Here is a 242,343-nt window from a genome sequence, read left to right on the forward strand (position 1 = left end):
CACTTAGAGAATAGCCACTGCCATTAGCAATGGTAACATGGAATAGACTTAGTTTTTGGGTACTTGCCAGGTTCTTATGGCCTGGATTGGCCACTGTTGGAAACAGGATGCTGGGCTTGATGGACCGTTGGTCTGACCCAGTATGGCATTTTCTTATGTTCTTAACAATTCAATCACATCAAAGAATGTCTTTTCTTTATTCTTAAAGAATTTTAAAAATATATGCTTTTAATAATTTCATTTCCCTGAAGACATGTATCTTAATTTAGCATCCTCAGATTCTGTCTAGCTATTGCATGTTTTATCTTGGGCAGATTTGTCCTCCTCTTTTTCAGAAATCTCTTCCACTGGTGGACTGCATTGGGTTTCTGTTTGCAGTGCTAAAGTTGAATATGTCAGTCCTCCAGCCATGCTAAAGAAAGAAAAATAAAAGACACCGTCAATGATATCTCCTTTATCACACAATATAATATTAATAACAGAAATTGTTAAAGAATTTGTGTAGCCTCTGTGAAAAGTTCACCCAAGGTTTGAAGATCTAAAATGAATGTTTCAATTAAAAAAAAAAGGTCTGTCAGCAATAAAATCACAGATTTAAGATGCATCATCAAAACTCAATAGAGTAAATACAAATGTTTTCAAAATTTCAAAACCATATTTTATTCAAAATTTAAAAATACATATTTAGGACAAAGAACTGAAATAAAATAACATTAGCAGGAAGGCTCCGCAGAATTTCAACTTGCTTATTCCTTGACATTATTGAGTTTCCTAAATTCTTTACTACAAACTATCCACAACAAATTGCAGGTTCAGAACTGTAAGGAGTAGATTTTATAAGAACTGCGCAGGCGTACTTTTTTTCACACAAACCTGCGCAAACAAGAGTACGCCGGATTTTAATAGATATGCACGTAGCCGAGTGTATCTTTTAAAATCCGGGGTCGGCACACGCAAGGGGGTGAACATTTGTGCACCTTGCACGCGCCGAGCCCTGCGCGCGCTGCCCGTTCCCTCCGAGGCCACTCCGAAATCGAAGCAGCCTCGGAGGAAATTTTTTTTTTGTTCCCCCCACTTTTTCCCTACCTAACCCACCCCCCAGCCCTAATTAAATCGCCCCCTACCTTTATTTTAAAAGTTACACGCGCGCGCGGGCCGGCTGCCAGCGCGCCATTCCTCGGCGCGGGAGCAGTTTCGGAGGCCTTGGCCATGTCCCCGGGCCAGAACCACGCCCATGGCCCCACCCCTGAAATGCCCCTGATGACGCGCCACCCCGACACGCCCCCCCCAGGAAAGCCCCGGAACTTACGCGTGTCCCGGGGCTTAGGCTCGGCACTCGCAGGGGGTGGAAGGGGCAGCTTCTCAGTGGTTACACGCATATCGGGGCGGATTTTCAGAGCCCTGCTCGCCTAAATCCGCCCAAAACCGGGCGGATTTAGGCGAGCAGGGCCCTGCGCGCCGGTGAGCCTATTTTACATAGGCCTACCGGCGTGCGCAGAGCCCCGGGACTCGCGTAAGTCCCGGGGTTCTCCGAGGGGGGCGTGTCGGGGGCGGGCCCGGTCGTCGCGGCGTTTAGGGGGCGTGTCGGCAGCGTTTTGGGGGTGGGTACGGGGGCGTGGCTATGGCCTGGGGCGGTACGGGGGCATGGCCGCGCCCTCCGTACCCGCCCCCAGGTCGTGTCCCGGCGCGCAACAGGCCCGCTGGCGCGCGGGGATTTACTTCTCCCTCCAGGAGGCGTAAATCCCCGGAGAAAGGTAAGGGGGGGGTGTAGACAGGGCCGGGCGGGTGGGTTAGGTAGAGGAAGGGAGGGGACGGTGAGGGGAGGGCGTTAGAGGATTCCCTCCAAGGCCGCTCCGATTTCGGAGCGGCCTTGGAGGGAACGGGGGTAGGCTGCGCGGCTCGGCGCGCGCCGGCTATACAGAATTCATAGCCTTGCGCGCGCCGATCCAGGATTTTAGTGGATACGCGCGGCTCCGCGCGTATCTACTAAAATCCAGCGTACTTTTGCTTGCGCCTGATGCGCCAGCAAAAGTACGCCTATTCGCGTTTTTTTAAAATCTACCCCATCTTATGCACGTACCCCTTTGAAAATCTGCCCCTAGGAGCTTTTCCATACACCTATTTTTAATCGATAATATATATTGTTACACCATCAAAGATATATATAAAGAAACACTTGACTCATGCAATAAAAACAGCAGCACAGAAAAACATAAGAAAATAACAAAATACAAATCTAATAGCCCACAATTAAAGGAGGACAGGAGGAAACAGAAAATTAAAAAACAAAAGATTCTCAACACTGGGTTGTAACTCATCAAAAATAAAAAGGTAAAACCTCTTGCAGGAAAAACATACCATCATTGTAGAGCACTATAAATCCCCATACTAGATTTACATATACATGTATTCAGAAATTGTGAATCGCCTAACTCTAAAAGCCCTAGGTGATGTGTAAGACATTCATAAAACAAAATAAAAATTGACATCAGCCAATCAGCTTTCACTTTTGGTCTAAGCCCTGCTCTTGCCCCACCCACTCCTGCCCATAACTCTAACCATGCCCCTCCCACTCCCATAGAAGTAGGGGGTGAGGCTCTGCCCATGACCTGCCCCAAACTATATCCCCATCCTGCCCCAAACCATTCCCATAACTCCACCCATGCCCCTCTCACTCCATGGAAGTAAATGGAGTAGCCCCTCCCATGCTTCACCCAAAGTTATGCCCCCTCCCACCCCACAACATGCCCCAGCCCCAAAACCACACCCCTATGATGTCACCATAAATGACCACTGACCACCTTTTGATGACATCACCGGAAGTCCAACCCAACCCCACCCCCAAATTTACACTCCCTACAACATAATCAGAAATGGCCCAGTTGCATTTGATGACAACAGAATTAATGAACCTTCTCCGCTTTTTTACCTCACTGGAAGTCCAAACATCAGCTATCAGGGTGGTGAAAAAGCCAGAAACAAAACTTCATGATCCTAGATTTAAAAGTTACTTGCTGTGACATAGCAGGAAACTCTCTCTCATTCTGTCCACAGTGAAAGGGAGAATTCCCCCTTCCCTCCTCACCACAGATGGCTATAGTGTAAATGCAAATGCACAATGACCTTGCCTATCTGGCATTCAGTGAAAAGGAAAATTGGTTCTTACCTGCTAATTTTCATTCCTGCATACCAAAGATCAGTCCAGACAAGTGTGTTTTATGCATCCCTACCAGTAGATGGAGGCAGAGAGCAAACCTTAAGGCACTGCTACATAACAGAGTGCTACCTGCAGTCCCTCATTATTAAACTGTACCCAAGCTAAAAGGTAGACCCCATTCCCCCCTCTTTTAAGGCAAACAGGAAACAATCTAAACACAGGGTTGGAATCCCCTGAACTAGAAAGCCAAACATTGCAATGGCCTGCTAACCGCTTACTCAGAAAATGAAATGCAACTTTATAATTGTGTGAAAACGAAAAGCAGCTGATGTACAATGGCAATCTTTCACCAGGAAATTCCGTCTTTCGGCAGCAAAAGCAGGTCAGGTCTCTGGACTGAGATGTGGTATTACAGGAATGAAAATTATCAGGTAAGAACCAATTTTCCTTTCCTGAACATACCCAGATCAGTCCAGATAAATGGGATCTACCCAAGAACCCCTATACCGGGCACGCACCTGAAAGACCCACTGTTAACACACGCTCACCAAAAGATGCCTCTTCCTGCATTCAAACATCCAAACGGTACTGCTTGGTGAAAGTATGCAACGAAGACCACACCGTGGCCCTACATATCTTCTGAGGAGACACCAACTGACACTCCACCCAGGAGGCTGCTTGTGCCTGAGTCGAGTGCACCTTGAGGCCCGTTGGGATTTCGCGACCCTTACAGATATAGGCTGAACAAATGATCTTCTTTAGCCATCTAGAAATCATATCCTTAGAGGCTTTCTTCACTTTTTTTGCTCCACCAAACAACACAAACAGGTGATCTGAACTCTGAAAGCTATTATTGACTTTCAAATAATGCAACAGTGTGCAATGCACATCCAGGAGATGCAGATCCCTATACTGAGGAGACCCGTGAGACCATTCCAGAAAGGCCGGCAGCTCAACAGTCTGATTCACATGAAAAGAAGACACCACTTGCGGCAAAAAGGGAAGAACCGTACGTAAGGTCACTCTGTCCTCTGCAATATGCAGAAATGGATCTCAAGAATAAAATACCTGAAGCTCGTAAATCCACCTGGCTGAACAAATAGCCACCTGGAAACCACCTTCAACTTCAAGTCCTTCATGGAGGTCCGTCTAAAGGCTCAAAGGGTGCATTACAGAAAACCCGCAAAACTAAGTTGAGGTTCCAATTCAGGCATACCTTCCAAACCGGAGGTCGCAAGTGCTTAACCCCCCTTCAAAAAATACACGACATTGGGATGAGTGGCCAAAGACCTTCCCCGGAATTTGGCTCAAAGACAACCTAAAGCCAACATCTGAACGCAAAGTGTACTACAGGCTAAACCTTTGGACAAACCCTGTTGAAGAAAAGACAAAATGTGAGACCCACCCCCACCAACTACGGTTCCAGATTTTGCTGCAGATACCAGGACTCAAAAACCTTCCAAACCCTACCATACGCCAAGGATGAAGAAGATCTCCTAGCCTGCAGCATAGTGGAGGTCACTGCTTCAGAATAGCTCTTCAGGCACAAGCTCCACCTTTCAAAAGCCAAGCCGTGAGACATAAGTGATCCTCCCAATCCAAAGATACACCAGATCTATGAACCATGGATGTCGAGGCCACTCTGGCACCACTAGCACCATGCTCCCTGGATGCGACTCTATGTGCCACAACACTTGGCTGATGAGTGGCCATGGAGGAAACACATACAGAAGAATCCCGGTTGGCCACAGGCACACCAGAGCATCTAGTCCTACCAACCCAGGCTCCCTTGGGTGATTGAAGAATAATACAGTCTTTACATTGGCTTGCATTGCCATGAGGTTCAACTGAGGAAAACTCCACCTGGCACAAATGTGATTCCAGCCTTTTGGGGATAGTTCCACTCCCTGGGATCTAGCTGTCATCTGCTGAGGAAATACAGCTGCACATTGTCAGCTTCCGCAATGTGTGATGCCGCAAACCCCTCAAGATGACGTTCCACCCACACAAGCAAAAGCTGAGTCTCCCGAGCAACAGCGCAACTCTTTGTCCCTCCTTGGCGCCACTATAGTCACATTGTCCAAAAACATTTGCACCATTCATTCCTGGACCACCGGCAAGAATGCCTCCAGGGCTCTGCGTACAGCCTTCATCTCCAGATAACTGAGCTACCAGGATGCTTCTATTGTTGACCAAAGACCCTGGCCAGACCAACCCAAGTACATCCAGCCCCAGCCCTTGAGGTTGGCATCTGTGGTCACAAACACCCTGACCGGGGCCTCCAGGTCCACTCCTTTCTCCAGGTTGCTCCTCGATAGCCACTACAAAATACTGGATCTGAATTCTCCTTGCAGCGGCAACGGCAGATGATACTCTTCCAACAATGGATTCCATCTGGACAACAGCGCTCTTTGTAAGGGACACATGTGAGCAAAGGCCCATGGAACCAAATTCAATGTTGAGGTACTGGAGCCCAGTACTTGTAAGTAGTCCCACCATGGAGCCCAATATCTGTAAGCAGTCCCAGACCTTTGGCACTGACAGACTCAAGAGCCATGTCACCTGCGCTTGCAACTTTGTCAACCTGTCTGCCGTCAGGAAGACTCTGCCCTGTTGGGTATTGAAGCGGGCACCTAGATACTCCAATGACTGGGACGGAACCAGGTGACTCTTCGCCACATTGATCACCCACCCCAGAGAACTGAGGCTGTTCATCACTCACTGCACTGAACGACCGCACTCCTCCTCCAACTTTGCCCAAATAAGCTAATCATTGAGATATGGATGTACCAGAATCTCTTCCTGTCTCAGGGCTGCCACCTCGACCAACATCACTTTTGTGAAGGTTCAGGCAGCCATAGCCAACCCGAAGGGAAGAGCCCGAAACTGGAAGTGTTGTCCCAGCACCATGAATCGAAGAAACTTCTGATGGTCTTTCCGAATGGGAATATGAAGATAGGCTTTGGTCAGATCCAGGGACATGAGGAATTCTCCTTTGTGGACCACTGCTATTACATAAGCAGTGCCTCCATCTGGAAACGTGGTACCCGCAAGGCTACATTTACCTTTTGCAAATCCAAAATGGGATGGAAAGTGCCCTCCTTCTTTGGCACCACGAAATAAATGGAGTACCTCCCCCGTCCCTGTTCGCTCAGTGGAACTGGAGTGATAGCCTCTAAACTGAGCAACCTTTGAAGAGTCTGCTCTACTGCACCTCTTTTGCTGTGAGACAAGCAGTGGGACTCCAGAAAGGCCTCCCTGATCAGGTGCGAAAATTCTAAGTCGTAACCTTCTTTTACAACCTCCAGTACCCAGCAGTCCACAGTGATCTTGGACAACTCCTCGTAAAAACAGGACAACCTGCTCCCTACCGCTTCCAGCGAGGAGTGGACGGGCCTAGCTTCATTGCGGGGCCTTACCTCCTCTGGTCCCCTGACCGGAACTGCCTCTGGAAGACCTGATGGTGCCCTGAAAGGGCTGCTGCCATCCTGATGACTGCATCAATCTCGAGGTTGTAGTCCCTTTCCGGGACGAAACCTCCTTGAATCCCAAAACCAGGACCGGGGTGGAAAAACCTTCTTAGAACTCTTCTTATCCTTGGCCAGCCTGTTTCCTTTAGATTCCCTGAGGGTTTTCAGCAGGGAATCCAAAGGAAACAGTTCCTCCCTGATCCAGTTCCTCCCTGAACAGTAGTTTCCCCTTAAAAGGGAGATTGCACAGCTAGGGCTTGGATGACATGTCCGCCAACCAATTGCATAACCAAAGACGCCAGCATGCAATCACTGCCGAGACCATACTCCTGGTGGAGATACGCACCAAATCCTACAGCACATCAGCCACATATGCCACACCAGCCTCCAGTCAAGCTGACTGAACGGATCTGATTGTCCTGCTAGACGCCTGCTCCTGCGCCTTCTGAATCCAGTATAAGCAGGCCTGCTGCATCATGCTGGCACACACCGATGCTCGAAGGCTTAAAACAGACACCTCAAACATGTGCTTCAGCAATATCCCGCAACTGGGATTGTGGTCTTTTTTTGTCACTGCCAAGACCGCCGCATCTAATTTAGGCATCTTTAGGTGATTCAAATGTTCCTCCATCCAAAGATAAAGATTCACCATAGCTCTACTGACCTTTAAGCCTGCCTCCAGGAAATCCCACTCCCAGCTGATCAGCTTCTGTATCTTCTTAGGCAATGGAAAGGCCATAGGCGGAACCCGCAGTCCATCCAGAACCGGATTCACACCTTCATTATCTGACTCCTCCTGAGTACGCTTACACCCCAATTCCTCCAACACCTGAGAAATGACCACCCAAGGGTCATCCACCTCAGGTATGGTCTCATCAAGATCTGGATCATCATTATTTATATCAGGATCAGGAATCTGACCCTCCTCTGACTCCCCATCCGTGTCCTCCCCCTGCGGTGACACAGGATCCGGCATCTCCTCCGCGTCATCCAGGTCCCTGGAACCTTCATCTGCTCTGGCATGGCGCAGCCCCGGGTGCTTCATCAAATCCCAAGAACCACCAGTCGATGCCACCTTTGACCTCCTGGGCGAGATGAAATGATGCACTTCTTTTGACTCCTGTCCCCTTCATAGCCAGGAAGGCTCTGTTGAGTAGCAGGACGAATTCCGGGGAGAACACCTCTGGATCATCTGTCCCCTGTGGGAGGAGGCTGTCCCCTGAATACTCCCTCCTCAAGGCCCTCCTCAGCCTCCTCCACTGCAGAAGAAAGAGGAGAAGGAGAATCACTGGCGCTCCAGCCCAGAACAGCCCCCTGACCAAATCCTCCGCATGCCCGGCTGAAGAGGAGGGTCCCCCCTGCACTACCGGCGCAGGTCCCTAACCGCAGGCAACCTTCCTAGACTTTGACACCCCCCCATGGAGGATCCTTCCGCTCCTGAAGCACAGCCTGCATGTAGCCATATGTGGTTTCACCGCCATGGCGCCACATGGTCGCTCCGTCGCGTGGCTGAAAACGTGCAAGTGGTGCCAAAAATCAAGACGCACGGCCCAAGTTTCCCCATCGGGGAAAAAAAACAACTCACAGCACTTACATTCTCCTCCTCCTGCAGTCCTCAACAGCTCTTGCCGTCCAACCACCCCATTTACTGCGCTGCCGACCAAATCTCCTGGCTGATGTGCACCCTTGATACTCTCTTTACTTTTTTCTTTTTTTTTTTTAAACAAATTTAAACAAATGTAAGCAGAAGAACAAAACGGGTACTTCCCTTTACTGAGTGGCTGGCAGGAGAAGACTAAGAGAGAGCCAGTCCCCTGGCTATCAAAGTCTCTGGCACCTCGGGCTAACACAGTCAGGGGTATCCAACCCCACGTTCGCCCGGCTCCACTCAAGGGATGACCCACAAAGGAACCTAACACTTTGAGAAGCTGCTCCAACTTCTAAATTCCAAACTCCAACTTTCAATCAAGGCTGCAGGTTTTTGCACCTCTACCATCTGCTAGAGGCAGAAAAATACTGAGGGACTGCAGGTGGCACTCTCCATTATGTAGCAGTGTCTCAAAGTTTTGTTCTCTGCTTCCATCTGCTGGTAGGGATGCATAAAACCCACTTGTCTGGACTGATCTGGGTATGTTCAGGAATGTGAGCAGATCCTTTTTTGTAGTATACAAAAAGGATGATTAATGGCAGGATGTGTGGGGGATGGGGGCTAGAAATTCAAGACACCTAAAAGTGAATAAAACAAGGCTCAAGTTTTTTTTTGTTTTTTGTTTTTGTTTTTTTAAATATAGACCACTGTGTTTACAACCATACACAACAAACCATGTACGAACAGCTATTAAATAAAATATATTATGACCTAAGCATATTAGGAAGTTTTGGTGGGGTTAATCCTCTTTTTCAGGCTGCTAAAACATGCAATGAAACAGGGAAAAGAAAATAAGTAACTGAATGGCTTACAGAGCAAGAAGCTTATTCTTTACACAAACCTGCTAGCACATATTTTAAAAGAAATAAAGCCATCTTGTCAAATAGGGATGCACAACAGCAGGCTGATCTGGTCGACATGTCTGCTTTGTCTGGTTATAACAGCAGCTACAAATACATCTTGACAATGATAGATGTCTTGTCAAAATATGCATGAGTTGTGAGCCTAAAAGCAAAGACAAGCTGTGAAGTGGCCAAGGCATTTGAAAATATATTTAATGGCGCAAGTATTCCCAACAAAATACAAACAGACAAGGGTAAAGAGTGTTTATGTAGTTCTGTGAAGAATTAGTTAAAATACAGAGATAATCATCATTTTGTGACCAACAATGATGTTAAGGCAGTAGTTGTGGAGAGGTTTAACAGGATCTTAAAATCCAAAACATGGCAATACTTTACATCGCACAATACTTTTTCATATGAAAATGTACTGCAGGCTTTTGTGCATAGATATAACCACAGCTTTAACAGAACAATACAGCCAGGCCCATCGATGTAACAGCCTCAGACTCTCTGCAGGTCTAGAAGGTAATCTATGGCGATAACAACAAATATGAACCTGATAAGCTCTTTTTTTAAAAGGGGGATCATGTTAGACTGTGAAACACAAAAGGGAAATTTGAAAAATGTTATGAACAAACATGGACCAATGAGTTATTTATAATAACAGATGTTTTAAACAGGTGACAGAAAACAGTGTACAAGATACAAGATTTTGATGAGAAAGTCATTCAGAGTTCTTTTTATCCTGAAGAATTACTGAAAGTCAACCCTCGACAGTTCTAAAAATAAAAGGGAGAGGTAGGAACAAATATTATTTTGTGAAATGGTGGGGGTGGCCTGAAACATTTAGCAGTTAGATAAAAACATCAGAGATTCAAGACATTTGATTTCAAAAAGGCCTTGTATCATAAAAAAGAAAAAAATGAATGAAGGAGGATTTTACATTTTACTACCTAGTAATGCTTCTGTGAGGATATTTCCACAAAATACCAGCTCTAATTTCACGATACAATGAGCTAGGCCGTTGGACTTATAGGGACCGAGGGAAGTAGGGCTGGTGGAAATACAGTACCCACACACATGGGCTAATAGTAAAGAAGATCATAAGAACATTTTCACCTCTGGGGGAGAAAGCGTGAAGCGCCATTTTGTTGTACAAAGAGGACATTATGCAACCATTCAAAGTTTAGTGAACCAAATAAACCATGACATTGATAGTCCCTTTAAGCTCATACCACTGTGAATCAAGTATAACCTCAATACCCAAAGAATAAAATTAAAATCAGAGGACAACACAGAATTTCCACAGAAGGTGATTTAGCAACCATTTTGGGGCTACAAGCTACAATGAATACTCAACGCTCACTATTTCCAATAGATATCACATGTGGATTTAATACCCTGTACTGTACACAGATATTGTACAGTACTAACTGGTGGGAGACCATTTTGTGCAGCTACTTTGCTGTGTTCCAGCTAAGGGGGTTAAGGACGAGTTTATCATCTTCAGTTATGATAAGCCTCATTATGTCCCTATGAACAAGCAGCACATTGACACCATCACATTTGAAATCAAGACAGACCAGAGCCAAGATATCTCATTTTGTTATGGGAAGGTGATCCTTAAGCTACACCTGAGACCCCAGAAAGCTGTTTTTTTAAAATAGCTGTGGTTATAGACTATGGTGACCCCAGTGCATACAGAACTTATTATGCAGCATGGGCCAGGCACAGACTTTTGGAGTATCATGGGGCTCAGAACATGTATAGTGTGGGGATCGGAGGTGAGCTTTGTAGTCTGTTAGAAAAGCAATATTGCTTTTGAGAAGGGATTTTGAGATTGTTAAACCACATGTGAAAAATGAGGCAAAAAAACAACATTGTCAAAGGATGTTATGGGCTGTGTCACAACAGTCGTTCTAAATAAAATGAATGGCAACACAGCGCAGAAAGGGTCAGGACTAGTGGTGATTGGAAGAGCTGTTAAAAGAAAGGGAACCAGTCAACAGGGGCCTCCTGAACCTTTTAAAAGAAAGAAGCCCAAATGTGGCAAGTCTCAGAAGCCTAACCGAACGTCTAAGAAGAGAGGCCTCTCCACCAGGAAGCAAGATATATTCTAAAGCAATATGGCATTTGTATACCAGGGTTCTGAAGAATGCTTGAAATTGGATATGGATCCGTTTCAACTAGCCCCCACTCAAACCAGCATCAAAAATGTATTTAGGTGGAAATTCCACCATTACCTGCCCTGTCAGAAACGTGCATGCGTGGACCCTTAGGCCGAGGTGAGGTTGGCACAACTTGCAGGGAGGAGCCCTGCAGGTCTCCTACCATCAGCAGTTGGAGCTGGCTGAAGCAGAGGCCCAACAGGAGCTTCACCAATATCAGCTCTCGTTCCCCGGAGCCAGCTGGATTTAGGCATGGGCCTCTGTGGAGAGGAAGATCAGTCAGTCGGATAGAAGATGTTGCAGGCCAACACAATGGAAGAAAGCAGAGTTGGAGTCTAGCAGAGGTCAGGGCAGGCAGCAGGCGAACAAGGACAGGCTCTGGCAGAGGACAGAGGCAGGTGGAGTTCGCTCAAGCAGAAATCAGTGGCAGACGGAGGTCAAGCAGCACAAGGTTTGATCAAAAGTCATGAAGAATGAAGAGACTCTAACTTATCCAGGTATATTCAGCAGCGATGATACCACCACCACTTCACCCATTCCTTCTCTAAGCCATTGAGACCATCCTAGGTCTTCACCCTGAATTCTCACCAAATCACCCGGATCTCCCATTTACCAATACTAGATAATAGACAAGTCAGATATCAATTACACATGATAATAAGCAGGTGTACAATTATGCAAATAAGTTGCCAAATATAAGCGCATAAGTCTCATAAAGTATAAATTTGCAAATGTACTTGACCCCCCCCCCCCAGAATGCCACTAGATTGCCCCTTCTTTGCGCACGTAAATATGTGTGCAAGTCTAAAAATATATATGCAGTTTTCATTTTTATAAAATAGTATTCTAACAAATTATCTAATTCCACATGAGTTTTTTAATAAATCTAATGTGACATGTATCAGTAAATACTTAATATTATCGTTATGTGGAACGTCCATGCACTGCTTATCCATCAATGACCAACCGGCGATGATCCCCTGGGGAAGAAGGCTTGACCTTCAAAACCCTTTTTGAGTTGGGCATTGATAAACGGGCAGTGCATGGCACATCAGTCAGAGTGGAAAGACTAAAGAACTTCCCATAGTTAAAATCATGAGTTTGAGGTTTGTAAGATAAGTAAAATAAATTGATTTTGGACATTTTTAATTGCTTTTAAAAAGATTGACAAAAAAGGTTGGGACCTATGATTATATTACATAAGGGCTTAGCAACTAATAGGTTGTAATTTGAGTGTTGCGATGTTTCAGCTCTGAATATGATGGTCTGCATAACATGATAATATTACATGTATATTGATACATGTCACATTGGATTTAATAAAAAACTCATGTGGAATTAGGCTATTCGTTAGCATTTAGATGGTTTTCCACATAGGACATTGGTGAATTAGATTACTCTGTAAACATGTCCGAGCATAAGGATCAAATGGAATCATTAAAGCAAGCCTTCAGTTTTAGTGAGGCATACATTGAGGAGGTGCTCAAGCAAGCTTCATTATTTAAGTATGACCAGAATGACACACTACAGAGTTCTAATTTATGGCAACAATTATTGAATCACAAGAAAAATCTGATGCGGTTAGATTTGCATTCGGAGACCATGATAGATTATCTGAAATAAACAATGATACCTAGAGAATTATGCATGCAATGCAAGCCAAATATGTTTTGGGACAATGAGCATTTTGTTTCTAGGTGGATAAGCATTTTGAATAAGTGTTCACAAGATCTAATGTTGTTGTTGGTGGATCAATATAAAACTGAAACAAAACATTCAGCAGACTATTGCCTGCATTGAGGTCAACATAAATGCTCATAAAGAAAAAAGTCTGAGAATTATAGTACATTCCTGTGGCATATGGGAAAGACATTGGAACAATTAAAAAATAAGATTAAGCAATCTAAAATCAATAAATGCCACAGGGATGAAACGGACTACAAACTTAATGCAGTCTATCTACGGATGCGGCCGAGTCACAAAAAACGTTTAAAAAAATGACATTTATTTTTCAGATGATTCCAGTAGCAGCAGTGGAGATGAACTGGAACAAGGTCCATGTCCACATTTTTTAGACTGAGGCAGCAAATCTAATTGTACAAGATACAGGACACGCAGCAAGGGACATTCCAGAGGCATAGATCACATGGCATGGTTGGACGCCAATCCCCAAATGTGGGAAGGTCCGATAACACGGTCTAGAATCAGACCATTTCTTTAGTGATTAATTTGTCAGGAGTAAGTTTAATGGCAGTCAGGTCAGATGTCAGTGCTAAATAAGGGATTGGGTTTTGTTCCAACAGAAAAATATGATGGTTTTCAAGCCCGTATTGATTTTTTCAAGTGTTTTAGACTTTTACAGTTGTCTTTTTTTCATCACAAACTGCTACCCTGATCCTTCTTTAGTGAAGCCGAAATCCCGATGGATACCAGGTGGCCCTATTGTTCCCTTACTATTTACCTTTAAGGAACTGGTTTTGAGAGATATGAAGATGCTGGATATGCAATGTGAGCACTGTTGGCATAATTTATCAAGAGATGAGAAAGATGCATTATATCAACTGACTGTCAACCATGAGATTATTGTGAAGCCCACAGACAAGGGAGGGGTAGTTGTGGTGTTAAGTAGAGCATCTTATGTGACAGAAACATTGAGTCAGTTGCATGACCACAAATATACTAGACTAGATAAGGATCCCACACAAGAATTATTGGGGCAAATATATGATTTAGTAAGCACTGCGAGACAGCAAAATTATTTATCCATCAAAGAATACAGTTTTTTGTTGATAGCAATCCTGTGATTCCAGTACTGTATATGATCCCCAAAATTCACAAATCCATGCAAGCCCCACCAGGCAGACCGATTGTATCCATAAAAGGATCATTATGTTGCGATATTTGAAGAATCACATTTGTATCCTTCACAGTGGATGGATTACATTAAAGGGTGGTGGTATTATATTTCCGATGTCTTCTCGGGAGGCACAATGTCTCAATTAGAACAATTTCATGTTTGGATCAATCCATTGGATTGTCATCTTCAATTCACCATGGAGTATCATACCCAGAGGATCAGTTTTTTTAGATATTTCTATACAGATCACAGAACAACATTTCACAAGAACATGGAGCACAATCATTTTTTGTGATTCGAAAGTTTTCATCCCAGGTCACTCAGAATGAATCTGCCAGTGAGCCATTCTTACACCTAAGGAGGTTATGCTCAGATGATGCTGATTTTCTTGTGGGGTTATCTGGAGGTATCAGTGAAGAGGGCATATAAGAGGGCCCAGTTTGCAAATAGGACATTGCTTCTCAATTATTGTGCTCCTTATGAAGACACACATTTAAAATATGTTTTACAATATTCAGATAGATCACATCAGACTGCAGCTATAGTTAAGAAAACTTGGTACATTGTACAAAGTCATCCATCCTTAAAAGAATTGCCATGTTTTGCATATACAGGGGCCAGGAATATTAGGGAAATCGTGACTGGTGCAGCGATTCCTCCAGTGTACAACTCAAGAGTACATTACCTGAACAATGGTGTTGTGAGGCATGTATTCATTGGTCCCAAGTATTAGAGGGGGCTAGCTGGTTCCTTCCACAAAAGGATTAAGAGATTCGATTAAGATTCAACACCAATTGTACATCGAGGTGGGTGATTTATGTGCTAATTTGTCCATGTGAACTCATATACATTGGGCGTACAAGAAGAATGATTAAGGTCAGACTGAATGAACACAAGAGTTGCATCACCACAGAAAAAGTTTCGGCCCCTATTGCACAACACTGCATTGATTTTTCACATAGTTATTCGGATCTTAGATGGATAGTAATTGATCACATTCCTGAACATTTTCGCAGGGGCAACAAAGAAGTTAAGTTGAACAGCTGTGAGCAATCCTGGATATATAAAATAAACACTGTTCAACCTCATGGTTTGAACATGGAAATTGAATAGTTCTCTTAGATTTAAGAACTCAGTTTTTTGGCTTTTTTTAACCCATTTTTTTACCTATGTTTAACCGGTGTCATGTGTACTGACAGAGCGTGTACTGATAACATTGTTTGGTTTGAGCTGTGATATGTACCAATCTGATTGGTTTCAGATCAGTCAGAATCCCCAGGAGAGGATCACTAGTAGCCATGATGGACTGAGTTATTTACGTGACATCAGACACTGCTAGATTCATGAAGGAAGAAGGCTTGACATTCGAAACCTGGTCCGAGTTGGGAATTGATAAATGGCCAGCTCATGGAAAGCACATCAGTCATAGAGTAGAAGGACTAAAGAACTTCCCGTAGTTACGATCATGAGTTTGGAATTAGATGTGGAATTAGATTATTTGTTAGCATTTAGGCGGTTTTCCACATAAGACATTGGTGAATTATAAAATAGTATGTACATGAGTATGTTGCACATCCTGGCCGCATGGGTGCTGTGACTGGGCCTGCTCACCTCACGCTGCCATCCACTAGCTCTGGTCTTGCCACTACTGCCAGCTCCCAGCGTCCCCGACGCTCACCGAGGCTCTCTCCGTCTTCCTCCACATCGCAGGCCTCACAGCGGAGCTCCCGTCGGGGTTCTGCGTCTTCGGCCGCTTCGGCCCTGCCCCTAGGCGTGTGCGCGGCCGATGTCACTCCTTTTAAAGGACCCAGCGCAGGAAGCTCGGCTCGGCTGCCACCCGGTGACATCGCATGTCGACACCTTGTTCCAGCATTTCCTTGTTCCAGCGTCTCCGTGTGTTCCAACATCTCTGTGTGTTCCAGTGTTGTTGTGCTCTGTGTTCCTGCCTGTGTCCTTACTCAGGTAGTACCTTCTCAGACTGTTCTCAGTTACTGACCTCGGCCTGTCTGACTACTCTCTTCATTTGCTGCCTGGAACTGACCACTGCCTGCCTGACTATTCTCTTCATCTGCTGCCTGGAACTGACCCTTGCTTGCCTAGACTATGCTCGGACTGACCTTGGTATTGACCCCTGCTTTGGCTGACCACTTCTGGATGGATACTCTGGCTTTGACCCTTGTGCTTCATTCGGACACCCTCTTCTGGCTTTCCGTGACTACCAGACCATCCTGCTTGGAATCCATCCACGGCCTTCAGCCGACCAGACCCACAGGCGCTGCCTGTCTCGCCCGGAGAGCTTTCCTGAACTGTTACCTCCCTGAGGTCTCCAGAGCTTCCAGTTTGGGTCTGGTCCATCCTCTCTGCATCAGCCGTGCACCCTTGCTCGTGGTGGGCACACCCCTTTGCTACCTCTCCGGGAGACCACCTGAGGCCCACCTAAGTCCAGGAGATCTGAGTACCCAACGGTTCAACCTGCGGAAACCCCGGACTGTTATTGGCGAAGCTCCAGCTAGCCTCTGTCTCCCCATGTGCTCCGCCTCCTGGTGGCAGGTGCTCTCTGGGTCTGACCAGAGGGCCGTACTAATCCTTCACCAGGCCAAGGGTCCACCTCCAGTGCAACAGGTTGCCAAGGCCATGGACTCGGCGGAGTCTCCTGCCTTGCAGGCCATCCCTGGTCTGGTCACTTGTGTCCGAGAACAACGGATCATGGAAGCGTTGGCCTCCTCCATGGAAAAGATGTGTTCTCAATTGGAGGAATCTGCCATGGCCAACCCAAGGGCTTTTGCCCATACCTTGCCCTCACGGGCACCGCTGGCCCTTCCAGCTTCACACCCCATTTTAATGGGGATCCTCGCCTCTGCTGAGGCTTCATAAATCAATATTATATGCAGTTCTCACTGCAACCCTCACTTTTTCCCCGATGAGGCGACAAAGATCACTTTCATCCTTTCACACCTTATTATTTATTTATTTATTTATTTATTTGACATTTTTATATACCAAAGTTCATGTAGCAAAGTTACATATCACTTCGGTTTACATTATAACAATAAACAAGCATGTAAGAATGCGGTTACATTAAACAGGGGAAAAGACTTGGATTAAACAGGGTAATAAGACCAAACGTATAAATAATAATAAAATAATACGATTCTTTTGCTAGCTTGAGGAGAAGGCCCTGGCATGGGCTTCCCCACTCTGGGAGTGTTCCAATGCAATTCTTCACCAGCTCCCTCAGTTCATCTTTGTCTTCCGACACACCTTCGAGGACCCAGGTCGACAGGCAGTCGCTGGCCACCACCTACTCCACCTCCATCAAAGTTCACACTTGCTCGCTGAATATACAGTGGAGTTCAGAACTCTAGCAACTGAGTTGGGTTGGCAAGATGACTGCCTGCGGGCACTCTACCTCGAGGGACTGTCTCCTGCCCTTAAAGATGAGCTAGCCTCCCGCGAGATCCCCGTATCTCTGGAAGACCTGATCTCCCTGGTCAGTAGAATCGACTACCAACTTCGGCAACGGCATCAGGAGGGAAGAGCTCTTCGGCCTTCTGCTCTACAGCCACCCCGTTCAACAAGTCCCCGGTTGAAGGCCTTACCAGCGACTCCTCAACCTCCCAAGGAACCAATGCAGTCAACCATGGCCATCTGACTCCTTTGAAGGAGGGAGGTTGATAATAAAATCCATGGAAATGTGAAACCATGGTTTGGCTGGGACTGTTAATGGATGTAGGGAGTCCCCAAGGGCAAGAGTGGAAGGGCTTATTGCAGGGGCAATTTGGACAGGATTCAACATAGCGTTGTATGTTCTTGGAGAGTTGTGGCCACCAGTATTGTTAAGACAGTAGCTCCACAGTCTTCTAGGTGCCTAAGTGACCTGCTGATCTGGAATCATGGGCCCACTGGAACACCTTTTCCCTGAGGTGCTTAAGAACCACTGTTTTGCCTGCTGGTACCATGATCATAGTACTGGCGAGGATTTTGGCAGGGTCAATGATGTGCTGAAGAGCTTCTTGGGAGTCCAAAGCCTCAAAAGAGTAAGACAGGGCATATGCCTGTTGATTCTTCTCTGCTGGGCGGTACTCTCTCTTCTAATCCTTATTTTAATGAATTTTAATTTTAATCATGGTTTTATGTAGTTGTCTATTTTATACAACCCTGCTTTATTTACTTTTAATTTACATTTTTAAACCTGTCCTGATATCTTTTATATATAATCTGAATTATTATGTATGTGCTACTGTAAACCACCTGGATGGATTATTTTAATCTTATTTGCGGTATATAAAACATTTAAATAAATAAAATTGTTGAAGAAAAGGACCACCTCACCTGCCTGGTTCAACTTCTGGGCTTGTTGCAGGTACAGCAAGCTTTTGTGGTCAGTAACTATAGTAATGGGGTGGATGGACCCTTCCAGAAAAAGCCTCAAATCCTGTAATGTGAGTTTGACTGCAAGGCGTTCTCGGTACCCGATGATGTAATTTCTTTCATCGGGGATACATTTTTTGGAGAAAAAGAAGGCATGGAATCATTTTCCTCTTGGTACTGGGTTGAGAAGGCCCTTTGCTGACTCCAACAGAAGAAGCATCTACCTCCAGAAAGAAGGCTTATGGGATTTCGGATGTTTTAGCCAGGAGGCAATTAGAAAAGCAGACTTGAGTTGCTGAAAAGCTATAATCGCCACTTCGAGCCAGTTATGTGTATCCGATCCTGTTTTTTGTTAGGGTGGTATGAGGTGCTGCCAGGGTAGAGTAGTTGGGGATGAACTACTGGTAATAGTTCGTGAAGACAAGGAAACAAAGGGTTCTTAAGCCCACCAGTTGGGGTCAATCCTGAATAGCATACAGTTTGTCTGAGTCTATCTTTAACCCCTGGTCCAAGATCATATATCCTAGAAAGGGTATTTCAGTTTGCTTGAAAGAGCATTTTTCCAGCTTGGCATAAAGCTGATTTTCCCTTAAGCATTGCAGAATGGTTTTAACTTGCTCTCAGTGCTTGGCCAGAAAATGGGAATAGATAAGAATGTCATCCAGGTAAACAAGAACACAGGATTGCAGGAGATCTCTGAAAATTTCATTAACCATATTCTGGAATACTGCAGGGGCATTGCATGGACCAAATGCTATGTCCAGATATTTGTAGTGACCATCCCTGGTATTGAACACAATTTTTCACTCATCTCCTTCTCAGACTCTTATAAGATTATAACTCTTCTGAGATCCAACTTTGTGAAGATGGTGGGCCCCCCCTATAGCCTGTCAAAACAGTTTAGAGATGAGAGGTAATGGATACCTGTTCCTCTTGGTGATTGCATTTAGGCCACGATAGTCGATGCAGAGCCACAGGGACTCATTCTTTTTGTCCAAAAAGAAAAATCCAGCCCCTGCCAGAGATGTAGAAGGTCTGATGAACCATCATTCAAGGTTCTCCCATATATATTTAGACATAGCTTCCATCTTAGGTAAGGAGAGGGGATAGACTTTTCCTTCAGGAAGTATCTTACCCAGACGGAGGTCAATAGGGCAATCGTAGGCCCTGTGAGGAGGAGGAGGTTCCACTTTCTTTTCATTGAATACGTCAGTGTAAGCTGCATAAGCTCGAGGGAGCCCTGGAAATGCTGAAAGCTTGGAAAGAACAATGATCAATGGGGGTAGAATCATTCACAAATACCACTGAAAGAATGTGGGTCACCACCAAGTGATCTCAGCCTGGGACCAGTCAATGTTTGGGTTGTGACTTTGGAGTCAGGGTAACCCAAGAATGATGGAGTTTACTGACTTGGGCAAGACATAGAATGAGATCTGCTCTTGATGCAAGGCTGCAGTCCAGAGGGTTAGAGTTTCGGTAGCTTTCTGTAGCTTCCCAGGCAATGGATTCCTGTATACTGAGGAAATTATGACTGGTGGAATCAGTTGTAAGACTGGAAAATTATATCTCTGCACCAAATCTTCATCAAAGAAGTTCCCGGCTGCCCCAGAATCCAAGAATACCTCGAAGTACAACTCCAACATGCCACTCTTCAGTAGTACTGGTACTAGCATCTGTGTGGAGGAAGATCATGAATGACCTAGGGCTGCCTCCCCAACAAGCCCTAGGCTTGGGAGTTTCCCGACTTCTCTGGGCACTGGGTGGTAGAGGTGTGCATCCGTTTTCCACGTATTTGTAATCCGCAACTTATTTTTTGCTATCTGTTAAATACGTGGGGAGGCGAAACGCATCGCGAATCCCCATGTATTAAACAGATTTCTGTTTAATTCGGCCTAAATAAAAATTTAAACACACCCCCCCACCCTCCTGACCCCCCCCCCCCCAAGACTCACCAAAACTCCCTGGTGATCCAGCGGTGGGGTCCGGGAACTCAATCACACCCTCGGTGCTAGTTTCATCATGGCGCCGATAGCCTTTGTCACAGGGGCTACCGGTGCCATTGGTCAGCTCCTGTCACATGGCCATCGGCGCCATCTTGTGCTCCTACCATGTGACAGGGGCTGACCAATGGCACCGGTAGCCCCTGTGACATAGTATGGGCAAAGGCTATCGGCGCCATTTTGAGTCTTGGCCTGGCGTTGGACGGTAGGTCGCTCCGGGACCCCCGTTGGACCCACAGGGACTTTTGGCCAGCTTGGGGGGGCCTCCTGACCCCCACAAAACTTGCCAAAAGTCCAGCGGGGGTCCGGGAGCGACCTCCTTTCACGCCGGCCACCCGATCCCAATACTCAAAATGGCGCCGATCACCGCCATTTTGAGACTCAAAATCGCCGTCCCGCCAATACTCAAAATGGCGCCGATCGCCTTTGCCCTCACTATGACGGCGATCGGCGCCATTTTGAGTATTGGCGGGACGGCGATTTTGAGTCTCAAAATGGCGGCGATCGCCTTTGCCCTCACTATGACGGCGATCGGCGCCATTTTGAGTATTGGCGGGACGGCGATTTTGAGTCTCAAAATGGCGGTGATCGGCGCCATTTTGAGTATTGAGATCGGGTGGCCGGCATGAAAGGAGGTCGCTCCCGGACCCCCGCTGGACTTTTGGCAAGTTTTGTGGGGGTCAGGAGGCCCCCCCAAGCTGGCCAAAAGTCCCTGTGGGTCCAACGGGGGGTCCCGGAGCGACCTGCCGTCCGACGCCAGGCCAGGACTCAAAATGGCGCCGATAGCCTTTGCCCATACTATGTCACAGGGGCTACCGGTGCCATTGGTCAGCCCCTGTCACATGGTAAGAGCACAAGATGGCGCCGATGGCCATGTGACAGGAGCTGACCAATGGCACCGGTAGCCCCTGTGACAAAGGCTATCGGCGCCATGATGAAACTAGCACCGAGGGTGTGAGTGAGTTTCCGGACCCCACCGCTGGATCACCAGGGAGTTTTGGTAAGTCTTGGGGGGGTCAGGAGGGTGGGGGTGTTGTAGTTAATTTAGTAGTAACGTATTTACAGATCGACAACTTATTGAATTCTCCATACGTCCGCATGAAACAGAATTGACCCCCCACAAATACGGATCGCGTACGCAACGAAAACTTTTTGCCTGCACATCCCTACTGGGTGGCATAGTGGCCTGGTACGGCACAGTAGAGAGACAAGTTCAACCGAATGCATCTGTACCTCTCCTCTTCAGAGATCTTGGCTCTTATAAGATGCATAGACTTCTCACTTGCTAAGTAGGGAATGGGATTCCTTGATGATTATAGTAGCGGTTTCTGGAATCGAGGTGCCAATCGTAGGTTCCAGTGGGACGAGTTCCTCTCCCAGGCTCATTCCTTAAACTTTATGTCTACCTTTAAACAAAGCATAATAAGGTGGCCTAGCCCTGTAGATAGGTCTCTCCCCACCACTCATCTTTAATACAGTCTGCAAGCCCCTGCCAGAAGACAGCCACCAGGCTCTTTTGGTTCCAGTGTAATTCAGACGCCAGTGTCCAGAAGAAGATGGTGTGCTCACCCACTGTCTTGCTTCCTTGCCGGAGACTAAGTAGCTCAGCATCAGCAGGAAGCACTGTGGATCCTTTCCCACTTCGGGCCCTTTAAGAATGGGTCATGTGCATACACCTAAGGTAGTTCGGGCTGCAGCAGTGTCAGTGTCTACATCTACAGTGCCAGTGTGGACGGCCTTAGAGGTAATGGTGCGCCAGCCCTGTAGTAGGCACCACGGTCAGTGAAGCATTACACATACCAAATACTGGAGAAGAAAAAGTGATGATATAAAACACCCTTTGAAACCTTACTAACAAGTTTTAGGACATTGTAGCAAAGATGAAAGTCCTACCATTCTTATTCCCCCTTCACAACTTCTCATTTCATTCAGATAGCTGGGCTGGCTCACTGGAAGCCCACACATCTTAAATGTTAACCAAGTAGAGGCACAAATGGAACTTACCAAATATTTAGCCCCAAAAAATTTAACCAAGAGAATGTGTAGTCCTCAGAAATAAATATTCCGATATAAGCAACAGAGAGATTCTGTAAAATGAAAAGAAAAGGGCAGTTAGTTTAAAAAAATGAATCAGTTTTTAAAATAGAAAGCAAGTAATACGGTTACTGAAAAAAAATTTGAATCCTCATAAATTGAATATGAATGTGCAAACACAAATTTAGATCAGTTTCCTAAGATTCAGGCAGAATTTTAAAAATCATTAAAACATACTTATTTTGCCCAGCAATGCTCTACATGCTGAATAACTGCCCTCCCATCCTTTGGTTCCAGCTACAGATGTTGCAGCACTTTTTGTGTTTCATACATGTGTTTAGTACTTTGCATTCTTTCCTTTGGTGTTAGATGTCTTATTTTATGATGTACTTTGATTTTATGTATGTATACTTGTATCCTGCCCTAAACCTTGGAGGGCACAGGCTACATATTCTTTTAAAATAAGTAAGTGTGTAAATAATGTAAGGTTTCAAACTATTCTCCTGGATTGGGGGATAAGGCTGCCTGGTACTCCCATCTGTGTGAGATTGGCAATGGTCTCTTTTTAGTAGCACACAGAGTCAGCAGGGGCTTGGTAAGCATGACTATTACAATTAATAGAACCAAAATCAGAGCTTTGACTTCAGTCAGGTCTTTTTTTATTGAAAGAAAAAGAATCTCTTCCTCCTGCTTATGTTTTACAGGAATCAACATTCTTAAGGGTCAATATTCAAATGGTTTGTCTGACTTACAAGGTCATTTATGAAACGCAATGGGCCGTTATTGCATGTGTTAGGGCGTTATTGCATGCATTAACACCCTAATTCACGCGATAATTACCGCATTGTGATGTTAACATTTAAATGAAGGAAATGGGGTTAGGGCAGGATAAAAAAAAATGTTTATGCAGGTACCACTGTGGGTAACAATGTTTTACACATTATCACTGGCAGCAGCACCGGAAATAACACCACCTTTTGCAGTGGTACTATGGGGGTGATAGTGGGTGGCGCAGCCACAACCGAGGCGGGCAAAAATGCACCACTGCAATGTAGCCAGCTGCACACTATAGCCCCCTGTCCCTTTTTTTTGTGACTCATCATTCTGCTATAATCAGGGCCGTTGCGTCCCAATAGGCGAACTAGGTGGTCACTTAGGGCGCCAGCCATTAGGGGGTGGCAAAGAGCAGCCATGTGGGGCCGAGAGCAGAGCCCATCCCACTCACAGCCAAGAGGAGTAGAGACTTGGTGGGCCGCAAGCAGCATTCATCCTGCTCGCGGCCAAGAGAAGCAGAGTCTCGGCAGGCCACCAGTGGCACCTCTGTGTGTGTACATGAGTGAGAGGGATCGTATGTGTACGAGAGAGCAATGGTGTTAGTGAGAAAGAGGGAGGGATTCTGTTTAACGGTGCTTGTGTGAATGAGACAAGGAACCTAAGTGTGTGTAAGAGGTCTGGGCCGGAGCTGGGGCCTGGACCAATTGGGGGGGGCAGAAGTAGGCGGGTGCAAGGCTGAGGGTTCGCCTAGGGCACCTAATACTATTGTACCGGCCCTGCTATAATTACAGCGGAATGATGAATCCCAGGGTAATTCTGGGACTTAGCCCAACAAACCACAGGCTTTTAAAATTCCTATGCTCTGACTGTCTCCTAATTAGCTGGCTAAGTAGTTGGTTGGATAAAACTTATCCACATAACTGAGAGGTAATCTAGGTACATGCTGAGCAAGATTTAAGTTAGCTGGATAAGTAATCTGGCTATGTCTGGTCGTGCTGGAGAGCAGTCCTAAAAGTTAGCCAGATAAGTTTATCCCACCAACTAGGACTTTATTTTATGCTCACTGCCCGCGGCAGCCCCGCGGTGCAGTCCTCTCACCTCTCTACACAAGCTTCAGGCTCCAGCTCCTTGTTGCTGCCGGCGGTGGGCCGCCAGTCCCGATCTCGGACTTCCGCCAGCACCTCCAGCCCTGCACCGCTTCCCGGGACCTCCAGCCAGGATGCCTCCATCCGTTGGGCCTCTCTGCAGGGTTCACGGAGAGACGCTGCCGGTGGCACCGTGCCCCTCCCTAGGAGTGTGCGCGCACACCAGTGAAACCTTTAAAGTGCCTGCAGCGGGAACCTGGTTGCGCTTAAATGCTCAGGCCTCGCACTGAAGGCTGCGTTTGCAACAGGTCTCCTTGGTCTCCTGTTCCAGGTTTCCTTGTACTCGTTGCTTCTCCATGAGCCTTGCTTCATGTTCCTGTTTCTCCAAGTTCCTGGTTCCTGTTCTGTATTCGTCTTGTCTGTGTGCTGATTGACTTCCTGGTTCTGACCATTGCTATGCTTGACCTTGCCTGCCTTCTCCATGCCTGACCACTGCTACGCCTGACCTTGCCTGCCTTCTCCAAGCCTGACCACTGCTATGCCTGACCTTGCCTGCCTCCTCCGTGCCTTGACCATTGCTACACCTGACCTCTCCTGCCTTCTCCATGCCTTGACTATTGCTACGTCCGACCATGCCTGCCTTCTCCGTGCCTTCACCATTGCTACGTCTGACCACGCCTGCCTTTTCCGTGCCTTGATCATTGCTACTAACTACTTCACCTCAGACTTTCCTGAGTCCAGAGTTCCTCGTTGCTTACTACACCTTCCAAGTGCTTCCAGCTTCCATTCAAGCTTGACAGTGATGCCTCTGTTCCTATCCTCTAGACACGGACTATTAAGGCTTCGGCCTCCCCTTTGCTCAGGCACCTTCAGTTCCTTCTTGTTCCTTGGTGCTTGAGTTCCTGATCCATATCCTGTCTAGGATAGGACCACGCCATCTGCTGGCTACTGTCTCTGGGCTGAACCATCTACTACCTGTACTTAACCTTGAGGCCCCCCGACACCCGAAGGCTCAACCCGAGGGGAACGCGGGCTGGTATAGGTGAAACTCCGGTGGCCTCCAGCTTCAGCCCACTCCACCTGTGATGGTGGGGACCCGTAGGCCCTTGCCTACGGGTTGCGTCAACTCCACCTCAGCCCAAGGATCCATCTCCTACGCAACACTCTATCTGATCTTTACCTAGCAGAGCATCTAACTGGCAATGCTCCACTGAATACCTCAGAGGAGCATTGCCAGTTACTTCTTATTGCTTTCCCTTAAATAAAATTGCTTATGGTCCCTTTGTCTGTCTGGCTCTCTGGATACGCTTTATCTCCTGACCATTCAACCTAAAACAACCAAATTTTCAGGATATGTATAACAATATAAAAGCTAACAATTTCCCAAAAAAATATATGACTCTAGCAAAACACTGAAAAATATGACTATTTCAGAGCAAGGAAAGATGCCAAACTGGGAGGAGGAAAGGCTGTATCCTCCTTCCAGTTTGGCTTCAGGAGATTAGTGGGAGCTTCTGGTGGGTGGGTGGTGGAGATTGGGAGAGGGTCTCTATTCCAGCTTCATATTTGACAAGCGCCATGAGGGAGAGGGATACTGAAGAGGAACATTTGACCATCCTGCTCAACTTTTCAATGTCACCAGAGGGAGGGACAACCTGGGCAGCCAGATTTAGGATGTGCTTGTAGCGCCTAGATTTGGCCGCCCAAGTTTTTTTATTAATTAATTTCTTTATTTAAACTTTCTTACATTCTGCAACCTCCTACGCATAGTTTGAGAAGAGAGTGCCCATCTGGTGCTTCATAAGGAGATCTAAAATAATTAAGACTTTAGGAAAGGTAGGAGAACTGGGACTTATTTTCTGATAAACTTTTGGGACTTTATTCTAACCACTCCTTATGGGGAGAAAACAATGATAAAAATTGGGATTTTAAAGAAGGATTGAGCTATCTTCTATCTGAGAGATCTGAGAAATCGGGAAAAGAAAGAGATCAAGTGTTAAGAAGCGTGCTTCCAGAGAAATTTGGAGACTTTACTAGAAGAGTGAGGTGACAAGTTTATTAGTCTTCTGCTGTCCTATTATTTATTGACTTTATTTAAATGATGAATTGAAGCTGTAAATATTCTTCTGTCATCTAATCAACTATCAGTAAAAGAAGTTGGAAACCACCTTGCTTCTCAGTGTGCTTTTTGCATATAAAAGGCTGTGATTATTAGGGATGTGAATAGTTTTTTGAAGATTTAAAACAATCGTCAGATATATTTTAAATCGTCAAAAATCATTAGAGCCGCGATACAATAGCAATTCCCCCGATTTATCATCAAAAAATCATAAATCGGGGGAGTGGGGAGGGCGGGAAAACCGGCACACCAAAACAAACCTAAAACCCACCCCAACCCTTTAAAACAAATCCCCCACCCTCCCGAACCCCCCCAAAATGTTTTAAATTACCTGGGGTCCAGTGGGGGGGTCCCGGCGCGAACTCCCACTCTCGGGCCACGGCTGCGTTAATAGAAATCGCGCCGGTGGCCCTTTGCCCTTACCATATGACAGGGCAAAGGTAGCGCTGGCGCCATTTTGGTTCCTGTCACCCGACATCACGAGTGCAGGAGATCGCTCCTGGACCCCCGCTGGACCCCCAGGGACTTTTGGCCATACGACCCGTATAACATAGTGAGGGCAAAGGTTGCGCCGGCGCCATTTTGAATATTGGCAATACAGCCCGCGTGCAGGAGGTCGCTCCCGGACCCCCGCTGGACTTTTGGCAAGTCTTGTGGGGGTCAGCTGGCCAAGCTGACCAAAAGTCCCTGGGGGTCCAGCAGGGGTCCGGGAGCGATCTCCTGCACTCGTGACGTCGGGTGACAGGAACCAAAATGGCGCCGGCGCTACCTTTGCCCTGTCATATGGTAAGGGCAAAGGGCCACCGGCGTCATTTCTATTAACGCAGCCGTGGCCCGAGAGCAGGAGATCGCGCCGGGACCCCCCCCCCCACACTGGACCCCAGGTAATTTAAAACATTTTGGGGGGGGTTGGGAGGGTGGGGGATTTGTTTTAAAGGGTCGGGGTGGGTTTTAGGGTTGTTTTGGTGTGCCGGTTTTCCCGCCCTCCCCTGATTTACGATTTTTTACAATTTTTTAACAAAAAAAACCATGACGATCAGATTTCCCTCCCCCCAGCCAAAATCGATTGTTAAGATGATCGATCACACGATTCACATCCCTAGTGATTATTATTATTAGTGCTGTTTACAGTGAAGAAGAGGGGTTTGTACTGGGGATGAATGCAAAAGGGCATTGGAACTATTTTCCCCACTAATACCCCTACCATCACCATCACCATCACCACCAAGGAGCCCTGGAACTCAGAGTAAAATTTCTATTTATAGAAAAACTGAGAAAACCGCGCAGAAAGGACTCTCTCTCTCTCTCTCTCTCTTTCTTATGGGCCCCTAGGTGCAGGTTAAAGGATGCGTCCCACCCAGGGGCTACACATGCTTCCCTGATTGTGCCATTTCACCAGTCTGCCTGCCAGTAAAAGCACAGAGCCCATTGCTGGCTGCCATATGCTGCCCTCATTTTTCTTCCCTTTTAGGTGCCCTGTGAAAATGTTGTTCCATACCTTACACCGACAGACCATTGGGTAATTATCAAGATGTACATTTTCAGTAACTTTCTAGATTACATGTTTATGATGAGAGCATGAACTCCTAATAGTGTAAAAGGGAAGAAAGGCTTTTGTGTGTTTTGAACTAATGTACAGTTATATAAAATAAGGTAATATTAAAATGTTTCCCTCCTCCTCCTCCTCTGTTTCAAACTTACTGCTTGTGACTGGACAGAGGGGTTGAGCTAATGTCAAAAAACATACCTTGTTTCTCTCTCTCTCTCTCGAGCTGATTCAGTAAAGTCCGCGGGAGAGCGGGCGAATGCCCGCTCGCCTGTGCGCGATTCAGTATTTAAATTAGGTCCGGCTGTAGAAACGGGCAAAAGGAGGTGCTAGGGACACTAGCACGTCCCTAGCACCTCCTTTTTGACAGGAGCGGCGGCTGTCAGCGGGTTTGACAGCCGACGCTCAATTTTGCCGGCGTCGGTTCTCGAGCCCACTGACAGCCACGGGCTCGGAAACCGGATGTCGGCAAAATTAAGCGTCAGGTCTTCGACCCAACAGCCGTCGGCCGACTTAAAAATTTATTTTTTTTTTACTTTTTTACCCTTCGGGACCTCCGACTTAATATCGCCATGATATTAAGTCGGAGGGTGCACAGAAAAGCAGTTTTTACTGCTTTTCTGTGCACTTTCCCGGTGCCTGAAGAAATTAGCGCCTACCTTTGGGTAGGCGCTAATTTCTGAAAGTAAAATGTGCAGCTTGGCTGCACATTTTACTTTCTGTATCGTGCGCGAATACCTAATAGGGCCATCAACATGCATTTGCATGTTGAGTGCGCTATTAGGTTCGGCGGGTTGGACGTGCATTTTCCGCCCCTTACTGAATAAGGGGTAAGGGAAAAAGCGGGTCTAATGGCAGGTTAACCGTGCGCTCCGTCGGAGCACACTGTACTGTATCGGCCCGTCTGTCTGCTACTTTCAGGTTTATCTTCTGGTCTCCCCTGCAACTAAGCTGCAACTTCTAGAGACTAAGCTTTCTTGTTTTGCACTGATGCTTTTCTTTCTCCAGTAAATACTGAAGATTTATGTTTGGAACTTGCTATCAAATGGCATGTGCATTCTTTCTTCTTGACTACTTACTTTGAGCACTAAGGTTAAACCATAGTCTCCAACAGTTTAGAAGGCATATTAGGAAACAGAGTTATTGAACACATGGCTATTTCTTTTGAACTGTACTCTCTTACCTTGATTGCACCAACCACTGTTGTTGTAAGTGCTGAATTATAGTGACAACATAGAACCACAGAATAAACCAAGATGAACCTAAAGCCAATAAACCAGAAGTATATACACCAGATGTAAGTATATTCATTTCTTAATATAATAATAATAATACTAAATAACTGTTCATATAATACAACCAGTACAAAATGATTATATTGAAGCAAGCACTGGGCATGGTATATTTGGATTTCAGTAAAGCTTTTGATACTATGCCATATAGAAAAATTATAAATATGCTGAGCAGGCTGGGTCCTAAGGTGGTAAATTGAGTTTACCACTGGTTGATTCAGTAGGCACTAGAAAGTAGTGGTAAATGGAGTTCGCTCCAAGGAGAGAAATGTTTGGTGAAGGGCATCAGGGATCAGTCCTGAGGTATGTTCTATTCATTAATTATACAAGTGATATTGTAGATGGTTTGGTAGATGGCTTTTGGCAGATGATAAAATGATCTACAATAGAATGGACATGCCAGATGGAGTAAAAAATATAAGTATAATTTAACAAAGGCTGAGTAGTTAAGTTTGTCAAATAAAACTGAATAAAAAAATAACAATGTATTTGGAGTGCAGAAATCCAAGAGAGCAATGCTTGATGGAGAGTAAATTACTGATGTGTACCAATATGAACTGATACCTCTAAAAGCAACAATGTGTACCAGTATGTACCAATCATGAAAGAGATCTTGGGGTGATCATATCGCTTGATAAGCTCAAGGCTGCAAAACAGTGTGACAAGGCTTAGATGACAGCCAGAGGAATGGCAAGATGCATTGGGAAAGATTCCCAATGGAAGAAAGGGTGACGCTAATACCTTTGTACAGGTTATTTGTAAGACATCATCTAGAGTAGGAATGTGCATGTAAATATTTTTTATTCATTTTTCTTTCTTTTTTTTTATGTTTAGTTTTTGTTCATTTTGTTAATTTGAACTCCAACACCAAAAAAAAAAAGGAAAATAAAATAAAAGGAAAAGGTTGGGTTTGACCTCCCCATCATCAAAACAAAATAATTAACATCCACCTCGCCCTTTGCCCCGGCCTTCCCCTGTCCTGCACCCCTTCAGGGCTGGCCATTTGAGCTCCTGGGTGGAGAAAGCTGTGTTGAGGGGGGAATGGGGGCAGGTTCAGATGGGCTGTTTTATTTCAGTGTTGGATGTGGTAGTGTCGGTTGTGGGAGACCAAGCCAGGGTCTCAGGGCTGCATTATGAAATGAAACAAAAAACCTAATGAATTTTATTGGATTTTTCTTTTCATTAAGTTTTTAAATGATAACAAATGAAACAGTGCTTCATTGTGGTGGTGGTGGTGGTTTGTTTTTTTTAAATTTTGTTTGAAAATGAATGCATACCCCTAGTCTGGAAAATTGTGTCCAGGATGCCAAAAGGTTATAAACAGATTAAGCCGTCCAAAGAAGGACTAAAAAAATGGTGCAGAGTCTACACCATAAGCCCTATGAAATGAGACCCTCAAAAAGATAGACATTCAAATGTCTCAAAAGGTATTTATAATGCACAAGAAACATGCATTTTTCAGTGGGAAGGAAGTTTTAGAGCAAGAGGTCATAATGGAAATGTTTCTTCAGAGAAAGTGTGGTAAATAGATGTGAGACAGGACTCACAACTAGGAACCCTGTTCAGTCACTGAAGAACCCCTGGGGAGGATTCTGTGTGCATGAGGCTACTTGGCCCCAGCTTTAAGTCATATTTGTTGTGGAAATTTATGGGGAGTGTGGAAATACTATGCAGAAGCCGTGTATTACTGCCAATGCTCTTATGGAAAATGTGTATCAAAAACAACCACAAGATGGCATCCATTTTGGTTAAATTTCACAATACATTTCTATGGAATAAAATGAGGGTAATTAAATGGAGCCTAAAGAAGCAGATTCTCCTTTAAGAGGGAAGGAATAAAGATCCCATAGAGGTAGTGTTCAACCAGTATAAAAAGGCTGCATGTTATAAAATCGGGCATACATGTGTGCGTGCCGGGTAGCGCGCGCACATGTATGCCCGTGCGTATTTTTTAAAATCTACATTACTTTGCACTTGTCCACATTAAAATTCATTTTCCATTTGCATGCCCAGTCTCCCAGTTTTCTAAGGTTCTTTTGCAATTTCTCACAATCCTCTTGTGATTTAACAACTTTGAATACTTTGGCAGATTTGATCATCTCACTTGTTCCTCTTGGCAGGTCATTTATAAATATATTAAAAAACAGTGGTCCCAGAACAGATCCCTGAGACACTCCACTATTCACCTTTCTCCAATGGGAAAATTTACCTTTTAGCCCTACTCTTTGTTTTTTTTTATCTTTTAACTTGTTGGCAATCCTCAATAAGACACTGCCCCCATCCCACGACTTTTTAATTTCCTAAAAAGTCTCTCTTGTGGGACTTTATCAAATGCTTTCCAGAAATCCAAATACGCTATATCAACTGGCTCATCTTTATCGACATGTTTATTTATGCCCTCAAAAAAATGGATGACATGTTTAAAAGCCACCATCAGTGACACAACATGAACAAAAATGGATCCACACTCTAAATACAGTCTCGCCCCATGGACAAAATTTCAACAATGCTGGCCTGTGTTTTTTTTTGGCATCCTTTTAAGATTTAGTTATTTCCCCCCTTCCCTCCCTTCCCCTCCCTTTATCTTGCCCCTTCCCTTCCCCCTTTATTCCTTTCCCCTTCCCTTCTTCTCTCTTTGGAACTGTGAGGTCCGGTTTTACTCTAGCTTTCTGGTACACTTCTGCTACTGGTCACTTTTGACATTAATGACATCATCCATTGAGACGGGTCTAGTCTTTGACAGACAGCTGGTATTATGTGACTTGCTTTTGGCACCATTTCTTTCTTGGAATAATGTATTTAAATGTCACTTTGCATTCCTTGTTCTTGATGTATCATCTTATGCCATTAACAGCTGTACCCTTTGGTAAGTGATACTTTCCTGTATACTCCAGGTGTGACTGCTTTTAACTTAACTCGATCACATTTATAACCAGTTTATTCTTTTACTTTTAGAATTTAAAGAAATTTGACCCCTTTTATAAAATTCTTGGTAAGTTTGCTGACTTATATCCCTGTGTGGGCTTTCTGTTTATGTTGTCCCTTCAAATATATATTATATTCTTTGTTTTAATTTAGATGTTCAGTCCCTCCCGTCGCAGTTTCCCATGAAACACGGTCCGTGTTGGGGGACCATGTAATCTCTATTGAAATCTGGATATTCGATGATAAATCTGATAGTCTGAACTCATACTGAAAAATAAAAATATGGACAACTAAAATTGCTCCCTTGGCCTTGTGATTTATTTTTTAATCTAAAACCCCCAACATTTTTGTTAATATAGGTGTGCTTTAGGCTTAAAGCGGTTGGGAAACACTGTTATAGAGTATATGTGTTTAGATCCTCATCTCATATCCCTTTTGGTATTGACTCTGCACATTTTTGGGTAGCCTTTCTGTGGGCCATCTCCAGGGTAACCATACTATTTGTTGTGGTCCTGCCCGCAAGCCACGGGCAGTCCCCTACCTACCTTCCAGCTGTACGAGGCCAGCCAGGCTGCCGACATTGCTTCCAAGCGCGGCCCGGAGGCCGTTGCATTGTCGGGGCCTTCGCAGTCCTAGTGCCTCCGTCCAGCCTGATGCCTCCTTTCATCTTCGCGGCTGAAGCCGCCACCGCTGCTGCCTGCTCTTTCTTCGCGGCAGGGCTGCCGCCACCGCTCTCAGTCGGGCCTCCCATGCGGCAGGAATGCTGCCAATGCAACCTCTACTTCCTGCTTCTTCCTAAGGTGCGGGCGCGCGCCTCTCCTGCACATTTAAAGGGCCCGTGAGCAGTTCCCCACCTATCTTCCAGCTGTATGCAGCCAGCCAGGCTGCCAATGCCACTTCCAAGCACAGTCCAGAGGCCGTTGCGTTGTCAGGCTTTCGCAGTCCTAGTGCTGCCGTCCAGCCCGATTCCTCCTTTCATCTTCGCGGCTGAAGCCACTGCTGCTGCTGCCTGCTCTTTCTTTGCAGCAGGGCTGCCGCTGCCACCGCCACTCTTAGTCGGGCCTCCCACGCAGCAGGAATGCAGCTGATGCAACCTCTACTTCCTGCTTCTTCCTAAGGCATGGGTGCACGCCTCTCCTGCACATTTAAAGGGCCAGCTGTGGGAAAAGCCTGTGCCTTGATGGATCTTCGTTCCATGTTCTTCATGTTCCTGAACTTCGTCTCCTTATTGTCCCTGGTCTCGTCCCTCATTGGAGCTCCCTCATCACCTATCTTCTGCTCCTGATGTTCCAAATGTTCCGTGTCCAGATGTCCTGATGTCCCGTGTCCTAAGGTGCCATGTTCCATGTTCCTAATGTCTGATGTTCCTGCCTTGACTTCATCCATCTCATCTTCAGCTCTTCATCCAGTTCCCAGGTTCCTCGTCTGTACACCTTTCTTGGCTTACCATGTCGTAGCCCGTGACCAGCCCATGAGATGGCTGTGTAGGGCGCCTTGTGGTACAAGGCCTTCTTCTCGTCTGCAGCGCAAGCCTCCAGGAGACTTCTGTTTTTAATGCCTTGCTTCTGAGTATCCTGAGTCTTGAATATAGTCCCGGTCTATAGAGTTCCCTTGTGTCTGCTTCCATCCATGCCTAAGACTCTGCCAGAACCTGCTCCACTCCAGCGTGGCCCGCGACCAGCCACAGGCAGCTGTGTATGGCATGCCCCGGTGCAGGCTTCTACTGAATCTTCGCCATATTCCAGTCTCAAGTTCCACGTCTTCGCCTGGAGTCTGCTTTGTGTTCAGCGTGGTCCGCAACCAGCCATGGGCTGCTGTGTAGGGTGCGCTGTGATGCAGTTCTCACCCAGTACTTTCGCCTGACTCTTGAATCCTTGTCTGAGTCCTCTGAGTCTTCTGAGGTTCCTGAATCCTTGTCTGAGTATCCAAGTCTTAATCTGAGACTCTTGAGTATCCAAGCCTGAGTCTGAGTCTCCTGAGTAACCAAGTCTTTGTCTGAATCCTCCAAGTATCCTGAGCCTTTGTCTGTGTCTTCATGTTCCTGCCCTCAGCCTCCGTCTGGCCTCAAGCACTGGTCGTTCCCAAGCGGCGGGTCCGAAATGGCTTTCAAGTGACTGGAGGGCTACTCTTGAGATCAGCATGGTGTTGCTGGATCTCATTGGTGCGTGTAGGTCCAGTGGAGGGCCGAGCCTGCCTTGTTCCTGTTTCGGATAATCCTCGCCTTGTCTTCACGCCAGCCTCGCTCCTGCTCCACCCGTGCTAGTGCCAGCTCACCTCCCGCGGTGTGTCTTGGGGCTCCTCCCTGAGCCATGCCGCGGTCCAAGGGCTCACATCCTACCTTAGATGGGACCATGCCTCCAAGCTCCTATCAGGGCCTGAGGGTGTGCTCCGCAACACTATTTTAGAGATTCAGTCTCCATGGTCCACAGAAAGGCTACCAAAATGGAGCAGGGTAACACCAAAGGTCATATGAGATGATACAGAGTTATGCATTTTGTTGGTAATCTCCTTTTGGATTGCCTCTACTATGTCTATATTCTTTCAGAGTTACGGCCTCCAGAATTTGTTATTTTATGTTTATTATCATCTGGAGCAACTTTTTCTATGAACAATGTTGAAAGAAAAGTCATCAATAATTTGCAAATAATGCCATTTTATTGAACTAATTAAATTAAACCTAGAGACCAGGGTCAAATGATATTCCCCTTAACAATTTTAAGAATTAGTCCAATCAAAAGGCATCTCCAGCAATTTTGTTTGCTAGCATTTTATTTTTGTTTTTATTTACTTTCTGAAGCAAATGGCCTCCACTAACTGCTGTTCTTCCAGGCCTCTCCCATCCTTTTCCACTTATGTAGATAGGAAGAGAAACGTGAGAGGGAACGTGAAGCAGTGGTGCCACAGAGCTTCTAAAACTCAAGCATTCAGTCACTGCTCTTGATGCCAAAAGACAAACTGATGTCCCCTATTGAGTCCTACTAGAGGCATAGGATGAGCCAAGGCCTCACAGCATATTCTCCACAGGCTCTTACAGCGATGCTGAAGATTTGTCAGTAACTCTGCTCGAAAGGTGTCATTTTAGTTAATGCCTCAGATTAGATGGATTCTCACATGCTGAAGATCCTAGTAGCTTATATTCAAATAAACATCATATTATAAGCTGATACCATGTAGTCTTATTTATGTGAATGGGAGAAACCTCATTTCTCCCATTCACATAAATAAGACTACATGGTATCAGCTTATAATATGATGTTTATTTGAATATAAGATATAAGTATTACATCATAATTTACACAGTTCTTTCTTTACTATTGAAGATCCTAGTAGAACATTAAAAGCTTGAAGGACACAGCTAAGAGTGTACTAGAACCTATGACCTCAGGCATAACTGTGAAGTGCCACCCAATGTTCTCTCCTTGCCCCCTAAGGGACTGCAAGGACTGCCAGTCCTCCTCTTCTGAGAAGGGAGGCAGGTTTATGCCAATTCAAATTTAGATAGTTACAATGAGAACTTTTTTTATTAATAACATTATGTGAAAGAAGTAAATTACTTATTTGATTAAACTCCAGGAGGTATTCTGCTAATCAAATTGCCCAACCAACTAATGCATTTACTCGCTTGTTTTCTGATACATTTGTCACTACATGCAGTAGAAACTAAGGCAGCTGAATTGTTCCATTGTGACCTGGGGGTGGATGGGAACTTCTCATGGCAATTAAAAAAAAAAAAATCATTTGCAAAATACTTGCAGATGTGAAATTATGCTCTATAGTATAATATGTTGTGTACAAATTACCTCTTACTGTATAAGAGTATTACCACTATATATCTGACAATCTTGAAAATATGCACATGATAACACTTAGATACATATGAAGGGGGCAATATTCTGTCACTGTCTGGATTGCAAATTTAGGGGTGGATTTATCAAAATGCGGTAAGTACCACATGCGATAGCAAAAAGGGCATGTTTTATGCTAATGTAGCATTTATCACCTGTGTGATAAGTGCCAGACCTGTTGTATTTCCTGCATTCAACCACTGGGGGACCATTTTTGAGAGAGAGAGAGAGAGAGAGAGAGAGAGAGAGAGAGAGAGAGAGAGAGAGAGACTGGCCATAATATCATGGCCCATAGGCAGGTATTTGTATCCCTATGGTAGGCCCACCTAGAAACTCGAGGTGGGGATTAGGTACGAGTGTAGGGGGTTAGGGGCCACTTTAACATTCTACGTGACACCTACGAACAGAACAGTGGTCTCTTGTGAAGATTTGCTGGCCCTCGGAGTGAGGAAACTCACTCCAAGATGAGATTTGGGCAATGTTCTCTCAACCTAGCTTGATGTTACCCAGGTAGAGAGTCCATCAAGCTAGGTTGAGAGAACCTTGCCCAAATCTCATCTTGGAGTGAGTTTCCTCACTCCGAAGGCCAGCAAATCTTCACAAGAGACCACTGTTCTGTTCGTAGATGTCACGTAGAATGTTAAAGTGGCCCCTAACCCCCTACACTCGTACCTAATCCCCACCTCGAGTTACTAGGTGGGCCTACCATAGGGATACAAATACCTGCCTATGGGCCATGATATTATGGCCAGTCTCTCTCTCTCTCTCTCTCTCTCTCTCTCTCTCTCTCTCTCTCTCTCTCTCTCTCTCTCTCTCTCTCTCTAGCTGAAATCAGACTTACAGGAGACATCACAAATGGCAATGAAAGCTGATCACACATTTGAAAGAGGTGTAGTTATGGCTGTGCAATAGCTCTTTGCAGACAGGCTAACCCAGCCCACTCCTCCCCTTTTTGGAATTTGCATCGCACCATACGATATGGTGCGATTGCATGCGGTAAACACGTTTTCGCATGCGTTAACAGGGCTTTTCACATGCAATAAGCCCTTAACGCATGCGAAAACGCCTTATCGCATTTTGAAAAATGACCCCCTTAGCCAGATAAACTTAATTGGCTAACTTTGAAGGGATCTTCAGTGGTGCAGTTGCACTATTGAATAAATCCAGCTATCATAAAGATAGCAGATGCATTTATTTAGCTATCTTTAGGACCCTCTATGGCACAGCTAGAGTTAACCAGATAAGTTATCCGGCTAACTTAACTCTGCCCTGGACCTCTCTGTAATGCCCCTATATAATCTGGATACAGTGTAGCCAGATAAGTAGGGAGAATATTGAAAAGTCGGCATTTAGGTGGATAACTTTGAATTATCTGGCTAAATATCACTTAATATTGACCACCTAAGAGATACTCAACACATGGCACATTATCTTATAACAGTGAAAAGCAGTGACCACGGTCACAGCCACAACAGAGCTTTCAACATAGCAGTTTTCAGGACTGAATGGACAATGCCAGTTTTGTGCTTTTCTATAACAATTTGAGCTTCTTAAAAATATAAAGATTGTAATTTCTTACCCCATCAGACAAGACAGAAGAAACTGAGCAGAAAATGCAATATTTGTCCACTGCTCAAAAGCAATAGCCTACAAAAAAATAAATAAAATTATTACCGTTATCTACACATTCAACATTATGGTATCACATGAGTGCCAACATAGCTGTATGTATAACGTTCACCCCCCCAGTTTTCAGGGTCACATTCTGGGACAGGCATTAAAATCTTCAACAGCAATTCTGTAACATGTTTGCATACATTTGCATAGTTTTGTTGCACAGGAGGTGGACCCCTGGGTAGAGGTGAAGTTGACACTACCCGCAGGGCAAGCCCTACAGGTCCCCACCGTCGGCAGGCAGAGCTGGCTGACTGACGGAGGCCGGCTGGAGCTTCGCCAATACCAGCCCCCGCCCCCCCTCCCCCCGTTCCCCGCAGGTTGAGTCCTCGGGTGCCGGGGCCAGCTGGTCTTAGGTAGGCTTCCGTCCGAGGACTCCCAGGGTACGATGTCGGGATCAGCCAGAGGTCAGCAGTGGTAGCTAGAAGAGGAAGATGAGTCCAGCCTTTTAACTTTACTTCACAAATTCCCCACACCTTATTGAGAGTTTGATCATTCCCTTGTAGGCTACAACCAGACATATAGTGAATACACTAATACATCTAAAGGACCCTAATTAGACACATTCCTATTCCCACAGCAAACTAAAACTTAACTAGGAACTGAACAAATTAGAGATGAAGGCAGCGGCCCAGCAGCAAGAGGGGGGCCTTCCAGTCTTTTCAATCAAGTGTCACGTGTATGATTTTTTACCCACCGGTGAGAAGTTGTACATGTGCATGCGATGCAAAGAGCTCCTGGCTCTCAGAGAACGAGTCCGATCTCTTGAGGCTAGAGGGGCAGACCTGGAGGAGCTGAGGCAGACAGAGAGGTATATAGATGAGACCTTCAGGGACATAGTAGCCAAGTCCAATCTTCAGACTGACAGCCCTGGTGCTGCCTTGGAGGAAGAAGGTCTCATGAAAGGAGAGCATCAACCTGTTGCAGCAGGAAAAGATCTTGTAGCAAGGACCTGCTCTCCAGGTGATGCATTGTCCTCTCGCACCAAGGATGCATCTCCCAGGGCTACTGCCCAGGAGGGAAGGGTTAGGTCGGCCATCATAGTTGGTGATTTTATTATTAGAAATGTTGACAGCTGGGTGGCTGGTGGGCGTGAGGATTGCCTGGTAACATGCCTACCTGGTGCGAAGGTGGCGGACCTCACGCGTCACCTAGATAGAATTTTAGACAGTGCTGGGGAGGAGCCGGCTGTCATGGTATATGTGGGCACCAACGAAATAGGAAAATGTGGGAGGGAGGTTCTGGAAGCCAAATTTAGGCTCTATAGGTAGAAAGCTTAAATTCAGAACTTCAGGGTAGCATTCTCTGAAATGTTCCCTGTTCCATGTGCAGGTCCCCAGAGGCAGGCAAAGCTCCAGAATCTCAATGCATGGATGAGATGATGGTGCAAAGAAGAGGGATTCACTTTTGTAAGGAACTGGGGAACCTTTTGGGGAAGGGGGAGTCTTTTCTGAAGGGATGGGCTCCACCTTAACCAGGGTTGAAACAGGCTGCTGGCACTACCTTTAAAAAGGAGATAGAGCAGCTTTTAAACTAGAACAAAAGGAAAGCCAACACTTGCTCACCAGTGCATGGTTCACAGGGAAGTATTTTCAAAGGATACTAATGTCACATTAGAATTAGGGCATCCCGACAGTGAGGTTCCAATAATAAGAAAAGTAGTCCAAGTGCCTGTAATTAATAACTCACCAGAGCTAAAAGATTCCAATTTATCCCTATCAATTAAAAAGCAGAATAAAAATACAAACAAAAAACACACTGAAATGTTTGTATGCTAATGTCAGAAGTCTAAGGAGAATTAAAATGTACAGCAGCAAATGATGACATAGACTTAATTGCCATCTCAGAGACATGGTGGAAGGAGGATAACCAATGGGATAGTGCTATACCAGGGTACAAATTATATCGCAATGACAGAGAGGAGAATCTAGGAAGCGGGGTGATGCTTTATGTCCGGAATGGCATAGAGTCCAACAGAATAAAGATCCTGCATGAGACTAAATGCATAATCTAATCTTTATGGGCAGAAATCCCTTGTATGTTGGGGAAGAGTATAGTGATACGAGTATTCTATTGTCCAATGACCTGGCCAAGAATGAGACGGACATGTGAAATGCTAAGAGAAATTTAAAAAGCTAACCAAATTGGCAGTGCAGTAAAAATGGGAAATTTCAATTACCCCAATATTGACTTGGTAAATGTAACATCAAGACATGCTAGAGAGATAAAGCTCCTGGATAGAATAAATGGCAGTTTTATGGAGCAATTGGTTTTGGAACCGAGAAAAGAGGGAGCAATCTTAGATCTAATTCTCAGTGGAGCACAGGATTTGGTGAAAGAGGTAATTGTGGTAGGGCCACTGGGCAATAGTGATCATAATATGATCAAATTTTAATTAATGACTGGAATGGGGACAGTAAGCAAATCCATGGCTCTAGTGCTAAACTTTCAAAAGGGAAACTTTGATAAAATGAGAAAAATAGAAAAAAACTGAAAGGAGCAGCTACAAAGGTAAAAAGTGTGCAAGAGGCATGGACATTGTTAAAAAATACCATCTTAGAAGCACAGTCCAGATGTATTCCACGCATTAAGAAAGGTGGAAGGAAGGCAAAACGATTACCGGCATGTTTAAAAGGTGAGGTGAAAGAGGCTAGTTTAGCCAAAAGAACTTCATTCAAAAATTGGAAGAAGGATCCAACAGAAGAAAATAGGATAAAGCTTAAGCGTTGGCAAGCTAAATGTAAGATATTGATAAGACAGGCTAAGAGAATTTGAAAAGACGTTGGCCGTAGAGACAAAAACTTTTAAAAATATATCGAAAGCAGAAAGCCTGCGAGGGAGTCAGTTGGACCGTTACATGATCAAGGTGTTAAAGGGGCACTTAGAGAAGATAAGGCCATCGCGGAAAGATTAAATGATTTCTTTGCTTCAGTGTTTCCTGAAGAGGATGTTGGGGAGATACCCATTCCGGAGAAGGTTTTCATGGGTAATGATTCAGATGGACTGAACCAAATCACGGTGAACCTAGAAGATGCTGTAGGTCTGAATGATAAACTGAAGAGAAGTAAATTACCTGGACCAGTTGGTATACACCCCAGGATTCTAAAGGAACTCAAAAATGAAATTTCAGATCTATTCGTAAAAATTTGTAACCTTTCATTAAAATCATCCATTGTACCTGAAGAGTGGAGGGTGGCTAATGTAACCCCAATATTTAAAAAGGGCTCCAGAGGCGATCCAGGAATGTTGTGTCCGTCGGTTCCCGACACCCTCCTTACCTCTTTGGCGCCTCCCTCTTCGACCGCGGGAAGATTGGCTGCCGCGGCGTCCTTCTGCCGAAGTCCTCCGGCGTCCCCGGACCAGCTAGATGCTGCAACCCACCATGTTTCCTGGAGGCCTAGGGACGTGCGCGTGGCGCGGCCCCGATTGAAGTACCGGCGATGGCGCGAACCTCAGGGGCGTCTCCCTGAGATGACGTCACCTGCGACGGATATATAAGGTCTTAGAATTTGCTAACAGATTGAGTTAGCAATGGTTTGGGTTACTTTACCTAAGCTACTCTGCCTCCTCAGACTTACCAGGAGTACCCGCTCCTCGTGGGCCTCACTCTCTCCTTTGTTTTTCAGGTGACAGTCTGGAACCAGTACTCGCTCCTCGAGGGCCCTAGTTCCCAGACTTGCTCCATATTCTCTTCAGCCTAGAAGTAATCACTGCCAACTACATCAGTGAGTTACCATCGCTCTCTCAGAGCTTTCCCTGGAACCAGGTACTCGCTCCTCAAGGGCCTATGCATTCCAGCTCCTGGGCTCCTATGAGACATTGTGTGAGTGTTACCATCAGGTTCGGTACATGAACTCTGCATACCCTGCCTACTCACTATAATTCAGTTTCTCTACAGCTCAGCCTCCAGGGATCGCTGTTCCAGTATCTGAGGGACTACAGCCCAGCCGGGCATTCCAGCTCACTACTGCCACCTCTGGTGGTTCAGTATACTGTCTAATAAAAGAACTAGTGTGTGTCTGTCTCCTAACTCTGAGCCTGACTGGTGGTCCCTCTCAGGATCTTCCCCCGGGGGCGTGGTCATCTGCCACTGGTCCAAGGATCCACCCACACTCTCCTAAATAACAACAGATTGTTAACTCCTATCTGATTGCTACTCCCAACAGATAGCAGCTCCCAACAAATTGCTAACTCCATGGATCCGGCACAACTTAATGCCTTGCAGGCCATACCGGGCCTGGCCCAGCGCATTGTGGAGCAGCAAGACACCTTGGAGAAACTTACTGCAGCATTTCATCAGCTACACACACAGAAGGCTCAAGGCACAGCCTCCAACCAAGAAGGTCAGTCACCGGAGGTAACTTTGAAGACTGCTGTACCACTGGCGGCTCCAATCCGCTTTTCCGGAGAAATCTAGAAGACCCTGGGCTTTTTGAACCAGTGGTGCATGCACTTTGCCTTACAGCCGTCTCTATTTCCTACAGCTCTCTCCAAGACTACCTACATCCTTTCATACCTGGATGGTAGGGCCTTGTCTTGGGCATCTAACTGTTACGTTCTCCTCCTCCTGAGGGAAGGAGTTAGCAGTCTGATACACCTTCCTCCTCCAAAGGGGAGGAGTTAGCAATCTGCTGTCGCTCACCCCGCCAGGAGGGCGGAGTTAGCAAGCTGTTCTGCTGTTCTCCTGAAAGGGGAAGGCGTAGTGATATGACATGACCTGCTCCTCCAGAGGGGAGGAGTTAGCTATCTGTAGATCTGTTAGCGAACTGCTGTTAGATGCTCCTATAAGGAAAGGAGGTAGCACTCTGATACCAATCTGTTAAGGAGTAGCAATCTGTTATGGATCAACTCTCCAAGGAAGAGGAGTTGGCAATCTAGTATAAGAACACTCTTCTGAGGAGAGGCGCTAACAATAGGTATATAGTACTTCGCTACTGAGATAGCAATCTATCATGCCTCCGTAACGGAGTAGCAATCTGTGTATATATAAGCTGCTGGCAAGTCTCAAGTAAGAGTAGTAGCTGTCTATATAATACTTCCATGAGCGGAGTTAGTGGTCTGTAGTGGTTGGCTCCCACAGGGTGACAATAGTGAAAGGAATGACCACTTTGAGGAAATGGTGACTCCCTGGGCTGATGGTAAATGACAGCGCCCCCAGGAGATCCTGAGAGGAACCACCGGCTAGGCTAGAATATGAGATAAACACAATAGTTCTTTATTAGACTGGAAGCTGGACCACCAGAGGTGGCAGTAGTGAGTCGCTGTGTTTGGCAAGGCTGAAGTCCTTCTAATATTGGAATATAATCTCTGGGACGCTAAGCTGTAGAGAGAGACTAGAAGTAGTGAGTAGACAAGGTATACTGGATATAAGATGGTACCCTCACAATAGTAGATGTCTGCAATGGTCTCTATGCCACAGAGAGTCTTCAGTACATTCAGGAACAGGAGCCGTAGGCGAGCACTGGTTCCCACAAACAGTCTGTAATATGAACTCACAATTGTTGTATATGAAATGGCTTCTAAAGTAGAAGAGAATCTGTAATAGATTCTAGGAACATGGGCCCTCGTGGAGCGAGTACCGATTCCTATGTAATAGAACTCACTGTGTTCACGTCCGCGATCGCTTCCAGGCAATGAGGAGTCTTCCAAGTGTTCTGGCAATCTGAAATCAAGAAGAGAGAGCGGAGCCCCCATGGAGCGGGTACTCCTGGTAAGTTTGAAAAGGCCGAGCAGTGGAGAAGGCTTCCCCTCGCTGACTCGAATCGTTGTTGCAAGTATCGTGGACTGCCGAAGCAAGTCCTGTTGGAGTTCCTTGCTAACTCGTTAGAAGAAAGAGCAGGGATGTAAGGACTTGGAATCTCCAGTCTGGCTCAGAACAGCCCCCACACCGATGTCAGAGGCGTCGACCTCTACGATGAATGGCTTGTTGGGGTCCGGATAACATAGGCATGGTTCCATGGAAAAGGCAGTCTTTAAATCTTCGAACACGGAAATGGCCTCCGCAGACCATTTAGAAGCATTGGCCCCTTTTCGGGTCATTCCAGTCAAGGGCACAGTTAAAGAAGAATAGTTCTTTATAAAGCTTCTATAGTAATTGGTGATCCCCAAAAATCGTCTCAGGGCCTTCAGGCTGGTAGGTTGGGACCGATTCTTGATACTTTCCAATTTTTGGGGATCCATCTGGAAGCCATCTTTAGACACAATGTAGCCAAGAAAAGGCACAGAGTCCTTATAGAATTCGCACTTGGATAGCTTGGCGTAGAGTCGGTGTTCTCGGAGTCTTAGTAGAACTTGCTTGACGTCTTCTAGATGAGTAGACAGATTCTGAGAAAATATCAGAATGTCATCTAGGTACACTATGACACTCTTGTAAATCCCGCAGAATGTCATTCATCATGTTATGGAACACAGCGGGTGCGTTGCACAGGCTGAAGGGCATTACTAAGTACTCAAAATGACTGTCTTGGGTGTTGAAAGCCGTTTTCCACTCGTCACCACTGCGAATCCGGACTAAGTTGTAGGCTCCCTTCAGGTCAAGTTTCGAAAATATCTTGGTCCCCTGAAGCCGGTCAAACAGCTCTGAGATTAAAGGCAGGGGGTAGCGGTCTTTAATCGTAATCTCATTCAGACCTTGATAGTCGATACAAAGACGTAAGCTTCCATCCTTCTTCCCCACAAAGAAGAATCCTGCGCCGGCTGGCGACTTTGAAGGTCTAATGAAACCTTTCTGTAAATTCTCCTCAATGTACTCGGACATAGCCTTATTCGCTATTGCAGAGAGTGGATAGACACGTCCTTTAGGAGGTTCCGTGTTTGGTTTCAGCTGAATGGCACAGTCATAAGATCTGTGTGGAGGGAGGATTTCAGCAGCTTCTTTGGAAAACACATCACTGAATGATGCGTATTAAGGCGGCAGTCCTGCCATCACTGGAGTTGTAGGCATGCAGAGAACAGGAGAAACTTCCTTGAGGAAACTGCCATGACAACCTGGGCCCCAGCGGGAGAGTTCCAAGGAGGACCAGTCGAATTGAGGCTGATGCAACTGCAACCAGGGTAACCCCAGAACGATAGGGTGCATGGCCTTCTCTAACACAAAGAAGGGAATTGTCTCCGTATGGAGGGCTCCGGTGCGAAGAGTCACTGGTTCAATGCGACAGGTCACATCACCGGGCAAAGACTCTCCATGGATAGATGACAAGAGTAGTGGAGCTTCTAAAGTAACGAGGGGAATCCTCAAATTTTCCACTAGGCGTTGAAGTATAAAGTTGCCTCCTGCCCCCGAATCCACAAGGGCAAGAGTTTGGATTGTAGACGGTCCGCAAGTCAGAGAGAGCGGAGGAGAAGGCGTGGTAAGGCCTAAGAACAGTCCTCCTGCAGGACTTAGGCCCGTCCATTTTCCGGACGAATAGGGCATGTTGGGACATCATGACCAGCTTGTCCACAGTACATACATAAGCCATGCCTCTTCCAAAGTCTTTTCTCTTTTGAAGTCAAATGACTGCGACCAAGTTGCATCGGTTCTTCTCCACTTGCAACAGGTACTGCTGGAACCATCCGAAGTACAAGTTTAGCACAAGTCTCCTTCTGAACCAGTCCTGTAGTAGGCTTGAGTTCTTTCACCTTATCACGAAGCCGGTGGTCAATTCTAGTAGCCAAAGCTATTAGTTCATCCAGCGAGTCAGGTGTCTCACGAGTGGCAAGCTCATCCTTCAAGCGGGTATTCAGACCTCTGAAGAAGAGAGCTTTAAGGCATCTAGGTTCCCAGCATAATTCTGTAGCAAGAGTCTTGAACTCTATTGCAAAATCAGCCAGTGGTCGGTTGCCTTGCTTCAGGTCCACCAGGTCAGAACCAGCAACAGTCACTCGAGCAGGATCATCAAAAATGGATTTAAATAATTCCAGAAATCCATCAATATCCTGCAGGATTGGATCCTTACGTTCCCACAGCGTTGAAGCCCAAGACAAGGCCCTTCCATCAAGATAAGATAGAATATGCGTAGGCTGTGGGGAAGTGTGCAGGCTGCAAAGCGAAATGCATGCAGCATTGGTTTAGGAAACCTCTAGTTCTTTGAATCTCTCCAGAGAAACGAACTGGAGCAGCCAGAGGTACCATAGTCTTTATAGTTACTTCAGGTAACTGACCTTCATTACTGGAAGTAGCGCCTTGCATCTTCTGTGCTTGTAGCTGATGAAATGCTGAAGTGAGTTTCTCCAATGCATCTTGTAGTTCAGCAGTGCGTAGGGCCAGGCCTGGAATGGCCTGCAAGGCATTGAGCTGTGCCAGATCCATGGAGTTAGCAATCTGTTATAATTAGTGAGGTTTGGGTGGACCCTTGGACACTGTGGCAGCTGACCACGCCCACGGGGGGCAGTCCCGTGAGGGGACACAGGTCAGGCTCAGTTTAGGACACACAAACACAGAGATTGATCTTTTATTAGACAATGTGGTGAAGCCACCAGAGGTGGCAATGGTGAGCAGCAGAAGTAGCCTGGCTGGGCTAGTATCCCTCAGGTGCTGGAACAGCGACTCCTCCGGTAGCAGTGCTGTAGTGGAAAGAACTGAGAATAATGAGTACAGTGGAATATACAAAAAGCCCCAGTATGGAGAACCCCAGGATAGGGAGAGCAGGCCCTCGAGGAGCGAGTACCTGATCCCTGAGATCTGAGAGGCTTGAAGGTAATGTACTCACACAGCAGTTCCACGTAGGAGATGGCACTAGGGCTGGAACGAAGGCAGGCCCTCGAGGAGCGAGTACCTGGATCCAGGGAACAGCTCTGAGGTGAAGATGGTAGTACTCACTGGTATTGAAGATAGCAAATTCTTCCAGGCAGAAGAGAAGGTAGGAGCAGGCAGCAAGTCAGGGAACATGGGCCCTCGAGGAGCGAGTACCGGTTTCCTGATAGCGACCTGAAAATCAAGTGAGGCCCCCAAGGAGCGGGTACCCCGTTAGCATTAAGAGTCCAATAGAAGTTTGGAGAGGCAGAGTAGCTGGGTACGGAGAGCGAATCCCATCTGTAATATTCCCCTTGCTAACTCAAAGGCTAGCAAACAATGTAGGCTTTAAATATCCGGGCAGTGACGTCATCACAGGGGGACGCCCCTGAGGTTCGCACCAAGTAGGGAATAAGAGTGAGGGCCACGCGGCGCGCGCGCCCTAAGGTACCAGCGGAGCATGGCGGGAGGCAGCGCCCAAGCCGTTCCGGGGACGCCGGAGAGGACAGCAGGCAGATGCCGCGGCAGCCAGGCGTCCATCCATAGCGAGAGGAGGTGCAAAGAAAGAAAGGCAGGCGGAGTGAAGCCATCGGGAAGGGACGGTTGCAACATGCCGCAAATGCAGTTGAAGCAGGCCTGTCCACCAGAAGCATTTCCCAGCAGGGGCCTTGGCCTTGCACAAATGCAGAAATGCAGTGCTAAAGAGCAAGGGAGCTTCAGTGTGCAAGCTACTGAAAGAGAGAAGAGAAGCCTGAAACTACCACCAGTAAGGATGAATGCTGCTAGAGAATGGGAGGGAAGGCAGATTCTTGGCAGGGTGGGTTAGGGGGAGAGAAGAACATGCTAGACAGGAGACGGGTGGAGGAAGAGATGGGGATGCTGCTGAGTGGATGGGTAGGAGAATCTGCTTAATATTTTATTGTCCTGGTTTCTGTCCACCAAAATAAACTCCAGTATTCACCTGGAAAAATAATGGGTCATTTTTTTTTTCAACTGATTTTCTCCTGTTTTTGTTCTTGTCTTAATAAACTCTAATAAATTCCCAGGAAAACTAAAGAACTATAAAAACTGAAAATGAAGGTCTCTCTAGGTATATTTTATTTTTGTGAGAAAGGGAGGAAAGTGCTGTAACTTGTTCTCTCTCTTGTCCTACCACCCTGCCTTCTTTCTGAGGTAAACAATCCAAAATTGAGCTGTCCGATTCTTTCTGTAAAAAAGTGACACATTGGAAAATTGCAAGCAGAATAATTACTGCAGGTGGTAAGATTGCCATCTAGTGGATGTTTTCTTCTCTCTCTAGGTTTAGAACAACAAGTGATGACTGCAAACTTTGGGGCTGAGGCAATAAAATTTGCGGAAAGTGGGTGCTGACTTTTCAGCGCCCGCAAGGGGGGCGCCATGCAATAAACAAATTAGGGGGCCATGCTAGCAAGGAGGCGCTAGGGTTGCAAGCGTGACCTTAGCGCCTCTTTGCTAACGCGACCCCGCAGTTACCGGTGGTCTGCTGGTTATGAACACCGATGCCAATAAACTCGGCGTCGGTTTTCATTACTGCAGCCGGTCAGTTATGAAAACTAATGCCGAGCATTTCGGCGTCAGCCTTCAAAGCGGCCGGCAGAATTTTTTTTTCTTTTTTTTTTTAACTTCAGTGCACTCAGCTATTAACGCCTGCTCCAGGCAGGCATTAATATCTGAGCGATAAATGTGCGTCTGAGACGCATATTTTTTTTTTTTCATTTGGAGTGAATGAGTAATAGCCTCATTCACATGCATTTGCATGTGAATGAGACGCGTTAATAGGCATTAATCCCCCTATTGCATTAGGGGGTGGATTAGCGCCTATTTAACCCGCTTTTGACAGCAGGTTTAACAGTGCGCTCAGCTGAGCGCACTGTATTGCATCGGCCCCTTTGAGCCAAGAATAGATAAAGCTAGAACTGCCACAAAGACGGTCACCACCTCTCTCTCCACAGAAAATCATTATTTCCATGCTTTATTCCCTTTAAAAAAAATGTTAAAAGGACAATTTCAGAGCCATTTACGTGGGCAAATTAGTAAAAATTGGTTGTTTTAAAAAATTGCCCTCCTCAATATGTCTAAAAAAAGTCACAGTGTGGGGACAAACTGCATACGTTTAGCTGCATCCAGAGAGTGTTCTTCAGGCTATCTTTTTGTTCAAGGAGGAGGAGAAACATCACAAGCCATTGTTAGGCTCCCTATGTTTTCATCAGTTACTTGGGGTGAAATCAGCAGCACTGCACCAGAGAAGGAACCTGGTGAGAAATATGTGTTCCCTCAGCTTTTGAAAGAGGAGCTGATAAAACCAACTACTATTTCACTCAACTCTATTTGGGACGCTTTTCAGGCATTACATTCTAACATTTATAATCAGATGGCACCAGTATACACATGTATGGGAAAAATGGACACACGAATTGAGAATATGGAAAAGGAAATTGTTGTTGATAAAGAGTGCATTTCTAAAATTAAATCAGATTTGGGGAATTCTTTAGCCTTTCAAAATGCTTAAATGAAGGATAATCATATATTAAACACTAAATTAGAAAATATGGAAAATACTTTAAGAGGGAGAAATCTCCGGTTTATTAACTTTTCTAAGAGTCAGTTCATATCACCGAAGGAGATGTGGAAGAAATATATGGTAGAAATCCTAAAGATCCCAGATCAGGCTTTACCAGTAACTTCAAGAATTTACTATATTCCATCTAGTAAGAATAAAAAACCTATAAATGGTAAAGAGAGCAATAGCACTCCTATAATTGACCCCCTACAGTTAAATTTAACTGAAATATTGGAAACTTCCCAGAAAGATCAGATTACTGCCGCTACTTTAGTGGTTTCATTCTTGCTAGAGGCAGACAAAGAATGGACATTAAAAATGTTTTTCCGACATAGATTAGAGAGCTTCCTTGGTCTTAAGGTAAATATCTTTCCAGACCTTTTAAAAGCTACTCAAAAAAGAAGAAAACAGTTTTTGTTACTAAGACCCAGAGTTATGGAAATTGGAGCCATGTTTTTGATTAAATATCTCTGTAAGTGCCTTATAAAATACCAAGGAATGTCATATGTCTTTTTCCAACCTAATCAGCTCACAGCTTTTCTAGTGGGTAAAAATATCCTACCAGGAAGTTCCTCTCCAATTGAGTGCTAAGTATGATATTTAGTCTGCTAATGAGAAATAACGTACCTAAATATTAACATGTAAGCTTCTTTTTCATTAAAATGTAAATTGTAAGTTACAATTTTCTTTTCCTCAGGTTCAAGTCTTGTGATCTCTTATTGTGGACTTTGATTTGAGTTACGAATAGTTTTGGATATTTGAATTTATGATGAATCAATACCTTTATGTTAGTACAATTACTATGATATATTTCTATTTTCAAACAAGAAATATGTTTCTTGATTATATGTTAAACTTTATAAAAAATAAAAATAAAGGGGTGGGGTGCTAGACAGGTGTAGTACAAAGAAAGGAAAGGAAATTAAAGGTAAGACATAATTTCTCTTTCCTCTTCCTTCTACGTCACCGGTCTGGAATCTATGGGAAGTATCAATGCCCATATAAGGGTGGGTGGATGACAATCCCACTTTTAAGACTGAAGAACCAAAAAGAAGGTCTAACCTGTAAGGCTTCACAAATAGCCCTAAAGTAGACCTAATGGCGGCCTTGCAAATCTCCACTGGGCTTACTATACTACTTTCTGCTCATGATGAAGCCTGAACCCTCGTAGAATAGGCCCTGATCATTTCTGGCACGTGCTTCCCCTGTAACAAATAAACAGAGGAAATTTCATTCTTTAACCACCTAGCAATGGAGGCCTTTGAGTTTGTCTCTCCCTTCTGCAGACCACTGAAGAGGACAAGCACATTCTCAGACTTACAAAAATCTTTAGCCCTTTCCCGATAAACCTTTAAACACCTTTTGACATATAAGAATTTCAGCTGCTCTAATTCTGCCCTACATTCATCTTTACTAAACACAGAGAGAACAATCTTTTGATTCATATGAAAAATAGTGACTTCCTTTGGTAGAAACACATCTCTTGTGAACCTTAAAAAAGGTGACTGCCAGACAGAACAAAGACTGCAATTCTGAAATTAATTTGGCTGAAGTAATAGCCACTAGAAAAACAATCTTTAAGGTTAACTCCTTTATAATTGACAGATTCAAAGGCTCAAAGGGAAATACGGACCTAACTGGTGAATGTACGTGTTTTACTCCACTGAGAAAACATGAAACATCCCTTTGGGAAGATATCAAGCTCTCCCTCAAAAATTTGAAATGCACCTTTAAATAATTCAGGGCTAATCCTTTATCTATTCCATCTTGTAAAAATGCAAGAATATCTCCTATCTGCGCACTCCAAGGTGATAAATTATTTTGCTTGCAAAAATCTTCAAAAATGCACATTGTCCAATCACCAAAAAGGAGTATCCTTTTTTTTTTTTTTTTTTTTTTTTTTATACTAACCTTGCTCTTTCAATAACCAAGCCGTAAGTGAGATATGCACTGGATTCTCCATTTCCACAGGAACCTTAAGCAAATGTCCCCTGACTTGAGGAAGACATATAGGCTGATCTCTTAACAGCCTCCGTAGATCTGATTACCACAGTCTTTGTGGCCAGTCTAGAGCCACTATAACAACTAATGTTTTTTCCTTTTCTGTTTTTCTTAGCACCCATGCTACTAATGGCCAAGGTGGGAAAACATATAGCAGCCTGTTTCCTTTCCAACTCTGCTGCAAGGCGTCTATTTCTTACCCCCAGTTTCACTCCATCCTGGCCCGACGCTGTGAACCAGCACACATGGCAGGGACGCCATAAGCAGATATATCAGGATACCGGCATTACACATGGCAGGGATGCCGCTGACAGACCCCAGCATGGCGTGTCCTCCTTAGGCATGTGTGCCCATCACCTCTCTATATTTAAAGGGACTGCAGCAGGAAAAAACCCCGCAACGGGATGTGAATCGTTTTAGGACGATTAAAATTATCGTCCGATAATTTTAATATCGTCTTAAACCATTATGGAACACAATACAATACAGATTCTAACGATTTATCGTTATAAATCGTTAGAATCGTGAGCCGGCACACTAAAACCCCCTAAAACCCACCCCCGACCCTTTAAATTAAATCCCCCACCCTCCCGAACCCCCCCCCAAATAACTTAAATAACCTGCGGGTCCAGCGGCGGTCCGGAACGGCAGCGGTCCGGAACGGGCTCCTGCTCTGAATCTTGTCGTCTTCAGCCGGCGCCATTTTCCAAAATGGCGCCGAAAATGGCGGCGGCCATAGACGAAAAAGATTGGACGGCAGGAGGTCCTTCCGGACCCCCGCTGGACTTTTGGCAAGTCTCGTGGGGGTCAGGAGGCCCCCCACAAGCTGGCCAAAAGTTCCTGGAGGTCCAGCGGGGGTCAGGGAGCGATTTCCCGCCGCGAATCGTTTTCGTACGGAAAATGGCGCCGGCCATACGCGTACGGAAAATGGCGCCGGCAGGAGATCGACTGCAGGAGGTCGTTCAGCGAGGGTTCCGGCGCCTCGCTGAACGACCTCCTGCAGTCGATCTCCTGCCGGCGCCATTTTCCGTACGAAAACGATTCGCGGCGGGAAATCGCTCCCTGACCCCCGCTGGACCTCCAGGAACTTTTGGCCAGCTTGTGGGGGGCCTCCTGACCCCCACGAGACTTGCCAAAAGTCCAGCGGGGGTCCGGAAGGACCTCCTGCCGTCCAATCTTTTTCGTCTATGGCCGCCGCCATTTTCGGTGCCATTTTGGAAAATGGCGCCGGCTGAAGACGACAAGATTCAGAGCAGGAGCCCGTTCCGGACCGCTGCCGTTCCGGACCGCCGCTGGACCCGCAGGTTATTTAAGTTATTTGGTGGGGGATTTAATTTAAAGGGTCGGGGGTGGGTTTTAGGGGGTTTTAATGTGCCGGTTTTTCGATTTTTCGATTTTTAACGATTTTTAACGATTTTTCACGATATTTTACCCCCCCAAACGGCAACAATACGATTCCCTCCCCCTCCCAGCCGAAATCGATCGTTAAGACGATCGAGGACACGATTCACATCCCTACGCAACATGCTTCAGCAACAGGTTCCACTACATAGAGTAGACCATGTGGCTTCAGCATCTGTCTTCAGTCCTGCTTGTCTTATTTATTTATTTATTTATAATCTTTTCTATACCGTCGTTAAGCGGATGCCGTCACAACGGTTCACAATAAGGCACATAATTTCATGTTTCTTCAATGTGTTAAATTCTAATAACTAAACAGGTGCCATCAAATACTGTAACATAGTTTCATATTAATTATTACTTAGCGGGTGTGATAAGTCATGTCTACTTCTATCTATATCTCTACCCCAGCTTGGTAATGTGATTCTGAGACATTACATCCTGCAATCCTCTACCAATTACTAGACCCAGGTAGGCAAGTCTGGTCCTAAAGCACCGCAAGTCCATTGCATGCAAATGCAACTCAATCATATTCATTGTAGATATCCTGACAACCCAAGTGGCTTGCAGCATTCGAGGACCGGGAATTACCAATTACTGTACTAGGAGATAATCTGACTTCCCAACTCTGGGGGCCACCAAAGAACATAACTGCAGATCCCTCCTCTAAGGCTAGACCAAACCCAGACCCACACATTAAAATCACCCAAAAATCAAATAATATCCCAAATCATTTCTCTCCAAATGGAGTTAGTTATGTCTTTATATTGTATATGTGCAGATGGTGAATGTTTTATACACTATCTTTAAATTCCCAAAACTTAATCTTTCAAGTTTGGGCTATCTTCTAATAAGATTTAAAATTTGGCTTTACAATTCAGAGTGATTTCAGAATGAGCTACACAAGAACAAGAAGAAGCCTGAAAAAGTTTTGAAGATGATCAGATTAATATTTTTTGTTCTTGTCAAATTTGAAAACTATTGAAGCATAAGTTCAAAAATTTTGCACAATGACTTGGAATGGGAATGGCATGTCCACTGATTAATTGTCAGGGAAATAAAACCTTCAGACTTCTCAGAAAACTCACAAACAGGTAAAAATCATAATTAAATACAGAAGTGCCATTAGACCCATGACTATGCTGGTGCTACCACACCACCATAATCATCACAATGAATCAAGTACAGAACAGGATTTAATTTAGGAGGCACTGGATAGAAGCAAGAGAATTTAAATAGTAGTGCCCCTTGATAACATTAACACAGTGCTTACCTGCTGTAGCTCTCCAATAAAGAAACTGAAAATAGTGGTTGGAATAATCATAAAACTTGCATTGTAGAAAAGGACACCATATTTGCCCAGCTCCTGTTAACAGTTAAAAGCATCTGTTATATAATTGAAATATGTGTGTATTTATTTTAATTGTATGCTTAACATTCAGAAAATATCAAAGTGTGTAACAAATTTAAAATACTATACCTGTAAAGTATACCTGTAAGGACCCTTTGCAAGATATATACTTTTATTTCTATATATTTCATTTTGCCTTTCTAAGTTTATAAAACTGAATCCATTTCATAGAGGCAGGCAACTTCAGCCTACAGATGTGTTCTGTGATATAAGGACATATCCAGAGCCACCTCCTCTTAGCTCAAAAGTTATAAACAAAATCAGAAAACTGAAGGGGAGGAATAGAATGGGTCAGTAAGATGAATCTGAGTTTAGCTGCATCAGATATTACACACAAATTATATTATACTAGAATATGATTTGTCAGCATGAAGCAGAGAGACCTGAGACCTGTACAAGATTCCAGTACAGCATGAGAAGATGTCCAAACAAGTACTTGTAGGTATAAAGCACAGGAAAGTGCTGTGGACATTTTGTTAAACAGACCATGATTACAATTAAGGTCTGACATGGACAGTCTTGCCATCCAATCAGATTTGAAATGAACTCTGGCCAATTGATAACAATTTATTGACATTCCCTCTGATTGTCAAAAACACTCATAAGATATCTGGAAGGCCAATAATTGGAAATCTGTGAACTGGTTAACCAATGAAAGAGGCCTAGCACCAGATATCAGCCACTTATCAGCCAGATATTGATGATGACAAGATAAATTCCACTCACAATGACTGGATGCAAAATCTTCAACATAAGAAGTCTAAACCAAGAAGACTGCAATGGATAATAGGAAGTGCTGGGAGCACAAGACATCACAGAGTCCTGGCAGTACAATGGTATGCTCTGCTAAAGATTTCAATTTGGCCAGATTTCTGAGGTAGCTAAACTTCAGGTGATATATTGTAAATCTTAGATGAGGATAGCAAGTTTAAGTAATAAGCTTTGTTAATAAATTTTGGATGAATTTCTATATTAAAGTGATAGCCCAGAGCTGATAGAGAATTTAGAAAGGGTGGGGTCATCTAGCCTATAATTGATTTGTTCATGGAACAGAACCTGGGAGGTGGGGATCCACTAAGTGTTAAGCTGTATGTCAGTTGGGAACCTGGGAGGTGGGGGTTCACTGATGGTTAACCCATTTGTATATTACAATTATAGATAATTTAGCCTAGAGATTAATTTGCGGCAATAGGAATCCAAGATTTTGAGATTAGGCTTATGATTTGCATTCCCTGCATATAGTCAATTTTAAGTTTAGAATGGCAGGTTTTCAGATTTTGTCTAGAAAAGAAGGGAAATTAATGGGCAACAACTGGAGAAACTAATAATATGGAACCCCTCTAACAAATAATTGAGGAAGGAGATAATTTTTACACCTATAAAATCAGAGAAAGAATATACACATTATTAAACTCACAAAATAATGATTATACTATGTATCTTTTGTTCAGTGAGAGAGAGGATGTGCAGCTTCTGCTATGTCAGTGACATTACTAGCTCTCTTTACTTGTATTGTAATAATTACACAGCAAAATGGTTAAAAATGGCACTTTATGTTCTGTTATTGTCAGGAAACCTCTGTAATAAAACTTGGGTGGTTTCTTATCTGCTTGTGCCTGATAGTGTGTTCTTCTTTAGTAGTTTACAATTACATACCCACCCAGCCCAATATACAACTCTTCTTACAATACATCAAATACATATAACACTCAATAAATGCATCACATTCTTCAAACAACCCAAATCCTGAATAATACAATAAATAATTTAAACAAATAAAACGAATCCACATATTTGGGAGAATAACCAGAATTTTAATGACTTTCTAAATTATATGTAATTTGCTTCAAATCTTACATTCAGTGGCAGTGAATTCCACATATTTGGGTCAAAGTAACTAAAGGTTGTATGCCATACCACATATAAACTCACCTCCTTAAGACCCGGCAAATCCAAAAGACCTTTCTGGGAGGACAGTAAAGTTCTGAATGTCTCAAAAAGCTTTATCACCTTAGCCATCTAAACTGGCAACCGTCTGATTGATAAAATTATGAATTGTATATGCTCCTCAATGGGCAGCCAGTACAAATCAGTCAAAACAGGTAAAATATGATCTAACTTCTTGACTCCTGCTGCTAGCTCATACAGCAGTATTTTGAATTAATTTTAACCAATGTAAACTAACTCCTGGCAGCCCCTGATATACACTATGCAATAATCAAGTTTACTAGTAATAAGATCAAATGATAAAAGATAAGACCATAGCTACCTAATCTGCCTCAAAGCAAAAACCACAGACCGGACCACATTAGAAACTTGAGATTTCAATGTTAACGTACTGACAAGCCACACACCTAAACTTCAAATGTTAAATTTTACAGAAAGAAACACATCTTGAACCTTCGGTAGGAATAACAGCAGTCTTTCTCAATGGTTAATCAAAACAACTTGGATATAGACGGATCTAACTTCGATTTATTCATCTCAAACCAATTTACTAAATCTGCCAAACAAGCATTGATCTGGGCAATATCCTTAGCCTGGTCAGTTCCTACAGGGCTTACATGTATATAGGGAATCCTCAAAATCCTATTTCCCAAGTATATTATACAATATTAATGCATATTACTGTTATACTTCGTTTTAGCACATTACATCACAGTGTTTCATAGCTTATCATTTTTATTAATTTATACAATATCAAAAACACATGTGCAAATTACAAAAGTACATATAATAAATTTTCAATTTCTAACATCTTTATATCATGGACATACCAAAAATATGGACATACCAAAAATATTCAGAAGCAATATCCTAAAACACCCCACATTACTCATTCACATTCATACCTCATACCAATCCCCCACCCCTTATAAAAACCTAAAGTGCCAGTTTTTAACAATCCCAGGAGAGCCACTCTATCCATTATCCTTTTACCCCTATATCTCCAATTTTATTATATCATCTGTTTTCACTGATCCCACACTGGGTCCTACCCATGTGCCCTGTTATCAGTGATCCCACATAAGGTCCTTCCAATGTGCCCTACAAGGATCCTTGTTTCGCGTGAGCTTCTTCAGGGGACAACTTGCACCCAGATCACTTATGAGTCAACATCTCTATCTTCCCCAAGAACCTCAACACACAAAAACAAAATTAAAAAACATATAAGAACACCACAAGAAATCTCACAGAGATCTCACATTTCCCACATCCCTAACTCACAACTCTCTTCCTCATATATTAACACTGACTGTTTATGTCCACTTCCTTTACTTAACAAAGAAACCTCACTAAGAATCTTATTCTCAATTACAGAACCCCCCATTACAGCCATCATATACATCTATTCAAAATTTCAGCACAATCTGACCTTCAAATTTCTCCACAATTCTTAAAATAACTTCAAGTGGTAACTCCAAAAACATCCATTTAAATTCCGGACTCTCATGTATCTATTCAAACAAAAGGTACACTATTATATCAATGTACACCATACAAACTTCCAAATACCTCAAGTTGACAAGATTCTTTAAAGATTATATCTCCAATCTTACCTTCAAAAGTGTACCTCAATTCTACACTTATTTCCAAACTGACTAATTCCAGCAAGGAGCTTTTCCTATGTTAAGAAACCCGATGCTTACAATTGGTGGCGTCAGTATCTCCATGGCGTCTTCCTTCCCTTTTTAAGATGGAGTTCACCTGACACACCCGATAACCCCACCCCTCATGTGCAAGACGCATCCAACCAACCAATCAACATCATACACAACAACACTCACAACCTATATCTCATCACGTATACAACGCATCCAACCCCTTCGACTCAACACGGACATCCAACCCATGACCTCACACAAAAACACATCCAATCAACTCACCCGCCCAAACATACACATCACCAATACACCATGTATCCCAACTTCCCAGGGACCATTAACTGAATGTTATCCACATAGAGATGGCAATCAATACCAAATAAATTTATAAGCTTTACAACTGGGGCCAGATACAAATTAAATAGTAGAGGCCCAAAACAGAACCCTGTGGAGTTCCCTATTTTAAAGAAGGAAGTGGTTTTTTCCATCCCAACATACAATTTGTGTCTTTAATGTAGGAGTGAAACCACAAAAGTAACTGGCCCGCAAGACTAACCTGACTCATCCACCACAATAACATTTAACAAGCTCTTTCTGACAGTCATTTCATTTGCAACATCTGCTGAGTTATTTAGCCCATTCAGTACCTCTTTTTGGCCTCTGTATTTGTGTGAGAAGAAACAGAAGTCCAGTATCACTGCTGCTGCCACCACAACCACCACCAGCCAGAATGCTGACTCTTAATACTGAGACAAACTGATGTCAGTGGTGCATAGCTGCAGGTTCTATGTAAATAATCTGTAAGCACTACAGACTGAATCATATTCTAAGAAAGAAGCAGCAGTCTGTCGAGCATCCAGAGAGACAAAGAATGAGAAAGCAGCAGATGGCATACACCTCTAGGGTGGAAGCAGAAATCAAACACAGCTGAGCTTTGCCATCCATTCTTTCTTCAGAAGTTATTGTGTTCAAATGTGCATGATAGTCGACAAGTCACTGTTGCTTTGGGCTGAACCAAGTACTGATTCTTGGGGGAAAAAAACCATGACAACTTCTTCAACACATGAAACAGAACCAGTTATCAAGTTCTTAGTCACCATTGCTTTGGGCTGAACTGTCACAGCTAATAGCTTCCTACAAAGGTTTTCTTAAACTGAAACTCCATCCTCTTCTCTTTTTTTTATTTATATAATGTTCAGTGACATCTTCATAGAATTTTGTATTTGACTTGAAACTAAGGAGCTGCTCTTTCTCAATAAGTAGTTTTGCTACAGATTAAATTCTCTCCCGTCCTGTTGTATTCCTGCAGTAGTTCTTCATTCCTTTCAGAGCAGAGAAAGATCTTTCCACTATAGCTATGGCGCTTGAAATTGTGAAACTCAGTGTGGCAGGTTTGTAAGTTTTATTGAAGCCTAGTGAACAGCAGACCAGTACTTATTAGCATTTTATGGATTTCATGTGGATATTTGACATGAAACTCTGAAGATGTATACATCATTATCAGCTCATTCTTAAGTTTTACAAAGTCAAAATGTTGACTGTATCTTTAAAAGAGTAGAGTATAACCTCTGGGACAGCTTTGGCATGCGCTGTCAATTTTGAAGGATCTAGAAGAGCTACAAATTTCAACTTAGCCATGTCTGAAAACCTCTCTCTGAGTTAAAATAACAAGCAATCAATGATTTCACAAAACAGGTGTTTGTATTGGGGTCCATACTGTAAAGCTAGCCAGGTAACTAAGACCTAGATTCATCAAAAAGCTATAAATATAGCGAAAATAGCGCCCGCGATAAAAAAAAAAGGGCATGGTTAGTCTAATTTGCAGGTTCCCGCATCACATAGGTAAATAATGCATGGTGCATTGCATCAGACCACGACACGTTGCATCAGCTCATCACACATTGCGTTACCGCATGCTGCGTCATTTTACACAACTAGCGTAAATTATTGCATGGTGCGTTATTTATCAGTTTATATATCCCGGCTTCCTGCAGCTGCCTCTTTGAGGGTGTATCAGGTGTGGGAGAGAAAGGACAAGGAGGGAAGAGTTGGTGATCGGTTTCGTGGGTTTAGGAGCTTTTTCTGATTGATTACCTGAGTGCATTGTCTGGTCTTCTGTTGGCATCTGGTTCCCTTTACCTTGATCTTTTGTCTTCTTTGTTGGAATGAAAGGGGTTTTTTTGTTTGTCCAGTTTGTCTGTCTTTTGGTGTGGAGGAGTGGGTGGTGGTGGAGGACTCAGGGGCGGTTCTATAATGAGACAGGGTGAGGCGGCTGCTTCAGGCAGCAAAGGTTTGGAGCGGCAAAAAGTGTCCTCCGAAATGCACAGTGGTCACCTCTCTGCCTCCTGATACATATTTAGCTAAACATCAGCGGAGTTCCAACCCTCCTGCCAGCAAATGAAATAGAAGAAAACCCTGCACGTATCCAGAACCATCCCTCCAGTCCAGCGCAGCAATACATCTGCTATCTCGCCTGAAGGAGCTGTGGTTTCACTCCACAGCCTACAGTGGCAGTAGACTATGAGAAATTGCATAAGTGCTTCCCCTTTCTCTCCTGCAACAACAGCCAGAGCCTTTAGTCCCCTTCTTCAGACTTCCTCCCACGGCGTGCAAATAAAGGCCACCAGCACCTCCCTTCCATCCTGAGGCACACAATTAAAGGCCGCTAGCACCTCTCCTCCCTGCAGTGGCACACAAAAAAAAGGCCCATTCGGGCCATCAGGATCTCCCCTCCCACCCACCATGAAACAAAGGAAGGCCCTGCAAGGCCATCAATGCCTCTTCTCCTGCCATGGTGAATAAAGAAAGGCCCAGCAGAGCTGTTGATACCTCCTGCTGCTGTCCACAATGCATAAAGAAAGGCCCAGTGGGGCATCATCTGAAGCAGAAGCTCCAGCCTGAGAGTGCCAGTGAGAGAGAGGAAGAGAGCACCAGTGAGTGAGAGACAGCTTGTGTGTGTGTGTATGAGAGGGAAAATCTGAGACAGCTTGTTTATGTGAGAGGGAGAGAGTGCCAGAAAGGGAGAGAGTACCAGTGAGTGAGAGTTTGTGTGTGTTAGAGAGCTTTGTGTGTGTTTGTGCCTGAGAGAGAGAGAGAGAGAATTAGAGATATATGAGTGCTTGTGTGTGTTAGAGACAGAGAGAGCTCCAGTAAGTGAGAAATAACTTGTATGTGTTTGTGTGTGTGTGAGAGAGAGAGAGAGTGTCAGTGAATGAGAGCTTGTGTGTGATAGAGAGCTTTGTGTGTGTGTGTGTGTGTGTGTGTGTGTTTGTGTGTGTGTGAGAGGAAGAGGGAGATTGTGAGACACCTTGTGTGTGTGAGAGAGGGAGAGAATGCAGTGAGTAAGAGAGAGCTTGTGTGAGACAGCTTTTGCGCATGTGACAGTGAGGAAGAGCACCAGTGAGTGAGAGAGATCTTGTGTGTGAGAGAGTTTGGAGAGAGAGCACCAGTGAGTGAAAGTGGCCACCAGTGGGTAAGAGAGAATTTGTGTGTGAGAGAAACAGAGTGAGAGAGCCTAGGTGTGTGAAAGGGAGGGAGGGAGAGAGAACCAGTGAATGTAAGAGAGCTTATGTGTGAGAGAGGGATAGAGAGCCTGTGTGTGAGAGATCCTTTGCTTGTGTGTGTGAGAGGGTATGTGCATGAGAGTGAACATTTGTGAGAGAGAACATGTTAGTGAGTGTGTGTATAGAGAGAAAGAGGATAAAGTATGCACCCTCTCTCTCCCCAACTAGTCCACGACAATCTCAGGGTGAATGGAAATCAAAAGTTCCCAGGTATGGAGAGCATAGGATAATTTTTAGCCTTGTTTTAAATATTGGATTTTATTTGATGTATCTGCTGTTTTGACATATTTTATTGGTGTTTGGTAAATTCAAATAAATGTTTATATGAGTTAATTATTACAATTTTATTCTATTCAATTTCTATTCAGTTTTGAAATATTTATTCTTATTAATATGGTTTTCCTATTATGATGTTTTATATTTCATGGATTTATTGTTTGTTTCGTGAGGAATGGTGATATTTCTGTTTTTCCATTCTTGAACGATATACACTGACTTCTTGCAATTTCCAACTGCATGTTTCTATTTATACTTTATAATCACTTTTTTCTGTCTGTGTTCTGCATGTGTGACCGCGGTGAGGTATTTTACTAGCATATAGTTTCTGTGTAGGGATCAATGGCAGCCTGTCTTGTTCTGCTTTTCTAATAGGTGGTGTATTGGTGTTTAGGATCTGGAGTAATATTTGCAGTGTTGCCTTTTCTTAGGTACGATTTTTACTGTTTGAGTGCTGGCAGTTAGTGCTGTTTTGATTCAGGAGTGTTTACTATATTATAATTCAGTTAACTCATAGCTTTCTGAGGCAAAGCCCACACCCAACATTCATTACAATAACCTAATACCATATGCATTCCAAGTGTGTTTTTTTGCTTTTTTACAGGGTTTTCTGGTTGGCACATAGCAATGCATGTAAATATAATATATATGTTGTTTTGATATCTTTACCTCAGAAGACTGTATTTTAAATGTCTTTTTTCATGTAAAATGAGTTATAAATGCAGAATTTGTAATTCTGGGTGGTCTGCCTTATGCCCTTGCAATGTCTGCCTTATGCCCTTGCAATGGCTCGGAGAGAGTACGCTACACACAGACCACCAACATTTACCTATATCTCACTTCTCCAGGGGGAAAAAGCTGGGGAAAGGTGGGAGGTAGGTCTTAGGGTTCCTGGGAGTATGGTGGGTTTGTCAGCTTCCTAGAAACATTATCACTCTGCCACTCATTTGAGAACTCTGATCCCTTATTTCCCCTTCTGCAACATTTCAAATCACTAAAAGGGCCAGACTGCATAGAGACTCCCCTCTTGATGATTTGACCTGTGCCGTTCCCTGGTGGGGTGAGGTCAGGTGGGGCTGGGGGATTGTCATCAAATCTCTTGCCTCGGGCAGCAGATTCTCTTGAGCCGCCCCTGGATGGAGTGAGGAGGAGTGGTATGAGTGGAGGAGTGAGGAGGAGTGAGGAGGAATGGTGTTTGTGGTGAGAAGGAGTGAGGAGGATGAAACATGAGAGGCATGGGGAGAAAGGAGAGGAGGAGGAGGGAGGAGAGGAGGCGGGAGGACAAAGGCAGGAGTGCTAGGAAGAGGAGTAGGAGGAGGGACAGGGACAGGAATAGAGATAGGCAGGAGGGAAGGGGTAGGAGAAGGCAGGAGGGGGAAGGGGATAGGCAGACAAGGACAGAGGGAGGAGGACGGCAAGGTAGGGATAGAGAGAGAGGGCAGAGGGGAAGGGCCGAGCAGGGGCAGGAGGGGGGGAAAGGGAGGGAAGATGATAGTGGAAGGGAGAGTGAGGAAAGGAAGGACACCTCTCTGGAAGCAGAAGTGGCACCCCTTTCTGGCAGGCAAGCAGCAGGATGACCGCATCTCAGGGGTATCAAGTTCAGTGTGCAGGATAATGAGATGGTCATTGCAGGGATCCTGGAGCATTATGCCATGTTGTTTGGCAACCGGGCGGCCAAGACCTCAAAAACATCCAAAGGTCAGATCTGGCGCAACATAGCCCAGGGCATCTCCAGGCATAGCAGAGTCCAACGAAGCAGGAAGCAGGTGGCCCACAGGTACCAGGATATCAAGGTGCAGTTCAAAGCCATGATGGCAGCCAGAAATAAATATATACAGCAGATCGGAAGAGGAGTCCCTTGTCCCATCATCCTCATCCCCATAGAGGACCACCTTGTGCAAAGGCTGGGACCAAATGTCTTTGAGGGCACAGCTGAGCGACTGGACACCACGTGAGCTGCAGCCAGTAAGTTAACCTCACCAGTAAATGAGTAGGCTGCAACAAGTGAACACATCAGTTGGCATAAGATGCCCACAATGCTTAAGAAGCAAAGTGTACCTCTGATGCCAACAGATGAAAACAGATACTTGCTGCCATTGGTACTTATGTCTTATGTTTTGTTTCCACAGCTCTCATCCATGAAGCTGCCGGTCCCAGCCAGGAAGCCCCAGGGAACAGCAGCACAGCAGCTCTTTTGCACAGGGCTTTCCTGCTGGATGCCCAGACCCAAGAAAGCAAGGAGGAGGAGGAACAGCAGCAACCACAGGCTCAGGAGGCTTTCCAGATGCTGCAACCCCTGGGTTCACCCAGCCCATTCAATGTGTCCCTCAACTCTCTGGCTTCATGGCAGAACCTAGCCTTCCGTGGGAGCCAATAGATTCATCCCAACCTTGAGCCAGCACACCACAGAGCCAGCCTGAAGCACTACGCCCTTGGCAGGAACAGCCCAGAAGCCCCATTTATTTATTTATTTAAAAGCTTTTATATACCGATGAACGTTGGGAACATTTCATCGGTTCACATCAAACAAAAATGTAGCTAAACGAGCTTTACAGAGAAACAAGGAACAATGCACATAATATTGATAAACAGCGAGCAATGTCACAAAACATATAAGGGGGGAGCCAATTACAGCATAAGGGAGAATAGGCAATTTACAAGGTACGTGGACTCAAAAGATAACTATTTACAGGTAGAAGCGGAGGCAAACTGGGCTCGTCCCGGGGCGCCGTAATTAACATGGGATCGAGCGTCGTTGCAAAAGGGGATGGGCGGGGGGAGGGGCGGGGGGATTTAGGTAGCCAATGGGTGCAGCGATTTCAAATAGCTGTGCTGCCATTGGTTAGCAGACATAAGTTGATGAATTCGGAGGAGAGCGGGCAGTTGGGTTTTCGGCAACGGAGCAAGCTTCAGGTTTTGGCTTGCGGCGCTCTGAATTCCTAACTGCCGTTTTTTCGCGAATTTTTTTCGTCGGTGGCACTTTTTCTAGAGTATTGCTGGCAGTATGAGGAGAGCAAAGGCTAAACAGTCGGTACAGCGGCAGGGCCAATCCTCCTCTCGTCCCTCAGCTGGGGCAGCGCGAGCCGGTCGAGTGCTGGGTTCGTTGGACTCCGCCTCCAAGAGTTCGGTGAGTGCAAGGGGGCCCGGCGCTCGGCCGTCAGCGCCCCCCGCCGCCCCCCCACCCCCCATATTTCCCACCTTACTGACTCGGGGGAAAGCGGGCCGGAGCCGGACGCCCCACCCCGCCCCCTCAGCCCTGCCATCCTCCCCCCACCTCTGCTGCCGGCATTGCCTCTATCGGTGTCCTCACCGGACCCCAGACAGCCGGTGCTTACAGCGTTGGACCTGAATCCCGCGCCCGGGTGTGGTAGCGTTGGGGGGACAGGGACGTTAGGCAGGAAGGATTCACTGGGTACAACGGCGCGACCAAGGCCTGTTATTGGAAGCGGTGGTATCCCCCCCCCCTCTTGAGGGGCGGTCCCCAGTGCGCGGCGCAAGGGGAAGGGGCCGTTTTCGCTCTCGCGGTGACCCTTTTTTGCCAGGCAGGCGTATTTTTTCTTCTCCTTCAGCCTCCCCTAGGCTGCGTACAGCGGTGCTGGACAGGGGCAGGGAGGGGCATAGTGGGAACAGGTTGGGAGCGGGTAAGAAATCAAGAGAGAGCGCACAGCACCTGCACAGTAAGGGTAAAGCGCCAGCTGCGATTCCCACAATGCCCAAAGAACCCCTTCCCCCCCCCTTACTGATCCGGGATCGGTCAGTACAGCGGCTTTAATTGCTGAGATTTTAGGCCACATGGCCAGATCGGGATATGGTTTTTTACCAGCTGTTAATGAGGCAGGCGTTAGGGTGAGCCAGGGCTTAGGCGGTTGGCAAGCAGGTTTTGGGGATCCCTTGGGAGAGCAAGTTTTTCCTCGCAGCGCAGGTTCACCAAGCGCATTTTCGTCTGGTCTGCAACAGGCCGGCATGCAGGCAGACAGTGACCAGGGTTGGAGTTCGCAGTCAGGGGGACCGAGGATGGGGGTGGGGCGAAGCAGGGCTATGGGTCTTTCCACAGAGGAGGTGGATGATGAGATCCCTGGGCCGTCAAGCCGGGAGGCGTGGAGGGAGCGCGAGGTATCCGTGCAGAGCCTGTCGGACAGGAGCCAGAAGAAGGAGGTTCGGAGAGACCAGACTGAAGGTGTGAGCGGCGAAGCTTCAAGACCGCGGGACAGCGGCACATTAAGCGAGGAGCAAGGTACGTGTATGGTTGACAGGGCTCGAGAGGGGAAAGGTACTGGGGGGAAGAAGAAGAGGTCTCGCACTTGCTCCAGTTCGAGTTCATCGACCTCTTCTTCGACTTCTAGTGATGGCAGATCAAGTCGGTTGTTGGTCTTAGATGAGGGTCCCAAGTGCGATGTGGGACACCCGGCCCTGGCATCACTCACAGAATTGTGGGAGGAAGTGCCAACCCGTTTAGTTAGACGCATAAGGCGCAGGAAATTTGTAAATATTTTTAAATTACTGGAAGGCAGAAGGGGTGGGAGGAAGGCTTCTAAAAAGGCCAAGAAAAAGAATAAAAAGGATGGTTCGGGGCCTAGAATTGCGAAGAATATAGTTAATTGGGTGCGTGGTTTTTTACGCTTGGCAAGCGTTGTCAGTCACTTTGATCCTTCTCAGTATGGAGCGCTACTATCATATGCAGAAAGTATTTTAGGAGCTTTCAAAGACTATGACGGTTGGGCATGGCTGAATTACGATGAGAAGTTTAGAGACAAAATGGCTGGGAACAAATTCATGTCATGGGGTACGCAGGATATACATCTGTGTCTAACGCAGATGACTAATAAAGGTACCGGTGCAAGCAGGGGTGGGATAACGGGAGGGGGGACGAGCATTAATACGGGCAGTGTTCCACTTGGTGGAAACAAGGGTTCTTCCTTTCGATCTGGCTCCTTTCGTAAAGGTGAGTCGGGCACCAAGAACGTGGGAGGAGGAGCAGACATTTGCTGGAGATTTAACAAGCTTACATGCTTGTTTCCAGAATGCAAATTTAAACACGCGTGTGCCACATGCGGGGGAGCTCATTCGGTGCTTAAGTGCCAACAAGGACAGGGAGGGGTGGGTAGCAAAAGTACCAAGTAAACTATACTTACAGTCGAAAGCAGAATCGCCTATTGTGTTGGAAGCTTTGGAGGAGGGTTTGCAGTTTTACCCGGATAGGAAGGTAGCGTTGATGTTGCAATTTGGTTTTAGTAATGGTTTTATTATTCCTTACGAAGGTCCGGGCACGGGAGGCAGGGCGAGGAATTCTCGGTCGGTTCAGAGGATGGCGAATGTTGCTCGAGCTAAATTGCTTGAGGAAGTTCAGCTGGGGAGGGTAGCAGGGCCATTTCTTAGCCGACCGTTTGAGCGTATGCATTTATCGCCCTTGGCGGTCATCCCCAAAAAGATTCCAGGAAAATTCAGGTTAATTCTTAATTTGTCTCATCCGGAGGGTGCATCAGTTAATGATTTCATCCCGAGGCACGCATGCGCCGTTAAGTATACATCCTTCGATGAGGCTATTGCACTGGTGCGCAAAGCGGGCCCAGGCGCGTTGTTAGCCAAAGCTGACATTGAGTCGGCTTTTAGGTTATTACCTATTCATCCGTCGTGTTTTCCCTTGCTAGGTTTTTATTTTGAAGGTTTCTATTTCATAGATCGTTGTTTGCCGATGGGTTGCGCTGTGTCGTGCGCCTTTTTTGAGGCTTTCAGTACTTTCATTCACTGGGCTACAAAGCGTTATAATGCCTGCGATGATTCTTTGCATTATTTGGATGATTTTTTGTTTGTCGGGCCTGGTGATTCCAGTGCGTGCCGGAGACAGTTAGCCGGTTTCCTGAGGACGGCCAATTTTTTCGGTGTACCCATTGCACAAGACAAAACTGAAAGGCCTTCATCTAGATTGACCTTTTTAGGCATCGAATTAGACACGGTTGCAATGGTTTGTCGGTTGCCTTGTGAAAAACTAGAACAGTTAAAGGAATCGATTAGGATTGTCAAAGGATCAGTTAAGGTTACTTTGAGGCAGCTACAATTCTTAATAGGTTCGCTCAATTTTGCTTGTAGGGTAATACCTATGGGACGGGCTTTCATTCGTCATTTGTCTGCCAGAACGGCAGGCATACGGGCGAGCCATCATTTTATTAGGGTAACGGCACCGGTAAGGGAGGAATTGGTAGTTTGGGAGAATTTTTTGCAATCTTTCAACGGGATTTGTATGATGCAAGAGGAGGAGGTTTCGAATATGGACTTGGATTTGTATTCAGATGCTGCGGGTGCAACGGGCATGGGATTGTATTTTCGTGGGAGGTGGTGCGCGGAGCAATGGCCTCTGTGATGGATAGCTGAGGGTGTAGTTAAAAACATAACTTTTTTGGAGCTTTTTCCAATCATTGTTGCTTTGAATATTTGGGGTGCCGATTTAGCCAATAAACAAGTTGTGTGGTGGTGTGACAATTTGGGTGTCGTGCAAGTTGTAAATAATCAAGCAGCAAAATGTCCGAGGGTCTCTGCGTTATTACGCGAAATGGTGATGTTATGTCTAAAATGGAATGTGACTGTTAGGGCAAGACATGTACCAGGGACATTGAACCTCATTGCAGACGCTCTCTCTCGTTTTAAGTGGGATGCCTTCCGAGCAGAGGCGCCTCAGGCGAATGCGCAGGGAGAAATTGTCCCAGAGCACCTTTGGAACCTTGGCATGAAGAAAAATGGGAATTGATCAAGCAATCGTTGGCTCCAGCTACATGGAAATCATACATAACAGGAAGAGGAGCAGTAGCTCGTTTTTTGTTATCATTGGGATGGGTTGGGGGTGAAGTAAGAGAGGGTGAGGTGGTTCAGTTCATTATTTGGGTACTCATTGGCATCAATCAAGAGTCAGTTAGCGGGTTTTGTTTTCTTTCAGAAGCTAGAGGGCTTGGGCAACCCAACTAGTAGCTTCGTGGTAAAGAAACTTTTGGAGGGTTGGGGTAGAGGGGCTGGCAACAGTAAAGATCAACGACAGCCCATTAGGTATATGGAATTGATAAGTTTAGCGGCAAGTTTGCGGTGGGTGTGTAGTTCGGAATTTGAGCTCTTGTTGTTCCGGCTCGCATTCTCTTGGGCCTTCTTTGGTGCTTTCCGGATAGGTGAATTGGTTGCGAAAGCCAAAACTGATAGAGGTGTATCGGGTTTGTTGGTGGAGGATGTAAGAGTTTATGAACATAGAGTGACAATACGTATTAGGAAATCAAAAACGGATCAAAAAGGTAAAGGCGCTTGGATTTCCTTGATAAGAGCGAGTAATGAGATAGCATGCCCAGTAAGGACAGCTGTGAAATACATACAGGTGAGGCTGGCGGTAGTGGGGAATTTTTTAGTACATGAAGATGGTGGTTTGTTAACAATATATCAATTCGCAGCGGTGTTACGCAGAGTTGTGGAATATATGGGGTGGGATGTGTGACGGTATACGTCACACTCCTTTAGAATTGGAGCAGCTACTATGGCTGCTGAGCTGGGATGGTCGGCCCAAAGGATCCAAGCTTTGGGTCGGTGGAAGTCGGAAGTGTTCCGGGGGTATGTGCGGAAATAGTAATATAGCGAGGAGGGGAGGTCCATTCTTTGCAGGAAGGTAACGTATATTTTTGTTTTTCAGAACTGGTCGGGGTGGCGTTGAATAAGGAATGTGCTTGGGTCGTGGGCCATTCTTTTGTTCATTGAGCACAAAGGAGAGCTCGGAGGAGGCCGTATGGCGAAAATTTGAATCTTAGTCCTAATGTCCTGAGGGTGCGTTGGTTCGGGAAAGGAGGAATGAAATGGGGAGAGTTGTGCGACTTCATACAAGGCAATAGAGTTCAATGGGGTGATCCAAAATTGGTGATTATTCATTTGGGGGGAAACGACATAGGGAAATTGACGTGTAGAGAGCTAATTAAAATTATACGTAAGGATTTGGCTTGGCTTATGAATTGTATGCCGAACACAAAAGTGGGTTGGTCTGATATTATAATTCGGATTAAAAACCATGATGAGCCTATTTGGCGGAATGGTGTCAAGAAATTGAATAGGCAAATTGGCAAATGGTTGGTCAGAGAGGGTGGGTTTTGGATTAGGCATCAATGGTCGTGGGAAGTCTTAGTTGGATATTTTGTGAGTGATGGGGTTCACCTTTCCGAAGTCGGAATGGATTTATTCAATATTGCCTTGGAAGAAGGTCTCAAGCAACAAATTTAACAATTTAGGGCCGCAGTGGGGGAACAAAGACAAAAGGGTTGCCTTTGTTTGTGGCGGAAAACCCGAGCCATATGTTGTAATGTATTGTTTGAATTTGTGAAGGGCTTTGTGGAGGGGGGGGAAATGCTCGTGTAGTTTGGGGCTGCTGCATGGGAAGGCCTAAAGAGCAAGGGGGGGGGGCCGATGCTCAGGCCGCAAGCTTACCCTCGCTGGTGCCGTGGCGGGGGTAAGTGATGGGGGGGGGGCAACGCTAGCTTACCATTGGGCCGCGGTGGTAAGTGAAGAATGGCATGCGGCAGAGGAGGCGGTGGAGGGGGAGTTATTTTGAATTGATGTTAAGTTTGCGGCTCGGGTTATGTTTAATAAACTGCGGCCTTGATTGTTATGCCATACAGTTGTCATGTGTATTTTATGTAAGGAGGGGGGGGAAAAGGAGAGTGACTGCGAGAACGACTGGTCTCGAGTACCTATGTTATGTCTAATTACAAAGCTAACTAAATAATTAAATACAAGTAGAATAAGTAAGAGGATAAGAGGAGTAAGGTGGGAGGGAGAGCTGTTATGAGAATGCTTGTGTAAAGAGGCAGGTTTTCAGATTCTGCTTAAATTTTTTTGGGCAAGGTTCCTGCCGAAGGGAGGGAATTTGTTCCATAGGACGGGTCCAGCTAAAGATATTGCCCGAGCTTTAGTGGATCCAAGTTTAGATTGTCTAGGTGAGGGAATGCGAAGAGAAGCTCTGTATTGTTGCCTTATTGGTCTGTTTGAATTGTGAGAAGTGAGGTGCTCCATGAACCAATGCATGTTTTGGTTGTGGAGAGCTTTGTGTATGAGGGTGAGAGTTTTATATGTTATTCTTTCAGCGACAGGTAACCAATGAAGGTTTTTTAGAACAGGGGTGATGTGGTCGCTTTTGTGTGTGTTAGTGAGGATGCGTGCAGCAGCATTTTGGAGTAATTGTAGAGGCAGTAGCGTTCTTTTGGGTAAACCTAGTAGCAAGGCGTTGCAGTAGTCAATTTTGGATAGAATAAATGCTTGTAAGATGGTGCGAAAGTCACTGAGGTGCAGTAGGGGTTTAATTTTTTTGAGGGAGTGAAGTTTTAAATAACAGGCTCTGAGTGTGTTGTTGATGTATTTTTTGAAAGAAAGATGGTTATCAATAGTGATGCCAAGACTGCGAACCTGTTGGTTGTAGGCAGTGGTGGAGTGGGGGTTGCAGCCTGGTTGCAGGGGAGGGGAAATGCTTTGGGGAGTGATGTACTATAGCTCTGTTTTGGCCGTGTTGAGTGCCAAAACGTTGCTTGTCAGGAGTGTGTTAATAACCGATAATGTGGAATTCCAGGTCTCAGTAGCTTTTTGAAGCATGTCATTTACAGGTATAAGAATTTGCACATCATCAGCGTAAATGAAGTGCGGGAGGCCTAGGTTGGATAGAAGGTTGCAGAGAGAGAGGAGGTAGATGTTGAACAGAGTGGAGGAAAGGAAGGAGCCTTGGGGAACACCTTGTGGCAGGGGGATAGTTTTGGAGGTGCAGTTGCCTATTTGTACACTGTATTGTCTGTCTTGCAGGTAGGATTGGAACCATTGTAGAGCGGTACCAGTAATGCCAATGTCTGAGAGGCGTTGTGCCAGTATTTTATGATTGACAGTGTCAAAGGCTGCTGAGATATCCAGGAGGATCAGGATGTGTGAAACGCCTTTGTCTAGGCTTTTGAGAATGTAGTCAGACAGTGCAATTAGTAAGGTCTCCTGCTGTGGTGTCGTCGAAAGCCGTATTGCGAATGTGAGAGAATGTTGTGTTCACCGAGGTAATCAGTTAGTTGCCGGTTGACTGCCTTTTCAATCATGCTACATTGGGAGGCCCAAATTCCTGCACTACACACCACCATCACTGGCACCAGATCCGGCACCAGCACCAACAACATCCTGGCCACCAACAGAGAAGCTCAAGCACAAGCAGCTGGACCAGCTGGAAAGGAGGCATGGGGTACACCTCCAACACATATGGGCAGAGCTAGTGTACCTCAGGAGGGCTATCAACAAGTAGAACCAGATCCTGTGAGATCAGACTCCTGCAAACATGCAGAATGTTATGATGCTGGCAGCAGCAGTCAATAGTATCATGAACGTGCTGATGCAGATCCTGCTAAGGATGCCTGAGCAGCCATCCAAATCTTCCCCAGCATCACTGGAGTCCACACCCTGCAGCAGTCCCCAGGCTGACAGATGCCCAGTTGTAGGCCCCCAAGAGACATGCCGCCCCCCAAGTGACAAACCACGACATGGCAAGGAGCCATAAAGGACCAAAGGATGTGGCATTGAATGCCAAATAAGAAGAGTTGTACCAACAATCCTGGGTGGACACCTCTACAGAGTTCCTGTGCTGGCTAGATGGAAGAAGCCTGCTGGGCCTGTCCTCACTACAGAGCACCTGTGCTGGCTCGATGGAAGAAGCCTGCTGGATCCATCCTCACTACAGAGTTCCTGTGCCGGCACGCAGAAGGGATGGTCTACTGTCAGCCATTGTGATCCAGCAGCTAACTCTAAAGCCCTCCTCGATGCTCTGCCCCATTCCATCCTCCTTGATGCGGCATCTAGTCATGGTCCAGCAGTTGCCTCTTCTCATCATGTCTCATCTCATCTCAGCTCATGTTGCTGCTGCTTCAATGCTGCGGTGTCTTCTCCTAGGTCTCCTGCCTCCATGCTGTGCTCCTTGGTCCTGGTCCTGCTGCCTTCTTGCTGAACTCTGCTGCCTTGGCCCTTAGGCTGTTCCCTTGAGTGTACTCTTTCAACATGGACTGTCTCGGGCCTTTTCCAAGCCATAACATAGCAAGGCTGCTATCAGCTCCAACATTAGAGCTGTACTGTAGCTATTGGAGGTGCCACTTCTGCTTTCTGTGTTCTTTGTTGTAATCATTATTGTGCCAAAAGTACAAGATGCTAAGCCTGTATATGTAATGATGCGATTTCAAACAATGTATGAACAGGTCTACACAAAATGTGTTGTTCATGTGATTTACAAAGTTTTGTGCTATTTGCCGTCTTATCCTTGCAGAATGTGATTACCTAAGACTTTGACTTTATTTCAAACAGTGGACTATATGTCTTTGATAATAAAGTGGTCACTGGTTTGAAAAATACACTTCCTGTTTGGTTACTTTCATGTGTGGTTTTTGTCTTAACAGTTCACTAGGGTCAAAGTTTGCCCTCCACATGAACTTGCATGGCAGAATGCCCTTGCACATTCTAACTAGCCACTTATCTAGCAGGCAAGACTATATGGGCTAGGCCATATAACTGAATGCTTATTGTATGCTCCTAAGGAAGACAGCAAGAGCTAAAGAAGAAATGTATTACTGGGGATTTTCAGCGTTGCTCTTGTTGCTTCTTCACACTGCATACTCTTAGCTAACTCCTGCTTACATGAGTCTGTATGTGAGATGGACAGTAGCTAGCTGCCCAACACAGTATATTGTGTACATGTAGAGCTTGTATGGTGTTAAGGGGAAGTTAAAGTCATCATTACACAAGCCTTGATCTTCAGCCCTCTCACTTATGTCCTGACTCAAAGGCTATCTGTATCCACCCATTTGTACCTTTCACACTAAACCAAATATGACGTCTACTTGCTGACAGTTGGAACTGAGTGTCAGCTGCTGTGTGACAACTAGGGAGGAGGAATAAGGGAGTATTGTTGTGTTGAGAATGTCCACAGGCCACCAAAATGCACAGGACACTGCTTCTGGTTCAGCTGTGTCAGAGTCAAAACAAACTGTGGCTGACAATATGGATGACGCATCACTATCCGGCCACACATGATCATGCAGTACCAGCAGTGTGGTCACGTCAAGCTTGTGATTAACCAGTGAGATTTTAATAGCTCCCAAACATTGAAAGTGCATATTGCCTTCTCACACCCCAAACTTTAGGGCAGGTGCATCATTTGCCCTTACAAGAGGAGCAGGCCTCTGCAGCATTGGGAGAAAAAGCCAGGCCCTGGGGCATTGGCCTACAGACATAACTGTACAAGCCACTTGTCATTCAGCGATGCTGTTACTTTGCCCCCCAGCCACCACCCATGTCTGTGCCGTTTGCCACAAATACAAAGCCAGAGATGGAATATAGAAAGAAGTGTCTCTCTTACCTTTGAGCCAACTGTCACCATAAAGGCCATCCTCAAAATTTTCACACAGGCCTGATTGCCCAAGTATAAAGGAATCATGCATGGCTCCCAGGTACCTGACCACCATATCGAGGATGCACATTAGAGCGACACAGATTACTTATACGTTGATGGAGTAGAAGATCTTTCTGTTGCGGTACATCTTCTCCCTGTCACGGGGTGGAATGATGGCCACGTGAGTGCAGTTGATAGCTCCTAGAACACTGGGAAAGTTTGCAAAGGCATAAAAGCCTCTCTTCAAGTCCATCAAGTCCTGCCTGTCCCGAGGAAATGCTATGTAGCGATTAATGCAGTCAGAGATTGCTGTTATGACCTGGTCCAGACAGCGGGAAAAAGTAATTTGGGACATTACCCCCAGGACCCCTACTGTAGTTTGTAAGGAGCTGGTTGCCATGAAATGTAGGTTGGCCAACAGTTTGGTGAGGCCAAGCACAGCGTGGGACCTTTTGGTGACCAGATCCAGATCCCCTCAGATTTCTTCATATAATTCAAGGATTGCCCAAGAGCTGAGGTGCAAACCACATAGTCCTCTGGCATGCCCAGCAAAGATGTTTGTGGAGGAAAGATTCGCTCCCTGTATCTCCTCCAGCGTGGCTGCCTGCATGCCAGGTGCTGCCGTGGGCCCTGACCCTGTGGGACCCGTGGCTCTGCCTTCAGTGCAGGGACTTCCCTAGGAGAGCTTGGAACTGCCCTTGCTTGTTCTTCAGGTTATTGTTGTTCTACTTGTTGTTGTCTGCAGCGAGCCTCCCGAAGCATCCAGTATCCCCCAACAAGTAAACTTGGCACAAACATTATGGCTTTAGGAAGCTAGGCCAGGTAAGAACAGGTGATTTTATTGAGGCAGGAAGGCCTGGTAGGTGTGTCTAGTATAATTCTTCTTTTTATCACACTCGATAATCGCTGAGATAATACCTGCAATCTGCGATATCGGCCATGGGAGCATGATAAATAGTTTTTTCACCATACCGCAAAAAAAAGGTGTTATTTCCGGCATTAAATCATGTGATAGTGTGCATTACTCTATCGCACTCCACGCCAGCAGACCCTCATTTCCATGTAGTCTGTCCAAACTCCTCCCACTTGAATACTCAATTTTTAATTTGCATACGCATTTTGCGTCGCGTTTTTTTTTATCATGCACATTATGGCTTGACCTCTTTATTTGGAAACATTTCTGAATATGAGCTTCAGTTTTATTTAGCTCTTTGCATCATCAGACTTTTTATAGGTTTTCCTGCTGCTGAGTAGATGGATTGCGCTATTTGAAAGATGGAGGAAACATTTCTCCTAACTGAATTCATTTAAGATTTCTGAACAGATGAAAAAATTAAGGAGCGGACTGAGAGGGAACTTCCCTACCCCCCTACCTAAATTCCCTCCCTCTTCCTCCTCCTCCCCACCCACCCCCCCAAACCCTACCTATCTATCATATTTTTTTTTGTTTGTTTGTTTTACAACTTACTTCAGGCCCGGAGCTGAAGTAAGTTGTGTGTGCGGGGCCGGCTCCTGGCGCGCGAGCCTTCAAGACAGCATACAATGGCACTGCCCCGACCTGCCCCCTGCCCCACCACTCCCCGCCCAGACCCCACCCCAGCCCACACTTTTGAAGAGGCCCGGTACTTGTGCACGTATCGGGGTTTACAAGCGTGGCCGGGCCCTCTTGAAAATTCGAGCGGTGCGCAAGGCCCGGCCACGCGTGTAAACCCCAGGTTTTACGTGCGCAGGCCTTCTAAAATCCAGCCTTAAGGGTGTAGCAATGTCAACGGATGCATCTTATCTGAAGCTGGAAAGAGAGAATAATCTCTAACCAAGTAATGATCAGTATAGGCAAGCAGTGGGGACACTTTTGTATGTGACAACTACTACTCGACCAGATATTGAAGTGGCAATGTCTCATCTTTGTAGACGTGCCAGTAAACTTCACCAAGGAGATTAGAATGCCATTTTAAAAGAGTCATGCAATACCCTACACACACTCAAGACTTAACTCTAAAAATGTCTGCAAAAGGTGCTCTTGAATTCAAAGCATATGTTGACTCTGGTCCAGTGATTCCAGTGATCATAAATCAACAAGTAGCTACTTGATTAAACTTGGTGACAGTCTAATTTCTTGGTCCACTAAAAAAGTAAATGTCAGTTGCACTATCAACAACAGAAGCTGAATACATTTCAGCAGCCTGCCCTAGTCAAGAGGTTGTTTGGCTGCATTAGCTACTACAAGATATTGGAGAGTCAATTGCTCAGTCAACAGTCTTATCTGAGGATAATCAAGGATGTATAAAGCTTGCAAATAGTGAGAAAATAAATGCCAGAACCGAGCATGTCGATGTCAAACATCATTATCTTCGAGATTTAGTGGAACAAGATGTGATTGTGTTTGAATATTGCAAGTCTGACAATATGCTAGCAGATGTTATGACTAAGCCAATTCCAAGGCCAAAGTTTGAGAGGATTAGTTGGGACTTATCTGAGAAGCTGCTTTTGAGTGGGGGTGTTAGACATGTATTTTGAATCCAGTCTGTTATTACAACAACTGTTTTTAGCTGTGTACTACTGTTGCATAGAAATTGTGTGTTTGTCAGTATTATGCTGTTTAAAGTTTAAAAAAGGGGGCTACTTCCTCTGCACTCTGTACAAAAAGCAGGAAGTTATTCTGTCTCCATCTTTCCGTGCTTTACAGATTCTGCTCATCTTACATTTCTGCTAACTCTCTGCTATCAGGTACAAATAAATCATGAACTTTGCACCTACTTTTAGTGTGGGTAAAAATTTAAGGGAAAATACACGTAGATTTGAAAATATAATTTATGGGGCAGATTTTGAAATCTGCATGCACGAGGTACATTTGTGCGTGCTACCCGGCGTGCACAAATGTACACCCGATTTTATAACATGCGCGTGCTGCCGTGAGCATGTTATAAAATCCGGGCTTGGCGTGCGCAAGGGGGTGCACACTTGTGCACCTGGCGCGCGCCAAGCCCTAGGGGAGGCACGATGGTTTTCCCCATTCCCTCCAAGGCCACTTCGAAATCAGAGCAGCCTCGGAGGGAACTTTTCTTCTGCTCCCCCCACCTTCCCCTCCCTTCCTCTATCTAACCCACCCCCCAGCCCTACCTAAATCCCCCCCTACCTTGTTTCAATTATTTATGCCTGCCTCTGGCAGGCCTATCTTGCGTGCGCCGGCCAGCTGCCGGCGCACCATCCCCCGGCACAGCCACTGTGCCAGAGGCCTCGGCCCCGCCCCCAGACCGTCACCACGCCCATGACCCCGCCCCCTTCCTGCCCCTATTTCAAAGCCCCATGACATACACGCATCCCGGGGCTTGCGCGTGCCACCGAGCCTATGCAAAATAGGCTCGGCGTGCGCAGGAGCAGGTTTTCGGGGTTACACGTGTAAGTTACGCGCGTAACCCTTTGAAAATCTGCCCCATGTGCATTATTTTTCAGTCCCACCTGAAACACATCCCAGAAAGCACCTGCCCTAAATGCAGCTAAAAGTAAGTGCAGTGTAAATCAACATGCAGACTTTTAGCAGCTGAGAGGGTGGGTAAATTGCAGACCGCCTATTTACCTGCACGAATGGTTTCGAAATTTCCCCTCTGAAATTTTCCATCTGGCAGATAGTGATCTATGAGAATATAAAGCTCTGAAAATTACCTTTGGATTAATTTTTACTGCAGTATAAACTCCGTTTGCAGCTGTGAAGAGGTCATTCAGAAAAACAAAAATGTATCCTTCCAAATTGAAAGAAAGATCAAAACTAGAAAGAAAATTAAAATATATATATATCTTAGTACAGCTCTTGTGTCACCAGTAAGTTCAATTTTTATTTCAAATGATTCCTCTTCTATATATCTCAATATGCAAGTAACAGAGAAATGACACAGGAACATACAGGGGAACAAATTGCCATCTGTCCTTTAAGAATGTTTCCACACTTCTGATCCATTCGCTTGCTTCTTATAGTGCCTCACTAAAGTCTAATGAAATTATAGTGCCCATTATCAGAAAGGGCACTACCAAACTGTCTAAAAAGAAGACTGCAACTGAAAATTTCTAATGACGTATCAGAGCATTAATCTATTTTAAAGTAAAAATGTTATGGCAGAGATTTAACCTAATTACCAACAAAATAAATTCTAAAACTTGTTGGGTTCTTTTCAATGACCGTTACTTCTTTAAAATAGAATCTCCACAGACTTCAGTGATTTTACAGTCACTCCCACCAGGATTATTCTAAAGTTGCTAGAAAAGCTACACTGGGAGCTTACACTTCCAGCATATTTTCTTTGGCAACTGCAGAAGCGCCAGGCCCAGGTTGCATTAAGTCTGCTGCTGTGATCCAGGCTGAAGAACTTTCAGCCAGAAGATAACAGGAGGTGGGAGGGGAGGGGAGGGAGCCCTGGCAGCAAATCGTTTTAAAAAAATTGTTTGACCTGGGAGCAAGTGGGGCAGAGGTCGGGAGGCTGGAGGCACAGGAAACCGGCAACCGTGGGTTTTTTTTATTTATGGAAGATGGCAGGGTTTGGGGGTGGAGGTTGCATGGTCTTCCCTGTAGGATTGATCAATGGAGGAGGCCTAAAAAAAGGGCACTAGGCCGGTGGATTATCATTTAATTAGCTATATTCTTTTGAACATGGACATGAACAAATGGAATGAGGTTATCCGAGAACGTGCTTTAGACCAGCTCTCAGGCATGTCTGGAGTTAGCCAAATAACTTATCCTGGTAACTCCAAATATTGGAGGTGGCCAGAGAACTTATTCAGTTAACTCAGCTCCACCCCAGATGGCCTCCAACATGCCCCTCTCTTATTTGGCTAAAGCATAGCCAGATAATGATTTATCTAGCTAACTTTTAGCCAGATAAGAAAGGGAGGCATATATATTTATTTTAGTCTGCTTTTCACACTTTTTTCAGCACTTCAAAGTGGATTACATTCAGGTACTATAGGTATTTCCCTATCCCCAGTTTGTACCGGAGGCAATGGAGTGTAAAGTGACTTGCCCAAGGTCACAAGGAGCAACAGCAGGACTTGAACGCTGGTCTCCTGGTTCATAGCCCAGTGCTCTAACCACTAGGCTACTCCTCCTTCAATTTGTGAGATCCATCTAAATGGCTTTGAATATTGACTTCTAAAATTTTGTGTAAGATTTTATTAAAATATTTGCCTTTAACAGCCCTACCATATACACCAATGTTATCTCCCATTTTGGCTGTGCTTCCAATATGTTTGTCTCCAGCTCTCCCTATGTCATAGTTTTGGCTCGCTAAACTATGACTCGCACTATCTCCATGTATGTGTGTGTGACAATTTCTCTGCCTTTGCCTCCCGCTCCCAATAAATAATGCATGAATTAATTAGTCACCAGGATAATTTACAATAGCTCATTTGTAAAATCTTCTATAATTTTTACCTTAAAACTGATACAATTATTTCTTTGACACAATTATATACCTCATAATCAAGACAAAAACAGTAAAAGCTGTTTATAGTTATGTCATGGGCCAGCAGAAATATTTATGCTGCTATTGTAGTTTGGGCCAGTGGAAGCACTAGGCTGAGAAGGCAGCCTCCTAGAGCTCCACGATTCGGGGGGGGGGGGGGGGGTGAGGGGGAACAACAGTGATGTCATGTCCTTCTTCTCATCTGTACAGGCCTGGAAAAGGAAGTGGTATCTCTGGGCCGTGCAGGCAGAAAGAAGGACATGCCATCACTGCCACTGCAGTCAGGGGCAGGAGGAGGAACAGCACACCCTGCATTGCAAGAAGTAGCATTAACAGTGTAGCCATCAGGAAGACCAGCAGCAGGACTGGAAGGAGAAAGAGAAACAGCGGGGCCAATGCCATGGGAAAGAGCAGGAGTCCATAGTGGGGTTGGCCCCTGCCCCTACAGCCCAAAGGAGTCATCCTCCACTTGTGTTTGTGCTTCCAGAGGGCTAAAAAGTGAGTGAGTGAGAGAGGGGGTGTGTGTACGTGAAAGAGCATAAGTGAGTGCGCGTGTGTGAGTGTTTGAGTGAGCATGTGTAAATTAAAGCGAACACGTGTGTGTTAGAGAGAATGTGGCTGAAAGCATATATGTGTGAGTGATTATGAGTGAAACAGAGCAGGTGAGTAAGTGATTATGAGTGAGACAGAGCAGGTGTGTGAGAGTAAGTATATGTTTGAAAGAGAGCAGGTATGTGTGAGTTTGTGTATGAACATGTAAGTGTGAGAGTGAACAGGTGTGTGAGCAAGTATGTGTGTGTGTGTGTGTGTGTGTGTATGTGTGTGAGTGTGAGAGAGAGAGAGAGAGAGAGAGGGAGAACAGTTGTGTCAATTGGCCCTTTATCATTGGAGACTTTGAGGTGATTTGGGGTGAGGGAGCCCCAAGGTTTCAATTTCAATTTCTTCAACTTCTCTATAAAACAGATCAATCTCAACTTCTCCATTCAACTTTTATTTTTATCAAAATGAAGTAAGTTTTACTCAATGCAATCACACATCTTAAAAAACAAGCTGTGTAGTCCATTGCAGTTCTTTAAATCAATGCTGAAATTGAGCAATTCATATATAAGTTCAAATAATGGTAATACTTAGCTACCCCTTAGAAATGGAATAGTCTGAAAGGGTTTGGGGGTTTTTTCCAGTGATGGCAGCGAAATATATGCACGTGAAGCACCAAGAGAACGAAAAATAACCTGGTGTTAGTGCTGTCTGAGGTTTTCCCTTTCTAAAGAAACAGCAGTCCATGCAGTCGAAGTATTTCTGGTAGAAGTTAATTTATTTATGAGATTTATTTATGGAATTGAAATGGAGAATTTAGAAGGGCAACTAATTATAAAAAAAATTCATAAATATTAAAAAGATTAACAACAATTATTGAAAATACAGCTAGATGATAATTGTTTATCCAGTGAACACTTAGGTGCCGAAGCAATACCATGGGCTGCGCCTAGGTCACGGCTTAACACATGATTAGTTGTGCATCCATAACCTCCGATGCAATACGGGGATTAATGCATCCAAAACGCGTGTCCAAACCACTGCGTAGCTAATAGCACTCATCACATGTAAATTCCAAGGGGCCGATGCAATATTTGTGCATAGAAAACGGGTGCTCAATGTTGAGCGCGTAGAAGAGGTGGCTGCCAGTGCGTGTTGGGATAAAAGACACTCAAAATGAGCATACATTTTCTCTCGCTACCAGCACAATGTAGAAGCACAAGATATACGACCTGGACGGCATATCTGGTGCATTTATATTGAGCGCCCAGAATTATTTATTTTTTTACCTGTGACTTTTTTTTTTTTTTACTGGAATCTGCCTTCTGTGGTTCCTCCTACATAGCATCAGAATAATACTAATAGGAGGAATCACAGAAAGGAGGAATTTTTTTTGTTTTTATCAGTGAGCCCTTGAGTGCGGCATACCTTTCCGCCAGCCCTGGGCTGGCGTAAAATTTGCCGAATTGCAATGGACGCATTGGCTGTGCTGGCAATTTTTGGATCACGGGGATTAGCTAATAGCCTCATCTACATGGAATTTACATGTGATGAGTGCTATTAGTTACCCGGTGGTTTGGACGCAAGTTTTGGACATGCTGATCTCCATATTGCATCAGGGGTTATGGACGTACGTCCAAAACGTGCGTTTAATCACGTGAAGCTGCGTGCCAGCCGCAGCATACAGTATTACATCGGCCCCCATATACATGAAGTTATTAGCTAATACTCACGATACAAAACGTTCCCCCCCCCCCCGCGGCCATTGTGCCCATTGCAATGCAGAAAATTTTACACCAGCCCGGGCCTGGTATAAAGGTATGCTGTGCGCAAGGGCTCATTGATAAAAACAAAAAAATCCTGCTTTCTCTGATTCCTCCTATTAATATCATCACAATACTAAGTAGGAGGAACCACAGAAAGCAGATTCCAGTGAAAAAAAAAAGTCGGGTAAAAAAATAATAATTCTGGCAGCCTGATATAAATGCACAAGATACACAGTCCAGGCTATGTATCTTGTGCATGTATATTGTGTGCAGGTAGTGGGAGAAAACAGACACTCGTATTGAGCGTCCATTTTCCCAGCATGCACTGACAGTCACCTCTCTTGTGCACCCAATGCCAAGGAAGCACTAGGGATATACAATTTCCCTTAGCGCCTCCTTTTTAGTGCAACCCCTCATTTAAATATTGCTTCGCGCACCCAGGAGAGGTGGCTAGACAGCCCGAGTGTAGGAGATCGTGCCAGGACCCCCCTCTGGACCACCAGGGACTTTTTGGTAAGTCTTGGGGGGTGAGGAGGGTGGGGGGTTGTAGTTAATTAAATTTAAAGGGTTGGGATGAGGTTTTTTTTATGGGAAATGAATATATACGTAACTAATGAACGGATCGGGGTCCCCCGAGAACGGATACAACGGATTTGGCTCCCCACGAATATGAATTCCAAATGGGACGAATCCGTCCCTGCTGCACATACCAGGCCCGGGCTGGAAAAAAAAAGCCAAACCCCTTTCAGACTATTCCATTTCTAAGGTGTAGCTAAGAATTACCATTATTTGAACTTATATATGAATTGCTCAATTTCAGCATTGATTTAAAGAACTGCAATGGATTACACAGCTTGTTTAAGATATGTGATTGCATTGAGTAAAACATTGGGGCTGATGTGATTGCATTGAGTAAAACAATGGGGCTGATGCAATATTTGTGCGTAGAAAACGGGCATTCCATGTTGAACGCCCATTTTCCTAATGCGCGACCAGCTACTTCTCCTGGGTACACAATGCAATATTTTAGGGATGTGCAGCAGGGACAGATTCGTCCCATTTGGTATTCGTATTCGTGGGGAACCAAATCCGTTGCATCCATTCTCGGGGGACCCCGATCCGTTCATTAGTTACGTATATATTCATTTCCCATAAAAAACCCCATCCCAACCGTTTAAATTTAATTAACTACAACCCCCCACCCTCCTGACCCCCCCAAGACTTACCAAAAGTCCCTGGTGGTCCAGTGGGGGTCCTGGCACGATCTCCTGCACTCGGGCCATCGGATGCCGGTATTCAAAATGGCGCCGATAGCCTTTGCCCTCACTATGTCACAGGGGCTACCAGTGCCATTGGTCAGCCCCTGTCACATGGTAGGAGCAATGGACGGCCGGCGCTCCAGGACCCTGCTGGACCACCAGGGACTTTTGGCAAGTCTTGGGGAGGACTCCTGACCCCCTGGTGGTCCAGCGGCGGTCCTGGAGCGATCTCCTGCACTCGGGCCATCGGCTGCCAGTATTCAAAATGGCACCGATAGCCTTTGCCCTTACTATGTCACAGGGGCTACCGGTGCCATTGGTCGGCCCCTGTGACATAGTAAGGGCAAAGGCTATCGGCGCCATTTTGAATACTGGCAGCCGGCGCCGGCCGTCCATTGCTCCTACCATGTGACATGTTTTGGATGTGTTAATCCTCATATTGCATCAGGGGTTATGTACGCATGTCCAAAATGCACGTCCAATTGCGTGTTAACCCGTGCGCTATCCATAGTGCATGGTATTGCATCAACCTCATTGAGCACCCCTTTTCTACATACAAATATTGCATCAGTCCTTTAATGAGTTTTGGAGATAGTGTTTCACACTGGAAAATTAAGGGTATTCTATATGCAGTTCAAGTGAACCACCACTAGATGGCAGAGGAAATGTATGTTATTTAATGGGAAACTTCTAGATGAAGTTACTTTTGGGATTATAATTATTTGGTTCCTTTAAGAGAGTTGGGAAGAAGCTTCTCTAGGGGGAGTGTTTATAAGACTATATAATGTTGGTTCAAAGTTTAGTGGGATTAGGAGACTTGCGGAAGCTGCCAGCAAGGCTGATGTGCCTGGGGATCCCTCCTTTAGGAGAGGGCCCTGCAGGGGTTTTCCCCTTCAAAGGGAAAGACCCAAGACTGAAGAAGTGCTTCCTCTCACAGGGAATCAACCAGGGGACCCAATCTGGGTCTCAAAGGAGGAAAGGAAGTAGCATTTGGCCCTATAGTTAGTGGAGGACCAAAGGAAGAAGAGGTACTTGGAAATAAGAAGTATATCAAGGATGCCAGGGAATCTTTGAATTCTACAGGAATATAGAATTACTGGACCTAAGGAGAATTGACATCCTGTTGACATACCTAAAAACTATCGAGTCACCCTGAGATTATCATCACTTAGCTTGGGCGAGGGGACAGTTCTGGGCAGTAGACACACAAACTTTCTCCTTTTTCATACACACAAGTCTAAAACACAAACACTCACACATATTCACTCATACGCTCACTCACACATGCTCACACACACACCGGTGTTCACTTATTCTTTCTCTGCTGCCCTTAACTCCGCTCCTTTGGCCCCTGCAGTAGATAGTCCTTCTTCAGTCACATGGCTGATGCTGCCTCTTCATCTTCTTCTGGCTGCACAGGCCAAAGGGATTCTTATTCCTTCTTTCCACCTGCCTGCATGGCTAATGCTGCTGCTTCACCTTCTTCCAGCCACACAGGCCAATAGGAAATCTTCCTTCTTCCTGCCTGTACATATAACCAACACTCCTCCTCTTTTATACCAGCATGGGCCCAGATGATTTCCTCTTCTAGGGCCCACACAAAGCACTTCTTTGCTGTACCTGGAGTTCTACAGGTTGGCCCAGAGTCCCAGCAATTCCTTCAGAGTCTCCAGGTCAAATCTGAAGAGTTCCCAAGTATATCTATTGCCCAGAGGGAGTATCTGATATAGTTGAAGCTAATGTCGGAGATCGTGATAATGTAAAATTACCCTAACATATATAGAGTGTGGATTGGTGAAATAGTAAAGAAATGTAAGCAACTTACTTCCATTGTAAGAGGAATGAAGAGTATTCTAGTTTTTCTTGAGAGACTGGAATAATCCTCATGGGATCTTTGTGCAAGTGGTTGATAACTGATTATTTGATAACTTTAAAGCTGTATCTAGGCTGCGAAAGCCTGTGAACTCTAAAGATCTCAGTAATTTTGTCTAGCCTTCACTTGCTTTTATATATTTTTATGTAAGTTACCATAAATAAAAATTTAATTATTTTGGAATATAACTTGATGTGGACCTTGTTTCGTGGAAAATTGACTACCTGTAAATACTATAGAGATAGAGAGGGACAGGGTTCACAGAGGGGAGACCAATCCTTGGTTTCCCTGTTCCAGCCCAAGAAAAAAATTATTTAACCCCCTGCCTCTGGCTGACCACCCTCGGATGGATATCCTGGCTTTGACCCTTGCGCTCCAGTCAGATTCTCTGTTCGTTCCTCCTGTGACCACCAGACCAGCCTGCTTGGACGCTGCCCGCGGCCAACCTCTGACTAGACCACTAGGCACTGCCTATCTTGCCCAGAGGACGTTCACTTCCTGTTGCCTTCCTGAAGTCTCTGGTGATCCTTGTTCGGGTTTAGTCCCTCCTTTCTTCACTAACCGTGCACCTTTGCTCGTGGTGGGCACACCTCTCTGCTACCTCTCCGGGAGACCCTCTGAGGCCCACCTAAGTCCAGGCGGTCCGGGTACCCAAGGTCTCAACTCGCAGAAACCCCGGATTGCTATTGGCGAAGCTCCAGCTAGCATCTGTCTCCTTGTGTGCTCTGCCTCCTGGTGGCAGGCGCTCTCTGGGTCTCACCAGAGGGCCGTACCAATCCTGCACCAGGCCACGGGTCCACCTCCAGCACAACAATTTCCTGATGGTCATCTTCTCCAACTCCTCTTGAAATGAATAGGTCACTGACCCTCCTGAGGGAAGACTAATTCTGGAACAGATATTACAGTCCAGATCTGGGCAAGGAAGGGGGCAGCAAAAATACTTCCTTCATAAAACATGAAAATTCAATCTGTAAAAAATATTTATCTAATTCACAGATCTCTGAAACCTCAAAAATCTTAATTCTCAGATATAAAAATAGAAAACAACACATGCTCTAAATTCTCTTCCCTCCAGTCTATCACCAAAACTAGCAGGGCAGTGCCTCTCCTTTCTTTGCTAAGCTTTGAGCCTAACTTCGGAGAGCACACTCTGCACACGTTATACTGTTTCCTAGTCACATGTTCTAAACCCCCCACCCCCCCCTTATGCCTAACACACTTTCAGATAATAGAAGGACTAGAGGGCATTCCATGAAGTTAGCAAATAGCACATTTAAGACTAATCCAAGAAAATTCTTTTTCACTCAACGCACAATTAAGCTCTGGAATTTGTTAGTGCAGTTAGTGTAGCTGGGTTCAAAAAAGGTTTGGATAAGTTCTTGGAGGAGAAGTCCATTAACAGCTATTAATTAAGTTTACTTAGGGAATAGACACTGCTATTAATTGCATCAGTAGCATGGGATCTTCTTGGTGTTTTGGTAATTGCCAGGTTCTTGTGGCCTGGTTTGGCTTCTGTTGGAAACAGGATGCTGGGCTTGATGGACCCTTGGTCTGACTCAGCATGGCAATTTCTTATGTTCTTATGAATAGAAGTTGTCATAGAAAAGGTATATATGCTAAACAAATATTGTGGTTCATTATTCACTGAAGAAGAGATTGGAGATGGACTACCAATTGTTGGCAGGAATACATATGGTAATGAGATGCCATAATGTATGGAAGAAAATATATATGCAGAACTAGCAAACTTGCAAGTGGACAAAGCTATAGGACTGCATGGTATACATCCTAAGATCTTAAGGGAGCTCAGAAACATTCTGTGGTCTGGTGAGTCCATTGAACAATTTGTTCAATAGATCTTTGAAGAGAGGAGTAGTCTCTCGTTACTGGAAAAGGGTGGATGTTGTTCATCTTCATGAAAGTTGTACCAAAGAGGAGGTTGAAAACTACAAGCTGGTTAGTCTAATTTCAGTGGTGGGAAAATTAATGGAAGCTCTACTGAAGAAAAAGATAGTAAAGTATCTAGAATCCAGGTTGCAGAATTGGATGCATCATGGTTTTACTAAAGAATGATCATGTCAAACAAATCTGCTTTATTTTTTTTGATGGGATAAGTAGAAAATTGATCAAGGGCATATGCTAAATGTAGTCTACTTGGATTTCAGAAAAGCTTTTGATATTGTCCTATACAGTAAGCTCATAAATCTTCAGACATCCTCATGATAAGAAGATGCCCACCACAGGAGGTGGGTTACTACTGAAGTGGCAAACCAAAGGGGTTGCTCCTTCGAGAGTGACCAGGAGAGATAGGGAACATTCATGGGAGTTTGAAATGGGATGGAAGTAAGGGGATGGTAGTTTTGGTCTCTACCCTTTGTGAGAGAAGGGATGGAGGCAGCACTTTATTTTGTTAATGTTGTTCAGTTATGATTTATTTTATACTTTGTGAATTTTATTGTATTTAATATTTGTGTTTTTGATATTATAAGCCACCTTGGGTCCTTTTTTGGAGTATGGCAACATATAAATGTGAAATGCAAATGCAAATAAACTGAGCTGGCTGGGGATGGGCCCCATGGAATTAGACTGGATTAGGAATTAGTTCTTTGTGAATAATGGAGAATTTTTCAGTAAGAGGATAGGTCTTGGGATGTTTATAAAAGTGTCTCTCACAAGGCCAGAGGAGGAATTAAGAGAAGGATTTCTGAGACTGAGGAGCCTTCAGTCTTGGACTTTTTGAGCCTTTGAAGAACTCAGGACTAGAAAGCAGGAGAAGGTGATTGGAGGAGCAGTAGGGAGCCCCTTCCATTACTGTTGATACTCAATAAGGAGAATAAGGATCCCAAGATCTAAGAGGACACTGATTCTACCTGTTGTGTTCCACGGCCGTGGCAGGCCACGAACTCGGTCCCCTACCTTGCCCGCGGTGGCGAACCGCCGCGGGAGCCCCAGGTGAGGGCCCTGACTTCAGGCCCGTCGCTCCGGCACGGGCCTCGGTGCCGCTCACTGCAGGGGGAGCCGTCCCTGCGTTTCTCCGCCGCGAGGGGTAATCAAAGATGGCCGTCACCATCTTTAGGCACGAGGCCACGCCTCCTTCACAGATTTAAAGGGACCTGATCCCTTTAACAAGCCTCACCTATTCCTGATCAGCCTGAGCAGGGGAAGTATAAAGGGAAGCTTCCTCTGCTCATTCCCTGACTTGGCAACATTCTCCAGCACTGTCTAGTCTGCTTGCTTCGGTGAGTACCTTGTGCTTTGGATCCTTGTTCCTGTTACATCTTGGTGTTCCCGGTTCCTGACTTCAGATTGGTTTACGGTGATTCTCTGGTGTGTGACTTCGGATTGGCAAGCGGTGATTCTCTGGTGTGTGACTTCGGACTGGCAAGCGGTGATCCCTCGGTGCGTGACTTTGGACTGGTAAGCAACGACCCTCTGGCACTTGACCTTGGACTTCTTCTGGACTTCCGTCTCCAAGGGCCCGCCTAAGTCCCAGTGGTCCGGATCCCTACAGGCTCCTCCCGGGGGGACCGCGGGCTTCCAGGGTGAAGCTCAAGTCAGCCCTTGCACCAATACCTTGACCTCTCAAAGGTCCACCAAAGTCCCAGCGGTCTGGGTCCCTACGGGCTCCTCCTGGGGGGATCGCAGACTTCCAGTGGCGAAGACACAGGTCCTCTTCTCGTCTCTTCATCTGCCTCCGCAGTCGCCACAATCTCCAGTGCCGAGGGTCAGCTGGTCTCGTCTTCTGCCCTGCCTCGCCACCCGACGAGAGAACCTACAGATCTTCCGCAAGGTATACCATCTTCCCGTCGGCCCAAGGTTTCACAAGCCTGAGCTTAACACTACCTGGAGAAGCCCCAGTTGGAGAAATTCTACAAGAAGTGCTTTCCAACCTTTGTTCTTCAGTAGTGTCTTAAAGGAGAGAAAGAGCTCATGGAGAGTTTGGCAGGGAACAATATACAGAGGATTCCTGCTTCAATGATTGAGAATTAACCATGAGTAACAACTGTGAAGGTATTGGTGATTGAGAAGCTATTTCTGATCTCAAATTCTGGACTGTTTTTATAACATTTTCCATTTAGCTTTTGATACTTTCTGGACTTTGAATTTGATCTCTGAAATAAATTTGTTTTTTCTATTTTTGGAACAATTCTGGTATGGGCTCCTGTTTTGGGAGTGACTCCTCATAGGCCCCATACAACTTGCTAATCCCCAGTGAAAAAATCCCTGTTCTGGGGCTGCAGAAAGGCTTTTCCCACCACATAAAGTTGATCCATGATAAAGGGAGGTTACACACACATGCCTGTTATTGCAGTCCATTGTTCATCTCTACCTTTAGATACCCTGTTCCTGATAATTATTAATTTTAAAGTCATCCCTTCTGAAATCTAGGATTCTTTTCTTAGTATAGTTTGTTCTAACCCATTGTTTCTATCAAAACATATGACATGGTAATCACTAGACCCCCACATTTTCCCCCTACTATAATCATGGTAATACTGTCTCCATTTGTAAGTACTAGTATGTCAGTTTTTTTCTAATTTATTCTAGGCATACAGGTTACTTGCACAGATATTACATCATTACAAGGAAGCAAAACAACAGAAGGATTACTCAGTGAAATAAGCTGAAATCTTACCTAGCTGCTATAAATGCCCCAAGAATGATTGCAAAGACACTGATGAAAACCGACAAGGGAAATCGTTTCCTATAAACAGAAAAGCACACCTTTTAACTTAAGACTGGAAATTAAATAAGGAGACATTAAGACTTACCTGATAATTTCCTTTCCTTTACTTCTGCTATACCAGTCAAGAACATGTGGGTTTATTCCCCTCATCCAGTAACTGGAGGCAGAGTTGTTGTTTTTTTCTTTCTTGATGACATCACCTGTATGTATGTCATGCACGGAACCAGATACAGCCAGTGTGCTACTGTCAACGCTAAATTTAAATTATAGCAACTAGCAAACACAAAAATGTAATAACTGAAATCTCAAATTTTGACCTAATCTCAACAAAAAATACAAAAATGTAATATCTATACTTTGAGACACATCATCAACTTACACTATGAGAAGCAATTTAACAAAGAAATCTAGTTTTAAAAATCCTTGGAGGAATGAAAATTCTCCTCAAACCATTTCCCCTTTTATTAATCTTTTTCTTTTCTTTTTACAATTTATAACATTTAGTCAATTAGATCTCACTCTCATAGAGGTAGCACAATTTGCACATCGCAAGATGGGCTTCTTGACTGGTGCAGAAGACGTAAAGGAAATAAAATTATCAGGTAAGTCTTAATTTCTCCTTCTTGTTCTTCTGCTCCACCAGTCAAGAACATGTGGGATGTATCAAAGCTCCATTGCATCGGGTGGGTGGATTACAAACTCACTCTTAAAACAGCTGTCCCAAAATTAGCATCTTATCGTACAAGAACATCCAACCTATAATGCTTGGCAAATGGACCTAGAATTGTCCAAGTTGCCACTTTTCCCATATCAACTGGGTTTACTGCGAGTATTTCCGCTCACAATGAAGACTATGCTGTTGTCGAATGGGTCTTGATGCCTTCCAGCAATTGCAGCCCCTGTAGAAAATTTGCAGACATTATGGCTTTCTTAATCCATTTTGAGATGGCTGCCTTTTAGGCGGTCTCCTTCTTATGTGTGCTACTTGTTATGTTCAGGCTTGTGGACCCTTGGTCTGACAAGGGGATGTACACAGCTTGCGGAGGATCCGTAGGTTCTCTCGTCGGGTGGCGAGGCAGTACAGAGGAGGAGAGAAGCTGACCCTTGGCACTGAAGACAGAAGCTACTGTGGAGACAGACAAGGAGATGAGCGGATGAGCAGTCTTCACCACTGGTGGTCTGCGGTCCCCCCGGGAGGAGCCCGTAGGGACCCGACCGCTGGGACTTAGGTGGACCTAGAGAGGTCAGGGTCTCAGTGCAAAGGCCAACTGGAGCTTCACCCTGGAAGCCCGCGGTCCCCCCAGGAGGAGCCCGTAGGGACCCAGGCCGCTGGGACTTAGGTGGGCCCTTGGAGACGTTGGTCTTGAAGGAGTCTTAGGTCAAGTGCCAGAGGGTCGACGCTCATCAGTCCGAAGTCGTGCACCAGAGAATCACCGCTTGCCAATCCGAAGTCAGGAACCAGAGAATCACCGTAAGCCAATCCGAAGTCAGGAACCAGGAACACCAAGACGAAACAGGAACCAGAGTCCGAGCACAAGGAACTCACCGAAGCAAGCAGACTAGATAGCGTTGGAGGACGTTGCCAAGTCGAGGAATGAGCAGAGGAAGCCTCCTTAAATACTTCCTCTGCTCTGGATCATTGGAAGCAGGTGAGTATCATTAAAGGGATCAGGTCCCTTTAAATCCAGCAGGGGGGCGCGGCCTCGTGCCTAAAGATGGTGGCGGCCATCTTGGATTTCCTCCGAGGAGGGAAGCCAGCAGAACTCAGTGAGGGAGGAGCAGGGATGGCTCCCCAGCGGGCGGCCAGACCGCGGACCATCCTCGGGGTGATGGGTACTGGCCCCGGGGAGCGTTCCAGGAGTTGCCACGGTGGGTCACAGCCGTGGTGGAGGTAGGGGGCTGCGCCCATGGGCGGCCACAGGCGTGGAACACAACACTACTTAATAACACGATCTATCAATTAAGAAATTCACTTGTCATCTTTAAATATTCTCTTACACATTTCCTGACATCTAAGGACTTTAAAGACTGTAGGCCCCTGCAATCCTTCTCACCAAAGATGCATTGTTTTAATGTTTTTATTATTGTTTTCTGTCTGTAATACTATACTCAGCATCTATCTTTTTATGGAGACTGCAGAATATAAAACATGCTCTCTCTCTCTTTATATATATATAATTCTGTGCTGATTTAAATGGAACATTGAAGCTACTTTATGTAATAAGTCTCAGCGTTACAGAAGTAAATGGAACATTGAAGCTACCGTATGTAATAAGTCTCAGTGTTACAGAATCCTTACTAAACCTTAAAATGGAAGCCTTGCAAGACAAAGACTGCAACTCCAAAATGCATCTTACTAAGGTAATTGACAATAAAAATGCAGTTTTCAATGTCAATTCCTTCCTAGTTGCTTATTCTAATGGCTTGCTAATGCACTTACTACCAAATTCAAACTCCATAACAGTATCATAGACCACAATGTAGGATTAAGGTGTTTAATTCCTTGTTGAAAAGCATGACACCTCCTTGTGAGACAATATAGATGTCCCATTAAGCTTTCCGCTTAATGCAAAAAATTGATGCAACCTGTACATTTAAAGAATTCAAAGCCAAGACCTTGTTTAGACTCTTCTGTAAGAATGTCAGAATATGTCCTGTTTGGCGAACAGTTAATCTGTCTACAATATATTAGGGATGTGAATCGTATTTCTGATGATTGAAAATATCGTACGTTATTTTCAAAGTCGTCAGAAATCGGGGGCTCCCCGAAACCGATAGGAAAACCCCATGAAATTGTTTGTGGGATTCTCTTATCGTTTTGGGGGAGGGCGGGAAAAACGGCACACAAAAACAATCCCTAAACCCACCCCGACCCTTTAAAACATCCCCCACCCTCCTGACCCCCCCCCCCCAAATCTTTTAAATTACCTGGTGGTCCAGTGGTGGTCCCCGGAGCGATCTCCCGCTCTCGGGCCCGTCGGCTGCCACTAATAAAAATGGCGCCGATGGCCCTTTGCCCTTACCATGTGACAGGGTATCCGTGCCATTGGCCGGCCCCTGTCACATGGTAGGAGCACTGGATGGCCCGCGTACCGACTTCCGACCATTCTTCGAGCTTCGATTCCTGAACTGACTTTTCGACTTGCTGGAGGCGCCAGCTATCTGGACTATACGACCTGCAGGAGGCGCCTGCATCCAGATTCCTTCTCAGTCTTCAAGGGTCTACCTGAGTCCAGCCTCGCCTTCCGACGGTAGGCATCCAGGAGGGGTTACTCTCTCTTGGGTAGTGCCAGCTCTACCTCGGACCAAGGGTCCACCTTCAGAATCATAACACTCTTCAATTAAAAAACTGGGTCGAGGCTTGTCCACAACTGTCCAGCCAATAGTTGGAGACAGAGAACACTGGCTGTATCTGGTTCCATGTATTACATACATACAGGTGATGTCATCATAAAAGAAAAAAAATACTCTGCTTCCAATTGCTGGTGAGGGGACTAAACCCACATGTTCTTGACTAGTGGAGCAGAAGGACAAGGAATTTCACTTAGGGAATCCTACATCAAATTCTACTCCTTACTTCCACATTTTTATTATATGATCTTTCTTGGCACCTAGTTAATTCTTTCAATGGAAATTCTGTGTGTCAATTTCTTTTTTCTTTTTTTTTTTACTTATCCAAGGGTATTTTTGAAAAACAGATCCATTTAAATATTGTTGTAAATTAAATTATTTATGCTTATGAAAGGTGCCAGACTGACAGAATTAGAGACTGAAGTCCTCCATGTATTCACAGAACAGGCACAGAAAACTTCCTAGTTTGGCCTGCCAATGTAGTTCAACCATGGTCTGGGGAAACCACCTCTAAGAGCAGGAGAGTAATTTAGTCTATACTTGTTCAATGTGATCTCTCTACTGAGGTCAACAACAGTGCTAACTAGTGCCAAATTGTAATAGTGTTGTTAGTGAATTGGACTGAGACTCAAATTCATATTACACAGATTTCCAAATGACTTTTAGATAGTGCTGTCTCTGCTAACCTGGGCCAGATTTGGACTTGTAACCTAGAAGTAAAAGTCTCTGAAAGCCTGTGCCAGTTTTCTGAGCCAATAAAAATGGTTTTACTTTTTTATCTTCTACTCAGCCTTCTCCTTCAGGGAAACTGAAATGTAGTGGCAGCACTTCTGCTGTAGATGGCACAAGAAGTCAATATGCAATGTCATTTAGCGGGATAACTCACAAGTTATCTGGCTAATGGCAATATTGTCAGGCCAATGTGCAGTAATCTGTTTAGTCTATAAGTTATCTGACTAATGTCTGAAAATAACCAGTTAGGTTGTTAAGTTATCCAGCTTGAATTATCAAAACAGCACTCAAAGCGCCAGGAAAAGGTTTTTTTGTGGTCCAGGTGGGCTGGGAGGTGGGTGGGACAAGATATTTTGAATGTGGGTGTGGAGAGAGTGGGGAGGGGGATGGCAGGGAGGCTTGTATGTAAAAATTGGAAAATGGGAAAGGAGGGGGTGGGGATGATCTGTGCAAACCCCCCTCAAAAATGAGTCTTTTGTGGTGGTATGGGAGAGATTGGCATTGCTCGGCCAGCAGGGCCAATGAATACATATTGGGGAGGTGGTTTAGAATTGGGCCATTGGCCGTCAAGTCTTTTTATTTATTTTTTTTTTAAAGGTTTTACTGAGCTAATTAACCAGATATCTTTGAAGATATCCAGTTAAGTAACAGTGATCAGGCCATATAAGGCTGGATAACTTAACAGCCTAACTGGTTATTACAAATATACAGGGTCATTTATCATTTTGTGTTAGGGCTTTAACCCTAGCATTAAGGCCCTAACGTATGTGTTAAATAGCACAATGCCCGCTAATATGCAAATGTCAAATGTCTTATTTTTCCTCCTCCAAGTTACACATCCTTGTTATAATGTAACTTTACTCTCCTTCAAATTGTCTTTACTGTTTGGTTGGTTATAGTTCCTAATTGTTTGATGTAAACCGAGCTGATTTGATTTGTATCAAGAAATTTGGTATAGAAAAGCCTTTAATAATAATAATAAATAAAATATTAGTTATACAAGTGGGAGGAATTTGGGCAGATATAATGGTAATGAGCAGCTCCTAATGTCAAATATGACAGAGAGAGAGAGAGAGAGCAAAGTTGACATCACTGAAGATTTTCTGTCATTTGGAGCGATGAAAGGTAAAAGATGAGTTGATTTGTACAATGTATTCAGTCTCTACCTAGCTTGATTGCAGCTAGAGAATGCAACAAGCTAGGTAGGGATTTTTTTGTTTCTTTCTCCTTTTCAGGGTTTTTCTTTTTTTGCATTTTTTATTACTCAAGAAATAGTGTGCATGGTAATGAGAGCAGTAGGGATGTACATTTGTTTGAGACAAAAGTCTAAAATGGGATGAATGAGCCCATTTTTTGTTTCATTTCAAACTGAAAAATGTTTCAAAAACAAAAAATGTCATGTACTTTTTCTTTTTGTCAAATAATGCACACTATTTGTAAACAGCATGCATAATTTGCTGAAAAAGAAAAATACACAAACATTTTTCTTTTTTTTTTTAATTTATATTTTATTGAGGTTTTAAACAAATTTAAATTTGCAAAAAATCAGGAAGTAGTTTTTGTTATAGGAATAACAAATAATAACATACATTCATTCTACCACTTATATTAATACTAACATTTTTATTTTTTTTTTATTTTTTGTTTGAAACAAAATTAAAATGGGCTCATTCATCCCATTTAACATTTTTGTTTCAAACAAATGGATTCCCCTACTCTTCTTTTTGTACTGAAGAAAGGAAATCACACAATTCCCTTTAGCTTAAAATAAAGTTGTAAGCTCTCTGAGCGCTCATGGTTAAATATCTCAGTTCAGGCTAATAAGGAGTGGAGGCGATGAGCGGTATACAGTTAGGTAAACACCATAGAAGAGAGTATAGCGCTATGAAAGTTCATGGATCCTTGTCTTAAGTGGTTCAATAAATCAAACTTGAGAAAATTAATTAAATCAACATAGTCTTCATTTATTAATTTGCTTGAAGGCAAATCTTTCATTTATTAATTAGCTTGTAGGCAAATCTTTAATAAATGAAGACTATGTTGATTTAATTAATTTTCTCAAGTTTGATTTATTGAATCCCTTAAGAAAGGATCCAGGAACTTTCATAGCGCTATACTCTCTTCTATGGTAAATATCTCAGTTGCCAAGTCTGTAAACTACTAGAGTGACATAATTATTTTGGCAAGTGATTAGCTATCTTAAAAAATTTGCAAAGAAAAAACTATTAACCCTTTTGTACAAAAATCCTATGTGTTACATAGTCTGTATTATACAAGATAGGAAGACTCTGCATTGCACAACTGTCTCCTGAATGTTCCAACCTGTCTCCAATATCCCAGGACAAAGACAAATACTGTGGCAACTTTTTTATTGAATCCCGTGGTAATGGGGGGCGAAACAAGGGTTGGGCCTGAGAAAGCCGGCAGTGATTGCACCACCACGGTGTTATCGCTGCCGGCTTTCGCACCCAATAGTGCCACCGACTCCTCCTCTTCCAGTTCCCCACCCCGACTCCACCCCTATCATGCTATCATATGTGAAAAGTCCTTTTTTGCGTGCAATACCGATAGAAAATGACCCCCTTATTGAGATGGCTGCTTTTTTTTTTTAATGGCTAGTGGCACTCAGAACACGCCACCTCTATGCTGATATCCCACAAGGTCATACACTCTGTCAAGCCTTGGGGTAGATTTTCAAAGGGTTATGTGCGTAAGATATATATCTTTAAACTTATGCATGGGCGTAGATTTGTTCGCGCAACCCGGCGCGAACAAATCTATGCCTGATTTTATAACATGCGCGCGCAGCCGCACGCATGTTGTAAAATCCGGGGTCGTCGCGCGCAAGGGGGTGCACGCTTGTGCACCTTGTGTGCGCCGAGCCCCAGGGGAGCCCCGATGGCTTTCCCCTTTCCCTCCAAGGAGGAGCCTATCTTGCATAGGCTCGGCGGCGCGCGCAAGCCCTGGGACGCGCGTATGTCCCGGGGCTTCGAAAAAGGGGCAGGAAGGGGGCGGGTCCAGGGGCGTAGCAGCAGTCCAGGGGCGAGTACGGGGCGGGTACAGGATGGCGAGCCGGCACGTGCAAGTTAGGCCTGCCTTGGGCAGGCCTAACTTCAGGAAGAAAAGATAGGGGGGGGATTTAGTTAGGGCTGGGGGTTGGGCTAGATAGGGGAAGGGAGGGGAAGGTGGGGGGATCGCAAAAAAAGGGGGAAAGTCCTCCTTGGAGGGAAAGGGGAAAGCCATCGGGGCTCCCCTTGGGCTCGGCGCACACAAGGTGCACAAGCGTGCACCCCCTTGCGCGCGACGACCCCGGATTTTACAACATGCGTGCGGCTGCGCGCGCATGTTGTAAAATCAGGCGTAGATTTGTTCGCGCCGGGTTGCGAGAACAAATCTACGCCCATGCATAAGTTTAAAGATCTGGCCCATCATGCTGAAATAGCACACACCAAGGGGTGTTTAATGTTTTCTTAGGTTTTTGTATCTGGATGCAGTATACAAAAACAAGATGACATTGTATTATTAATTTCTGTAAATAATGAACCTCTATCAGTCATAAGAAGAAATGTTGTGTTCTTTTTATGATGAATGGAGATTAGTGCTGTGGTTTACTATTATTTTTACATTTAAAATATAATTTTACAGTCATCTGAGGAGTTGAAAGTGCAAATAGGCAAATACAAAATTGTATTCAAACTAATAGTTAATGAGCTCCTGTGATGCCAAATCATGCAAAGAAGCTCATTAACTATTACAGTATAGAAAAACAACATGTGAAATTATCTTCCTGGGTCAGATGTCGAAAAGAAAAATGATGCTTCATTGAGTTTTTTGGATTTTTTGGGGTTTTTTTCTGAAGTGAAATTTCAGAGGCAAATTTTCTATCAGCATACCAGTTCTGGTACAAAATGTAAACACACTGGGGCAGATTTTAAAAAACTACGCCCGCCCGTGCTTTTGTTCGCGCAACCGGCGCAAACAAAAGTACGCTGGATTTTAATAGATATGCGCGTAGCCACGCTTATCTTTTAAAATCCGGGGTCGGCGCGCGCAAGGCTGCGCAAAATCGGCAGCCTGCGCGCGCTGAGCCACGCAGCCTGCCTCCGTTACCTCCAAGGACACTCCGAAATCGGAGCGGCCTCAGAGGGAACTTTCCTTCCACCTCCCCCCACCTTCCCCTCCCTTCCCCTATCTAACCCACCCCCCCGGCCCTAACTAATTCCCCACCCTACCTTTATTCCGAGGCAGGCATAACTTGCACGCACCGGGCCGGCTGCCAGTGCGCCATGTTCCGGTCTGGGGGCTGGTCCGGAGGTCGCGGCCATGCCCCCGGGCCGGAACCACGCCCGCGGCCCCGCCCCCAGAACGCCCCCAATGACGCACCAGCTGTGACACACCCCCGACACGCGAGTACCCCTTTGAAAATCTGCCCCAGTATGGGGTAGAATTTAAAAGATGCACACACGGTTCCTGGCACGGTCGCATGGATGTGCTGATTTTATAACATGTGTGTGCTGACGCGCATGTTATAAAATCCATTGGCCGCGCTCCTCCCCTGCCCACCCAGATCACGCCCCTCCCTCCGCAGCCTGCCTCTTTTTCAGGGCCTGGCACTTGTGCATGTATTGGCACTTACGTGCATGGCCAAGCCCTTTTGAAAATGCGCACAGTGGGGTAGATTTTTAAAAAGTACGCCCGCGCAAACAAGAGTTCCCCTCCCTTCCCCTACCTAAGCCACCCCCCCAGCCCTATCTAAACCCCCCCTACCTTTATTGCAAAAGTTATGCCTGCCCAAGGCAGGCATAGCTTGCGCGCGCCTCCAGACCAGCCCCCGGACCGGAACCGTGCTCGCGGCCCCGCCCCTGGAACGCTCCCGGATGACGCGCCGCCGCAACACGCCCTCTGACACGCCCCCCCCCCCCCCCCCAGGAAAGCCCTGGGATTTACGCGCATCCCGGGGCTTGCGCGCGCTGCCGAGCCTATTCAACATAGGCTCAGCGCGCACAGGTGGAGAGCTTGGAGCAAGTTTTCCGGGGGTACACACATGCCCCTTTGAAAATCTGCCCCAATGTGCACAGGGCCCAGCCACACATGTAAATACCAATTTTTACTCACACCGGGCATTTAAAATCTGGCCCTAAGGGCCAGATTTTAAAAACTACGTGCGGGCGTAGATTTGTGTGCGCAACCTGGCGCTCACAAATCTACGCCCGTTTTTATAACAGGCACACACAGCCGTGCACATGTTATAAAATCTAGGGTCAGCACGTGGAAGGGGGTGCACAATTGTGCAACTTGCACGTGCCAAGCCGCTCCCGCTCAGAAATCGGAGCTACCTCGGAGGGAACTTTCCTTCTGCCCCCCCCCCCCCCCCCCCACACACACACACACACCTTCCCCTCTCTTCCCCTTCCTAACCCGGGCACATTGGCCAATGACCACTGTGCCTGGAGGCTCCTGACCGCCCCCACCCCGGCCCGGCCCAGTCCCCGGCCCGCCCACTTTTTCAAGCCCCAGGACATGCGCATGTCGCCGAGCCTGTGCAAAATAGGCTTGGTGTGCGCAGGAGGCTTTTAAAAGGGTTACGCGCGTAACCCTTTTAAAATCCGCCCCTATGTGTCTGAATTTCAAAAGCATTTACATGCTTAAAATTGGGGTTTACACATGTGAATGGACTTTACCTGTACTGAAAAGTTTTACAATAGATGCCACTGAATTGTCTATATGGTAATCATGTATAAGTGTATTTTACCTGCATAAATGGCTTTTTAAAATTGCTACAATAGTATGTTACATTTGTATATGTAACTCCTTTGAAAATTACCTTTTTACGCAATAGTGCATCAGTTTCTTAGATATTTGAAGTATTACATCTATAATGCTTCTATAATGCTACTTTGGCAGAGCCACTTCTAAAGGCTTCAAGTTAATGTTTTTTCTTAGGCCAGGGAGCATCATGTCTTATGGCTAGAAATTTCCCAAAACAGAAAGCATCAGTGACTTCATAAAGTATTTAACAAAGAGATTTATTGTGATAGTCACTCACCAGTGTGTCTGGTGAGATAAGTGAAGGATTATGAATAACATAAGGAAAGGTTACAAAAGACCTTGTACGTCGATCAGCAGCTTCATGACACAAGAAAACTCTTCACTTCATCTGCTTATACTTGAGAAAAACAATAATATACTATATTAAGAACAAAACAATATAAGGTTCAGAAAACAGAAATGAGAAAATTACCTGAGGATGATCATTTCCAGAATTAATGTTAAGGGAATGGCAAATTTGCGGAGTACTGTAAACATTGGTAAACTGACAAAAGGAAAAAGAAAACACAAGTCTTATAAGTGGTATGTTATTTCACACTACACTTTTGTCAGCAAAAGGAAGAAAAATCACAAACCAACAAAAACAAATGCTTTCAAAATGCTTTTCAAATGATTTGTTGAACAGGAGTTTACAGTGAGAATGAGCATGGAGTCGGATCAGACACCTGCATTTCCAAGATATTGTGTACTATAAAAAAGCCAGAATGCTAGCCGTAGCCTAGATTTCTAACTTTGTAAACTGTTCTTGTTAAGAGTGGATTTTAGTTTAACTGTACTGCATATATTACGTGTAAGCCCCTCTTGGTTTTGGGCCACCAAACCGAAGGGTCACTGCAGAGTCCCAGGGCTGTCTTCACTCTCCCAGTTCTCCAAACTCTCTTTCACCAAACCTCAGCCCTTGGAGGCCGGAGTTCTCTGGTGGAGAGGAGGCCTCAGTGGCCCTATGTGTTGTGGAGAGGTAACCAGGCTGCACTGCCACTCACACATAAGTCAGAACTTACATTGGGGGGGGTCTGATAGTCCAAAGGCACACTCAAATAAAAAGGCTTAGAGTCCAAAGGTAGTGTTCAAATAATAAGAGGATTTACTAAAGCTGCTGCCTGGCAGAGTCTGTGTTTACCGTGGTTTATTACATTTTAAACCTGTTCCTGTGTGACCCAGTGTAGTGCCAGCGCTAATAGCTGTGCCACAGTACTCAAGATAAAGAGGCTGTTTTAACTCTCTTTGTCTGGGTCTGTACCATGTAGTGTATAAGAGTCAGTACATCCACAAAGAGGGCAGTATGTGCCAGTCACCACCACAGGTACAGCCAGCCACTTTGTGGATTAATTAATTTTGTCACTGCATTTATTACTAGTGTATGACTGTGCAGCTACTCACACACATATTAAAGTATTATACCATTCTTTGCTTTTTCTGTGTGTGTGTGTGTATGTGTGCATGTGCAAGTAGTGCACTAGTCAGCAGAGCAAAATACTAAAATAGATCTACTGTAGTGCATTCTCTCGGTATGGTGTTCAACATTATACACAGAAGGATCACTGTAGTTACACTAGTGTCAGTGTGTCATACACACATCCACTTCATTTAAAGAAATAAAGATTAAAACATCATTTGTCCCACGCTACAGCAGATAAAATCCCATCATGTCAGGCAAAGGTATTAGAGGACGTGGGAAGCCTGCAGTTGTTGATAATGAATTTGTTAGCAAATCAACAGTGAGTACCCTAACCAAAATTAAGAGGTATTTTTTCAAATCCAAAATGTCAGCAGGAGAGGCAAGCATGTCAAGCTGCAAAAAATTGAAATTTGGGGAGGATATAGCAGTTCCATCAGTGTCTCAGCCAGATCCTATTATGTCAGAGAAGAGGGAAAGGGCAGGCATTAGTAGCACCCGCAGAGTACAACCACCAGTGCGTTTAGAAGTAAAAGTTTAAGTGGTGGTGAAACCTAAAGCACCAGTAGTGCGAAACTTTAGTGTAGCAGAGGCCATAAAAACAGTTTTGTCATCTGAATCAGAGCTTGAAGAATATCCCTTTAAAATATTTCTTGAAGCAGAGATGGGAGAGTCGTTAGCTGAAGAAACAGTATTAAGAGGCTTAGCCAGTACTATGCTAGCTTTCACTTCACTGACAGAGAAAGAGCAGGCCACACTGACAGTGCAGGAAGGGAGGATGAGTAAATCTTCAGCCACAGTGTCTCAGGCACCAACTGTGTCCACAGCCTCTTTAGTACCAGCAGAATCATCTACCCCCAAGGATGCAGACAGAGGTAAGGAATCACAAAAGAAATCTGTGATCTGGAGCCATTTTCAAATCAGGGAGGAACCACGCTTTGTGTGATGTAACTATTATGTGAAGGACATCAGTCAAGGGAAGCAACTAGGCCACTAAATTCTAGGATGGGCCATCACCTGAAGAAGCAGCATCCCCTTCTATATGCACCTGGTGATTGCAGTAGCAGTAGTCAGGGGCCCCTTCTGCAAGCCAAAGGACACTAGTATTTGAAAAGGGAAAAAGTGATACTCAAGCTGCTTCCAAGTCTTCAGCTCCTTCTACCAGTCAGATGGCAGGCCAGCAGTAGCAGTCCCCAGCTATATCTAAGAAGCGACAGCCCACAATGGAGGGTGGTGTTCAGTAGCACTGTTATGGGAAAAGAGACAGGCCGCATCCAAAGTGGTGACTATGACTATTAATGAGATGATCAGCCCCTTTTGGTCATAGAGAACGTGAGTCTCAGGTGTTTGTTTTAGCTCTTAGCACCAAACTATAAAGTGCCCTCCAGGACCACTTTCAGCAGAAAGGTCATCCCCAGTTTGTACAAGCATTGCCATAGCCATCTGCAGGCACTGCTGGTAAAGGCACAGGAGAACAGTGTGCATTTCACAAGTGACATCTGGACATCCATAAATGCCTCCTACTCCTTCCTCTCTCTGACGGCACACTATATTATGTGATCCACATGTGAAAGGGAGACTGACATTGCAGGCCAACAATCTGGCACATATGAAGAGCATGCTGACAGAGGAGGTCTGCCAACTAGAGGCTAAGGCAGAGGAGGGATATAGCAAAGGAGGAAAAACCATCATTGCGCAGGTCTGACAGTAGTGCAAGTCAGAGCAGCACCTTGTCATCACCACCTTGCACTCCCTCTAGCACAGTAAAATGGAAACAATCCTCACTACTTTCCCAGGTGATAATGAAAGCAGCTGGGAAGAAAGACACACATTCAATACCAGCAAAGGAGATGGTGACTTAAATCTCAGTCACACGATATCTCGCAGAGACCATCAAGGCTAGCACATTAGTCCTACAAGAACAGCATCTTGCTATACCTAGCAAGAGTGGCTCAGTGCTATCTCTCATGCCCACCAACAAATGACCCCAGCAAAAGAGAGTTTTCCATAACAGGAGACATCATGAGCCCTCATTGTTCCAAGCTGTCATCACACTTGATGGAGAAGCTAGTGTTCCTTAAAATTAATCTGCCTTTGCTTGGCTTTCCAGATTTGCCATTCTAGTGGCAAGACGAATGAAAGGAACTTTAAGGTCCTTTAGCTGGCTGCTCTGGCAGATTGCCTGATGTGCTTCAATATCAACAAAGAGGCCTAAATCCAGTATTGAGCAACTTCCAGTGACTGACTGACTGCATCAGCACAGTCTTACTGTGTCCCCAATGCCACTAGTTGGGCCACACTTCAGCAAACACACTGCTGCTGCCTCCTTGGCCCAAAAAGCCAGAACAAGGGCTACAACTCACCAATGCTGAGTCCTACTGTGTCACCAACACCACCAGTTGGGCCATATGTCAACAAACACACTGCTGTTGCACCCCCCCCCCCCAGCCTGAAAAGCCAGTCTGGGGGCTACAATGCACCAATTCTGAGTCCTGCTGTGTCCCTGACTCTGCCAGTTGGGCCATACTTCAACAACCACACTGCTGGGAGATCACTTGATGTGCAAGAGCTGAGCGGACATGCTTCTCTGCAGCTTCCAACCCTAAGATAACTTACTGGGCACTTTTTCCTGTTCCCAGCGAATTTCTCTGAGTACTGCATGGCTGATAGAGGACAAGAAATAACTGCCCATGATGTGGGGGGAGCTAAAAGAGCATGGCACAAAACAGCTTTAGAAAGCTTGCAGCGAGCAGCTGGCTTCAGATGAGGCTTCAGATGAGGCTTCAGATGGCTTGCAGCGAGCAGCTGGCTTCAGATGAGGACAATATGGTGGATGCAGCTCTTCCTGCCGACATTGCTGAGGCTGATAAATCAGTGATGAGCCAGCTAAGTGTTAAAATCCACACAAGTATAGATGCAAAGCTGGCATCAGTAGTAGATCAGGTTACCCAGTTGGTGTCTATCATGGGTGAAATGACTGCTCGCCTTGACAATGTGATTGAGAAGGCTGAGGAGCTCGAACTGTTGCTGACGGCCATGTGGCATTACCTGGACATGCTGGAATGCACATGTAAATGCACACAGGAGAAACAAGATAATCTTGAAAATAGAAACAGGTAAAATAACCTAAGAATTGTTGGTCTCCAGGAGAAAACAGAGGGAGAGAACGCAGTAACATGCCACATCCCAACAGTAGTGAGCCCCCACTTGCATTATACCTAATCCAGTATTTCCCCCAAATTTTATCATAGAGCTCCATACAGTCCTTCAGCAAATAGGTCAATTTTTCGATTAACACAATAGCATGCACCTGCCTCCACCAATGTGTGCTGAGAGTGCCAAATAAATGACTGGAGTCACTGTGTTGGTGTCCAAATAAATATTTACTGAGGAAATGAGGAAAATGGCACAAATCACAATTTACAGCAGCACAAGGATGTTTGCTTGTCACAATTTCCTCCTCAATCTGTGCAGGAAGGTCAAATGCCAGTCAGGGGAATTCCTATTTTCCAGGCTTGGAAAAAATAGGAGCCGCGGGTGGGCAGGGTGTCCTTTAGCTGGGCAAACTCATCCCTTCTAACTGGCAATACTACAGTTAGGCAGCCTCTGCACAGAGATATAAACTCTCTCTCTCTCCACAGGGATTTGGAAGTACCAGATGGGTAACTTCACGGATGTTAGCCTTTCCTTTTACTCACAGTTTGTTGATTCAGCCTTTGATATTGGTGCAGTCCTTGTTATTTCCTTTGGATTCCTAATGGGAGGAGTTCCTTGGAGCAGGATTCTAGATGCTCCCGACTGGAAGGAAAAGCAGTCAGAACTTTCTCCTGGATCTTGGAATTAGGCTTACAAAACTCAGAATAACACTGGGGTGGCTCGCAGCAGGTCACTGACATCCCTCTTCCTCTCTGAGGCTGATGGAAGGCAGGTCTTCCCCAACCTGTTCAGGCTCAGACCCAGGGTTCCCCGTGCCCTGAGCCCAGGTACTGAACAGGCCTTCAGCAAGACCCCTATACTTAAAAGGTAAAAGTTCAAAAAATATTCCCAAAGGGATCCCTCACCAGATAGGTTGCGTACTGGGTGGGCAGGAACCTTCCTGACCTGGCCAGGAACACCAAACAGGGTCTTGCTTGGCTAAAACTGGTTGGGCCTATAAAACAACAAAAGGCTTAACTCTCTCCACCTCTATTCTAAACTTAAAAGACTGCTTCCTTAGCTGTAGTATATATTACTAGTGGGCAGGCCATGGTAAACTCCACAGAAGGAGGGGCTGCATCTGCATGGACTTCCCAAAATCCATCCTCCTCTGACTAGCTGACACTGTCACTAAAACCCAGGGCTAACTGGTAGCCTGAGAAGTGCTTGGGTTACACTTGGATTGACTTTTCGGGCCAAGGAGGCAACATCAGTGTGTTTGTTCAAGTGTGGGCCAACTGGCGGTGTTGGGGACAGAGCAGGACTCAGCATTGGTGTGTTGTGGCCCTTGGAATGGCTTTTCGGGCCAGGGATGCAGCAGTAGTGTGGGGGTTTTTTTTAAACTTTTTATTTAACATGCCAGGAATTACATACAGAGCAAGCATATGCCTGGCCCGAAAAGCCCATCTAAGGGCCAAAACACACCAATGCTGATTCCTGCTGTGTCCCCATCACTGCCACTTGGGCCACACGTCTACAACCAAATTGCTGCTATCTCCCTGACCTGAAAAGCCAATCCAAGGGCCACAAAATAGCCTAGTGGTTAGAGCAGTGGACTGTGAACCAGGAGACCAGGGTTCAAGTCCTGCTGTCACTCCTTGTGACCTTGGGCAAATCACTTTACCCTCCATTGCCTCAGCTACAAAAACTTAGATTGTAAGCCCTCTGGGGATAGAGAAATACCTACAGTACCTGAATGTAAACCAGTGTGATATTTATTTTAAATCTTTTTTATACCGTCGTTTGGTGGGGACCGTCACAACGGTTTACATTAAGGCACATACAAGTGATAAGCTGTAAATTGTCTGTTTACAAAAGTGCCATAAGGTTCGGTAACATAGTTGGTGATCAATATTAATTGTTAAATGTGATGAATCATGTCCAGGTCTCTCTATCTCAGTTTTTGAGTACAGAATTAATTTTAAAATTGTGACTGTCCTTAAAAGGAAACTACACACTTAGGGGTAGATTTTAAGAGGCGCGCGAACAGCCTACTTTTGCTTGCGCATCAGACTCAAGCAAAAGTACGCTGGATTTTAGTAGATACGCGCGGAGCCGCGCGTATCCACTAAAATCCTGGGGGCGGATTTTCAGAGCCCTGCTCGCGTAAATCCACCCAAAACCGGGCGGATTTACGCGAGCAGGGCCCTGCGCGCCGGGAAACCTATTTTACATAGGCCTCCCGGCGCGCGCAGAGCCCCGGGACTCGCGTACGTCCCGGGGTTCTCGGAGGGGGGCGTGTCGGGGGCGGGGCCGGAGCGCGCGGCGTTGCGGGGGCGTGTCGGCAGCGTTTTGGGGGCGGGTACGGGGCGTGGCTACGGCCCGGGGGCGTGGCCGCGCCCTCCGTACCCGCCCCCAGGTCGCGGCCCGGCGCGCAGCAGGCCCGCTGGCGCGCGGGGATTTACGTCTCCCTCCGGGAGGCGTAAATCCCCCGACAAAGGTAAGGGGGGGGTGTAGACAGGGCCGGGGGGGGGGGTTAGGTAGGGGAAGGGAGGGTAAGGTGAGGGGAGGGCAAAGGAAAGTTCCCTCCGAGGCCGCTCCGATTTCGGAGCGGCCTTGGAGGGAACGGGGGGAGGCAGCGCGGCTCGGCGCGCGCAGGCTATACAAAATCGATAGCCTTGCGCGCGCCGATCCAGGATTTTAGTGGATACGCGCGGCTCCGCGCGTATCTACTAAAATCCAGCGTACTTTTGCTTGAGTCTGATGTGCAAGCAAAAGTAGGCTGATCGCGCTTCTTTTAAAATCTACCCCCTGGATCGGCGCGTGCAAGGCTATCGATTTTGTATAGCCTGCGCGTGCCGAGCCGCGCTGCCTCCCCCCGTTCCCTCCAAGGCCGCTCCGAAATCGGAGCGGCCTTGGAGGGAACTTTCCTTTGCCCTCCCCTCACCTTACCCTCCCTTCCCCTACCTAACCCACCCACCCGGCCCTGTCTACACCCCCCCTTACCGTTGTCGGGGGATTTACGCCTCCCGGAGGGAGACGTAAATCCCCGCGCGCCAGCGGGCCTGCTGCGCGCCGGGCCGCGACCTGGGGGCGGGTACGGAGGGCGCGGCCACGCCCCCGGGCCATAGCCACGCCCCGTACCCGCCCCCAAAACGCGGCCTACACGCCCCCGAAACGCCGCGTCGACCGGGCCCGCTCCCCGACACGCCCCCGACACGCCCCCCTCCGAGAACCCCGGGACGTACGCGAGTCCCGGGGTCTGCGCGCGCCGGTAGGCCTATGTAAAATAGGCTTACCGGCGCGCAGGGCCCTGCTCGCCTAAATCCGCCCGGTTTTGGGCGGATTTAGGCGAGCAGGGCGCTGAAAATCCGCCCCTTAGTGAATACAGTAGTGTGTATGGGTGTTTACTTGTTCGTGCTTTGCCTGTCCCTGGTTTCTATTCACCCTTCTCTTTCTGAAAAGCTTGTTTAAAGAGCCAGGTTTTTAAACCTTTTCTAAAGGTTTTGCTGTCTCTTTGTAATCTTAAATCTAGGGGCATGGAGTTCCATAGTATGGGTCCTGCCAGTGATGGTGCTCTCTCTCATACCTGTGTTAGTCTTGCAGTTTTGACTGATGGAATAGTTAGGAGTGCTTTGTTTGCTGACCTTAGGTTTCTGTTAGGGACGTGTACACGGAGGGCTGTATTTAACCAGTCTGCAAGTTCATTATGTATTAACTTATGTATGGTGCACAGTGTTTTGTATTGTATTCTTTTTTCAATGGGAAGCCAGTGTAGTTCAGCCAGTGTTTCAGTGATGTGATCTCTTTTACTTTTGCCAGTTAAAACTCTTGCAGCCGAGTTTTGTAGAACCTGCAATGGTCTTAGTGAGGTGTATGGAAGACCTAGTAGAAGTGCATTACAATAATCAGTGCTTGCAAATATTAGTGCTTGTAGTACTGACTGAAAGTTAGCGGTTGTCAGGAGTGGTTTAAGTCTCCTGAGGACCATGAGTTTGGCGTATCCTTCCCTTATTTTTAGAGATATGTGTTGTTTCAAGCTTAGTTCGGTGTCGATTATTACTCCTAGATTCCTTACTTTTTCTGCAAGTATTATTTGTTGGTTGTTTTTTAGTGTGATTGGGTTTTGTTTGATTTCCATATTTTTTCTTTCTAAATGTAAGAATTCTGTTTTTTCTATATTGATTACTAATTCCATTTGGTTTAGTAGCTGTTTAATGATATCTAGATACATGTTGGCTAAGTTTAGTGTTTTCTCGATTGTATCGTCAATGGGTAAAATTAATTGGATATCATCAGCGTATATATAGTGTGTGATTCCCAAACTAGCTAGCAGGTGGCATAGTGGTAGCAAGTATATGTTGAAAAGTGTGGCGGAGAGGGCAGATCCTTGTGGTACTCCTGTTTGAAGATTTACTTTTTCTGATATAGCATCTTTAATTTGTACCTGAAAATATCTGTCACTGAGATATGATCTAAACCACTTGATAGTTTTGTTGTTTAAGCCTATTTCTTCTAGTCTATTTAAGAGTATGTCATGATTTACAGTGTCAAATGCTGCTGACAGGTCAAGCATCACTAGAATGTAATGTTTACCGTTATCAAAACCCCTCATAATGTTATCTGTAAGTGCAATCAGAAGTGTCTCTGTGCTATAGTGTTTTCGAAAGCCATGTTGTGAAGGATATAGGATGTTATTGTTATCTAGGTGTTCTGCTAGTTGCTTTTGTATAGTTTTTTCTATTAATTTTGCAATTAAGGGTAGGTTTGATACTGGTCTGTAGTTACTCAGGTTCAGTGGGTCACTGTTTTTCTTTTTTAAAATAGGTTTTACGATAGCTCCTTTTAGTGTGTCTGGCATGGATCCTTCCTCTAAGGATAGATTAACGATCTTTGCCAGTGTTGGAGAGCTACTTTTTTTTATGTCTGCAATTGTTATTGTGTCTATCGCATGGGGTGCAGAATTAAGTTTTTTTATCATAGTTTCGATTTCCATTTCTGATACCTCATTTAAGGTTGACCATTGCATAACATCTCTTTCTTTCATTTTAATTACTTGTTTTGTTGTAATTGGGATTTTTGTTTTTAGGTTTTTAATTTTATCATTAAAAAACATTGCAACCTCATTGCATCTATTTTCTGGAAGTTCTTGTGTAGATTGGGATCTGTCATTGGTGAGGTTTCTTACTATGGAGAATAATGTTCTTGGGTTGTTTGCATGTTTTTCTATTTTAAAGCTATAGTACTGCTTCTTTGTGTTGAGAATTATTTGTTTATAGTACGCTAGGTGCTTTCTGTATTTTGTTAGATTTTCGGTAGTTTGATTCGATTGAGATCGAATGTTGGTATATAAAAATAATAAATAAATAAATGCTGACTCCTGCTGGTTCCCCAACACCGCTAGTTGGGCCACACACCTCCTGTTTACTTCTACCTTATCTCCAACAACATCACAGGGGCCAACATACACTGATACAATCCACCTGCTTTGCCCTTACCAACATCACAGGGGCTAATATGCACTGACACAATCCACCAGCCTTGCCCTTATGAGCTTCACAGGGGCCAGCATGCACTGATATAATCCATCTGCCTTGCCCTGTTAGTGTCTACCATCACTGGGGTCTGACCAATCCTGCTACCTCCTGATTTGTCCCTATCCACAAAACTAGGGCTTGTCACAACATGCTACTTCCTGACTTGTCCTCATCCAGAAAACTATGGCCTGTTATACTCTGCTGCCTCCTGACTTGTCACCACCCAGAAAACTAGGGCATGTCACAACATACTATCTCCTAATTTATCCCCATCCATAAAACTGGAGCCTGTCACAACATGCTCCCTCCTGATACAACCCCCAATAGCACTGGGGCTTCAATCCTCCTGCTTCCTCCTGACACATCCCCCACAACAACACTGGAACTTCAATCCTCTTGCTTCTTCTTGACATGTCTCCAAACAGCACCACTGGGACCTGACCTGACAATATAGGATTCTGATAGCACATCCAGTAGCAGCCTTTCACTACCATGCCCAACACCAACAGCACAAGGGTCTGGTAGCACATCCCTTAGCAACCTTTCACTACCATGCCCCAACACCAATAGCACAGGGGTCTGGCAGCAGCCTTAAACTGCCAAATACCTCACACAACCTCAGAAGTTTGATACAAATTTTGTCTGCCTGCCATGTTCCAGGCACCACTACAGGGTCATGACTCCATTGTGTTTCTCTGGCAACTTTTCCCCAAATTCAACCTCCAAAACATGTCTCTACTCAGTTTCTAAGCCTCTTTTTCCCCAAATTCAACCTCCGAGGCATAACTCCACTCAGTTCCTCTGCCAACTTTTCCCCAAATTCAAACTCTGAGGCACAACTCCACTGTGTTATGCATACTGCCCGTGGCAGACCCGCGGCGCAGCCCTCTCACCTTCTCACATGGACTCCAGCTCCTGGTTCTTCTTCACTGGTGGTGGACTGCCAGCTCCGACCTCGGGTCACCTCCGGTGCCTCCAGCTCTGCCATGGCCCCCAGTGTTGCCAGCCAAGATGTCCTTGCTCGTCGGGCCTTTCCGCATGGCCCACAGAGAGACGCCACCATCGGTGCCGCACCCCTCCCTAGGCGCGTGCATCGCTAGTTCTTTTAAAGGGCCCGCGGCAGGAACCTGGCCACAGCCCCGGATGCTGATGTCAGACTCTTCAGCGTATATAAGCTCAGGCCTCGCTCCATAGAGTTGCCTTTGCAACAGGTCTCCTCATACTCGTTGCTGATAGAGAATCCTCTCTACTTTGTGTTCCTAATTCCTGTGGTTCCCGGTTCCTGTCTTCCTCGTTCCTGCCTCATCTATGTGTTGGACTGACTCTTTGGATTTTGACTCTGCTTTGCTTGACTACTCTTCAGCCTACGTCCAGCCCCGGACCTCTGCTATGCTTGATTACAACCACCTTCTCTGTGCCCTGACCATTGCCTTGCTTGACTATGCCTGCCTTCTCCATGCCTTGTCTACTTCCTTGCTTGACTATTCCTGCCTTCTCTGTGCCCTGACCACTGCCTTGAATGACTACGCTACAGACCTCTCCGTGTCCAGAGTTCTACATTACTTGCCACGACTTCTGCTTGCCGTCGGCTCTGATCCTAGCCTGTCAGTGACGGCTCCTCTCGCCTATCCCCTGGACATGGACTTACAAGGCGTTTCTTTGCTTGAGCGCCTCTAGTTACCTTCCGTTCTTTTGGCACCTGAGTTCCTGTACCAAACCCAGCCCAGGGTAGGACTACGCCACCTATTAGCTGCTGTCTCTGGGCTGAACCACTTCTCTTTACTAACTAACCTCAAAGCCCACCTAAGTCCTGCCGACCCCGGCACCCAAAGGCTAAACCCGAGGGGAACGAGGGCTGGTATAGGTGAAGCTCTAGTGGCCTCTAACTTCAGCCTACTCCACCTGCCAACGGTGGGGACCCGTAGGTCCCAACCTACGGGTTGCGTCAAGCCCACCTCGGCCCAAGGGTCCATCTCTGACACAACACACTGAGTTCCTCTGCTTCCTTTTCCCCAAATGCAACCTCTGAGGCACAACTCTACTGAATTCCTCTGCCTTTTTCCCCCAAATGCAATCTGAGGCATGACTCTGCTGAGTTCCTCTGCCTCCTTTTCCCCAAATGCAACTTCAGAGGCATGACTCCCCTAATTTTCTCTAACTCCTTGTCCCAAAATGCAATCTCTGATGCATGACTCCACTCAGTTCTTCTGCCTTCTTTTCCCCAAATGAACCCTCCAAAGCATGACTCTGCTGAGTTTTTCTGCCTCATTTTCCCCAAATACAACCTTTGAGCTATGACTCCACACAGTTCCTCTGCCTCCTTTTTCCAAATGCAATCTGTGAGGCATGACTCTACTAAGATTCTCTACTTCCTTTCCCACAAATGCCAACACCAAGGCATGATTCCACTGACATCCCCTGCCTGCCTCACCCCAACAGTTGTTGAGGAGAAGAAGGCAGGGGAAGACAGTGGAGTCATGCTTCAGGAGTGGATTATGCAAAACACCACTGGGGCATGACTCCATTGAGATCCTCTGCCCCTTCTACAAACACCACCACTGAAGAATAACGTATCTTTTATCAGCCTGTTTTACTCAAACCCTGACCACTGTGGCCTGACATTGCAGCCTCGGCATTCCATGTTCCAAACATTACCACTGAGACCTGACACTTACAGCTATGGAATGCCATTTTCAAACCATAACCACTCTGGCCTAGCATTTACAGCTGTGGCATGCCGTATTCCAAAAATTACCACTGAGACCTGTCACTTACAGTACAGCATGACATTTTCCATCTATTAAAACTGTGGCCTGGCATTTACAGCTGCAGCATGCCACGTTCCAACTATTACCACTGAGGCCTATCACTTACAGTTATGGCATGCCATTTTCAAATCCTAACAACTGTGATGTGACACAGCTGCGACATGCCATATTCCAACCCTAACCACTGTGGCCTGAGACATACAGCTACTCCATACCGAATTCCAACCATTACCACCGAGGCCTGTCACTTACAGCTATGGCATGTGATTTTAAAACCATAAACACCGTGGACTAGCACAACTGCGGCATGCCATATTCCAACCATTACAAAAAAGAAGAATGTATGGCTCACAAAATTAATAAAGCACGGTTCAATACATGAGTCCACCAATTTTATTTAGTTACAAGCAACTGAAGGGGTTTTTCAAAATACAGTTCACTTCTTGAACAAGGAACCCCGATATGTCCGTGTTTCGCACCCAAGCTGCGTCAGGGAGACCAATGGATTCCCATCGTCTAAAAGATAGGAATTTTTATAAGTATTGAACAGTAGGCTAGCACGGAAGACATATTAATCAATTTAAATAAATATATGTAACATGAGGGATATACCAAGTACAGGAAGACAAACACAGAAAAAATGAGAAGGTGAGAAAGGGGAGAAAGGGGGGAGGAAGGGGAAAAGGGGGAGGGGGAGGAAGGAAGGGGGAGAGGGAGGAGAGGGGGTGGGGGCTGGTGGGTGGGGATGAGGGGTGGGCAGGTTGTGCTAGCAATAAAGAAAACCATTGTGTCCTGAAAAACAAATATATATATATATTTTTTTTTTATATATATACAGAGAATTTTGGAAACTAGCACAGGACAGGAGGGTGAGGGAAGAAGGGAGCAGAAGGGAGACAGATGGAAAGAGAGGTGGAAGGGAAGAAAAATTAAATGATATAGGATTGTTCACAATACTATTAGATTAAATTGAAAAGGAGGGTTAAAATGAGGTTCCATTTTTTAAAAAATGTGAGAAAACTTTGAAACAACCAAGCAGGGAGGATCCTAGGAGCAGATAAAACCCTCCCTCCTTAATCAAACTTAGAAAAGGGGGGGAGGGGGAAGGGGGAGGAGAGACCCCCCAGACCAAATTCAGGATACTGAAACAGAGCACAAAGTAAAAAAAAAATTAATCAAAAGCGAAGAAAGAATAAGTAAAATGTAAACTCATGTTCAGTCAGTATATCAAGGGCGCCATACATAGTCCAAGGCAGAGGACCGGGAAATCCTGCGATGGACATACTATACTACCGGAAAAGAATCGCATGCAATTATCAGCAATGAGGAAGAAGTAGTGTCAGAATGCGTCATGTCTAAATATATGAAAGAAAAAGAGGGAACGGTCTATTTGACTAAGTCGCTGAAAAGAAAAGCCTCTGGATCAAGAAAAATGCTAAGGAGGGCATCCCAACAGGACAAGTTTATAGAAAGCTGGAACATCATCAAAATATTCTCCTTATTTAGCATAAGACCGAACAGAGATTTTAAATAGCTGACAGCAATTAGGTAAGAAAGTATTAATGAGCCAGTTGCATAAAGAACAGAATGCCAGCAGAGCATGTGAAATTAAGTGAAGGGAAAAAATGAAGAGAGAAGTGAAGGCATGATGATTAATATTGAAAGATATTTAAAGATAAAATGTAACTCACGCATAGTGGGGTAGATTTTATAATTTTGCGCGAGCGCGTACTTTTGTTCGCAAACAAAAGTATGCTGGATTTTATATGATACGCGCATAGCCGCGCGTATCTTATAAAATACGGGATCGGCGTGTGCAAGAGGGGTGCACATTTGTACAACCTGCGCGCGCCGAGCCCAGCGCGCGCTGCCTGTTCCCTCCGAGGCCGCTCCGATTTCAGAGCGGCCTCAGAGGGAACTTTCCTTCACCCTCCCCCCACCTTCCCCTCCCTTCCCCTACCTAACCCACCCCCGGCCCTATCTAAACCCCCCCCCCTTTACCTTTGTTGGCAGATTTACGCCTGCTGAAAGCAGACGTAAATCTGCGCGCCAGCGGGCTGCTGGCGTGCCATCACCCGACCCGGGGACTGGTCCGGAGGCCTCGACCACGCCCCCGGGCCAGCGCCACGCCCCCGGGCCCACCCCCGAAACACCATGTCACGCCCCCGAAATGCCGCGTCATTCACGGAATGCCCCTGACACGCCCCCGACACACCCCTTTTATGAAGCCCCGGGACTTACGCGCGTCCCGAGGCTCTGCACGCGTTGGCGACCTATGCAAAATAGGCGCACCGGCGTGCAAGTGCCCTGCGCGCGTAAATCCAGCCGGATTTACGCGCGCAGGGCATTTAAAATCGGGCCAAATGTGAACAATCAGTTACAGGAATTGAATGCACTATACATGAGAACGTGCAGAAAATTACAGTCCTGCAGGAAAACTATGATATCAAAAAATATGTTAGACAGAAAAAGAGACAGAAATGAACACGCTAATATTTATAAAATGCAGCTAAAAAAGCGAGACCTTTTAAGTTTAGGATATGCTTATGCTGTGCACCTACAAATAAAGCCACCAAGGGTGTGCTGAGGGAAGAGAAAATAAACAACACATATTTATTTATTTATTTATTTATTTATTTATTTATTTAATTCTTTTCTTTGCCGGTATTAGTGGTTATATTATACCGGTTTACATCCAAATTGAAGGTAGAAAGTACATCAAACAGGGAAAGGGGATAGGACTGTAAGGAACAGGAGAGAAAGATGGCCGGAAAATGGCAAACAAGAGGTCAGAATAAATAGATAATAAGTTAAACAATGTAAGATAACTTAATGCTCTTCAGTGCGTCAACATAACTTCACGTAAAATCGATAAATAATGAATTAAAAATATATAAATCAATAAAATGTATAAAATATATAGTAACACATTAGATAAGACACGCTGGTGATCTTAAAAGCGGCAGATTTTGGTATACAAAGATCAGCGGACCATTTAAACAAGTGTGGAGATAAGCTGATACAAATATAGAGTGTAGAAAAAAAACGAAGAAGTTATTATATATATATATAATAAGGTGAGAATGAAGAAACCAACTGGTAAGCAAGCAGAAGACTGAAAATTACCTACTCTTTGCAAAGCTTTCAGCCTGAACAAGAGTAGTAGGAATCGTTGTCAAAAAACGACAACAATAAACAAGGTTAAAATTAGAAGGTTTAAGCGGGCGTAAGCAAAAGACAAACAATCTATGAGAACTTACTTTATACCAATGAAAAGCAAAACATTTTAAAGATGTCCAGTCTAACTGTGGGTTGTGTTGTTGTAACCATGGAATGCCAAGAACTATAGGATGGATGGCTCTCTGGATGATATAGAAGGAGATACTTTCAGTGTGGTTCGGTGAAATGTGACACTCCATCGGAACTGTATGAGGAGTTATCCTCCCCGGCAGGGGATCTCCATGAATGGAGGATATAATTAACGGCTTTGGACACGAGCAAGTAGGAATGTGTAGTTGCTCTACCACATCTTGTAGAATAAAATTTCCACCAGCTCCAGAATCTACTAAAGCCAGAGTGGAAAACCGATGTTCTTCGAAACCCAGGGTGACATGCAGAGTTAGTGGGGGAGCTGGAGAGGTGATGCCTAGGGTTACTCACCCGATGGAGCCTAGGCTTTGGAGTTTCCCAGACGTGTTGGACAACGGGCAATGAGATGACCCACTCCTCCGCAATAGAGACAGAGGCCTGCCTGCGGTGTCTTTGCCGTTCTTCAGGAGAAAGGGGGCCCCGTCCCAATTGCATAGGTTATTCCGTAGTTCCTTCGGGGTTAGATGCCGTTTGGGAGGCAGGAACAGAGCAAGAAGGAGTGGCACCTGCCATGTGCCTTCTCGTGCTTGATCCCTCCCGAGCTTTTTCCTGTAGTCGTTGATCGATTCGGGTTACCAAGTCCACGATGGAGTCCAAGGATTGAGATAACTCTCGGGCTGCCATTTCATCTTTTATTCTGGGTGACAGACCCTCTAAGAATATGGACCAGAGACAGTTCTCCTCCCAATGGAGTTCGGATGCCAGAGTCCTGAATTCAATGGTATAATCCACCAATGGTCGCCCTCCTTGCCGGAGTTGTAAAAGCTTGGAACCAGCAACCACTTGTTTCCCTGGATCGTCAAACACCGCTTGAAACAATTCCAAGAACTTAGGAAGATTTTGTAGGACTGGATCCGACCGTCGCCAGAAGGGGGAAGCCCAGGCCAGGGCCTTACCCTCCAACAGCGACAGGATATATGTCGTTTTGGTAAGATCATCTGGAAAGAGGGAGGCTTGAAGATGAAAGTGCATACTGCACTGGTCGAGAAATCCTTGACACAAGCGAGAGTCTCCGCCGTAGCGTGGAGGAGTCGGTAATGGAATCACGGAACGGGTATTACTCTGCACCACCGATGGCAATGGTGGTGGGACGGCCTGAGCTGTAGCTATAGAATCTAGACGGGCATTAAGTCATTCCAAGGAAGCCGCCATGGATTCTAGTATGCTTTGCTGCTCCATGACCTTCTGGGCTAGTCCAGGAATGGCCTGGCGAGCTGAGGCCTCTGCCGGGTCCATGGCCTTGGTATTCTGTTATGAATCGGAAAGTGGACCCCTGTTCCGAGGTAGAGTCAGCGCTACCGAAAAGGAAGTCAACCCTCTTCGGTCTCTACCTTCGGATGGCAAGGCCTGTTGAAGATGTTGAGATGAAGGCTTCACCCTGGAAGCTCATGATCCCCCTAGGAGGAGCCTGTAGGGACACGGCCACTGGGACTTAGGATACTCCCTGAAGAGTGAAGATGGTCTGGATGCAGGCGCCTCCTGCAGGTCGTGGGTTCCAGATGGCTGGCGCCTCCAGCAGATCGTGATCAGTCCGGGAGTACACGTCAAAAGATAGTCCCAATCTAGTCCAAGGGTTGAAGTCCAGAGAGAGGTCGAGAGCTGGTCCAGGAGCAGAAGAGAGAATGGTCCGAAGCCAATCCAGGAGTAAAGAAGGAGAAGGGTCCAGAGCCAGTCCCAGTCAATAACTGAAGATCACCACCACCGGTCCCGAAGGTCAGGAGCCAAAGAGTCAGTCCAACGAGGAGAAGAGCAGAAGTGGGACGAAGAGCAGATCCGGAACACAGACACAGGAACCAAGCACAGAGCCTCAATACCAAGGCAAGGTCTGAGTATCAGACCTTGTCTTAAATACAGGAACTGGAGGGAGAAGTCCTCAGGGGAGCCATGAGAATTTCCTGTCATGGCTCCTTTAAATCTTCTCTTCAGCCATGCGTGCGGCTCCTAGGAGGCTGAGGGGGAGGAGCCGGACCGCCGAGAACCATGCGGCTGGGTTGGGCAGCGGCAGTGGCCGCGAAGAATTGAAAAGAAGGCTGCCTGCCACTGCAGGAGCCTCCGATGCTCCCAATGAGTTTTACTGACGCCGTAGCTGCTGGCCCGACCCTGGTTACGGCCTGTCGCAGCTGGCGGCCATGACACCCGGCCGCGGGGCACCACGGCTGGCATTTCTAACAGTCGCTGTAAGCGACAGGCCTCAGTGGTAATGGTTGGAATATGGCATACTGCAGCTGTAAGTGACAGGCTTCAGTGATAAAAATGGTTGGAATATGGCATGTCACATCTATAAGTGTAAATGTCAGGCTACAGTGATTAGGGTTGGAATATGACATGCCGTAGCTGTGTCAAACTACAGTGTTTATGGTTTGAAAATGTCATGCCGTAGCTGGCATTGACAGACCTCAGTGGTAATGATTGGAATATGGAAGCCTCATCTGAAAGAGTCAAGCCTCAGTAGTGGCATTCCGTATTCCAACCCTAATCACTGTTGCATGAGTCTTTCAGCTATTGCATGCCATATTCCAACCATTTTAACCATTGAGGCCTGTCACAGTTGCAGCATGTGATTTTCAAAACATAATCACTATGACCTGACACTTACAGATGAGGGATCTGTACTTGGACCGGTGCTTTTTAATATGTTTATAAATGATCTGGAAAGAGGTATGACGAGTGAGTTGATCAAATTTGCAGATGACACAAAATTATTCAGAGTAGTTAAATCACAAGCAGATTGTGATAAATTGCTGGAGGACCTTGCAAGACTGGAAGATTGAGTGTCCATATGGCAGATGAAATATAATGTGGACAAGTGCAATGTGATGCATATAGGGACTCATGCTGTAGCTATATGATGTTAGGTTCCATTTTAGGAGTTACCACCCAGTAAAAAGATATGGGCATCATAGTTGATATTACATTGAAATCATCGGCTCAGTGTGCTGTGGCTGTCAAAAAAGCAAACAGAATGTGAGGAATTATTAGGAATGAAATGGCAAATAAATAGAGGATGTCATAATGCCTCTGTATTGCTCGATGGTTAGGCCACACCTTGAATACTGTGTACAATTCTGGTCACCGCATCTCAAAAAAGATATAGTTGCACTGGAGAAAGTATAGAGAAGAGTGTCCAAAATGATAAAGAGCATGGAAGAGCTCATCTATGAGAAAAGGCTAAAGAGGTTAGGGCTGTTTGCTTAGCGAAAAGAAGGCTGAGGGGGAATATGATAGACGTCTACAAAATCATGAAAAGACTTGAACTGGTAAATAGAAAATGGTTCTTTATTCTTTTGAATAATACAAGGACTAGGGGGCACTCCATGAAGATAGCAAGTAACACATTTAAAACAAATCGGAGAAAATTCAAAAAGGTTTGGATAAGTTCCTGGAGAAGTACATAAACTGTTATTAATCAATAGGGAATAGCCACTGCTTATTGCCAGCAGTAGTCGCATGGGATCTGTTTAATTTTTGTGTACTTGCCGGGTACTTGTGACTTGGATTGGCCAATGTTGGAAACAGGATACAGGACACTGGGCTTGATGGACCTTTGGTCTGACCCAGTGTGGCATATCTTATGTTTTTATCTTCTTATTTACAAATCCAATAAACTCTTCCTATCTACTTTAAATTACATTTTAAATTCGATCATATAGACTCTTCAAATAAACAATGAAACTATGAGAAAAAAAAGACCTTAGCATGGTTTGCTAAAACAGCTCTCTTTGGCTGATAAAGGTGTAAACATTGCTCTAAAATCCTCCAAAATCATTTTTTCTTTTCTCTTTTCAAAAATAAAAATTTCCCTTTAGTGATAATTTATGTGAAAATATATTACAGGTGCCTTATTTATTTTGAATTCATCTCATTGCTCATTTAGGCAGAATTTTAATATAGTTTCCTCCATCTTATATACCAAATGTTGTCTGCAAGTATCAATGCAACAGTAAAGAAGTCCTTCTCAGATTCTCACAATCAGCATTTACTGCAGAAACAGGCACACATCTTGAGGAGGCACACTGCAAACATTAACAGTCACCATATTTAGTATTCAGGCAATGGGTTTTGAAGCCCATGTGTGATCTGATTGAGAAGATTCTGGCTTTAATGTTCCAAACCCAGCATACATAAATTTTGATTAGGTTGGATCAAAATACAGACATTTGAATGAGAGTCAAGCTACCATAGTATTACATAGAATCTGCTATTCTGTCAATCCTTATTTAGAAGTGTTTTACTTCCAACTGTGTAAAATCCTCCAAAACTCTCAGGGTAGAAGCATTTGATTTCCAAAAATTGTTCTTGGTTTCTTTAAAATGTGGAGTCTTATTATTTTTTTGATTTCCACAAACATATGAACACCTCCTTGCTTAAATTCATGGAATTTTGTAACTTCTGTAACCTAAATTCAACTGAATCTCTTCATAGAACTTATTCTGTGCAAAAAGCCATAAAAATAAACATTAGATAAAATGTCTGATTCTTTTTTGCCATGTAACAAATATAACTGAACAGAACATTGACCTCCCTCACCATTATGCTGCAGGTTTTGCATTTCTTTTTTCTGTTGTAATAAGCATACAAGGAGGCCAATATATTGTTGTGCAAATGGTATAACATGAGCAAAATTGCTAAACAGCATGCATTATCATGGTTCCAGATTTCAGCACGTTCCATCTGGTGTTTTGGTGTTTGCTTTCTTTAATATTGCAAACTCATTCATAAAACTTAAGCAAAATCACTAATGAGCTCATTCGTGATTCATCTTAAGTTAAATTAAAAGGAGAAAATGGGTGATTTCCTGCAAAACGTAGCTATACCTCAGGGAGGTGTAATTACAGTTTGTTTTTTTAAAAGGTAGTGATTTCTCGCTAACTTTTTCATACAGAAGTCACCACAGGAGCTATTTGTCTCATATGCATATGACCCAGTGCAGTGAGAAAAACATCTTGCTGTATCTGGCCATTCCTGCAGTAACTTGTACAAGATGAATGAGTTGTTGTCAACCTTACTATGCACATCCCAAAAAAGATATATACATAATATACTATGTGTCTTCAGATGTTGCCTTGATCCTTATTCACTAGGTTTCATTCTTCCTCAGTAGATCATGAAAAAATAGCTTTATACAGAAAGGAAACAAAGAAAACTAACTTTCCTTTGAGGGAGAGCCTGTTTACATATATTTACCAAACTAGTGTATCGGGAAACTTGGTGCTTCTTCAATCCTTCAACTTTAAATTTATTTTTTTTTAAATAAAAACAAAATATACTCTCCAGCTGAATCTTGTATTTACCTTAATTTATGTGTGCTTAATAATCCAGTTAGATGATTTCCAATGTAAAGCAGAGGCAAAGGGAACAGCTGTAGGACAAAGACAATGACAACACAATGACTGACAGCTGACTATGAGCAATTCCCCGGCAATTGTATAGTGACACCATAGCTTAGGGCAGGGGTAGGATACTCTGGTCCTCAAGTGCTGCAAGTCATGTTTTCAAGATATCCACAATGAATATGCATGGGATGCATTTGCTTGTAGTGGAGGCAAATGCTTCTCATACATATTGAGTGTGGATATCCTGGAAACTTGAGCAGCATGCTGCACTGGAGGAATGGAGTTGCCTAACTCTGACTTTGGGTAAACCAAAAGCTAAAGTTCCTTCCTTCTAATCAACTTTTTTCCAAGCTGCTTCTTTGGCTGCTCCCTAAAAATGAGCCAAGAGAAGACCAAAGAAAACCATCAATTCTATATCCCAGTGGAAGAAAAGCTTCCATACCCCAAATGTGGCATCTTCCTGGAGTAGCATCTCAAATCTATGCAGATCATCAAACCCAGTGTTTTTTTTCATCTTCCAGGAACGTAGTTTTCCCTAATGCGTATTTTGAAATGTAAACTCTTGCTCACCCTCTAACTGTACACACAGAAGTGAGAACACTGATGGTTTCCCTTACACCAGTTGCTAGGCTAAGCAAAGCCAGTAAAAGGTGTATTAGCACCTTAGGTAAACCTTCAGCCTTGCCTGCCCCCCTTAGACTATTCAACTCAACAACCCTGATGACTCCCACCATCAAACATCCTAGAACAATCCTGTAGAAACATATAACTGGACATCAAGAGATACATATTCAAAACATAGCCGTTTATTTAAGTTAGATTTATTCGGCTAACTTAGGCCTGGATTTATCAAAATTCACTAAATATCGAATGTGATAGGAAAAGAGGTGCATTTTATGGTAATAGGCAGTTTATGTAAGAGAGAGAGAGAGAGAGAGAGCACCTAGCCATAATGCCCTCATGCTAGATAGGTATTTAGATCTCTATGGGAGGCCCACCTAGTCGAGGTGAGGTTTAGGTATTAGTGTAGGGATTAGGGGCCACTTTCACATTCAAAGTGAGATGTACGAACAGAACAGTGCTCTCTTGTAGGGATGTGAATCGTGTGCCCGATCGTTTTAACGATCGGGTTAGGCTGGGGGGGGGGGGGGGGAATCTGATTGTTAGAGATGTGAATTGGGATCGGTTCCGATTCCAATTCACATCACTAATTTTTTTTAGTGAAACCTGCGCCGATAAAAAAAAACCCACCCGACTCTTTAAAATTATCCCCTTAGCCTCCCCCACTCTCCCGACCCCCCCCACCAAACTTTTTACACATACCTGGTGGTCCAGGGGGGCCGCGGGGAGCGATCTCCCGTTCCCAGGCCATCAGCTGCGCTAAAAAAAATGGCGCCAATGGCCCTTTGCCCTTACCATGTGACAGGGTATCCGTGCCATTGGCCGGTCCCTGTCACATGGTAGGAGCACTGGATGGCCGGCGCCATCTTTAAAGAGTCATCACATCTTTAAAGATGACCTTTAAAGATGGCCATCCAGTGCTCCTACCATGTGACAGGGGCCGGCCAATGGCACGGATACCCTGTCACATGGTAAGGGCAAAGGGCCATCGGCGCCATCTTTATGAGTGGCAGCCGATGGTCCGAGAGCGGGAGATCGCGCCCCGCGCCCCCCCTGGACCACCAGGTAATTTTAAAAGGTTTTGGGGGGGTTGGGAGGGTGGGGGAGGCTAAGGGGGTCAGTTTAAAGGGTCGGGTGGGTTGTTTTTTTTTATCGGGCCATCGGCGCCATTTATATTAGTGGCAGCCAAAATGGCGCCGATGGCCTGAGAGCGGGAGATCGCGCCGGGACCCCGCCCCCCCCCCCCCCCACTGGACCACCAGGTAATTTAACATTTTGGGGGGGTTCGGGAGGGTGTGGGAGGGTAAGGGATTGGTTTTAAAGGGTCGGGTGGGTTTTTTTTTTATCGGGCCATCGGCGCCATTTATATTAGTGGCAACCAAAATGGCGCCGATGGCCCGAGAGCGGGAGATTGCGCCGGGACCCCCCCCTCCCCCCACTGGACCACCAGATAATTTAACATTTTGGGGGGTTCGGGAGGGTAAGGGATTGGTTTTAAATGGTCGGGGTGGGTTTAGGGGTTGTTTTGGTGTGCTGGTTTTCCCGCCCTCCCCCCAAATAATTCCCGTGCCCGATTTAACGATTTTTGACGATAAATCGGGGGAATTTGTATTGTATCGCGCACTCTAACGATTTTTGACGATTTAAAAATTATCTGACGATTTTTTTAAATTGTCAAAAAATGATTCACATCCCTACTCTCTTGTGAAGATGTGATGACCTTCGGAGTGAGGAAACTCAATCAAAGATGAGATTTGTGCAATGTTCTCTCAACCTAGCTTGATGTTACCCAGGTAGAGAGTCCATCTAGCATGAGGGCTTCATGGCTGGGCTCTCTCTCGCTCTCTCTCTCATGATCCCCATCAATTCTGTCAATTTGTGCTAAGATAGCGCTTTGCATAGACATTAGTGCAAATTGCGATAAACAGCCTATTACCATAAAACACACCCCTTTTCCTATCGCATGCGATATTTAGTGCATTTTGATAAATCCAGGCCTATGTTAGTTCGGTCTTGGGCTTATTTCTTTGCAAAGGCTTGCTCACTCGCTTTAAGCTTTTCCAATATTTTTCCACTTAACTTTTTTTTTTAATATTAATCCAGGGTGGCCTCTGACTCTCACTGCTCACTTACCTCCCTTTATTTATAAGGAGGTTACTCCGCTACCCATGCCCTTCAAATAATTTGCAATGTGGTTTGTGAGAGTTCTCGGTGTCATAATTTTCAAAGCAAGTATTTCTTTCAGCCTTTCTTACTGTCTCACCAGAATAACTCTAAAACTGACATTAATCTTCATGCTTCAGCTTTGTATCATTTAATTTTAACTATCTCACTCCTTACCTTTTGTTGAAACTATATAAAACAAGTTATTTTATACAGCCATTCACACACCACATTCAACTGCTAGTGTGTTTTATTTCATTTATTTATTTAACTATTCTTATCATCCGGTATCCATTTTGTGATCGACGCAGAGTACAAAGAAACATTCATAAATAGCAAGAATGATACAATAACATTGAATACAGTAAATATTACATTCTAACAGTTATCACTCATTAATTAAAAACATTGTTAAAATAAAATGCCTTCAAACTGCTTTCGAAATATCTTGAATAAAACACAGCACCCTGGGCAACATGTTTCATGACAGAGGAGCAGCATATGAAAAGGCACTTGCCCTAGAGGATTGTAATCTATAATTTTTTAAAAACAGTACCTCCGGGGGTTCCGGAATGACGTCACCGGAGGCAGCAGGGTAAAGAAAAGCTCCGGACCCTCTCACCCACCATGGGCTCCCATCCCCCGGGGTGAAATTCGTTTTAAAAAATGTTTTACCTGGAGAGGGGCAGCATGATGTGGGCTACTGAATTACTGCAGTTTGCGGCGAAAACGAGCAGTTAATGACTGGATATGAGCCTGAGAAGCTGGCAGCCTTCCTCCCTGCTAACTGTAAGCTACTTCCGGTTCCCATCGCCTGTATCGGCCGCCATCCCCGCGTTTAACTCTTGATTTTTCATTTCCTCTTGTGCAGAGGATAAAGAGGACACCTGGGGCTATCAAATTGCTGCAATCTGAGGCGGAAACGAGGGTCTAGGGTCCCGGGATGAGGCAAAGGTCGGCGCGTACTGCACACACTCAGCAGGCAAACGTGGCCAAAATGGCGGCCAGGGGAGATCTTAAAGCTACAGTAGCAGAAGTTTCAGAGGAGGCCCTCATTAAGATATCAGCCAGGGTTGCTGAGGCATTAGAAGCTAGACTTTCAAATATACAATCCTCTCTACAGATCTCTATGGAAGAGGTTAAGAATGCTGTGGAAGGGCAGGCTAAAAGGCTCGATGAAGCTGAGCTAAGATTGTCTGCCCCAAGAAGACCGGCTACACACTGTGGAACAGCAAGTACAAGCTCTATCTGCAGCAAATACATCCTTGTTAGACCGCTTAGATGATCAAGAGAATAGAAACCGGCGGAATAATATTAAGATCATCGGACTTCCCGAATCTGTCTCTGAACAAGCACTGTATGATCTTATTGAAAATTGGCTACCGGATCAATTGGGTCTGACTTTAACTTCTGACCGCTTGCGCTGCGAACGGGTGCATCGGATGGGGCCACCCAGGGATGCTGCAAGCAAGCCACGACCTGTGATGGCCAGAATTTTAAACTGGCCACACAAAATCCAGCTCATGCGAGCCTTTCGACAGCGTTCTGGGGTGGAATATCAGGGACACCGGCTCCTGCTGTTCCACGATTTCTCTGCAGCAGTGGCAGCACAATGGAAGGCCTTGTCCCCCTGCATGTACGGAGTTGCATAAGAGAGGGATATCGTTTGCGCTCCTGTTCCCTGCCAAGTTAAGAGTACAGCACAACGGTATTGTTCATTTTTTTTTTCTAAGAGGGAAGAAGCAAATTCTTTTCTATCATCGCTGGAGCCTGGAGCTGTTTCTTGAATGCCACGGACTAGGTGTCTTTGGATCAAGATGCAATGCTATTAAGTCTTCATTTTCTCACTGACAGACTGGCTTCGGAATCTCATACCGGGGATACTCACTGTATCTTCATGGCACGGTTGTTTTCTCTGTTGGTTTTGTTGCTGCAGATGGCATGGAGTTTGCTGCTCAGCTGCAAGTTCATTTTACTGCTGTTTTTATTTTTTTTCTGTAGCAGGAATCGCTCTTGCATCTTTTCGTTGGAGCACGGCTCTGTTCTCTGCATTGCTAAGGCATGTTAAACTTCAATTCCATAGTGAGCCCGTGATCCTCTACTCCCCACCATATGTGTTTTCTGGCTCTCCTATGGGGATTAACTTTGCTTCTAACTGGACCGCGTACTCTTGCAATGTCCGTTTGTTCTGTTTAGGAGATGATTAAATCTTTTGCCTTATAAGTTTGCTCAGCTCATGCACTTATATTAGCAGCAATCTGTTCTGCGGGCAGAATTAGAGAGGGGGGGAGCTGGGCGGGGGAGAGGGAAGAGGGAAGCCCATGACCTGATAGGGAGAATGGGTACTTGGTGCCTCTTATGGAGCAAGATGTTCTGGGTATGGAAGTGTTCAGTATGTTTGTGGTATATGTGGATTTGGATGATGTTTGAATGCGTCAGTATGGATCTGCATGATGGGGGGGGGGGGAGGGGAGGGTAAAAAGGGAAGCCCAGGAACCTTTATACTTTTCCATTTTGTTTGTGCTGTGTATGGACTTTGTCAAGCAGTGGGAGATGGGGCGCCCAGGCTGGGGGATGTTCGGTCTGCCTACTGTAATTGCTTTTCTCTTGTCACAATTTGTATTTTTTGAGCCCTTGGCCAGCTGACATGGTATCGGTTAAGGTAACTTCCATGAATGTGGATGGTATTCATTCTCTGATTAAACGCAAAAAAATATTATCTTTATTCCAGCGCTTAAAAGCTCAGGTGGTCTTTTTACAGGAGACCCATTTGACAGAGGCGGAACATCAGAAATTAAAGAGGGAATGGGTGGGCAACTGCTACTCTTCATCTTATTCTTCTCGAAAGAGAGGAGTGGAGATACTTATACATAAGCAGGTACCATTTCAGCTGGATAGAGTTCTGAGGGACGTGGAGGGTCGATATGTGGTGGTGGTGGGGACACTTTACAAACAACGCATAGCTTTTTGTAATGCATATGCCCCAAACATATACTCCCATGATTATTTTGTCAATCTGGTAGGTATTTTAACTAAATTGCCTGACTGTGACCTTATTTTGGGAGGAGATTTTAATACCGTTATGGACAAGCAAGTTGACTGTAAACCCCTGAAGCCAATGAGTGGTAATGACCTCCATTTGGGTGTCAACTTTCTTTGTTATGAGTTAAATTTAATAGATATTTGGAGATTCTTGCACCCGGGGGATCAAGATTTCACTTTTTTTTCCCACCCGCATGGCACTCACTCCCGGCTGGATTATATTTTGATACCTGAAAAATGTTTTCCTTGGGTTACCGATGCCACCATAGGGACTATTTCCATTTCAGATCATGCTCCGGTTTCTGTCACTTTTTGTCTGGGTAAGTCCCATCCCCCGGCCTTTTCTTGGTGAATGCTTCCAGACTTGGAATCTGATGTACATTTTCAAGACTATCTTAAGCAAGGTTGGGAAGAATATATTCATTTTAATAATAAGCCCGATATTGCCCCACAAACACTTTGGCTGGCTGGTAAAGCGGTAATGAGAGGTAAAATTATAGCCTATGTTGCCACGCAAAACAAGCAGCGGAATGCCGAAATATTGCGCCTTACCGCAGAGTTAAAACAAGCGCAGGGCAATTTTGCAAGAGATTCCACTGAAGTGAACAAACAAGAGGCGGATCGGGTGCGCAAAGCTTTAAATAATGCTCTGCATCAAAAAGCCTCCAAATCACTCCGTTATTTTAAATACAAGCTGTTCAAACAAGGGAATGTACCCGGTAAACTCCTCGCCAATTTAGTTAAACCTCGAAAGACAAAATCCTTTATTACGAGGGTTAGGGGGCGTGATGGAAGCTATTACACTCATCAAAAAGACATTGAAGCCCATTTCATAGATTATTATCAGACATTGTATGCCTCCAAACTGCACAATTCGTCTGTGTCGACAGAGTTTTTTCAAAATTTGGTTTGGCCTTCCCCACTTGGGGATCAGCTCCAGGCGTTGAATGCACGCATCGTAGACTCTGAACTCTTTGCCATTATACAGAAACTCAAAAAGGGGAAGGCGGCTGGTCCGGATGGACTTAGCAATGAGTTTTACAAAGCTTTGAAGTTTCCCTTGTTGCCGAGTCTCGATTCCTACTACAATTCTTTGCTTCAAGGCTCACACCTCCCACTGGAAAAAAATTGTTCAACAATTATTCTTTTATCAAAGAAGGGGAGAAATCCCAAGGATTTGGGGTCTTACCAACCTATTTCTCTCATTAATGTTGACATTAAAATCCTTGCGGCGATACTAGCGGCTTGGCTTAGCAATGTCTTATCTACTCTGATACATTCCGATCAGTCTGGTTTTATACAACGGAGGCAAGGGGTTCAAAATGTGAGACATCTTATTGCAGCCCTCAGTTATCACTCACAGGAAGAGGCCCTAATCCTTAGTCTAGATGCTGAAAAAGCTTTTGATTCCCTATCCTGGGATTATATGGTTTGGGTTCTTACACAAGATGGGATCACAGGGGACTTTGTTTCATGGCTACGGGTTTTATACAGCAACTCCAGTGCTCGCCTTTTCATTAACGGAGGCTTGACGACCTCCTTCCCCCTAAAATGTGGGGTGTGTCAAGGATGCCCGCTCTCTCCTTTGCTATTCGTCTTGGCAATTGAGCCTTTAGCGGAAAAGCTTCGCCGTGCTACCGGATTCCGGGGGTTTAGTTTTGGGGGGCACCCCGTTAAGCTAGCTTTGTTTGCTGACGACATTTTATTATTTGTAGGCCGGCCCCGACAAAGTGTGCCAGTTATACTTTCCATTTTCACACAGTTTAAGGAAATCGTGGGCCTTCGTATTAATTTTTCCAAGTCAGAAACTTTAGCCTTAAATTCCCACCTCCCCGCCTCTTGGTCTGGTTCCTTTCCCTTTACATGGGCCCCCGGGAAGCTGAAATATCTGGGGGTTTGGATCCCTAGAGAATTGGATCAATTATATGAGCTCAATATCCGGGAAGTTTTGGTTAACCTTAGGCAACAACTGCAGGCTTGGCAGTCTCTCCCTCTCACTTTTTCCAGGCATTGTGCGTTACTAAAGATGATGATTGTTCCTAAATTGCTATATAAGCTTCATATGCTTCCAATCTGGCTTACTGCCAGTGATCTTAAGAAATTGCAAGTGGGGATGGTTAAATTTTTGTGGGTTAGTAAGCGAGCTCAGATTAAATATCAAACTTTGACGTATCCTAAGACACAGGGAGGGATGGGACTGCCAGATTTTCGCATATACAATGTTGCCTGTCAGATGCGCTTTATCGGAGAATGGATTATTGATAACTATACTTATTGTGAGTAGGGGCTGCTGACTCGCATGACTCACCCTTCGTCTCCCCTCTATTTAGTACAAGCACCGGCGGCCAAGTTACAACATCTGGCTATTCCCAAATGCTTGTTGCAACCATGTAGATGGGCTTGGAGATGGATTCGCAATCTTTATCATCTATATAGCCCTTTCTCATTGTTCACCCCTTTAGTGGGTAACTGTGATTTTCAGCCGGGCGTTGGTGCCAATGGGGTTTTTCAAATGTGGGCTCGCCAGGGTCTTATGTATACTTTTCATCACTTTTCAAGTGCTAAGCTATGAGACTACGATTAAAAATTTTCAGTTACAACCTAAGTTTTTTTTTGCTTATCTTCAAGCGCGACATTATTTACAGACCTTCCACTGGTAGCCAGCGGAGTTCTTGAAGGAAAGTGCTTTCGCTAATACCTTGTTTCAAGTCGCATATTCTCATAATTCTATAAAAGGCTGGAGTGGACTGATAAAAAGCCTACTGCCCACCACGCAACTCGATCTTTTAGCCACCTTTTGGGAACCATTGGTGTAATGGATATAGTGGTTACCTCACTCAACTCCTGTTTTACTTCTCTTCACGAGCGCCTGAGGATGGTGGTCTGCATGACTTGCACTTCAGGATTATCCACCATACCATTTGTGATGATGTGCGGCATTTTCAAATGGGCCGCCTTTCCTCTCCACTATGCATTAAATGTCTCCAGGAGGAGGGTACTATGCTCCATCGGTTGATATTTTGCTCCACTCTACAAGTTTTTTGGGATCAGGTTATGGACTGTATTGCTAAATGTCTTCAGCTTCCTCTTAAATTATCAGCAGCGCTCCTCCTGGCTGGACCACAGGCGCTGCCTACAAAATGCACTGGGGCCCAAGATCGCTTCAGTAGGATTGCGCTTTTGTTAGCTTGTCGAGTGATATTGGCTGACTGGACTGATCCTTTACGGAGGCCATCTATTACGGCCTGGCATATACATATGATGGACATGATGCTCCTGGAGAGGATGGACTTTACTACTTCACCTAAGAATACTGATAAGCAATACGCTGACTGTTGGGCGCAATACTATTCTCTTCTATCACCCGTTTTTCAAGGTCACTTGCTCACAGCAGGCTATCGTACATGTTGGTTAATGTTTCTTCTGGCTCTACAATTTAAGTTGATTATATTGTTTGTCTTCATCCATGCCCGCTTTTTGGTTATGAGCTTTGGGGTTGCTGGGCGGGATTGGGGGGAGGGGAGTGGTTATGATTGGGGGTGTTGCGAATGGTGGTTGAATGGGTATGCGCCTGGAGCGTTTGGGAATTTGTTAGTCTGACTGGATTGGGATTCTTAGTACTATCCAGGGGTGGGGGAAGCTGCATAAACAAATAAAGAAAAGAAGGCTTCCATAACCTTTTTGTTAAACTGGTTACCATATTGATAGTGTTGTTCAATGCTATGTTTTTTTCTGTAACTGGGATATTGTATGTCTTCACAATAAAAAATGATTTTGCAAAAAAAAAAAAAAAAAAAATGGTACCTCCAAAAGGTTTGCATCTGTTGAATATAACGTACATTGCGGCTCATATTTTTTTTTTTATACTTTAGCCAACGACGAGGATTCTCAGTTTTTAATAATGTAAAAACCAATCTCCACTATCTTAAAATGAATCCTTTGGGAAACAGGAAGCCAATGTAATTCCTTAAGTGCTGGGGTAATATGTTCAAAACGGCTCATACCAAATATTATGCAGGCTGCAGTATGTTGTAGTAACTGCATAACATGCAAATTATTATTAGGTAACTCCCACATGTAAGCTGTTACAATAGTCCAACTGTCCCTATAAAATACTTTATAAACTGTTCAAAACATCATACCAAATATTAGTTGCGTCAGTGGCATCAATACCTTTAACTTAAAAAAAGCTTTCCTAACCACCTGCTTGAGGTGAGAAACAAAAGTTAAAGAATCGACTACTACTCCTAGCTTGTTCCTTCAATTTTTTTCCACTGAAGAAGCTCCTAAAGCTGTTTTTGCCACAGTGTGGCTAGAGCAACAGCTGTGCGGGTCTGCCTCAGTCAGTTTTCAGCATTGTTCTCCCCCTTCTAAACTGTAACTCTCCTGTACAATGTTGCCATATTCATGCCTCGCTGAGGTGTCGGAGGTAACTACTTTTAGAGCTGTCACTGAGCCTTACTGTGCCATGTACTTACTAGAGCTCCAAGTTGTCCTGTATTCATGAGGACATCATGCAGATTTGTAACCCCCTGGGGAGAACAGGTCCTTTACTTGGCACTCAGGAGTACATAGAATTTAAAAATAGAGACGGACTCTTTCTGCATGACTCCTTTTAGTCTCTATATGACTCCTCTCTACCTGATAGCTTTCATCAGAGTCCAAGAGTTCCAATATGTGGGGATGAACAATAAATAGCTCTTATACCCTGCTTCTTTGCAATTAAACCCTGTTTCCATGCTTAGTTAACAGTAGCAATAATTATACGGTCTCAGCATCCAATAAACACACAGCAGAGGCATGGTGGTTTCCAACTTCTTTACTGATTGTTTGATCAGATGACTGAATAATATTTACACTTCTCTCATTTGAGTGAGTAGCAGCAATAAATAATAAGACGGCAGAGCCTCACCTTCTAGTGGAAACTCAATATTTACACAGAATAACTCCTTGCATCCAGTTCCTTAATTTCCTCAGATGTACAGATTAAAGTTACCTCTTTAAACCTCCCAGTTTATTTCCTTTTGGCTCTCACCACTGGAGGTGGTCAGAAGAAATCATACTGTCCCAATATTTAATCAGAACTTACTCCCGGATTTAATAATCTTTTCCAGAAATCCTCTTTGTTTATGTTTAACTCCTTATGCAGTACCAGAAGGGCACTTCGCTCTCCCTTGTATTTTCCTGTATTCTTTCCACTCCTTAGGCAGCACCTGATGGGCACTTCTCACATCCTTTAGTAATCTTTCCCCAATAGCAACAAACTTCTTGTTATCTTTATGTTGTATCTTCTTTATTTCTCCTATCACTGCACTTTACCGGGATCCCTTGCTTTAGATGTTTGTAACTGCTCTGTATCTTTCTGCATGAATGACTTCCCTCTTCATAGGTTTGGTATGCTGACTCCCAGCTACCATGGGTTATCAGCTCCAAGTGGAAAAAATATTAGTTGAACCCCAAGGGGAAACTTAAGCAAGAAGCAGGAAGGCTGGAAAAAATAAATCCATACCTCCAACTGAAGAGATAGCTCAAAACAATTAATGCAAAAATATTCTTCCTCTGCAGCAGGTCACTGGCAGGTCTATACTTGCTAGGAGACATAGTACAAGCAGGTCTCCTTTACCCCACCATCCAACCTCTAATACAGGAACAGCCCAATCCACCGCAACCAGGGGGATGGGCTCTCACAGGGAAATCTCAAAAATTGGTTTAAGAGAGTCCAAACAATCTGTAAAGGCAGGTAGATGAGTCAACGGGAGGCCAATTCCTAAATGGGAACTTCCTTATTCCTGTCCTATAAATTAGAAGAAAAAATTAGAAGACAGGAGGCAGAAGCCTCCTAATTCAACAAAATCCAAACTAAAATCCATGAGGATAGCAGGTGCTTTGGGATGATCAAGAAAATTAGCACATACCATCTGCATGTTCCCACACGGGGGAGCAAAACGAAAATCTCTCTCACTTACTGCTACACAGAATTTCGCCATCTTAATGGTGCACTCCTGTAATAAGGGGAAAACAAGGGTCCTTTACCAATATTTTAGGTATAACTTTGCTCTTTTAGATTTATTGTGTGACTGTGATACCAAGTCACGTCACTTCCCTGACGGTGTTCTTCCTCCGCCAGCTCATTTGCTTGTTCACCCAAGCCATGCTTGAGTTGTCATGTCAACAGCTGTTTGGAATTCTGAGCAGCACTAGTAGTGTTTATTCGCAAAAAAAAAAACCAAAAAACAAAAACCTCTTTCCTTTCCATTCTTTTGTCTGAAACATCAGGAGCCATACAGAGATCTCCCATCTCTGTAATGATTTTCTCCGAATCCACTTCGTTTTCTGTTTCTTTATTTGTATTTGTATTTTTTTTTTTATTGCTGTGCTGTTCATGCTGGCAGTGTCGTTGCAGATGATTTTTTTAAAATTTTAACTTTGTGGCTTTCTGAGGCTTCGGGCAGTGTCTTTGGGCTCTCCCACCCCTGCTCCATTTTATTTATTTATGTATTTATTGCTGGGGTACCTTGCCACAATAATGGCATGCCCTGCTGCTCCCACCAGCCGGGGGGTGGGGAGAGAATTTGGAGGACAAGCTGGGCCATGTCAGAGGAAGGAATAAGGGGAAATGGAGAGTGAGAGAGAGACTGAGGATGGAGTATGAAGAGGAAGTAGCAGGAGAAAGGAGGGAAGAGAGAGCAGAACAAGGACTGAGAAGAGAGGAAGAGGAAAAAGGACCCTGAACAAGGGGCAGGGTCCTGGGAAGGGAAAGGGGACCCAAGGATAAAGAGAGAGACCTAGGAACTAGGAGGATGGAGAACTGACTCAGGCATAGGGAGAGAAATCTAAGGATAGGAGGAGCAGGGAGAAGGAGAAAGAGAACAGGTTAAGGAAGAGGAAGAGGGGATCCAGCCTGGAGGGAGACGGAAAGGAAGAGGGGACCAAGTATTGGATTGACAAAGGGGGATAAAGGATTTATAATTGGGTGGAGAGAAAGAAAGAGGACAGGAAAAGGAGCGAGATGGGGTTGGGGGGAAGGGTGAGAGAGAGATGGTCTTGGATTTGTGGGAGAGAAGGAGAAAAGGAATGAGGAATGGAGGAAAGAGGGGAGGAGAAAGAGCAGGAGGAGGAATGAAGAAAGGAGATCAAGGAAAGAGCAGAAAGACTGAAGGAAGAGGAAGTCTTAAAATACTCACACTAAAGGAAAGAGACAAAGAAGAAGGAAAGTGAACACCAGAAAGAGATGGAAAGGCAAGAAAAGGCATATAGGGAACCGGTGAGAGAGAAAAAAGGTACTGGGCCAAAAAAGCAAGCCAGAGACACCACAGGTTGGACATTTATTGCCTGATAGAGAATACTAATAACACATCAAGATAAAATATCTTGAAACATAGCTCAAAGTCCCTGACCTGGTCATAGTTTGCACTTAGAATGTATATATTGAGAATAGTTGGATTTTATGCAGGGCATAACCACCAGTATCATCAGCACTGGCCTAAAAATATTTTGTGGGAACAAAACTTTTTTAAAAAACGTGCTTTTAGGCATATTATGAGACTAGATTAGTACATTTTCCTTGGGGACAGTCCACCAGACTTCCCCCCAACCACCAAAATGAACTGCTCACTCACTACTCGCACAACAGGGAAGCAGTGTCCCAGCTTCACCCTCCCTCTCCCCACCCCCACCCCCACCGGCAGGAGAAGGATGGTGATTCTTAGACGTGTCTGCTTCCTCTGCCACCTTCAATCTGTTCTCTGAATGTGTGGGGCTCTGTAATTTTGCTGGACTGACTGGTTCCACACATTCATATGTCATATCGAAGCTGGCATACACAGGTAAAAAGTGCTACTTTCTTCCTGCAGGTGCAAAATTCGGTTTGGTGTGCCACAAGGATTGAACAAACTTGAATGTGTGCCAGGAAGTAAAAAAAAAAAAAAAAGGCTGAGAAGCATGGCTATATTCCACTTTAAAATAACCTATCAGTAAAGTTATTGTGGAACCTTGCCCTTAAGTGCAGTGTGATTATTATTCTATGCTATAGAGACTGTGAACAATCAATGCCCAGGGCTTAGGAGAGTGTTCTCTCTGAGCCCCCTCCCCGGCCAACAGGGAATTCTGGAGAATCAGGAGGCTAGTGGACTGTATGGAAAGTGAAGATAGCTAGAGTCCCTGGATTTATTGGATAGATAAGGGCAAGCAGACAGACTGGAGTGGACCAAGAGGCCCTTATCTAGCAAAATCCATGTTCTGTTACTTTGCACTGAATTCTAGCAGAGTTAGTTTTTAATAATTGTTGATCAGCTGAGTCATGGACATATGCACATAACTTTAGGCGGAAATTGTTTTCCTTTTCTCGCTTCTGTCTCCACATTTTTTTGTTTCTGGAAGTGCAATGCTTCAGGCGCATCACTCAGGCGATTTTGCTGAGGATGGGAGAGAAAACAAATAACAAAAAATGTACTCCTACTATTATCAAGCGTTTGTGCGGCCTAACCATCCTCCTCTTTATTGAGTGAGCACAGTCATTTTATCTTTGCTGTTTTTTTCAACCCACCTCATAGCAACCTCAGTGTGATGATGGTTCAAACCGTAGGCACAATCTTTGCTGACATAATTTAAGTGTTGTGCTCAATAAGAATAAAATATACGGGGATTTTAATTCATAAAATCACAGTTGATAACATGCACCATGTTTTAGTAGCTCTGACAATGCAGTTATATTTAAAGTAACAATTTATATAAAAAAAAAACAAAAGAAAGAAAGAAAAACAGAAAAAGAAGCAAATACCTTACCTTCCTGGGAATGTTTTTGCTAAAATCAGGGAAAGTGATGATCTGTAGCAGTTTTCCCACATATAGAATGATTATGGTGACTCCCATCTAATCCAAACAAGACATACATGTATAAAATAATAATTAAATTTACATTTAAAAGTGAAAGCACGTTAATTGCTAATAAGAGCTACTCAGTAGTTTCAACCTTGGGGAGTTGGATTTCTAAGAAGAGTTAAAGAGACAGAAAGTGGTTAGTATTGATGTAAAACAAGACACGAGGAGAGAGCTTGGTTAAACAATGTAAGTGCACATAAGATTTTGTGGAGCCAAGTACAAAATCTTGTGCATTTAAATGTCTATAAAGATTCTTATCATGCCAAACAATTATATACAGACATTTAATTCATATTCATAAGAAGGGTCCACAGATACAACAGATTGCTGAGGCCATGGATTTGGCGGTTTTGACCTCGCTCCAAGCCATCCCTGGTATAGCTCCAGGCTGCAGGATCAACGGGGTGCCTTGGAGCTCCTTGCTGCAGCTATGGATCACCTAACTACCCACCGGGACACCCTGACTTCACCTGCTGCAGCACTTCTGGCCACACTGATGCCATCATCTCCTTTAGTGCCCAGTCAGCATGCCCCTCAGCTGCCAGCACCATCTCGGTATGCAGGAGATCCCAAACCGTGTTGGGGATTTCTCAATCAGTTCAGAATGCACTTTCAGCTGCAGGCTCCTCTGTTCACCGATGACCAAGCCAAGATGACTTATATTCTCCCTCTGCTAAATGGAACAGCACTGATCTGAGCCTCCTGGGAATGAGAGGATTCTGTTCTATTTAACCTACAGCAGTTCATGGAACAATTCTGCTCCACCTTTGAGGAGACAGGTCGGGCAACCTCAATGGCGTCTGATCTGCTTCATCTTTGCCAGGGCTCCTGAATAATAGGCAAATACGCCATGGAGTTCAGAATCTTAGCCTCCAAACTAAATTGGCGGGAGGACAGCTTGATCGCCTTCTTTCTGGAAGGCCTCTTGGAGAAGATTAAGGATGAGGTCACCACCCAGGAGCAACCCATCTCACTGGAGGCTCTCATTGCCCTAACTGGAAAGATTGACCAATATCTGCAGGAAAGAGAAAGAGATACCCATCCAGCACACAAAAGTGACACCTTGGCACCACACTTCCAACAACCACTCAAGTCTGCTACTGCCATGCCTGTGGCCTCTCCAGTGCCAGAAGAACCAATACAATTGGACCGCTCTCACCTGGCCCTCTAAGAGAAGCCGTGAGGAATTTAAAACAAAGAAGCCGAAGTCCTCAGAAGTATTTTATTAAAGACAATATTCCAGTAAATGCCCAACTCAAGGCCTGAGTTTCGCCCGACCACGGGCTGCTTCAGGGGCTAAAATAAAACAAATCATTTAATCAAAATGTAATACAAAAACAACACACAGAAAGATTTCTTTACATATAAAAGACTGAACAGTGAAAAGACAGAAAGCCGTATATAGAAAAAAGACCATGGCACTTATTACCTGTTCATGACAGATTTTGTCAATTGCCAGGAAACAGTACAATTATCTCATACCTATCAGAAAAAATATTTAAAATAAGTTCCACTGTAAAATAAAAAATAAGATACATGTTGACTCTATTAACAATATAGTAAGATTTTACCTCATCTAGTAATGCGAAATCTTTAAAAAAGGAAGTTTTCCAATTTGTTTATGAAGACACTAAAAAGTATTAACATCGATTAGAAAATAATAAAAACATGAAAAATTAAAAGGTTTAAAAATTAAAAAATAAAAATAAAATGTATGTAAATATTGTTGACCAGAGACCTAGTGACTCAGAAAGCCTACTCTCCAATGCCCAGATTATGTTAAATAGCAACACTATTAGATCAGCTTTTACACACGCTCTCCGCTGCTCCATAATAGATATGCAGAGTAGGCTTTCTAAGTCACTAGTTTTTAATCTATGTCATAATTATCTTTTAACATTTTTATAAATTTCCTGTAGGTTTTAAAACAACACTGTGATCTGGAGCAATTATTTTCAATGTTGAATGTACCTGGAGCAATTTCTTTCAATTTTGAATGTACCTACAACTTTTAAAAGTAATATTTACATACATTTTAGTTTTATTTTATTTTTATTTTTATTTTTTAATTTTTAAACCTTTTAATTTTTAATTTTTTATTATTTTCTAATTGATGTTATTTTAATACTTTTTAGTGCCTTCATAAACAAATGGGAAACTTCCTTTTTTAATGATTTTGCATTACTAGATGAGGTAAAATCTTACTATATTGTACCTTATTTTTTATTTTACAGTGGAACTTATTTTAAATATTTTTTCTGATAGGTATGAGATAATTGTACTGTTTCCTGGCAATTGACAAAATCTGTCATGAACAGGTAATAAGTGTCATGGTCTTTTTTCTGTATACAGCTTTCTGTCTTTTCACCATTCAGTCTTTTATATGTAAAGAAATCTTTCTGTGTGTTGTTTTTGTATTACATTTTGATTAAATGATATAATGTTTTATTTTAGCCCCTGAAGCAGCCCATGGTCGGGCGAAACTCAGGTCTTGAGTTGGGCATTTACTTGAATATTGCCTCTAATAAAATACTTATAGAAACATAGAAACATAGAAATGACGGCAGAAGAAGACCAATCGGTCCATCCAGTCTGCCCAGCAAGCTTCACACTTCTTTTTTCTCATACTTATCTGTTTCTCTTGGCTCTTAGTAACCATAGGGGTAGATCTTTAAAAACTACCCGATCGCGTACTTTTGTTCGCGCACCAGGCGCGAACAAAAGTACGCTGGATTTTATAAGATACGCGCGAAGCCGCGCGTATCTTATAAAATCCGGGGTCGGCGCGCGCAAGGGGGTGCACATTTGTGCAACCTGAGCGCACCGAGCCCAGCGCGGCCTGCCTGTTCCCTCAGAGGCCGCTCCGATTTTGGAGCGGCCTCTGAGGGAACCTGAGGGGACCTAACCCCCCCCCCCCCCCGGCCCTATCTAACCCCGGGGTAAAGCCCCGGGACTTATGCGCGTCCCGGGGCTTTACGCGCGCCGGCGGCCTATGCAAAATAGGCGCGCCGGCGCGCACGGGCCTTTTAAAATCCGCCCCTTAGGTTCTATTTCCCTTTCACCCCCACTATTGATGTAGAGAGCAGTGATGGAGCTGCTTCCAAGTGAAATGATAAGTTCGATTAGTTGGGTAAACGGCAGCATAGCTCTCTGCCGTTGAAACAGAGATATGCGTGAAGTATTAGTTTTTCTTCTCCCCTGCCGTTGAAGCAGGGAGCTATGCTGGATATGCATTGAAAGTGAAGTATGCCTTGAAAGTCACATTAACTATCATCAAATATTGAAAAGCCTAATAATTGGTAATTGAATAAGCCTAATAATTGGTAATACCTATAGCCCATGAACCCATCCTGTTTTTTTTTTGTTTGTTTGTTTTTTTCTTTTTTTAATTGGGAGATGGCAGCCCTCCATCTTTCCGCTCCGTGAAGGTGGAACACCAACCACTGGCCACTGGCATCCCGCTCCGTGATTTCCTCTGTGGCTACTGCCGCTCCGTGCAGTGTTTTGCTGCCTGCTCTTTATACGTGTCCTCTAGACCTGATGGATCCACAGTGTTTATCCCACGCCCCTTTGAAGTGCTTCACAGTTTTGGACTTCACCACTTCCTCCGAAAGGGCATTCCAGGCATCCACCACTCTCTCCGTGAAGAAATACTTCCTGACATTGGTTCTTAGTCTTCCTCCTTGGAGCCTCAGCTCGTGACCTCTGGTTCTGCTGATTTTTTTCTGATGGAAAAGGTTTGTCGTTAAAGTTTTTCAAGTATCTGAAAGTCTGAATCATATCACCCCTGCTCCACCTTTCCTCCAGGGTGTACATATTTAGATTCTTCAATCTCTCCTCGTATGATATCCGATGAAGACCCTCCACCTTTCTGGTTGCCCTTCTCTGTACCGCTTCAATCTTGTCTCTGTCTCTTTGTAGATACGGTCTCCAGAACTGAACACAGTACTCCAGGTGAGGCCTCACCAAGGACCTGTACAAGGGGATAATCACTTCCCTTTTCTTACTCGATATTCCTCTCTCTATGCAGCCCAGCATTCTTCTGGCTTTTGCTATCGCCTTGTCGCATTGTTTCGCAGACTTCATATCATTAGACACTATAACCCCAAGGTCTCTCTCCTGCTCCATGCACATCAGCCTTCCCCCCCCCAATCGAATACAGTTCATTCGGATTTCCACTCCCCATATGCATGACTTTGCACTTCTTGGCATTGAATCTCAGCTGCCATATCTTCGACCACTCTTCCAGTTTCCTTAAACCCCCATCTCATTCTCTCCACTCCTTCCGGCGTGTCCACTCTGTTGCAGATCTTAGTGTCACCCGCAAAAAGACAAATCTTACCTTCTATCCCGTCCACAATGTCGCTCACAAAGATATTGAACAGGACCGGTCCCAACACCGATCCTTGCGGTACACCACTTAAAACCGCTCTCTCTTCAGAGAGAGTTCCATTTACCATCACACATTGTCTTCTGTCCATCAACCAGTTTGCAATCCAGGTCACCAACTCAGCACTCACTGAGGACTTCGGCTTCTTTGTTTTATATTCCTAACGGCTTTGCTAGACCGACTTCCTTCCTGTTTTTTGGGCCCCTCTAAGAGAAGCTCCATTGCAAGCTCAGGGCCTTTGCCTCTACTGAGCAGCTCAGGGCCATCTCCTGGTTCATTGCCCAGAGAAGTCATTAATCTTAAACACCTAGCATCATTTGGGGAGATGATCCTAGGCCTCACTGTCCCTGCTTCCCAACTTCTTCTGCCTATTACTTTGGAACTGGGACCGACTTGCTTCTCCACCCAAGCATTTAAGGATTCTGGGTGTGGGGGGAACTTCATCCTGCAGGACCTGGTTAACCAGCTACATCTAGCTCCTGTTCAGATATTGCCTCCACTTATGATATCCTTGGTCTATGGGGATCTATTCCCGGGACAGGTCACATGGACCACTGTGCCTCTGACCTTACGCATGGACTCTTGCACATGAGAAAATCAGCTTCCACATCATTTCCAGAGTATTCAAATCCTGTGATAATAGACCTGCCGTGGCTCCAAAGACATCAACCTCAGTTTGATTGGTCTACTTTGGAGCTCACCCACCGAGGGCATGGATGTATAGACTTCTGCTTAGTATCCATGAGACCATATTGCCCGGTAACTGAGGCTACCACCTCCATTTGCAGAGTACAGATATGTCTTCTCCTAGAAGAGCATTAAGATCCTGCCACCTCATCGTTGTTATGACTGGTCGCAAATGGTTGCGACCGCTATTACTTACTTCGTGCCTCACTTCCCTCTCTCCGTCTGGATGACTTGCAGCAGTAGCTAGCTGCCTCCGACCCTCGGGGCCTCATTCCAGGACTCTCCAGGGTGGCAAGGCCGCCGCCGACTGTCAAGTCTTTCCTGGGTCCCCCTGGGCGCGTGCGTGCACTACCAGCCCCTGCCTTAAGGACACCAGGGCGGGAACCTCAGGGGCATCTCCTCTTGATGACATCACTAACCCTGGCTCTTAAACACCATCGGGGCCTGGTGCAAATCGACTTGGCAAAGAGTTCCCTCCTTGCTGAATCCTGCTCTTCTCGCTACGGATGTGATCCCTGTTTCCTGCTGCAGCTGGAGTGAGACACTTGCAGGTACCCGCTCCTCAGGGCCTTTCCCTGATTCTGGCTATCTGCTCCTCGGAGGGCCCTATGCCTCCTCACTGCCTGCTTCCTACCCCCGCTCTTTGGGGATAGTCCAGGGACTTCTCTCCAGTGACTCACTTCTTCGGTGTACCCTGCACTGTGGACCATTGCTGTCTTCACGTCAGTGAGTGTCTACCTCGGTGTACCCCATGCTGCAGGCCATTACCGATTACTGTTCAAGAAGTCTCTACTGCAGTATACCCTGCTCTGTGGATCATCTCCATCCTACACTACAGGAACCTTCCATCTCGGTATACCCCGCGCTGCAGACCATTGCTGAATATTCTTCTGTGGAGACCTACATGCGTGGACCTCATCCTGAGCCCACTGACTCTACATCTTGCTTCCTGCAACTCTCACTGGCGTACCCCACTCCGCGGACTATTGCCTTCACTCTGTGAATCAAGACTGTGCCGCTGCTCCCACTCCTCGGAACAGTGCCCTTCATCCTGCTACACATTCGCTGTCCGCTCCTTAGGGTAGCGCTTGTCTCCCTTTGTGACTGTGCAACACCACCCTGCTCCTTGGGGCAGTGTGCTCCTCCTTTACCAGACCCTAAGGCTTCCCGTTTCTCGGGTAGCCCAGTACTCCACTGTATGACTCTCCCGGTGGCTCCTCCCTCTGGGGGTCGCTCTTGCTTGCACTCTCTTGCTCTGCACGCAACTCCCCTACTCAGGGCCTCTCCAGTCCTCCACCACTAGGGGGACCTACTCTGACTGTCTTGCTCTCACTCATAGCTCAGCCTCCACTCCTCCTGTGTCTCCAGACTGAATCTCCCCTTGCCAAGACCTCGCCTCCCGACAGTGAGGCTCAGTGGGGCTCCTCCCCATGGGCAGTACCACCTCTCACCTCGGGCCAAGGGCCCACTAGCCTACAAACTCTAACAATCATCCATACAACTGTGGCATTAAGCTCATGCCTGGAACTACTCCCCATGGTGCTGGGTCTACTCTCCATCTCCACCTGAGACACTGGCCATGTCGGCCTACATTCAAGAAAATTTGGCCCATGGATTCATCTGGCCATCCTCCTCCCCAACAGGAGGCAGTTTCTTTTTTGTCTCAAAGAAATATGGATCTCTCAGTCCGTGCAGAGATTACCACAGTTTAAGTGCTATTACTAATAAAGACAGATACCCCCTGCCTTTAATAATTGAGTTCTTTGATCACCTGCAGGGTGCCAAGATATTTATAAAACTTGACCTCCAGGTACATACAATCTTGTGCGCATCAAGGCTAGGGATGAACGGAAGACCGCCTTTAACACCCGCGATGGGCACTATGAGTATTTGGTAATGCCTTTTGGGCTTTGCAATGTACCTGCAGTCTTTCATAAAATGGTCAATGCGATCTTTCACAACCTGCTGTATACCTGCGTGGTTGTATATCTGGATGACATGCTGATCTTTTCCCAGTCCTTGAGCTCCTATCATAAAGATGTTCTGACCATTCTCCAATACCTCCGTGAAAATAACTTCTATGCCAAACTGAAGAAGCAAGAGGAACTCCCCTTTCCTTGGGTATATATATGATGTTGAGCCCCTTCAAGAAGATCTGTATCACAGAGATCTGAAATCTCTGTGATACAGTCACTGATTACTTTTGTAATTTTTGTAATTTAGTTTTCCTCTTTTGTAAATTGGTTTGTTGTTTCTCTTTTAATTATAGTTACTGTTCCATGTAAAGGCCTTGCCTATAAGTTCCAAGTTATTTGTAAACCGATACGATGTGCAAATGGATGTCGGTACATAAAAATGCCAAATAAATAAAAAATAAAAATAAATAAATGACGCCACTCTTCTAGGGCTAACTTGACTTCCAAGAGCTCCTGATCTCCAATACTATGGTTGCACTTGGCCGGGGAGAACTTCCTAGAGAAGGAACACAGATGAGGAGTAGGGGTGTGCATTCGTTTTCAACATATATGTAAAACGCAACGTAATTTTTTTTTTTAACTTAAAAAAGTGATGAGGCGAAAACGATCGGATTTCCAACTTATTCAACATAGCTATGTTGAATACGTTGGAAATCGCGATTGTTGATCCTAAATAAAAATTTAAACCCCTCACCCTCCTTAATCCCCCCCCCCAAGACTTACCAAAACTCCCCAAGCTGGCCAAAAGTTCCGTGAGGGTCCGGGAGCAGACGTGCGGGGAATCACGTGACGTCGAGTCACTCCGACGTGACGCCGACGTCACATGGTCCACCGCGGTTCCGCTCCTGGACCCCTCGTTGGACCCAAACGGCACTTTTGGCCAGCTTGGGGGGGCCTCCTGACCCCCCCAAGCTGGCCAAAAGTGCCGTTTGGGTCCAACGAGGGGTCCAGGAGCGGACGCGCGGGGAATCACGTGACGTCGCGTCACGCCGACGTCACATGGTCCACCGCTTGGGGGGGTCAGGAGGCCCCCCCAAGCTGGCCAAAAGTGCCGTTTGGGTCCAACGAGGGGTCCGGGAGCGGAACCGCAGTGGACCACGTGACGTCGGCATCACGTCGGAGTGACGCGACGTCACGTGATTCCCCACGCGTCCGCTCCCGGACCCTCACGGAACTTTTGGCCAGCTTGGGGAGTTTTGGTAAGTCTTGGGGGGGGGATTAAAGAGGGTGAGGGGTTTAAATTTTTATTTAGGGAATCGGTGCACGTATGGACATAGACTCAACTTATGGAATTGTACATATGTCCATATTGACCGAAATTGACCCCCCCTTTCGACTTATGGACTTATGAACTTAAACTTTTGGTCTGCACATCCCTAATGAGGAGCACCTTCAGAGCTGTGTTGGCTGAGGAAGGCCCCTAACCCAAGGGTAGAGGAATCTACCTCCAGAATGAAAAGCCGTGTGGGGTCTGGATGGCACAGACAGAGTCAGTGGGAAAAGGAGTCCTTTAACCTTTGAAAAACCTCAATTTCCTCTGACAGCCAACCTTGGTGTTGGTACTATTGCGGGTAAGGGTGGTAAGAGGGGCCGCCAAGGTAAAAGCTGTCCTGGAGTGATCTCACCCAGTAGGAATCTGAGCCTTGAAAAGATTCCTAGGGTTTGCTAATTATTACTGCCAGTTTATACCTAATTACTCCTCCTTGGCGGCCCTTCTTACCACCCTTACCCGCAAGGGCACCAACTCCAAGCATTGGCCGCCAGAGGATATTTGCTCCCCTTTACTTGAATTGTTGGGCAGACAGAGAAGTATATAGATAAGACCTACAGGGACATAGTAGCCAAGTCCCAACTTCAGACTGCCAGCCCTGGTGCTGCCTTGGAGGAGAAAGGTCTCATGATCAGAGAGCATCAACCTGGTGCAGCTGGAAATGATCCTGTAACAAGGACCTGCTTCCAAGTGGTGCATTGTCCTCTCGAACCGAGGATGCGTTTCCCAGGGCTACTGCCCAGGAGAGAACGGTTAAGTTGGCCATCACAGTTGGTGATTCAATGTAGACAAATGCGCAACCATGTGCCCCCGCGTGCCTGTCTAAAAGTTACCGTCAATTTGCACACATAAGTGGGCCTACAGAGATTTATGCTGGTATTTTATAAACCATGTATTTCTGCCCCCAAAGTGTGCATTTCAGTATGCATATGTATTTGTAATGCAGGAACTACATAACGTCTCTACCCATTTTAAAAAATACATGCGTATATTTTACTCATGAAATAATTGTAACAATTCACAAGTAATAACACTGTATAAAGTATACATATACACTGTTCTGAAAATACTGTGCATGTACCAGTTCACCATTTCCTCCCAGTTCACCCAGAACCTGCAACATTTCATCCTGAATCCCCACCTAAACCTCCCACCCAAAAACTGCAGGCTTAAGGCAAGTCCAATTTCAATTGTGCGAGTCAATCTGTAGGTGTAAAAGTATTTGGACAAGTTCATTAATACATCAAGTATACCTCCTACAAAATAGCAACTTGTGTACATACTTTAGAACCCCAGCCTGGAATGCAACTCTTTTTTTTCCCCATTAAAATTTACACACATTACACATGTATTCACAAGGTTTATGAAATATATATGTGTGTACATGCTACTTATGCTTGTATATGCTATTTTTATGTGCACAACCCCTGCATAAAGCTTTGAAAATTACATCCTAACTGAAAGCTGCTAGCACATGACAAAGGTTGGTGAACTAGGTCTCTCTGTTGTATTTTGGTTTTGGAAGGGATTGTTTTTCCATCCAATCCTTCCTAGCATACAAGAAAGAGGTTGCCCAAACCTGGACAAAAGCCTCTGGTCCTCTATGATTCTAGTCCCCTGCAGGACAAGTCCTGGAAATATTTTCGTTTTGAATGGCTAGAGGTTGCCTTGTGTTCTTGAGAACCCCTCATTTCACTTCTGTGTCATGCAGTTTGAGGGACTCAGTGCCAACACAACAGAAATCTTTGGGAGGCATGAATGCCAATTTGGTGCCACACGGGAGAAGAAGAAAACCATTGAGCTACTCATTCAGTACTCACCCAAAGAAGACAGAAAGGAGATGCCACAAGGTACATAAAAGAGGAGAGGAGTAGAATTGAGTTTCAGGATCAAGCAGTGGATTTTAGGTACCATCCAAGGGAAACCTCAGGAAAAGGGAAGAACCTTGCCAGTTACCAAAGACCAGAAACATAAAGAAGGAACCTCAGTGAGAAATCAAGGAAACGCATAATTGTATTCAGTGCTTCAGTTACATATTATGGATGCAACTATAAAGAAATGTACATGTGCCAAATTATTTCTGTTGAAGAAGTAATTCGTTTAAGCTTTATACTGGAACACAATTAAGGAGTCTTGAGTATTTATTGGCACATCATAGATAAACATACACAATCCCAAAAGACCACAAATGCACTGCCTCCTATTTAAACAGTGAAATACTTAAAGACAGACTATCAATTAATGCTCACTGAATTCATAAATATTTCAACACTTAAAGTCAAGACATAATCTTTATTATTTACTCAACATCTTCATTTATAAATTTTTAAATATTCAAATGTTCACAAAGTTAAATCACATCACATGATGTTAAAAATCACCCCTCATACACTAGTACTCCTTTACACTCAAACCACATGCATACAACACTGACACCTCACTCCCCATTCCCAAGCCCTAAAAACATTCAATATTTCTATTTCTCCCTACTTAATTTTATTTCCACATGTGTCTCCTTTGAGAGAAAATCCCTCTCAGGATCCTTGTTTGTAATTGCTATGTATACAACCTAGATCACGGGTAAATCCTTTTCATAAACCTAACCAACTTTCATATTAAAAGTCCTTCACTGAAGATAGGTCGCCTCCTTTGCAGTAGTTATTACATCAAATCCCAACTTTTTCTCCTAATGAAGGCAATCAAAACAATGTCTTTCAATGATGTCTCTTGACTTGTTACTGTATGAATCCTTCTCTGAACAGTGTTGTATCACATAAGAACATAAGAAAATGCTATACTGGGTCAGACCAAGGGTCCATCAAGCCCAGCATCCTGTTTCCAACAGTGGCCAATCCAGGCCATAAGAACCTGGCAAGTACCCAAAAACTAAGTCTATTCCATGTTACCATTGCTAATGGCAGTGGCTCTTCTCTAAGTAAACTTAATAGCAGGTAATGGACTTCTCCTCCAAGAACTTATCCAATCCTTTTTTAAACACAGCTATACTAACTGCACTAACCACATCCTCTGGCAACAAATTCCAGAGTTTAATTGTGCGTTGAGTAAAAAAGAACTTTCTCCGATTAGTTTTAAATGTGCCCCATGCTAACTTCATGGAGTGCCCCCTAGTCTTTCTACTATCCGAAAAAGTAAATAACCGATTCACATCTACCCGTTCTAGACCTCTCATGATTTTAAACACCTCTATCATATCCCCCCTCAGTCGTCTCTTCTCCAAGCTGAAAAGTCCTAACCTCTTTAGTCTTTAATCACGGGTGCGGCTTTAATCATGGGTGCGGCTTTAATCACGGGTGCGGCTACACCCGGTGAGAGTTCCCTTTCCTTTGTGCAGGAAAGGGCTCCCTAGAATGGATTCGCCCCTAGAGTGGGGTGTTTCCATTGGCGTCTAGTGAGCTCTCGCTGGTATTTTAAAATCTGGTGGAGTTATCAGATATACAAACAAGAATTTTCAAGGCTGAGGCGGAGGGGGTTTCCATGTAAACAGCGGTTCAACTTGGGTCAGAGGGTAGATACAGGCTGGCTATACCCGGGGAAAGTTCCCTTTCCTTTGAGCAGGAAAGGGCTTCCTTGGAATGGGTTGGCACCTAGAGTGGAGCACGAGCCTTCAAAGCGTGGCAACGTGGAGCAGGGTACCATGTGAACAGCGGTTCAACATGGGTCAACAGGTGCTAAGAGATAGGCTGCTACATCCGGGAAGAGTTCCCTTTCCTTTGAGCAGGAAAGGACTCCCTGGAATGGGTTGGCCCCTAGAATGTATAATGGTACAAATTGTTAGGATTTAAGCATTTGCAAACAGATCATGACTTCATAAGCAAGACGGAGGAAGTTCCCTTCTCTGCCCTGAAACTAAAGAAAACTGTTTGTTTTATTTAAGAATCCATGCTGTGAAGGATTACTAGTTTGAATTGCCAGAGACTGAGATTTCCCTTTGTAATGAGGGTTCAGCCATTAGGACTGGACATAAGGCCTGGATGAACAGGCACAGAAGTCGAGGCAGAGGTCAAGCCCACGTAGGGACATTAGGCCTGGATGGACAGGCACAGCATTAGAGGACAGAGGTCAAACGGAAACCCACGTAGAGACATAAGGCCTGGACTGACAGGCACAGCATTTGAGGACAGAGGTCAAGCCCATGTAGGGACATAAGGCCTGGACAGACAGGCACAGCATTTGAGGACAGAGGGTCAAGCTCACATAGGGACATAAGGCCTGGATGGACAGGAACAATATTCGATGACAGAGGTCAAGCCCACGTAGGGACATAATGCCTGGATGGACAGGCACAGCAATCAAGGACAGAGGTCAAACCCTTGTAGGGACATTAAGCCTGGACGGACAGGCAAAATATTTGAGGACAGAGGTCAAGTCCACGTAGGGACATTAGGCCTGGATGGACAGGCACAGCATTCGAGGACAGAGGTCAAACGGAAACCCACGTAGGGACATAAGGCCTGGACAGACAGGTTCAGCATTCAAGGAAAGACGTCAAGCCTACGTAGGGACATAAAGCCTGGAAGGACAGGCACAGCATTCAAGGACAGAAGTCAAACCCACATAGGGACATAAGGCCTGGACGGACAGGCACAGCATTCAAGGACAGAGGTCAAGCCCACAAAGGGACATAATGCCTGGACGGACAGGCACAGCATTCGAGGACTGAGGTCAAGCCCATGTAGGGACATAAGGCCTGGACGGACAGGCACAGCATTCAAGGACAGAGGTCAAGCCCACGTAGGGACATAAGGCCTGGATGTACAGGCACAGCATTCGAGGACAGAGGTCAAGCCCACGTAGGGACATAAGGCCTGGACATACAGGCACAGCATTTGAGGACAGAAGTCAAGCCCACGTAGGGACATAAGGCCTGGACGGAGAGGCACAGAAATCGAGGACAGAGGTCAAACCCTTGTAGGGACATTAGGCCTGGACAGACAGGCACAGCATTTGAGGACAGAAATCAAGCCCACGTAGGGACATTAGGCCTGGACAGACAGGCACAGCATTCGAGGACAGAGGTAAAATGGAAACCCACATAGGGACATAAGGCCTGGACGGATAGGCACAGCAATCGAGGACAGAGGTCATACCCTTGTAGGGACATTAGGCCTGGATAGACAGGCACAGCATTTGAGGACAGAGGTCAAGCCCACGTAGGGACATAAGGCCTGGATGGACAGGCACAGCATTTGAGGACAGAGGTCAAGCCCATGTAGGGACATAAGACCTGGACAGACAGGCACAGTATTTGAGGACAGATGTCAAGCCTACGTAGGAACATAAGGCCTGGATGGACAGGCACAGCATTCGTGGACATGAAGAGCTCTCAGGAATAAGAAAACCACTACTCAAGTTCAAATCTACAATATCAATCTATGTTGACATTGTGGTTTACACAGTGCCTCTGTAAACAATGGGAACACAGAGGATGAACTAGAGTGCAACTACCACCAGTTTTCGATAGTACTAGGAACATTACTGTTGGCAAGGTCATGAAAAATATTGAGCATATGAAATATGCAAGCTCCAAACATCTTAAGTCAGCTTTTTATGTTCTTACATTCCAAATGTGGACAGACAGGCACAGCGTTACAGGTCAGGCCCTTGTTGGGACGTTCGGCCTGGACAGTGGACGGACACTGCAGCCAAATGAAGCACAAATATCTTTTTCTATCTAAGTAACTAGCCTAGCTAGCAATTGAATACAGATTTGAGAACTCAGACTAGCTCTGAGTGCATCCACGTTCCGCAGAGACAGACCACCTCCCAGCCTCCCCAGATCACCCCTGCAAAGAAAGTGCATAGCAGGCTGCGTGCTTAAGTATATATAGTGCTGGGTCATCAGGAAAAGCATCACCGACCACTGAGTGAGAGCGCGATTGGCTGCATTGCAAAACTTCTTATTGCTGATACATTGCATTCTGGTCTCTTTGCCAACCTGTCCGACCCACTATGACAGGGCTGTGAGGTCACTGATAACTCATAGGAATGGGCTGGTTTTTGGCTATGGATACACCCAAATGGCGTTCTTTGATTTGAAATGGTGGCTAAGAAAAGCGCGCGGTGCCAAACGTATGGAATGGATGATATGTTATATTCGTGGGGAATCGAGATATGTTTCGCGACCCCATGAATACAACGAATATGAACATATATGTTGTGGATTGCCAATACGTTGCAAACGAATGCACACCCCTAGTCTTTACTGAAGAAGATGTTGGGGAAATATTCACACTGAAACCATTCTTTGAAGGCGATGATTCAGAGGAACTGAAGCAAATCACTGTGAAACTGGAAGATAATAGAGCAAATGTGCAAGATAAATATCAAATCACTAGGACCTAATAATGTTCACACCAGAGTTTTGAAAATGTGAAATTGCAGACCTGCTACTGGTAGTCTATAACTCATCATCATTAAAATCTGCAACTGTAAATGAGGACTAGATGGTAGCCAATGTAATGCCAATTTTTAGAAAGGGCTCAATTAGTGATCCAAGAAACTATAGGCCAGTGAGTTTATCATTGGTGCTGAGCAAAAGGATGGAAGTTTTTGCTACAACAGAATTATTAGGAATAATAGGGGAAGAGCTAGCATGTATTTAGCAAAGGGAACAAAGTGGATTAGAAGCCGAAATGTCCGATCAGAAACCTTTATTCAATGGAAACATATTTCTTTTTAGCAAGCCCGATTCTGGCCGAGTTTCACCCCCTTTACATTGGGGCTGCCTCAGGAGCTGTGTACAGTTAAACGTTATGTATCTGAGAGATCAGTTTTGTTCAACCAGTGATAGGAGCAGAGGCTAATCTGTGCCATAGCAATACTGAGCTAATACCATCTGACATTATCTGGCTGAACAAAACTGAACTCTCAGACACATAACATTTAACTGTACACTGCCCCTGAGGCAGCCACAATATAAAGGAGGCGAAACTCGGCCAGAGTAGGCTTGCTAAAAAGAAATATGTCTCCATTGAATAAAGGTTTCTGATCGGACATTTCGGCTTCTAATCCACTTTGTTGCCCTCATGGCTTTTTTAGACAGCCTTCCTTGTTGTTTTGTTGGTTTAGCAAAGGGAAGTCACATCTTATCAATCTATTAAAATTATTTGAAGGTGTAAATACAAATAAAGTATAGAGTGGAGCCAGTTGATAAAGTTTATCTGTATTTTCAAAAAACATTTGATAAAATCCCTCAGGAGAGACTCCTCAGGGCAACAATTTCTAGGGAATGCTTTTGCTGCTGCTTTGGCTGCCTCCTCCCCTTCTAGTACTCATTTGGAATTGTTATGGTTTAGTAGTGTGTGGGCCCTGGGCCGAGGTGAGAGGTGGTACCGCCCACAGGGAGGAGCCCCGTGAGCCTCACCTTCGGGAGGCAAGGTCTCAGCTGATGTCAGAACACAGACTCAAACTAGAGTCTTTATTAAAGATATATGGTGACATTATCCATGGAGCGGGGGTGCCAGAGAGGAGGTCTCACAGACCCAGAGACACAGGGTCGGTGGAATGGTAGAGTTGGTAATGGTCCGCAGCGAGGGGTTCACCGATGAGGTCATCAGTAGAGATGGTAGTGGCCCACGGAGTGGGGTACACTGAAGAGGGTCCTCAGCAGAGTCAGTAGTGGTCTGCAGAGCAGGGTACACTGGTGAGGGTTCTCAGCAGAGTCGGTAGTGGCCCACAGGGTGGGGTATGCCGATGAGGTCCTTAGTAGAGATGGTAATGGTCCTTGGAGCAGGGTACATCTGAGGGACACCTCAGTAGAGATGGTGATGGTCTGCGGAGCAGGGTACACCGGTGAGGGTCCTCAGCAGTTGATAGAACAGGAAGTAGTCCGCAGATCTGGGTACTCATGAAGAGAGAGTAGCGCTAGTTCCAAGAAAGCCCCGGCAGGCAGAAGTCCCATGAGTTAGCCAAGATGAGGAAAGGGCCCTCAAGGAGCGGGTACCCGAGATGTCTTACGCCAGGAGCTGGAACTGGAATGCAGGGTCCTCTGAGAGCGAGGCGGCTTTAGCAAGGAGGAATCTCTTTGCCAAGACGTTGGTAGATAGGGCCAGGCGAGATGACGTCATCCGGAGGGGATGCCCCCGATGTTCCCACCATGATGTGCATAAGACTGGCCCATGCGCGCACGTGCCTAAGGAATTCTGACGGCAAGATGGTGGTCGGCAGCGTCCGTGCCGCACTGGGAGGCATGGGAGCGGTAGGCAGGCCATCGACAACTGGCGGAGGCTGCCAGTCTACCCTACGGAGTCAGGGAAGTGAAGAAAAAGGTGAGCAACAATGGTCGCAGCCGTCTGCGACCGACGGGCATAACAGGAATGTTGGAGAAGGCACTAGAACTGCAAATTTGGCTGTGGGACGGATGGTTTGATTAGATCCCACACATCTATTATCAAGAACAATGTAAAACTCAGTCCCGAATATTCTGGAACTGACAAGCAGTTGTAGCAGAAAACACCTGTAATCAGGCAACATTCCCCTATGGAAATTTTGCCTAGTACAAATAATGCCTCACTTGTCTGAAAGGCCAGTAGGTATTTAATCTCAGTTTGAAGATTTGTAAATAGTTATCTACTATTATATTGTTATATTGATTATACTGTTATAACTCTACTGCTGCTGTAAAATGATGTCTTAGTTTTTTTTTAGTTATTTATGATCTCCTATGTATGCATCTATTCCTGCCTCTCTATGCATCTAGCACCATCTCTCTATCTTTTGCACGCTCTCTTCTCCTATTTTGCGGATCCATATTATTTGTAACTGATTTCTCTTTCTTTTTCTCCCTGTTTTTGCATTGTAAACCGGCATGATGTCTCTGACGAATGTCGGTAAAGAAAAGCCTTAAATAAATAAAATAAATAAATAAGAGAGCCAAAGGAATTGCAGGAGTGAAGCTGCAGACGTCCTTAGAAAACAAACGCTACCAGAACTCTGTAAATTTTGAGTCTTTTAGACTATCACCCTGTTCATAAGAGAAATTTATTTCTATTGTTCTTTGGTAGAACTGCTGTTTACAAAAAGGGCCAGAACTATGAGATATCCAGAGTCAGAGAATCATAGAACTTTGTGTAAGCCCTCTGGGGTTAGGAATATAGGGGCAGATTTTCAAAGGGATACGCGCGTATCCCCCAAAATCTGCCCCAAGTTCCCCCTGCACGCCCCAAGCCTATGTTGAATAGGTTCGGCGGCGCGCACAAACCCCGGGACACGCATAAGTCCCAGGGCTTTCTCAGGGGGCGTGTCGCGGTGGCGCATCATCCGAGGGCGGGGCCACGGGCGTGATTCCGGCCCGGGGGCATGGCCGAGGCCTTCGAAACTGCTCCCGGGCTGGGGAATCGCGCAGCCGGCGCGCGCGAGTTACACCAGCCTCGGGCAGGCATAACTTTTGCAATAAAGGTAGGGGGGGGGGTTAGAAAGGGCTGGGGGGGGTGGGTTAGGTAGGGGAAGGTGCAGGGAGGGGAAGGTGCAGGGAGGTAGAAGGAAAGTTCCCTTTCAGGGAACGGAGGCAGGCTGCGCAGCTTGGCGCGCGCAGGCTGCTGATTTTGCACAGCCTTGCGCGCGCTGACCCCGGATTTTAAAGGATACACACGGCTACGCGCCTATCTATTAAAATACGGCATACTCTTGTTTGCGCCTGGTGTGCGAACAAAAGTACGCGCAGGCGTACTTTTTTTAAAATCTACTCCATACTGTACCTCCAGTACCTAAATAAAAATCACCTTGAGCTGCCAATGAAAATCTAAATAAATAAATAGATGCCAGTTTGATTCTGTTCTATCAAATAAAATCCTGCCAGGCTAACAGTTCTTTCAGCAAACTTTTGTGCAAGACTCTTCTTCCAGACACCAGTACCCTGAACAGTGCATTAGAGATGGGCTCTGGATAAAATCTGAACCAGAACCAGGAGATATGTTGCTTCTTGGGAATTTAGGAGCCCTTATCCAGATAAGTCAGATCATCAAATCCTCAACTCTGCATGACCAGGGCAGTTTAGCACATTCTAGAATCATAACAAAAGCATTGGCCCAAGCAAGACGTCTTCCTTACACATCTACACACAAGACCCGCTTGTTTCACCAACAATTACAGATATCATAATAGGACATGAGGAGGAAGTGGCAGTAGAAATATCAAAATTCATTTATCAATTGTTTTGCAATTCATAGCATCAAATAGTACACCTCAGACTACTTTTCTCAGGATACCAGGGGAGTCAAAGCATGAAGAGTTTCAGATAGAGAACATACCTGTCCAATTCCAAGGACTGTTGAAGAAGGAAATCTAAAATAAAAAAAAAAGTAATAAGTCATGCATATGAATATAATTTAATTCCGTGCGGACACTCATAAAACATCTAGAATAGACTCAAACTTTTCCAATGTAGCTTTGGACATTATTTCTTGCTGAATTATGCTATGGTGAGATCATATATCTTAAACTTCAATAAACAGTCACCTCAAACTTCATTTTCATTCTTATTTTTCATGCCATTTCATCATTTTACAACAGTCCAGAGCTTTTCCTATACATTTTTAATTTAAACATATCTAGAGGCTGAGGAATATCGTCAGGCCTATACATCCACTGCAGGTTCCCATGAATCCTTTCCACATGCATTATTGCTTGCTTAAATATGATGGATAAATGTGAATGGTAAATGTGAATCAGTTATTTACTCTTTCAGATAATGGAAGGACTAGGGAGCACTCCATGAAGTTAGCATATAGCACATATAAAACAAATCTAGAGAAAATTCTTTTTCACTCAACGCACAATTAAACTCTGGAATTTGTTGCAGGGGATATGATTAGTGCAGTTAGTGTAGCTGGGTTTAAAAAAGGTTTGGATAAGTTCTTGGAGGAGAAGTCCATTACTTACTATTAATCAAGTTGACTTAGAAAATAGCCACTGCTAATACTAGCATCAGTAGGGTGGGATGTACTTAGCTTTTGGGTACGTGCCAGGTTCTTGTAGCCTGGATTGGCCACTGTTGGAAACAAGATGCTGGGCTTGATGGACCCTTGGTCTGACCCAGTATGGCAATTCCTTATGTTCCTTATGGATACTTTTAATCATCCTCCAAAATAACTAATGCCCCAAATCTGTCAATCTTTATGAATTGGACCCAAAAAGCAAATCGGAAGCCGATCCAGTTGGCTGTGATACAGTAAAGACAATGAGAATCGGACGATCAGAAGAAGCCCTTTATTTCAATGCCCGACTCTGGCCGAGTTTCGCTCATAGAGCTGCCTCAGGGGCAATTCAATTAGCAGGACTTAAAATATGCCTGCAGGGCTGCTGTCACACTGTCACAATGTCACAATAACATTAGTGTCTGCAGAACACTCTGACATTCTTTCTGCTAGTGTCAAAAAAGACCCTTGGTCTGACCCAGTATGGCAATTCCTTATGTTCCTTATGGATACTTTTAATCATCCCCCAAAATAACTAATGCCCCAAATCTGTCAATCTTTATGAATTGACACACCATCAAACTCACAAAAAAACAACATGAAAAACTCTGAAAAAAGTAAGAACAGGAGGCACCTTCTGTGCTGAGTTATTTCTGGAATTTAAAGTTTTAAAGATGGAGGCATATGTGTTGGTATTCTCCCAGATTGACTATCATAATGCTATATATTTGGGTTTAGCTGAGAGACTGATGAACATGCATCATTATTGGCAGTTCTAGGTGAATGTCAACTGCGTCTTTGCTTTTGAAGTTATATTGATTATCAATTTCCGTATGATGTAAGTTTAAATACCTTGTGATGGCTTTTAAAATGTTGAGAGAGATAGGGCCACCTCATTTGAGGAATCAGTTGAGGTGGACATGAGACTAGCAGAAATATGAGATCTAATGCAAAACATCTATTGCAGTTACCCTCAGCGAGGGCATTTCACTATGTATGTTTACAGGTACCAAATTAGTGGAATGCTCTTCCTGTGGAGTTGAGAGAGGAAAGGGAGCTGTTGAATTTTCACAAGAATTTGTGTTTGTTGACTCTTGGACCAAGGCAGCATTGGCTCTACCTCCATTGGCAGGAGTCCCAGGCAAAGCAGAGACCAGTGAGGACCTTCACCTATACTAGCCCACATTCCCCTCGGATTGAGCCTTTGGATGCCAGAGCTGGCAGGACATAGGTAGGGGTCTCTGCTGATGACAGGGGCAAAGGTCCAGGATGAGCTGTGTCATGGGCAGGTGGCAGCAATCAGACGTATCCGGGGCTCCAGGATATGGTCAGAGGCAGGCAGTGGTCAGTCATATCTGGGGTCCAGGCCAAGATCAAACCAGCTAAATGCCCAAATCGTCATTTAGCTGGATAACGTCTGAATTATTTGGCTAAATGCTTTTGAATATGGACCTCACAGTTTATTTCATGTTGTGTTTTGTCTCATAATAAAAAGCAACTTCTTTAATTTAGGGCTGGAAGTATTATATCCTGAGTGAGGCTTCCACTAAGAAGTGTTCCAGATACTGTCACAAGAAATTGAACTATTAGCAGAAAACCTTTCAGGTTCACAATGGGATCCAGTACCAGATAAAATGGAAGGCCCAAGGCTGAGGTGCCTATCCTGCTAAATACCATTTAGATGATTAATTTTTCCCAGCTATGTCACTCTTATTCTTTTAAATTGAACTTTATAAGGTAGGTGCTGTTTCTTAGGCCATAGCACCATAGAACAGAAGGCTAGTTTGAGTCTGCTGTCTGACAAGCTGAGTCTTCCCTGCAGATGATATGTTTGATCCAAGGGAAAATTATGGGCTGAGGTGAATTTAAAGCATGCTAGACACCTGATTTTTAAAGTGCTTTTCCATAATTCGAAAGCATGTAGGCAATTTTCAAAAGATAGGCACATAACTTACTGGCTAATTTTATGTAAGGCTCTTTATTGCAAAGGTACAATAAACATTTAACATACAGAATTCTGAAGCATGTCAAACTACAGAAAAGGTACAGCCATAATAGCAGTTTCCATTTTATATATCGTTCCCCCCACAATGTCCACAAATACCCACCCCCACCCCACCCCCTGAAAATATATAAATAAAGATTAGCTGAGGCACAACATCAAACTGTTATATAGAAAAACCCAATACAGTTAAGGATAAATAATGAGTGTACTTCTGGCCCTGGGGGATAGTCATTGCAGATAAACATCCCAAATATTAATAAAGACCTATCTGCATTTAAATGAACATATGGTAATTTGATTCTCCAGTTGCATAAGGGCGTGCAATTTGTTTTGCCAAAGCCAAAGCCAAAGCCAAAGCCAAAGTTTTGCCTCCAGGCAGTAGCCAGAATGACGGCTACTGCCTGGAGACAATACCCTTATTCAATAAACATACACATGCTTACTGTGACTCCAACATCGCTCTAAGCTTCAACAGCAAGAGGAAATGTGGAAAAATGGATTTACACTCACAAAGAGGGGAGTAGCTGGCTTGTTACGGCGGTTACTACCCCAAACCAAATAAGCCTGATGCTTCACCTTCAATGCATATACAGCATAGTTCTCTGCTTCAACGGCAGGGGAGAAGAAAAAAGGGTTCGCACTCACAAAGTGGGGAGTAGCTGGCTTGTTACGGCGGTTACTACCCCAAACCAATTGTGTCCGATACTTCACTTTCGATGCATATCCAGCATGGCTCTCTGCTTCAACAGCATGGGAGAAGACTGATACATCACGCATTTCCAGCATAGCTCCCTGCTTCAACAGCAGGGGAGAAGAAAAACAACCAATAAGGACTGTATAACATAGTCTGGGTAAAACAAATAAGCATGGGTGTAGCTTGCTTATTGCGGCGGTTACTACCCCTACTACCCCTAACTAATCAAGCTAGATATTTCAATGGTGGGGGTGGAAGGGAAATAGAACCAAGAGCTAAGAGAAACAGATAAGTATGAGAGAAAAAAAACGTGTGAAGCTTGCTGGGCAGACTGGATGGGCCGTTTGGTCTTCTTCTGCCGTCATTTCTATGTTTCTATGTTTCTAATATGGCCTTCTTTGAAAATATACAGGCCTTCCGAAGGAAAAGGCATTTGTCCCATCCTTGAACTTGAAAGGATGAGACTATGCCAAAAAGGGTATCTTCAGGCGTAAGAACTACTGGTTGGCTTACTAATAAAGATAAATATCCGCAAATCTTACCCCAGAAGGCTTGAATGTGTGAACAACCCCAAAAACAATGGCCCAGGGAACCCTTGCCTTCTGACATTTGTTGCATCGATCAGAATTTAAGTAACCCAGCTTATATAGCCAAGCTGGAGATAAGTAGACCCTATACAGAGACTTATACTGCATTTCTCATAGGGCAGAATCCTCTGTCAACTCAGGAATTTGTTTGATAGCAGATAAGAGAGAAATCAACCAAGGATGGTATGTCTGCCTGCCACTTAGCTTGTAACACCTCACAGGAAATTTCTGCTGCAATATTAAGCAGAGATTTATGGATCCTAGAGATTCCCATCTGCCTTGGAATCTCCAATTGAAAAAATTCCTCCATGCGATCTATAAAAACATCCTGAAGATGGGAGTTCTGCAAAGAATAGACGTAATAACGTAGCTGAAGATATGCAAAGAAGGATTTAGGAGAGAGAGCAAATTGTGAAGACAGGTCTTGACAAGAATGCATGACGCCCTCGAGATACACTACTTGAGAAAGGGTGGACACACCCCTTTGCTCCTAATGCATACCTGGGGGAAAATCCGAGTTCCCCCCTAATAGGCAAGAACCCAGATTCATGAGGATATTGACCCAGTCTAGAACAAAGAAATGCCCAGGCTTCATACAACGAACTCAAAAGAGGATTACCGTGAAGTGAAGGGGGCAGACTCGCCGTCTTCGCATGCAGGACATATACTGGGTGCAGGGGATTTATCAGTTCCCTCCCCACATCCAGCAGGGTGGAATGCTGGGAATTAAACAACCAGTCCTTCACATGTCACAGTAAGCAGGCCATATTATATTCCTCCAGAGCTGGTACGCCTAATCCGCCCCTATGCCAGGGCCCTATCAAGTAGGCTATAGCAATACGCGCCCATCTTCCCCTCCAGACAAATCATGAGAGCATTGCATAAATTAACCTTATATCTCACTTCTGGAGCAGGATAAGAATGGTCTGAAAATCATATAGCCATTGGGAACAGAGAATTATCTTAAACAGATTTATGCGGCCAGTTACCAAAAGGGGCAGATCTTTCCATGCCAAATGTTTATTCTTAAGGGATTTTAGTAATGGTAAGATGTTTAAGTCATATAGTTTGGCCAAAGAAAAGGATAAGTGAATACCCAAATAGCAAAAGGAGTCCCCTAACCATTTAAAAGGGAACTTTGTCTCCCAGTCATTTTGATGGCAAGGGTGGGAAGCTAAGGCCTCATATTTATTCAGGTTCAACTTAAACCCAGAGAAGGACCCAAACACCTTAAGCATTTGCATTAGAGTATTCAGTGATTCTGTGGGGTCGGTGAGGTGGACTAAAAGGTTGTCCGCAAATGCTACTGGCTAATTTTAAAAAGAACACGTGTGTGCCCATAAATGCCATATCGGCTCACAAGCAGAGATTCGCTGCGATTTTATATCATGCGTGCAAGTACGAGCGTATCATTTAAAATCCTCCTGCTGGGTGTATGTGTGCCGTAATCTTAAGAGGCTGCTCTAGTAAATGTCCCACGCATATTTCCACTAGGGCTTTAGCGGCTTTTACGTGCAGGCGGATTTTAATACATGCCCGCATGAGGGAAAAAAACAGTTTTTCCAATTAGTCCGCCAGTTTGCCCAGCTGATATTGAGATCTTCAAGACTTCTCTGGTTCTTCATCCTGTAAGCCCCACACTTGAACCCGAACTTAAGATCTCTAGGCTTGCTTCTCATCAGGACCTGCAGTAAAGTTACGTGGATAACACATTGCACGCGCGCCATGGTCAGCTTTTTTAAAATTCGGAGTTACGGGCGTAAGACTTAGCCCCGCCCCACAATGCCCATCCCCCGCCCCTTTTCCACCCCCTTATTCTTGACACACATATGGGTGTGTATGTACGTACCTCGCAGATTCTTAAAATTTGCGTTGCTCGCGTATGTCCCGCATACACACGGTATGTGGTCACATTTCTGCGTGAGCAACGCTTTTAAAATCTACCTTTTAATGAATTTTGGGCCAATATTCAGCCATGGAGTGGCCAGTTAAGTTAGCCGGATATGGCTATCCAGTGGGGGCCACTTGCAGGTTCAATATCCCCCCTTCTCTACTGAGTTTTGTGGGCTAATGCCCAGGCCCGGTGCAACTGAGTGTGCATACCATGCAATTGCAGCAGTGAGAGTGGCAGCAGCAGCAGGCAGAGTCGCATCCTTGTTCTTCCAAGTCCCAATGGGTGCGGTGCTGACGACAGCAGACGTTATAGACTTGGGCAGCACAGACACACACGCGCTGCTTTCTTCTTCCACTTCCTTCTCCCCCACACAGCGCCAGTCACTAAAGCTAGTATCTTTTTTATTTATTTTTTTTTTAGATCAAATTTCAATGATCGCTCCCTGCTGGGGAGGCATGGAACCCACTTCTTTTTTTTTTTTTTAATCATATCCAGCCAGTTCCTATCCTGCACTACTGGCACCAGCCCACCCCACAGCCAATGGTTGAGAGCAGCAGGGGCTGAGTCAAAAGGGGGAAGGTATAACTGACTCAGGCCAGGAACCACTGAAAGCACATGAGCTGCATGGGGCTGCCCAAAAGGAAAAAATGCAAGAGTAGCAACAGAAGCTCTGAGCAATGCAAGGATCCTGGTAAGATAAGGAATGGAAGCATTGTTGTGCTGGTGTCCTGTTGTCAGCCTGGTGGGGAGGAAGTGGGAGATGGAAGCCTGCCAGCCAGCTACGGTTTTGTGTGTGAATGGTAGCCTTGGGTGTGGGTGTGTGTGTGTGTGTGTGTGTGTGTGTGTGTGTGCATGGCAGCCTGGGTTGTATGTGTGTAGGGGGGGAGACTGAATGGCAGCCTGGGATTTGTGTGTGTTTGCGTGTCTTTGTATATGTGAATGGCAGCCTTGGTTGTGTGTGTGTGTTTGTATATGTGAATGGCAACCTGGGTTGTGTGCCTGTGTGAATGGCAGCTTGGATTGTGTGTGTGGTGGTCTGTGAAAGGCACCCTGCCAGCCTGAGGTGTGTGTGTGAAGAAAGTTTGTGCCACCCCCAGTATTCCACAACAAGCCCAGGGTGACTGAAAATGAAAAGTTTTCAGATATGGGGAGCAAGGGTTTTTTTTCCATCCTTATTAGTTTTAATTACTGGGTGTTTGTGTCTTCTATTCTGAAATATTTTATTGCTGTTTCGAAAAATTTTAAAACTTTTTTATATGTGCTCTTAATTATTGAATGTTATTCTGTTCATCAGCTCTTTGTCAATATTATTTTTATTAGTATGGTTTCTTATGATTGATTTATATTTCTTGATTACATTGTTTGATTTATGAGGACTGGTGATGTCTTCATAAATCAAACAATCAAAAAAGCAAACAGAATGTTGGGAATTATTAGAAAGGGAATGGTGAATAAAACGGAAAATGTCATAATGCCTCTGTATTGCTCCATGGTGAGACCGCACCTTGAATACTGTGTACAATTCTGGTCGCCGCATCTCAAAAAAGATATAATTGCGATGGAGAAGGTACAGAGAAGGGCTACCAAAATGATAAGGGGAATGGAACAGCTCCCCTATGAGGAAAGACTAAAGAGGTTAGGACTTTTCAGCTTGGAGAAGAGACGGCTGAGGGGGGATATGATAGAGATGTTTAAAATCATGAGAGGTCTAGAACGGGTAGATGTGAATCGGTTATTTACTCTTTCGGATAGTAGAAAGACTAGGGGGCACTCCATGAAGTTAGCATGGGGCACATTTAAAACTAATCAGAGAAAGTTCTTTTTTACTCAACGCACAATTAAACTCTGGAATTTGTTTGCCAGAGGATGTGGTTCGTGCAGTTAGTATAGCTGTGTTTAAAAAAGGATTGGATAAGTTCTTGGAGGAGAAGTCCATTACCTGCTATTAAGTTTACTTAGGGGTAGATTTTATAATTTTGTGCGAGCGCGTACTTTTGTTTGCGCACCAGGCGCGAACAAGAGTACGCGGGATTTCAATAGATACGCGCATAGCCGCGCGTATCCATTAAAATCCGGGATCGGCGTGCGCAAGGCTGCCGATTTTGGGCAGCCTGTGCGCACCGAGCCGCGCAGCCTGCCTCCGTTCCCTCCGAAGCCGCTCCAAAATTGGAGCGGCCTCGGAGGGAACTTTCTTTCACCCTCGCCTCACCTTCCCCTCCCTTCCCCTACCTAACCCACCCCCCCCGGCCCTATCTAAACCCCCCCCCCTACCTTTATCGCCGGATTTACGCCTGCCAGAGGCAGACGTAAATCTGGGCACGCCAGCGGGCTGCTAGCGCGCCATCACCCGACCCGGGGGCTGTTCCGGAGGGCGCAGCCACACCCCCGGAACGCCCCCTGGCCAAAACCACGCCCGCAGCACCGCCCCCGAAACGTCGCGACTCGACCGCCACGCCCCCCGGCATGCCTCTCCATGCAAGCCCTGGGACTTACGCGCACCCCGGGGGTTGTGCGCGCCGCCGAGCCTATGCAAAATAGGCTCGGCACGCGCAGGGGGGGTTTGGGGTAGGTTTTCGGGGCGTACGCGCGTACCCCTTTGAAAATCTACCCCTTAGAGAATAGCCACTGCTATTATCAATGGTAACATGGAATAGACTTAGTTTTGGGTACTTGCCAGGTTCTTATGGCCTGGATTGGCCACTGTTGGAAACAGGATGCTGGGCTTGATGGACCCTTGGTCTGACCCAGTATGGCATTTTCTTATGTTCTTATGTTCTGTTTTTCCATTGCTGCATTGAATACAGAGTCTGGCTTATTGCAGTTTCCACTTCAGTTTCTGTCTACATGTTTCTATTTATACTTTATTTTGTATTTGGTGAGGTTCTGTCTATGTTCTGCATGTGTGACCAAGGTAGGGGTATTGTGCTAGCGTGTAATTTCTGTGTAGGAATTTATAGCAGCCTGGTTTGTTCTGCTTTCATAAGAGGAGGTATTTTCAGGTCCTGGTATAATAGTTGCCTTTTCATAGATAGGGTTGTTTCTGTTTGTGTGCTGGCAGGAAGTACTGATTTGGTATGGGAAGTTTACTATATTGTTTTCATTCGGTTTACTCAAGGCTGTCCAAGAACCAAACATACACAGCTGTACAACAAAATGGTTCCTGCTGCAGGGCCTATCCGACTGCAGGACCCATCCATTTTTACATACCGGTAGGTGGGGCAAGAGCACCTGGGGATCACTCCTGCACAATTTAGGAATTTTGGAGCTGTGGATGGGATAAGATATGTTCGGGAGAGGGGGGAAGGTGTCAATTTTGAAAGTTTGGAGCTTTTTTAGGCAGAGAAATGGGGTCCCCGACAGAGCATGAGTCGGATATTTTCTATTGTATTGGTTTTTTGGAAAACAATAAAAATTCTGTGTTAAAGAAATAGAACCGGGGGGAGGTGGGGCAGCACAGTACCTGTTCGGACAGGGCAGCAAAAATGCTAGCACTGGCCCTGGCTACGCCTCCCCAGTCTCAGCCCCCTGAGGGAGTAGCAGAGATAAGAAAATTAAAATAAATGACTATGCAATAGGATGCTCCATTTTACACATTGAAGTTGAGCTGTAAATTTTAAAACAGTATTTTTCTCTCCAACTAGGTGTTAAACTGTGATAACAAGACAAATAAATTGTTACAGTTAAATTGAATGTTATTGCACATAGGGACGAGCTGGCAAGCGTCCATGTACACGTGTGTGTGGGTGCGAGCACTCATGCACTGGAATTTTATATCATCCGTGCAAGCGCGCTCGTATTATATTAGATATGCCTAGCACGCGTATGTGTGCGCCTAAACTTAAGCAGTTACATGAGGAAATGTGTTAGGACTTTGCTTTTACACGCACAAGTGAGCACGTTTTATAACATATGTGTGTGAAGGAAATTCACACTTTTACTAATTAGTCTATCAGTTTCCCCAGTCTATCTCTAGGTCATCCCGATCCCTCTGGTTCTTCAGCCTTCATTCCCCCAGTTTATCCAGACCCCTCATCCAATCAGTTTTTGGCTATAAAGGGTCCAATATTCAAATAGCGGATAGCCAGATAAGTAGGATCTGTCCAGCTATCTAGTGTCTGCTGAATATCCACTCACTTTCAGCAGTCACTAGATAGCCGGATAAATCACTTATCTAGCTATCTATTAGGCAGACAACTTTGTGGACGGGCAATGGGTGGATTAGGGCAATGCTAAATAGTGATATTGATACTTAGCTAGATAAGTTGTCAATCTCAGTTAGATCTGCTCAATAGCAGGTCTAAACTTAGATGGATATAACTTATCCGGCTAAGTTGCAATATACAAATACACAGATATGACAGTGAGGTTAGTGATGGGGAGTTCAAGGAGGACTCCAGTGAGTCCGTTGTTACTGGAACTTCATTGGCTTCTGTTAATTGAAAGATGCAAATTTTAAATCTTGATAACGGCTTTTAAAAGCTGTGGGACATTGGAGCAAAACAATTGGAAAATTGTTTGTAATGGTATGAATCTAGCAGAAATTAGCATTCAACTAATAAACATCTACTGCAGCTTCCTGCTGCTAAGGTTTGTTGTCATGCATGTCTGTGGAACAGATCATTTTCTACGTCTCTTCCAAAGTTGTGGAATGACCTCCCTTTGAATCTACGGGAAGAAAAAGTTAGTTTCTGAAAATTGTTAAAAACTTGGTTAATGGAAAGGGTTGAGATTGATGGGATTGTCAGCTTAATCATCTGGATAAACTTATCCTGAAATCTGTTATGTAATGGTTGAAGCTTGGTTGGAATATTGTCTGTATTATATTGTATATCAGTTAGAAAGACTTTGTATCAGTTAGGCGATTAAGAAATACATTTTAAATAAATAAATAGACAGATATTCTGCACATAGCCATGCTACTGAATATCCTTTTAACTTTGCCGAATAAGTGTTATCCTGGTCCACCTAAAATCCCAGGGACGAAAAGAGCTGTGTGGGCAGCACCCAGCTGGGGCAGGGGTAAGAGTGCAAGCCCAGCTCTGTTCAGAAGGCCCCCTATGCCACCAGGAGGAAAGCAGCTCCTGCAAAGCACGCTGTCCAAGCCAGAAGGGAATAAGTGTACACTGCAGCAAGGCAGTCTACAGCTCTGTGTGTGTGTAAGTGACTACTGTTAAGGTAGGAAGTCCATTGTGAAGCTTTGTGTTTCTTTAATAAAGTTTTATCTGCACCAGAAAGGCTTGAATCAGTGTGGCTTTCTGTCTCCAGTCAGGGAAGCACTGCTCAGTCTACTACATCTGGTTAAGGGCCTGATTCATCGAGGTATTTTCCCATAGATACAGAATGGGAGAAATACCTTAGTGAACTTGGCCCCAAGTTACTAGCTGGCCAGGATTCTAATATTGACCCTAAAGAGTTTTATTCTGACTTATACTTCATAAAGAGTAGGGATGTGTATTTATTTAAAACGAATGGTCTATCTGCAATGATTATACTGTATTTGTTTGCCCCTGAAAACATATGAGCAAATCTCACAAATAAAATATATGTCATTCATTTATGTTTCTCTGTTGAAAAGCATTGGCTGCATTAAAAAGATAGAGCCTGACGCTGGGCAAGTAATATGGGAGTTTCCATAACAACCAGCCCTCATGTCTATGACTCATGCGTGAGGTCTGCGAAGAACCTAGATCTGTTGTCAAGGAAACCAGACTGGCAAAGCAAGAGAACATATCAGAGGGAAGCATCTTTCTGAATCAGCGAATCATTGAACTTTCCATCCTTCTTATAATATTCCCAGACTATTTCAGCTTGCAGTTGGATTCTCTCACTCATGGAGGATACATCCTGCTTTGCTGTAGTGTGGAAATTGTTTCAAGATTAGAAACATTCCATCTTTTCTAATCCTGTGTTAATTTGCACAGGATTTTAAAAAATGTTTAAGATCTTACTGTTACTGCCACTGACCTACAGGAAGTTTAGTTTTTGTCATCTCTTCCCTTTGGGGAAGGCTGCCTCCCTAACAGTGGAACCTTTTTGCAGTGATTTATTAAATTTTAAACCTGTTGCTAACCAGTGAAGTACCACAGCTGTAGCTGAGTTGTGCCACAGTATCCACCATAAGGGCCAATGCAATATTGATATGTAGAAAATGGGCACTCAATGTTAAGTGCCCACTTTCCTAACACGCACCCAACCACCTCTCCTGGGTGCCCAATCCAATATTTAAATGACCTGCTGCACTAAAAAGGACACGCTAGGGAAAATTGTGCAGCCTTGGCATCGGGCATGAAGGAGTCATGGTAGGGCACCCAGCGGCTGATCTGAACTAAGCTCTCTCCCCAAGTTCTGGCCCAAATCAGCCTGTACCTGAAATCAGCCTGAAATGCAAGATTGAGGGCTGGAAGAGATGCAATGTTGAGTCCTGTTGTACCTCCAAAACCGCCAATTGGGACACACTTCAACCAACACACCGCTATTCCTGTCCAGATCTGAGATGCAAGATCAAGGGCTGGGACAGATTCAAAGCTGAGCTCAGCTGTCTCACCAATACCATCAATTAGGCCAGACTTTCACAACTCACACTGCTGCTCCTGTCCAGGCATAAGATGCAAGATCAAGGGCTGCAAGAGATGCAATGCTGAGTCCTACTGTGTCTCCAAAACTGCCACTTGGGCCACACTTCAACAACCACACTGCTGTTCCTGTCCAGGCCTGAGATGCAAGATTGAGAGCTGGATGAGGTGCAAAGCTGAGTCCTGCTATGTCCCCAACACCGCCAGTTGGGGCACACTTCCACAACCATACTGCTGCTGCCTCCATGGAATGAAAAGCCAATTGAAGGCCACAACACACCAATGCTGAATCCTGCTGTGTCCCAAAACACCACCAGTTGGACCACACTTCCCCAACCAGACTGCTGCACTTGTCCAGGCCTGAGATGAAAGATCAAGGGCAGAAAGAGATGCAAAGCTGAGTCCTGCTATGTCCCAACACTGCTATTTGGGACTGAAAAGACAATCCAAGGGCCACAACACATCAATGCTGAATCCTGCTGTGTCCCCAATACCACCATTTCAGTCAAATTTTCATAACAATAGTGCTGCTCCTGTGCAGGCCTGAGATGCAAGATTGAGGGCTAGAAGAAAAACAAAGTTGAGTCCTGCTGTGTCCCCAACACCATTATTTGGGCCACACTTCAACCAACACACTGCTGCTGACTCCATGGTCCAAAAAGCCAATCAAGGGGCCACAACACACCAATGCTGAGTCCCCTTTTATAGGGAGATATCCCATGTTTTACCACTGAAAGCACCAAATATGAATTATAATAGCCAAAGAAGAATGTAGACAAATACTGACAGGCCAAGACACTGTCTCAGTGGAAAAAGAAGAGACTTTGCCCAGATAAGAACTTTACACTGAAGAATACTTTATCAAAATCTGCCTATTTGTATGCTCCTATGTAAAAAAAAAAACCAAAACAAGGCAGAGAGAAATGCAGCACCTAAGATCATAAAGCAGGAATCATGGACTGGCCAAAGCAAGTCCAAATTCAGATGGATCCCCACCCTTGAAAGAAGGGGGGGGAAGTCTGGGATGGAAAAAATCCTGACTCTTGCATATAGCTTGGTATATAGATGGATCAGTACTCCCCCTAAAGAAATGGGGGAGAGGGAAAAGACTTGAAACATGGCAGTACTCCCCCCCCCCAAAGAAATGGGGAGGGGTAAAGATATACAATGCGACAACGACCCTCCACCCACCACGTGATTATGTATGAGCTAATGCATATTTATCAGCTGGAAACTATAAGACGGGGCAAATAGAGAGAAGGAAGCAAAACCAGAAAAGTGAACTCTGAAAGAAAAGGAACCAGAAGAGTGAAAGGAGGAACCTGAAGCAGACCAGCACACCCTGCTATTGAGGAGGGAGAAGACTAGGTGTGGCCAGGAGACTGAGGAGAGGAGACCAGAGAGATGAGATACCCTGCTCAGGTTCAGAGAGTGACACAGAGTCTGAGATTGTGAGGGAAAATAGCAAGCCCCAGACAGCCCAGCAAGTACCAGAGCCAGAAGCAAGTCTCCTTCCTGGACTGCCACCAGCTCTGCCAGTACCAAACCCAGGAAGCAAGTCTCCTTACCCTGCACACATTCTCCAGACCTCTGCTTCAGAGGTGAATAGAGGGATATCACCTGAAGTTGGGACCAGGGGTAAGTAAGTTCGCCATAATTATTAATACATTAAGCAGGCTAAGGTTTATGACTTGTTGTAACTGCCCATGGTACAGAACTTTCTTAAGGGTAAACTAGTGCTTAGTGGCCAGGATGTTAGAGACAGGAATTGTTGTTATCTTCTAAATACTAAGTCCTACCAAATCTGATAAATAAAGTCTATTTCTGAGGAGAACACATTGTCTTTTTCCTGAGCTTAGGGTTCTGAAGTAAAGTGGGAGGTGAACTGGAAGTGTCTTGTAACAGACAAGTCCCTGCACCCTTAAACTTGCTTACAGTATGAAGGTTCCATAGAGATAGGATAGACCTCGCCCATCCGGAGAAATTATATCAGATGCGCAGGTAGATTTAGTATAACTAGAAAATGAAGCATTAATGAAGATTACACAGGTTTTCACTAAGAAAGAAGATGTGTAAATCCAGATCTCTAGGTTATGTGAGAATTTTAAAGAAATATACCTACAGTTAGGAAATGTTACTGATGCTCAAATGTTTGGTTAGTGAATCTAAATTAACCCTTAAGACATTAGCTGAATATGCTTCCACTTTGCACTTGAGAATTTCTGCAAAGTGATAACTCCATCTACAGGCAACAAATCAAGTATTAGAAAACAACATTAGCCAGCTAAGAACAGAAGTAGTTTGCACTATTTAAAAATGTGCACTACAGGAAGGGGATCATAAATTACTGGCAGCAGAGAACCTAGAGTTAACAACAAAAATACAAGCCTTAGAAAAACAGATCACTTAAACTCAGCCCACAGACCCTCGTTTAGATAAGCTGGCTGGATACTTTGAAAAAATTCAGAATTAGAATTGGCTATTAAGACCCAGCAGGAATAGTCAGAGAAAGAGATTAAAACTTCAAAAAAACAATTAAAAGACCTACAACTGAAATTAACTGTGACCGATAGACAACAAAGTAATTTAAAAAAGTAGAACAAGAAGTTTACTCAGTTATAAGTTGAGACCTATGAAACAAAGCAAAGAATCCAGCAGCTTCAACTACAAAGCCTGTCTCTTCAGAGACACACCTGACTGAGATTGAGTTGTTAAAAGCCAGCAGTAAAACATTAACCCAACAGCTCTCAGTAAAAAAGAAAGATAAGCAAGAAAGTAAAGCTCAGCTTTTTCAGCTCCATGAAGAAAATTTAAAGTTAGAAAATTAATACCAAGAATTGTTACTCGATTTAAAGGAATCTAGGTATCAATTACCACTGTCCCAAAGTATGGTTCAGGTATTGAAAAAGAAGACAGAATGTTTTGCACAGCTCTTTCTCTCTGAAGCAGAGCCATAGACAGCCTTTTTGCCAAGACCGGAAGAAATTACCAGAACCATGGGAAAAGCTTAAGAGATGGGACAAAGCAAAGAGGTTAGCTTCTAAATACAACTGTAGTCTCTTGCCAGTACAAAGGCAAGAGACTCATACACCTGCTCCCCTCTATATAGCCTGGGACAGGAAGAGAGAGCTGCCCCTCCCATCCTCCCAGAAGAGGGACTGGGATCAGAAACCAACACCCTGACAGGCTTACCACCAGCTGATACTAGGGGGAGCTTCCAACCTCACTAATCAACTGAATCCTTCCGACCCTGCTAACTACAGTCCCATCTCGAACCTCTCCTTCATTTCGAAGATCCTAGAAAAAATTGTCAACTGCCAACTCTTGGAACACCTCGAAACACACAAAGTCCTCTCCCCCACTTAACACGGATTCAGGAAATCACTCAGCATGGAAACCCTACTACTATCCCTCTCAGACACCTCCCTGAGAGGTCTTGATGCCAGATACTCCTACCTCCTAATACTACTGGACATCTCTGCCGCATTCGACACCACTAACCACAACTCTCTACTATCACAGTTAACAGAAATCAGACTTGGCAACAAAAACCTTAAATGGTTCGAATCCTACTTATCTAACAGATCATATAAAGTCCGACTAAACAACAGCGAATCGAAACCCTTCCCACTCCCTCATGGTGTCCCACAAGGCTCCTCCCTATCCTCCACCTTATTCAATATATATAAGCTCCCCCTCTGCAAATTCCTCTCCAGCCTAAACCTCCACTACTTCATCTACGCAGACGATGTTCAGATACTACTCCCCATAAAAGAAAACTTACAACGCACCCTACTGCAATGGGAAACCTACTCAGCCCAAATAAATAATCTCCTCACACAGCTTTCCCTCACACTCAATCACTCAATCACCGCACAAAGAACAGCCAAATTCTCACACCCACCCAACCACCCAGCTGATGCATTACCGAAGCAAAAGATGTAGGCATTACATTGGACTCCAAGCTCAACCTAAAAAAACACATCACTGCAACAATAAAAGACAGCTACTTCAAGCTACAAGTTCTCAAGAAAATCAAACCCCTCCTCTTCAGCCAAGACTACAGGACAGTACTTCAATCCCTCCTATTCTCCAAAATGGACTACTGCAACTCCCTTCTACTTGGACTCCCTTCTTCCACCCTCAAACTACTGCAACTACTCCAAAATGCCACAGCCAGATCCCTAACAAACAGCAATCGATCAGCCCACATCACACCCATCCTCAAAGACCTTCACTGGCTCCCAATATCCCACAGAACACAATACAAAGCCCTCACCCTACTACACAAATCAATACACAATAAAAACACAGAATGGCTAAAAGACGCCCTCCACCACATCACACCCAAAGAAACCTCAGATCAAAGAACACCGGCCTGCTAAATATCCCCTCCGCAAAACAAGCACACCTCACCGCAACCAGAGAACGCGCCATATCAATAGCGGGCCCTTCCCTGTGGAACACACTCCCTGAACAACTCAGATTGGAGACTTCCACCTAGTCTTTCAAAAAAAACCTAAAAACCTGGCTATTCCAAAAAGCTTTTCCTCCCTCAAGCCTACCCCCACCCCCCATCCCCACCCCAACCTCACAATAAAAATGGAAACGACACAATTCCAATTAACCTTAGACATGTCCGCCTACTTCAATAAGCCCCAATAAGTCTCCCATGTACAAACTTCCCCATGTAAATAACTATAGATGCCCACCGCCCCATGTAACTATAGATATTGCCCTGTTGAGCTGATCGAATCAAATTGCCCCATTGAGCTGTTTGTTTAAATTCCCCTCGATGTTCAACACTGCGAAAATGTAACTGTATTAACTGTTGATGTGCCTCCGTTCCATGTAAAAATAGTAGGACACATTCATCCCACTATTTCTCCATGCCAACATGTAAATCGATGTGATGTACCCCAATGAATGTCAGTATACAAAAGCAAATAAATAAATAAACAAATTAAGCTCCTTCGCACACTAATCATTCCGTTTAGAGAAAATTCTGGCTCAAATATTTTGCAGCACCTAACAAGGTTGCATGAAATTTTTCAGGTAGTAGGTACCCATTCTGAAAAAGACCAGATGGCCCTGCTCCCTTGAAGTTTCAGTGAAGAACTAGACAATACATAGCCAGCATCCCCGTTAAGGTAAAAGAGTCCATAGACACATTTGAGTTCGCCCTCAAAGAGTAATTTGGGACTTATGCTAATAGCATTTTGACATGGCATGCTGTTTAAAATCTAAGATGTGGCACTGAAAAAAGTCCCTGAACTTTTAGCTACTGCTTAAAGCAGACTTTCTTTTATGGGCAGCTTTGTGCCACCGAAGTAGTCAAGATCGCTCTCAGAAACCTCTACTCTGCAAACTTCATTATACCTCCATAGGGAGGTGCCCGTAAGTTTCCTCATAGAGGAAGCAGAAAATGTATATGCCATTTGTCATAAAGGAAAGTTCTGCCCCTAGGGAGCAAAATATAGAGAGCCCAACAATAATACGTGAAATACACAAATTTTATTTAAAGATATCACACAAATATACCTATATAGACAATAAAACTGAACTATATAAGTATATTTGTGTGATATCTTTAAATAAAATTTGTGTATTTCACGTATTATTGTTGGGCTCTCTATATTATATGTAATTATACGACAAGTGGATAGAGAGTTGTAGTTATTTACCCTTTTTGTATATTTACCTAGGGAGCAAAAGACAGATAAGAAGAAGGAGAGGAACCAAGTGTCCACCATGAGTCAGAGTCCAGAGATACACTTTGAAACTAATCCCCTATCTTATTATTCTTAGTCTGACAGGCCCTGGACACCTCCTCCCCATGAGCAATCTGATGGCCCAGAAGCTAACCCAGAAAAAGACGCAGGAGATTCGCAGCCACCCAAAAGGAATCACAACTGGGGGCAGTGGCAAAAATAAAACCAGAGACCTCCTATGGAGAATCAGCTGGCTGAGCTGACAGCCATCATCCAGAAGCTCATCGACCAAAGCCACAGTGTGCCTGCTCCACCAGAAAGGTTCCCCAGAAAAGGAGAAAAAGTCTGAGAAATCTAAGAGTGGCACCGGGTTTGGCACACCAAAAGAGGGCCCTGGTACCCCTGGGTCCTTCTCTAGCATACAATTACTAACTGATCCTATTTTGTCTCCCCAGGTCACTACCATAAGTGCCCAGGAGCCTTCCCTGTTCAAACCCAGAGATGCCCATACCTCTACTGTACCAGGTGACCATCAGCCACAGGAGAGTCTTACACCCCTTCTGGATGTGGACCTCTGTCAGGAAGCATAAGTATTTCTTACGGAAATTAAAGCCTCAGGAATTCCGCTACATGATCCCCATCAGAATACAAGATGGGTTCAATTGGGAGGGGCTCCTAGATATGGGTTCTGAGGTTACCCTAATCACGCAGAGCTTGTTTGACAAGTTCTCTGCTTCCTTAGAGAGTAGATCCCCTCCAAGAGTAGTCCCTGTGAAGTGGACCTAGGGGCCTATGGAGGAATGCCTGTGGAGGTCAGAGGTAAGATATGGCTCACCCGTCAAATAGGGGAGATGAAAGTGAAACACCCAGTTCTGCTCACCAACACCCCTGGTGAGGAATTCCTAATTGGGAATGAATTCCTCATGAGACTGTCCCCCATCCTTGATTAGGTAAATGAGGTCATGTGGACTCAGGTCAGGTTCCCTGTCCCGTATGGAAGAGTGGCTCTAAGTGGGAAAGAAACCCATAGTTCCTGCTCCATAGAGCAGAAAGAGACTACTCTCAGAATAAATTTCCAAAGATCAGCAGATCCCTCTCTATTAGTACTTCGGTACAGACAGCCCAAAGAAGGGGGAGATAATAATGACAATGTTATCCTCTTGAAAAAGTAGACCATACTCAGCATTGTCCTAGATATTAATCGGATGGAGATTTGACTCAACCAAAACCCACATTCAACTGACCAGAGCCAAGTGGACACAGGAGCTCAGGAGATGAAGAGCCAGTCCCTGAGAGTGATCATCCTAATGCTGCTGATGGCAGGAGCAGAAGCTGCCAAGCTGGTTGAGCTTGGTCCTTCCTCTGGCATCGTGATGCAAGACACCCCTGGCTTCCTCATCATTCAGTCCCAGATTGTCACCCAGAAAGTCTTTGTGTCACTGAACCCCCAACATTTGATCCAGAAACATTTTAACCTCACTAACATGCATTTGCCTGCAACTAAAACTTGGGTCATGGATCATCTGAATTATGCTACCCAGCCCATTAGAAAAGACTTAGACTGACTCAAAAGGGTTATTGGACTAATTACTGAATCCATTATCTTTTCTGCCCTGGGTTTGCTCTTTGGTGCATCCATGTCTATTGCATCTCTGGAACTGTAGGAGGCACCAGATAATCAGTGATCATCATCACTTTCCAGACTAGGGAAAGGAGGGTTGCACACATACACATATACTCTACCTCAAGTCTGAGATGATGTCCCTACTTCATATTTCTACAGTATGCTTCATGTGAGACCTACATTATTTCTTTATTTCTTATCACCTTTATATATATATTTCCTGTTACTATTCCCCTTTTTTTTTTTCATTATACGTTTTGCCTTTCCTCATTATAACAATGATTCTATTTACTATTGTCCTATCTATTACATTATTATAATACTTCCATTCTATTATTACTATTGTGATTCCTCATAGTACCATGATTGTTATTATTGTTGCATTATTCCTGCCTCATGTTAATGAAGTCATCATTCATGGTCATACATATCATACAGCTGAGGCCTGCATATTAGCCTGATAGTTAGACTTATGCAAGATAAGCTCTATTGCTGGCTCATCCCACTAAGAAGGGGAAATGTAGGGAAATATCCCATATTTTACCACTGAAAGCACCAAATATGAATCATAATAGCCAAAGAAGAATGCAGACAAATACTGACAGGCCAAGACCTACAATGTGGCAGGAACCTCCCCCCACCCCCCAAGAAATGGGAAGGGGGGAAAAGACCTGCAATGTGACAAAGACCCTCTACCCACCACGTAATTATGTATAAACTTATGCATATTTATCAGCTGAAAAGTTTAAGATGGGGGGGGGGCAAATAGAAAGAAGGAAGCAAAACCAGAAAACAGACCCTGAAAGTGACCTCTGAAAGAAAAGGAACCAGAAGAGCAAAATGGGGAGTCTGAACCAGATCATCATACCCTGCTATCGAGGAGGAAGAAGATTAGATGTGGCCAAGAGATCGGGGAGAGGAGACCGGAGAGATGAGACACCCAGCTCAGGTTCGGAGAGTGACTCGAAGTCTGAGACAGTGAGGGGCAAGAGCAAGTCCAGCAAGTCCGGCAAGCCCGGCAAGTACCAGATCCAGAAGCAATTCTCCTTCCCGGACCGCCACCAGCTCTGCCAGTATCAAACCCAGAAAGCAAGTCTCCGTCCCCTGCACACATTCTCCAGACCTCCAGCCAGCGTCTGCTTAAGAGGTGAACAGAGGGATATCACCTGAAGTTGAGATCAGGGGTAAGTAAGTTAGCCATAAGTGTTAATATATTAAGCAGGCTAAGGTTTATGCCATATTTGTAACCACTCGTGGTACAGAACTTTCTTTAGGGTAAACTGGTGCTTAATGGCCAGAATGTTAGAGACAGGAATTGTTATCTTCTAAATTCAAAGTCCTGCCAAATCTGATAAATAAAATCCTATTTCTGAGGAGAACACATTGTCTTTTCCCTGAGCTTAGGATTGTGAAGTGAAGTGGGAGGTGAACTGAAAGTATCCTGTAGCAGACAGATCCCTGCATCCCTAAACTTGCTTAAAGTTCTCTCCCCAACACAGTCAGTTGGCCCACATATCCACAACCACACTGATGCTCCTGGCCAGGCCTGAGCTGCAAGATTGAGGACTGGAAGAGATGCAATGCAGAGTCCTGTTGTGACCCCAACAGAGCCACTTGGGCCATACTTCAACCACCACACTGCTGTTCCTATTCAGGCCTGAGATGCAAGATTGAGGGCTGGAACAGATATGAAGCTGAGTTCTGCTGTCTCCCCAACACCGCCAGTTGGGCCAGACTTCCACAACACACACTGCTGCTCCTGTCCAGGCCTGAGATGCAAGATCAAGGGCTGCACGCTATGCAAAGCTGATTCCTGCTGGGTTCCCAATGCTGCCAGTTGGGCCACTCTTACACAACCTCACTGCTGCTCCTGTCCAGGCCTGTGATGCAACATCAAGGGCTGCAATAGATACAAAGCTGAGTCCTGCTATATAGGGATGTGCAGAGGGACGCCATACGTTGCATTCGGGATACGTATTCGTCATGGGGCAGATACGTTGCATACGTCCGTATAGCGCCCCGATGCGGTTATATGTCTTAATCTATTCGTTACCCGGCTAAAATTAAATTTACTCCAACCCCCCACCCCCCTGACCCCCCCCCCCAAGACTTACCAAAACTCCCTGGTGGTCCAGCGGGGGGTCCGGGAACCATACCTTGCACTCACACACCCTCGGTACCAGTATCAAAATGGCGCCGATAGCCTTTGACCTACTATGTCACAGGGGCTACCGGTGCCATTAGTCAGCCCCTATCAAATGGCCATCAGCGCCATCTTGTGCTCCTACCATGTGGCAGGGGCTGACCAATGGCACCGGTAGCCCCTGTGACATAGTAAGGGCAAGGCTATCGGCGCCATTTTGATTCCTGGCATCCGACGTCACGAGTGCAGGAAATCGCTCCTGGACCCCCGCTGGACCCCCAGGGACTTTTGACCAGCTTGGGGGGGGCTCATGACCCCCACAAGACTTGCCAAAAGTCCAGCGGGGGTCCGGGAGCGACCTCCTGCACTCGGGCCGTATTGCCAGTATTCAAAATGGCGCCAGCGCTACCTTTGCCCTTACTATGTCACAGGGCCGACGGTGCCATTAAATTGACGGTCGACCCCTGTGACATAGTGAGGGCAAAGGTAGCACCAACGCCTTTCTGAATACTGGCAATACGGCCCAAGTGCAGGAGGTCGCTCCAGGACCCCCGCTGGACTTTTGGCAAGTCTTGTGGGGGTCATGAGGCCCCCCCAAGCTGGCCAAAAGTCCCTGGGGGTCCAGTGGGGGTCCGGGAGTGATTTCCTGCACTCGTCGGATGCCTCATCGGCACTCGTCGGATGCCTCGTTGGATGCCAGGAATCAAAATGGCGCCAATAGCCTTGCCCTTACTATGTCACAGGGGCTACCGGTGCCATTGGTCAGCCCCTGTCACATGGTAGGAGCACAAGATGGCGCTGATGGCCATGTGACAGGGGCTGACCAATGGCACCGGTAGCCCCTGTGACATAGTAGGTCAAAGGCTATCGGTGCCATTTTGATACTGGTACCGAGGGTGTGTGAGTGCAGGGTATGGTTCCCGGACCCCCCGCTGGACCACCAGGGAGTTTTGGTAAGTCTTGGGGGGGTCAGGAGGGTGGGGGGGTTGTTTAAATTGGCGGCCGAGCAATTCGGCGAAAATTCGTTGTATTTGTGGGGAATCGCGATATGTTTCACTTTCCCCACGAATACAACGAATAGTGCAACATACGTTTCGGATCGCCAATATGGCGAAAACGAATGCACACCCCTACTGCTATATCCCCAACACAGTTAGTCCACACTTCCACAACCACACTGTTGCTGTCTCCACGGTCCAAACAGCCAATCCAAGGTATTTCAGTAAGTTTGTACTGCAATGTATGGCTGGGGCCTCAGTGGTAATAGTTTGAATATGGCATGCCATAGGTGTAACAGGCCTCATTGATAATGTTTGGTTGGAACATGGCATGCCATATCTGTGACAGGCCTCATTGGTAATGGTTGGATCATGGTATGTTATAGCTGCTATAAGTGATGGGCTTCATTGGTAATGTTTGGAACTTGGCATGCTGTAGTTGTAAGTTACAGCTCTCAGTGGTAATGGTTGGAGCATGGCACATTGTAGCTATAAGTGACAGGCCTCATTGGTAATAGTTGTAAAATTGCATGGCGTAGCTGCTGTAAGTTACAGTCCTCATTCATAATGGTTGGTATATGGCATGCTGTAACTGCTGTAAATGATAGGCCTCATTGGTAAAGGTGGAATATGGCATGCCATACATGTAAGTGACAGGCTTCAGTGTTAATGGTTGGTACATGGCATTCTGTAGCTGTAAAGAGACAGGCCGAATTGGCATGGGTTGGAATATGACATTCCATAGCTGTAAGTGATAGGCCTCATTGGTAATGGTTGGATCATGGCATGCTATAACTGTAAGTGACAGGCCTCTGTGATTAGGATTTGAAAATGGCATGCCGTAGCTGTAAGTGCAGGCCTCATTGGTTAGGGTTGGATAAGCCAGGCTGATAAAGGATAAGTTATTCTTAAGTGGTGGTTTTTAGTAGAAGAGGCAGAGGATCTCAGTGGATTCATGCCCCAGTGAAGTTTGGCAAACATCACCACTGAAGTATGACTCCCCTGTCTTCCCTTGCCTGCTTCTCCTCACAACTGTTTGGGGTGAAGCAGGCAGGGAAAGTCAGTGGATTCATGCTTCAGTGGTGCCATTTGGGGAAAGGAGACAGAGGATCTCAGAGGAGTCCATGTCTCTGAGATAGTGTTTGTTAAAAGGAGGCAGGGAACTCGGCAGAGTCATGCCTCTGAGGTAGCAATTATTAAAAGGAGGCAGAGGAATTCAGCAGAGTCATACCTCGGAGGTGGATTTTGGTGAATAGGAATCAAAGGAACTCTACAGAGTAATGCTTCAAAGGTTGCATTTGGAGAATGGGAGGCAGAGGAATTCAGAGGAGTCATGCCTACCCGGGTTGCATTTGGGGAAAAGGAGGCAGAGGAACTCAGCAGAGTCATGCCTAACTGGTTGCATTTGGGGAGAAGCAGGCAGAGGAGCTCAGCGGAGTCATACCTCAGACTCGGGTTTTGGGGAATAGGAGGAGAGGAACTCAGTAGAGTCATGCCTACCCAGTTGCATTTGGGGAAAAGGAGGCAGAGGAGCTCAGCAGAATCATGCCTAGTAGGTGGCTTGAGCATGCAGAGGAACTCGGTGGAGTCATGATCCTGTAGTTATGCTACGAAGAAGGAAGGCAATCCAATGGTGTGAGGTGTATGGCAGTGTAAGACTGCTACTGGATGTGACCCCTGTGCTTTTGGTGTAGAGGTACTTTAGTGTAAGGCTGCTGCATAATGTGCTGCTATACACCTGTCTTGTTGATGCTGGGGTAAGAAAGTAAAAACCTGCTACTGGATGTGCCATCAGACCCCTATAGTGTCAGGTCACAATGTTTTTCTTGGGAATGTGTCAGGAGGAACTAAGCTGAGTCAGACCCCAGTTGTGGTTGGGGACAAGTCAGGAGGCAGCAGGGAGTGACAGGCCTGAGTTTGTGGACGGGGACAAGTCAAGAAGCAGGAGGGAGTGACAAGCCCCAGTTTTGTGGATGGAACACATCCTCAGGCAGGTGGATAGATTCAGGGCATGTTGGCCCCTGTGATGTTGGTAAGGCAAGGCAGGTGGATTCTGTTAGTGTATGTTGGATTTGGAGATACAGCAGGATTCAGCATTGCATATTTTCCAGCCCTCAATCTTGCATCTCAGGCCTGGACAGGAGCAACAGGGTAGTGGTTGTAGTGTGGCCCAACTGGAAGTGACGGGGACACAATAGGACTCAGCTTTGCATCTCTTCTAGCCATCGATGTTGCATGTCAGGCTTAGAGAAGAGCAGCAGTTTGGTGGTTGAAATGTGGCCCAACTGGCAGTGTTGGGGACACAGCAGGACTTAACATTGCAACTCTTCTAGTCCTTGGTTTTGCAACTCAGACCTGGAAAGGAGCAGTAGTATGGTTGTGGAAGTATGGCCAAACTGGCTGTGTTGGGGACACAGCAGACTCAGCATTAGTGTGTTTTAGTCCCTGGATTGGGTTTTCAGGCCGTGTGGCCCAACTAGTGGTGTTGGGGTCACAGCAGGTCTCAGCATTGCATTTGTTCCAGCCATTGATCATGCATTTCTTGCCTGGACAGGTGCTGCAGTATGGTTGTAGAAGTGTGGCCCAACTGGCAGAACTGGGGACACAGTAGGATTCAGCACTGGTGTGTTGTGGCCTTTGTATTTTCTTCTTTGCCTGTGGAGGTAGCAGCAGTGTGGTTGTGGACGTGTGGTGAAAATGACAGTGTTGGGGACACTGCAGGACTTAGCTTTGCATCTCTTAGAGCCCTCAATCTTGTATCTCAGACTTGGACAGGAGCAGCAGTATGGTTGTGGAATTGTGGCCCAACTGGCGGTGTTGGGGACATAGCAGGACTCAGCATTGCAACCCTTCCATCCCTTGATCTAGCATCTAAGATCTGGATAGGAGCAGCAGTGTGGTGGTTGACTTGTTGTCCAAATGGTGGTGTGTGGACAAAGGAGGACCCAGCTTTCCATCTTTTCTAGCCCTTGATCTTTCATGTCAGGCCTGGACAGGAGCAGCAGTGTAGTTGTCGAAGTATGGCCCAACTGGCAGTGTTGGGGACACAGTTAGACTCTGCATGGCATCTCTTCCAGCCTTCAATCTTGCATCTCATGCCTGGACTGGAGTAGCAGTGTGGGAGTGGAAGTGTGGCCCAACTGGCTATGTTGACTCAATTAATATATAGTGAATATATAGTGCCACCCCTCCACCAATTTGATCCATCCTATTATTTTGATACAATTTGTTTCCTGGTATTACATTGTCCATTAATTATCCTGCTCCCACTAGGTCTTTGAGATGCCAATTATATCTACCTCTACATCCAGTGCTACCCACTTTAACTCTCCCATTGTTATGGGAATCTCAGTTTAGTGGACCCTTGGGCCGACCTGCAGGAGACTGGGAAAAGATGGTCAATGTCTCTAGTATATGGCAGGCTGGGAGGCAGATGTTCAGGCTGGACATAGAGGTGCTCTTCACCCTGGAAGCTGGTACTCCCCCGGGAGGAGCCCTTAGGAGTCCAACCGCTGGGACTTAGGCGGCTTCACCCTTGGAAGCCGAACTCCCCCCGGGAGGAGCCCGTAGGGGCCCGGCCGCTAGGGCTTAGGCGGTAGTGGATCAGGACTGGGAACTGGAACCAGACTAGGACAGTAGGTCAGTACTGTAACAGGGCTCGGGTTCTGGAACCAGGCAGGAACTGTAGCAAGACTCGGGTACTGGAACCAGGCAGGAACTGTGGCAAGACTCGGGTACTGGAACCAGGCAGGAACTGTAGCAGGTAAACAGGAACCAGGCAGGTACTGTAGCAGGCAAGCAGGAACGGAGCGAATAGCAAGGCAGGTCGCTCCGGGGCACAGCGCAACAGAGTTCCGGGTTGGTAAGCCCGTTGCAAGGCCAAGACTGAGTGTCCACAGCCGGCTTATCAAGGCCGCGGTGTCTGACGTCAGGAACTGGGCGGAGTCACCACTGGCGGGAAACTGCCTAGAAAAGTGCCCAAGTGGCGCGCGCGCCTAGAGACAGGGCATCCATGGAAGGCTTCCCGGCGGCACGGCCCTCGCAGGGACGCCGCCGAACAGGCCAGGAACTAGGCCAACGAAAGCGGGAACAGGTCCAGGAACACGGAGGTATGGGTCTGGTTGCGGCGCTCGCGGCCAGAACCACAACAGTACCTCCCGTCTTACGCCCCCTCTTAGCCGGTCTGGGTTTACTCGGGTGGCCCAGATGGAACTGCCGTAATAAGTCTTTGTCAAGGATGTTACGGGCTGGTTCCCAAGAATTATCCTCGGGGTCCACAACCCTCCCAGGCAAGCAGGTACTCCCATCGACATTGGTGAAACCAGACATTGGTGAAACCAGACATCCAAGACCTCACGTACTTGATACATGACCTCATCCGGTACTGAAGGGTCCGATGGTTCAGGAGCCCGAGAGTGGTATCTAGACAGAACAAGAGGCTTTAGCGATGACACATGGAACACGTCATATATGCGCATGGAGGGGGTAGGCGAAGTCGGTACGAGACTGCTCCCATTCATTCGGCGACTCGGAAAGGCCCACAGAATCTTCGAGCTAGTCTTCAAGACGGAATACGTAACTGTAGATTTTTGGTACTAAGCCAGACACGGTCTCCTGGGAGGTAGATAGGTGCTGGCTGACGATGGTACTTCCTCCTGGTAGTCTTTGTGCAAGATATCTCTGGTAGTGGTCTGCAGTGCAGGGTAGGCTGGAGGCTGGTGTTGGAAGTAGACACAAGACAGCGTGGATCTGGTAGTGGTCCACAGAGCGAGGTAACCCGTGAATCCACACATCATGCAGAGAGGAGGAGAGTAGAGCAGATCTTGAACTCACTCCGAAGTGTAGCAGATACGCTACTGTCGTAGTCACGGTGGAAACCCGAGGCACGGGCACATTGGAGGGTTCGTCCGTAGTAGCAACGAGAAGTACACACAAGGCTGGAGAATGTGAGACTCGCAGAGAAGGCTCTCCAAGAAGTGGATAGCCCTGAGTGCAGCAAGGCTCTCGAGGAGTGGGTACCTGAATCACTCAGTCTGGAACACAGGAACAGCGAGGTGAAGCATCTCTGGGTAGCGGAATTGAGCAAGATGGAAATCCTTGCTAACTTGTAGGTAGGAAGGTCCTGTAGGTTTAAATACACGTAGGCAGTGACATCATGCGGAGGGGACGCCCCCAAGGTTCCCGCCATGACATGGATAAGACGGAGGCAGTCACGCGTGTGCGTGTCCTAGGTCAGTCCAGATTCAAGATGGCGACCGGGATCACCCATGCCATCCTGGGAATGCCAGGGAGGTCGGTGTGTAGAGGCAGAGGCGGCCAACTTAGACAGAATCGGAGCTGAAGGGCAAATTGAGGTGAGCAGCAGAGGTCGCAGCCATCTGCGACTGACGGGCGCAACATAATCATTGAGTGTGTGCCCTAATAGAACAGAATGCTCCACTAATGGTTAACCCTCACTTTTCCTATTGATGGCACTCTTATGCTCTATAATTCTTTTATTGAAAGTTCTTATTGTTTTACCCACATACATTTTTTTTACAAGGACAAACAGCTATATACAACCCCTGCACTTTTACAGTTTGTAAAACTGTCTAAATGAAATTCTTTATTGACAGAATGGATAATTAATATTTTTGGTGTTCATATTTACAGTACAAACACTGCAGTTACCACATGGCCTGTGGCCAGCTGGTCTAATATCTAGTGGGCATTGTGATGGTAATGCTGATGGTGATATAAAATCTTTTAAATTCTTATCTTGTTTGTTTACCACCATAACTTCTCTGCAGACAAAGGAAGAGCAGTTGTTCTAATGGACAAACAACAGTATATAGGAGAGATTGATAGACAGTTGTCAGATGAGACATTTGACACTAAATGTAAGATCAACCCTACAATGACCATAAAGAAAGAATAGACAACATTCTAGCTGTGGCAAGTGCATCTAATTTTCTAACAAAAAAAGAAATATATTTCCTTACAGTAGAATACCCAATAATGCCTACGATTTACATGCTATCTAAGATACATAAATCATTAACCAATCCTCCGGGAAGACCTAATATAGCTGCCATTGCCTCTTTGTTGGAACCCTTGCTGCCTTTATTGATGTATTCCTACGACCATATGTCCCTCACATTCACAAAATGTAACCAACCCTACTCATAAAGCTGGACATATCCTCAACCTAATTTTCACCAATCACAAAAACTGTGTAATCAAAACTTCTCACAACATATTGCCCTGGACTGATCACCAGCTAATAAAAGCAGAAGTAACTCTTCTCACCACACGACAAACAAATCTATATAATAAATAATCTTTCACATACTGAAAAAAGGTAGAACCATAAATACTCAAAAAAACAATAACAAATAAAATAACTGATTTTGTGCATGATAATACTACCTCATCTTTTGACTCTGGGATAAAATCATCAATGAAATAGCAGATACTCTATGCCCAACCCAGGAAAAACATTCCAGAATGAAGGCAACACAACTAAACAAAAGAAACCTTGGTATAGCAAGGAGCTAAGACATAATAAGCATACCCTGAGAAAATCTGAAAAGCAATGGTGGAAATTCCAATCTAAGATATCTCTAGAAAACTACAAATCTCTATTAACAAAATACCATGAACAAATCAAGAAAGCAAAACAGATCCATGGTGTAATATTTAATTCCAAATTGCTGTTCAAAATAGTCAAAACCTAATCAAGGACCCAACCTCCTCCATCTCTAACCATGACTTTTCAAAAAACTCTTGCAACAAATATGTCACCTTGCTATTAAACAAAATAAATACACTAAAATCACAATTCTCCACCTGATTACCAACAAAAAAGCCTGAAGACAGATGTGACCAAGTGAGATGGAACTCATTTGACCCAGTATCTAAATTTGAAATAAACCAAATCACAAAAATGAAGCCTGCAACCCACCCACAGGACCCCATCCCTGCAAGTACCCTGAAAACAGTAAACAGTGTAATAACTCCAATATTCAAAACCATAATAAACCACTCGCTAACTGAGGGATTAGTCCCTGATAAAGCAAAACAAGCAGTGATTAAACCAATCCAAAAAAATAAAAATGGCAGAATTGATGATTGGGAAAATTACCAACCAATATCCAACCTGCCATTCATTGCTAAAGTCATAGAAAGAGCAGTGTTAACTGAATTAGAGAATCACCTAGAAGACAATAATATACTATACCTGAACCAATTTGGATTCAGAAAAAATTGCTCAACAGAAATCCTTCTCATTTCCTTAGCCGACCCTGTACTACAAGGATTTGATAACAATGAATCATATATCCTGCTACTAATTGATCTAACAGCCACATTTGATACAGTTAACATTTCCCTGCTATGCCACCAGCTAAGAAAAATTGGAATAGACAGAAATGTCAACAAATGGTTCTCTTCCTTCTTAAAGATAGGACATTCCAAGTCAAACTGGGAAATCATATTTCTGACACCTTCCCAATCAATACAGGTGTCCCCCAAGGTTCAGCGATCTCGGGCACACTTTTCAACATCTACTTGCTACCTGTATGTGCATTATTAGCAAATCTAGGAATCAACTTCTTCCTATACACAGTCGACAGGATACACCATCCTTTTGACAAAACATTTGAAAAAACCGCATCATTTCTGTCAACATACATGAAGGTCATACAACAAAACTTGCTCAATTAAAACTAACTCTAAACCCAAAAAACCCCAAAATTGTGTGGATAAGGAGAGATAATACGATAATCAAACCACCAACTCTGGACCTAGGAATTATTAATATTACTCTTTCATATCAAATACAAGTCCTAGGAATTCAGATCAATGAGAACATCAAAATGAAAAAGCATATAAACAAATTAATCAAAACAGGATACACCAAACTGAGAATATTGCATCAGTTGAAACCACTGCCAACAATACAGGACTTCCACACTGTCTTACAAACACTAATATTCTCAAACTTGGACTACTGCAACTCCCTATTACTAGGCCTATCCTCAGGTCTTGTAAAACCAGTGGGGCAGATTTTTGAATCGGCACGCGGGGTACATTTGTGTGCGCTACTGTACAGGGTCGGCACGCGCAAGGGGGTGCACACTTGTGCACCTTGCGTGCGCCGAGCCCTAGGGGAGCCCTGATGGCTTTCCCCATTCTCTCCGCTCCCCCCCCCACCTTCCCCTATCTAACCCCCCCCCCAGCCCTACCTAAATCCCCCCTACCTTGTTTTCCATAATTACGCCTGCCTCTGGCACAGCCGATGTCATGGAGGCCTCGGTCCCGCCCTCGGACCGGCACCATGCCCACGATCCCGCCCCCTTCCCACCCCTTTTACAAAGCCCCTGGATATACGCGTGTCCCAGGGCTTGCACACGCAGGGGCAGGTTTTCAGGGTTACGCACGTAACCCTTTGAAAATCTACCCCACTGCAATTACTTCAAAATGCATCTGCCAGGCTCTTACTAGGGACAAGGTAATTCGATCACATCACCCCATCACTGACAGCACTACACTTGCTTCCTGTACAATTCAGAATCCATTGTAAAGTATTAGAGATGTGGTTCGGCCTTCGTTATTGGCCTGCTGCAGGAATTTTCATTTCCCACAGTTTGGGCTGATTTCTTTTCAACTGTCCCGAACCAAAAAAACAAAAAACCACCCCCAACCCTTCAGATTTAATTAATTACAATCCCCCACCCTCCCAACCCCCCAAAAAACTTGCCTAAAGTCCCTGGTAGTCCAGCGGGGGTCCCGGGCGTGATCTCCTGCTCTCAGGCAGATGGCTGCCAGTAAACAAAATGGTGCCGGTGGCCCTTTGCCCTTACCATGTGACAGGGGCTATTGGTGCCATTGGCTGGCCTCTGTCACATGGCAGGAGCAATGGATGGCCAGTGCCATCTTAAAAAAGGTTATGAAAGTGAATGGAAGGGTAAGAGAGATAAAGAGGGTGAAGGGAGACAGGAAGGGTGACAGAGTCAGGAAGGAGAAAGGAAACTAGAGGTGTGATGGGAGCAGAGGGGTGAGAGAACCAGAGATGGTGATTGGAGAAGGGAGAGATATATAGGATGGGGAAGGGTAGTACAAGAGGGGGTGAATGTTGGAGAGGTGGTGGTTGTGTAAGAACCAGAATTGGTAATAGTGTAGTGTGTATGTGAGAGAGCCAGAGAGGCACCGAAGGGGAAGATCACAGGGGGGAGAGAGAGTAAGAGAGGGTGGAGGCAGAGTAGATGCTAATGATGGGCAGAGGTTGAGGAGAGGGGAAGCAGAGTAGTACAAGTTACAAGAAGAGAGGGTTAATGTTGGAGCCGCTGCACCCCTGTTATTTTTCTTGTGGAATATGGGGAAAGTTTTATACTGGACTGTTGAGAAACTGATAGGGAGAGGGTGGGGGATTAAGAGAGACTGATGGAAACAAGAGAGACAGGCAGACATTGAACAGAGCATGGGCAAGAGAGAGAGAGATGTTGGTCAGAGACAGGTGGGAAGAGGGTAGGAGGACAGAGAGACACTGGAGGGATGGTGGAGGAATTGAGAGAGACTGGCAGGAGGATTGAGAGAATGGGGGAAAGGATGAGATTGAGAGAGGGACTGGAGGGGCAGGGTGGGAGGATTGGGAGATTGGTGGGACAGGATGGAATTGAGGGAGAAAAACTGGTGGGAGAATTGACACTCTGGTTGGTAAAGGAGGGGAAGATTAAAGGACTTGGGGGGAAAGGGTGGAGGGATTGAGAGAATTTAGGGGGGGGGTTCAAGAGATACAAGTGGGAACAGTATGAGATTGAAAGATATGTGGACAGGGGTGGGGGGTGGGACTGAGACTGAGAGACTGGTGGCAGGTTTGAGAACAGGATGGGTTTGAGGGAGAAAATAACAAGGTTGGCTATATTGAGAGAGAGGGAGAAATACTGTTGGAAGGGGATACTCCCACCTTCCCCCCTCACTCCTTGTCTTTCAGAAATGTGAGGCTCTTTGGTACTGTGCATTCCGATTTCTTGGCTCTTGGTGTGTGAAAGGTCGGTCATCCCTGGTCTAGAGTGTGTCTGGCTGTGAGGCTAGCACAAGTCTCTTCCCCAGAATCTTGGAAAAGTTTTAAATTTGCCATATGGTCCAATTTTGGAATATTAAAATAATTTCCTAAAAGTATTCTTTTATTTCAATTGTGTGGGAATCTCCACTTTTGTAAATGCATAAGCCAGATAGAAATACACTAAAAAAGAAGAAAGCCTGCTACTGTAAACGTGATTGATTTGTCCTTATTTCTTCAGATATCTGAACCTGAGTCACTACAGAGAAATGTCATCTTTGTTTTAAATGGACTGTATAAGCTTCCAAGAACATTTCATGATCTACAAGTGGCAGGGGACACAAAGGAGAAGAGTTACTGAGCAATTCTGACTGTGGCACAAACATCTTTGTAAATCTGCTACAAAGTATCTGCTCTGAGCAGGTCCTGCCATTTTACTACATGTGGTCATCTTTATCCTAATGAAACGGAGTGAACTGGATCAAAGCCTACATACATTTTACAGTAATATGTGACTTATGCCGAGAGATGGAGAAAAATAGGCATGAAATGTCAGTGTCTAACACACATGGGCCAAGAGATTAGCTATACACACTGTGAATGTTAGCCAAAACCACTTCAGAACATGGTTATTTCTGACTAGGGATTCCTGATGACAGTGACAGGCACTGGGTGTACTTTACTTTTGCATTTGTCAGCAGAAATAGAGGATTTCATTAAATGAACTCTTTTTTTGGGGGGGGGGAGGTGAGGGGGGAAGAAGTAACAATAAAACTTTCCAGATTAGCTCCAGTAAGTCCCTGGTACTAGGGCAGCAATGTGCATGACACTGGTAGCAGCCACCGGCAGGGATTCTCTCCAGCAACGTTCTTCAATCAGATGAACCCTTGCCCTCATCTCCAAGTCAAAATTGCAGTCTGCCTCAAGGTTTCCAGGTGGGGTTTTCAGAATAAGATGCTTAGTTACCTAAGTCTCTGATCAAGGGCTATACAGATACAGACTGCAGGTTTCTGATCAGGAAGCAGAAACACCCAATACCAGCCGAGGGGAAAAAGAAAGAGCAGGAGACTCCTCCTTACCTGTGTATGCTGAGCACATTCTTATTAATCAGCACGAGGAGGAATGAGCTGATGCCATAAAAGAGAGCAGAGAACAGCCGAGCCCAGCTGGACATCTCTGGCCCATGGGCATTCTGCTTCCTGTTGATGGACATATCCCAGCCAGAGTGCCTCCTTCCACAGCTCTCAGCATGTCTTTGCTGCAAACTCCTGCACCCAGTCTAGAAAAGCAGCTCCCTCCTCCTACCTATGCTATGCTATGGGGAGCTGGAGAGAAGAGGGAGGCACTAGCACACTCTCCTCCCTTCCAGGAAGAGAACTGCACTACACTAAACTTTCTGCGGCACAACTCTCAGTAACAAGTACAGACAGCACAAGATTGGATTGTGGATTTCAGGGAAGTGGGTGAGGGCAGGAGAGGAGAGGCAAAAGTTACAGTGTACAAGTATAACATACTGCAAAAATAAGAAAAGAACAACCACATGTCAAGTATTATACCAAGAATATAAAAAATAAGTATTTTTTAAAAATACATATAAAATAATCTTAAACTGTCCAAACTCACATAATCAATACACATTTTATTTCACCTTTGTTTCTTTATTCAATATCTTTTATTTTCATGTAGCTGTCTCTCCATCTCTCTACTGCAGAGAAAAGCTGAGCTGGGGAAAAGCTGCGAGTACTTAACAGTTGTTACCCGAGTCTGTGCTGCATCAGGAATGACATCAGTGTTGCCAAGAAGCAGGAAAAAAAAAACCTGAAGGAAGTCCAATGCTTGTCAGAGAGAGGAGATCATAGGATCAGTTAAGAGCTCCCAAGCAAAGAACTAGTTACTGGAGTTTAAACAGGGGTGTGCAGAAGGAAAAAATTGTTTCAGTTCATTCATTTGGTTTGTTGGGACCCTTAGTTATTTATTTATTTTTAATGTTTATATACCGATGTTCCTGTATAGAATACATATCGCACCGGTTTACAGAGAACTGAACTGTCGCCTCAGAGGCGGATATTGACTTCACATTCTGTTCTTATAAGCTATTTGTATATAATTTGTACTCTCCCTGTTCATTGTAAGCTATTATCCAAGTTTCACTCTCCCTGTTCTATGGAAGACATTATAAATTATTCTTTATATTGTCATTGTAATTGTTGAAATGTGAACCGAAGTGATTAGTAACAATGTTACCGGAACTGCGGTATATAAAACTGTTAAATAAATAAATACATAAATATTGTTTCATTATGTAACCCCCCCCATCCCCGGGTGCGGATTGCTACCTCATGAGGCCATAAAAATATTTGTTACTCTTTGGGGCTGGAACCTCTCACCGGCTAGATATGTTTCATTTCCTCTTTCTCCCAAGGCCGGATCCTTTATCGGTAGGGGAAAAGATACACCTCTATGTCCCAATGTGACAGGGGTGACCTTGTTACACATTCCTCTGTAGCTCTTTGGGTTCCCTTGGGGAGGATAATTATTCTTAAGGTGGGTGCAGTGAGTGCAAAAGAAATACTCTGGTGTCACTGGTTTAGTGTCCAAAATTAAAGTCTTTACTGTTAGACACTGATGATGATGATGATGATAATGATGATGAATGGCACAAACTCAAACTACAGCACTACAGAATTATTTTCTCAATTTATTACAGTCTCTTCCCTCTATCTGTACAGGACTCACTTATATCAGGGCCAGGGAAACTTCCATTCTCTTGGGTTAAGGTAAATGGAGCTCCCAGAAGGGCAGGGTATTTTAGGATGGCAAAAACCCCTTCCAAAACTGATAAAAATGTTAATCTATGGCACAGAGAGCAAGTCCTCTCTCTCCCTAGGGTGGTGAAAACTGGAATAGTATCCCCAGTGATGTTACTTTCCTTTACTCATGGTTAGCAGATTTTCTGGCTCTGTTAATCTTACACAGTCTCTTTGGTTCTTTTCTTTGAATCCCTGATGGAAAGATCCGCTTGAAACAAGCAGCTATTTTGCTTCAGAACAGGAATGAAGGACAGCAGAAAATTCCTCCAGGATCTTCTAACAAAATTCTTTCTTTTTCGCCAAAAAACTGATATTAACACTAGAGTTGTTCCTTTCAGTGTGTCACCAACTCTAGGGCAGATCCTTCCTTATCATTGGGGCTGATGCAATACAGCGCAGTCGAATGCAGGATAAATAGGCACTAATCCACCCCCTAATGCAATAGGGGGATTAGCACCTATTTAATGCGCATCCGACGTGGAGTGAATGAGATAGCGCTCATCACATGCAAATGCATGTGAAAGAGCCTATTACTCATTCACTCTGAATGCAAAAAGATAAACGTGCGTCTCAGACGCACATTTATCGCTCAGATATTAAAGCCTGCCTGGAGCAGGCGGTAATAGGTGAACACATTGAAAAGAAGTGAACCAGTAGATGTAGTGCATTTGGATTTTTAGAAGGCGTTTGACAAAGTCCATCATGAGAAGTTTCTAAGAAAGGGGGAAGTGACGTCACTCCCTGAGCTGGCTGCCTAAGAGGAGAGCTCCTGAGCCTGATCTCCACAATATAACGCTTCGGTGCAGGATTGATTACCAAAACGGCTGGGGAAGCAGTTTACAGTGCAGAGAACACCAGGATGGCACAGCGACGCAAAATAACGGATTTAAAAAGCTTTTCTTACGACCCGCTCAAACCACGGCCTACTAGCCTTGCCACGGAGGAAGAAGCTTCAGAAAATGGCAGCGATGAGGCGCGGGAGCCAGCAGAAACGGAGCTTCAGCAGGCAGCAGCGCCAGCGGCACAGCTTCCCCCCTCGAGAGAGGATTTTCAAACATGGGTGGGGGACATGAAGGCAGCGATGTCCTCCCTGCGGGGCGAAATAAAGGAAATTATTCGCGAACTCCGACAAGACCACGAGGTGCTCGGCAGCCGGGTGGGTGAGGCAGAGCAGCGGATCGGGGAAATGGAGGACCGGCAGGAAGCATTGCAAAAAGAAGTTCATGATTTGCAGGCCTCTAACTGTGAGTTGAGATCCTGGGTGGACAACCTGGAGAACAGGTCCCGCCGTGGTAACTTAAGGTTCAGAGGAGTGCCGGAGGAGCCGGCATATACAGATTGTGCAGTAGTGGTCAAAGACATCTGTGAATTGCTACTATACGACAATAATCCCCCTGAAGGGTGTAAAGAAATTGTTTTTGACAGAGCCCACAGAGCCCTAGCGAAACCCAGGGGAAATGCACCCCGGGATATTATTGTGTGCTTCCACTCATACCAGATAAAAGAAAGAGTGCTCTCCTGCGCCAGACAGAAAAAAGAAATCCAATGGCAAGGCTATCCTGTGGAAGTTTTTCAGGATTTGTCTGCACACACTATCAGAAAATGCAGGGAATTCAAGGAGATCGTAGCCACACTGCGCAATAGGGAGGTCAAATATAAATGGCTGTTCCCCTTTGGTTTAGCCTTTACGGTGAAGGGCACGGCAGTGCGAGTACAGACGGTGGAGGAAGCGAAGAAAGTCTTGCTTACGGCGGGATGGCCTGTCTTGGCGAACGTGAGAGCAGCTTCACCTGAGGGGAGAGATAAGCGGGACACGCTTAATCGGTGGCAGAGGGTCCAATCTGGTGGCAAGAGGCTGCGACGTAATTCGGGGGGATCAGCGTCTTCTTCTGACCCACCCCGTTGATATTTTCTTTCCAGCCTCTGCTGTTCCTGGAAGAGTTTGATTTCCCAGCTACAGGGCTTTGTAGCTGCAGTTTTGGAGGGGATACCTTTCCTGTTACATTTGTTTTTTGTAGATCAATAACTACACCCTGGATGGGTACCACATGTCTGGACAAGCAGATGGTGACTCTTTAGGTTCCTTTTCTTTTTCATATGCCTGCATATTCCTGACTTCTGCACCGAAGTTGTTATTGTTTTACAGGTTAATATGGTTGGTAAGAGATCGGGAGGGGGCCTCTGTGCAGTCATTCCCACTTTAAATGGTCAGGGGGAGGGGGGGAGGGGGGAAGGGGAGGGGGGGAGCAGAGTGTTTTGGGGCTTTTTACCTGGTAATGGGGGAAAGGGGGGTTGGGTAAGGTGTAAAAGGGGAAAACGGGAGGATAAAGATGGATCTGCCTGGGTCAGACGGAGAGTTGAGCATAACTGCCATGGCTAGTAATATAAGAATTCTTTCGTGGAATGTTAAGGGGCTGCAAACCTATCATAAGCGGAAACGACTGTTGCAAGATGCAATCCGAGCTAAAACTGATATTCTGTTATGCCAAGAGACACACCTTAGAAAGCGCCATGAGAAGCTTATGCTTTCTCACGAATTTCCAGTTCAGTATTATGCCGCAGCTACAGTAAGAGGGAAATATAAAGGGGTTGGTGTCCTTTTCTCCAGACATTTGACTGTTGATGTGCAAACTGTGATAAGAGACCAGGAGGGCAGGTATTTGCTCCCGAAATTCAAAATAGGCCACCAGCTGTATACATTGGTAAACGTCTATGCCCCAAATACGGGGCAAGGCCCTTTTTTTTACCCAGGTAGCAGCTGTGTTGCGGCACTGGGCTGATGGTTCTGTTTTGATAGGAGGTGACTTTAATATGCCATGCTACCCATATTTAGACACCAGCACGGGAAGCTCGGCATACTCGAAAGCACACAGACGTTGTCTGAAGGCGTTAATGAAAGAATGGGACTTGGTGGATATATGGTGCCATATACACACTACTGAGAGGGACTATACATTTTTCTCTGCTACACATCAGTCATATTCGAGAATTGATATGTTTCTTATTGACAGAGGCTTGGTCAATCATGTTAAAGATGCCAGTATCGAGACCCGCACGTGGTCAGACCATGCGGCAATCGGACTTTCTTTGCACGGGTTAGGGGATGTGGGGGGAGATAAGTTTTGGAAACTGAATGAAAGCTTATTGGATGATGACCGGGAGGTACTCCGACTTCGCTCTGACATGCTGCAATATCTAGCGGACAATGACAATGGAGAGGTTCCTCCCATGGGGGTCTGGGACTGTTTTAAGGCAGTCGCCAGGGGTAAATTGATAGCCCTGGCCACGCATGTTAAACGAGTTCGGGACAGTAGATGGTTTGCTATCCTTCGCAAACTGGGGAAGTTAGAATTGCAGAATAAAAGACAACCGGACCTGGATATAGGACAGCAATTGAAAACGTTGAGACGGGACCTAGAACAGCTGGACTTGGGTCGGATTGCCCATCAATTAGACAGGGCAAAGCAAGCGCACTATGAGGGGGGGAATAAGGCGGGCAGACTGTTGGCGAGACGATTAAAGGCTAGAATGGGTATGAACCAGATTCTCAAGATTGCTGATGCCTCGGGTAGGCTGCTGACTGAAAATATGGCCATTAGGAAGCGTTTTACTGAATTTTACCAGCAGCTGTATTCTAAGAGACAAGATATTACGCAGACAGATATCCAGGTATACCTCTCGGATGTCCAGCTTCCCCGGTTAGACGAGGTGCGCAGGGAGATGGTTCATAAAGATATCACTGAATTTGAGGTGGGCAAGGCGATACAGGATCTGAAAATGGGGAAATCTCCGGGAGTGGATGGGTTTTCGGCAGGATTCTATAGAAAGCTTAAGGATATCATTATAGCTCCACTGACTAAGGCGTTTAACTCTTTACTCCAGGAGGGGCAAATTTCAGCACACTCTAACAAAGCGGGCATCACCATATTGGCTAAACCTGGAAAGGATCCTGTATTATGCGGGTCGTATAGGCCAATTTCGCTGATCAATTTAGATCTAAAAATATTAGCTAAGATCCTGGCTAACAGGCTGGGGGTGGTGGCTCCCTCTCTTATACATCCGGATCAGACCGGATTCGTTCCCGGCCGACTAGCGGCAGATAATGTGAGACGAGTGCTAGATCTTATATGGTGGGGTCAGGAACAACAAATACCAATGGTGATGCTCACGGTCGATGCTGAAAAGGCATTCGACATGGTCCATTGGGACTATCTGGTGGCAGTGTTGGATAAAGTGGGGTTGGGGGCAACTTTACCACTTGGATCATGGCGTTGTATAACAACCCTAACGCTTGTATTAAGGTTAACGGGGGGTACTCCCCAACGTTTCAAATTGAGCGGGGAACCCGCCAGGGGTGCCCTCTCTCACCCCTATTATTCGCACTATATCTGGAACCCTTGGCAGCATCTATTAGGGTTAATACCAGGATCCATGGGTTACGAATACGAGACCAAGAATATAAGCTCTCTATGTTTGCTGACGATGTTCTTTTTACTTTGTCTGAGCCGGAGCAGTCCCTGGAAGGGGTTTTGACCGAAATGCAGCGCTTTAGTGCCGTGTCTGGATATCGGCTGAACGCCGATAAGTCTGAACTGCTGAATATCTCTGTTTCGGAGGCCCAATTTGAGCAAATGCATCAGCTTTTTCCTTTTAAAGTAGTAAAACATTGCCTGAAATACTTAGGGGTTAAAATAAGTCCGGACCTCAGCACTTTATATCAGCTAAATTATGGGGGCTTATGGCCAACAATTCTACACGACCTACGGGTGTGGGAACGGCTGGGGCTGTCGTGGCTGGGGCGGATAGCGACAGTGAAAATGAATATCCTAGCTCGCTTTAACTACCTTTTCCAAACCTTGCCTGTAGCTATTCCATTGGAAGCTCTTAATACCTGGCAGAGGAAACTCATGCGATTTATTTGGCGACATAGGCCACCTAGGGTACGGAGGGAGGTCCTTTTCTTGCCCCGACAACGTGGGGGACTCGGTGTGCCGTGCTTACTTTGGTACTATGTGGCTGCTCAACTGAGGGCGGCTGTACATTGGCACACAAATGGCGAGGGGAAGAGATGGGTTCGGCTGGAGAAAGACCTGGTGGGGGGGAGTGGTCCAGGTCCATATATGTGGCTCCGGACTACAGACAGGCCCACCCTTAAATGGGAGATACCTACAGTGCAACATACCTTGGTGTTGTGGGACAAGTGGAAGTCTAGGTTGGTGGGACATTGCCAGTATTTCTACAGTTCGCCCATTTTCTTTCATAAAGGTTTCCCCCCGGGTCAGTCGATGGGAATGGCTAAGAGGTGGGTGGCTGGGGGGTGTACGACTTTGGGACAGGTCTTCAATGGTGGGATATATAGAGACTTTCAGGATTTAAAAATTCAATATGGACTTACCGTTGCGGATGAATACTCTTATAGTCAAATTAAACATTTTTTGGGGCAGCACCCAGTGAAACGAGAGCTGTTGTTGGGCAAAACTCTGCTCGAGGGCTTCTGCGATAAGGCTGACAGCATCGGCAGGGTTATCTCCAAAATCTATTTATTGTTCAATGGGGATTTGCCGGACTTGCCTGTTCATCTTAAGAATTGGGAAAAAGATATTCCTGAGCTTTGTGGCACATCCTGTTGGAGGGAGGGGTTTCTGCAGGTTAAACAGAGTTCTATTTCGGCTAATATAGTGGAACAGGGGTATAAACTTCTGTATAGATGGCATATTACTCCTTACAAGTTGCATACATTTTCTGCTAAATGGGATAAACGCTGTTGGAGGAAATGTGGGGAGGTTAGCACCTATTTACATATGTGGTGGTCATGTTCTGTAATTGTTGTGTTTTGGCGTGATGTTGCAGACTTAATTTTATCCATTACTAAAATCAAACTGCCGATAACACCAGAGTTGTTTCTTTTAAACATACAACTCACAAATGAGGTATATGAACATTTTTATTTAATCACACAAACTTTAATAGCGGCCAGGTCGGTGATAGCATGTGCTTGGAAACAGGAAAAGGCTCCAACGAGACAGCAAGTAGTTACAAGGATGATACAGATCCAACACCTGGAACATTTAACAGCAATCAAGCAGAAGAAAATTCCACGCTTCCAGTTGAGATGGCAGCCGTTCATGGACTGGTCCCGAGCCGCTGTCCAACCGCCTGGGCCTCCTGCGGATTCAGGTTGAGCTTTGGACACTGATGGACAGGTCTTGTCGGCGCTGAGGGAAGCAGAGACTTATGAGTAGTCTGGGGTGGATGGCAGGTGGTATTATGCTTTCTGCATTATTTCAGATCTTTCTTCTTATACTTTTTTGTTCTTACTTTCTCCCTGAGGGGTGTAAAGCCCTATAACACAGTACAGTATTTTGCTGTTGAGAGGGGTAAGGGGGAGGGTGGGTGGGGTAATGGGGGGAATAGGGTTAAAGTTTGCTTCGGCTTGGATTTTTAGATGAGTATGCTACTCTGATAATGTGTTTCAGTTTAATTACCATGTTGAAGCAAGGGAGACAGAAGTTCGTGATGGTATGTGTCATTTTTTGCTGTATGTTGTTGTACTGCTTCAGCCTCTTTTAAACTTTAAATAAAAAAAAAAAAAAAAAAAGTTTCTAAGAAAACTAAAAAGTCATGGGATAGGTGGCGATGTCCTTTCATGGATTACAAACTGGTTAAAAGACAGGAAACAGAGAGTAGGATTAAATGGCCAATTTTCTCAGTGGATAAATATAAACAGTGGACTGCCTCTGTACTTGGACCGGTGTTTTTCAATATATTTATAAATGATCTGGAAAGGAATATGACAAATGAGGTAATCAAATTTGCAGATGATACAAAATTATTCAGAGTAGTTAAATCACAAGCGGATTATCATAAATTGCAGGAGGAACTTGCAAGACTAGAAAATTGGGCATCCAAATAGCAGATGAAATTTAATGTGGACAAGTGCAAGGTGTTGCATATAGGGGAAAAGAACCCATGCAGTAGTTACACGATGTTAGGTTCCATATAAGGAGTTACCACCCAGGAAAAAGATCTAGGCATCATAGTGGATAATACATTGAAATCATCGGCTTAGTGTGCTGCGGCTGTCAAAAAAGCAAACAGAATGTTAGGAATTATTAGGAAGGGAATGGTGAATAAAATGGAAAATGTCATAATGCCTCTGTATCGCTCCATGATGAGACTGCACCTTGAGTACTATGTACAATTCTAGTCACCGCATCTCAAAAAAGATATGGTTGCACTGGAGAAGGTACAGAGAAGGATGACCAAAATGATAAAGGGGATGGAACAGTTCCCCTATGAGGAAAGGCTAAAGAAGTTAGGGCTGTTCAGCTTGGAAAAGAGACAGCAGAGTGGAGGATAGGATAGAGAGGTCATTGTTCATATATTCGTGTTACTACCCAATAAAGGAAACTATTTGGACATCTGGCTGCTAATCCTGTTTTGTCTCCATCTTCAGCCTCAGCCACAGACTTCAGTATTTCTTTGTCTTCAGCCTGCCTTTATCTAAACCTGTCTTCAGATCATCTTCAGCCTAGCCTAGCCTGCCCTTCAGTTCTGTTGGTAGTTACAGATTGTTGGACTTTCTCTTAGTCTGGCTTGTTCAAAGACTTGTTCACCCTCTGTTGGGCAGACCTTAGGGTCAGGCCCCCGAGGTTGCATTAATTGCGCCATAGCAAGAGGAGCTCATGCTTACATTGCTCACAACACTGTGCTTCCTGCTTAGGCAAAAGATCCCACTGCTCTAGCCATATTTGGTAACTTGAGCGGTAGTAGCTTGGACACAGCCAGAGGAAAAGGAGGTAGACTCTGGCTGTTCCTTAGGTGCACTTTATTTACAGTGAATAAAAGACAACTCAAAAACAAATAATGCAGCTCAGCTTAGTTTCAGGAAATACCAGTCTTGAAAAATCAACTCAAAACAAACAACGTGGCTCATTTTAGCTTCAGATAATACACAGTCCTTAGACATAAGTATTAGTATAAGGTAGGTCTCTGTCTGCTCCCTTGGGCCCACTTAACCTTTCTAGGTCCTGAGGTCTTATATTCTGGTGAAGGGCTCCTCCCTTCACACAGGATTCCCTGTGGTTCTCAACCTTATAGAGGACTGTGCAAGACAGCTATGCCCGGTCCTTTAAGGTAGTCTGTTTAATGCACGTTATAGTCCTATCACAGCTTGATGCATCACTCTATTAGCCAGATAAGTAGCATGTTAAAGACTCATCAGGCTAAATCAATGTGTCTACTCCTGAGCACATCAGTGTTCTGAAGAACAGCATCTATATCAGGGGCACATAAATTAAAATAATTCAGCAAAAAGATATATGTGGAGTGGAAGTGTGAGGGAATCTATTGGAAACTCCTTCAGTCTACCTTAAGGGACTAGGCACAGCTGTTTCACCCGGTCCTCCTTCAGAACTAGACCCACAGGGAATCCTGGGGATGGGAGGAGCCCTTCACCAGAGTTTAAGAACTCAGAACCTAGAAGGGTTAAGCAGGCCCCAGGAGGCAGGTGAGACCCACTGTACACCAAGACCTGTTATGTTTAAGGACTGTATGTTACCTGAAGTTAAGGTGAGCTGCACTGATTATTTATGGTGGAAAAAACAAAATCAAAACAAACTGCACTTAAGGAACAGGCAGAATATGCCTCCTTCTTTTTCTGGCTGTTTCCAAGCCACTATCACCCAAGTTACCACATATGGTGGTAGAAGTGGGATCTCTTACCTAAGCAGAAAGCACAGGCAAGAGCTCACAGCTCAGCAGCAGAAAAAAAAAAAAACCTCAAGTTTTTTTCTTTTTCCTCGGGCCTCCCAGCTCCACTCACCCAGCCTTCGCACAAAAGGCCAAGGGGGCTCACCCCACTTGTGTAGTCAGAGGTCAAGCAGTGAGTAAGGGCCGGACAGGCCAGCAGGTTTTGTTGTTCTTCCCCTCTCCTTTCCTCAGAGAAGTACATAATTTGGAGGCAGCTCAATAACCAGGGAAAATGGAGCAGGTAATTCAGGTCCTTGCTACAGGGCAGCAGCAATTACAGTACACCATGCAAATGCATATTGATCAGCAGCAGGCATTGCGAGAGCAGGTGATGCAGCAGCATACGATGCTAGCCAGATAGCACAAGCTGTGCAAACTTCTGTAACCAGTCCACCTCCCATTTCACCGACACTGCTTAAGATACCGTAGGAGAAGACTCCAATGGTTTCCTGAAAAACTTTGACTGGCAGGCAGACCAGAGGAAAGATGGGCGACCTCTCTTCCAAACCACCAATCTTGAAGAGAGGGCCACATACCGGGAAGTCAAGGTCACCATTCTAGAGAGAGCTTGGGGTTATAGAGGAATCTAACAGTGATTGGTCTTCACCCAGAGTGTTAGTGCCAAAGCCAAATGGGAGCACAAGATTCTGCATTGACTTTAAAAAGGTTAACGAGGTCTCAAAACTTGATGCATACCCAGTGCCACAAGTGGATGAACTGATTGAACATCTGGGATCAGCCCAATTCATCTCTACCCTAGACCTTACAAAAGGCTATTGGCAGGTATCTCTAACACCAGTGGTGAAGGAGAAGACTGCGTCCTCAACACCAGGGGGAATTTTTCAGTTTTCTGACCTCCATGGTACCCAGCAACATTTCAACGCTTGATTGACCACCTGCTCCTCCCACATCAAAGCTATGCAGCCACCTACTTGGATAACACTGTGGTGTATAGCCTAGATTGGAAGACACATATAAGCCAAATACAGGCCGTCCTAACCAGTCTGAGGAATGCAGGACTAACAGCTAACCCTAAGAAGTGCTTTTTGGGAGGGCAAGAAGTCCAATATCTTGACTACACCCTGGGAATGGGCAAGGTCCATCCACAGACCCCAAAGATAGAGGCAATCACCCAGTTTCCAGTCCCATGAACAAAAGCAAAAGTGAGAACATTCCTAGGCCTTAAGGTTACTACAGAATGACTCTCCAATTACTCAGAGAAAGCAGAGCCTCTCACTAATCTGTTGGTAAAGAAAGCACCAGAGAAGGTCCAGTGGTCAAAGAAGTAAAGAAGGCCTTCAGAGCTCTAAAGGAGGCGATATGCTTTGAGCCAGTCCTCTTCACGATGCAAACTGATACTTCAGAAGTCGACTTGTGAGCCATCTTAGTTCAGGAGAAGAATGGCCAAGATCATCCCGTGGCATACATTAGCAGGCAGCCGATGCCATGCTAGAGGCATTACTCAACAGTTGAGAAGGAGCCTTGGCAGACAAGTGGGCCTTAGAGGCCTTGCAATACTACCTGCTGGCATGGCTGTTCACGGTCATAATGGACCATCAACTGCGCCTATGGATAAATAGAAACAAGGAATCCAATGCAAGAGTGATGAGATGGATCCTGGCTCTACAACCTTTCAACTGTAAGATGTGACATAGGGCAGGAAGAGAGAATGCCAAGGCAGATTTCCTGTCAAGAGAGGTGTCCTTTGTACAGGAAGATATTCATCCCAGCAAGGCTATGCTGAAGAGGAGGGTATGTGAGGGAGTATACCGGAATCTCCCTTAAACTACTTTAAGGGATTGGCCACAGAGATCTAGATGGGTCTTCCTTAAAAATCAGCCCCACAAAGGATTCTGGGCTCAGGGAGGATCCCTTTAGCCTAATGTAAGTTGGCAGAGCCCAGAGAGATTAGAGATGTCCCAGGAAGCAGGGAAAGACATACCATACGCCAAAACCTGTTATGTTTAAAGGTGAATAGCACTAAATTTTCTGAAACCTGAAGTAAGGTGAACTGCCCTAAATATTTTAAGACTTGAAGTTAAGTTGTGTTGTCTTTTTTTCTATATTTGTTTTCCACTGTAAATTATGTGCACTTAAGGAACTTCCAGAGTCTGTCACCTTTTTCCTTTGGCTGTTCCCAAGCCACTAAATTCGAGTTACCACACTGGCATATATGTGACTTACAGTATAAGCACTTTGAATATGCACAGCATTTGTTAAATGTGCTCCTTTTGAAAGGTTTTATTTTTATATGCAAACTTTAACTTAAGAATTGGCATTTATTAATAGAGGAATATTTGTACTTTGCCTTTTTGCTATCATATTTCATGAATATTCTTTGTCTTTGTGTATACTCTTATCAAATCCTCTTATCAAAAAACTAGATACTAGATTTTATATCAAATGCTTTGTAGAAAATATACTGCTAGAACTTAATGATCAAAAATAATTTATTGATTTCATATACAAAAATGAAAACATTAATTCTTTTAATCACCAAACCCAACAGCTTGTTCTAAAAAACTCTTCAGACATTCAATCCATATATACTTCACACATGCAATGTACCCTGCAATAAAAATAGTTGAGAAAACTTCAACCTATCACCTGTTGCAATAAATTCTAAAAGATCTAATTAGATGTGTCCATGCAGTAAATTCTAAAAGACCTTATTAGATTTACCTAACAAAGGCCCCTGTTTCACCTAATTAAAGGCTTCATCAGTGGAATATCACTTACAACATTAAAAAAAATTCAGCTTCACAATGTTACAGTGGAAGTTGTTAAGAAATATTTTCCTCCTAATATACTTCTTGCACTCTAATGCACAGCAGTCCATTGAAGATCAGGAATCTTATAGACTTGACTAAAATTGAACAAATTAAATCCCTTAATCCTTTTTACTATGTAATGCTGAAAGATAAAGTTAATTCACAAGGGGACACCGGCTCATCGTTGCATTTCACTGTAGCCACCAATGTCTTTAAATGCCTTCAGTAAAACGTCTCTGAAAACAGCAGTAATTCTTGTACTTCCCAAAACGAAATGTTTGTGATCCATAAAGTTCAACGATAGCGTTATCCAATTGTAGTACATTATTATTCATCAGATGATTGCATGGCTAGTGGATAATGCATGCTTCCCTTTTGATCAGTGATAAAACTTGACACTGGAAGATAAGCTATTTTTTTCAGCAGCAAAATACAAGTGAAGACCATCATTAGAATGCAAGAAGTGTATTAGGAGGAAAATATTTCTAGAATATTCTAGAATTTAGCCAGCTAAGGTCTCTTATTTTCATGTGAATCAATCCATCATCCTTCCAACTTTTTTTCTGAATCCTCACTCTAAGGGTCAGCAAGCTCTTCATATAGTTCTACAGGAAATCCTCCAAGTTATTTTCTTCAACCCTAATAAACATGGTATCTTAGTTTTGTAACTCGGATTTCTGAATGCTTTACCTACTGCTATGCTTAAGCCTTTTTTGTGCTGATTCATGCTGGATAAGCAATTTAGATGGATAACTATTACATTATCTGTCTAAATGGCTTTTGAATAGGACCTCCCAATGTTTATTAATCTGGTTTTAGGAAATGTCATAGTACAAAAACTGTCTTGAAAACCGCAATTAATGAGATTAAATGTAGGGCTGATTTTGGGAAGGGCAAACATAAGTATGACCTTTGATGCTATCGACCATGACCTACTCATTCAGTGACTCTAATAGACTGGATTTGAGGGAACTGCATCTTTTTGCAAGGTTCATTTCATATCTTTCAGGACATTCTTTCCAAGTTTCCTTGGCTAACAGACTGAGTCAAAGTCACTTTCACATAGAGTTCCTCAGGGGTTTATTCTGACACCTTGCTTGTTTAATGTCTATTTAGCACCATTGACTACTGCAATTTAGGGTTTCAGTTGTTTTGTTTTTTTTATGTGGACTATATTCAGGTAGTCAATTATTTAGATTCAGATCGTAAGCAGGAAATACAGGTTTAACCCTACAATTTTAAATGGAAAAGATTTTCCATTTAGTGTCATGAACAAAATTATCTATTTGTGTGTCCAGTTTCTATATTCCTTCATTCTTTCTAAAGCTGGATTAACATCCAGTTCTTTCAGAGTTCAAGTGCTATAACTGTATGTCATCAGCATGTTGAAAGCCTTCCTGTGCCTCAACAACCTTTGGTGTCCAGGCCTTCTTCTTCTCCATCCCCCAATAAAGAACCTCTATACACTGTGGGACTTCAACATAGTTCTTGCTCAACTTATGAAACCACCCTTTGAACCCGAAGCTATCTCTGACCTAAAATTTATTTTCTGGAAAGTATTCATCTTAATACCATTGATCACTGCACGTAGGTTAAGTGAGCTACAAGCCTTGCTGGTACATCTTTCTTCTACATAGAGTTTCAAGAATACAGTGATCTTAAGAACTCATCCAAAGTTCCTACCCAAAGTGGTCTCTTATTTTCATGTGAATCAATCCATCATCCTTCCAACTTTCTTTCTGAAACCTCACTCTAAGGGTCAGCAAGCTCTTCATAAAGTTCTACAGGAAATCCTCCAAGTTATTTTCTTCAACCCTAATAAGAATGGTATCTTAGTTTTGTAATTCCACTTGGCTTTCTGAAAGCTTTACCGTTTTTGTGCTGATTCATGCCAAAGTTGTAATTTTTTTTATGACCTGAGCAACTTATACTGTAAGTCTAGCTTTCTAGCTACTGGCAGCGTTGTTTATTGGGGTTTGCTGTACTCTAGATCAGTGGTTCTCAACCTTTTTTCTATCAGGAGACACCTGAGAGATGATGCTCACATGCGTGACACACTGAACATATGACCATCATGAGACTAAGTATAAACATACTCTGCATCCACAGGAGTCCCCCACTTCCTAATAATGGGTGCAGAGCAGAACTAACATATTTCCCTGTACAACTCACCATACAAAAAAGATATTCTAATTCTGTTATCTTAATAACAGCATCACAAACTCCCTCTACTGCCAGGTGCATTGTAAAATAATACAAACAAAGCCCACTCTGTACATATCCATCAAACCTGCCACACCTCAGCAGCGCTAACTCCAAGAAATGAAACAGCCATAGCCCTACCTATGAAAAGGCAGCAGTTCACCTCCAGTGCAATATAATTTTGAGAAATACAACAAATAAGACTGATTAGAAACCTCTAGTAACCTACCTCATCTCAATCAATTACACACAGAATACAGACAGACCTGCCTTCACAAAATATAGAATAAAAGACCACAAATTATAAATGTGGAAACAAAACCTGGAATGGAAACCCCAAGACCATCTTCTGCATGCAGTGCAGGAGACTAGAAACAGAAATATATTTCCTCCTACACTATGCAAAGTTCAAAGAAAGAAAAAAATGCATATTCTCAAAACTGACATAGTAAGGCCCTTGTATCCAGTCACTCCCCTTCATGCTACATTACCCCTCACTTCTCCCAACTATTCAATCATCCCTTCACATCCTTGTCCAAAGTTCCCAACACGCCCCCCCCCCCCCAACTCCACATCCTCTTTCCCCATGCTCCCTCTCTCCCCTGCTCAACTCTTTCTGCCCTTCCCTACCCAGAATACCTGACCACCTCTTTTCTATCCCTTCCTGCTCAGCATCCCCTGCTCCCCTCTCCCCCAACCAAGCCGCCCCATACCTCCATCTCTCTTCCCTGCCTAGCAGCCCCCAACCCCTCCCTCCTCCACCTCTCCCTGCTCAGCAACCCTAACCTCCTTTCCCCCACCCCTGACTCCCTATCTCATAAGAACATGCCATACTGGGTCAGACCAAGGGTCCATCAAGCCCAGCATCCTGTTTCCAACAGTGGCCAATCCAGGCCATAAGAACCTGGCAAGTACCCAAAAACTATTCCATGTTACTGTTGCTATAGCAGTGACTATTTTCTAAGTCAACTTAATTAATAGCAGGTAATGGACTTCTCCTCCAAGAACTTATCCAATCTTTTCTTAAACACGCTACACTAACTGCACTAACCACATGTCTTCCTGCCCAGCAGACTCTTGAACTCCTATCTACCCATATCTTCCTGCTCAGTATATTTCCCCTTCCTCCTGGCTCCCTGCCAGCAGAAAAGACTTATCCAATCCAGAGTCTCCCCTCTCTCTATCAGCAGCAGATGAGGGCAAGAACCATTGAGGAGAGGAAGAAGATGAGGAGGCAGCAGCAACGGATCTACAGAGCATGCACCTTTCTCCCTTATGCTCCTTCTTTCACATCCAGGCCCCATAGGGTGAAGACAGCATAAGCAGCCTCACTGCTGGGCCAGGCAGAGGAATATAAAGTTGGTGTCCTGCCGGGCCCATATGAACAGAAGTTGGTGATATCATACTCTGATCTGGGTGAAGGAGGAAGAAACAACCTCCCACTGGCCAAGAAGAGAAGGAAGCAAGAGCAGCTTCCTGTCAAACCCAATAAAAGAGAAGTCAGCCAACTCCTGCCCAGACTGATGAGGAAATATTAGTCTTCTGCTGGCTCTGCGACTCACCTCCCAAGACTTCATGACACACTAGTGTGTCCCGACACACCTGTTGAGAACCACTGCTCTAGATTGCATAAAAACATAAGATATGTCATACTGGGACAGACCAAAAGTCCATCAAGCCCAGTATCCTGTTTCCAACAGTGCCCAATCCAAGTCACAAGAACTTGGTAAGTACCCAAACATTAAATAGATCCAATGCTACTAATGCCGGCAAAAAGCTGTGGCTATTCCTTATTGATTAATAGCAATTTATGGACTTCTCCAGGAACTTAACCAAACATTTTTTAAACACAGTACACTAAGGGGCGGATTTTCAGAGCCCTGCTCGCGTAAATCCGCCCAAAACCGGGCGGATTTACGCGAGCAGGGCCCTGCGCGCCGGTGAGCCTATTTTACATAGGCTCACCGGCGCGCGCAGAACCCCGGGACTCGCGTAAGTCCCGGGGTTTTCGGAGTGGGCGTGTCGGGAGGCGTGTCGGGGGCGGGGCCGGAGCGCGCGGCGTTGCGGGGGCGTGTCGGCAGCGTTTTGGGGGCGGGTACGGGGCATGGCTACGGCCCGGGGGCGTGGCCGCGCCCTCCGTACCCGCCCCCAGGTCGCGGCCCGGCGCGCAGGAGGCCCACTGGCACGCGGGGATTTACGCCTCCCTCCGGGAGGCGTAAATCCCCCGACAAAGGTAGGATGGGGGTTTAGACAGGGGCCGGGTGGGTGGGTTAGGTAGGGGAAGGGAGGGGAAGGTGAGGGGAGGGCAAAGGAAAGTTCCCTTCTAGGCCGCTCCGATTTCGGAGTGGCCTAGGAGGGAACGGGGGTAGGCTGCGCGGCTCGGCGCGCGCAGGCTATACGAAATCGATAGCCTTGCGCGCGCCGATCCAGGATTTTAGCCGATACGCGCGTATCTACTAAAATCCAGCGTACTTTTGTTTGCGCCTGGAGCGCAAACAAAAGTAGGCTATTCGCGCTCGTCTGAAAATCTACCCCTAAGTGCCTTAACCACATCCTCTGACAATGAATTCCAGAGCTTAATTGTGAGTTAAGTGAAAAAGAATTTTCTCAAATTTGTTTTAAATGTGCTACTTTATGGAGTGTCCCCAGTCTTTGTAGAACCATATGACCATGGAGTGTCAATAACTTCTTTGGAACCTGAATATATTTTAGGACTCCAAATACCGTATATTCCATTGGAACAGGTCATACCTGGGGGGCAGGGGAGGCCAGGTCAGCAGGATGGCAGAAGGGGGGATATCCTCCTGGCTGGTTCTGGTGAAGGATTCAAAGGAATGCCTGTTGAATCAATGTTAGAATAGTAAGACTATGAATCAAAGGATGATTAAGAATCTTGAGGATCCAATAATATAATTGGCAGATCCTAAGAGGTTGATCTTTCCTATGACCAAGTATAACTCTTTGGTTTTTGCAAAGGAAGTTCTTGCTTTTAATGGAAAGAATGAATGTAGATTTGTGAGTGTAGTTGGCTAGCAAATGTTTTCAATATAGGATTCGTTTGAGTTGCCAGAGGAGGAATCGAGGGAATGTTTGTTCACAAATATATTAAAAAAAAACCAAAGTCCAATCATGCTTTTTGAACAAAGAGATGATGATCAAGAGAAGAAGGTGGATTACTGAAGAGTGATTCTGGTACCAAAATGAGAGGAACATCCCTTAGATTTGCCACTGTTGGAGACAGGATACTGGGCTTGATGGACCCTCGATCTGACCCAGTATGGCATATCTTATGGTCTTATGTACTAGTTCTGTCTTAGATTTCATCTCTCTTCATTGAGAAGAGAGATGGACTCGCTTAATATTCAATGATGGCACAGAGGATGATTAGCATGGATGTCTCCACCCCAAACATTTTTTTAATAGATAATTCCAAGCTAGTTCTTATGCTGGAGATGAACGGTGATGACTGTTTTCATTCCAAAAACTTGTTGCAATGAGAGATGGAATTGGTGCCATGGTAGGTAACTGCTGAAGCAAAACTTTCTTCTCTTTTTTCAGATACAAAGAAACATTTAGGAGAGTTCCAGCCCCTATCACAGGGGTGACGTACCTTTCACACACCAAGAGCCAAGAAATCAGAATGCACAGTACCAAAGAAACTCACATTACCAAAAGACAAGGAGGGAGGGGGAAGGCGGGAATATCCCCTTCCAACAGTATTTCTCCCTCTCTCTCAATATACCCACCCTGTCCCTTCCATGCCATTTTCTCTCTCAATCCCATTCTGTTCTCAATCCTGCCACCAGTTTTTCTCAGTTCCCAAACCATGTCCACACACCAGTCTCTCTCAATCTCATCCTGTTCCCACTAATCTCTCAAACTCCCCACAAGTCTCTCTCAATCCCTCCACCCTATCCCCCAAGTCTTATAATCCTCCCACCTTTTACCTACCAGAGTCTCAATTCTCCCACCAGTTTCTCTCTCTCTCAGTTCCATCCTGTCCTCCCAATCTCCCAATTCTCCCATCCTGTCCCCTCCAGTCTCTCAATCTCAACTTTTCCTCCAATCACTCAATCCTCCAACCACTCCAAGTCTCTCTCTCAGTTCCTCCACCATCCCCCACCAGTCTTTTAGTCATCCCACCCTGTCCCCACCTGTCTACCAGCATCTCTCTCTTTCTCTTGCCCATGCTCTGCCCAATGTCTGTATGTCTCTCTTGTCCCCATCAGTCTCTCTCAATCTGCCTCCGTCTCCCTATCAGTCTTTCTCTTAGCAGCCCAGAATAACATTCCTCATACCCCACAAGAATATTGACAGGGGTGCATGGCTCCAACATTAACCTTCCCTTCCTGCCACGTGCTACTCAGGCCTCCCCTCTTCAACCTCTGCCCCCACCCTCGCTTACTCTCTCTCTCCCTCTTTTGACCCTCCCCTCCAGTGTCCTCTCTGGCTCTCTCACATACACACTCCACCATTACTACTTCTGGATCTCATACACCCACCACCTCTCCAACATTCACCCCCTCTTGCACTGCCCTTCCTCAACGTATTGTCTCTCTCTCTCAAATCCTTCCCCATCTCAGGAACTCTCACCCCACCACTACCATCACACTTCTAGTTTCCTTTCTCCCTGCTGCCCCATCACCCTCCTATGTCCCCCCTTCATCTCCTTTAGCTCTCTCAGTTTTCCTTCCACTTTCATAACCTATTACTGTCATCCATCCTCACCCTCCCTTGGCTCCTCATCACCACCTCTTCCCCATTCTGACACCATTCCTATTTTCTCACCCTCCCTCAATGACTACCACTAACACATACCCTCCCACTGGATTTCTCACTCCATTCTACTGCCTTTCCCAGTTCTTTTGATCACTTCCTACCTACATCACTGACTCTCTCATGCCATTTTTATTCCCCCACATAGCTCTCATACAGTGCCCTATCCTAGCCCTCTCTCCCTCCCTCCATTTCCCCCATCCAAGCCCTGGTCCCCTCACACCTGTTGCAGAACAGGTGGCAGTGTGATCCTTGGGGAGGAATAAGGTACCAGACAATCTAATTTGCATTGCTGAATTCTGGGAGATGGGGAGGGAAGGGAAAGGAAAATTGGTTTTTACCTGCTAATTGTCATTCCTGGAACACCACAGATCAGTCCAGACTCCTAGGTTTTGCCTCCCTTCCAGCAGATTGAGACAGACAAAATGTTACTGAAACTGGCATATAACCTAGTGTGTCCCTTGCAGTTCCTCAGTATTGACCTGTACCCAAGCCAAGATAAAAGCCACAATAACTCTAGCACAATTGATCACAACCCCCATAACAAGCAGGAGAAAAGTATAACCTTGCAATGTAAAAATCTTTCCAAAGTTAATAATTAGAGGAAAAATTAATTAAACCTGAGTAATTCTTCAGCATATTTACAATAACCATATGAGCAGACTCTCCCCAACAACCAGGGTGGGACTCTGGACAGATCTGTGGTATTCCAGGAATGAAAATTAGCAGGTAATCCTGCTCATACCCAGATGTTAGGGTTCCCAGCCGCATGAGACTGCAACCGGGTCCCTTCACCTGGATGGGCAGGAGGCCCGTGCCAGCTTCCCCCGTCATTATCTCCTCCCACTGACGCTGAACGCCGCAGCTGCGACCCACTCTCGTGGCGCCTCCACATGCCGCCGACCTCCATGTCTGGCCCCCTAGGCATGCACGCATGCCCCTACGGGGAATTTAAAGGTCCAGCAGCAGGAAAACTCTCCTCGTCCTGAGGAGATGATGTCAGAAGTGGTGAGTATTTATACCCTGCCCTGCCACTACCACTCACCTCAGCAATGGGTCCTGCTCATACTTTGAGTGCGAGTTGTCTGCATTCCTGATTCCTGCCTTGGTTCCTGAGTTCTTGCCTTGTCTCCTGCTCCCAATTCCTGGTTCCTGCATTCCTGTTCCTTGCCTCCAGTTCCTGCCTTGCTCCTTGTCCCCTCGGATTGATTCTCTGGTTCTGACCCTGCTTCATTGACTCCGCTTGATTTCTGCCTGCCCTGACTCCAGCCTGGTACCTCATCACTGCTTTTCTCTACCTGCCCCGACCTTTGGCCTGGCCTTTTGTCTTTGCTTGTACGCTGCCTGCCCTGACCTCCAGCTTGTTCCTGTTCTGGCGCCTAAGCCTTGCTGGTCCCGGTACCCAATGGCTCAACCTGTGGGGAACAAGGACTGGTATAGGTGAAGGTCCTGTGGGGTCTTCTTCTCCGAAGCCGCCTCCCAAACGACGAGAACCAGCAGGGGTCTTTCCCTGGTGGAAGCGACAACCTCGTCTCGGCTCAAGGGTCCACATTCCCAACACCAGATTAGTCCAGACTCCTGGGATGTATCAAAGCTTCCCTAACCAGGGTGGACTGGGAGACTCCTACTGGAATAATGTTCTCACCAAAGCCCTTGGTTTCCGGAGCCTGGACAACAAAGCGATAATGTCTGGCAAAAGTGTGCAATGATTTCCAAGTGGCCACCTGACAAATCTACTGCTGCTGAAACTCGGCCCAAGAAGCTGCCTGTGACCAAGAAGAGTGAGCCCTTAACCCTTCTGGCACAGGATGCCCCTGACAAATGTATGCGGAGCCTATAGCTTCCTTCAGCTACCGTACAGTGGTGGACTTGGAAGCTTTATGCCCCTTCTTTGCACCACTTCATAGGATAAACAGATGATCCGATACCCTGAAACCATTAGTGACTTTCAGATACTGCAACAACCCCGTTTTATGTTTAAACACCGCAAATCCCTAGCATGCAGCTCTGACATATCCAGATTTGAAAAAGCTGGAAGCTCCACCAATTGACTAAAGTGAAATGTTGACACCACCTTCAGTAGAAAGGAGGATACTATATGTAACAAAATCCCAGAGTCTGAGATAATTAAAAATGGATTTCTACATGGCAAAGCCTGGAGCTCTGAAATCCCACAGGCGGAACAGATTGCCACTAAAAACACAACCTTTAAGGTGAGATCCTTCATAGTTGCTCTCCTTAAGGGCTCAAATAGAGCTGCACACATTCCCCTAAGAACCCAGTTTAGGTTCCAGGAAGGAGATAACTTGCACACCGGAGGACACAGATGCTTCGCTCCAGGAGAAAACGTACCACATCTGGATGTGCGGCTAGGGAAACTCCATGCACTTTCCCTCAAAAGCAGCCTAAAGCCGTCACCTGCACTTTGAGGGAGTTAAAGGCCAAGCCTTTCACTAACCCTTTTTGCAAAAACGTTTAAGATGTGCGCTACCAATGCCTGAGTGGACTTCACTTTCTGAACTACACACCAAGCCTCAAAAACTCTCCAGATCCTCACATAAGTCAAGGAAGTGGACAGCTTTCTAGCCTGTAACAGAGTGGAAATGACATCCTCTGAATATCCTTTCCCTCTTAAGTGCTTCCTCTTAAAAGCCAAGCAACGAGACAAAAGCAAACCGCTTGATCCGAAAATGTGGGACCCTGGTGAAGCAACTTCAGCAGATAACCAAGACGCAACGGCCCGTCCACCACCCGACTGATTAGATCCGTGAACCATGATCAAAGACTCTAGTACCACTAGAATCATCTCACCAGGATGATTTTCTATATGCCATAACACCTTGCCTACCAGTGGCCAAGGAAGGAACACATAAAGAAGGATCCCTCGAGGCCATGGAAGAATCAAAGCATAGACTCCTTCAGCTCCGAGATCCTGCCTGTGACTGAAGAAGCGAGGTGCCTTGGTATTTCGCCAAGATGCCATCAAGTCCATGTGGGGAACTCCCCATCTGCAATAAATGAGACCCATCACCTCTTTCAATAACTTCCACTCTCCAAGATCCGGTCTTGTTGGCTGAGAAAATCCGAGAATGAGAGATGCTGTTAGCAACTCCAGATGCTGCTGTGCCCAGCGAATTAGCTCCTGGGCTTCTTGATTCTTGGTTCCACCTTGTTGGTTGATATAGGCCACCACCATCACCATGTCCAACAAGATTCGTACCAGCCAGCCACATAACAGAGGCAGAAAAGCAAACAACGCAAACCGCACCACCCTAGTCTTTAATTGATTTATAGACCACAACACCTCCTCCTGTGACCATTGGCCTGATAACTTTATTGCTGTGAACGTTTTTTCATATGTTACCAAAGTGACATACATTTTCCGTCAATATGCAAGCTGAATTAGCCATGATCTGTGGAAGGTGACATTATCTGACAGAACTTATCAGACTCGTCTCTCCAAGCTAGTAGAACTTTGAGCTCTTCTGAGCATATATGGGAATTCCCACAAAAGCTTCCTCAGTCATTTTTTATCAGAGCATAGCCCGGCATGCACTTAGTTTCTTTTTATTATTTTCTTATTTTTAGCTGCCTTGCTTCACTGCAGTACCTACTACAGCATTTCTCTGTGCTCCAAAAAAAAAAAAAAAAAAAAAAGAAAAAAAAAATCAAAACTGTTGTCTCCGCATACTGGCCAGCAAGAAGGAACCTCAAGAATCTGTGGTAATGTTCCTCACTGAATATTATCCTGGTTTTGCCCAGCCAAACTTTACTGTAATGCTTTTGGACAGATGTCCAGGGTTCTCAAGGGCACACTGCTTAATCTCTCAGAAGCTGCAATCATTCCTTCTGCGGCAGTGCAGCATTGCCTGCCTCGTAGGAAATGAATCAACTAGTAGCTCCTCAAGAACATCCCCATAGGCTCAAATTGAAGACACAGGATTAAGCGATACAATGCAAACTGGAGCTTGCATCAAAGAAAGTCTGTCAGCATCAGCACGTCAGCGCAACTCGCATCGGCGTGCTGGATGCACGATGCACTGATGCACTCCTTGATACAGAGAAAGCCTCGATGCATGGGAACCATCCACGCAGAGATAAGCTTTGATGCACAAAAGAAGCTGGCATGCACAGAGGAATCCATCAGTGCTCGGTGCATCCAATACACAGAGAATGCCTCAGTGCACCTGATGCACAGAGGAAGCATTGATGCACAGACAAACATCAACCCATCATCCCAAAAGCCCATCAATGTACAGTAAAAAAAAAAAAAAAAAGAAAAGAAAACTTGCCCATTCAAGGCCAATCACTTTGATGCAACTGATGCATGCAGCAACAAAAACATCCTTGCTGTACAATCGAGCTGCATGCAAGCCACTCTAGGTCAGTTGCTGAAGTGCTAATCTTACAGCCCCCTCTAATTATCAGAGGATTTCCAATTACAGACTCCAGCTCTAGGGCATGTCATTCTGTTGCTTTCCTTCAGAAAAAAAAATAAATAGAAAAAACAACCTCCTGTTCAGGTGGAAGAACCTATTCTTGTCCCCAAAGAAGATGTTTCACCTACCTACACTCGGTCAAAGGCCATATCTGTTACTCAACCAGATTGTAAATCTACTGAGAAATTTGTTTACCTCTTTATTTAAAGAGATGGAAGATCTAATCCAACTGCTTCTTTCCAGCATTGCTGCAACAGTACTTCAGATCAGAGACCCAATATCGCCCAGCAGGGTGAACACATCCTCTGATCCCTTGGTACAAGGGCAGTCTTTTTCTCACTCAACAACAGTAGAATCAAGTTGCTCAGAGATGGTTGACCAAGGATTTTCTCCTCAGAGCCAGTAAACATTAGGGTCTTGGGTTATTTATTTAGCATTTGTTTATATACCGAGGTACAGCTGACATAGCCTTCACTCCGGTTTACATTATAACCAAACCAGTTACATTTAAAATTCATAACAGTGTAAAGAGAATGAATCAGAACATTAACTTAAAAAGTCAATAAATACATTGAACCATACATTGAACAATAGTTATTAGTGTAAGCAACACTTGAAGTAGACGGTTGACACCGTTAAAGAGAAAAAGGTTTCTGCAAGACAGGACGGAATACAGAAGGAGGGGATTGCAGGCATAAAAAGGAACGTGAAGGTGGATATGAAACAGATTATGTTCAGTTGTCATTAGGTGAGCAGTCATTGTACGACTGTGAGAGTAACCAATCTTTGAGATCTTTTTTAAAAGATTTAAAGTTTTCTTGCGAATTGAGGTGTTGAGGTAGTGCGTTCCATAATTTTGGGCCGATGATGGAAATGGCTCTATTTCTAGTGGAGGATAATTTGGCTTGAGGTAAAGAAGGGACATCCAGCTGAACTTTATATGTAGATCTTGTTGTACGTGAAGATTTATGTAGATGTATAATATTGTCCAGGGCAGAGAAGTCAACTTTGTGAATTGATTTGTGTAGGATTGTGAGTACTTTGTACTCTATTCTTTTTTTAACTGGTAGCCATTGTAAGTTGTATAGTACTGGGGATATATGGTCGGATTTTCTTTTACCAGACAGGATTCTGGCAGCTGCGTTTTGGAGTAACTGCAGAGGTCTTAATGTTGAATTAGGGAGGCCTATCAGAAGGGAGTTGCAGTAGTCCAAACTGGAGAAGATGAGGGCTTGAAGAACGGTTCTGAAATCCTGGGGATGAAGCAGCGGTTTTAGGTGTTTGAGAATTTGAATTTTGTAAAAGCCTTCTCTTGTTTTTGTTGTGATGTGCTTTTTAAAATTTAGCTCATTATCTAGCCAGAAACCCAGGTCTTTAACGTTGTCTCTGAGTTGAATTTGAATGTTATCAAATTGGAATGGTGGAGTGGAAGTTATACAAAAGTTTTTTCTTGTAATTAATATACATTCTGTTTTGCTCATATTTAAGCATAATTTTAGATTGTTCAGCAGATTTTGTATTTCTTTCAGGTGTGAGGCTGCTTTTGACATTGTTTCTTCTAAAGACGAAGTAATGGGTTAGTAAACCCTTGCATTCAGAAAAGGCACAAAAAAATGCCAAGGTGTTGATTTAGTTGTTAAAATCTTTATTCTGTATGCATGTTTATGAATAACACCAATAAAACTGTTTATACAAAAAAAAAAAAAACACCTGTCATATTCAGAGTTTGTGCAAGAGGCGGGTTCACTGCTTAGCATTAAAGATCCCCTACTTGGAAGTCTTCATGTTCCTCCAGATAGTGGATGCCCTATCATATCCAGTGATTCTCCTAGTCCACAACAGTCTAAACTGGTTGTGAGATGAGACTGTGGGACATGCCTATAGCTGGCATTTCTTTGGCTAGGAAGCCACATCTCAATTACAGAAGCCAAAAGATATCTGAGATTTTAAGTCTTCTTTGAGTCTGCCCTGAAAAAGGCTAGTTCTATGTAGTGCAACATCCTCATGACTATAGTCAAAATCTAAAGGAGGGTCCAATTACATAGAGCTTCTTTTGAAGGTAAGAATGCATTCATCACGTTCCCCATTCTGCCTATGAATTATGCAACTATTTCACGCACCTCCTCAGCTTCATTTGGAGATCAGTGTGTAATGTGGCTCAGGGTGAGTAGCATCCAAGATGATGTCCACAGGAAATTGCTGGTCCTATCTGTTCTCAGTGTCAAATCGAGAAACAGAATGTAACCCCACCCATGCCAGTCCTGCACAGGCGGGGCCATAAACTTATTTATAGTCTCTTTGGGGCAGGGACTCAGGCTAGCGGTAGACACTGTCTCTTTTCTCCCCAAGATGTGGACATTTGTTGGATGGGGGGGGGGGGGGGGGGGGAGTGCTAAGAGTGTCTCTGATAGGTCTGTATACCCTGGGAGAGGAGTATCCCATAAGAAAGTTCAAAATGTGGGCCCATTGTACAAGAATCACTCCAAACTCTGAGATAGTGTCCAAAATTAATGTTTACTTGTAGATAAGCAGTGATATATGGACACAAATGATTCAGTTCTCAGCCCCACAATTAAGCTATTCACTTTACAGTTCTCTCTCTCAATCTGTGAGAAGTATCCCTCATATGGACTCGGGGTATTCCTACTTTCTAATGAATGGAAGAGTAGAGGCCCTGGGTGGAAAACGTACCCTCTCTTTTGGTGTGTGGCAGGGATTCCCCTCCAATCCTGGATAAAAATAAGCAAAACAATCTTGGCCCAGAGAGTTGCAAAACTTCTCTCTCTCTCCTAAGGGATGAAGACCCTTGTGTGGTGTCAGTGTTCTCAAATGACTTGTTACTCACAATTTGTTGTTCTCTTAGACTCTTTTGGTACTTGGATACCTTCTCAGAGGAATCCAGATGGAACAGCAGCTTCTGATGTTCCCTTCAGGCAGGAAGGAGCAGCCAAATACGTCCTCCTGACTCTCAAAACAAATCTCTTCCCTTAAAGAGCAATTTAACACCGGAGGGTCCTGGTACCAGGTCACCACCTTCTCTGTCCTCATTGAGGTATAGAGGGGCATGTCTTCCCTAACCTGGGCAGCCCCATAAACTGGGTTCCCCAATTCCTGAGTCCAAGTGGTGCACAGGGTCTCACCAGAGCTCCTACCAAGAAAATGTAAAACCCCTGAAAATATACCCAGAGGGATCTCCCAACCAGCTAGTGAGCAGATTGGACAGAAACCCTCCCAATCCTGGTCAGCTTCCACAGACTGGGTTAGCCTGCTTTTCCTGACTAGGTCTGAAAAACAACAAAGGCTAAGTCCCTCCTAACTCTAAGCAAACCATAAGGGACTGCCCACAGACTCCCTTCTAAGGAGCTGCTTAAAAAACCGCCTAGGGGTTGGCCATTCCAGATCCCTCCACACTACATTTGTGTGACCTGGTGCAGCTTTGCTGAGCTGCACTCACTTCTTCATCAATGAATGACAGAACCAGTCTCTGTATTCCAGCAGGGATGGAGTTTCTGCTCTCAATATTTCCTCATTGCCAAGAAATAAGGAGGATTGAAGCCCACTCTGGACCTGAGACCCTCGTACAAATTTCTACTTTGAGAGGAATTCAAATTAAATTCCCTCTATATGATTCACCTTTGCATCCAGAAGTAGGAATGGATATGCGCTCTTGATCTACAAGATGCCTATGCTTATTTATATATATATATATATATGGGCGCATATATATCTATATATGCGCCCATTTTCTTACTGAGGGCGATCTCTTCTTCGGGTACCAGGCTTAGGTTTGTATATCCGCAAGGAGTGAAGAAGGGGGTAGTCTGAGGAAACATGTAGAGATTCGAGCCCTGTGTTTAATACCTGATGGTTGGAAGAAAAGAAATTGTATGCGGGTAAACGGAGGAGCACTGATATGGAGAGTATTTTGAGTTTGTGGCAATTAGTTTTTAGAGATCTAAGGCTGTGGATACAGCGGTAGCAAGAGTTTCTAGCAAAGACGGAAAATTGCGAGAACGGATACAGAACGTGGTCATATACAACAAGAAACTGGAACCTTAAAGAAGATATTTGAAGTTTCTACTACAGAAGCTACACTTCATATAGTGAATTCAATTAAGATTAAATCCTTGGTTTGATCACTATACATTCCCCTGACGAAGCCGCCAAGGCGAAACAAGGGCCCGGTTGGAATCAATGAGGTTTAATAGAAAGGATTGGGATCAATAAGGATTGGGATCAATAAGGATTAAAATTAAGGGACTGTATTATAAGGTTCATAGCATTAGACTATATACAGGTTCTATGGTATAAGAATGTTTCAGTGATGTAAATGAACATTATACAATATGCATTGTGAGTTCTGAGATTATTTTAGACATTGTATGTTTGTGGTTTTATAGATTATTTATGCTCGTTAATGAATGTATGTGAATGGGTATGTTTGAGAGTGCATGAAGGCTGATTTAAGTATTATATAAAATCATTGATGCACTTTGATGAGAAATAAATATAAATGTTCATTGTATGTTTCATGTAAACTCTTATTGAAGAGGATTGTTTATGTCTTGATATTTTTCTAAGAATTTAATAAAGAGATTGATTTGATTATAAGAATAGTGCTTGTATTTCACTCCAAAGGGAGTGTTTTTGATTTATGTTCAACATTAAACAAGCATTAGGGAAAGTGCAATATTGCCTAAAATTTGGGTTTCTCTCTCTCTCTCTCTCTCTATATATATATATATATATATATATATATCTTTCCATCCTTCCTATTGGCACAACCTTTGCTTCAAGGTGAATTCATCTCATTCCAGTACAAAATACTCCTATTTATTGGAGTGGAGTAGCAGCCTAGTGGTTAGACCAGTGGGTTATGAACTGGGGAGACCACTGTTGCTCCTTGTGACCTTGGGCAAGTCACTTTACCCGCCATTGCCTGAATGTAATCCACTTTGAAGTGCTGAAAAGCAGAATATAAAAATCTAAAATAAACAAAATCTTATCAGCAGCCCCAAGAGTCTTTACCTGATGCATTGCAATGATGGCTGGCGCTGCACACCTATATCTCCAGAGGATTCATTTCCCATACATGAAAGTCTGGCTAGATATAGTAAACTCTTTAGACGTTCCCTACACAAGATGATCCATTCTCTACAAAAAATGGGTTGTTCTGATTTAGTAAAATCAAATCTAGAATGATATCCTCCATGTTATTGCTCATATACACTCAGTCCATGATAACCAAAGTGTTTCTCATTGCATCAGATCATATGGCAGAAGCCATTGCACATGGTCCCACTGAGATGCCTTTATATCTGTTTTCTACACTGAGGTCTCCGCTCTCATTAACATCACCTGACCTGCCCATTATCAACCACAATCCAGTTTTTCAGAGCTAGCACCATATGCTTCAGGATAGAGCACTGCTTTGTACTCTTAAGCAACAGGTCTCACTAGTAAAGGACACTTCCTTGAAACGAGGAAGGGCTCACAAAGAGAGCCTCTATCAGATCAATCTGCTAAAATGAAGATCAATAATATGTTTCATCAATGTTCACGCATCTTCTTCAAGGGAGAAATATCTTAATTCAAACAACTTACCAGATTTCTATATTTTATGTCATCAAACAGGGAGGCACCAAATCCTGACCTCTCTGCAAAGAGATTAGGAATTGCACAGCCAGACATTGGCCTATCTTACATATCACCCCTCTTCTAGGAATTTCCAGCACACTGACTGATTGCTTCACCAGAGTTTTCCCAACCGTGCGAGTGGCCTTGGTGACAATCAATAGCCAATTAATCAGGCAACAAGCCTCACAGACACTTTTCCCCCCATTATCACCAATTACCAGGGTAATGCAAAAACTGCTGCAAGACCGTGCTCACTTGACTCTTATAGTTCCAGTATGGTTTGTATATCTCGTACAATGTTCAAGCAGTGCCCGCATATATTTGGAACAGATGCTGTTAACACAGGACCCAAGATTGATTGGATGTGGAATGTGCTGTAGTTGATCATCTCTTAACCTAGAGCGATCAAAATCATTTGGTTCCAGTTACAAAGCCATCCACTAGAAAGAACTATACCTTCAAATGGATCATATTTTCCAAATGGTACAAACAAAAATTCTTGCACCCATTTTCTTACTGAAATACTTGCTCCTCTTCTTCAGCTTCTTCATTGGTTAAAGTTCATCCAAGTGTCTTAGCAACTTACCACATTCAAGAACGTACTAAACCCATCTTGTCTCATCCACTGATATCGAGTTTTATGAAAGGCTTGCTCCACAAAAGCCTCAACACAATAACCTCCACTTACATGAAACTGGAATGCATCCACTCTCAACTCATGTGGCCACCTTTCGGACAATTACAGGTGGATTCTCTTACGTTCCTGACATGGAAAGTAGTGTTCCTCATTGCAGATGTATCAAATGTGGGAGTTGGCAAGCTCCAACTTCATGTCTGCTATACACCATACATGCCTTGCCTCCATGACTGGGTAATTTTTACCACTCACCAGAAATTTCTATAAAAGATTGGCTCAGCTTTTCATATCAGTCAACTCATCATACTATCTAATTTTTTCCCAAGACCACCTAGCCATGAAAGAGAAAAAGCCCTTCATATATTAACTTATGACAGAGTCTTCAACTAGTATAAGAAAAGAACTCAAATGCATCACCAAGCTTTATATCTGTTTGTTGCTTATGACACCAACAAACAGACTACACCTCCTTAGCATGATTGCAGATCACAGACTGTCAAAGGTCATCAGCTCAGAGTTCTGAATTCTACTCTTGCTCATGTTAGTGTACTATCTTTGAGTATGTTTGCAAAGCTGCAACTTGATCAGCAGCTCACAACTTCCTGTCCTATTTCTGTCTGAACAGCCTCTCAAGGACTGACAGTAACTTCAGATAAGCAGTTTTGCATTTTCTATTCTCGCAGAAGTCTATGCTCCACAGGGGGCTACAGGTTGCTTCCATAGTAAATGTGTTGCTGCAATCCTTAGCTTGGGACTCTCCACCGATCATGGCTAATTCAGCCTGCTTATCAACAGATAAAAAGTTTACTTACTGTATATGGTTTCCTGCCATAGACAGCAGGATAAATTGACCATAAGATGCCAACCCTCCTTCCTGGAGAATCGACTACATGGTTAGTTAGCTTTGAAATAGACTAAGGAGGCTTCTGAGGTAAAAATCACATAAGAACTCTTGCACATGCTCAATAGAGCTCAAAGCTCTGCTAGATTGGAGAGATGAGTCAGTTTGGTGCCACTGAATGATGTCACCCACCACAGATCATGACTAATTCATCCTGCTATCTATGGAAAACACCATTTACTGTGAGCAATCCTACTAAATGGTTTAAGCAAAGGAGAAACAATTTACAAAATAATAATAATGATAAAATAAAATTACAGGGAAGGCAAGGACCAATCTCAGTTTCTGAACCCTGGTCAAATCAAGTTTTAGTGCAGGCCCCTGGTCAGACCAAGTTTCTGGTTGAAGGATACAGCATATTTTATCTACTGCTTCTTCTGTTTTCCTCGAGTCAGATTCACCTCAGCTCCCTAATTCAACTCTACTCCTACTGTTTCTACCCTTCCCCAGCAACCTGCAGAGAATATGAGAGGAGGTGTTGGCACCTAGAGATTTTTCAGGTGTCTTCAGTGTTGTGGCATCAGCATAAACTAGAATTTTTACTTGTGCATTTTCATCCCAAACTAGGTTACATAATTGTCAAAATTTGTGATTAGCTTTCTCTAATAAACAAATAATCGGAATGGCTATATGGTAATTTGTTCTCGGTCTCCATGCTAATTATCCTTGCCTTGCATATAAATGATGTTATCTATGGCTCATGATTAGATGGAATGTCAACTGGCCTTGTGTTTGTTCAAAACTGTTCTATAACCTTGTAGCTCAGCATCTTTATCTAGCTTACAGTATGTTTGTCAAGAAAAACAAATACAAGGCTAATGACATGACAAAACGTGTTTCACTGCCTCTTCACTGATTGCACCACAACACCAGACCTACACCCAATCAGGAGGCAGGAGGGGAGTGGAAGTTTGCTACTGTTAGCCTGTGCTGCAGTGGTGTTGGAAAGCAGCTAGTGCAGAGGTTGAAAATTCACAAAATTTCACCCCCCTTCCACCTTGGTTGTAGTTCAAAGAACCTCATTTTCTACATCCTTAGACTGCCCTGGACTCCAGCTTCTTTGGTGGTGCATAATATTCTGTTTTTAGTTGGTGGTATCATGTACACCACTATGCACTAACAACTCTATGCCCATGTTCCCTGGGTAACATGCAAGGGTCTATAAAATGTATATTTTTCAGTCCTTATTCTATGTTGGACAAAGTTGCTTTGATACATGATCTACTGCTAGATTATTTCCTGATTTTGTCTTTTATTGTTGAAATGTGGTTAACAGAATATAAGGGTCCTTTTGCATCAACTGAGAAGAGGTAAAAGAGGGGCAGGGTGATCATTATTGTATTTTATAAAGATTCTCTATGCTTGTAAATATTACTTTTGATTTGTTTTCAAGATTCAGTGTCTTTAAGTTAGGTAAGGAATTCTATTTGACTCTGTTTCTGATCTACCACCCTTCAAAAATCCCTCACAAGTAAGATAAGGAACTAATTGAACTAACTGATCTAATTTCTAATTGGTTCTGATTAATTCCTCTCTCTTAATTTTAAGGGATATTTATAGAAATTTTGGGGACAGTTTGGACATAGCAGCAGCTCATATGTAGCAGTGGTTGCAGCAATGAACTGTTAAAAATAATTTCCTTTACTATATATAAGATTTGTTAGACCTTTTGTTAGCTTCTGATACCAGTGAGGTTGGGGGAGAAATTCATAATCTGGTCCATTTACCATTGCTGTAATCAGATTATTATTTAATCAGATTCTTTTTTGAAAATCAGCAGATTAAAGACAGCTCAGCTAATAATAATGACCAGGAGAAAAGTGTGGAGAAATTCTTGGAAGCTTTATTCTTCAGCAAGTTTAATATGAGTGTTACGCTTGCCGGCCACGACAATGTGCGGCGGCGTCCCTTACCCGCCGGGACCCGCCCTCTCTCACGGTGGCAGGAAGATGCCACCGTGATCCCTCATGGCTACTGGGAATGCCACCAGTCCTCCAAACCCAATCTCAACATAGGCGCGTGCGCCTCACGTCGCGCCTTAAAGGGACTGCGGCGGGGAAAGTTCCTGCGGTTCCCAGCTGACATCATCAAGCAGGGACTATTAACCCAGTCCCTGCTCTCCAGTCTTGCCCCTGCAACAGGTCTTCTGAAGTCTTGCTCCTCATCCCTGGTTCCTGTTCCTCTCCGTATGCGTCCTGCTCCTCGCCTCCCGGACTTTCTCTTGGCCTCGATCCCTGGATTGTTGCTGGATTCTGTTAGCCACCTGTCTCGATTTTGGACAGTTTTCTGGATTCACCTGTTGCTTCCCATCTTGACCCTTGGATTGTTTGCTGGATTCCACTGCTAGCTGCCAGACTGGCACTGAGATCCACTACCCGGACTGGCACTGAGATCCGCTTCCTGACAACGAGAGCCTAGGAAGTCTTCTCTCAGGTAGGGCCATACTCATCTCTGCTCAAGGGTCCACTGTCATAATAATGGGGGATGACTCAGTAGAGGCCCTGGTAGAGCCCTGGAACAAGCAGATCTGTTAAACGTCTTTAATTAGGGTCAGTACTAACAATTTAATTTTAGGAATTATAGAAAGGCTCTCATCTTAAATGCAAGTACCTCTTCAAACAGTTTTTTGGATGATTATTCCTCCCAGCAGGACAATTTGAGGAACAGACAAGATTGCACATTTTTGTGAATAAGATGGTTAAAATTTATAATTTGGTCACCCCGGTCAAATTGAATTTCTTGAGTATTGTCCTGACGGCTGTTATGGATTAACGGTTTTAGTGGACCCTTGGGCCGGCCTGCAGGAGACTGGGGAGAGGTGGACTACAGTCTCAGTGTACAAGCAGGCCAGGAGGTGGATAACAGGCAGGATGCAAACGATGATCTTCACCCTGGAAGCCGGTGCTCCCCCGGGAGGAGCCCGTAGGAGCCCAGCCGCTGGGACTTAGGTGATCGGTGGTGAGACTTCACCCTGGAAGCTGGAGCTCCCCCAGGAGGAGCCCGTAGAAGCCCGGCCGCTGGGACTTAGGCGAGTACTGTAGCTGGAACAGGAACAAGCAGGCTTGGGAACTGGAACCAGACAGGGAACTGAAGCAAGACACGGGTACTGGAACCAGGCAGGAAATGAAGCAAGACACGGGTACTGGAACCAAGCAGGAACTGAAGCAAATTCTGAAGCAGGAACCAGGCTGGCACGGAGCAACTACCGGCAAGTAGTAACACAATCCGGGGCACGGAGCAACTGGGAACCGCAATGTAAGCCCGTTGCAAGGCAAAGACTGAGGGCCCGCGGCCGGCTTACATAGGCCGCGGCGTCTGATGTCAGGAAGCAGGCGGAGCTTCGAATGGCGGGAACAGGCCTACAAAAGCATCCTTCTTGCGTGCGCTCGCGCCTAGGGACAGGGCATCCACCGAAGATCTCCCACTGGCGTCACGTCCGCGGGGATGCTGCCACACAGGTTGCAAACTCCGCCAGCTGAACCGTGAGCGGGACCAGGAACATGGAGGTAAGGGCCTGGTTGCGGCACATGCGACCGGGACCGTAACAGTACCTCCCCTCTTATGCCCCCTCTTAGCAGGCCCGGGTTTACCTGGGTGGTCCTGATGGAACTGCCTTAGTAAGTCCTTGTCAAGGAGTTATCCTCGGGACCACAACCCTCCCAAGCGAGCAGATACTCCCAGCGTCGTTGATGGAAGTGCACATCAAGGATTTCCTGGACTTGGTATGTGGTGTCATCTGGCACAGAAGGATCCAGAGAGTCAGGAGCCCGAGGATGATATCTAGAAATAACGAGAGGCTTCAATAATGACACGTGGAAGACATTATGTATATGCATGGACGAGGATGGGCGTAACCGATACGAGACTGCTCCCACTCATTCGGCGATACGAAACGGTCCACAAAATCTCGGGGCTAGTCTTCAAGACGGGATCCATAGCTGTAGATTCTTAGTACTAAGCCAGACGTGGTCTCCTGGGAGGAAGATAGGCGCTGGCAGACGATGCTTATCTGCCCATTTCTTGGAGGTCCTGGCGGCTTTATGCAACTTCCCCGGATAGAAGCCTATAAAGTAAGTAACTGACAGGCTGAAAGCTGCACTGCTGAGAGTGCACTGGGATTTGGCAAGGGCAGAGGCGGGCAAAGTTGTTTCCCATACACAATGAGGAAAGGTGAACTTCCAGTAGTGGCATGCATATGATTATTATACGAAAATTCCGCCCACAGGAGTAACTTGGCCCAATTGTCTTGTCGTTCGTTAACGAATGACCGAAGAAAAGTCTTTAATGTCCGGTTGGTCCGTTCCGTCTGCCCATTGCTCTGGGGGTGGAACGCAGACGAGAGACTGAGTTGCACGTTGAAACGCTTACATAGTGCCTTCCAATATCGAGCGGTGAACTGCGGGCCTCGATCTGACACTATGTCCTGTGGGAGGCCATGGAGTCAAAAAATGTGCTGAGCAAAAAGGTTGGCCAAGTCAGGTGCTGAGGGTAACTTTGGCAGAGGGACAAAATGCGCCATTTTGGAGAACCAGTCTACGGTCACCCAAATGACCGTATTTCCTTCTGAAGTTGGGAGATCCACCACAAAGTCTGTGGAGATATGCATCCAGGGCTCCACCGGAATGAGCAATGGTTGTAATAAGCCCCTAGGCTTCCCGGTGAGTGGCTTCTGTAAGGCGCAAGTAGGGCAGGAGCCCACAAATGCACGAACGTCCTGTCTCACTGTCGGCCACCAGTAATACCGGTTCAGCAGATCAAGAGTTCCTTCTCGGCCGGTGTGGCCCCCAGGGAGGGAGTCATGGGCCCAGGCAAGGACTGCTCTACAAGAGCGGTGAGGGACGACGGTTTTCCCTTGAGAAGACACAGAAGTAGCCGAGAGGCACACCTTCATGGGGACCAGGATATATTGTGGAGTCTCTGGAGTTTCCTCGACTTCGGTGGAACGCAACAGGGCGTCAGCTCGGATGTTCTTAGAGCCCGGGCATTAACACAGGATAAAGTTAAAATGGTCGAAGAACAGGGACCACCGAGCCTGCCTCAGGTTCAGGCATTGGGCTTGGCTCAAGAATGCCAGGTTCTTGTGGTCGGTGTATACAGTAACTGGATGGTTGGCCCCCTCCAACCACTGTCTCCATTCTTCCAAGGCGGGTTTCACGGCCAGCAACTCTTTATCGCCAATACAATAGTTGCTTTCCGCAGGTGAGAATTTTCTTGAGAAGTATGAGCACGGTAGTAGTTGTCCTGTATCGGAATGCTAAGTACGGGCCCAATCGCCACATTTGAAGCATCGACTTCCACCACGAATGGTCAGCTAGGGTCAGTATGACGAAGGCAGGTATCTTGCAAAAAGGACTTCTTAAGGTCCTCAAAGGCTTGGCAGGTGGAATCAGGCCAGTCCACCGCATTGGCTCCCTTCCGGGTAAGTGCAGTTAAAGGCACCACAATGCGAGAGTAATTTGGGATTAAATGCCTGTAGAAATTTGCGAAGCCGAGGAAGCGTTGCAACGCTTTAAGGCCCCTCGGCTGAGGCCAGTTCTTAATCGCAGCCACTTTCTCGGGATCCATTTGAAAGCCAGCTGCTGAGACAATGTAGCCCAGGAACGGCAGGGAAGACTTCTCGAAGCTACATTTCTCCAGTTTCGCGTACAAGCTATGCTCCCTGAGTATCTGGAGCACTTGACGGACATGCTGACGGTGTGTAGGCAAATCTCGGGAGTAGATTAGAACATCATCAAGATAGACTATTACGCAGGTGTTCAATAGGTCCCGTAGCACCTCGTTCATCAGGTGCTGAAAAACCGCCGGGGCATTACACAAGCCGAAGGGCATTACAAGATACTCGTAATGCCCGTCTCTGGTATTAAAAGCGGTTTTCCACTCATCTCCGGGACGAATTCTGACCAAATTGTAAGCACCCTGTAAGTCCAATTTTGTAAAAATCTTTGCTCCCTGAAGCCTATCGAGGAGCTCCGGGATTAGTGGGAGTGGATAGCGATCCCGCTTAGTAATGGAATTAAGCCCTTGATAGTCAATGCACAGCCTCAGCGAGCCGTCCTTCTTGCTGACAAAGAAGAAGCCCGCCCCAGCAGGTGATTTGGACAGGCGGATAAATCCCTTGGCCAAGTTCTCAGATATGTATTCGGACATGGCCCTGGTTTTGGGTAATGACAAGGATATACCCTACCTCGAGGGGGCATGGTTCCGGGTAATAGGTCAATGGCACAGTCATACGGATGGTGCTGCGGAAGGATCTCCGCCTTCGTCTTGGAGAAAACATTTGTGAAGTCCTCATAAGGTGCTGGAGGACTGAGGGTGGAGTGCAGCAACGGTAGTCCTGGAGCCTTGGGTACCTTCATACAATTAGCGAGACAGAACGAGCTCCATTTGGTAATTTGTAGAGTATCCCACTGGATCGTAGGCGAGTGCTTTTGGGGCCGTACTAAGTTGGCTAAAATTCTACTCACCTTATTACCATACTTCTGTAGCTGATATTGGAAATATCTCAGTGATTTGGAAGCTCTTTGATGCAGTAAAGAGTTAAGTGTTTTGCATGCTTGGTCCGCTTGGCCTTTATCGGTTGACGACATGGTGTTCATGTGTTGGCGCTGTGCCTTTTTTAGCACACCAGTGAGGCATAAAATTTCCGCATTGTGCTGTCTGTTTACCTTGGCAACATAAGCTATGATATGACTGCGCATCACTGTCTCTCAAGGTGCAAATATATAAACTCTGTGGTAAATGCATCTTTTATAATATTACAGATACATAGGAAGCTGAAACCTTCATCAGACCTGCAAGATTGTCAGACTGTTTTGCAGATCCTTATTTTTTTCTGGCATGGATTATTGTAATGCCCTTTTTGTGAGTCTTCCTTAAACTTAAGAACATAAGAAATTACCATACTGGGTCAGACCAAGGGTCTATCAAGCCCAGCATCCTGTTTCCAACAATGGCCAAACCAGGCAAGTCCCCAAAACACTAAGAACCACCTGGCAAGTCCCCATACAATAAGAAAATCCCATGCTACTGCTGCCAGTAGTAGCAGAGGCCATTCCTTAAGTCACATTGATTAATAGCAGTTAAAGGTCTTCTCCTCCAAGGACTTATCCAAACCTTCTTTAAACCCAGCTACACTAACTGCACTAACCACATCCTCTGGCAACAAATTCCAGAGCTTAATTATGCATTGAGTGAAACAGAATTTTCTACGATTAGTTTTAAATGTGCTACTTAATAACTTCATGGAGTGCCCCCCCCCCCCCCCACTCCTTCTGTTATCTGAGTGTTAATAACGGATTTATATCTACCCATTCTAGACCTCTCATGATTTTAAAGCCATCTATCATATCCCCCCCCCCCCCCGCCCTCAGCCATCCCTTCTCCAAGCTGAACAGCCCTAACCTCTTTAGCCTTTCCTCACAGGGGAGCTGTTCCATCCCCTTTATCATTTTGACCACCCTTCTCTGTACCTGTTATGAATGCATCTCCTGAAAAAGAGGAGTTAGCAATCTATTAGGAATCTCTGTGAGGAGTTAGCAAACTGTTATGCTCCGTGGGCAGAGTTAGCAATCTGTTATGGATCTGCTAGGGAATTAGCAATCTGAAATGCTCAGCTCCTATAGAGGGAGTAGATAAACTGTTACCAGCGGAGTGCTTGGAGGGGCACTCAGCTGTAGAGAAATGTAGAATGGTGGGTCCTTGGGCCGATGGCAGATGATAGCACCCCCAGCAACATTTCCTGAGAGGGACCACCAGCTAGGCTTGGATATGGAGACAGACACAGATAGTTCTTTTATTAGACAGGTTAGTAGAACCACCAGAGATGGCAGTAGTGAGCCGATATGCCCGGCCGGGCTGAAGTCCCTCAGGTACTGGAACCACGATCCCAGGGTTGCTGAACTGTAGAGAGACTATAGTGAGTAGACAGGGTATGCTGTATACATAGCCAGAATAGATGACAAAACTCACATAAGGTCTTGAGGAAGCTCAGTAGCTGGAAAGGGTTAGGCCCTTGGGGAGCGAGTACCTGGTTCCAGGGAAAGCTCTGAGAGTGATGGTAACTCACACTTGTCTGTATCTGTGATAGTTTCTAGGCAGAAGAGAATCTTCAGAGTATTCAGGAACATGAACCCTCGAGGAGCGAGTACCGGTTGCTGAACTGGTATTCAAGGCCGTTTTCCATTCATTGTCACTTCGAATGCAGATGAGGTTGTAGGCCCCCTTCAGGTCAAGTTTTGAAAATATCTTGGCCCCTTGCAGCCTATCAAACAGCTCCAAAATTAATGGTAAGGGGTAACAGTCTTTGATTGTGATTTCGTTTAGACCTCGATAGTCTATACACGGACGTAGGGTACCGTCCTTCTTCCCTACAAAGAAAAAGCCTGCGCCGGCTGGGAACTTTGAGGGTCAAATAAACCCTTTCTGGAGATTTTCTTCAATGTATTCAGACATTGCCTTATTCTCCAGAGCTGAGAGAGGGTAGACCCGTCCTTTCGGTGGCTCCGAATTGGGTTTTAGTCTTATGGCACAGTCATAGGACCTATGTGGGGGAAGAATATCGGCCGCTTCTTTGGAGAATACATCCCCGAAGGATGCGTATTCAGGCGGCAGTCCTGGCATCGCTGGAGTCGTAGGCATGCAAATGATAGATGAGACCTCCTTGAGGCATTTCGCATGACATTCTGGGCCCCATTGTGAGAGATCCAGGGAAGCCCAGTCAAATTGGGGTTGATGCACTTGCAGCCAGTGTAACCCCAGGACGATAGGGTGCATGGACTTTTCTAGTACAAAGAAGGAAATTATTTCCGGATGGAATGCTCCGGTACGAAGCGTAACTGATACGGTCTCGTAAGTCAAGTCGCCTGGTAAGGGCTCCCCATGAATGGAAGACAACAGTAGTGGATCTTTTAATTTGATGAGAGGGATTCTCAAGTATTCCACTAAACGTCTAGTAATGAAGTTGCCTCCTGCCCCTGAGTCCACCAGGGCAGGAGTTTGAACCGTGACTGGTCCACAGGTCAGGGAGACTGGGAGAGAGAGCAGAAGAGAGGACGCGGTAAGGCCCAAGAACAGTTTTCCCGCCGAGCTTGAGTCCCGTCTGTTACCTGGATGAATGGGGCATGTAGAGACATCATGGCCGGGCTGACCGCAGTACATGCACAGGCCGCGTTTCTTCCGAAATCTTCTCTCCATTGAGGTCAAGTGACCATGACAGAGTTGCATCGGTTCCTCTTTATCAACGGCAGGAATTGCTGGATCCATCCGAGGTGCAGGGGTACTGGCCTATTTCAACCCAGTTAACACCTTAGGCCGGAGTTCTTGCACCTTGTCTCAGAGCCGACAATCAATCTGAGTAGCTAAGACTATCAATTCTTCCAGTGAATCAGGTGTCTGGTGAGCAGCCAGCTCGTCTTTCAAGTGGGTATCCAGGCCTCTGCAGAAGAGAGTCTTGAGACATCTGGGGTCCCAGCGAAGTTCCAGTGCAAGAGTCTTGAATTCTATGGCAAATTCAGCCAATGATCTGTTGCCTTGCTCCAAGTTCACTAAAACAAACCTGGCAACAGACATATGAGCAGGGTCATCAAAAATGGATTTAAACAAGTCCATAAATCCTTCTATGTCCTGCAAAATAGGGTCCTTGCATTCCCACAAGGTAGATGCCCACGACAAGGCTCTCCCATCCAAGTATGACAGAACGTAGCTGGTCTTAGAGAGGCCCGTGGGAAACGATGAAGGTTATAAGGTGAAATGTAAGCTGCACTGGTTCAAAAAGCCCCGCATCTTCTGGATTTCTCCGGAGAAGCGAATAGGAGCTGCCAGTGGAACAGCAGTCTTTAAAGTTACCGCCTGTAACTGACCTTCTTGGGTAGAAGCTGTGCCTTATATCTTCTGTGTGTGAAGCTGATGGAAAGCTGCAGTAAGTTTCTCCAAGGTTTCTTGCTGTTCTGAGATGCGTTGAGCCAGGCCCGGTATAGCCTGCATGGCGGAGAGGTGTGCCGGGTCCATGGGTTACTGACATCCCATACTTTAAGCTGGAACCACTGGAGTTAATGGCTTACCATACCTTCAAGCCGGATCCACTGGAGTTAATGGCTTCCCATACTTTCAAGCTGGATCCACTGAAGTTAGCAATCTGTTATGAATGCGTTTCCTGAGAAGGAGGAGTTAGCAATCTGTTATGAATACGTCTCCTGAGAAAGAGTTAGCAATCTTGTTATGAATCTGGGTTGCGGCTCCTGAAGAGGAGGAGTTAGCAATCTATTAGGAATCTCCGTGAGGAGTTAGCAAACTGTTATGCTCCGTGGGCGGATTGCTAGGGAATTAGCGGATTGCTAGGGAATTAGCAATCTGATATGCTCAGCTCCTATAGAGGGAGTAGATAACAATCTGTTACCAGTGGAATGCTTGGAGGGGCACTCAGCTGTAGAGAAATGTAGAATGGTGGGTCCTTGGGCTGATGCCACATGATAGCACCCCCAGGATGATATCCTGAGAGGGACCACGGACTAGGCTTGGATATGGAGACAGACACAGATAGTTCTTTTATTAGACAGGTTAGTAGAACCACCAGAGGTGGCAGTAGTGAGCTGATATGGCTGGCAGGGCTGAAGTCCCTCAGGTACTGGAACCACGATTCCAGAGTTGCTGAACTGTAGAGAGACTATAGATAGTGAGTAGACAGGGTATACTGTATACAATAGCCAGAATAGATGACAAAAAACTCACATAATGTCTTGAGGAAGCTCAGTAGCTGGAAAGGGTTAGGCCCTTGAGGAGCGAGTACCTGATTCCAGGGAAAGCTCTGAGAGAGCGATGGTAACTCACACTTGTCTTTATCTGTGATAGCTTCTAGGCAGTAGACGCAACAGTACCTTCTCCAGTGCAACTATATTTTTTTGAGATGCAGTGACCAGAACTGTACACAGTTCTCAAGGTACAGTCTTCACCATGGAGCAATACAGAGGCATTATGATATTTTCCATTTTATTCACCATTCCTTTCCTAATAATGCCTAACATGGTTTGTTTTTTTGACTGCTGCAGCATACCGAGCTGACAATTTCTAAGTATTATCCATTATGATGCCTAGATCTCTTTCCTGGGTGATAGCTCCTAATATGAAACCTAACATCATGTAACTTCTGCATTGATTATTTTTCCCTGTATGCAACACATTGCACTTGTCCACATTAAATTTCATCTGTCATTTGGATACCCAATCTTCCAGTCTCACAAGGTCCTCCTGCAATTTATCCCAATCTGCTTGTGATTTAACTACTCTGAATAATTTTGTATCAACTGCAAATTTGATAACCTCACTCGCCGTATTCCTTTCCAGATCATTTATAAATATATTGAAAAGCATTTGTCCAAGTACAGATCCGAGGCACTCCACTGTTTACCCTTTTCCACTGAGAAAATTAACCATTTAATCCTACTCTCTGTTTCCTGTCTTTTAACCAGTTTGTAATCCATGAACTTCATTGACAGCTTTAGAAATGGTGCAGACTACTGTTGCTAGGATCCTTTCAGGGTCTCAAGTACAAGATCACATCACCCCAGTTTTGTACTCACTTGTTAATTGGAGGATTTGCTTTAAGATTGAGATTTTGGTCTATAAACTTCTAAATGAGGTTTCAGCCTCTTAGTTTAAATCCATCTTGCAATCTATAGCCTGGTATGCACACTGAAATCTGTCCAAAGCAGCTTATTAGAAGTGCCCTCTCCTCGACTGGCTCATTTGGATGAAAATTGGGATAGGGCTTTCAATGTCACAGGCCCTTTATACTGGAATTCATTACCCTTGCACATACACACTATGACTATGATAAAGTCATTTAAGCAGGCCTTAAAAACATTTCTTTAGATAAGCGTTTGAGCTTGAATTATGGAGCAGCAGTAACTACGGATTGGCAATTAGCCATATAAGCTTTTCATCAAGGGCATTGCTTTGTTTGATAATGAGTTTCTGTATTTGTTTTATTGATTTAATATTTTGGAATGTATGTTTTACTATAATTTTTTGTAATTTGATTATGTACATTAAGTGGCATCCCATCACAAACATAAGAGGCGAGCAAGTAAAGGAAAATTAGTTACCTGTTAATTTTCATTCCTGTAGTACCACAGATCAGTCCAGACAGTGGTTGAGCCTCCTTTCCAGCAGGTGGGAGACAGACTAAAACTTGCAGGATGCCCTATATCATGACAGAGCCTATCCTCTCACCCTTCAGTATAACGTATGTCAAAGCATAAAACAATAAAACCAAGAATAGGATCAAGCAAGTAACCAAAAAGCTCAATGGAACAACCATAGATTAATGTAGAAGCATGGTATACCTATACGCTCTTGCATAAACTTGGTATAAAATAACCACCAAGGCTTCCGGTGTAAATGCTCAGTAATCTTGCACCAAGGAAAACATGAAATCTGCAGACCTGCAAGAAAACAAGCTTCGAGAGGACAGAAGACAGACAGGGAAGGGCGTCTGGACTGATCCGTGGTACTACAGGAACGAAAATTAACAGGTAAGAACTAATTTTCCTTTCCTGTACGTACCCGGATCAGTCCAGACAGTGGGATGTACCAAAGCTTCCCTAAACTGGGTGGGACCTTGACAGTCCCGCTCGAAGCACTTGCCGCCCAAAGGAACCGAACACCGGGGCGTGTACATCCAGATGGTAGTGCCGAGCAAAAGTATGCAGAGACATCCAAGTGGCAGCCCTGCAAATCTCCTGTGGAGAGACAGACTGACTCTCCGCCCAAGAAGTAGCCTGAGAACGCAGAGAATGGGCTTTCAGACCCTCAGGAAGTGACAACCCTGACAAAGATACGCCGAGGAAATGGCTTCCTTCAACCACCGCGCAATCGTGGTCTTAGAAGCCTGTTTACCCCGGTTGGGACCACTCCAAAGGACGAAGAGATGGTCCGAAATGCGAAAGTCATTGGTGACTTGAAGATAACGAAGCAAGACTCGCGTGACATCCAGTCGACGGAGGTCGCCCCCAGCCGTACCCGCAATCTCCTCCGGAGAGAACGCGGGAAGTTCCACTGACTGGTTGACGTGAAAAGCGGAGACAACCTTAGGCAAGAAGGAAGGAACTGTCCTGAGAGAGACCCCGGAATCAGAAAAACGCAAGAAGGGCTCCCGCCAGGACAGCGCCTGAAACTTGGAAATACGACGAGCAGAGGAGATAGAGACTGGAAAGACAGTCTTAAGAGTAAGATCCTTGAGCGTAGCGTGGCGAAGAGGCTCAAAAGGAGCCGCACAGAGAGCACGAAGGACAAGGTTGAGACTCCAAGATGGACACGTGGCCCGAGAGGGAGGGCAGAGGTGTCTAACGCCCCTCAGGAAACGAATGACGTCCGGGTGAGCAGCCAAGGCATGACCATCCACCCGACCCAGGAGAGAGCCAAGCGCAGAGACTTGAACGCATAAGGAACTGAAGGAGAGGCCCTTAGAGAGACCCTTCTGAAGGAAAGAAAGAACCAAAGGAATCGAGGCAGAGCGCGCCGGGACACCCGCTTCCGTACATGTGGATTCAAAGACCTTCCAGATGCGCACATAGGCCAGAGAAGTCGACTGCTTCCGGGCTCCCAGCAGGGTGGAGATGACCTCCTCTCTATAACCTTTGCACCACAGGCGATGCCGTTCAAAAGCCAGGCCACTAGACAGAAGCGATCGGCCTGGTCGAAAAATACAGGCCCCTGCCAGAGGAGACAAGGGAGATGACAGACGCAGGGGTCCGGCCACCGCTAGGTTGATGAGATCCGCGAACCACGGCCTTCGCGGCCACTCGGGAGCGACGAGAATCACCGGACACCGGTGGAGTTCGATTCTCCTGAGAACTTTCCCTACCAGAGGCCACGGGGGGGAACACGTACAGAAGAACGTCCACCGGCCAAGGGAGAGCCAGAGCGTCCACGCCCTCTGCACCGTGTTCCCTCCAGCGGCTGAAGAACCGATTGGCTTTCGCATTGCGCATAGTCGCCATGAGGTTGAGATGAGGAGGACCCCACCTGTCCACTATCAGAGCCATGGCCGCGTCCGAGAGTTCCCATGCTCCCAGATCGAGCGACTGCCGGCTGAGGAAGTCGGCTTGGACGTTGTCTTTTCCGGCGATGTGAGAGGCCGCAAGGCACTGTAGGTGACGCTCCGCCCAAGCGAGTAGGCGGCTGGCTTCCAAGGCTACCAGGGGACTGCGAGTGCCCTCTTGGCGATTGATGTAGGCGACTGTGGTGGAGTTGTCGGACTGGACTCGTACGGCCTTGTTGCGAATCAGAGGAAGGAACTCCTGAAGGGCCAGGCGGACCGCCAAAGTTTCCAGTCGATTGATGTGCCAGCACGACTGAGTCTGGGACCATGTCCCCTGGGTGGACTGAGATAGGCAGACCGCACCCCAGCCCAACAAGCTGGCGTCCGTGGTCACTATCGTCCACTGTGGAGCTTGAAGAGGCATCCTTTGTAGGAGATGAGGAAGGGATAGCCACCACTGTAATTCGTCGGCAGTAGACTCCAAGAAGGGAAGGACTACATGGAACTGCTCCAACACTGGTTACCAACGAGACAGCAAAGCTTTCTGCAATGGACGCATATGAGCAAAAGCCCAGGGGACCAGATCGATGGTAGAAGCCATGGAGCCCAGGACTTGGAGATAATCCCGGGCCGTTGGTGAAGATAGCGCAATCAAATTCTGAACCTGACCGATCAGTTTGAGGGCTCGCGCGCGAGGTAAGAAAACCTTGCCTACTCGGGTATCGAAATGTGCTCCCAGAAATTCCAACTCCTGGGAGGGCTGAAGCTTGCTCTTGGAAAAGTTCACTATCCACCCGAGAGAGGCAAGGAGCTCCCCCACGCGATCCACCGCCCGCCGGCAAGAGGTCTCAGACTTGGCCCTGATGAGCCAATCGTCCAGATAGGGATGGACGAGAATCCCCTCCTGGCGCAAGGCCGCATCCACTACTACCATGACCTTCGTGAAGGTGCGAGGAGCGGTTGCGAGGCCGAAGGGGAGAGCCCGAAACTGGAAGTCCCGGTTGAGAATGTGGAACCGGAGAAACTTCTGGTAGTCGCGGTGGATGGGGATATGAAAATATGCTTCTGCAAGATCGAGGGAAGCAAGGAACTCTCCGGGACGGACCACCGCAATGACCGCCCGCAGGGTTTCCATGTGAAAGTGGGGGATCTTGAGGGCCTGATTGACCCTCTTGAGGTCCAGTATTGGGCGGAAGGACCCAGTCCTTTTTGGGCACGGTGAAGTAAATAGAATACTGGCCGGCGCCAATTTCCCATTCTGGGACCACCGCCCCCAGATCCAGAAGCTTGGAGAGAGTCTGGACCACCGCATCCCTCTTGGCCCGGCCGCAAGGTGAGAACAGAAAGAGATCTGGAAGTTCCCTGACGAGGTCGAAAGCATACCCATCTCTGATAATGTCGAGGACCCACTGATCCAAAGTGATTTTGACCCATTCCTCGAAAAACAGGGAGAGGCGTCCGCCGAGGTAAGGGACCGAGGGATGGGCCGGCTGAACTTCATTGTGTGGCAGGTTTAGCGGTGGTACGCACGGGCTGGCCCTCGTGAAAGGGCCGCCTGCCATGAAAGGACTGCGACCAGGACTGCGCACGAGAAGACCCCCTCGCAGTACCGCCTCACCCTCGAGAAGCGAAGCTGACCCCTGAAGCGAAAGCGAGAGGCCGCAAAGGACCGAGAAGACTTAGGGCGGTCCTCTGGAAGTTTATGGACCTTGTTGTCAGCCAAGGAGTCCATAAGCTTGTCTAGGTCCTCGCCAAAGAGCATCTTACCTTTGAAGGGAAGCGTGCCCAGCCGGGTCTTCGAGGACTGATCAGCCCACCAGTGGCAAAGCCAAAGGAGCCTCCGAGCAGCCACTGCTGAAACCATTGCCTTCGCTGGACACAGACCAAATCGTAGAGGGCGTCCGACACGTAAGCGATTACCGCCTCCAGATGTTCGGCCTGTTCTGCCTCACCTGGCAGAAGCTCCCGGGCGCAGAGTAACTGTTGGACCCACTGGAGGCCTGCCCGCATCATGAGACTGCTACAGCAAGACGCCCGATCCCAGAGGGCCAGGACGTCGAAGATGCGCTTCAGGTGAGCCTCCAGCTTACAGTCTTGTGAATCCTTTAAGGCCGTGGAACCTTCCACCGGAATCGTGGTGTGCTTGGCCACTGCAGAAACCCCCGGGACCACCCGAACTGGTCCCTGAGGCTCCGCAGCCGGTCCAGTGGTCAACGGCGCTGAGCGAGGGATTTTAGACGGGGGGGCGGGGCCTTTCATCCAGCTCATGCAGGCTAGCTAAATAAGATTTGTGCATGAGGACGAAATCCGTGGAAAAAGGGACCCTGGATTTACCGGGAGGGGGAGGCAGAGGGGGGCGAGGGAAGGTTAGGACCCCCCTCCTGGGGACCCGCAGTGGCCAAATCGGGGGTTAAATCGAAAAAATCCGGCCCCCCAGCCCCAGGGAACACTGAAATCGGCCCAGACGAAAAATCCAAGATGGCGGCCGTTCCCGGGCTCTGCCGACCCAGGAAAGGCCTAGCCATGCCGGGAGGAGTGGAGCCCCGGGCTAAATTTGCTTGTCCTGCCAAGGAGGGACCTTCCCCACCCGGCAGGCAAGCAGTGCAGAGGCCCTGCCGCGAAAAACGCGAGGAGGACAGCCCACAAGAAACACAGGCTGTCAGCCGGGACATAGCGACCTCGGCTGAGGGAAAAAAAAAAAAAGCTGAGAAAAAAAAAGCTTGATTGACAACCTGCACAGCAGGAGAGAGCAGGCGGGAACCTGCTGCCTTCTGCTTCTCTGACTGCCGGTTCTAATCCTATACTGACCAGAAAAAGTTTAAAAAGCTGGTCAACTGCTGCAAATAAGTTAGAGGTAGGTGAGTACCTGCAACTTATTGAAAGTTAAAACTTTTAAACTTTTTTTTTTTTTTTAACTGAGTGCAGCAGCGGGTTCAAAACCCTCTCGGCAGCCAGAGGGGGAACGAGGCCCAGAGAGCGTCGGTCCCCACACCTGGAAGCGTCCACAGACTCAGGACTAAGCAGGGAACCCCCTCCTGCAAAAGGGGACAAGCCCCCCTGAGCCGGGCAAGAGCTGGGAGACTGACGTCTCCCACACAAAAAGGCACTAAAGAAGGCAGAAATTCCTTCAGAGATTCACTTTCTTTTTTTTTTTTTTTAAACAAGAACCAAAAGTAGTACTTGCTTGAACCTAAAGAGAATGAAGAGGCTGACTAACCTACAGCAGAGAACCGAAGGGGAGATGCTACACCTGCTGGGAGACAGACGAATACTGAAGGGTGAGAGGATAGGTTCTGTCCTGATATAGGGCATCCTGCAAGTTTTAGTCTGTCTCCACCTGCTGGAAAGAAGGCTCAACCACTGTCTGGACTGATCCGGGTATGTACAGGAATACATTTTTTAAAATAAAATAAATCTGAACCTATTTTCTCCAGTCTCAGTCTCACCTCCCTTCTCTCAGTCCCTGCATGCAGCCTGGGAGGGGTTGGAGCAAGAAGCACAATGAGATCCCTATCAAGGCAGCAGTAGGGAAGAGTCTTGGGCTCAGGGATGGGGGTGGAGGGGTGGGACGGGACAGAATGCAGGCTTCTTCATGAGCATTAAATGGGTCCAATGGCCTCTAGGATCATTTTATGATAAGAGCTACACCCAGAGAGGCTGTGACTGACCCCAGGCAAACAGTGACATCAAGAGGATCAGTGTTTGACATGCTGCAGCTGTATGTACCAGGAGCACTTGCTAAAGCCTCTGGTCTGACTTTGGTGGGATATCAGCCAAAATATAGTCAGAGAAATCAAAAGTAACAATTATGACAAAAATAACAAGGCTGAGTAAAGTCTTTAGCCCTATTAGAATCAGGCAGAATTAAAACAAAAAAGGAAATTTTTGAAAACAAAAAAACCGAACTAGGCATCTATAATGGGGAAGCAAAGAGGTAGCTGTGATTAAACAAACAATTTTATAGAAAAATATGGGCCAGGCCATAAATCTGACCCTATGATACTAGATATACGCCATTAAATGCCAAATTGTTGTCACTTAACCTCTACCTTAGGAAGTGGTGATTTTTCCTATTACAGAAGATTATGACAATGTTTCTTAGATGCCTCTAAGTAAAATGAGAGAGAGGACCTCTCTGGGAAGTGTGCCCTATTGCAATATAAACTGAGGCTCCGAGTTGGAGGTTCTTCAGCAGCAATTCATGGTAGGTCTGCTGGTTGAACTAGTCCAGCAAGGCCATGCCGCCATGGAAACATGAGTTACATCACTATGCTCCAAGGTCGTGCCCAATGGCAGATAGAGCAACCTCTGCCTCCAATGTCCTTGTGGATATTTCAAGGAAATTCCTGGGCTGTATTGGGAAGAACTGTGCGAAGAGTTAAGAACTTGCTTTAAAAAGGTCTTATACACTCAGGATGTTTTAAGGAATTGAATTAGGTCTAGAAGGTAGGAAAGGTAAATGTAAAAATACTTGTTTTGGTTTGCTGCTCATCTCTGCTGTCAATTTCTACAGTTAATTCTTTTGCTGATTTTATCGTGTACGTGGACTGCTAGAAACCCTAGAAGGAAAAGTTTATATTGTTTTCAACATTTTAGCAAATGAGACTTTGAATACATACAGTCCAAAGATGTAGATTTGAAGTGCAAATCTATTTTGTTAGATGGAATAGAAACATTTTTTAAATAAATAAATATTGCCTGATGGAATGCAGATTAAAAGGTTTTTGCTGTAGGGAAGCAGTCAGATGGTCAGAGGATTTTGTTACTTTTCCTAGTCCAGCATGAGAAAATACAGCCTTTGCCTCTGGGCCACACCCACTACAACATCTGCTCAACCACTGTTGTGATTTTTTTTTTTTTTTTTTTTTAAGTGGTGTCAGGCTCCAGCAGTATTTAAAAAAAAAAAAAAGTAGTCGTGGAGCTGCCAGAAGTCTACATTTGGCTCCATGGAAAAAATGGAACAAAGAGGTGCCCCCATATGCATTCAGTGACCCAAGAAGTCCCACAGATGCTCATTTCTGCATTCAAAAAAAGTTAAGAGCTTGAATCAAAATTCTGACCCAGGCTCTGTCATCCATACACAAGGACTAGCATATCCTCCTTGCTATTTGAGATTATTCTCATTTTTATACCACCTTCTTTAAAGGACACACAAGATAGTTTAGATCAGTGGTTCTCAAATGGTGTGTCGGGACACACTGGTGTGTCGCAGGGCCAGTTGTCTCTTTATCAGCCCGGGTGGGAGTTTGTTGACTTCCCTTATATTGGGCCTGATGGGAGGCTACTCTCACTTCCTTCTCTTATTTCTGGCCCAGAGGGAAGCTGTTTCCTCTTTCACCCAGATCAGAGCAAGACATTGCCAACTCCTGCTATTCTGGGCCCCGAAGGGACACAAACTTTATATTGCCCTGCTGACAGGCCGATAAAATACAGTGCGCTCCGGCACAGTTAACCCGCGATTGGACGCGCGTTTGACACGCTAGCTTTACCCCTTATTCAGTAAGGGGTAATAACGCTTCGAAAACTCGCGTCCAACCCCCCCCAAACCTAATAGCGCCCGCAACATGCAAATGCATGTTGCGGGCGCTATTAGGTATTCCCGCGCAATACAGTAAGTAAAATGTGCAGCCAAGCCGCACATTTTACTTTAAGAAGTTAGCGCCTACCCAAAGGTAGGCGTTCATTTCTGCTGGCGCCGGGGAAGTGCACAGAAAAGCAGTAAAAACTGCTTTTCTGTGCACCCTCCGACTTAATATCATGGCGATATTAAGTCGGAGGCCCCAAAAGTTAAAAATAAGTAAAAAAGTAAAAAAAAAAAGTAAAATGGGCCCGCGGGTTGAAAACAGGACGCTCAATTTTGCCAGCGTCCAGTTTCCGAACCCGTGGCTGTCAGCGGGCTCGAGAACCGACGCCAGCAAAATTGAGCGTCAGCTGTCAAACTCGCTGACAGCCGCTGCTCCTGTCCAAAAAGAGGCGCTAGGGACGCGCCTCTTTTTGCCGCAGACCCTAATTTAAATAAATTAATTTACTGTATTGTGCGCAGGAGAGCGGGTGCTCTCCTGTTCTCCCGCGATTTTTACTGTATCGGCCCTGGAGTCTGGGAGTGATGCTGCTGATGATCTCTTCACCGTGGAGGGTGGGGAAATGAAGGTTGGAAATTCTAGGCAGATAGAAGTGGAATGGAGAGGAAATGTGGGGGCTGCTGAGCAGGAAGGGGTGAGAAACATGAGGCTTGGAGTAGCTGGGCAGGGAGGGGATAGGGAGAGTCAAGCAGGGGAGAGAGGAGCACAGGGAAGAGGATGTGGGGGGGGGGGGCAGGAATGCTGGGCAGGGATGTAAATGTGTGCAGATAATTGAAAGGGAGTAATTGGGAGAAGTGAAGGATGATGGAGACATGGAGAGAGAGTGACAAGGGGTGCAAGAGCCAGAATATGTCATTTTGGGGAATGTGCATTACTTCTATACTTGCTTAGTGTAGGAGGATATGTATGTCTGTTTCTAGTTCTCCGGTTTTGCACTGCATGCAGAATGGCTTTTTGAGGTTTCCATTCCAGTTTGTGTCTCCACATTTGTAATTTGTGGTCTTATTCTGTATTTGGTGAAGGTTAGAACTGTATATATGAGTGAAGTGAGGTATTTTACTAGTAGGTAGGGATTTGTATCAGTCTTCTTTGTTGCGTTTTCTTATTCTCAATAGGACACGCAGTGGTGTGCACTGCTGCCTTTTCATAGGTAGGGATAGCGCTGTCTGAGTTCTTGGAGTTAGTATTGCTATTGTATGGCAGGTTTGCTAACCATGTGCTATTTTTTTTTTCAGGGTTTGTATTTTACAATGCGCCTGGTAGTAAGGGAGTTTATGTTTCTATTACTGTGATAGTACCAGAATCAGAATATTTTTTTATATGGTGAGTTGTATGGGGAAATCTCCTTTGCATCCATTGTTTGGGGATCTGGGGGGGGGGCCTATGGATGCAGAGTATATGTTTACATTTAGCCCCATGATGGTCAAGTGTTCAGTGTGTCATGCATGTAAGCATTATTTATCAGGTGTGTCCCAATAGAAAAAAGGTTGAGAATCATTGGTTTAGATCATAACACTATCATACAAATAGTTACAAATAAACATTACATGACAGTCTTGTGAGGGTTTTCTTTTTATCTTATCTTAGAGCAGGTTCCTAAACCTAATCTGGGGGGCTCCCAGTCAGTCAAGTTTTCAGGATATCCATGATGAATATGCATGATGTAAAATCTGCAGGATATGGAGGCAGCGCAGTCTCTCTCACACTCCCCCACTGGCACCAAGCACAACAGAGTCACGGCAGAAGTCTGCAGAAAACAAACTCCTCTCTCACTGCCAGACACTAACTGTCCTCCAACAACTTATCCTGTGCTCCTGCTGCCAACGATGAATGGCTGTTGAGCAGCTTTGACTTAGAGCCATTTGCGTTGCAGTTGTGTTTTTTTGTTTTGAAAGAGCAGAAAATAAACTTCCCTGGCCCTTTCTAACTAAACAGAAGGAGTGAACAATAGCCGTCACTTCTGGAGCCCCCAATACTTTATCCACAGGTCTCAATTCTGCTAATAGCAATAGGGGCTCTGGCTCAACTGGGGGAGGGAGAACCTGTGCCATCTTAGGAGCACACTAGAGTTCTTCTGTTCAGCCTATCAGGACAAGCTCACAGAATGGAATGCTTGTCAACCAATCTGTTGGAGACAGAGAATACTGGCAGGCTGATGTCAGCAGAGAGTTATATAAGGAGTGATATCAGTAAGCCCATTGATCTCTGTCTCCTTCTGCTGGTTGGCAGGCAAAACCCACTAGTTTGGCCTAGATGAAGAGGAAAGGAAAACAAACTGAGGAAAAGGAGAAAATAAAGACATTTAAAAAATATAGGTAGAAAAAAAAAATAATATCCCCATCCCCCAAAACAGGAAAAACACAACTAGAAAAATAAGCATTTAAAAAAAAAAAAAAAAAAAAGGAAGAAGAAGAAAATGGTGAAGTCTTTTTGCAGAAAGAAAAATAAATTTACCTGGCTCATAAAACATTTTGGCTGGTTAAGTTTTAAAAAAATATTTTTTCTACCCCTGTAGGGAACAGAAGAACTGAGTCAGGAACTGAACCTAAAGTCTTCTGCATGGAGCTGACCCACCTGTCCATTTATTGGATACTAAGGCTTACAAGTCTATTAGTTAAAGAAATAAAAATATTTAACACCGACAGCAAAATACCGGGATTGGGAACTATACTGAAGATAGTCCAGAAGGAGAAAAAAAAAAAAAAGCATGCTCCTGCTCCAAAAGCACAATCTTTCACAGTTTATGTGAAAAAAAGTATAATTAGTTTGTGGAA

General features: G+C 45.2%; 1 protein-coding gene across 3 annotated transcripts; it reads right to left on the bottom strand.

Moving 5' to 3' along the window:
* Positions 1-208: 208 nt before the first annotated feature.
* Positions 209-188,550, bottom strand: SLC35D2 (solute carrier family 35 member D2). 3 transcript variants are annotated; one of them, XM_029617729.1, is made up of 12 exons: positions 188,108-188,541; positions 154,093-154,126; positions 135,406-135,492; positions 120,754-120,821; positions 99,670-99,741; positions 89,295-89,363; positions 77,434-77,536; positions 53,777-53,869; positions 37,713-37,780; positions 29,255-29,333; positions 22,518-22,600; positions 209-412 (listed from the first exon to the last, which is right to left on the bottom strand). In XM_029617729.1, exons 1-12 carry the CDS (start codon positions 188,239-188,241, stop codon positions 286-288), a joined length of 1,017 nt encoding a protein of 338 aa, XP_029473589.1. In that variant the 5' UTR covers positions 188,242-188,541; the 3' UTR covers positions 209-285. The 3 variants fall into 3 exon arrangements, with proteins under 3 accessions (XP_029473589.1, XP_029473597.1, XP_029473604.1); XM_029617737.1 differs by lacking the exon at positions 89,295-89,363 and having other exon boundaries at positions 188,108-188,544; XM_029617744.1 differs by lacking the exon at positions 29,255-29,333 and having other exon boundaries at positions 283-412; positions 188,108-188,550.
* Between the last annotated feature and the right edge of the window lie 53,793 nt (positions 188,551-242,343).

This window comes from Rhinatrema bivittatum, chromosome 1 (assembly GCF_901001135.1).
Source record: "Rhinatrema bivittatum chromosome 1, aRhiBiv1.1, whole genome shotgun sequence".
Taxonomy (NCBI): Eukaryota; Metazoa; Chordata; class Amphibia; order Gymnophiona; family Rhinatrematidae; genus Rhinatrema; species Rhinatrema bivittatum.

Coding starts and splice junctions, on each gene's coding strand:
- SLC35D2 (XM_029617729.1), bottom strand. CDS start 188,241: ATGTCCATCAACAGGAAGCAGAATGCCCATGGGCCAGAGATGTCCAGC. Junction 154,127..188,107: donor AATGTGCTCAGCATACACAG/GTAAGGAGGAGT, acceptor TTTTTATTTTAG/ATTTCCTTCTTCAACAGTCC. Junction 120,822..135,405: donor GCAAAAACATTCCCAGGAAG/GTAAGGTATTTG, acceptor TTTGTCCTACAG/CTGTTCCCTTTGCCTCTGCT.